Source organism: Dromiciops gliroides, chromosome 2 (genome assembly GCF_019393635.1).
Source record: "Dromiciops gliroides isolate mDroGli1 chromosome 2, mDroGli1.pri, whole genome shotgun sequence".
Classification (NCBI taxonomy): Eukaryota; Metazoa; Chordata; class Mammalia; order Microbiotheria; family Microbiotheriidae; genus Dromiciops; species Dromiciops gliroides.
The window spans coordinates 470,885,993-471,136,354 of NC_057862.1; the positions used below are offsets into that span (position 1 = coordinate 470,885,993).

At 40.3% G+C, this 250,362-nt stretch overlaps 2 protein-coding genes and 1 pseudogene across 7 annotated transcripts; all 3 read left to right on the forward strand.

Annotated features, from left to right (window-relative positions):
• Positions 1-39,475: 39,475 nt before the first annotated feature.
• CENPA (centromere protein A) lies at positions 39,476-47,185 on the forward strand. Of its 5 annotated transcripts, none has more exons than XR_006354911.1 (5): positions 39,476-39,919; positions 40,065-40,180; positions 40,586-40,663; positions 41,976-42,072; positions 46,796-47,185. XR_006354911.1 is itself a non-coding variant. In XM_043986452.1 (5 exons), exons 2-5 carry the CDS (start codon positions 39,829-39,831, stop codon positions 41,309-41,311), a joined length of 420 nt encoding a protein of 139 aa, XP_043842387.1. In that variant the 5' UTR covers positions 39,476-39,680; positions 39,818-39,828; the 3' UTR covers positions 41,312-41,470. The 5 variants fall into 5 exon arrangements, 4 of the variants coding, with proteins under 4 accessions (XP_043842387.1, XP_043842385.1, XP_043842388.1 ...); XM_043986452.1 differs by lacking the exons at positions 41,976-42,072; positions 46,796-47,185 and adding an exon at positions 41,177-41,470 and having other exon boundaries at positions 39,476-39,680; positions 39,818-39,919; XM_043986450.1 differs by lacking the exons at positions 41,976-42,072; positions 46,796-47,185 and adding an exon at positions 41,177-41,470 and having other exon boundaries at positions 39,476-39,680; positions 39,821-39,919.
• Positions 47,186-62,432: 15,247 nt separating this feature from the next.
• LOC122743343 lies at positions 62,433-63,372 on the forward strand (annotated as a pseudogene).
• Positions 63,373-77,705: 14,333 nt separating this feature from the next.
• DPYSL5 (dihydropyrimidinase like 5) lies at positions 77,706-226,846 on the forward strand. Of its 2 annotated transcripts, XM_043986522.1 has the most exons (13): positions 77,707-77,975; positions 137,958-138,222; positions 187,792-187,950; positions 192,515-192,694; positions 193,515-193,583; positions 194,508-194,552; positions 196,468-196,543; positions 200,727-200,883; positions 203,750-203,891; positions 205,709-205,851; positions 206,922-207,129; positions 219,650-219,818; positions 223,471-226,846. In XM_043986522.1, exons 2-13 carry the CDS (start codon positions 137,962-137,964, stop codon positions 223,554-223,556), a joined length of 1,695 nt encoding a protein of 564 aa, XP_043842457.1. In that variant the 5' UTR covers positions 77,707-77,975; positions 137,958-137,961; the 3' UTR covers positions 223,557-226,846. The 2 variants fall into 2 exon arrangements, with proteins under 2 accessions (XP_043842458.1, XP_043842457.1); XM_043986523.1 differs by lacking the exon at positions 219,650-219,818 and having other exon boundaries at positions 77,706-77,975.
• The last annotated feature ends 23,516 nt before the right edge of the window (positions 226,847-250,362 follow it).

Sequence of the window (250,362 nt, forward strand, 5' to 3'; positions counted from 1 at the left end):
ACTCAGGCCTGGATTCCTCTTCCCCCACTTTGCCTCCAGGTGCTAGGGGATTAAAAGCTTCTAGAGGGTGGGTCATTGCCTCCAGGCATGCAAAATTAGAGCAACAATTAGTGTTAGAATTGGGAAAAGCTGCAGGAATCTCTTCAGGTTTCTCTGAAAAAGCATGGTTGGGAGAGGGAGAGATATTTCCTTGTGTGAGTAAGTTGCTGGCTCTTTTAACAAAAATAAAAAGAAAAATAGAAAATCCACAAAAACAAAGCATTAACATGATCTTATCTCCCATTTGTCTGGTTAAACAGACCAAAATCAAAAATAGGATAATTAGGGAGTTTAAAAGGTCCATTCGAAAAAATTCAAAGGAAAAACACAGCCAGTACACCAGTACTTAGCAGTTAAAGGGAGAGGGAGGGGAAATTTCTTACCCAACCAGCAGATCAGAAGAAGACTGAGGGTTAGCTTTCCTCTTCGTGGTCAGCCATCTGTTAAGGGCTAAAATCCTAGCTAGTCTGTCTAAAATATCTAATGAGTGGTCGCCAATAAATTATAAGCTTTAGCAAGAGTTAGACTTTTAAGCATTTATTAAGGAGAATAAGAATTTGGTAAAGAGAGAGAAAGGCCTAGATTCCTATCTATTAAAGGGAGAGCACATTTCTAGCTCCCTTCTCCCCCAGCGTCCACAGGAAAGAGCCCCAGACTGAGCGCCAGTCTCTTCCTTCCTCCTCCCACTAGTCCGCGTCACTTCCTGAATCCTGAAGAAAAGACTCCTGGTCTTGCCCTCAAAGACCTTCCCTTCATGGGCAGAACTCTTCTACAGTAAGTATCCAGCAGATGGCATTATTCCAATCGTTACACTATTATGTGACTCTGGGCCAACCACTTCACCCTGTTTGCCTCAGTTTCCTCATCTGTAAAATGAGCTGGAAAAGGAAGTGGCAAATTTCTCCAGTATCTTTGCCAAGAAAACCCCAAATGGGGTCACAAAGAGGCAGACATGACTGACCAATAACAAAGTAAAATGTAAGCTCCTTGAAGGCAAGAACAGGACACTTTTTTGTGTTTATATCCCCAAGTGCTTTGCACAATATCCGGCATGTAGTAGATGGTTAATCAGTGCTGACTGATTGATTGGGAGACAAGATTTGAATAAATATTCTCTTGAACAAGCCATTTAACTATTCTGAATATTACTTTCCTTATCTATAAAATGAGGACATTTTCCAGATCTTGTAGCACTAGCCCCACCCACCTCCAAACTTCGCAGTGAAGTTGGTCTCAGTTATAGCCCCACTCTGGTGTTGCCACCACTACCACCATGTTCCCTACTTAACGTGGCCCACCAGTACTTATCCCATGGTGCCCTTATGATCTTACGGCCTCCATTCAAATCTTCCAACATCACATCACAGCCATCCAGGGGTTCTCTCTGGATACCCAAGGACTTTGCCTGCAAACTTCTCCTTTTGCTTATTGGGACGCTTATGCTAGGAGACACTCTAGATATCATCCCCAACATTACAGCTAAAGATCTCTTCTCCTCCCCAGCGTTTCTTTTTTACAGAATCCTAGAATGTTTAAAATTGGAAGAGACCTTAGAGTTCATCTAGTTCAGTGATGTCCAACATGCAGACTGCAGGCAGCGTGTGGCTCACAGAACTCCTGGGTGTGGCCTTTACAAGATTAAAATGTAATTGGGAAATATTTGACAAAATAAATAAAATGCAGAGTATATTCCCTGTCTCTTGAAGTTTGGTAACAATCTTCCTAGAGGAATACAAAATGGTAATTTACTGCAATTTTTCTTTCTTCTTCATGCTGGGATCTGGACACCTGTCTATGTCTCTTTTGTGGCAAGAAAGGTACAGGTGGGAATGTTTCTGCTCATTAAGGGGTTCTGCTTCAGGAGAGAATGAGATTTATAGAATAACCTAACCATGTTCTCTCCATCTCTCTACTCCAGATTGGACCATGACTCATCTACCCTTCCAAACTATTCCTGGTGCTGGATTATTCCCATAGCAGTTGGAGGTCAATATTACTGCTGCTGATCTGGGGTCCCTTCTTATGCTCATTTAAGCACCATTACAATTAGAGGCCAATTGTCCCCTCTAGGACACTGAGACTTGGGGGAAGTACTATCCCCTGATGTACAATATTGAAAATAGAAAACTATGCCCCTGATTGTTGTTATTGTTCGGTCATTTCAGTTGTGTTTGAATCTTTGTGACCCCATTTGGGATTTTCTTGACAAAGATACTGAAGTAGTTTGCCATTTCCTTCTCCAGCTCATTTTACAGATGAGGAAACTGAGGCAAACAGGTTTAAGTCAGTTGCCCAGGATCCCACAGCTAGGAAGTGTCTGAGGCCAGATTTGAATTCAGGAAGATGAGTCTTCCTGATTCCATGCTCTATCCACTTCACCACTTAGCTACCCACCCCTGATGGGAGCCTTCTCTAAAATGAAGAAATTCATGCCCTGACCCCACCTTAGGTGCCTTCTCCATCACTTGTTACCTAAGAGAAAAGGGAAAAATTTGTGTATATGGTCAGCCTTTTACTTCTAAGTCCCCAACTCTGAACCTACACAATTTTCTATTGCTTAATGTGGTAGGCATCTGTTCAAAAGAGATACTCTTGAGGAATGGGGATTTAATCCTGGACCCTGTCCCAAGTACCAACATGTAATAGAGACCCAGGGGCCCCAGTCTCTGAATCTTCTACTCTCTACAATTTCCCCCATTAAGAAAACTAATCATGGGGTGGCTAGGTGACGCAGTGGATAAAGCACTGGCCCTGGATTCAGGAGTTCCTGAGTTCAAATCTGGCCTCAGACACTTGACACTTACTAGCTGTGTGACCTTGGGCAAGTCACTTAACCCCCACTGCCCCGCAAACAAACAAACAAACAAAAAAAAAAAAAGAAAACTAATCAGGATCTGGGCAAGGGAAGTCTGCAGACAGGGCTACATGTCTCTAAATTTCATGTAACTTGCTACCAGGACGGGTGGGAGAGTTTCACAAATTAATTTTCTGACTCAGTTTTCTCTCTTGGCTCACCTTGAGATATTTTACTGTTTTGGAATTCTGCTCCCTGGACTGGATTTCCCCAACCTCATGGCAGGACTGAGTAAGAATAATTTCTGATCCTATGTAATTGCTATCTTTCATTCCCCACAAAGCCCATCAAGATGCCAGGCTGAAAGACAAGTCCTATGATCTTCAACAGTTTCTGTGATCTCTAGCCCATCATTTCTCCTTCTTGGGTGTGCTAATAAAAGTCTCCAAAGTATAATCTCCTTCACTGACTGAAGGATTGGAGATCTTTGCCAGTGTTTATGCAGAGCCAGGCATCCCTGGGGTCCCCAGGAGTACTGGCTAAGCTTGCCAACTTCCATGGTTCTAAAATATTCCAAGATGCTCCCAACTCCCATGAATCCAATCTCCAATATGTGACCAGTCCCTTACTCTAGGTCCCCTTGCAGACAATCTAGAATATGCCAAGGGCTCTTTTCTGAACTACCTCCTGAATCTAAGATGAAGCTAGTGACACAGTAGTTAACAAAGTCATTTACTTTTGAGCACTGAGTTTATCGAAGGCTTCAAGCTCCAGACCTCTTTCCTGAGGTATGTTTAGCTCAGAAGGCATGTGAGGGAGAGACTAATAGGAACATAATGTACTAAGAAGTCCCTTGGGCTTGGGATGATCTGGAGTCCTTTCTCTTTAGTGTACACCCACTGGGAGCAAAGCTGAAGACTATCAGTATGGAAAGGAGCACACTGCTCATCTTCTCTCAACCAACCTAGTCCCTAGTTCTCTACTTAACACAAATGACCCATGATATGTGGGTGTTCAGTACTGTCACAGCAGTGACATCAATAGGTAGGTCAGAACTTAGAATTTACAACTTTTAATAGAGGTGGCCACCACTTTGGTTGCTGACCTTGAGAAAAAGGGCTGTGGAGTTAGCAAATTAACGATCACCCTTATTCAGGCTTAGAAACCGGTAGGTTACTATATCTCAGGTGAGGGATGTTATTAATAGGTGCATATCAGGTATAACAAACAGACTAATTGTGATTTCTTTCTCTATTTCTTCCTGGGATCAATTTGTGACTCGTGTGATGACAATACCCATAAAAGCTGGAGGTGAGTGAAGTAGTTACAATAATAATAAATATGGTGTATTATAGTTTACAGAGCACTTTATATTTTTTTGTTGTTAGGTTTTGTTTTTGTTGGATTTGGGGGAAGCAATTTTGGGTTAAGTGACTTGGCAAGGATCATGTAGTTATTAAGTGTCTGAGGCCACATTTGAACTCAGGTCCTCCCGACTCCAGGGCTGGTGCTGTATCTACTGCACCACCTACATGCCTGTATAAAGCGCCTTATATACATTATTCTTCTGATGTGATATAGTGGAAAGGGCTTTGGTTTTGGAGTTAAGTGGTAGAATATACATACATCCCTTGGGAGCAAGGATTGTCACTTTTATGTTTCTGTGTGTCCAGTGCTTGCATGGTGACTGACACAAAGTAGGTACTCAATAAAAGCTTGGAGTTGGAGTCAGGATTTTAATGCGTGACCTTCTGCAAGTAATTTAAGAGTCTCAGTTTTCTCACCTATGAAAAGAAGGGATTGGACTGAATGACCTCTAATGTCTGCTCCAGCTCTAAATCATATGATTTTTCTCAAGTCTTGTGGGGTAAATAATGCATGTTTTTTCTGGGAAGTCCAGACCTCTGATTTTATTGGTGTAGGAATTTAAAGTAATGGAATTTCTTCCACCGGCTCGGTTTATAATCTTAGAGTTGCCCTGAGCACAGAGAGGTTTAGATCACACACAAGCAGGATGGGTAAAAGTAGAGACTTGAACCCAGGTCATTCTGACACCCAGACTTGGGAGTCAGGGATACAAGGGTTTGAATCCTGCCTCAGATACTTACTAGCTCTGTGACTTCGGGAAAATTATTTAACCATTTGGGGCTTCAGACTCCTCATTAGTGAAATTACAGGTTTAGAACAGATAACCTCTAAGGTGCTTTCTTAATCTGTGTGCCTGTGATCTATGCTGAATCAAAACAAGGATCTTTACCTCCATTTAAGCAAATGAGGCTCAGAAAGATTGAGTGGCCCTCACAAGGTCACACAGCTAGGAGGTGGCAGAGCCCAGACTCAAACCCAGCTTTTCTGACATCTCAATCCATTGCAGTTCTTTCCACAAGACCATAGCTGCTACCTCTTTGTCCCATCCAGAGTCAGCTCTTTTGGACTGACTGATAGAACCCCCATCAAAGAGAACTCCCTTGAAATTGTTTCTCCCTTATTCTATTTATCCTATAGTTCAAAGGCAAGTTAAATACCAGGTTAGAATAGAAGATGATAACAGATTAATTCCATGATTCTCCTCTTCTCCCCCATCCCTCTGCATATACCCACACTGAATTTAAGGAAGCTAGTTAATTGTTATACTTTTATTTGTACCAAGTAAACAACTATGGTTTCTCTCTCTACTGGACCTCATACCAGTTTGCCTGCTGGCTCCTCCTTGGCTCTGTCACAAGCATCCGTAAATACCTTTCCCTTATTTGTTTGTTTGTTTATTTATTAAGTAATAAATATTTGTATTTATAGTTTGGGGTTCCAATTTTTATCCCTTCTTCCCTCCCTCCCCTTCCCCTCTCCCTGAGGTGGCAAGCAATCAGATATAGGTTATACATGTACAATCATTACATATGATTCTTGACCCAATACCTTCTATAATTATAAGTATTCAAATGATACTTATAATGCTCACTGCAAGATTCTCAATCACCTACCATAGGTAAATTAGGAGAGGAAGAAATAGTTTACCTTTCAGATCTATGGAGAAAAGTTTATGACCAAACAAGAGATAGAGAATATTATAAAATACAAAATGAATGATTTTGATTATATTAGATTTAAAAGTTTTTGTACAGGGGCAGGTAGGTGGCACAGTGGATAGAGCACTGGCCTTGGATTCAGGAGGACCTGAGTTCAAATCTGGCCTCAGACACTTAACACTTACTAGCTGTGTGACCCTGGGCAAGTCACTTAACCCCAATTGCCTCACCCAAAAAAAAAAAGTTTTTGCACAAACCAAAGAAATGCAGCCAAAATTAGAAGGGAAGCAGAAAGCTGGGAAATAACTTTTACAGACAGTGTTTCTGATAAAGGGCCTCATTTCTAAAATATATAGGGAATTAAATCAAATTTATAAGAATACAAGTCAAAGGATATGAATAGGCAGTTTTCAGATGAAGAAATCAAAGCTATCTATTGCCATATGAAAAAAATGCTCTAAGTCACTATTGATTAGAGAAATACAAATTAAAACAACTCTGAGGTAGCACTATATTGACTAATATGACAAAAAAGGAAAATAATAAATGTTGGAGAAGCTGTGGAAAAATTGGAACCCTAATGCATTGTTGGTGGAGTTGTGAACTGACCCAACCATTCTGGAGAGCATTTGAAACTATGTCCAAAGGGCTATGGGACTGTGCATACCCTTTGATCCAGTAATACCCCTACTAGGTCTGGATCCCAAAGACATCATAGAAGAGGGAAAATGACCCACATGTACAAAAAATATTTATAGCAGTTCTCTTTGTGGTGGCAAAGAATTGGAAATCGAGGTAATGCCCATAAATTGGGGAATGGCTAAACAAATAGTAGTATTTGAATGTAATGGAATACTATTGTGCTGTAAGAAATGATGAGCAGGCAGATTTCAGAAAAACCTGGAAAGACTTAAGTGGACTGATGCTGAGTGAAGTGAGCAGAACCAGGAAAACATTGTACACAATAACAGCAACATTGTGTGATGTTCAACTGTGATAGACCTGGCTCTTCTCAGCAATTCAATGATCTAAGACAATTCCAAAAAACTCATGATGGAAAATGTTCTCCATATCCAGAAAAAACAGCTGTGGATTCTGAATGCAGATTGAACCATACTGTTTCTACTTTTTGTTTGTTTTTTTTTCTTTTTTGAGGTTTTTCCCTTGTGTTCTGATTCTTCTTTCACAACATGACTGATGCAGAAATATATTTAATGTGATTGTACTTACATAACCTATAATCATATTGCTTTCTGTCTTGGGGAGGGGGAGGGAAGGGAGGGAGGGAGAAAAATTTGGTACTAAAATCTTATGAAAACAAATGTTGAAAACTATCTTTACATGTAACTAGAAACTAATAAAAAACGTTTATGATTTTAAAAATTGTTACATATATTCTTTTTTTTGTTGTTACATATATTCTTAATCACCAACAAGAGCTTCAATTATATTCAGTATGCCCTATTTATTAAGGAAGGAAAACCAACTCATACATTTAATAATGATATACTTACAATGGTTGAAATGCAAAAGGGCTTCTGATTAATCATCCCCATATTCATTCCCTAGTGAACTTAAAAATAAAATTAATCAAAATGTGCATTCTTCTTCATTACTATTTTATCATAAAGCCTGATATCCTGATAAAAATTTAATGAAGTCAAAACAGTTGCTGCATATCCTTATTTTTTATGGTTATGTCTTTTACGTTTTTCTCTGATTTCAGTGAAACTTGGGAAAGGCTTCCATCCAAGACCTAATGGCATTTTATTGGCATGTATTACAGCTATTTGGGTACATAGGATTATAGATTTAGATTTAAAAGGAAAATTGCCCAATCTAGAATATAAGCATCTTGAAGCAAGACCTAGATCTTTGTACCCCATCAAAACATTTAGCATTGTACAATGCACCAAGTAAGAATACAATATTTTTCCCATGAATGAAGGAAAGAAAGATCAGAAAATGAAGACCTAAATTGCTTTCCTCTTATGAACACAGACTTTCCTATCACAAGATAGGGCAAAGACTGGGTATACAGGGGCTAAATCTAGCTTAGATTCCTAGTTTTCATCTCCAGGAGCTGGTTTAGAATTGGGGTTAATATTCAACTAACCTGGACTTCTTTCTGTGTTTCATATTGGGATCTGACCCCTTCTCTGACTCCTTACTATGCTTTGGGATCATCTGCAAGTTCGAGGTAAGAATTATTACCAATTCTAACATTCTGAATCCATTGTGCCCCTCTCCTCTGCCTTTACTCACTACCAATCTTCTTAATGACCATGTGACTACGCACATTTAGAATCACGACTTCTCTAGTCTTCCTTACCTCCCTCCCCATCTTTGTTATTCTGTCTATCCAGAAATTAAAGGTATGGATGTGATATGGAAAACCCCTCAGAAGCCTCTCAGGAAATCTCTGCCCATTTTTCCCTTTCTCCTTATCTCTGCTCATATATTTTTCATTTGTTTTAACTTAAAAAAAGCTTTCAAAGTCAATGCCATTTCAGTAATATTGGTTTTTTCTCCCATGAGGATATTTAGAATTTCCTTAGTCTCTGAGGTAGCATATAGAAGCATAGATTTAGACCAGGAAGAGGCCTTAAGAGGTCATCTATATTCAGTCCCTTCATTTTACAGATGAATACACAGAAGCCCATGTACGATAGATGATTTCCCTAAGGTCATTCCCTTAGGAAGGAACAGAGCCAGAAACTAAACCCCAGTCCTTTAACTACAAACCCAGAAAGAGGAGGTTCTGTCCTCTCTCTCTCTGTCCTTAGATATAGACCTGTATTATGGAACTTGGCATCAATCTATGGTCCCTGGAAAAAAGAGAGAATAAAATATATGGTCTCTCTGGCTCTTCATTTCTCACATACAGACTCATTCATTCATATACATTTATATAAAGCCACACACACACACATACCCCTGACCCAGACAAATACTATACAGGCATACCTCAGAGATATTGCAAGTTCACAAAGAACACAATAAAGTAAGTCACATGATTTTTTTGGACTGAGGTGCATATAAAAGTTATATTTAAACTAAACTGTAGGGGCAGCTAGATGGTGTAGTGGATAGAGCACCGGCCCTGGATTCAGGAGTACCTGAGTTCAAATCCGGCCTCAGACATTTGACACTTACTGGCTGTGTGACCCTGGGCAAGTCACTTAACCCCCATTGCCCCGTCAAAAAAAAAAAAAAAAAGCAATGTACATACTTTAATTTTAAAATACTTTATTGCCAAAGAATGCTAACCATCGTCTGAGCCTTCAGCAAGTAGTAATCTTTTTTTGTTTGTTTATTTTTTGTTTTTTCGTTGTTATTTTTTTGCCGGGCAATGAGGGTTAAGTGACTTGCCCAAGGTCACACAGTTAGTAAGTGTCAAGTGTCTGAGGTCGGATTTGAATTCAGGTCCCCCTGAATCCAGGATCCGTGCTTTATCCACTGCGCCACTTACCTTCCCCAAGCAGTAATCTTCCCTTGATTTTGATGGTTGCTGACTGATCAGGGTGGTGGTTGCTAAGGTTTGGGTGGCTAGGACAATTTCTAAAAATAAGACAATGAAGTTTGCTGTATCATTTTACTCATCCTCTCACTCAAACACTTAGAGGCCATTATAGGGTTATTAATTGGCCTAATTTCACTATTGTTGTGTCTCAGGGAATGGGGGGGAGGGTGTCTGAGGAGGGGGAAAGAGGGGACAGCCAGGTGGTGGAGCAGTCAGAACATACACAACATTTATTGATTAAGTTCGCCATTTTATATGGATGTGGTTCATGGTACCCCAAAACAACTGCAGTAGTAACATCAAAGATCACTGATCACAGATCACCAAAGAGATATAATAGTAATGAAAAAATTTGAAATATTGTGAGAATTACCCAAATGTGACACAGAGATACAATGTGAGCATGTGCTATTAGAAAAATGGAATCAATAGACATGCTCGATGCAAGGTTGCCACAAAACTTCGATTTGTAAAAAATGCAATATCTGCAAAACACAGTTAAAAAGATGTATCTGTAAATTATATCTCATTATAGTGAGGCTGTTATGGGTCTAAGAATGGGATAAGAATATACAGAGATGACCCCAGTCATAGACATTCTTGGCCTAAGAATAAGAAAATGACCATTCAACTGATATTTCTCTCTCCTCATCTCCCTTACCCATTTTTCTCCACTTCATGCTGGGATTCACTACTTGACTGGTTTGTTCCTTTTGACACTCAAGGTGAAGGTTAAATTTGGGGTTCCAGAGAGCTTGGGGCAGGAGTACAAAGGGCTACACCACTGCCAGGGAGAATGACAAGGTGGAAAGGTTGACTGGTTTTTAGAGTTCAATAACATTAAACATCTATTTTCTGAGGGCAAATTACTATGCCATGTTGATGAAGCCATTCCTTTATTGCTCTCCACCTCAAAATGTATATGACTCGTCCATTTTTGCCTCCAAAAGGCAGTTGTTGTCCATTGTGCCAGAAATGAGGGGTAAAAAACTATTTCTGTTGATCACTCTTGCCCACCCCTACAGATGTGACATCTTCATTATAAGGACAGAGAGAGAAAGAAGGTAAAGTTAAGGCGGAAGGACAAATAAAAGTACTTCCCTTTGTAATTGACCACCAAATTTTCCCATCATGCCCAGTAATGGTAATTGGGAATAGGCAGCCCATACAGGCAGTAATTCAGTCCATAGATGTTCAATAGCTTCAACCCTTTCTCCCACCAAACTTTAGTCAGAACTACTAATAATGTCCAGAATTCATTTCTAGGCCCTGGGTGGACTTGCTCATGAGCACTAAAAGAGCCAAACAGAAAGGAGGAGTAGAAATAGGTATCAAAGTATAGAATGAATGAATAAATGAAATAATATTTATTAAGCAGTTACAATGAGCTTAAGGTATTGAGTTTAGGGTTAGGGATAATTGAAAGGCAAGACAATCTCTAATTTCAAGGAACTCCTATTATAATGGGGAAAGAAAACAGGTATGAACTGTAAGTCTGCAAGTCAAGTGGTCCTCAGAGTGCAGGGGCAAGAAAGGTATTGTTGCATCTTCTTTCCTGCCATTTCCATTGATAAATTCATATTGATGTCTATTGTTTAATAATATCGTGCTGCCAAAGGGGTTAGAAGATTCAAGAAATTTTCTCTACTGGTTCTGTGCTTTTAGAGAATTGTCTTGGTCACTGAGATGTTTGGACCACACACACCCAGGATGTGTCAGAGCAGAAACATGAACCTAAGTTATTCTAAAGTCATACTCCTGACTGCTGCACTTAGAGTCAGAGACACCTGAGTTTAAATCCCATCTCAGAAACTTACTAGTTTCTTGACTTTGGGGAAATTATTTAAATATTTGGGTTCCTAGTTCCTCATCAGTAAAATGACAGGCTTAGAACACACATATCCTGTAAGCTCCCTTCTTTCTCTCAGTCTATGAGACTATCATCCCTGATGCATCATTTCCACTGAATGGATGTCGAATAGAGTCTCAGAAAAATTCAATGCCCCTCCAAAAAAATCATAGAGATAGGAGGTAGAAGAGGCCAGACTCAAACCAAACATTTCTGACATCTCAATCCATTTTCCACTAGGCCATAACTGCCAGCTCTTTAGCCCAGAGACCAGCTATTTTCTGACTGTTAGAATTTTCCCTGTAGACACAGAGAGTTTCTGCACCCTAGAAACAGTTGCTGCCTGTTTCTGCCTATCCTGTAGTTCAAAGGCAATGCAAATATCAAGATGGAACAAGGGCTGACATCAGATTAATTCCATGTCTCTCTTCTTCTTCCCACTCACTTTGCATAAACCCCTCACTACATCTAAGGAAGCTGATTGTTAACTCATTGTTATACCAAGTAACTCACTCTGGTTTCTCTGCTGAACTGCACATCACCTGACTGCTAGTTCCTCTCTGGCTCTGTCAAAGGAGTCCATAAGTACCATTCCTCACTGGGCCTACCCTGAAACTCCCAGACAGACGCTAAGCATCCAGTGTCTGAGTGACTGAGAGCTATGTTTGCTAATGGGATGGGCCTGAGCAAAGGATTCTGTCGTTTGGAAACCTCTAAGGATGAAGAAGCTGATAGCAAATGCCAAAGGGCAGGCAGCTGAGGGCTTTCACTTCATAATAGATGCTATTCCCTCAGTGGGCCCTTAAGCCAGTGGTAAAGGGATGAAAACCCTAGAAATATCAACAGGATTTAGCCTCTTAGCAAGAGCATAAGGAAAATACTCAGTTGCTGTTTCGTCCATCTTCTGTCTTCTCCCATGTGAATCAGGATTACCATTCATTCATTCATTCATTCCTTTCTTCCATATATTTAACAAACATTTTTAAAGCATCATTTGTTCCTTATTTATTTGACAAAATTTCAGTCTATATATATCAGAGGAGGCACTTGAATATCTCAACTCCAGGGAGGGCTCTTATCCACTGACCAGGGTTCTATCCTTACATAAAAATTTATAGATTTAACCCCATAGTAATTAAACTACCAAGAGGTTACTATGGATAAGCAATTGGTTGGTTGTTGTCCTTTGTTCTCAAAGAGGATCAAAATGGCATCACTATGTTAGAGTAAAACCAGGAAACTGCCTAAGCTCTTCCAAATTTCCCACAGAAATGTTAAACTAAGCCTCTCAACAGATTCTGGAGCTGAAAAACTTGCAAAAAAAAACTGAGTAAAACAATCTTCTGACTTAACCTAGAGGATCTTCAGGAAAGGTCTATTTCATCTGGGTAAAAGGGAAGCACAACTCAGTGCAGGGGGTATCTGGGCAAGCCAGCAAAAGGTTCTTAGGCACAGTATAGATTAGCAGCTGAGGACCCGAAGTCCTAGCTCAACAAGCTAGGGGCACAACAGGCCAGTTGTGAGGCCTCCAGTCCCAACACAGAAAGCAATCTGCCAGCTGGGTTATCTGCTACCCAACAGGCCCAACAAGGGAAGGCCACCCCAGTGCAATGAGCAAGCTGCAAGCTTCTGAGGCCTGAGAACAGAAAGTCAGTGACTGGGACCCTGGCCCCCAGCAAAAGAAGCTTGGAACAGTGCATGCTGTAGCCCAGGAGCAGAACTCAACCTTAAAAGGCACAAAAGAGGCTAAAATATGAATAAGAAACAGAAAAGAACCCTCACCATTGAAAATTACTATGGTGACAGGGAGGATCAAAACATAAACTCAGGGGAGGACAAGAATGATAAAACATATACATGTGAAGCCTTAAAGGGGAAGAAGAATTGGTCTCAAGACTAGAAAGCCCTCTTGGAAGAGCACAAAAAGGATTTTATAAACCAAATAAGAGATGTAAAAGAAAAATTGGAAAAAAGAAATGAGAATTATATAAGAGAGAGTCAATAACTTGAGAAAAGAAGGACAAAAATTCACTAAGGAAAACAAGTCATTAAAAAAATGCAATTGGCCAAATGGAAAAGGAGGTACAAAAACTGACTAGAGAAAATAATTTCTTAAGAATCAGAATTGGGCAGATGGAAGCTAATGACTCAATGAGACAACAGGAAGAAGTAAAGCAGAATCAAAAGAATATAAAAGTAGAAGAAAACATAAACTATCTCTTCAGAAAAACAACAAACCTGGAAAATAGATCCAGGAGGGACAACCTAAGAATAATTGGACTACCTGGAGAGCATGATCAAGAAAAGAGCTTAGGCAGTATATTTCATGAAATTATAAAGGAGAAATGCCCCAATGTCTTAGAACCAGAAAAAAAAATCATCATTGAAAGAATCCACCAATCACCTCCTAAAAGAGACCCTAAAAGGAAAACTCCAAGGAATATCCTAGCCAAATTCCAGAATTATCAAGTAAAAGAGAAAATACTCCAAGCAGCCAGAAAGAACTATGTAAATACAAAGGAACAACAATAAGAATAACACAGGATCTGGCAGCTTCAACATTAAAGGATCGGAGGGCTTTGAATATGAAATTCTGAAGGGCAAAGGAACTAGGATTACAACCAAGAATGTACTACCCAGAAAAATTAATCATAATCTTTCAGGGGGAAAGATGGGCATTTAATGAAATAAGGGACTTTAAAATCTTCCTAATGAAAAGCCCAGAACTGAACAGAAAATTCAATCTACAAATACAAGACTCAAGAAACACATGAAAAGGTAAAAAGGGGGAAAAAACATCTTGGTAAGATTAAAATGTGTGCATCTCTACACAGGAAGAAGACACTTCTATCTCTTCAGAACTGTATCTTTATTAAGGTAGATAGGAGGAGTACACACAGTTAGAAGGTGTGTGTATAAATTTATTCTGATGTGATGATATTTTTAAAAAACTTAAGGGATAACAAAAAGAATTACATTTGGAGAAAAGAAAAGAGAAGGCAGAATGGAATAAATCACACCACATGAAGAGACACAAAAGACCTATTACAATAAAGGGAAAGAAGGGAGGGGTGAGCATTGTTTTGACCTTACTCTCATCTGATTTGGCTCAAAAAGGGAATAACATACACACTTACCCTATATTTATCTTACCCTATAGGGAAGTAAAAGGAGAAAGGGGAAAGAAAAGGGTAGAGTGCTGATAGAAGGGAGGACAAAACTAGGAGTTGAAAGGAGAAAGGATAAAATGGAGAAGGGAGGGTAGACTGAGGGAGGTAGTGGTCAGAAAAAAACACTAGTGAGAAGGGACAGGGGAAAAGGAAAAAGAAAAATACAAACAAGGGGGAAAATAAGATGCAGGGAAATACACAGTAATCATAACTGTAAATGGGATGGACTCTCCTATAAAATGGAAGCAGATAGCAGAGTGGATTAAAAACCAGAATCCTACAATATGTTGTTTACAAGAAACACATTTGAAGCAGTGAGATACACACAGAATAAAGGTAAAGGCTGGAGCAGAATATAGTATGTTTCAACTGAAGTAAAAAAGCAAGGGTAGCAATCCTTATCTCAGACAAAGCAAAAGCAAAAATCGACCTAATTAAAAGAGATAAGGAAGGAAACTACATCTTTCTAAAAGGTACCATAAAAAATTAAGTAATGTCAATACTAAACATGTAGGCACCAAGTGGTACAGCATCCAAATTCTTAGAGAAGTTAAGTGAGTTACAGGAAGAACTAGATAGCAAAACTATATTAGTGGAGGACCTCAACCTCTCCCTCTCAGAACTAGATAAATCTAACCACAAAATTAATAGGAAAGAACTTAAGGAGGTGAATAGAATTTTAGAAAAAATAAATATGATAGACCTCTGAAGAAAAGTGAATGGGGATAGAAAAGAATATGTCTTTTTCTCAGCAATACATGGCACATACACAAAAATTGATCATGTATTAAGGTATAAAAACCTCACAGTCAAATGCAGAAAGGCAGAAATCATGATACAATAAAAATTATGTGTAATAAAGGGCCACAGAAAGATAAACCAAAAATTAATTGGAAACTAAATAATCTCATCCTAAAGAATAAGTGGGTCAAACAACAAATCATAGAAACAATCAATAACTTCATCCAAGAGAATGACAATGATGAGACAACATACCAAAACTTATGGGATGCAGCCAAAGCAGTTCTTAGGGGAAATTTTATATCTCTAAATGCCTACATAAATAAACTAGAGAAAGAGTAGGTCAATAGATTGGGCATGCAACTAAAAAAGATAGAAAAAGAACAAATTAAAAATCCCCAATTAAATACCAAATTTACAATTCTGAAAATTAAAGGAAAGATTAATAAAATTGAAAGTAAGAAAACCATAGAGTTGATAAATAAGACTAAGAGCTGGTTATATGAAAAAAACAATAAAATAGATAAACCTTTGATTAATTTCATTTTTTAAAAAGAAAGAAGAAAACCAAATTAACAACATCAAAAATGAAAAGGGTGAACTCACCACCAATGAAGAGGAAATTAAAGTAATAATTAGGAACTATTTTTCCCAACTACATGCCAATAACGACAATCTAAACAAAATGAATGAATATCTACAAAAATATAAAGTGCCCAGATTGACAGAAGAGGAAATGCAATCCTTAAATGAACCCATTTTAGAAAAAGAAGTTGAACAAGCTATCAATGAACTCCCTAAGAAAAAATCTCAAGGGCCAGATGGGTTTACAAGTGAATTCTACCAAACATCTAAAAGAGCAATTAATTCCAATACTATACAAACTATTTGGAAAATATAAGTAAAGAAGTAATCCTACCAAATTCCTTTTGAGACAAATATGGTGTTGATACCTAAACCAGGAAGAACAAAAACAGAGAAAGAAAATTATAGATCAATCTCCCTAATGAATATTGATGCAAAAATTCTAAATAGAATATTAGCAAAGAGATTATAGCAATTTATCACCAGGAAAACATACTATGACTAGGTGAGGATTTATACCAAAAAATGTACGGTTGGTTCAATATTAGGAAAACTATCGACAAAATCAATAACAAAACTAACCAAAAGCATATGATTATCTCAATAGATGCAGAGAAAGCTTTCAACAAAATACAGCACCCATTCCTATTAAAAACACTGGGGGGGGGGGCAGCTACGTGGCGCAGTGGATAAAGCACTGGCCCTGGATTCAAGAGGACCCAAGTGACAGTTTCGGATCCGTGAGGCTGCTGGAAAAGGTTCCCACGCTGCTACAGGTAAGATGTTAAGGAAAAAAGACACAGAGACATAGGATGGGATTGGAAGGGCCCCATGCACTCGGGTAGAGGCAAAAAGCAAGGTTTATTTGGACAGTCTGACATATTTATACTTGAGGTGAGCAAAAGGAATGTCTTTGTGTGAAGTTCGCGCCAAAAGAGCAGGATGAGGGGATTGGTTCCTAGACCTTGGCCATGTAGGCCTTATCTATGATGAGGAGCATGTTTCTGTCCTTTGAAGTTTCCTTGGCGCCTATGCAAATGCATCATCCTTGGTGCCCAGCAAATGCATCCGCATCCAGGAACGATCATTGTGGTTTATAGCCCTCTTATCAAGGACTAACTAAGAATCAGCACATATTTTCTGGAAGGAGGATTTTCTGTCTGTGAGCTTTGCTCGAACAGTAAAAGGGGGGCTTAGTTAACCCCTAATACCTAAGGGGGCAGGTAGGTGGCACAGTGGATAGAGCACTGGCCCTGGATTCAGGAGGACCTGAGTTCAAATCCAGCCTCAGACACTTAACACTTACTAGCTGTGTGACCCTGGGCAGGTCACTTAACCCTCATTGTCCCGCCAAAAAAATAAAATTTAAAAATTTAAAAGAGGACCTGAGTTTAAATCTGGCCTCAGACATTTGACACTTACTGGCTGTGTGAACCTGGGGAAGTCATTTAACCCTCATTACCCCACCCCAAAAAAATTTTTTTTTAAAAACCACTAGAGACCATAGGAATAAATGGAGCTTTCCTTAAGATGATAAACAGTATCTATGTTAAACCATTAAACCATCAGCAAGCATTATATACAATAGGGATAAGTTAGAGGCATTCCCAATAAGATCAATGTTGAAACAAGGATGTCTATTATCACCACTATTATTGAATATCGTACTAGAAATGTTAGACAGCATATAGAGAAGAAAAAGAAATTGAAGGAATTTGAATAGGCAAGGAAGAAAAAAACTATCACTCTTTGCAGATGGTATGATGGTATGCTTATAGAATCCTAAAGAATAAACTAAAAAACTACTTGAAACAATTAACAACTTTAGCAAAGTTGCAGGATATAGAATAAACCCACATAAATCATCATCATTTCTGTATATGACCAACAAGAGATAGAAAGAGAGATTCCATTTAAAATAACTGTAGACAATGGGGGCAGCTAGGTGGCTCAGTGGATAAAGCACTGGCCCTGGATTCAGGAGGACCTGAGTTCAAATCCAGCCTCAGACACTTGACACTAGCTGTGTGACCCTGGGCAAGTCACTTAACCCTCAGTGCCCAGGAAAAATAAAATAAAACAAAGTAACTGTAGGCAATATAAAATATTTGGGAGTCTACCTGCCAAGGCAAACCCAGGAACTATATGAACACAATTACAAAACACTTTCCACACAAATAGAAAAAATAATAACATTTTAAAAATTAATATCCTTGATATTCTTGACCTTTTGTTTTTCCATATGAATTTTATTATTATTTTTTCTAGCTCTATGAAATAATTTTTGGTAGTTTGGTATGGCACTGAATAAGTAAATTAATTTAGACAGAATTGTCATTTTTATTATATTAGCACAGCTTACCCATGAACAATTTATATTTTTCCATTTGTTTAGATCTGATTTTATTTGTGTGGAAAAGGAATTGACTAAACTTGGTGGTATTCTATGTGATTCTTTGATCCTACATTTTATACCTAAATGTATCATATTCTACTGCTTTTCAAAGTGATGGCCTTAAGGTACTGCAGGATTCTCAGTCATCAAAGAAATGTTCAGTTTTGTTCAGGATACTTGATTTATTGTGGCAGGAAAGTCTTCCTCCATTTAATTATGATTTCCCACAACAATGGTTGAAATATATATATGACAAGCTGTTTGTGGAAGCTTTTTATAGATCTGGAACAGAGGCGGTCCTTACACACTGCTTCAAGGTGATTGGTTGGCGTCATCCAAATCCATTGGCTTTGAAGGTGTTCCCAAGTTGGGTTCACAGTCTAGTTTCTGAGAACAATACCTTCTTAAGGGATAGCCAGGTGTGATTACAATCTAATTAACTTGAAGTAGGCTTAATCAGCAGTCAATCACTCTCACTTGATTCAATCAGTATAGATTAATCTCCAGGTGGGTCTTTGAGTATCTGCTAAATCCCATTATTTCATCACAATGTAAAGGAAGAGGGGCAGTTAGGTGGCACAATGGATAGAGCACTGGCCCTGGATTCAGGAGGACCTGAGTTCAAATCCGACCTCAGACACTTAACACTTATTAGCTATGTGACCCTGGGCAAGTCACTTAACCCCAATTACCTCACCAAAAAAAAAAAAAAATGTAAAGGAAGGTGGCCTAGGTGAACCAGATCTAAAACTATATTATAAACCAGCAACCATCAAAATTATTTGGTACTGCCTAAGAAATAGAGAAGTGGATTAGTGGAATAGGTTAGTCACACAAAACACAGTAATAAATGAATACAGCAATCTCCTATTTGATAAACCCAAAGATTCTAGCCTCCAGAATAAGAACTCACTATTTGGCAAAAAACTGCTGGTAAAACTAGAAAATAGTATGGCAGAAACTAGGCATAGACCAACATACAACAAAGTAAAGTCAAAATGGGTACATGATTTAGATATAAAGGGTGATACCACAGGCAAATTAGAAAAGGAAGGAATCATTTACTTGTCAGATCTATGGAAAGGGGAAGAATTTATGACCAAAGATGAGATAGAGAACATCATGAAATGCAGAGTGGATTATTTTGACTACATTAAATTAAAAAAGTTTTGCACAAACAAAACCAATACCAACAAGATTAGAAGGAAAAAAGAAGGCTGGGAAACAATTTTTACAGACAGTGTTTCTGATACATGCCTCATTTCTAAAATATATAGAGAACTGAATGAAATGTACAAGAATACAAGTCATTCCCCAGTTGAGAAATGATCAAAGGATATGAACAGGCAGTTTTCAGATGAAGAAATTAAAACGATCTACAGCAAAAAGTTCTCAATCACTACTGATTAGAGAAATGCAAATTAAAACTACTGAGGTATCACCTCACACCTATCCAATTGACTAATATGACAAAAAAGGAAAATGATAAATGTTGGAGAAGTTGTGGGAAAATTGGAACAAACTGGTGGAGCTGTGGACTGATCCAACCTTTGTGGAAAGCAATTTGGAACCATGCCCAAAAGGCTATAAAACTGTGCACACCCTTTGACCCAGAAATACCACTACTAGGTCTATATCCCAAAGAGATCATAAAAAAGGGGAAAGGACCCACAGGTACAAAAATACTTATAACTACTCTTTTTGCAATAGCAAAGAATTGGAAATTGAGGAGATGCCCATCAATTGTGGAATGGCAAAACAAGTCCTGGTATATGAATGTAATGGAATACTATTGTGCTATAAGAAATGAGCAGATGGATTTTAGAAAAACCTGGGAAGACTCACATGAATTGATGCTAAGTGAAATGAGCAGAACCAAGAGAACATTGTACACAGTATCAACAACATTGTGTAATGATCAACTGTTATAGACTTAACTCTCCTCAGCAATACAATGATCCAAGACAATCCCAAAAGATTCATGGCGGAAAATGCTATTCATATCCAGAAAAAAAACTATGGAGCCTGAATGAAAATTGAAGGATACTATTTTTAAAATATGTCTGGGGGTGGCTAGGTGGCACAGTAGATAAAGCACCAGCCCTGGATTCAGGAGGACCTGAGTTCAAATCTGGCCTCAGACACTTGACACTTACTAGCTGTGTGACCCTGGGCAAGTCACTTAACCCACATTGCCCTGCAAAAAAAAAAAAAACTAAAAAATATGTCTGGAGAAGAAATATAGAATAAACAGGAGATAGGAAAGGCAAATAATCCAAGCATGAGAGAGTGAGGACCTGTGCTAGGTAGAAAGGATGACAGGGATGCGAAAGATATTAGGAAGGAAGAATTGACTAAACTTGGTGGTATTCTATGTGATTCTTTGATCCTACATTTTATACCTAAATGTATCATATTCTACTGCTTTTCAAAGTGATGACCTTAAGGTACTGCAGGATTCTCAGTCATCAAAGAAATGTTCAGTTTTGTTCAGTACTTGATTTATTGTGGCAGGAAAGTCTTCCTGCATTTAATTATGATTTCCCACAACAATGGTTGAAATATATATATGACAAGTTAGCCACCATGCCCATCCCTACTTAACCTGAAAATCAAATCAATCAAGACAAGGTTTCTTATTAAGCAAATACAATCTAGGGAAGCTTTTTCAGACATTAACCCTAAAAATAAAGGACTAAGATGGTTTCCTACAATGAACACAAATTTCCTACAACAAGAAAGGACAGAAAGCTTTTGGATGTACCAAGACTGAATCTAACTTAGTTTCCTAGTTTCCATCTCCAGGAGCTGGATGTGGTTAGAATTATGGTTAATGCCAAACACCTGACTAACCTGTACTTCTTTCTCTGTTCTACACTAGGAGTTTGGCCTTTTGGTGGCTGCTTCCTGTGGTGGTCATTGGGATCATCTGCCAGTTGGAGGTAAGAAGTATTGGGGCAGCTAGGTGGCACAGTCGATAGAGCACCGGCCCTGGAGTCAGGAGTACCTGAGTTCAAATCTGGCCTCAGACACTTAACACACACTTACTAGCTGTGTGACCCTGGGCAAGTCACTTAACCCCAATTGCCTCACTAAAAAAAAAAAAAAAGTATTACCAACACCTTCATTCTGTATTCCTTATGCCTCACTCTACCTTTACTCACTATTAGTCCTCTTAATGATGTGACTCTACCATTAGACCCTATGGCTAGGCAATTTTGTATCAGCTTCTCAAGTCCTCCCTGCTTCCCTCCCTATCTTTGTTTTTGTATGGCCTGAAATTAAAGATATGAATGGAAATGGAGATCCCATAAGGAGCCTCTCAGGAAGTCTCTGCCCTTCAGAATTTTCCCATTACCTTTCTCTCTGCTTACATATCTGCCAGCCGTTTAAACTTTTAAAACTTTCAAGTAAATATCTTTTCAGTAATATTGGTCTCTGAGAGAGGGCAGGTAGGTGGCACAGTGGATAAAGCACTATCCCTGGATTCAGGAGGACCTGAGTTCAAATGCGGCCTCAGACACTTGATACTTATTAGCTGTGTGACCCTGGGCAAGTCACTTAACCCCCATTGCCCCAGGAAAAAAAAAATACAAAAACACATGAAAGACAGAAATGTATATATTCCAAGGAAACAAAACAAAGCAAAAGGATGTAAGATAATTTTCTTTTATCAGATCATAATCTTTTATTATTCTATCTTTCCCTCTGCCTTACATTCCCATACCTGTTCTTCATTCTCACTGTGACTTCCAATCCCTCCACCCCTCAGTTCTTTTCTAGGCCATCACCTTTCAACTAGCTATACTCTTTCCCTATCTCAACCTTTTTGGAAACTAATTCAACTCTATATTACCTTCATCTCTAGAGTCCCTCCCCCCTAATTCTATTGCCAATATTGTCCTGCTAAGCCCCAGTCTTGGATTACTGTCACTATCTACTACCATCATTCCTACTCATCTGCTACTGATGAAACTATAGGTTCTCAAAATCATGCCGAGTCCACTATAAATTTCTTATATAATCTCAACTGGGCCCTCACTGGGGCAAAGCAATCTTTTTAAACCTCCCTAATTGATTTATTGGGGTGAGGGGGGGCCACCTAGGTAGTACAGTGGATAGAGTACTGGGCCTAGAGTCAGGAAGACATCTTCCTGAGTTCAAATCTGGCCTCAGACACTTCCTAGCTGTGTGATCCTGGGCAACTGACTTAACCCTGTTTGCCTCAGTTTCCTCATCTGTAAAATGAGCTAGAGAAGGAAATGGCAAACCACTCCAGTATCTTTGCCAAGAAAATCCCAAATGAGATCACAGAGAATCAGACATGGGGGCAGCTAGGTAGCGCAGTGGATAAAGCACCAGCCCTGGATTCAGGAGGACCTGAGTTCAAATCTGGCCTCAGACACTTGACACTTATTAGCTGTGTGACTCTGGGCAAGTCACTTAACCCTCATTGCCCTGCAAAAAAACAAACAACAAAAAAAAGCAAAGAATCAGACACAACTAAAAAAAATGACTAAACAACAACAATTGATTTACTATCCCATTCATAGTAGTGGTTTTCCCAAACCTTTTTATCCCTCTTCAAACCTCCCAGGGGTGTACCCCCCTCCCACTTTCTTCATCTGGGACTTTTTTTCCTATTTTACTGAAAAACATGAGGCCATTCACTGAGAGCCCTCAATTCTTTCCTCCTCCTCACCTGACATTACTCAGATAGATGTCATATACCACTCTCTCATTCACCTCTATCTCACACAAAAAGTAGTCCTCCTTGGCAATAGCTGAGATTTCCTGCCATCTCATCTTCTCCAGCAGATTGTACCTACAAATTGTATCCCTACTCTCTCACTGATCTTCAATCTCTCTCTATCTGCTTCCTTGCCACTTACACACACACTCCTCTGTTCTTTCTTTCATAACCCTCCATTCTCCAGAAATCTCCTATTACTGTTGAGGGCACCACCATCCTCCCACTCACCCAGACTTACAACCTAGACGTCACCCTCAATCCCCCATTCCCTCTCATCTCCCTTATCCAATCAGGTACCAAGTCCTGTTATTCTACTTCACAATATGTCTCCTATACACCCTCTTCTCTCTTCTGACACTGTGAATCTGGACTATTTCAACAAAGTGCTGATTAGTGTCCCTGCCTCATGTCTCTCCCCTCTCCAGTCCATCCTCCAAAGGATCTTCCTAAACTGCAGATTTCACTATCTCACCCTCTCCCTAGTCAATGAACTCCAGTGGCTACCTATTACCTCTAGAATCAAATATAAAATCTATTTGACTTTTAAATCTCTTTTTAACTTGACGTCTCCTATATATCCAGTCTACTCACACCTCCTGCACCAAATAACACCAATTTACAAAAAGATATTTACTTTGAAGATATGGCCAAAAAAAAAAAATAGAAGTACACACATTTCCCCCCAACACCTTCAGGGAACACTATCTCCCCTCTAACACTTTGATCTCTTCAGAGAGTGGGCACTGACTTCAGACAGTTTCTACATAGCATTGCTCCCCCTATGTTCATGTCCTTATGCACCATCACTTCAAGATGAATCTTTGTCTTAGCTACACCTAGGCTAAGTCCAGAAGGCCCCAGGACCTTGATGGCTGCAAAACCAGGCATGTATTATTTTCAACTCCTGGACCTCAGCTGACTTGTTCTCCTGACCTTTTAAAACTTGCAAGGTTATAGCCTCCAGATTCATCTCCTTCATTAAAAATGAAAGAACATCTATATATGACCAACAAAGTCCAGCAGCAAGAGATAGAAAGAGAAATTCCATTTAAAGTAATGGTAGATAATATAAAATACTTGGGAGTCTATTTACCAAGACAAACCCAGGAACTCTATAAACACAACTACCAAACACTCTTCACACAAATCAAATCAGATCTAAATAATTGGAAAGATATCAATTGCTCATGGATAGGCAGAGCTAATATAGTAAAAATGACAATACTGCCTAAATTAATTTATTTATTCAGTGCCATACCAATCAAGCTACCTAAAAAACATTTTATAGAGCTAGAAAAAATAACAACAAAATTCATCTGGAAAAACAAAAAATCAAGAATATCCAGGGAAATAATGAAAAAAAATTCAAAGGAAGGTGGATTAGCAGCACCAAACCTGGAGCTTTACTATAAAGTGGCAGTCATCAAAACTATCTGGTACTGGCTAAAAAATAGAGTGGTAGATCAATGGAATAGGCTAGGCACAGGAAATGCAGTAGTAAATGACACTAGTAATGTAGTGTTTGATAAACCCAAAGACTCCAACTTCTGGGACAGGAACTCAGTATTTGAGAAAAATTGCTGGGAAAACTGGAAGATAGTATGGCAGAAATTAGGCATAGACCAACATCTTACACCTTATACTAAAATAAGGTCAAAATGGATACACGATTTAGACATAAGAGGTGATACCATAGGTAAATTAGGAGAGAAAGGAATAGTCTACCTATCAGATCTTTGGAAAGGAAAACAGTTTATGACCAAACAAGAGATAGAGTATATTATAAAATGCAAATTGGATGATTTTGATTACATTAAATTAAAAAAATTTTGTACAAACAGAAGCAATGCATCCAAAATTAGAAGGGAGGCAGAAAGCTGGGAAACAATTTTTGTGGCCAGTACTTCTGATAAAGGCCTCATCTCTAAAATATATAGGGAGCTAAATCAAATTTATAAGAATCCAAGTCATTCCCCCATTGAGAAATGGTCAGAGGATATGAACAGGCAGTTTTCTGATGAAACCAAAGCTATCTATTCCCATATGAAAAAATGCTCTAAATCTCTAATGATTAGAGAGATGCAAATTAAAACAACTCTGAGGTACCACCTGACACCTATCAGATTGGCTAAAATGACAAAAAAGGAAGATAATAAATGTTGGAGAGGCTGTGGGAAAATTGGAACACTAATGCATTGTTGGTGGAGCTGTGAACTGATCCAACCATTCTGGAGAGCAATTTGGAATTATGCCCAAAGGGCGATAAAGCTGTGCATACCCTTTGACCCAGCAATCCCACTTTTAGGTCTTTTGCCCAAAGAAATCATGGAAGGGGGAAAGGGACCCACATGTACAAAAATATTTATAGCTGCTCTTTACGTGGTAGCAAGGAATTGGAAGTTGAGGGGATGCCCATCAATTGGGGAATGGCTGGACAAGTTGTGGTATATGAATACAATGGAATACTATTGTTCTGTAAGAAATGATGAGCAGGAAGAGTTCAGAGAAACCTGGAGGGTCTTACGTGAGCTGATGATGAGTGAGATGAGCAGAACCAGAAGAACATTGTACACAGTATCATCAACATTGAGTGTTGACCTACTGTGACGGACTATATTCTTCTCACCAATGCAATGGTACAGAAGAGTTCCAGGGAACTCATGATAGAAGAGGATCTCCAAATCCAAGAAAAAAAAAGAAAGAAAGAACTGTGGAGTATAGATGCTGATTGAACCATATTATTTCTTTTGTTTTGGGTGCTGTTGTTGTTTTTTTTTCTATTTTGAGGTTTTGCATCACTGCTCTGATTCTTTCTCTTGTAACAGGATTAATGCAGAAATAGGATTAATGTTATTATGTGTATATATATATATATGTGTGTATATATATCTATATCTATATGTATAGAGATATATAGATATAACCTATATCAGATTACCTGCTGTCTAGGGGAGGGGGGGAGGGAGGGGAGGGAGGGAGAAAAATCTGAAATTGTAAAGCATGTATAAACAAAAGTTGAGAACTATCTTTACATGTAACGGAAAAAATAAAATACCTCATACATTAAAAAAAAAAAAGGATATCCAGGGAAATAATGAAAAAAAATTCAAAGGAAGGTGGATTAGCAGCACCAAACCTGGAGCTTTACTATAAAGCGGCAGTCATCAAAACTATCTGGTACTGGCTAAAAAATAGAGTGGTAGATCAATGGAATAGGTTAGGCACAGGAAATGCAGTAGTAAATGACACTAGTAATGTAGTGTTTGATAAACCCAAAGACTCCAACTTCTGGGACAGGAACTCAGTATTTGAGAAAAATTGCTGGGAAAACTGGAAGATAGTATGGCAGAAATTAGGCATAGACCAACATCTTACACCTTATACTAAAATAAGGTCAAAATGGATACACGATTTAGACATAAGAGGTGATACCATAGGTAAATTAGGAGAGAAAGGAATAGTCTACCTATCAGATCTTTGGAAAGGAAAACAGTTTATGACCAAACAAGAGATAGAGTATATTATAAAATGCAAAATGGATGATTTTGATTACATTAAATTAAAAAATTTTGTACAAACAGAAGCAATGCATCCAAAATTAGAAGGGAGGCAGAAAGCTGGGAAACAATTTTTGTGGCCAGTACTTCTGATAAAGGCCTCATCTCTAAAATATATAGGGAGCTAAATCAAATTTATAAGAATCCAAGTCATTCCCCCATTGAGAAATGGTCAGAGGATATGAACAGGCAGTTTTCTGATGAAGAAACCAAAGCTATCTATTCCCATATGAAAAAATTCTCTAAATCACTATTGATTAGAGAGATGCAAATTAAAACAACTCTGAGGTACCACCTGACACCTATCAGATTGGCTAAAATGACAAATAAGGAAAATAATAAATGTTGGAGAAGCTGTGGGAAAATTGGAACACTAATGCATTGTTGGTGGAGCTGTGAACTGATCCAACCATTCTGGAGAGCAATTTGGAATTATGCCCAAAGGGCGATAAAGCTGTGCATACCCTTTGACCCAGCAATCCCACTTTTGGGTCTTTTTCCCAAAGAAATCATGGAAAGGGGAAAGGGACCCACATGTACAAAAATATTTATAGCTGCTCTTTATGTGGTGGCAAGGAATTGGAAGTTGAGGGGATGCCCATCAATTGGGGAATGGCTGGACAAGTTGTGGTATATGAATACAATGGAATACTATTGTGCTAAGAAATGATAAGCAGGAGGAGTTCAGAGAAACCTGGAGGGTCTTGCATAGACTGATGATGAGTGAGATGAGCAGAACCAGAAGAACATTGTACACAGTATCATCAACATTGAGTGTTGATCTACTGTGATGGACTATATTCTTCTCACCAATGCAATGGTACAGAAGAGTTCCAGGGAACTCATGATAGAAGAGAATCTCCAAATCCAAGAAGAAAAAAAAGAACTGTGGAGTATAGATGCTTAATGAACCATACTATTTCTTTTGTTTTTGGTGCTGTTGTTTTTTCTATTTTGAGGTTTTTCATCATTGCTCTGATTTTTCTCTTATAACATAACTAATGCAGAAATAGGATTAACGTTATTATGTGTATATATATATATATATAACCTATATCAGATTACCTGCTGTCTAGGGGAGGGGGAAGGGAGGGGAGGGAGGGAAAAAAATCTGAAATTGGAAAGCTTGTATAAACAAAAGTTGAGAACTATCTTTACATGTAATGGAATAAATAAATAAATAAACAAATAAAAATGTAAAAAAAAAAAAAAATGAAAGAACAAACTCTGAGCAAAGAACCAAAGCCCGTATTGAGAAAGCCACATCTCAACCTTCATTGAGGCTCCTCCTTTATAGTGTTGCCTCACAGAAAGCATTCTAGAAGGAAGAAGTCAACTGAGGCTCTGAACAGCCAGACCTTTTGAATAAGTCCCCAGCCAACCAAGAAGGCTTTTCCTCAACATGGACCAAAACCAGTTATAAAGATATCCTCACATGCTGGCTGCAGTTTTTCCAAGGCACTTCCATTACATGTTATCACAACTCCCAGAGAAATGTGGTCTCCAACCTCTTCCACATAGATAATTAAACTCTGTGGATACTTGTAGAAACATGTACTATGTGACATTGGGCAAGTCACTTAACCCTGATTCACACACACACACACAGGAATACAGATCAAATCAATCAACAAGCATTTACAAAGGGCTTAAAATTTGCCAAAGACAAAAATGAAACATTGCCTACCCTCAAAAAGCCTTGAAGAGAGAGTTAAATATTCCAAGAATCAGTGGCCAGGGGAGAGCATCCTAGGCTCAGGGACAGTCTGTCCATATGTATAGAGATAGAATGGTACCCACAGGGGCCAGCAAGTAGGCCATTCTGGCTGGAAAAAAAACATAGAGTACATAAGGTTGTAATGTGCAATCAGCATGAAAATATAAGCAGGAGTCAGACTGTGAAGGTCTTTAAATATCAAAGAGAGATGTTTTTATTTATCCTAAAAGCAAAGAGGAGAGACAGGAGCTCTGTGAATAGAGAATTGAGGTGGTCAGACCAGGAAGAGATCTAAGGGAAGTTCCGAGGGAACAAAAACACAATGCAATGATAGACTGACTTTGAGGGTAGAAAAGAGAGTTTAAAATGCCTCTATTTTTCAAAGTCTACAAGTAAGGGAAGATGTTGGACTATCACCAATAATGATAAAATTAAGAGGGGATGATTTTTTTTCTTTTTTAGCATGTGACTTCCCTGACATTCAGCATGAAATATGTTTATAGACTTGCTGGGAAAGATCTGAGGTCTGCAGGAGCTTCTAGCTGTGCATTCATCCAAATATCCAACCATCAAACCACATTCTTACATATGCATGCTCTAACCACTCTTTCTGCATGATGGTCCCTACCATCTTCAGGTCCCTTTCATTCTTCCAGCCAAAACTTGGCAAAAAGAAGTGAGGAAATTCAGGATGTTATGACCTATGAAGGAGATCTTCATCACACACTGAAGTGTCCCAATATAAGACACTGGCAAATAGGAGCTAGAAGGAAAGATAGCATGCTCAGTTTGAGGCAAGTCAAATTCTAAGGATCCAAGTGGGCACGTTCTATGCTATAGGCAACATGGTATATGAACTGTAATAATGGTGAGAAAACAAAGCTAAAACTGTGGATTGGGGTCTTGCATCATATAGGTGGTAATTTAAACTATATAAGCAGATTAAGCTCCCTCAGAGAGCCTTTAATGACATTAAAGCCAAGTACAGAGAGTTGTTACAATCTATCTAAAGTTGTTCTCTTCCTAAAGGAGAGAATTTAAACTTTCCTGCTGGGAACCATTTAAAGTCAAGCACATTGAGTTTTTATTATCCTAAAGAAGATTGTACCAACTGTGACAGCCTCTAGGTCCCAGTGGGAGTATTAAATACTTCCAGAGGATCCCCAAATCTGACAGGAATTGGCTGATGGGTATACTTTAAGGTATTGCTAAAGAATAATTTCCTATGTTCTGCTTTCTCTTCTGCATCTCTGATTTTTAAATTATTTTCAGGTAATGAGAGGAAGAAGAAACTGAGGATGAAAGTATGAAAAAAGCCAAGAAACCATTGTTACAAAAGTTGAGGGTAGAAAGAATATCAAGGAGGAGTGGGGTGATTTTTAATTGGATTTAGCTGAGAGGGTTAGAATTATAGTCAAGATTATCATAAAATTAACTTTAAAAATAGTCTTTTCTTGCCTCCATCTGGTCTGTGCTCTGGGTCCCCATGGAATGCTTCTTCTTGGATGGACAATCTTGGGCGTCTATCCAGGGCTGCGTGAGTACAGATCCTGCTCATATACACATTTCCCTTCTGTCTCCATGCAATCCCACTAGAGAAACTATTGACCCTGTAAATCTTTCAGAAAAGAAAAGGAAAACTGAGAGAATGGGTGTTGTTTATTTGTCCCCAGTGCCCTGCATTTGGTCACTAAAACATTTCAGGGCTTGTCAGCAGCCCGGGAACAAAGAACTAGGCATGACCTACAGTACAGCAAGGGAAAATCTGACAGTTATTTCTGTCTTTCATTTCTATGATGCTCATTTATTGGCCAGAGTACAGGATGAGGCAACACACAGAGGTAGTCATGCAGTGAACATTACAGTAGTTTGGCTACAGGTGGAAGAGAATTTGTAGATGTAGATTGTACAAAGGGAGTCATACCTAGGACCTGATACATCTGTGCTAGTAGTCATAGAGAAGGTAACATCAGTAAGAGATGGGAGGGCACCTATTTAGAGGAGAAAATTCAATCTTTCCTGTTGAGAACCATTAAAGCCAAGTACATAGAGTTGTCAGTATCCTGGAGAAAACTGTACTGTGACAGCCTCTAGGTTCCAATGGGAGTTTTAAGCATTTCCAGAGGATTTCCAAGGCTAGAAGGAATTGGCTAATGGGTATTCCTTAAGGTATCACTAAAGGCTCATTGCCTGTGTCCTATTTTCTCTTATTAATTTCTATTAATTTTTGATGTTACAAAATTGGACAGAACCCATTATGGCCTACCGAGAATCTATAATTCTAGGTCCTGATCCTAGGATAAATTAGTTCTTCTAGAATCTAGCCTGTATCTTTGAGAAGGCCTAAAGTAGTGGACTTTCCAGGGTCCTCAACTCTGGGGTCTCTGACTCAGGCCACTCAGAGTTAACTATGGTTTGATCTACTAACTGTGATTTTCTTCTCTGCTCCATAAATTGATGCTTCCTCATTCTACTTCTGCTTCCTGTGCTGACCTGTCCCATTGCCGGGAAAGTTGGTATTAAGAATTGTTAACCCCCAGGAGCTATGTTTCTGTCCCACCTAACTCCTCTAGGGATCATTGAGACCTATTATTCTTCCCTGACTTCTTCTGTTTCCTTTCAGATCCCTGAGAATAAGATGATCAGTGCTTCATCTTCAAACTATAATGCAAACAATCTACATCCTATGCACTACTCCCATACTCTGGCCCCGTCCATGAATAATTTGATGGCCCTCAGTGTCTTATAATAATAGTTGTAGTTATAGAGCACTTTGAGGTTGACAAAAATTTACATATGTTATCTCATTTGATCCTCAAAACAACCATGCAAAGTAAATGTCCTAAAGTCATCCTCTCACAAGTTAACTTGTGAGAAATTCACTAAAGGAAATTCACACAGTATTTTTCTTGGGTATATCTATCTTTGACTTTCCTGCTGTTATTGCCTCTTGCTCTACAACCTAAATAATGTATCCCTGTGTTTTTAATATTCCCTGACAGCAGGGTAGAGTTGCAAGAAGAAAGGCATTTATAGGCTTAGAGGTGCCAATCAATTGATCATAAACATTTATTAAGCATCTACTACATCCCAGGCACTAGCCTACTATATACTGGGGATAGGAAAACAAAATTGAAACTCCCTGCTCTGATTATCACACGATAATGAACTGTGGGGTGTTTTTTTTTTGGTTTTGTTTTAGAGTTTTGGGGGGGGGTTTTGCATTGCCAGTTGAGATGCTGTGTCCCTGGCTGGAATTTCTCATCTCCCTACCAGGACTCCCCAAGCACTCTACATAACTACTCTTTGATTCCCATGTAGCTTCTCGAGGTTTCCCAGAATAACCTCCTTGGTTTAAATGTCCCCTGTGGCATAAGGGATCCAGGGGTGGGTTTGGATAGTATGGACCATGCACTAGCCACCCAGAGGAGTTTAAAAACAACACAAGGGGGGCATCCAGGGTTCAGAGGATAGAGCACTGGCCCTGAATTCAGGAGGACCTGAGTTCAAATGTGGACTCAGACACTTGACACTTACTAGCTGTGTGACCCTGGGCAAGTCTCTTAACCCCAATTACCTCACCCAAAAAAAAAAACCACACACAAGGAGCAATTCCTTGGCTTCTTCACTTCAAAACAGGATGCATAGCCAGAATTCTTGTATCAAAGGCAGGAAGATTCCAGACAAGTCAAATCCAGGAATTCCTCCATAGTTTTAGCTACCACATTAGAAATAAATCCTTCTCCCAAACTGTGAGGAAATGGGGATTGGTCTCCTCTTAATAAGAATATAATATTCACCATTCAAATTATACTTCTCCAGACCTGTTTGAGGAAAAAGGTCTCCTTCTCCCCACCCCCACCCCACCCCCCAAAAAATCACATGGTTCAGGGAAACTCTGAGCTGGTATGGAAATTAGGGTCAGGAATACTGCATTCTGGTTAGCTAGTTTTTGAGTGTAGAATGGAACCCTTGAGTAATTGGACCAGTGATGAAAAAGGGGAGGGTCCATTCACATTAGGGACTAGGGTTTAAAACCGGGCCTGCGAGCCCCCTTTCTTTGCATCCACCAGCTGCACACTGGGTTGCCCATTCTCACAAGAATGACAATAAACAAGCCTTTGTCACATCGCTGCTGAGTTCCAGAGAACTATTGAGCAGGAATCATTTTCCTCACACAAACCCCAAAAGTAATATTCCTGGTATAGACTTATGCTGTTTTTTCTCTTCTACTGTTTTTGTCTTACCCATGTTCTTCAAAATTCAGTGAATATTTATCAGTCAGTCATAGAGTGCATGACAGGATAGTAGCCCTGTTGTGAAAGTAAAGAGCAGAGGTGAAATTTTACCAAAGACATGGTTATGAGGCACAGTGGAATTTGTAGGCTTATTACGTAAAGAACATAGCCATGGTGATTATGTAAATCCGAAGTTTTGTAATATATTTTCATGCAAGTTCTCTAAGAAAGTTGGGGAGGAGATGAAATGAGTTTTAGGTTCTATTCCAGGAGATAGCATCATTGACCAGATTTTGCAGAACAAGCTAATTGGAAATCAATCCACTCTTTGCTTCACATTGGACCTGGGGTTACCACCCCCTCCTGTTACCAGGAGTCCCTTAGGGTAGATCAGTGTGTCTACCCTCAAACTTGAAGAAGACTAGCTCCATCACTGGGAAGTAGGGAGTGAGCCTAAGATTCTGAAGAAAGGAATGATTCTAGGTTCCCTTAGGCAGGGGTAGAAATGGAGGGTAGGGCAGGACAAGTGACTAGCCAGGAGGGGAAAGAGGGAAGAGAGCTGTGGTAGAAAGGTTGAGGAAGCTTGGGGTGGGGAGAGGAAAACTAGTTCCATATGCTAACTCAGGCTAGGGTCAGCCAGGCACCCTGATGGGCTCTAGGAGACTTGGGATGAACATGGGGCTATCAATCATATTTGTATGTGGTTGGTTGGCACAGATCTTCTCATTTGCCTCTTTCCATTCATAAGATATATCCCATCCATCTAACTCTCTGTTTGCAGATCCACTCTTGCTAAGTTCTATTTTCACCTCTGTCCTTCTACTACATACACTTTTCTACATACAGGCATTTCTCCATTCCCCTCCAAACCCCTGCTGACCCTTGCCATTACAACAGTATCTATTAAGCCATGAGTATCACCAGTTCCTTGAGAAACCCTAACCCTAGACACAAGAGGATTGAATGAATAAAATGAATCTATGATTGAAAAATATATATATATGTACATGCATATGTATTTATGAGGTACTTATTGTGTGCTTTTGCTTACTGTGTCTGAGTGGGTGGTTGGGAGAGATGAAATCCTAATGAAAGTTATAACTCACTCTGATGTCTTTTCTGATTTTGCTTGGGGTTCTGTGTTCATTGGCTATTACTTCCTGTGCTCACTGTGACCTGACTCCATTATGGACCTAAGTAAGTACCATTGTTATCTAATTATTTCTCTATATACCTTAAGGTCCCTTATTTTAGGGCCATAAGGATTCTTTTGGGGGAAGAGGGGAGGCAACATATGTGAGTACCATGTTCTTCTCAAGCTTCTAATGGGAGACAAAACAGACAGAAAAATATGGGGCCCAACCCATCCCAGCAGGATATCTATCCAGATAACATGTCCCTTAACCTCCCAATCTTTGGTCTACACCTATTATCATGTCCTACTTAAATAAATTTCACCCATAACCTTTCTCTTCTTTACATTAAATAACTCAATCCACCATCCCTCCCCTTCATCAGGCCAGTAGTGCCAACTCTAAAGAGATAGGATATGTACCCATGACCCCACCCAACAATAGGCAGAAGTCACATTAGCATGTTTTTTCAAACTGTTATTGTCATAGTTCTACTTTTATCATAAAGCAAATATTTAAACTCAAGATCTACCTTTTGAGATTTGAGTAAGGCTCTCTCGTCCACAATGTTTGCCCACACACTTAAGCACACACTAAGTAAAATGTGGTAATCCCACTGACTGGCAATGTGAATACATAAGCTACATAGAAAATTACTTTTCTCAAATAGACTACACCACGAGTGTGTGGGATGAGTGTCCCAGGGCACTCTGCCCCTCTGGGTAGCTAACTTGAGTTATGATTAGTGATCAGACCAAATTAAATATTGCTTTTTATTTCCATCTTGGGTTTGACTCATCCAGTACTCTTGTCATCACCATGGAAACAGGTCATAAGAACCATTCCTGGTAATACCATAAAATATGGGACTCTGGGATTTCTTATTTTAGTTTAATGTTCTCAAAGCACATTATAGCCATTCTCTCTTTATTCCTAAATAAGTAATGGGGGACAGATAAGAATAAGTGAATAAAAGAAAAAACAAAACAATGATAATATAAAAATATAAACTATGTAATATTTTAAAGAAATAGAACATTATTAATTTTTATATGGCCACAAAAAATAAGATGAAAATGTGTTAATAGGCAAAATGAGGTAAATTCATGAAAATTTAGAAGCCACAACAGGCCTCTATCACACAATTACAAACGCGAAAATCTTCCAGTATTTTATTTAAAACTTAATTGTTGAACTTATCAAAGTCCATTAGTTTGAGGGAGGGGGGGGAATTTTTAAGTCACATTATCTTTATTTGTAAGAAAGGCCCTGAAAATCGCAAGAGGAAGTAATTATCTCAACCCTTTAACTCAACAACCAATGAACTCAACTGAATAAGCATTACATATGCCATGTTTGAATGACTGTAAATTGTGACTTAGGTCACATATTATTGGTGTAAACCAGTGAAGTTTTATTGTATTTTAGAAAACTGAAACCCATATGCAGCCTTTCTTGAGTCATGTGACAAAGCAAATCAGTATCCCACCTAAGAATGGAACTTTACCTCTAGTCCTCAGCTCCAGACCATATCATCCATTTTGCCCTAATTCTCTCACTACTTTTACTTTACCGCAATTAGAACAGGACTTTCCACAAGCTTATTAATTTATTTCTCAGGTTTTCTAATTCCATTGAACATTTTTGGGGGGTGGGGCAATGAGGGTTAAGTGACTGTTTCCTGGAACTTTTATTTCTGAAATGAAAGAAAGTGCATCACTCACCCATAACATGCAATATGGGTGGGAAGCCAGAAAGAGAAGATTAGGGAAATGTATGACTGGGGTTTTCAACCTGCATCTTGGTAGCACAAGGTGCTTCTAATTTTTTAAAAAGTGTGCTCAGGGGCAGCTAGGAGGCACAGTGGATAAAGCACCAGCCCTAGATTCAGGAGGACCTGAGTTCAAGTCTGGCCTCAGACACTTGATACTTACTAGCTGTGTGACCCTGGGCAAGTCACTTAACCCTCATTACTCCACCAAAAAAAAAAGTGTGCTCTCTAAAACGAAGATAATAAGATCAAAATGGACCTGGGGAGTTCAAAGTGAAAGAAGGAAAGAAAAATGTTTGAGAGGTACAAGAATGTTCTTTTAAAAATAAAACTATAAATGTGAGATGCTCAGAGATTGATTCATATCATATGCAGATTCATAGAAATGTTCATGCATCAAGTCACTTGGCAATGGTAGAAGAACCCCTAAATTATCTGTCTCAAGAGAAAACTTAATTATTACTGATTGACATTAAATCTCCAACTAACCATGGTATCCTCAATCTCTCTCTATCCTCCTTCTTCAGGACACCCTTGGATCTGGAACATATCCTGCAATTGTAATCCTTTCCCCATGAAAGAGTAATTCAAAGAGGTAAGAACCCTGTGCTATTGGCTACACATATACAAGTCCAAAATATTTTTTTTTAAAAAGGGCATTCAAAGCAGCAGTGTTAAACTCAAATAGAAATGGGTGTCACTAACCATTACATAATGGATTCTTATAACAGTCCCTAAACTGCCTAGCAGAGGACAAAAGACTGTCACCTACCTTATTTCATTCAAATGGTTTAGTATGAGACTAAAAGTCTCATTCTAAATTCTACTGATTCTATTGATTTCTATTCATTAACTACAAAATTCTATTCATTATTCTATTCATTAACTACAAGAATACATCACTATGTTTCATTTAAATCAAAACATTATATATTTAATCCTCATCTTTTCCACCTCCATTAGTAATATGGATCTCTTCTGTAGTCACTACCATTTTTTCATTAATGAATTCAATCAACAAAACTTATTGAGAGAGAGAGAGAGAGAGAGAGTAGGAGGGACCAGGAGAAAACAGGAATAAAAAGGAAATTTTAAAAATCATAGCCACTCAAGGAGATTGCATTCTAAGTGGAAAAACAGGTCAGGTCCATAATAACTAAACATCAATAATACAGACAAATACTGAATATAGTTACAGGAATAAATGAATAGGAAAAGAGAAAAGGCAAAACAAAAATGATAATAAACTATATAATATTTTAAATGTATCAATTTTAATAAACTATTAATTAAAATTACTTTTAATTAATTTCAATAAAGTTTTAATAGTAAGGATTTTATTAATTTAAGTTTCAAAGCCCATCAGAAATTAAGATGAAAGTATGTTTAATAGACAAAATTAGATATATTCATGAAAAATTTCAAGTCATAATCTTTATTTCACAATTACAAACACAGAAGTCCTCTAGTTAAGCATAGATTAACTGTTGGCATTTTAGACCTAATTAAGTCTAAATGTATACCTATGATTTTACTGGCCTAGGAAAACCTCTTAATGAAGACACTTCTACCAGAACAGATTAGCAATTGCTCTGCAATTTATAAACTTAGATGAAAAGGTTTTTTACCGGGGATCCTTGGACTTGCCTTTGTTTTTTAATATTTTGATGACTGTATTTAAATATAATTAGTTTCCTTTGTAATCCTACATATTTTATTTTATTCATTTAAAAACATTCTTCTGAGAAAAGGACCCTAGGATTCACCAGACTACTGCAGGGGTCCATGATACAAAAAGGTGAACACTCCTGCCTTAAAGAGTTGTCTCCCTTAAAAAAAAAAAAAGGGGGCAGCTAGGTGGCACAGTGGATAGAGCACCGGCCCTGGAGTCAGGAGTACCTGAGTTCAAATCCGGCCTCAGACACTTAACACTTACTAGCTGTGTGACCCTGGGCAAGTCACTTAACCCCAATTGCCTCACTTAAAAAAAAAAAAAAGAGTTGTCTCCTTAATACAAGCTTAATACAAGAGCTAAGCTCTTAAGATGTAGCTAACCAAGTATTCTAGGTAACCTATCATCCTAGAGATAAGATAAAATTTGACTCCTTCAGTCAAGGAGGTATAATAAGATAGATATGATCAGAATCCTAAGAGCCCTAACAGGTGGCTGAGTGACTTTCTATCCTTTCTTGCTGGTTTTATTTTTGCTCTCTCTACTTCTGGGAAAGAGATCTGAAAAAAGAAACTAGATCTCACTGGGAGGTCTCACTTTGGTTAGCAGGCAATCCACAGTTAATGTTCCAAGGCTTTCAGGCAATGGAATTATAAATGCACAGAAAGGGAAAGGAGCTTCAAGGTCGGTTCCTGGAGAGAAACCCATTTATTGGGAGTCTGAGCACTTGGATTTGATTCCTGGATCTCTAGCACTTATACTATGTGATCTTGAACAAATCACTTTAATCTTTCTGGGCCCCTGCTTCCTCATCTCTAAAGAGAGAGTCAGACTAGCTGGATTTCTAAGGTCCCTTCCAGTTCTGAATCTGCAAAATGTTCTACTGTGTAGCTCAGGCCCCTCATTTTAGACACAAGGACCCTGAAGCTCTAGACTGTTAGCTCTAGAAAAAAGATTCGAATCGCAGTGTTCGGCCTCAGCAGGACCTCAGGCTTAAATTCAATAACCAACTTATTAAGAGAGCCAGCCAGTCACCCTCAGAGCTAGGAGCACCTGCATTCAAGTCTCACCCTGATATAACTTGCTTTACCCTTGTAAAAGTCATTGAACCACTCAGTGCTCAAGGCGACTCTTATCTAAAACTATCAGTTTGCAGAGAAGGTGCTGACCTGAATCAACCGAGGCAATTTCTTCACCTGGGAGTTCTGTGTTCCAGTGAAATCGATGCACTGTACCACTCTGGTTCTCAGGCTTTAGCCACAGAAGAACAGAAATGGAACAGTTCCTACCCTTGTGACTATTACATTTCATCTAGGGGATCGCCTAGATGTCTTGATCTTCCACATTCATTGTATTACTTTTATTTAGCTCTCTGAAATATCTGCTTGGTAGTTTAATTGCCATAGCAATAAAATAGGTATTTTTGTTGATGTGCTCGTTTTCAGTCATGTCTGACTCTTCATGACCCTATTTGGGGTTTTCTTGGCAAAGATTCTGGAGTGATTTGCCATTTCCTTCTCCAGTTCGTTTTACAGATGAGGAAACTGAGGCAAACAGGATTTAAGTGAGTTGCTTAGGGTCACACAGCTAATAAGTGTCTGAAGTCAGATTTGAACTCATGTTTCTGACTCCAAATCCAGTACTCTATCCAGACCCGGAATTCTACATATCATATGCATTTTGCATTCCTTTTTTTTTTTTTTGGTGAGGCAATTGGGGTTAAGTGACTTGACCAGGGTCACACAGCTAGTGTTAAGTGTCTGAGGCCGCATTTGAACTCAGGTCCTCCTGACTCCAGGGCCAGTGCTCTATCCACTGCGCCACCTAGCTGCCCCTATCATATGCACTTTGAAATCACTTTGAATGGAATTTCTCCTTCCACCATCCCCTTCAGGGTTTTAATTGCTATAAACAAAGTCTGACGATTTTTGTGGATTTGTTGGTGGGAGGGAAGGAGGGCCCCTGGAGCCCAAGACTCTACTAGAATCTTCTCTCTCCGCAGGACAAGGGTAAGGCGTTGTGCCTACGTGGAAAAAAATCATCCAGATGACGACAGCAGTGGGGAGGTGTACGATAAGGCCCAAGACAATACCTGGGAGCGAAGAAACTCGACCTAGACACACGGGTCCCTATCAACGTCAAGACCAAGTGGGCGAGCGTCAGACGAGCAAAAACCCAGATCTCCGCCAGGGGGCGTAACCAGACTGGCCAAGATAGCTCCTAACTCGTATAAGTGTCAATAAAATCAGCTACTCTACTGTCTCAGCTCCAATTTGTCGGCTGACACGGAAGTCCACACCCGGCTGTCCACTGACGGGCCCCAGATGAGGCCGTCCTTGCATAAATTCTGAGCCTCCGTTGGCTATTTTAGCCTTCAATCATACAATAATCCCGCCCTCTCTTCACCCTCCCCCCGCCCACCAGCTTTGTGTTTGCGCGTACGCTCCTCCCCACTCCCCACCCTCCACCTCCCCACACCGAATTCTGACACTAGCAAAGGAGGAAGCCGGAAGTGACGTGAGTCGCTGCGCGCAGTTTGAATTGTAGGCGTTAGAACAGTGTTTTAGAGGCACGTACCGAAATGCAGCCAGTGACTCCGGGTCTGAGGGACTGAGTCCAAGCACACCCCTCCCAGCCCTTCTCTAGCCTTCCCCGGCTCGGCTCCCTCATCTGACCACCTCCCTTCCCCTGGACTGCCCGTGCCCTCCAGACCGCAGGTCAGTCAGCTAGAGCGGCCTCCCTGGCTAAGGGGGCCTGGCGCGAGCTTGCCGGAGGAGGGAGGGGAGGAAAGAAGGAAGGAGGGAGCAATGGGTTCCCAGGGCCCGCAGCCTCGATGCCTACACTCTGCCCCCAGCAGGCAGGACCATGAAACCGGTTCGCCGCAAAACCACCCCAAAGAAGCTCCCTAGGACCCCGTCTCAGCCCCGTGCCTCCACCTCCACCACACCCCCCGCAGGTAATTGGGAGGGCATTACCCTGACACCACCCCACCTCCAGTCCCGGGGCCCCTTCGCTCCTATTGCATCCTCCTCCCTTTCCTTACCTTTCCACCCCCAGCTCCTTTCCCTTCCCTTGACCCTAATGACCATTATTTGTCCTAGGCTCTTCTCACCGCCGTCGCTTTCCCGGTAGACGAGGCCAAGGAATTCTTAGGGAGATCCGCAAGCTACAGAAAAGCACAAACCTGCTGATCAGGAAGGCACCCTTTGGTCGACTAGTGAGCATCAGGGATAACCCCACTCCTGACCTATAGGAATTCCTGTTTGTGAGCTTGCCCAGGACCCTGCCTACCCGTAACATTGTCTTTTAAACTTTGTCCCAAATCCTAGGACTTCCAGTGGTACCTGCATGGTTTTAATTTTCCAGCAACCCCTACTAGCATTTAACATGATGCTTAGCTTGAGATAGCCACTTAAATGTTTATTTTGTGAAATGACTTCCCATTAAATACCAACCAGGTGATGTGTCTATCTCCTGGTTGGTATTGAAAACCATCCCCAAGAGTGAAATCCAGAAAGGGGGGGGGGGGGTTGGGGGCGGGAGAGACACCTTTCCTGGCAAGAATATATGTTTTAGCCTTGATCTTTTCCTTTTTGTTTGTTCTGCCCTCCTCAAACTACAGGTTAGAGAAATATGCCTCCGGTATACTCGAGGAGTGGACTATTATTGGCAAACTCAGGCCCTACTGGCCCTACAGGAGGTGAGGAGAAAGGCATAGGAGTTTCTAACTTTAAGTGAGGTGGGGTGGTTGTTGGGGGAAAGGGTTGTCACAAAATACTACAAGCTTCCCAAACAACTGATTGGAAAATGGAATATCACAAAGAAGCATAATTGAACTATGAGATAGAATGCCTGAGGCCTTCACAAAATGAAGGGAGACTAGGAATACTGGGAAATACCTGAGGGTTTGAGGGCTAGATACGAAAATATGTGGGATTCCAAAGATCTAGACTGCCACTCTAATACTATGCCCTGGGTGTTATTAGGTTCCATCTCTTACATAGTATTGAGCCCCTCCCCAGGTCCAGGAATGAAAAATGGTATTGTATCACCACCACTCACCCCATCCATTCTTCTGTGTTAGTACAGTGGAACCTACCTTTGTCAAGGTCAGCTGCCTCTGAATTTGGTCTGCTAAGAGTAGAAAACACTAAGAAAAATTTCCCCAGTTTTTCTAGACTACTTCAATTCATCTCTCTTTCCCTGTACCCAGGCAGCAGAAGCATTTATAACTCATTTATTTGAAGATGCCTATCTCCTCTCCATACATGCCCGGAGGGTAACCCTGTATCCCAAAGATATTCAACTGGCCAGAAGGATCCGAGGTTTACAGGAAGGACTAGGCTAAATACTTGAGTACCAATGGACCCTTAAACCCAGGAGTTAAAAATCTAATTCCTTTCTATTTCTCCAAACACTTGAGTTCCCAGTCTGGAGTTGCCACTTCCCATCTTCAACATCTTGTCATCATACCCATCTCTTGGGCACAGTTCTCTGGAGAACCTTGGATTGTTCCTTTATACAAAATTTAAATAAAATGTTTTTAATTAAAGATTGGCCAGAAGTGCCCTCTCTTTGGTGGGGAAAGAGGTGTGTGTAGGAAAAGGTGAAAGCAGGGATTATCCAGAGAAATGTCCTCTGGAATCTGTTATCAAGTTCCTATTATCAGGTGGAGAGTTCATTAAAAATTTAGGGATAGGAACTAGACCTGTGATTTTATTGGTGTAGGTGAGGAAATTCCCTCTACTGAAGCAGTGGTGCCTCTGCAGCTTTAAGAGTTGGGTTAAGTAATTTGTCCAGTATCACAAAGATCATATGTGTTAGAAGTAAGACTTGAACCCAGCTTTTCCGAGATTTGAGGTTGGCTGTCTATGCGCTACCATACTCTGCCTATAAAATTCACCCTGGTGTGAACAATGGGAATAGAAACAACAAGAAGAATCAGACAAGTAGCCTGCAAGGTAGTACAGAATTTTTCTCACATTCCCCTTTTTCTTTTCCTTTCTTGCAAGGGGCAGTACCCGCCTGGTTCACCATAAGCCTGGCCATCTTACCCCTTGGATAATAACACTGCAGGACTTGTCTATTCTGAAACCTATCTTCCTGGAGGTACTTTCACCACAAGTTGCATCCTCCACTGCTTCTGTCTCCAGCAATCTACATTTATGTGTCTTCCTTCTCATAAATGTGATGTCTATGCCTGACTGGTACATGACTTACTGTTCAAAATTAACAAGACTAAGTGAAGTGGCTAATGAAAAGTAGGGAAATCTGTAAGTCTTAAAGCTCTAAGAGACACATTGGGGTGGTTGTCATTTGAAATCAGGAAGACTTGGGTTCAAATCCTACTTGACACATAATAGCAGAGTGAATCTGTACTATAGTCACTTCTCAGTATACTTAGCAAATCTTACATGACATAGTTGCAGAGCTAGTACATTAGTGATTAGAAGTCTCTAATCAGAACTTTTTTACACCAATGATATCAAAGGTATGATTCCCCCCCCAAAAAAAAAATCCCTAAATACAAATGTAAATTGTTACATGATTGAGCTGATGTTCATCTTAATGATTAATATTTGGCATATTTGTCTTTGAGTTAAAATTTCCACAATGTGGCCAATGTGTATTTTAATTTGTATGCTTATATTTATAATCTTTAAAAAAACAACTAAAAATAGTTATTGAGTATAATCTGTCAAGGTGGACTAAAGATCCTAAATTCAACAGGTTGTTGGAGTAAGTATAAAGAAGCATATGTGCACAAGAAGAGTCTCACTAGGGAGTCTTCCCCTATATGCAGAGAGGCTTCAATTGAAGATACTTTGGTCTTGAGAAGAAAATGAACAAAGAACAAGTCTTAAGCAGCACATAAAACTGCTAAACTATCACCCAAACATTTGTTAAGTATCTACTATATGTCAGGTACAATGACTAAAAATTTAAATGAAAAACATTAAAAGGTAAGTGAATTGAAGGAAAGTAATGCTGGAAAACAATGACACATGTCTCCTTCCTCAATGCAGAAGTGGGGAACCAGTAAAGTGCTACATATATTGTTAGGTACAATCATTTACTAGCTGTTTTTAAGTTTTTTGTTACAAAGAAGAATTCAATTCCAAGAGGTGGGAAGGGCATGGGATATGGCTAGAAGTGACTGAATTAAAAACAAATGTCATCAATATTTATAACCTTAATAATTTCAATCTGGTATCCAAAACATGAAATACATATTAGAACAAGGAATTATGGGCACTTCAGTATTAATGTATTTTGCTTTAGCCCAAAAAAAACTATAATTTAAAATTCTAAATGTGGGTTCTAATCTGTTCCCCCAGTTTTGGGGGAAACTGAAATCACTGATAAAATGAGTTTAGGTTTTTAAGAGTTTATTGAAAGATAGAAAGATTGAGAACAGAATTCCTACAGCCTGGCATCCTATCTTTCCTCAATTTTCCTGTGAAGTCCTCTGGAGTCTCCCTCCTCCACCAGGGTGAAGTCAGGAACCCAAAGAGAGTGAACTCCTCCCCCAGCGCCTGCTTCCTACTGTGTGTTCCTCCCAGAAATGGGAGGCTCCTCAAGTTGATTAGCTGGTAGCCTTGATAGACAGTACCCATGAGCAGACATCACTTCCTGACACCAAGGAAAAGCCACATGGCCTTGCCCTCAGAGGCATTCTCCTCATGGTGGAGCTTTCCTATAAAACCCTTACAAAGTATATTCCTAAAACACCCATGTGTACATATATGTCTTTTTAGTACTCTTTTTTTTTTTTTTTTTGGCAGGGCAATGAGGGTTAAGTGACTTGCCCAGGGTCACACAGCTAGTAAGTGTCAAGTGTCTGAGGCCACATTTGAACTCAGGTCCTCCTGAATCCAGGGCCGGTATTTTATCCACTGTGTCACTTAGCTGCCCCCCTATTGTACTCTTTTTGTAGTGGAAAAGGATTGGAAACTAGGAGGCTATACATCAATTAGGGAATGGTAAGAAAATTATGGTATTTGAATATAATGGAATATTATTGCACCGAAGATATTAAAAAAGGCAAAGTTTCAGAGAAACTGAGAAGAACCAGGAAAACAGTTTATACAATAACAACACTAAAAATGAATAACTGAAAGACTTTAGAACTCTGACCAATGAAGGGGTATGCTACCCATCTCCTGATACCTATGTCAAGATGCAGAATGAAACATAAATTTTAAGACATGGCTAATGTCAGAATGTGTTTAAAGCCTTGACAATGTCAACCATCAGATTTGGGGGGAGGGGGAGAAGGGATAAATACTTATTAATTGAAAAATTTTTTAAAAAATAAAACTGTTGGGGGCAGCTAGGTAGTGCAGTGGATAAAGCACCAGCCCTGGATTCAGGAGGACCTGAGTTCAAATCCAGCCTCAGACACTTGACACTTACTAGCTGTATGACCCTGGGCAAATCACTTAACCCTCATTGCCCCACAACAAGGAAAAAAAAACTGTTCAAGAATATTTTAATGTTTAGGTAAGGTAGGAGAGGGAAGAGTCAAAGCTAACTCGAGGGTTCTGCACCTAAATAAATAGATGGTGATCCCCTAAACAGAAATAGGAAAATTTGAAGGAGCAAGTTTGAGGAAGATATAATTTTCCTGTATTATTAAGACAACTAGTCATATAACTAGCTGGGACTTGCAGAACTTAGCTAACATCAAATTTAGCTCCAGTGATTAATTGGTTAGTGATTAGATAATTTCTGGCTCAGCTTTATTCTATTTTACTTAAGATGAGCATTTCAAGTAACTAGGTATAACTCCTATATCTGTAAATTCCAGCTTAATCCTAAAAGTATGCTGACTAGCTCATTATTTTACCTGATGCAAATCTTCCCTTTCTGCTGTCTTCTACCCTTCATTCTTTGCCAGGATACCCCTGTATCCCTCCTGCCTTGTCATTTAAACTTCCATAAGCTTGCTGAAACAACTACTCAGGGCCTATTGGTTTTTTTATTCCATGGATCTATACTCAGCATACACCATAATGTGATTATTAAAATGTTTCTGCATGCTGATAAATGATTGGTAGCAGTACCTATCAATGAATCCTTGGACAATTTTTATGTCAAAGATAAAGAGTTCCATTTTGGGATATAAATGAATGCATGAAATGGCATGTCCATTGAACTCTTTCTTATGTGCCAGGCACTGTGCTAAGGATACAAAAAAACAAGATATTCCTTTAAGGAGCTTATATTCTTTTTTTTTTTTTTTAGTGAGGCAGTTGGGGTTAAGTGACTTGCCCAGGGTCACACAGCTAGTAAGTGTTAAGTGTCTGAGGGCGGATTTGAACTCAGGTACTCCTGACTCCAGGGCCGGTGCTCTATCCACTGCGCCACCTAGGTGCCCCAGGAGCTTATATTCTAATAGGGGGAAACAATGCATATGGTAGCTAGGGAGATATGTTTTTATCTGGGAAGTCAAAGATATGGTGAGTGAAGCCATAGGACAATTGTTCTTTCCAGGAATGTCAGGTAGTGTTAATTTGATTAAAGCAGACAGGGAACAGCATGGCACCAAGAAGGCCAGAAAGTAGTTTGGTATTGTAGGCGTTAAAATTAGCCTCAGGCTCCCCAGCAGAGCTGCCCCTCCCCCTCCGCTTCAGCTTGGGGGAGTGGGGGGGGTGGGAGGGTCTATCCTCTGAGCCGGGCTAAGCTATGGTGGACGAAAAACCGCAGGCCCTAGGCGTAGCATGGTGCAGTCCATGGGCACAGTGGAGAGGCACATGAAAAAACTGGGGGGACTCCGGAGTTTGCTTCGCCCAACCCCCAGCTTCCATCGAGGGCAGCATGGGGCTTGGGGGAGGGCCAGCCCGAGTTTCACCTGAGAGAGGAGGTTAATGAAAAGAGATGCTGGGGGTTCGTGAGGGAATGGAGAAAGCAGAATGAGGTTGGAGGAGAGCTAGCAAGAAGTAAAGAGACGCTGGGGGTGGGGGGGGGGTGTTCATTGCTAAGGTAGAGAGACGCCAGAGGGGTGGCAGGACAGAGAGGGGTTTTTCAGGGGGGACACTAGAAGAAGGTCAGATGCTATAAGGACACTAAGGAGACTGAGCAAAGATATGGAGAAAGGGCTTTTCATTTAGAAATTAGAAGGAGACTGAGAGACAGGATGGAGAGCGGAGGATGCTAAGAAAGTTGCAGGCACGGCAAAGAGTAAGCACAAGCTGCAGCAGGACAGAGACACGCCTGAAAGCAGTCAGGTCGTATAACTGCATTTCTTTACCCTTATTGCTTACATTTATGTCTATAAATAAACCTTGCTTTGATTATTTAATTAAAAGAGGCATTTGCTTATCAATTTGGGAGAAGCAGTTGTGGGGACAATTTTAAACGACCCTAACAGACTGTCTTAGGAAATTAATAGCAGTCAGATAGCCAGTCAAAAGTCCACAGACTAGGCCCCAAGTTAATAAAATATTCTTCTATTTGAATGGCGACCGCGGCAGGACTTACGGCCCAATTATAATTTTTCTTATAGATATAATTTTTCATATAAGTACAGTTATATAATTTACAGATTAGGATAAGTTGATTTTTTTTTTTTACAGTATGTCTGGTCAAAACTGGCTATGGAGAACTCAACCAGGGTAGGAGTTGAAGTGTCAAGTGGCATATATTGAATTTTAAACTCCTCTGGGATAATCAGGAGGAGATATCCAGCAGGCAATTGATAATGTGAAATGAGTTAAAGGGAAAGAGTCAAAATATAAATTCCCTTTTCTCAGTCTTTAGCCTATTTGACCCCTGCAAATTTTGACACCAATGACCAGCCCTTTCTCCTGGATTCTCTTTCCTTCTTTAGCTTCCTAACGGAATTCTCTCCTGGATCTCCTGGGAAGCAGAATGAAATCTGAGTGGCAAGAAGTAGAAGCACCTACTGGGAGGGGAGGAGAGCTGCCATGGAGTAGTGGAAGATATAGCAGACAGAGGCACTGATGGGCAGTGACACCTTCTGGATGTCTGCAGAATTGCTGCAGAAGATAAGCATTGTGACACAAAGCAACCAGGAAAGGTAGCACTGATGGGAGCCCTATGCAGGGTAATAATGGATGTCACAGAGACTCTGCAGGTCCCTGGAGGAAGTAATGGTCACTGGATGGGGTGTTATTTTCCAGGAACTCAGATGCAAGTCTTATCTTGTCCATTAATTTTACTATTCTGTTTTGAACCTTTTGAGCTCATGTGCTTGTAAGAGGAGCTAGTGATTATCCTTGGATAGTGACATACTAAAATTACTAAGTCATTTGATTAGGGTGACAGACCAGGAAAGTAAAAGGTCCCTAAAATGTACCTATCCCTTTTGTATCAAGAGTAAGCCTCTGACATGAGTTATATAAAGAAAAACTACTTAACAATTCCAAAAATATAATAGGTTGTCTCAATATGTAGGGAGTTCCCATCATTGGAAGTTTTCAAGCAGAGGCTGGGTGACCACTGGGTTCAGGTATTGTAGAGGGAATTACTGTTCAGGTAAAAGTTGCACTAGATTCTATCAGAGGCCTCTTCCAAGTCTGAGACACTGTGATTCTGTTATTTCTCTTGCCTCACTCCTAGGCTTTCTCAATAAACCAAACAGTTTTCAATTCCACCCTTGCTAACTTAGCATCCTTTGGCTTCCAAGTACTATATTCTTTACTAGAAAAGGGTAAGGGTTGTAAAGATACATTCCAGTTTTCCTCCATGTAACAAAAACAACCACTTTCTCAAAACTGTGTGTGGTTTGAGGAGGTAATAAAATGTAAATGAAGCACCTAACTATCCTTCCCCATACCTAAACTCTAAAAGGCTATTCATTCTCATTCTTGAAGAGAATCAATTATATCAGAAGAGTGATGTATTTATTGACTTGAAAGTGAATTGGCTTTAAGTGAGGCAAAACTGCAGAGTCATCAGCCTCACTCTCCCACAGTCATCTGAGTCCAGTGGCAAGACATAAGTCAAGACAACTGGCAATGGCCCAGGTCGAGAAGACTATTTCTAGACTCAAGTCACTCTGAAGATTGTCAGCCACTCAAAACAATCTAGCTCAAGAGAACTTCTATAAATGTTTATAGTGTTAACTAAGTCAAGCAGAAAGTACATACTAGTTTAGAGGAAAAGGCATTTACTTAAGAGAATATATATATATATCCCAAACACACTCAGTTATCCTCTCTCAAAGGTTACCAAAGTTCTAGTACGGTAACATGCATATGGAGGGGAACACACAGAAGGAACACATGAGGTCTGTGCAATTCACACTTCTAATGCTGCAAAACCACAGATGTCTTCTAGTGATGTCATCATGTTGTCTGCCATTGTGTAGATATGATGACCTGCTCTCTATTAGTATCTGTTGGTCTCTAAATATTGAGCCTTTTTTGGTCCATTCTGGAATGCAGTATCTAGAAAGCCTCTCCTTACAGGAGAGGCATAAAGATCTTTTAGTATGAAACTAGTTGGGCAGCCAACAGAAGCTATGTATGTCTTCTACTGATCCCTTTCTGTTGCCTTCGCTCATTTACCTGCTAACTGCTAACTATCTAACTACCTGCTACCTGCTAACTATCTAACTTGGGGTCAAGAAATTCCTTTTAACTCTTGTTAAATCCCTGATTGTCCACCTGTATCCCCTCAAACCATTTTGAGAGGTGCACCTAATAGAAGCCACCTGGTGGGTATGCAAATTAATCCGGAGCAAAAACAAAAGAGCTAGGTGATGTCTGGGAGTTGGAAACCAATCCCTCACTTTACCAACGAGAAAACAGACCCAAACAAGTCAAATGAATTGCCCACAAGTCACACAAGTAACAAACGATAGGACTAGCATTCAGTCATATCATTTGACTCCAAGTCCAGGGTTAGTTATAAAGTACCGCCACCTACTTCTTTCACAGGATTAAGATCAACCAAAGCAATGGGTGTGAGAAAAAAAATTCATAAAAATGAAAGTAGTATACAAAAATAAGGTGGTGATGATAGTTATCATCATCATCATGGGAGTTGTTTGTGAAAATGCAGATAATTTACAGAGAAGATACAGACCCTCTTCTTGTGCATGAGAGGGATTGGTGAGACCAGATGTAGTCAGAGTACATGTCTGAGCTGTGACCAGAAGACAGTTTCCAGGTACTAATTGTAATGATTGGAATGACGCCACCTGCTGGAGATTTACTGTAGAAGAGTTCCACCCATGAAGCGAAGGTCTTTGAGGGCAAGACCAGGAGTCTTTTCTTGGGCATCAGGAAGTGACGTTGGCTTGTGGGAGGGAGAAGGAAGGGACTGGCGCTCGGTCTCGCTCTCTTTCCTGGGGATGCTGGTGGAGAAGGCAGCTAGAAATGCGCTCTCCCTTTAATAGATAGGAATCTAGGCCTTTCTTCTCTCTTTATCAAATTCTTATTCTCCTTAATAAATGCTTAAAAGTCTAAATCTTGCTAAAGCTTATAATTTATTGGCAACCACTCACTAGATATTTTAGACAATTTAGCTAGAATTTTAGCCCTTAACATAATCTCTATCTTAATGGTGGTTTTCATCGTGCAAATTATAAGTAAAAGGGGGCACAGTGGGTAAAGCACCAACCCTGGATTCAGGAGGACCTGAGTTCAAATGTGGCCTCAGACACTTGACACTTACTAGCTGTGTGACCCTGGGCAAGTCACTTAACCCTCATTGCCCTGCCCCCCCCCAAAAAAAAATTATAAGCAAAAGGAAACAGAAAGACATCCCAAAAAGCCAAGGTATAAATAAATGAGATTATACCATTATATCATAATGTCTAGAGAAAGGATAGTAGAAAGTGACAGGTACCAGTATGTGAATAGTTAAAAAGCTTCCCCAGCTCTCCCTCACCCTGAATGAGTACAACGGCTAACAGTCACCTAACAAAGGCCTCAAGTCACATCCTAGGCAGCAAAAGGGAATGGCAGACCATCATACAGTAGTGATTACATCATCCAACCATGATATATATTGACTGCACAAAATCACTGATCTTTGTTTAGCATTCTGGCCAGTTACCTGTATTTATAGCTATAAATTACATCTGTATTTAAAAATACTTTAAAACATTTTCAGGGAGGATATAAGGCACTCTCCAGAGTACTCCATCTCTGTGGGGATAGCGACCTAGATTGTTGGATCCCTAACCTCAATCTCCCCTTCCCCAATCTTTTTCCAAAGAGGTGACAAGGGGGACTTGTAGGGCATCAGATGGGCTAGGATATGACTGGGTACCTAAATGGGATTTTTAGGAAAATATTGAGGCTCTAAAGAGAATACAAATAAATTGGCCCAGAGCAGAGGAACAGGTCTTCCTGGAAGAGCCTTGAAAATAATAAGAGATGGAAAGGGGAAAGGAAAAGTAAGGTTAGGAAAAACAATAATGAAACTATGACAAATAGCTCAACTGAGAGAACTCAATAAGAAAGGGACCCATAAATCAAAGAAGGACTAATCAACATTTCCTATGGGCAGAGTCAGGGGGTCACTAGTTTTGAAGCCCAACTGTCCCAGACATAAAAGGAGAATCAGATTCCTGCTATAATAGCATATAGCAGCAAATTGTAGAGTTTTCTATTTAAGCACTTTCCTACAAGTCTTATTTCCTACTTTAAGCCTCCCTGAAGTTGTATATTCTCTTTATGAAAAATTGTGTCTTTTGAATGATTCATTCAATTTTGGTTCCAGCCATATACTAGCATTCTCACTTTGGTGGTCTGGACGTTAATGCTACTGAGTACTACAGTGTTCTAATGTCAAAAATATTTGTCTCAATTTTCTTAGCAGTGGCATATGTAAATATCCCTCCAGAGGGTAAGAAACTTCAATCTCACTTCACGTCCTGTGGGATAAAGCAGAGTTTTCTACTTTGAGTTCCTGGAGATATTATTTTGTCTTAATGGTTTTCTTGTATTGAATTATAGCATGTTAAAAGTGGAAAGGTACTGGGGACAGCTAGGTGGTGTAGTGGATAAAGCACTGGCCCTGGAGTCAGGAGGACCTGAGTTCAAATCTGGCTTCAGACACTTGACACTTACTGGCTGTGTGACCCTGGGGAAGTTACTTAACCCTCATTTCCCTGCCCCCCCCCCCAAAAAATAGAAGATACTTTAGAAGATATTTAGTTTTATCGAGTATCATTGGGAGGAAATTGGAGGATTGAAAAGATATGATCTATTATAAGGTCTTGACTACTACTTGACCTAAAGATCCTTTATGTGGTATGCCATAACCCAAGGTGTTGTCAGGACTTGGATATCTTTCACCCCAGCCCCAACCTGAATGCTCTGCTGTGTTCTAGGATGGCACTGACTCAGGCTGGTCTGGTGGGTCAGGTTAACAAAGGAAAATTTACTTCTTGATATCAGGGGAAGGATACTTAATAAGAATATAGCATTGATTTATCTGGGTATCACTTCTCTGCTGTTTTGTTGATCATGGCAGAATGCACGTCAGAAGTAGACCTTTTGCTAACTGTTCAATGACTTATAAGTGTCACTGAACCTGAACTAAAAAAGCATTGTCATTAGAGCTGCCTCCAACGAGGGACAAAGCAAGAAGAAATGTACAAGCATTGCCCCCCAACACCTTAGAGTCATACTCTTAGCTCAGTTCCTATATAACATTGGTCCCACCAAGTTCCTGTTCAGATGTAGCTTTGATGCCAGATGAGTCCTCTTCTCAGCCACTGCTGGGCTGGGCCTCATAAGTTACTCCTAAAGGTCACCCCTTGCTCCTCTGGGCATCAGTGTCACACTGTCTGCAAACCCAGACTTTGGCAAGTCAGTGTTCTGGGCCACTCTGAACCTTTCAAGACTGACAAAGTTGGAAGCTCCACACTCTTCACCTAGAACAGAAAAAAACAAATGCAGAGGCCAAGGAGTGAGACCTGTTTCTCAGGATCACTTGGCCCCAAAAGAGAAGATCCCCAAATTTCTCACCTTATGGTAGTCTCTCACCAGGTATAACGGGCAAAAGAATTCAGCCAAAGTCCAGAGGGAGAAAATGGCCAAAGGACTAGACCCAAGGTTGACTCAGCCTTTTTGAAAATGCGTTCAGTTGTGTCTATACAACAAGAGCCAATTTAAAAAGGTTCCTCCTATCCATATGGCTAGTAGAGCAGAAACAGTTATAAAATGTATACAATGCCCCACAGTTTCTCCAAGGCACCTCTAATTCACATTATCCTAACCCTTCTGGAAGCTGACTCCTCAGCTTCTCACACAGAGAGATGCCATCAGAGGCACTCTATGAATGTCCCAGGACCACCATTACACTTAGGTTGTATTTGCTTTAATGTGTGCATCCCCCACCCCCACCATGGAAATTAAGCTCCCAGGGGACAAGGACTGCTACATTTTTGTCTTTGTATCCCCAGTACCTAGAACCATACCTGGCACATAGTAGACACCAAAGAAATGCTTCTTAATTGATTGACTACATGAGATATGGTTAGCACAGAACTCAATTACCAAAATTTTTCATGTTTTCCTTCTAGACAAGACAGAAATGAAGGCTGGATAATAATTCAATTAGGTGGACATGGAACTGGTTGACTGATGGGGCTCAATGTCAACATGGTGATGAATGCTACTGAAGTGCCCCAGGGATCTGTCCCTAGCACCTGTTGAGTTTTTTAAACATTTTATAAATAATTTAGATGAAATTTTAGAGAGGGTGCCTATCACAATTGAAGAAAATGTAAAGCTGTAAAAGAGAGCACACTGGATGACAGAGTCAAGATCAAAGTGATTTTATTCTTCTTCTTTTTTTTTTTTTCCTGGGCAATGAGGGTTAAGTGACTTGCCCAGGGTCACACACAGCTAGTACGTGTCAAGTGTCTGAGGCCAGATTTGGACTCAGGTCCTCCTGATCCAGGGCCTGTGCTTATCCACTGTGCCACTAGCTGCCCCCAGATCCAAAGTGATTTTGAAGGGCCAGATGTACCAAATCTAACAAGATGAAACTTAATAGAGATAAATGTAAAAGTCAACAAAGGTCATATGAAAAACCTTTGTTAGGTGTCTTATATTAGGGAATCTTATTGGGTGTGGGCTAGACTAGATGGCCAAATTATCCCATCCAAATGCTGTGATTTCTTACCCATAGGCTTGAGTACAAAAAAAAAAATCCGCTTCTAAGTCAAGATAGGGGAGATATGTGGGGCAGCTAGGTGACGCAGTGGATAGAGCACCGGCCCTGGATTCAGGACTACCTGAGTTCAAATCCAGCCTCAGACACTTAACACTTACTACTTGTGTGCCCCTGGGCAAGTCACTTAACCCCAGTTGCCTCACTAAAAAAAAAAAAAGAAGGGGGAGATATGACTAGAGCAGTTTGTCTGCAAAAGATTTGGGGGTTTTAATGGACCTCAAGCTGAATATTAGTAGTGTGACATGACAAGTCAAAAAAGCAAATATTACATAAGAAAAGGACAGTGAAAAAAAAGAATTAAAAAAAAGAAAAGCACAGTGTCTAGGACTAGAGAGGCACTCTAGCCACTCAGTGTTTTGTGTTCATTTTTGGTTCTGTACTTAAGGAAGCACATTAAAAATGTGAAAGGTTATCTAGGTGGTGAGGGACCTTGAGATCATGTCATACAAGCATCAGTTGAAAGAATTAGGATTTTTTTGTGCACTCTCTATATGTGCATATGCATGTATACACATACTCATATCTGTGTATATATATGTATATAAATAAAAAATTCTAATTCATTCACATGTATGTATATAAATATGTGCATGTGTACATAGATATTAGTTGTTCATGTATCTTGGATACCAAACCCTTTTCTGAGAAATTTGATAATATAGATTTTTTTTTCCTCCATTCAACCACTTCCCTTCTTATCCTAGGTGCATTATAACCAAAGTTACCCATTTTATCCTTTATAATTTCTTTTATCCCTTGTTAGGCTATGAATACATCTCCATATAGTTAGTCAATAAGCATTTACTAAGCTCCTACTATGTACCAAGTACTGTGCTAAGTACTGGGGATACAAAGAAAGGCAAAAACAATCCTTGTTCTCAAGGAGCTCACTGTCTAATGGGGAAAACAACATTAAATAGTATATACAAACAAAATACATAGAGAATAAATGGGAGATAATCAATAAAGGGAAAGCACTAACATTTAAAGGGGATCAGGAAAGGCTTCTTGTAGAAAATGGAATTTTGGCTGAAACTTGAAGGAAGTCAGAGAAACCAGAAATTGGAGATGAGGAGGAAGTATTCCAAGCATGGGAAACAGCCAGTGAAAATACCTGGAGCCCGGAGCTGGCACAGCAAGGCACAGCAAGAAGGCAGAGTTAGTGGTTCACAGGGTACCTCTGGGGGAGTAAAGTATAAGAAGAATGGAAAGGTTGGAGCGCCCCAGGTTGTGAAAGGCTTTGAATGACAATGGATTTTATATTTGCTCCGGACAATATAAGAAGCCACTGGAGTTTACTGAGTAGGTAGGGTTGAGTTTAAGATGTCTAGAGGTTAGAACTGAGGTTAAGACTAGTAAGGAAATCCAATCATCAACATAGCTGTAAGAAGTATATATCTGTTTCTCTTCGAATTTTTTTATGGTAAGATCTTTACTACTAAGGTCACATATCTATTTACAATTTTATTGTGGAATACAGTGAAAGTAAGGTGTTAATCTTAACCAAATTTCTGCCAGCTACTCTAGTTTTCCAACAGTTTCCTTTTAATCAAATAAGGAGTCTCTTCCTAAAATCATTCTTTTCCAGTTATTGAGTTTCATTATATCTGATCCTTCTTTAATTACGTCTGTTCCATGATCAACCTACCTCTTTTTAACCAAATATTAACTGTTTTTAATGATTATTGTTATGCTATTCACCCCTTCATCCTACCTTTTTCATATTTTCACTTAATATTCTAGATCTTTTGTTTTTCCACATGAAATTTATTAATTTTACAAATTCTATAAAGTATCCCTTTGATAATTTGATTTAGTATTTGACATAGTATTAAAACTGTAAATTAACTTTGGTGGTATTATCATTGTTATTATATTGGCATAATCCAGCCATGGGCACTGAATATTCCTCCAGCTATTAAGGTTGCTCTTTATTTCTTTAAGGGGCACTTTGGGTTTGTTTGTTTGTTTGTTTGTTTTTGTGTGTGAGGCAATTGGGGTTAAGTGACTTACCCAGGGTCACACAGCTAGTATTAAGTGTCAGAGTTCAAATTTGAACTCAGGTCCTCCTGGCTCCAGGGTAGGTGCTCTATCCACTGCGCCACCTAGCTGCCCCTAAGGGGCACTTTGTTATTGAAATCTCTTTTTGTGTTTGTTAGATATAATCCCCAGATATTTTATGCAATTTCTAAATTATTTGATAATTTCCCCTTAGATTTTTTTATATTATATACAAATGGTTGGTTTTTCTGGGGTGATTTTGTAGCCTGAACCCTTGCTGAAGCTATTAATTGTCTTAATAGCTAAATTTTATAAGGTTTGTGAAGCACTTTATGTATATTGTCTCATTTAATCCTTACACTAACCTGTGAGGTAAATGATATTATAAATCCCCATTTTACAAATGAGATAATTCGGGGCAGCTAGGTGGCGCAGTGAATAAAATACTGGCCCTGGATTCAGAGTACCTAAGTTCAAATCCGGCCTCAGACACTTGACACATACTAGCTGCGTGACCCGGGGCAAGTCACTTAACCCCCATTGCCCCGAAAAAAAAACCAACAACAACAAATGAGATACATAGAGGCACAAGGAAGTTAGTGACTTGCCTAGGTGACTTCCAGGCAAGTATCTGAGTTGGGGATTAACCTGTGTCAGGATCCACCACAGAGGTAGGTGACACCATAGATAGAAATTTACAAGCTATGTTACTCTGGGCAAGTCACATAACCTCTCTTTGACCTGGTTTCCCTCATCTAAATAGCTCCTACCTCACAGGGTTATTATGAGGATCTCATGAGTTAACATAGTAAAGGGCTTGGCAAACCTTAAAAAACACTGTATAAATGCTAGTTGTTCCTATAGTTATTAATATTATCAACATCATTCAATACTAGGTGTTCTTTACCTGGGGTCCATGAACTTAAAATTTATTTTTTATAATTTAATTTAATGTAATTGGTTTCTTTTACAGTCATATATTTTATGCATTAAAAAACATTCTTCAAAGAAAAGGTTCATAGGCATCATCAAACTGACTGCCAAAGGAGGCCATGAGATCCACACATAAATTAAGAATCTCAAAACCATACCCTGATACCTCTGGAAGCGCTTGAGAATTACCTGGGGGATGAGGGGGATGTAGGCACCAATGATGGATTTCCCAGGTTTCTCCCGGGTCAACTATTCTCAGTTACTTACTATACCTATAATAAAGTATGTATATTTAACAAGCGGAACCAAAGCATTCCGGGCTACAATTTGGGCTCTGAGTCAACAATAGCATGCTCTTAGTGAGTGTGGGAGTCTACATGTATACAAAACTTAAGTGATTTTTCTAGGATAAGGTACCATGAAATAATACCTGAGCCACTGCATCTGAGAGGAGTGCTAGCAGTTGGAATAGGCACAGTACAGACTGTCTATGATGAATTTTCTTCTAAAGGAAAAATTTGAGAATCACAAAATTTCAGACATAGAAAGAAACTCGAGCCCAAACTCGAGTCCTTATGTAAAGGACTCTAGGGAAGAGAACCCTTGACCTTAGCTCAGTGCCTGACGCAGTAAATGCTTTATAAATACATAATAATAAAGTAAATGCTTTATAAATACCATATTCCCTCCCCGCAGAGGCAGTCCCCTTTCACTTTAAGCCAGCTCTCTTTGTTTGTTTTTCCTTAGATTCAGCCTAGATTTATTTGACTGATTCAATTCATTGAGTTTGATACTACTTTCAAACTGGATGAGGGTGGCTGCTGGTCTGGAAGAATGAAGGAAGAAATGTTATACTAATAGGGTTCCAGAAATAGGTAGAAAGCATATAAAAATGTTCATAGAAGTGGTTTGGGGAAGGACTTCTAGCTGGAACCCAGGCATCTCAAAGTAGTGCCACAGTGTGATTACATCTCTAGGTGGCTCCAGTTCTAAAAAACAAATAGAATCCCAAATCACCAACCATGAAAAATTATAAACAAACACATAAATGTCGCAGCATTTGGAATTCCCTGCTTCTCACATGTCAGCCACCAGAAAACTACCCCAGGTTCAAGGCACGTCATGGGTAAGCTTCTACTCAAAACAACAGCTCAAGAGCCCTCGGCAATATATTTACTCTTTCTAGGCATATCAGAGGGCACGTTAGTTCAAAGAAAATTGCATTTAGTCAAACAGAATTGCCCCCCCCAAAAAAAAGAGGGTGACAAAAAAGACTCCCTGTATCTAGAGGAGTGATAGCAATGGATTGGCATATTTTAAGTCAAAGTATGTTGTCACTAGGTGGCACTATTGTACCATAGCCTATATTAAGGTAGAAACCAAGAGGCACACCTTCCCAATAAATAAATTCATCAGACAACAGACATTTATTAAGTGCCTACCAGGTACTTTGAAAATCCTTTGAATCTACAATTCCCTCCCTTCTCTATGGTTGGGAGGGTCACTCTCTTGGAAGCTGTTTCCTGACCTGAATCTCCCTCCTGCTCCAGAATAGAGTGTTGCCTACTGGACTCTGATAGAGATGCAGGAGACATTCCACAAAGCTGCTTCCTGCCTTGACTGCTTAGACTGCCCTTTCAATTTCTCCAGGGAAACACTTCCTAAAGGGACAAGAGGTCATAAACACACCTTTACACTTCATTTAACACATTAGCATTTTCAGACCCACACTGAGAAAAGAGATGTCATTTCTAATTGTAACAGACCATCCTGCCCCAACTCCTTGAAGGCCAGAAAGGTTAGATTTCACCACTCCTCCTCCCAAGGTCCTCCAGTACCTTTAAGGAGATTTGCTCTCTGCAAATGACTTCAGTTCCCAATACCCCTGTGTAGGAAGTGTGGCCTCTTGCACTCCAGTTCCATTAGGTACTCAGTCAGGTTAGCTTTTACAAAAGAATATTTATTTCTAAAGGTATAATAACAAATATACAAACATATTCCCCCAACATATGGGAAGTATCCTGCTCTCTTCCTGCACCACCTCAAACTCCGGAGAGGGAAAGGGGATCAGGTTCATGGTTTAGCTCAGTTCCCATAGAATGGGATCACAATTTCTTTTTTTTCCTTTTTCTTTCTTTCCTTTTTTCCATCCTTCCTTTCTTCTTTTTTCTTTTTTGGATTCAACAAGTATTTATTGTTTACTATTTGCCAAGTACTCTGTTCTGGTCAGAAACCCCAAGAATCTTCCCCTCAGTTTGATTTTTTTTTTTTTGAGTAGACAAACTAGTCCATCTTTTGCCTCATTTCTTACCTAGCCTTAAGTCACTGAATGGGTGCTGCCTCAGACAAACTGAGACTTGGGAAAGACCTTAGCTTAAAAAGGCCAAGGGCTCCCACTCCCACTCTGTCTTACCACTGGACTCCAGTGTCTCTGGAAGAGAGAGTGAAGCTGATGACTTTGCACAGCCCTGCCTCATTTAAATCCAATTCACTTGCAAGTCAAGACATCACCCTTCTGAGGTCTTTGGTCCTCTTTGAAAACAAAGAACAAGCAATAGGTCTAAGAAATGGCCATACAAAACTAGTGTCCCAGCTTTAAAGAGGCTTGCCTAGGCATCCTGGCTTCTCAAGGCTTCCATTGCAGCCTGGCTGTCTGCTCCACCCTGCCTACACTCCTGACCCATAGAGTCTCCATGGCTCTAATTCCTGGTGCCCTGGGACCTTCCGCATCTGACAATACAGAATAGAAACAAATCCCACCATACCCATTTCTCAGAGCTAGGGTAAAAGAAGGAGCAGGAAGAAGGCAAGTCTTTCTGCTCCCACCCATTCATTCATAGCATCAATGCTGCATGAAGTGTATAGTCATCATAGAAAAGAGCCCAGCTGAAAAGGAAAGACACAGGCAGCCAGTCAAAGGAGGGTACTCCCACCCATGTGGAAAGGGACACAGAGGAACTAGGCATTCCCTGAGAAGCCCGGTTACAATAATGAATTTCTTCTTTTCCCCTCTCCTGTTCCTGATATTCCATTATCTCCAACATGCTCCTTTATCTCTTCCTTCATTCTAATCTCTGTCTAAAGATGTGGCTCTTCTCCACACCAAGGAAAATTCTGATTGCTACCCTTGATCCCATCCCCTCCTGTCTCCCCTAGGAGCTTGCTCCTTTAATTATGCTCCTCTTTCCCTAGTCTTCATGTTTTTCCCTCTGTCCTCACCCCTTCTCTTTTGTTGTTGTTCAGTTGTTTTTTTGGCAAAGACATTGGAGTGGTTTGCCATTCCCTTCTCCAGGTCATTTTACAAATAAGGAGACTGAGGCAAACAGGGTTAAGTGACTTTCCTAGGATCACACAGCTAGTAAATGTCTGAGGCAAGATTTTAACTCAGATTTCTCTGTACTCCAAGTCCTATGGACTATCCACTGTACTACCCAGCTATTTACAGTGAAATCACCAGCTCTATTCTTATCCCTATCCCTATTATTGTTTTTCTTGGAAGAATTTAAATTTGTTGTTGTTGTTCAGTCCTTTCAGTGGTGTCTGACTCTTCATGATCTCATTTGGGGTTTTCTTGGCAAAGATACTGGAATTATACCTGGTTTAGCATTCCCTTCTCCAACTCATTTTACAGATGAGGAAACTGAGGCAAACAGGGTTAAGTAACTTGCCCAGGGTCACAGAGCTAGTAAGTATCTAAGGCCAGATTTTAACTCAAGTACCACTGACCCCAAGCTCTCCAAGTACCTATCTGCCCCAATTCCTTCTCTACTACCTATGAACAACATCATCACCACCACCACCACTAGCATTTATATAGCACTTTAAGGTTTGCAAAGCACTTCACAAATATTATCTCATTTTATCCTCATAACACTGGGAGATAGGTGCTATTGTTATCCCCACTTGACAGATGAGGAAACTGAAGTGGGGAAAAGTAAGTGACTTGCCCAGGGTTTAGAGCTAATACATTTCTGAGGCAGGGTTCAAACTCAGTTCCTCCTGAATCCAAAGCTACTATTCCACTTAACTGCCAACCTCTCTCTCTCTTTGCAAGGCAATGAGGGCCAAGTGACTTGCCCAGGGTCACATAGCTAGTGCCAAGTGTCTGAGGCCAGATTTGAACTTAGGTCCTTCTGAATTCAGAACCAGTGCTTTAGCCACTGCGCCACCTAGCTGCCCTTCCCAATATCTCTTTATCCTTTCAAGACACCATCCTATATATTGCCTGAATTCCATAGCTAAAAAAACAAAAACAAAACCATCTACATATGTTGCCTTCCTTTCCTCTTCTCCCACTCACTTCTCAACCCTTTGCAATCTTGGCTTCCAAACCCAACACACATATGGAATTACTCTCTTCAAGGTTGTAACTATCTTTTTGAAACTATTGCTATATTTTATTTTTATTTTACCTTCATTTCCAAATATATCCCTTATCCTTCTCTACCTTAAAAAAACTACCCCTTGTAACAAAGAATAAAAAGCATGGCAAAATTACTCAACACATTAACTGAATATGACAGTAAATTAAATGTTCCACATCAATAGCTCCTCTCCCCATCTCTTCCAAAGAAGGGAAAGGAGCAGTTTATTTTCTCATCTCTTGCCAATTATCCCTTAATTGCTAAATGTAACAGCCTTTTTCAGTCCCCATGTTCCTGACCTCTTCAGCAATAACTCAGTTGACCACTCCTTTCTTTTGAATATTCTCTCCTCTTACATTTTCCTTACTTAGCTCTTTCCTGGTTCTCTTCTTACCAGTCTGACCACATCTTCTTAGCCTGCCCAAATAGATCATTATCTGTTTTCCACCACCTCTACAGGTACAGGGGATTGAGCAGCAAGTGGTGGTGGGAATAGAAAGGATCACACTGATTCCATCTTGTGACTCAATTCTTGGTCTAGCTCAGTTCCCTTTCTATTCAGTTATGGATCTAGTCCAATTTCTGCCCTGTGAGAAAACTTTATTTAATTGTAGGAATTGGGAAAGGATTTTGTTGCATCGTTTGAACCTAATCCCGTGGGGCTGGGAAGTTGGACCACCCCTACCTCCTGTTCATTGAACTTTAACTAAGAACCTAGGTTATGCTGACCAGAAACCCAGTCAGATCCAAAAATTGATTCAAGGAGTTTTCTCATAATTGTACATCTCAAGCAATCCTTGTGTCCTATCTAAAAACTGGCCCCATATTGATCAATTAGTTATTATGTCCATGTTCCTTTGATTGTTTATAGACACTCTTTTTCTGAATTCAGGGAATTATACCTGTTCACTGTCCCCTCCTATCTTGGAAAGTCCCTAATTTTTCCTCCAATTAGAAATCAGATTACCTAATGTCGTTTCCTGGCTAAATGTTTTCTTTTATTTAATCGGTCTTAGTTGATTAATTGTTTATAATGTATAAAAATCTGTTTCCCCTGTATTTGGGATCCAGTACCAAAGCTGAGAAAGGCAACTGATCACAATTTGTTGGACAATTGTTCAGAAGCTCAAACCTTTGTTTCCTGTTATTTTATCTTTCACCCCCTACAGTATCCCTCAAAGCCCTTTCTAGTTCCTTTCCTCTTTTGTCTCCATATTCTCACTAGACACCATTAGATTGTGAACTCCTTGAGGGTAGGAACTGTCTTTTGCCTCTTTCTGTATCCCCAGAACTTAATACAGTTGTTGTTTGTCATTGTTTTGGAAGAGCACCATGACGTTGGAGTGATGTCACAACTTGGAGGGTTGTGCAAGGTCATTGACTTCACTACCTCCTCCAGAGCCATAAGGGTCCAGTGGCAAGATATACATTAGGATTACTGAAGATGGCCCTGGATGTTTAAGGCAATTGGGGTTAAGTGACTTGCCCAGGGTCACACAGCTAGTAAGTGTCAAGTGTCTGAAGTTGGATTTGAACTCAGGTCCTCCTGAATCCAGGGCCCATGCTCTATCCACTGTATCACCTAGCTGCCCCTGAGCCTATCTTTGTGTGTGTGTGTGTGTGTGAGGCAGTTGGGGTTAAGTGACTTACCCAGGTTCACACAGCTAGTAAGTGTCAAGTGTCTGAGGCCGGATTTGAACCCAGGTACTCCTGAATCCAGGGCCGGTGCTTTATCCACTGTGCCACCTAGCTGCCCCAAGGCTATCTTTTTTAATAGATCTTACACATGCCCCTTCTTTTCACTCCCATGACCAACATCTGGGTTCAGGTATTAATTATCCCTTGTCTAGACTATTACAATAGCATCCTAACTGTATTCTTGGCTCCCACTCTTTCCCCTTGCTAAATCCATCCTCCACACAGCCACCAAAATAGTCTTCTTAAAACACAGCTCTAAGGCACAAATGTAGAAAATTCTCAAAAAACAAAACAAAGCAAAGCATCATGATGACTACTGAAGAAGAACCCCAGGCTCAGTTCAAGCTTGTCTTAGTTGCTGATGGAGGTACTAAAAAAATCCCCAACCATATTTGCAAAACTTGACCTGACTAGTGAATTTGAGAAGTATATAGCCACATATAATATACATAGCATATAGAAGTATATGGTGCACTGGATAGAGTGCCAGGACTGGAGTCAGGAAGACTCATCTTCTTGAGTTCAATTCTGACTTCAGACACTTACTAGCTATGTGACCCTGGCCAAGTCACTTTACCAGATTTGCCTCAGTTTCCTCATCTGTAAAATGAGCTGGAGAAGGAAATGGTAAACCACTCCAGTATCTTTGCTAAGAAAACCCCAGATGGGGTCGTGAAGACTCAGACAGGATTAAAAGGACTGAACAACAACAACAGCCACCTTGGGCACTGAGGTCCAACCCCTTGTGTTCTATCCTACAAGGGTTTATTAAATTCAAAAAATGGGATGCAACTGGCCAAGAGAAATTTGGTGTCTGAGAGATGCGCCTTTCTCAGTGTGTCCAAGCCCAGTGTGCCATTACAATATTTGATATAACATTGAGTTACTTACAAGAATGTACCTAATTGGCATAGAGGTCTGGTATAAATATGTGAAAATGATGCAAAAGCATTTTATAGCAGCAAAGTGGACATTAAGGAAAGAAAAATCAAAGTGAAATCCATTATCCGACACAGGAAGAAGCATCTCCAGCACTGTGACATTTTGGCCAAAAGTAGCTCCAATGTTGAGAAGCCCTTCCTTGAGCTTGGTAGAAAATGTATTGGAGACCTTAATTCAGATTTGGTTGTCATATCTGCTCTTGCACCCCCTAGTGGTTGTCATAGACCCAGCAGTGGTAGTGCAGGATGAACAAGATTTACAGATTATTCAGACAACTGTGCTCCCTGATGAGGGTAATGGTCTATAACGGAATGAAACTGGAGCCCAGAGTCAGAGGTCTGGCTTCACAGGCAACTGTTCTGTGATGTCAGTGACATAGCAGAAGAGAACATGCTGAATCTTTGGGATTCTGAAAGAGGTAAATGGATTTCAGAGTGAATGTGACAAATATATATGTGTGTGTGTGTGTGTGTGTGTGTGTGTGTGTGTATACACATTTCATATTTTGGACTTGTGTATTTAACTATTTTGGACCACAATTCCATCGCCTTTGTGTTTTAAATATAAGTCTGCTGCAATCTCACCACAGTTTTCAGTGGTGAATTTTGCTTGTTACTGTCATTCCCATTCTATTTTCATTTAGATTATAATAAAATTGCATGTCAAATATTAAAAAAAAAACAACACCAAAAAAACCCACATATACTTCTGACCATTTCACACTCTATTTCTATGGCTTCCATTATTGTCTTCTTTGATCAAATAAAAGCTCCTCGGCCTAAGATTTCAAGCCTTTCCCAGTATTGTTCTAACCCATATTTTCAGGCCTATTTCATACACTCTACATTGCCACAAAACTTATCTTTTTGCTGATTACTAAGTTCTATGAACTTAGCATTCTACCACCCATGCTTTTTTTATAGCCAGTCTCCCCAAGACAGGAATACACTCCCTCCTCACCTCTGACTCTTGGAATCTTTTTTTAAATTTTAAATTAAAATTTTTTTGAATCACATTTTCCCTCTCCCAAATAGAGAAATCAAGGGGGAAAACCAATCTTTTTCTTTCATATCACCCTCTTAAGTCTTAAAATAGTTGCAAGGAAATCAGCTGAGGGACCATAATTCCCTGCAACTTTCAGTTCTCAACCCAGTTGAGATGAATGAAAACCCTGAGAGACAGAGTTTCTGGATAATTAATAATGAATTTGTTAATTAGGCTAGCTGGAAATCAATAAATTGATGGTCAGGGGTTTCTCTTGATAACCAAAGACACCAAGGGAGATCCTGAAATGCCTTAAATCCCTTTTGGAAGGGAACTCCCCTGACAAGTGAAGATCAACCCTGATTGGTGAACATTTAATGAGAAGGTAGGCTAACAGTCTTCAGCTCTTCCTGCTGAGAAGGTGACTTGATCATGAGACTCAGCAGCCTCCAACAATCTGATCAGGAGAAGCCATCACCATCAGTTCCTCTCTAGCTACTTTTTTCCTTAATGAACTGGGTTGCCCTGAACTCTGATGAAAGGGACCAAAGACAAGGGGTTCTTCCCCCAGGCAAAGGCTCACCCAAACTAGATTCTGTTTATACTCTAAAAAGAAATTAGGTCTCCCAGTTGGGTGGGGTCTTGCATGTGCCTTGGGGTCTAGGAGCAAATTTTATCACTCAGCCATGCCCTTCAGAAACTTACTGACCTTTTCAGGAGTTGGATTTTAACAGAAGGAAAAGGGTGGATCACAAATTAATAATTAGTTATTAATACAATGGTATGATAGTTCTCTTACAGTCCAATATATTCTGTACCCTTGAAACTGGTTTTTCACATTCACATTTTCCAATTTTTAATAAATAAAAGTTCTTTTTCTGCCTCCTTTAAAATACCATATTGTGATAGACTTGACTCTTCTCAGCGATACAATGGTCCAAGGTAATTCCAAAGGACTAATGATGGAAAATGTTCTCCACATCCAAAAAGAACTGTGGAATCTGGATTCAGATTGAACCATTCTCTTTCTACTTTGGGGGGGGGCAGTGAGGGTTAAGTGACTTGCCCAGGGTCACACAGCTAGTAAGTGTCAAGTGTCTGAAACCAGGGTCACACAGCTAGTAAGTGTCAAGTGTCTGAAACTCAGGTTCTCCTGAATCCAGGGCTGGTGCTTTATCCACTGTGCCACCTAGTTGCCCCCTCTTTCTACTTTTTTTTCTTTTTTGAGGTTTTCCCCTTTTGTTCTGGTTCTTTCACAACATACTAATACAGAAATATGTTTGATATGATTATACATATATAACCTATATCAGATTGCTTTCTTTCTTGGGGAGAGGGGAGGGAGGGAGAAAAATTTGGAACTAGAAATTTTATAAAAAAGAATGTTGAAAATGGTCTCTACATGTAACTGGAAAATAATAGAGTACTTTTTTGATTAAAGACAAAATAAATTAGTTTAATTTTTTTATTTTAAAAAATAAAGTATCACATTGTTCACATACATCACTTTACATCTCTTCCAGTTTGATTCATATATTAAGCCACCGTTTATTTTCTATCTCAAATCCCATCTGAAAACTAAGCTTCTTTACACATGTATTTTAACACTTTTTATTAAACCAAAGTTCGTTTCCTATTCTTTTCAGACATCAACTATTCATCAGATCCTTTACCAATTGATTTACTTCTTTTTAGGCAAAAAAAAAATCGTATCCCTTTCAGACTCGAAAATACAACACCTTACTTTACAATGCCTCCCCCACAGAATTCCTGAAAGAAGAAAGTATTTTCTTCCTTCCATCAGTCCTCAACTTTTCCCTAAGACCTATACACCCAAGTCCTTGGTACTGATGGTCTAGTCTAGTCTAGTCTAGTCTAGTTTTAAGGACTACCCGTACTATAAGCTTGAGAAATGTCCTCCCCCACACTACAGAGAAGCCCTCTAGCTCTCTAGAGCCAAACGCTCTCCCCAAACCTGCACTTCAGAGCCACATAACTCACAGCACAGTTGAAAGGAAAGGTCCGGACTTGCCCTTTTACATCATGGTCTCCTTCTGCTCTTTGGCTCTGGCTCTGGCTCCAGCTTAGTCTGGGATGTTGCCTGTTCCTCTACTACCGCCATGCATGCCTCTGTTACCATTTTTGTTCTGTAGCTCCTGATATGGCCCAGGCATTCCTTGTCATTTTGCCTCTCCATCCATCCACTACCACCTCAAGGACTTTATGATTCTGTGGAACTATCATGTGGTACCTGGAGGAAGTCACACTCTCCTCGAGGGAACCTTTGAGCATATGGTCCTACATCCCCAAACCTAGGTATCACTCAGAACCTGAGAATTCTCCACAGTATCAGGCAGCTTATTCAACACAGCAGTCATATTGTTTTCTTTACTAAATACTTTCCCTAGGATTAGACATTCATTTTCGATATATCAAGTCTGAAGTACTCATGCTGATATCCTGTAATATGAAGATGTAGGTCTGGAGCTTGGCAGGGAAGTCAGGATTAGAGATAAAGATTTGAGAATCATTTGCACAGAGGTGATGTGGAAACCATGGAAGTTAATGAGATTGCCAAGACAGGGAGCAGAGAGAAAGAGAAGAGAGAAGAGAGCCAGGGCCAGAACATTGCAAAATATTTAACAGACCAAGAATAGAGGAAAGACCCAATGGAGGAATTAGAGATTTAAGAGAAGAAAACAGGACAGTATCTTATCTCTGATGCTAAGAGAGGCCAGAGTATTTTAGTGTCAGCAATGTCCAGTGCTACTGGGAGGTCGAGGAAGAGTGATAAGAATGCAATTGTATTTAACAATCAGGTAGTCATTTGTGATATTCAGATTTGTTTGCTTCCTTTATATACAAGTAATAATAGTAATTCTTCAAGAAGCTGCCTGATGGGGGCAGCTAGGTGTCGCAGTAGATAGAGCACCGGCCCTGGAGTCAGGAGTACCTGAGTTCAAATCCAGCCGCAGACACTTAACATTTATTAGCTGTGTGACCCTGGGCAAGTCACTTAACCCCAATTGCCTCACTAAAAAAAAAAAGAAGCTGCCTGATGTTGTAGATAGAGAATAGGCCTTGGAGCCAGGAACACATTGTTCGAGTACCATCTGACACAATGACTGTATGACCCTGGGTAAATCACTTAACTTCTCAGTGTACCCAGGCAACTCTCTAAGGATTAGAAATTTCAAAGTAGGTATTAATCTACTGATAGAGGACTTGGGGCTTCTTACACCATTAAAATCTTGAGCTATAGTAGGAGGAGCATGGACCCACAGACCTACAACCTAGGAATAGTCACCTCCTTGGAGTTGAGCCTGCAAACCTATGAGTGCTAAGCTGAGAATGAGGGCATCCCAGAATGGGTGCTGTGGGGACTTTGTGCTAGATATATTTGAGTCCCCTACTACACATCTGCAGGGACCTCTTGTAGAGATTTTTCCATTTGGTACTTCCCTTTTGGGGTATTCTGGTATTACAAAAACCTATTGAAGGAAAATTAGTTCGGGGAGGGGATTTCTCTTTTATTTTAGATTACAATTGGATTGTAATTCTGCAGTGTTTCCAAGTAAGATCAGTTTCTTTGAGATGACTTCCTTGGTTGAATGTTCAAGTACTAATAATTTCTCTTGTATTACTGTATTCTTTATAAGTATAGGAGCTGACGTGAGCAGTATGGAAGGTACAACTTTAGATACTGGTACCTAGTGGTTCATTTATAGTATATTTTCAGAGCTCATCCATGTTCTCTCCTCTTCCTCTTTCTCCTCCTCCACTTTCTCCTCCTCCTCCTCCTCCTCCTCTTTCTTCTTCTCCTCTTCCTAGTTGAGGAATAAGTTCAGACAGTCTGAGATCTTTATAGATTTCAGGTCCACGGGATAATTTACCTAATGTCCTATAAACTCTGAAGTGCCTACTCCCTCTTGGGTGTCCCCACACTCCTGTGCCTATACCAGATGGCAGTGGGGTAGATGGGGATTTTCTTTCTTTCTTTCTTTCTTTCTTTCTTTCTTTCTTTCTTTCTTTCTTTCTTTCTTTCTTTCTTTCTTTCTTTCTTTCTTTCTTTCTTCCTTCCTTCCTTCCTTCCTTTCTTTCTTTCTTTTCTTCCTTCCTTCCTTCCTTCCTTCTTTCTTTCATTTTTTACTTTCCACATTTTATTTACATTTTAAGACTAACTTTGATCTCAGAATCACATATCCATACACCTATTTCCTTCATTTTTTCACTTAAACTTAAATTCATGGTTTATTGGAACAAAGACTGTAAACAAGTATTTACCATGTCTGTTACATGTAACACATAGGAGCTGCTTTAAAAACAGAAATCCATCTCCCTCCCTCACTGCCTCCCCCCTTTTTATAAATACAGGTATCAAAACAATCCTGAACATACTCTTTGTTACTGCTAGTAGTCGGTACCCACACCTCTTCAAAAATTAAACAAAATTAGCAACAGTATTTATTGTACCTGCTACTTTAAACAATGTAAATTGCAGCTCTTTCACTAAGCAAGATGGATCAAGCATGCCATTTATAATTTTCTTTCTTGAGAAATTCGATTTCTGAAACATGCATTACTCCACAGCAATCTGACACATCTTGTCATGCTTTCATCTTGTAAAACCTGAATTCCATTTGTAGTACTCCAGGTTTATGCTTAAATGATAGTGCCTTGATAAGAGAAAAAAAAATTGTGCTGCATTTTTCTTCCCATTGTGCCTGAAAACATAATGGGTGTACATGTATTAAATATATCCTTACAGATGTCCAGGTCATGTATAGCAGCTGGCATTCCTTTAATGTGTGGGTTTTGCATTGTGAGATTTAATCAAGACATTAACATGAGTTGAAGGTTGTTGGTTTAGATAAGTTTGAGAATTGTTAAAATTAATTGCTATATGTTTGCCCTTCTGGAGGCTGTAGAAGCTTCATGTTTCCTTTGGGCATCATTAGACACCTTAACTCTTGAAGTACAACTTTAATGCTATAAGAATTTTGCCATTTTGCTAACACTGATATGCTCCATGCATCCACCATTCCATTGGAATTATTTATCCCATTCACACAAATCTAACTGTTGCAAGTGCTTCTGGGTATTTAGGTCCACAGTCTACTTTCAGACTGTATATTCTGTTTTCATAGTTTGTCTGTGGAGACCGCCATCCTCTCCTGCAACCCTGGACTTCTGCCACAGCATCATTGGGGATTTTCTTTCTTCTCCCTACCATAGGATATGATGATTAGCACCAGAGCTACTCATCCAGCAGGAGACGCCCTATCCAGCAATTTGAGGATATATGTCCCAATTTAGAACTTTCTGAATTCATTTGCTTTCTTTTTAAATTAGTCTGTGCAAGGTGTCATGCCCTCCATTTGGATTGTTCTGTGTCTTTGCTGGGGTCCGTCCACTAGAGAAATTTCAGGTGCTTTATGTATTATAAAGTCTAATTGGAAATATTTTGTCTAGACCTTCAGTTGGAATTCCCCATATGTTACAAGGATCTCTGGAGCAAATGTGTGTTCCATATGTTGCAAGGACTCAAAGGATTTTTCACTGAATCCAAGACTAAATCCAGGTTCTATGGGTGGGTTCAGGACAGGTGTGCCTTCTGTCCTAGTAATACCTTTATGAAGTTGGAATGAGTTCCTTAGAAAGGGACCCTGACCACTGACTGAGAAATGATTAGCCAAACCCCTAGGTGGCTCTCAGAAGACAAACAGATTTATTCAGTTCAAAATGTTACAGGGTTAGGACTATTAAAGTTTAACCTGACCAGCTGACATGGGTCTTCTCCTTGAGACACACCTTGAAGCAAGAGAGATAAACCCATTAGGCATTGCTGCTGGCTGAGTGGTATGAGGGAGCTGGAGATGGCTGAGAGATCAGAGCAGCCTCTCACCCAACTTCCCCCCAGCCACCACCAGTGGGACATGGTTCTCCCTTGAGTGATCACCCCCAATAAAGGAACTTTCCACAGTCAGATGATCACTCTAGTGGTCCTTACACTATTGGTCCTCTATAAAAGTATTTTCCTTTCTCCTACTCAAGGAGGTTGGTTTCTCAGAAAAGTACTTCTCTAGCAACCAAATAAAATATTATTTTATTCTAATTGGATTTGTGTGCAAGAGGGTGTAATTCTTTTTTTTTTTTTAGTGAGGCAATTGGGGTTAAGTGACTTGCCCAGGGTCACACAGCTAGTAAGTGTTAAGTGTCTGAGGCTGGATTTGAACCCAGGTACTCCTGACTCCAGGGCCGGTGCTCTATCCACTGTGCCACCTAGCTGCCCCGGGTGTAATTCTTTAAAGAGGAATTCCTAAGGATCCCCACACCCCATCATCCTAACCCCAACACTCCCACCAATTTGCCCCATAACATAATGAGTCCAGGTAGAAGTCAAGACCTCAGAGGACTCTAGCTCCCAACATGTGGAAGATACATGAGCTGGAGGAGCAGACAACCTCTGGGGAAGTAGCCCAAAGGGTCACTACTTTGACAGGGCTCATGAGCTAGAGGAGGAGGAGGCTAAACCGACAACTAGGCTAGAACCTACAAATAGGGAATAGTTAGTTTCAGAGGTGGAGTCTAACCACCCCAACCCCAGTTGGGACTAGCACCAATAATACTTGCTACTGGACTGAGCCCAGAAGGACTTGGTCCCACTTGGTAAGAGATGGAAAGGAGGAGTGCCCAAGCACTATCTCTACCAGAGCCAACAATTCTATGTTGTTACACAAGCACCAGGATAAGCAGTAACCTATAAGAGTTTGTAAAATGGTGTCAATTTGTTTAATTTGAAGTTAAATGTAATTCCCAGACCCACCAGCCATTGAAAGCCTAGACCTTAAAGGAAGAATGTTAATTTCTGGACTGTTTAAGAACTGTGTCACTTAACATAAACTTTGCTGAGACTCTAGTTAATACAAAGTATTAGGGAATACACTTGAAAGAACTATGGCTCATAGCCTTCCAAAGTCACTAGAGTTATCGAGGCTTTGGGACTATGGACTAATGGGACCCAAAAGTACCCTGGTTGATTTTCTGGGAAGAGCAAATGTTTAACTTGGGAAAGAGTTCAGGAAAATCGGTTTTTGACCATCCAATCAGCCCAGAAAGTCCAAAATGCAATCACAGAGAGCAAAGAGCAAGATACTGAGATTGTAAACTAAGCATGAAGCAGTGACCATGCTTGTTGATCCCTTTATGAAAAACTGAATCAGAAGGAGAGCCTGATTTCCCTTTCTAGGGTAGAGGCAAAAGATGGGCTAAAACCCAAGCGTCCCGGAAAAGACAAGCCATTCAATAGTGAGTCAAATGGAGTTCATCCAAGCTGGAACTGCTCTGTGAAGGAGACTGCTGTGCCTATGCCATGTAATGATTGGAATGACACCACATGCTGGAGACTTACTGTAGAAGAGCTCCGCCATGAGGTGAAGGTCTTTGAGGGCAAGACCATGCGTCTTTTCTTTGGCGTCAGGAAGCGAAGTTTGCTTGTGGGAGGAAGAAGGGGGAGCCTGGTACTCTGATTGAGGCTCTTTCCTGAGGATTCCAGTGGAGAAGGGAGAAAGAAATGCACTCTCCCTTTAATAGATAGATGAATGTAGGCCTTTCTCTCTCTCTTTACCAAATTCTTATTCTCCTTAATAAATGCTTAAAAGTCTAACTCTTGCTAAAGCTTATAATTTATTGGTGACCACTCATTAGATATTTTAGACAGACTAGCTAGAATTTTAGCCCTTAACAGCCAGAAGGCAGTGGGGTTGGAGCAGATTTTCCCTCCTCTCCCTACCATAGGCTATGATGTCTAGCACCAGAGCTACTCACCCAGAAGGAGACACCCTATCAAACAACTTGAGAATTTGTGGCAATTTGGATAGAGCAGAGAATAGAGATACATACATATTCAGACAGACATAGACACAGTTACATAAGGGCTGTTGCAATGTCAAGGAACTTGTAGCAGAAAAGAGAGCTGTCGATTCAAAACAGGACAAGCCTGGAAATCAAGAAACAATCATTATGAGGATTCCGTGAGGGGAAAAAAGGATGCCAAACCCCCATAGTACTGAAGTGTCAGTTGCCTTAATCACATATGTTTCCTTTTCTCAAGGTTCCACTACTATTATACTTGAGGTTTGTGCCTACTCTTCTCACAGATGCCATGTGTATTCCTAGGAGAGTATGCCTAGGTTTGGGGGTAGCTAGGTGGTAAAGTGAATAGAATTCTGAGCCTGGAGTCAGGAAGACCAGAATTCAAATCCAACCTCAGACACTTAGTTGCGCAACCCTGGGCAAGTCACTTAATGTTGTTTGCCTCAGTTTCCGCATCTATAAAATGAGCTAGAGAAGGAAACAACTCCAGTATCTTTACCAAGAAAATCCCAAATGAGGTCACAGAGAGTGGGACACAACTGAGACCAGTGAACCATAAAAATGCCCTAGGTTTACATGAGAGAATGATTTTTAGCTCTTGTTCTTAATATATCATCTTAGGAAATGCCTTTGGTTTGAACTAATTGTGTAGGAACCCAGAAACACAAACTATACTTTTGAACCTGAGGTAATAATCATCCCTGGAGAAGCTAATGTGTAACCTGTAAAATGGAGAATGTAGTTGAGAAGGAATGTTGCTGGTATGATAGTTATTTATGTTATTTATTTATATTTGTAGTATCTATAGGAAATGGCAAACCACCCCAATATCTTTGCCAAGAAAACTTCAAGTGGAGGTCATGAAGGGTCAGACATAACTAAACAACAACAAAGTTGTTTAATTAACATTTGCTTAATAAGTACTTCTTAAATAAATGAATGAATAGATGAATGGATGGACAGATGTGAATGTATAAGTAAGCATCAATACTGAAGGATTGTTTTTGGATTCCTAAGCAGGGAAAGCAGAAGTATGCTAAATGTTACCTGTCCCTGGATCCTTCAGTCATACTAAAGTGCAGATCCTGCACAGTGACTGGCATATAGTCGGCACTTAATAAATGTTGATTGATCCTGGGTAATGAAGCTTACCTCCATTTCATGCCAGAGGCACTGGAGTTGTAAGGCATTTTCTCATTCCAATTCAGATAGTAGGCCTTGGAAAGTGGTCACTGAGGCAGAAGCTAAGCAATTCAAAAGAAATCTTGACCTAAATGCCTTTGCCAGATGGTTGGCTGGCTGATTGGTGAGGTTCAGTTGGGGAAACATAAACCCATTCATTAGGGTTTATGCTTCATTTTGTTTTTTTTGTTGTTGTTTTTTTTTTGTTGTTGTTGTTGTTTTTTTGCGGGGCAATGGGGGTTAAGTGACTTGCCCAGGGTCACACAGCTAGTTAAGTGTCAAGTGTCTGAGGCCGGATTTGAACTCAGGTACTCCTGAATCCAGGGCCGGTGCTTTATCCACTGCGCCATCTAGCCGCCCCCTCATTTTGTTTTTAAGGCAAATATTTATTCAATTCTAAATCATAGTGGACATTTTTATTCATGAAACTAATGAAATTAAAACCAAACTTACTTTTAAAATACAAACTTTAAAAATGAGTGATAAAATAACTTTTATGAGATGTCAGGAGGGCATGCTCTGTCCTGTGAATTCAACCTACTTAAAAAAAAAAAAGAATGGAAATAGCCTTTGACCATGGAGTTATCTTGCAAAAGATCTCCCTGACTTCCCTGCAGAAAAAAAAAAAATGGAACAGTTGCAATTCAGTAAAAAAAACAGCAGATGGCAACACAGCAGAGAAGACATCTCACTGATGATCGCAGAAGCTCACACAGTTTAGAGGAAAGCTAGTAGATGACATCTTCAGAATAAAAGATACCAAGAGAAATTATTTCATGGCTGCTTTGGAGCCAGAAAAGTTCCCTAGGCTGTGTCATGTGGCTTAGTGGATAGAGTGGATAGTGGACTGGAGACAGGAAGAAATGAGTTCAAATCTAGCCTGAGACACTTACTAGCAATGTAACCTTGGGCAAGTCACTTAACCATTATTTGTCTCCTCAAGTGTAAAATGAAGAAAATAATACCCACCTCCAAGGGTTGTTGGTGAGGATTAAATGAGATATTTGCAAAGTGTTTATAGTAGGTGCTATTTAAGTGCTATGTGTTTATGGTTATTATTATTTTCCTTGCTATTCTATTTTAATTACATATTCCTTTAGTTTTGAATTAATATGTTCTCTGGTTTGATCTAGTAAAAGTAAACCCTCAGTCGGGGCTCATGAGCTTTGTTTTCAGTGGTTGCTGATCTATATCATGCCTTAAACCTTGATGTAGCTTTCAGGGCCCCATATTTGAAGAGGTATTAGATACTTTTAGAAAGTTGGAAGATCCTTGGATTAAGCTCAGTTCCACATATGGTGCCCTGTAGATGCTGGGTCCTGTAGCCATCTCTTGTGCCATCTAGATGTGAGTATCAGATCTAAGAAATGGACCTAGAAAGAAAACAAGCAGAAAACTCAACATCTGGAAACATAAAGAACTAATGAGATATGGCTTATGATTATAAGCAGCTGATGAAAATGCTTTCTGCCCCCAGCATCTACCTGTGCCTTTCCAGCATGCCTTCTAGCAAAAGCCAGCTAAAGGTGGTAATGTTGGTTCACTTCAATGCATTTTCCAGATTGGTTCAGTGTTGGATCTATGATTAGGGATTTATCCCAGGTGTATTGCACCTGTAGCAAACCCATGAGTGTGGGTACCAACCTTCTTAACACACTTTGTAATCACATTCTATCTCCATTAGATTCTTGAATACCTAGGTTTTGTAATGCTGTTGCATGGTTACATGGAGGGATACAGTAGAGGCACTCTGAATGTCAAGTGCTGCTCACAAGAGGCATAGAATAGACACCATCTCCCTGGAGTTTGTGTGACCCAGTGCATCTAACACAGAACTATTACAGTTGTCCCAGTCACTGCTATATCTATTGTCTATTTTGATCTGGAAGGGAACCTAGAATTCACTTAATTCAACCCTTTGATTTACAGGGGGAAAATCTGAGACCCACAGAGTTAGTAAGAAACTTATCTAACATCACACAGGTAACAGCCCAACAAGCATTTATTTAGTGCCTAGAGTGTACCAGCGACTGTGCTGTACACAGGGGATACAAAGAAAGGCAAAAAACAAAAACAGAAAACAGAAACAAAACCCCTAGTCTTTATATTTCAATAAAGGAGATAGCATGTAAATAACTAGGTGCATGCAAAAATATGCACATAGTTATTGAGTTGTGTCTGACTCTTTGTGACCCCATTTGGGGTTTTCTTGGCAAAGATACTAGAGTGGTATGCCATTTTCCTTCTCATTTTACAAATGAGGAAACCGAGGCAAACAGGGTTAAGTGACTTGTCTAGAGTGTCTGAATCCAGATTTGAACTCAGGAAGATGATGAGTCTTCCTGACTCCAGGCCCAGGACTCTTATCTGCTTTGCCAGCTAGCTCCCCCATGTACAGTAGGTGACAGTAATGTAAAAGGGGAAGGCTGGGGTGGGGGTGGAATTGGGAAAGGCCAAAAAGTTGGTATTTGAGCTGAGTCTTGAAGTGAGGGAGACAAAGAGGCAGAGGTGAGTAATTAAAGTATTGCAGGTATGTGAAACAGTCTGTGCAAAAGAGATGGAGTGTTCAAAGAAGTGAAAATAAGCCAATGGAGCTTAATCCTAAAAAGTAGCAGAGCTGGGATTGAACCTGCTATACTCTGCCTCCAAAATTAATACTTTTTCCACTAGTGTTACCTCTACAAAAGAAGCCCAGGACCAGCCAGGTACTGACCCAGGAGATCCAAAGCTAGGGACACCTTGAGGAATCTAAGGGGGAAGGGGCAGAGGGGGATATTTTTGCTAGTTTTGATTAATGCTCTTTTCCCGCAGCTGTAAATGTACTGCTTATCACATGGTTTTTGCAGTAGAGGGGAGGGGTCCCTCTGGTGACTGTCTCTGGGTTGGAATAGGAAATAGCAACTTTGCTTGGATATATCCCCAGAGGCATTCCTCACCTAGCTAAACTATTCTAGTATTACAGCATTGCCCTGAGGATGCACCTGGGGAGGTTTGGTTTTAAAGCTGGGAATCTCATTTGTCTCCTTTGCTATATTCCCAGAGGTCCACTGGTTGGGGGTGAAGGGGAGATAATTCCTCAGAAGTTTACTCATATTTCTGAAGCCTAAAGCCATTTTCTTCCTTAAACCGTTTAGAATTGTAGTGATAGGGTAAGCAACCTGACTTTAGAGAGAAGGCCACACAATGACTGTAATGTAAGAGATCCCAGAAAAAGGATAGGCAACTTCGTCACAAAAGTCTGGGTTCAAAAAAACAAAAGAAGCAACAAACAGGAAACTGAAAGAGTGGAATTATAATGACCTAGCTTAACCCAAAAGAAGAAATGAGGAAATACACCTCCCCTTCTTAGCAATCCTTTCAGGGACTTTGGGTGTGAGACTTGCTTTCCCCCACCCCCGCCCCCAGCAGCCCCTCGCTTCTTTGTTTTTGGTGTGTGTGGTTTTTTAAAAAATTCTTTGTTACAAAGAATGGCTCTCTGGGTAAGGAAGGGAATTGTTTAGAAAGGAAAGTGATGTGCAAGTAAAGCTATCAATATTTGTATTTTTAAAAACGAAAGCTCTGGATTCGGAGGATTGTGCTTTATGCAACGAGAAGCCATTCAGTAAAATATACAAGACTGATACCTGCAGTAATATATACCATGAAACACAAAGCTCAGAGGCAGGTGTGTGGTTGAGCCGTGCCCGCGCCCTTCCCCCATCCCCAATACTTTTCTTTCCCTTTCCTTTTGCCATTAGTTTAAGAAAAAGAAATGCACACGTTTAATACACTGAGGTCTTTATTTGTGCTGTTAAAGTCAGCGTTACACATTCTGGTGGACAGCAACCCTAGGGGCGCCATTTTCAAAACTTAACCTGTGCCAGGAGGAAACCGTTACCAATTAAGGTTTTTAGGAAGCATAAGACCTACAGCAGGAGATTTCTACTTTGTGTGCATTGTAGTAGACGTGTGTGCACTCCACTCGATCACTAAGCTCCTGAAAACTGCCCGCTACAGGGAGGAGAGGGCCCTGGAAACAGCGAGAGTACCAGACCGGAGGGGAAGCTTGCGGGGAGTTCAGCTGGGGAGCCGCCAGCCTCGCCAAGGTCTGGGGCTGAGCAACCGGGAGAATCCCCCGGCTCGTTAGTGCCATTGTTCAAGTTCCACTGGGGCCCTCGGCGGGCTCCGGAGCGGGATCAGGGGTGGGAGGGGAGCGGTGGGCCTCCTTTGGGGTCCCCGCCCCTCTTCTCTTCCCGGAGTTCTCTAGGGAGATCCGCCAGCCCAGGGCTTTGTGAAGTGTCTTTGGTCACTATGGAAACCAAAAGGGAACGAGTGAAGAGGGGCGTGGGCTGTGCAGTCGGTTCCTCCTGCGGCTCTCACTTGTCTTCTTTCCCGGCTCTGTAGCAAAGCCTGACGGGAGTCGTAGTCCGAAGCCCCCCCCGCCTTGAGGACTAAAGGATTGGAAGAGGGATGCTCCCTATCTGCCTACTCCTAAGCTAGGAGCCTTGGCTGTGGGGTGCAGACGGGGGGAGGCGGAGCCAAGCGCTCAGTGATTGGTTGAGGCTGATCCCTCAGTGCCCTCTCCCCCACCCTCATCCTCCGGTCCCCCTCTCGCATTACTCTCCCCCCACCCTAACTGCTCCTCCCTCTACCCCCGCCCCACTCCGTCTCCCATCCCCAAGCTCTAGGTTAGTGTGTTGGGGGTTACCTAACGCAGTGCGCGGCCACGGCGGAGCCGGATCGCCACGGTAGCGGTAGCAGCAGCGGCAGTAGCCGCCTTCCCCACTCCGAGCATCCACGTCCCCAGCCCAGCAGCGGCACTGAGGGAGATCACAGCTACGGGAGGACGGAGGAGTCCGCAGGAGCTTACAGCGGCGGCAGCCAGCCAGAGTGGGTGATGGCATAGTGGGCAGTGGGCTTTTCCCCGAGTGACAGCGGCAGCGTCATCTGCCCTCTTATTACCTCGGTGAAGCCTTACAAAAGGGCGTGGGAGGGATGGGGAGGAAATAATCCCCGAACGCACCAGGAGGGAGGTAATTCCCCCCATCCCGACTCCTAAAGGGGGCGGAGGAGGTAGGGTGGGAGTATGTATTACACCCCCCCCCCGCCCCCGACCCCAGCACGGCCACCACCCTCGCACACACGCACTAGAGGCGGGAGCCCGGAGGTCAGAGGGCCTGGTCTGGGTGGCCTCTGGTAGGGCTTCTGAGGATGAGAGGGGTGGTGCAGGAGGAGAACGGGATGCAGCGGAAGCTGTTGTTGCATTGGGAGTCGGGGGAGAGCGTGAGGAATGAGATTAAGGAGGGCAATCTGTATTGAGATGCTGATGGTGGGTTGCTGCAGGCTGAGCCGGCCTGGCCCCGGGGTGCATGAGCCCCCCTCTGGTCCCTTCCCCTTCCAGGCGCTGCGAGGTCTCTGGTCCACATCCCCCGTGCCCCTCGACCTGATTGTGGCCCCAAGAATCGGGATTTTAGCTATGGGTTGACTGCTATTCTTTCCCAACCTAGTCCCCGCTCTGCGACAGGGAGAGGGCGCGGCACCACCACATGCCTCCGCCACCTGCCCAGGGCCACAAAGAGACCACCTCGCCACAGCTAAGCTCTAAGGGCAAGGAAGATGCCTGGACTTATTATTAAGCTCTCCGAGCCTTTCAGGCAACCTGGCTCTAAAAAAAAGGCGAAAGTTCCCCCTTGCAAGCTTTGGGGAGCGAGATGGGTATGGAGCCTTTAGGCTGGGCTCTTGAATGAGAATGGGGGTGGAAGGGCGGGGTGGGGAGTGTTGTTAAAAAAGGCAGGGAGCTTGGATTTCTGGGGAGAGGAAGGGTGGAGGCAGGAGACTGGGTGGGGTGAGTTGTGCTTTGGGTTGCGAGCTGGGAAAAAAAGACCTCCGAAGTGGGTGTTCGGGTGTACGATTTGATGTGCAAAATCAAGGGTGTGTGGATATGCAAAATCTGGGGGCTGGGAAGAGGTCTCTGAGCGGGGCGAGACTCTAAACTAGATTTTAGGGAGACTCTGGGGGCTGGAGAAAGGTAAGAGTAAAATATGAGCCAGATGGAGCTTTGTTTCAAAGCTTGAGATTGGGGGAGGGAGATTGGCCACACATTTGGGGATAACCCAACGGATCTCCAACCCACCCACCTTTTCCGCTTTTGAAGCTCGGAGGCTCTCAGACCAGCAGAACGTACTGGCTTGAGAATGTCCTAAGATGTTTTCCCCCAGTTGGTGAAATGTGAAAACATTACTGAAATCGTTCGGATTAATTATAAGTTGGGAAAGAATACCCTCCTTCCCCCCATCCCACGCCCCGAAAAAAAAAAAGGGGGGGAGGCCAATTCCTACCTTATTGGTCAAGAATGATTTTTATTGAAGATATTATTGAACAGTAAGGTCAAATACTAAAATATGGCTTTATTTTGCCGAATGTCCTGCCAATGTTTGCCAGTGTCAGACAGACCCTCGTCTTCCCCCTTGAGACGAAACTTGGGGGTGAATCCTGTCTGGTGTGTGTGGCGAGTTGGATGCGCTGCTCCAGCCTGCCCGAATTACAGATCTGGGCTACTTGCGCTGTCCCCACCCCCTAGTGCTTCTGGTGCTTTCAGTCTGTGGACAGTCTACCTAGCTCTGTGGAGTTAGTATCAGAAATGTGGTGAGGCGTTCGAGTCGTAGCCAAGTATGTCTTCTTTGGGAGCCTTTAATATGCCAAACCCTATTCTTATGGTCTCTTTTGCCTAAAAGACGGGGCTTTGTCTCTCGAGGAGTCTGGTATGACTGCTTACACGTGCGTGTGTAAAAGGAAGTCGTCATGGTTGGGGATGCTTCTGGTGAAATTTGGAACAAGACTCCTCTAAAAAGCAGCCCAGAGTAGAGCTGATTCTCATTTCTCAGTAGCATAACGGGGAAGAGGGATGGGCCTCGGGTCTGTTGCCAAATGACCACACCCAGTCTGTCGGTTCCGATCTCTTGTATTGTCTCCCGACCTAATTTAGGACGTGGATGCCCTGGTGGGGGAAAGGAGATTTTTTTTTTTTATTGAAGCACAAAATAATCAGGAATGTGGCAGGGTCCCTCTCTAATTCATTACCTTTTAGGTTGATCCATCAGTGTTGTCAGCGCTGCAATTAAAATTCATGATGGTTGTCAGAGCTACAATTGAAATTCTTCTTTTAGCTGTAACTTGACATGTATGATCATGGATATAGGGAGCCCCAGGGACGACCAGTTAGTCCAAACTCCTCATTTTACAAATGAGGAAACTGAGACCCAGAGAGTTTAAATGACTTGCCCAAGGTCACACAAGCAGCAAGGTGACAAAAAGTAGAATTTTGAGCCCATGTGCTTTGACTCCAAATCTATTGACACCATATGTGCCTATCTTTTTGTTTTTGTTGCTTAGAAGATGTTTAGCAAATAACAAAATTAGAGATGATGCTTATTTAAAACTAATAAATAAGCATCCATCCATGGAAGTTTTCTATTATGTGCCAAGCACTGTGGAAGCATTGATTTTTTTTTAATGAAAGTTTGGCAGTTTGTTTCCAAGATACTTTTAGGAGAATAAGAACTGAACCAGAGCTTGACAGAGACAGTACTAATAATGTGACTTAATCATGCTCCAAAAGAAAATGCTAATTAATTTTAAGTTTGTCTTTCCATTAACAAATGAAATTTTCCTCTTCCTTCTCTTCAGGCCATCACTCAGAGTATGAATTTCCCTTTTTAATTTTTGAAAATTCCTGAATTTAACATAAAAACAAATAAAAGGACATTTCTATATATAGTAGAACAAAAATCTGATCATGTATGAAGCTGCATTGTCTCTATTATGCACAGTTCCCTTTTTTAATATTAAGTACAACCTGTTAGTTTTTAAACACTGCCCCTGTTTGTACTTCATTCTGGCCTTTCTCCTGTTTCTTCCCTGTATTTTGAAAAAGATGCCTCAGTGAGCTTCTTTTGAGTACATAATTTCCAAGATTTTTTACTTGGTTACCACATTTTAATAAGAAACAAATAAATGCTGGAGAACTTAACTGCTTCCCCAGGCAGCTTTTGAGCAGAATAAGACTTATTGGCTGGGCCAAAGTGTGTTTCCTGCAAAAGTAGCAATGGATTTTTTTACTTCATGGGTAGGAATGAATTTAGGATTTGAAAAATACTTAAGGATTTGACTTTTAATCTCCCAGAATCTTGGTTTAGGACTGACTATAATAGTATTAATCATCTGAGCTTTTTAACCAAATATAAAATATGTAAGAAGAGGGCAGCCAGAGTTAGCATTTTAAATACACAGCAAACCTAGAGTAAAAATCTTGGAAAAATCATAAGAAGCTCAATAATTAGAAACAAATCCAAACGTTTGACATTGAGATTTCATTATCTTATTTTGTAGATGGATAGGTTTTCAGCTATCACATGGAGGAATGGTTAAAATGAACTTTGTCTTTTAGAATAGTATCATTTTTGTAATGTCTATGCCTCTTTTTTAGGTATTTTTCAGCTCTTAATTTCTTCCACTAATTGTATACTTTACAAGCATCTCCCTGATTCTCAATCCTGGATGCACCTTGAGAGTTGGTTAAAGAGTTTAAAGGATATTTAGTCTGGAGAAGAGAAACTGGTGGGGTGAGGGACAGGGTCACAGGAGACAGGGAAGGGGGGTGTGAAACATAACTACCTTCAAGTATTTGAAGACTGTCACATGGAAGGAAGGCTTTAACTTGGTTTTCTGACACCAGAGGGCAGAACTAGGAGCTATAAGTAGACGTTTCAAAGATCTAATTATTTAGATTTGATGTAAGAAAAAACTCCCTAAATTTTAGAGGTACCCAAAGTGGAATGACCCTTCCCATTCCTAGAAATCTTCAAGGCACTGTCTTTTTGCCCACTTGCCAGGGGATGGTGGTAGACAGGATTCTTAACCAGGAACAGACTGAACTACATCAGGGCTTCTTAAACTTTTCCACTTGTGACCCCCTTTTCACCCAAGAAATTTTTCACAACCCCCACATTCAGTTATCCATTCCCTATGGGTCTCAACCTATAGTTTAAGAAGCTAGGCGGCCTAGATAGTGTCTAGGTCAGGGCTTATTAAACTTTTTTTGTGTGTGTGAGGCAGTTGGGGTTAAGTGACTTCCTAGAGTCACACAGCTAGTAGGTGTCAAGTGTCTGAGACTGGATTTGAACTCAGGTCCTCCTGACTCCCAGGCCAGTGCTCTATCCACTGCACCACCTAGATGCCCCCCCCCTTTTTTGTGAGGCAATTGGGGTTAAGTGACTTGCCCAGGGTCACACAGCTAGTAAGTGTTAAGTGTCTGAGGTCGGATTCAAACCCAGGTCCTCCTGACTCTTGGGCCGGTTCTCTATCCACTGCCACCTAGCTGCCCCTAGGGCTTATTAACCCCTTTTAGCTCATGAAATTTTTACTCAACCCCAGTATACGGGTACCTAAAATTGATATACAAATCAAACCTTTACTGCCAATTTTTTTTCAGCCCTCATATTCAGTTACCCGACCCCATGTGGATCTCCACCCACAGTTTAAAAAGCTTTCCTCTAGGTCACATCCCATGATGAGAGTGGGTGATTTCTTCCCTTTTGTGGGTGGCAGTGTTGAGAGTAATTCCCTTCCAGCCAGACCCCACTATGCTTAAATATTGTGGCTACTTGGGTCAGCTGCATGTCCACTCCCAGGGGTTCATGAACCCAAAAAGATAAGGAATAGCGGGAGGCTAGGTGGCACAGTGGATAGAGCACTGGCCCTGGAGTCAGGAGGACCTGAGTTCAAATCTGACCTCAGACACTTACTCAGCTGTGTGACCCTGGGCAAGTCACTTAACCCCAATTGCCTTCACTAAAAAAAAAAGATAAGGAATAAAGGTCTGTATGAGCACAGCAGTTATGGCCCATAGGTATTCCAAAAGATCATTTTAGGTCCTCCAGCACATGTATAGGGGAATTCTGTACCCATGCCAAGCATATGGGTAGAACCCTTCATGCAGCCTATCGGCATAGCTCCTTGCAAATATCTACCTTATTCTCCTTGCTGTGTTATAGGAGTATTATGGGCCCCAGTTACCCCAGAAGTTGTCTGGGGAGGTCAAGGAGACTTTTTTCTTGAAACCCCAGGAGTTTTCCCTTGAGATCAAGAACCTTCCCCTTGAGCTCAACCAAAAGACAGACACACACCAAAAGAGATACGCAGCACGAGATAAAACGGAGCTAGGCCCCAGGACCACCACCCTGCATTCCAGTCCTCTTCACCCTCTCCATGCTGTAATCCTGTTAGTCGTTAGCTGCCACCAGAGAAGGGACAAAGAAACCGCCCACCAGCAGACTGCTCGCTACCCACCGGGAGGACAGAGTTACCGCCCATCGCCAGATTGCCCACAACCCTTCATTAAACTACCCCAACCCACCACCCAAGAAGGGGACATTTTACCCCTGCGCCATCTATAAAAGGGTGTCCCCCATTCTATTGGGGAGGAAAGTGTTTAAACCTTCCTCCTGGCCAAGAGTTCTCGTTGTACCCCAATAAGCCTGTTTCTTTATTCCTAAATAGACTGCCTGCGTGTAATTCTTTACAAAGGAATTCTAAGACCCATGTGCTTTCCTCCATATCATTCTGGCACCCAGAAGGGTAGCAGCTGGATTTCAGTTTCTTAACTCTTGTTAGATTTCTGATATCAAAAGTAAGTTAGGATTGATTTCACATTCTAACGGCTTTTATTAGGAAATACAAGAAGATAAATCATAAATTCATGTTTGTGCTTATTGAATTGATTTGAAAGGCAACATGCTCCGTTAGAAAGACAATGGATTTGGAGTTGGGACCTGAGTTCAAATTCTACTCTGTCACTTAGTACCTGTGTGAACTTGGGCAAATCACTTCTTTGCTCTGGTTATTGGTTTCATTATCTGTAAATGGGGTGGGTTGGATTGGTTTCCAAGATCTCTTCCAGCTCTAAATCCATATATATTTATATGGAAAGGCAGTAAGGGTGTTATGTGAGAGTGTTCAACATGATCTCAGAAAGACCTGGGCTCTAAGTCCTGCCTGGACACTTAAACTGTGTGACCCTGAGGATGTCATAGAAATCTCGATTCAGGTAGCTTCTGGAATTTAGTTTCTAAGTCATAAACAGGTTACAATTTTTGTTGGGGAAAAGAGTTCTCGCCACCATGAAGTTCTCTAATGACAAATCACTGATGCATAGGATGGGCTATTGGAATTAAAACTGTACTAGGTGCTTATGTTAAATGCATCAGTGTTCAGGAGGGAGTTAATTCATACATGTCTTCAAGAGCCTGATTTATTAAATTTTAGTAGAAACATTTCAGAATATTGTTGAAAATGCTACAAAACAGGGCTTGAGATATTGTTTTGTTGATTAGATCTAAGAAAATAATGGAATAATGTTAATGCAGATACACTTAAAAATGTGTCGGGAGTAGATATTTCTACACACACACACACACACACAGCAGCAGCAGCAGCAGCTAGTCATTAAACATTTACCACCGGACCTCTGGCTAGATACTTTCTTACCCTCAAGACATGTACATTCAGTTAGAAATTAGATAATATCTGGAAAGTGCTTTGCTAGTTTTAAAGTGCTTTATTAACATTAGCCTATTGTTGTTGTTACAAAAGACATTCAGGGGGCAGCTAGGTGTCGAAGTGCATAAAGCACCGCACTGGATTCAGGAGTTCCTGAGTTCAAAGTCCGCCTCAGACACACTTGACATTTAATGGCTGTGTGACCTTGGGCAAGTCACTTAACCCCCCATTGCCCCGCAAAAAAAAAAAAAAAGCCCTTCAGGCCATGTTGAAAAGCTCACATAATATTGAAAGGATATTTTGATCAGGTAACACTTGTGAGCTGGGTTTATGGTACCTCTGAGAGTCCTCAGATGGGATTCCTGTGGAAACTTTGGACTTCTGGTTTCTCAAAGTTAAGTTTCATTCAAGACCAGATACCACCCAGGCCAAGGACCAAAAGAGTAAAATTCAACAGAGAAACAACCTAAGTGGTTATCGTGAAGCTGGAGGCTGTGAGGCAGCACCTGGTCTCACTTGCCAATGTGGTGCTGGTGGGAGACCAATCATGCCATGCTTGTGGAGTAGCTTTATTAGATGGATGACTGCAGCCTATATGGAACGGAAGGTCCTGAAGAGCAAGGCCTGTTTCATTTATGTCTGTGTGTCTCCAGAATCGATGCCTGGTACATAGTAAGTGTGGAATAAATATTTGTTGATTAATTTGACTGGTGGGGAGCCTGGGTAGGAATCTATCCCCCAAACATTGAATTACATATTTAAATGTTGAGAGTGGATTAATATGTAGAATGAGACACCTTTTGGGACTTGACCAATAAGAATTTGTTTTGCCTGGCAGTACTTACTTGTTACAAAAGTTTTGTTTTTCTTTGGGAGGGACAATGAGGGGGGTGAGGAAGTGGGAAAGGGAATAGGAGATTAGAGGAGAAAAACAAATGCCTGATAATTGAAAAAAAAAAAGGACTTAAAATGTTTGAAGGGAAGCAATGGGGGAGGGCAATGAGGGTTAAGGGACTTGCCCAGGGTCACACAGCTAGTAAGTGTCAAGTATCTGAGGTTGAATTTGAACTCAGGTCCTCCTGAATCCAGGGCCAGTGCTTTATCCACTACACCATTTAGCTGCCCCAAAATTAGTCTTTACAAATGCAGCAGCAGAATATATGTGATATTCTGAGTTGCAGACCTCCCTATATTTACTAAATTGAGATAAAAGGAGAGAATGTAAATAGGGTCATGGCATAAGGTTTAGCATGAATTCATAGGATCCTATGAATTCAATCTTAAGAGATTTCAGAGGTCTGCCTTCCAGCCCAACCTTTGCTTGAGCAGTAACCTTACCCCTTCCAAAGAGCATCATGGCTAGGCAAGAATCCCAGAGAACTCCAGTAAAGGGAATTAACTCGGCAGCCTCCTGAAGCACAGGCCTAGTACCTGGCAGCTACCAACAGTTAGGAAGCCCCCCTCATAGATTAGGCTTAGTCATACATATGGGGCCTTCTAGAACTAGGTTTTGTGAGCCATCCCTTGGGCTGTATAGATGCAAGCATCTGATCCAAGAAATGGGCCTTGAGAGGAAACAAAGGAAACTCAAAATTGGAAACATAAGGAATGAAAAAGATACTGTCACCATGAACAGTTGCTGAAAAGGGTTTCTTGGCTCCAGAGGCTACCTGCTCCTTCCCAGGAGCCCTTCGGCAAAAAAGCATAAAGAACTAGCTAAATCTGGTGAAATTGGGTTTACCTCAATGCATTTTCCAGGTGAGTTTAGTGTTGGGAATTGTTCAGGAATTTGTTCAGGGATTCCCCCAATTGTATTGCACCTGTAGCAAACCCAGGAGTGTGGGTACCTACCATAACACTTTGTAATCACACTCCATCCTCAGAAGATTCTTGAGTACCTCCTGAGCACAGACCCCAGCCCCTACCAGCTACATTGTTTAGGAAAGTGCTCAGGGCTGCTTCTCTGAAATTTCCTTCCATGGCTCCCTGGTTCTGCTCCTCCAGAACCAAGGAAAAAAAGTTTAATATGCATACTGTTAAAATGCAATATGCATATTGCTAGCATGAAGAAAATAGACTCACTTTTGAATTTGCTTTCACCTTGTCTCCTAGGTATAATTTTGTTCCTACTCCTGCACACTTGGGTATATTTCCTCCATTTAGGCATCTATCCGTTTATCTTTTTTTTTGTAGGCAATTCTAGAATTTTCACATCCCACAGTGGATTATCTAGGGCATTTTTTTTTTTGCATTTTCTTTATTGTATTGCCTGCTTTTTGATCATTTCTCTTATGAGTTCTCAACCAGACTTGGGGAAAGAAAAAAAAACAATAAGAGGAAATACTACCCGGACATTTACTATGTTGTACTGATCTAACAAATGTTTTTTGGTGTCAGAAGTTAAAATTATCACCTTGAATTAAATTTTGGGAATATGTCACTCTTATTTCCTTGATTTAGGAAGCATTGTGCCCCAGAGGAAAGAATTCTGTCTCTGAAATCAAAAGACCACAGTTTTAAATTCCACCTCTGACATTTATGACTCTGGGCAAAATCATTTATTTCTTTGGCTCAGTTTCCTCATATGTAAAATGAGACGATTGTTTAGGTAGGCCTCTGAAGTCTTTCTAGGTCTGAATCTGTGATTCTGTGAGTCGTATAATCTGTGATTCTCCTATACCCCCTAATATTAATCATTGAGAATTAAATATACCTAATAGTTGTTGTTGTTCAGTGGTGTCCAACTCTCATGACTCCATTTGGGGTTTTCTTGGCAAAGATACTGGAAGTGGTTTGCCACTTCCTTCTTTAACTCATTTACAGATGGAAAACTGAAACAAACAGGGTGAAGTGATTTGCCCAGGATCACACAGCTAGTGAATGTCTGAGGTTGGATTTGAACTCAGATCCTCCTGACTCCAGAGCCAGCACTCTATCCACTACACCACCTAGTTGCCCCCTTTTTGTTTTTTATGGAAGCAATTAGCAAATCTCTTAATCTTTTCTGTTGCCCCTGGCCACTTCTCTAAATTACTGAGGAGTTGTTGATGTGTATTTGTAGAGGAAGTTTCCATACCTGCAGATACCTACACAAAAGAAATCCATAGTCTGGACACCACCTCCTCCTCCAAAGAAAGACAGCTTTAAGAAAATCGCCTCTTTTCCTCTAATTCTATATAGAATAGACCCTTTCCTCTTTTTTCTTTTTCTGTAATTAAATGTTTGGGGTGTTTTTCCAACTTTACACCTCAAGCCTTGGAGAGAGAGCTCTGTTATAATTAGCATCCTCACAAATAAGGGTAGACCAGAAAATAAAGGAGAATTTTCTACTTGTGAACTTCCTCTTTGGGCAATCTTTAAGCAAACCAACCACACAGTAGAAGGAACATTGACTGGTTTGGGGGTCAAAGAACCTGGTTTCAAATCCTGCCTCCACCATTTAATACCTGTGTGATTTTGAACAGTTCACAACCTCATAGGGCCTCATTTTCCTCATTTATAGACTGAGAATGTTCAAGTAGCTGACCTCTGATGTCACTTCTAGCTCAAATCTATGGTCAGCTAATAGGAAATAATACAGATGCAGGTTTCTCTCTTTTTTTTTCTTCTTAAATTTAGGGCATAGTTAAATATGTGTCATAAGTCAGGGAAAACAATATTGAACTTTCCAAGACTTGCCAAGCAATTCTTTCTGATTGAATCTGTCCACATTTCGACCTAGACACCCCAGAATTGTTTTTGTCTTTTGAGATTTAGTATCTGTAAGAGAATGGTAACAGAAGAATAATTAGTTTAAATGTGTGATTGAGTAGGCGAGTTCCACGGAAACAAACTTGTTCCTTTGGAATTTTTCCGAGTTTAAATTAAAAAAGGTGAAGTCTTGATTTTATTATAAGGAAATTTTTGATAATTATTTAGTAAATAAGATGAATATGAATCAGGATCCTTTGCTCTAGAAAATATATTTCTTGTGGAGATAGACGTTTCAGGTTTCAAGGTCTATGACTTAGTAGTTGTAGCAGAAAAAAAACCACTGTACTCAGTCACTAAAATCTGCCTTCATATCCTGCTTTAGTAACAGAGCTATGTGACTCTAGGCAGGTCACTTAACTTCTTTAATCTCAGTTTCCTCATCTGTAAAATGAAGGGTTGGACAAGATGGCTTCTGAGGTCCTTCCTGACTCTAAATCCATGATCTTATTTTGACTTAGATTCAAATCCCACATATGCCATTTACTAGCTACATGACACCTTGGCAAGTCAACCTTGCTGACACTCTCAGTTTTCTCATCTGTACAATGGGGGTAGAAAACTAGCACCTGATTTACTAGGTTGTTGTGAGAATCAAATGAAATAATGTGTGACGTGCTGAACAAGAATTAAGTACTATATAAATATAAACTATTATTACTGTCACATAGTACTTAGTGTTTTAATATGAAATTCATCAGAACTCCAGTTTGTAGCATAAAATTAGTTTATTTCACACCTGGCAACTTTTTAGAAAGTTGACTCAGCTACAAAATACTTTGTGTCTCATAATTCCCTATCCCACACTACTCAATTTTGTATGTGTCATCTCAATTGCTCAATCCATAGAAACACAAACCCTCTCATCAAATCCATGTGAACTTCCATCCAGGCTCTAACACATGGGCACAAAAATACAAAAACCAGTTTCTCCGTTTCTCAATTAACCCTGATTAGAACTTGTTGGGAGCAATGAGGAAGCCCCCGTGAAAGCAGAAGCAATAATAATGATGGTAACAGATTGTATTTATATAGTACTTTAAGATAGCAAAGCACTTTTACCCACATACATTGTTTCATTTGGTGCAGATAATTATCCATCCAGGTTTTCCTAAGGAGGAAACTTAGGGGGATGTTCTGGAGAGAGCTCTGCATTTGTATGCAAATGCAAATACTAGCGCAACAATTTGCAGCTTGTGTGACCTTGGGCAGTTCTCATTACTTTCTGGAACTTATTTTCTTCAACTTTATAATAAGAGTTTGGAGTTGATGGTTCCTAAGGTGCAGTAGTGTGCTGGTAAATGATTGATAACTAGATTTCCAGGGAGAAAAAAGTGTGCGAAATAATCAACAAAATAATCAAGCAGACCGTGGTTGGTAGGATTTGCCTATTTCCAAGTTGCAAATGCATAAATTGAAAATTTAACAATCAGCTTTCATGAGCTCACATGAGCTGGCTCTAGCAGACGCCTCTGAAGGTCCCTTCCACTATGAACCTCTGAGTCTCAGCCAGAAGAGGTGATTTATCCAAGGTTATATAAGTTCTAAATGACAGAGCGCAGACTCAAACCCAGGGCTCCTGACTCTGAGGTTAACATTCTTTCCATTCTACTTATGCCTCCCTATTCCCTCAAGCACCCATTTTTTTTTCTTTTTTTGAGGCAATGGGGTTTAAGTGAATTCCCCAGGGTCACACAGCTAGTAAGTGTATGAGGTCAAATTTGAACTCAAATCCTCCTGACTCCAGGCCTGGTGCTCTATCCACTGCACCCCTAGCTGCCCCTCAATCACTCACTCTTTTTTGTTTGTTTGTTTAGTGAGGCAATTGGGGTTAAGTGACTTGACCAGGGTCACACAGCTAGTAAGTGTTAAGTGTCTGAGGCCGGATTTGAACTCAGGTCCTCCTGACTCCAGGGCCAGTGCTCTATCCACTGCGCCACCTAGCTGCCCCATAATCACTCACTCTTAAAAGACTTTGGAAGAAAGTCAGAAAGTAGTTATTTTTTATTTTTAAAAAATCATCATCATCATTTTGCTGGGCAATGTGGGCTGACACAGCTAGTTAAGTGTCAAATGTCTGAGATCATATTTGAATTCGGGTCCTCCTGAATCCAGGGCCGGTTCTTTATCCACTGGGCCACCTAGCTTCCCAGAGCATCAGAAAGTAGTTATGGTCAAGTGCTCCATTTCCCCCTCCCCTTTATTTAGACACTGCTATTAGAATCACTTATATGGCTCACCACTCACAGTATCTTTGGCCTCTGAGAACTTGGCTACATTGACTCAAGGAGGGGGCATCTTTGTAAAAGCCTAGAATAGTACATCCCCCTCCCCAAGTCTTGTCACCCATGGTCATTCACTGTGATGGTATTATTATTATTACTTATTGTTATTTTAGGGGAAGCATTACTATGATTTTATTAATATAAAGGAATGAGGAACTCCTTCCACCAATATAGATAGCCCTCCATCTCTGCAATTTATATTCTTAGCTGCCTGGAACACTGAGAAGTTGGGCCTCTCCCTGGGTCACATAGCTAGTTTTTATCAGAGGTAGGACTTGAACCCATCTCTCCCAGATACCAAGGCTGGCTCTTTCTCCACCACGTCATGCTACTTCTATTAAATGTTATTTCCAAGGTTCTTCTGTCCCCAGTATCAAACAGAAAAAGAGAATTTGTATTTTGTTAGTGGAAAATTGTGATGAATGAAAATATTCTGAATTTATCCAGTTAAATAATATAGTATTCTTTAACAGTCCAAATATATTAAGAAACTAGGAAATACATGCGCCTCTCAGGCTTAAGCCTAACATGGATGTCAAGGATTTTAGAAGGTATTTTCTAGCACCTGGTTGGTGGAAGACCTGAATTCAAATCCTGCCTCAGACACATGATGGCTGTGTGATCCTGGGCAAGTCAATTAACCTTTCTCAGCCTCAGTTTCCTCAAATGTAAAATGAGGAGAATAATAACACTTCCCTCACAAGGATGTGATTAACTCAAATGAGTTAATTTGTTAAAGTGCTTTGCAAACCTTAAAATGCTATATAAATATTAGTTTATATACACCTCAGTTGTTTAAAATAAAATATGGAAATCCTCATCTATTCTCCCTCCTCCCCACTCCAGCTTCTAGCACAGTACCTTGCATGTAGTAGCTACTCGGTAAATACTTGTTGAATGAATAATTTGGGAATTTTTAAAGATTTGTATTGTATAATCTTCCTACTACTCAGATCATTGGTTCCTTTTGAAAAATTAAAAATCAGTTACCCCAACTCGGGTGTAAGAAAGACTGAATGCTCTTGGGGGAGGGCAGGGATGGGAATTTCTGTATTTTCAATCTTGCATTGTAACTTTTTTTCCCCTTCCATCTGCCCTTTTTCACCAGAAAGTTTCCTGTGACTGTCACTGCCTTGACTTCTCATGAATGCTTGTTTCATAAACATTCTCTGTGCACCAAGAGACAATCCCAGTATCTTTGTGTGCACCTCAGTTTCCATTTTCAAACAGCTTCTTTGTTTAACTTCAGACCCTCTATGGGCTTGCTCCAGCCTTTTAAATCTTGACTCTCTGTACTCCCTTCCATTGTCTGCTACAGGCCTTCTCTTTGTCTCTCTGTATGGTGAAGTCACACTGTTGATGCTGAGGCCTCCTCCTTTATTGCTCCATTTGTAACTGTATTCTTCCATCATTGATCCGAGCTGTATTTTTCAGGTTTAAAATCCCTTTGGAAGCTTGAATTTTTCCATCCAATCTCCTGTCCTCTCCTTTTTTAATGCTTCTTTAAAGTCTCTTCAGATTTATTCAAATTAGTTTGCTATTTTTGACATGTCTGTATAAAAAGCTGTTAAGAACATGGATGCAAAAGTATGCAATATGGTGATTATATGATTATTTCCTAAGTACCTAAAAGCTATAATATACTTGCTAGAGATTGATCAGAGATTGCTTTCAACCCATTTAATGCCTTAGCAAAAAAGTGTTAATTCAAGCTCTTTCTATACAAATCCACAGTAGCTTATCAGTTTGGTGAAAAAAAAAAAATTGTCAAGTTGGTTATTTCGTGTTGGGGTTAACAAAACAACTGATTGGTTGACTGAAAATGGCCAGTTGTCAATGGATTGTTCTGCCTTCTGTCTCTCAATGGAGCTCTTTCTGACCTTTTGTTTGGAGAGAAAAGAAGATGAGGCATTGTAACTCCTGGGGCATGAAGCAAAAGATTTTTCTAGCTACCTCCTGGTAGCCTTGGGAAACACTGGAAAGTGATTTTCATTCTATAAACTATTTTGTATTTCTTTTTGACAGGCAAAATGACAGTTTTGAGTTTTAATTGCATTCTTTGCCTTAACATTTCCCAATTTTTAAAAGTGCCAATTTGGGATAGCAATTAAACTTCTTTATCTTGAAGCTACGATTACAAGATGAGAGGCAGCATGGGTAAATGTATGGAAGGCTGGCCTTGCAGTCAGTCTTGGGTTCAAATTTGCCTCTAGTATATATGTACTGTGACCATGGGTAGGCCACCTAATGTCTCAGTGGCCCAGGCAACTCTGTAAGTTTATAGAATAGTTGCCAACATTGAAAGTGGCAGAAGGAATTACCAACCTCCCCCTACCCCCAAAGAGTTCACACAGAGAAAAAAATCAAAGGTCCAAATGTTATTTCTCCCCACCTCCAAAATTACTATAGATACCACACTTTTTTGGGGTTGGGGAAATTGCAAAGTGGACTTAAAATTTAAAAAAATAAAACTATAACAGACTAAAAACAGTTTAGTTTCGTTTACAATAATAATACATACTGCCTTTTTACATGATTTTAAAACTGCAAAAATCTTTGAGATTTGATCTCAAAAGAATTTCCATGACTAAAGAAAATAAATTAAGGAAGTATTAAGATCTGTGTGATCCAGCCATGAGATTGTAGGCTTCTGGCAAATCCATCTTTTCACAAATACTTTGCTTTAAAATGTCAAGTTTGTTGTTATTATAACTATGCCCAGGGGATAATTTAGTATGGTGACTTAAGACCACGATTGTCAGCCATTTTGTCATTAGGCATAGGAAGGAGGTCTACACCTGCTGGTTTAAATGTTTCCTCTTACAGTAAGTTCTTTGAAGGCCAACAGTTTAATTCTTTTTCTTGGTGTCCCCAGCATACAAAGCCTAGCACATTGCCTGGCACATCATAGGTGCTTAATCAACTTTTGTTGATTTGAATTGAACATGGACCATACACAATACACTAAAGTTTATAAGAAGAATATTTTTGTTTCCTTAGTAACATAGTTACTTGCCATCTTTTACATCTGTGTCCATGTACATAAGTGAGTAAGATAGATGCTTAACGTGTTTTTGGTTATAGATTTTGCTACCTGACGGCTATTTTCAACGCTTAGCCAAGCAGGTGGTGAATAGTATAGTAAAATTTAGAACAGTCCAGTAGAGCATATTATAGTATAGATATACATAATAGTGTATGTATATATACACACTATATATACATACATACACATACATACCCTATATATGTATATATAGTAGAGAGAGAGAGAGAAAGGGACAGCATGGCATAGATAGAGGGCCAACCTTGGAATCAGAAAGACTTCTCCCCGGCATATATTGGCTGTGTGAGCAAATCACTCAAACTTCCAATATGCTGGGGATCTCTCACTGAAAGAGACTGTCATTTAGAGCCTGACTCCAGCCTACTTTCTCAGACTTGCTCTACACCAGCAACAATAGCTAACAGCACTTTATACTTTTTATCTCACTTGATCCTCACAACAACTCTGGGAAGTAGGTGCTAGTATTATTCCCATTTTAGAGATGAGGAAACTGAAAGAGAGGTTAAGTGACTTGTCCAGGGTCACACAGCTAGGAAGGGTCTGAGGTTGAAACTAGACTCGGGTCTTCCTGACTCCAGGCCCAGTATTCTATGCACCTTGGTGCTACCTACTGTCAAACTAAATCCATTTCTAACCTAGAACCCTAACTCAAACCCTACCCTAAACTTTACACTGCAGCCAGACTTGAGACACAACATTCCATCCAGCTCAAGCCTGCAATGTATGTATCCCCTTTATCACCTTCCCTCTTAGAATCTCTGGTTTCATTCATTGTTGAATCAGGACTCTTCTGTGAGGTTTTCTTGGCAAAGATACAGGAATGGTTTGCCATTTCCTTCTCCAGCTCATTTTACAGATAAGGAAGCTGAGGCAAACAGGATTAAGTGACTTGCCTAGGGTCACATAGTAAGTGTCTGAGGCTGAACTTGAACTTTGAATTTGAATTTGAAGATAAGTCTTCCTGATTCCAGGCATAGCACTCAATCCACTGCACCACCTAGCTGCCCAGTTTCATTCAGGCTTCCTTTAAATGCCTCCCCTCTCCCCCCCCCAAAAAAAACCTGGTGTTTATTTTTCCTCTGTTTTGTATATTCTTATGCACACATGTTGTTTCCCTAGATGAAATATAAACTCCTTTAGGGTAGGAATTTGTAATGGGGGGAAATGGGGTACAGGTTGGGTAGGGGATGGGGTTCTTAGGAATTCCTCTTTAAAGAATTACACCCTCTTGCACACAAAAGTAGTTAGAATAAGGTGATAGTTTATTTAGGAGCAAGGGAAGGGAAGGGGAGGGGGAGGGAAACCATGAAAGAAATCCTTGGACTTTTCATGGGGAGATTGGCATAAAGCACATGGCTCAGAGGTACCAAATCTTGAACAGGAGACTGGAAGGTACTTTTATAGAGGACTGATGGGGGTGGACCATCTGCCTGTGAAAAGTTCCTTTAGTGAGGGAGGACCATCCCCCACTGGTGGTAAGCTGGGGGAATTGGGTGAGGGGTGGAGGACCATCCCCCACTGGTAGTGAGGGGTGGCTTCAGAACACAAAGGCTGCAGCCACACCCAAATTTATCTCCCCAGGGTAAGGGAGACCACAATGAAGGGTAGGAATCCAAAACTAGCTCAGTCTGATTTGGTTCAGTTTATCTCTCTAGGCCTTATCTGTCTGGTTTAGTTTCTCAAGGAGAAGCTTCCTTGATGTGCCCCAGAGAACTTCTGGGGTGCTCTACACCCCATGACAAATTGTTTCAATTTTATCTTCAATTTTATCCCCAGTGCCTGGCATTAATGAACACTTGTTGATTGATTGGTGGAGGGAACTTCTCCAACTTGAATTGCCACACTGATGAAATCACAGATGTGGACCAAAAAAAAAAAGTATATATCATTTTATAATTAGTCAATTAGCACTTATTAAGTGTGCTATTTACCAGGCACTGTGCTAAATGCTTTTGTACTTTTGACATAGGCTGATAAGTTCACTGTAGTTTTGTAACTGTTAAAACCTTTCTTCCATGTATGATATTTTTTCCTCTGCCGGATCTCAGGTTTCTTGAGGATGGTAATTTGTTTTGTTTTGTTTTGTTTGGTTGGTTTTGTGTTTTTTTTTTGGCAGGGCAATGGGGGTTAAGTGACTTGCCCAGGGTCACACAGCTAGTAAGTGTCAAGTGTTTGAGGCAGGATTTGAACTCAGGTACTCCTGAATCCAGGGCCAGCACTTTAACCACTGTGCCATCTAGCTGCCCCCAGAGGATGGTAATTGTAACATAAGTAAATATTCTACAAATGCTTGCTGACTGATTGACTGGAAGAAGTATCACACCATCACTAAAGAGCAGGTACATGGTGCTCTGGAATAGTCAGAGAACAGGGAAATAAATCCAGAGCTGAAAGGGACCTTCAGGGTCATCTAATCCTGGACCCTTTATTTTACAGATGAGGAAACTGAGGGCCAAGGAGGTTAGGTAACTTGCCCAAAGTGGCACAGATGGTAGTAAGGCTGCATGAGCCCTTGTTATCTGGACCCTAGGTACTTTCCATGCAAGGCTGATGTAATCAAAAGGGTTTTATAGGAAGCAGGATTAAAATGGAACTCAGTATCAATGATCAATCTCTGGAATTCTTGAGGAATTGGAAGTCATTTGAAGGTTGGTCCCTATTTGCTTTGTCTCTGTATAATATGTTTGATTATCCCCCAGGCATGGAATAAGATAGGATTCAAAAGCTGTGATCACTAGATCAGATGATATTGGTAGCCCCCCACTGTGACTGTGGAACCATGATCGCTGTTTAGGAATGTTGACATTCTTTGCCACTGGTTAGTTTCTGTTCCTAAATGCATACACTCAGAAATGAAAGGGATTTAATAAGGTACAGAGCAACAGCCTGGGGCAAATGAAAAAGACTGAATGTGTAATAGCTTAAGAAAAAAACCCATAAGGTAAAAGAATGGAATAATAACCTTTTTTTTTTCTGTGTTTACAGACCTTGCTTTCCCTTCTCTCACTAATTGTTTTTGTTCAGATTAAAAAAAAACAACACCAGTATATGAAACTTAGGAAAATGGAACGGACTAGCTAGGCAATCTAATACTACACTCCCAATTCCAAATGCAGAAAGTCAGTAATGAATCTCTGCCAGTGTTCGACTCATCTGGTCAAAAACATGATGCCATTTTTAATCACTTCCTTTCCAAGACTATTTCTAGTCTTAATAAATATGAGCGATGACACTTACTCCAGGATTTAGTTCAGATTTTCTTTTTTCCACCTTCCCCCTGTTAATCGCTGTTTGATCTTCTGTGTGACTGAGAGCTGGCACCCTATGGGCACAGGGTGTGGGAGGGGGAGAGAAGGGGGGAAGAGAATCCTCCTTTGTCCTTCCTTGCATATTCTTTCCTTCTCTGGGTTTTTGCTTGGATGGGGCCAGGATTAGTTGATTTCCTCTAAGAGCATTGTTCCTGGCTTTAGGTAGTGGCTTAGAAAAGGCTTCTGAAGAGTCAGGTTGGGTTTTTTGACTGGTTTTCTGAGGACCCAGAGAGAGAAGGAGTTTGAAAGAGTTGGCAGGGAGGAAAACCAGAGAGGGAGATGCATTGAGGGATTTCCTGCAAGGACTTAGAGAACTCAGAAGTGGATGACATAGCTCATCTGCCCACATGGCTCATCTTTAGTTTCTGAACTGCTTCTGAAATGTTATAGGCACCCTTGCTCCATGAGTTCCTCCAACACCCTTCAATCTGGTCCTTGTATTTCTCTTTCCAGGTTGTAGCCTGAGACAATAGCCTCAGTTATACTGTGAGAGTTATATCCTTGGTAGAGAGAACAAGGGGCCGTAGGATCATAGAGTGACAGCTGAAAGAGACCTTAGAGGTCATCTCATGTAGGACCATTTCCTTATTTTACAGATGAGGAAACCAAGGGCCAGAGGTCACATAGGTAGTAAGTGGCAGAACTGGATTTCAAACCGATGTCCTCGGACTCTAAAACCCAAAGCAACTGGACCACATTTCCTTCCAGAGAGGGAGGAATAGAGGGGGAAACTGGCTCTCCTGCTCCCTCAACTGCTTAATTTTCCTGAAAGATACAAAGACAATTTGATCTTTATATACTTGACCAATCCCAGGGCCCATCTTGAACCCTGAGCCTGGCCCCTCCCTACTTTGTTCCCTCCCTAGCCTCATTGTACAGTGCAAAGATTGCTGGGTTTGAAGTCAAAAGACCTTGGTTCAAATCTGGATTCTCTCACATATTACCTGTGTGACCTTGGTCAAGTCACTTAACCTCTATAGGCCTCTTTCTCTTCATCCTGTAAAATGAGAGGACTGCCTTAGATGACCTGTAAGGTCCTTTCCAACACTAAATCTATTATCCAGACCTTCTCTTTGTGCCTGTCCTGATCCAGGTACAAATATTACTGGCATTACCTGCTTCACAGGGTTGTTGGAAGAAAGGTGTTTTTGAAAACCTTAAAGTGCAACAGAAATGTGAGCAATGAGATGATGGTGATGGTGGTGGTGGTGACAGCAGCAGGGGTGGTGGCACTCATCCAAGCTTCTGACTTCCACCTTCAACTTTCTTCCACCTTCTATATCTAACATCAGCTTTTGTTAGCTACTTGGTCAGAAAGATAAACAACTCTTGGGTTTAGGTGCTTATTGTAACCAATTCCAGAGATATGCATTTAAGTGTCTTCAATCTGCAAAATACTACCATAGGCTCATTAGGTGATATAGAGATGAGCATTTTTGAGGGCATCCTTAGGTACAATAAGAAGTTTATAGTGTACAAAAGGAGCTAAGCCACAGACTGTCATTCCCTTGTTTAGCAAGTTCCAGAGACTCCCTGTAGCATACAACACAGACTCTTCTTTTCTTTTTGTTTTTGTTTTTTCTTTCTTTTTTTCTTTTTTGTGGGGCGAGGCAATTGGGGTTAAGTGATTTGCCCAGAGTCACAAAGCTAATAAGTGTTGTCTGAGGTCGGATTTGAACTCAGGTCCTCCTGAATCCAGGGCCGGTGCTCTATCCACTGCGCCACCTAGCTGCCCCCAGACTCTTCTTTTGGGCACTAAAACCTCTTCACAATCCAATTCCACTTTATCTTTCCTTTCCTTTTTTTTTTTTTTAATTCAAAGGTAATGTAAAATCGAACGGAAACCTAACATGAAAATCCTCTCTGCCATGTCCCTGACAGTCAGTCCAGCTTCTTTGAAGAACTACAGTGATGAGGGACCCCCTTCCTCCTGAGGCAGGACATTCTATTTTCAGATAGCTCTAATTGTTAGGAATATTTCTCTTATACCCAGGCAAACACTCTCTTAAGCTTCCGTCTATTGCTTCTAGTTTTGTTCTCCAGGGCTAAGCAGGAAAAGTTTAATTAATCAGGGAAGACAGTGGGGAAAATGTTAGATTTATAATCAGAGGACCTAGGATTGAATCCTACTGCTGCCACTTATTCCCTGTTTGACTTTGAGGCAATCATTTAATTTCAGAACCTTAATTTCCTCGAATGTAAAATAAAAGGATTGGCCTAGACGGGCTCTCAAGTGCTTTCCAGTCCTAACATCTATGATCATGGAATCTCTCTTCTGGCAGCTATCATGGCCTCCTCAGTCTCTTGATGACTGAGTGTCCCCCATTGGACCTTGTGAGTGCCTTAACCATCATGGTGGCCTCTTTTGAACACCTGCTTTGTCAGTTGAAGATAAAAGTTGCAAGAAAGATAATGGAAAATATGACACAGTGGGCCTAACAGCACGAGTGGAGGGCTTCAGCTTTACTAAGAGAAATATTTCTTCTTCTTGAGAGGAGAGATAAAGAGGAGAGAAGGAAAGTGAAAATACAAAAATGACTTGGGAAGTTGGATGAGATTTCATGGTGGAAATTCTCTTCTCTCTCTTTTTTGGTTTTGTTTTGTTTTGTTTTTTTTAGTGAGGCAATTGGGGTTAAGTGACTTGCCCAGGGTCACACAGCTAGTACATGTTAAATGTCTGGGGCCGGATTTGAACTCAGGTACTCCTGACTCCAGGGCTGGTGCTCTATCCACTTCGCCACCTAGCTGCCCCTCTCTTCTCTTTTTTGAGATAAATCCCCTTATTAGATGAGTAGGCTATTAGTGAGAACTATCTTGTTATAGTAGCTTCAGTGTGGGAGAACCGAGTATGTCCTGGATGACAGTGACAGGCTATAATTACGGTTTAAAAATTTTTTTTAACTTTCACTTTTTTTTCAATTAATAAGTATTTATTTTTCGCCTTCCCAACTCTATTTCCCCACATCTCAAAGATCTGTCCTTACTCCTAACAATTATAGTATAATACCACTCTTATTATTTAAGACATTCAGGTATGGTTTTTTTAAAAAGTGGTATGGGTTGTCTTTTTTTTTTTTTTTGGTGGGGCAGTAAGGGTTAAGTGACTTACCCAGGATCACACAGCTAGTAAGTGCCAAGTGTCTGAGGCCAGATTTCAACTCGGGTACTCCTGAATCTAGGGTTGGTGCTTTATCCATTGTGCCACCTACCTGTCTCTTGGGACAAGTCTTATTACAGCAAATTCCTAGGAATAAAAATTAAATTTCTACCTGGGAGTTTTATTATCAAGAATGTCCTCTAGAAAAAAAGAAAAAGAAAAAAGAAGAAGAAAAAAGAGAAAAGAGAAAGAAAGAAAAAAGAAAAAGGAAAAAGAAAAGGGGGAAAAAAAAGAATGTGCTCTAGACAGAAGGAAGACTGGAACATCCACCTTGGTGAGAGAGAAGAGGAAAAGAAGAATCAGATGCCTTTCCTTCTTTTATTCCCTTCCCAGTATAATATCTGAAGGGAATCAAAAATGTACTGTGGGTGAGGACACTGAGTTTGGTGCTTTGGAAAATACAAAGCAGTATAATGCAAAGCCCCTCCTTTCAAGGAGCTTATAGTCTAATGGTGGCAGTAAACAGAAGATAACACTTTTTTTTTTTTACTTTGATGGATCCATTTTCATTGCTATTCCCTCCACCAGTTCAGATAATAATACATCCATCTTTATGCAATTCTTGTTCATTTCTTTCTGTATACCCACCTCCTCACCCCCACCCCTCTGTCCTAAAGGATCAAACCAGTATACTGATGTCCCTCTTCTGGCTCTGGATATCAACACATCCCTTGGGCTGTCTATCTACTTTTTATCCATTGCTTTGTTAAATTACTGGCCCACCTTCTTTTCTGATCATATACTTCCTGGATGATGTCCACCACTTCTCATACTTCAAGCCCCCTTTGGTAATATCCTGCAGTATACTTGAATCCTCCATAGTCTTAAAATGTTCTTTGAGAACCATATACTTTTGTTTCTTCATAGAGAATGGTAGTTGATTATTTACAACCATATAGCATTGCTTGGAAACATATTCATGTGTTTCCATTCGTGTTAAAAAAAAAAAAGATGAACTTTGGTCACAGAGAGAAATGAGATAATTGGAAGTACTATGCAATTTCCTAAGTATGATTCAACCCATTCTCTTTCCAACCCCATTTCAATCTTTTTTTCTGTCTCATTATCTTTCTGCAGTGCCTTTATAAGATATATTTACTGATGGACTGATTCAATGGACTGCCCATCCAACTGCATGTTACACTTTAGGTAATATTCATTCTTTATCCACTTGGTTTTTCCTGTATGGATGACTAGAAATATCTCTTTAGAGAAGCCATGGATTTAATTGAGGAGGCTTGATAATATTTTAGAACTTGAAGAAATTAATGAAACGGCATCTATACATGGGAACATCTGGTGAATTTTACCTTACAGCAAATAATCCTTCCATTTGAACTTCAGGAGGACATCATCCATTACATCTTCCATAAAAGTTCTGCCCATTTTATATCTTCCTCAAAGGGGATTAAAAATAGAAAATATTAATATAGCATAGCAAACTTTAAAGTGCTTTATAAATGCTATCATCATTATAATTGATAATTGAGCAAAATTATCTCTACATCTGTCAAGAAATATCATATGATCTAAACTTATGAATAAGAGATATTTTGTTGGAGGAAGTGTGCTAAAGCTGTAATTTGAATGGCTAAGTCCGAGGAATAGTTATAATGACACATTGTCTTTGGGATCACATCTCTAGCGTAATGTCCCAAGGTCCATGCTCTTGTCTTGTTCTGATTAAGATCTTTATTGAGGACTTGGATAAAGGTATGAGAGCAGAATTCTCAAATTTGTAACGGACACAGGGTTACAAGGGGTAGCTAACATGTTGGATAGAAAAATCAAGATCCCAAAAGATCTCAGCAGACTAGCATATTGGGCCAAATCTATTATGATTAGATGTAGTAAAGATAAAGCCTTACAGTTGAGTTCCTAAAAATCAACTTCATCCAAATACCAGAGTGTCCAAAATATCAACATTTGGGTTGTGTGCATTGTTTTCTTGACTTTGCAGTCGAGTTCCCCCCAAAATCAACTATACAAAGGAAGTATGGCTACATATGTGATTTGAAAAAGATAGAGGGGTTTTAGTAAATCACAAGTTAGTCATGACTTAGTATACAAAAAAGCCAACGCAACCCTAGGTTGGATTATGACATGTATGTGTCCAGAACTAGGGAGTTAATAGTTCCAGTGTATTCTGCCCTGGTTAGATTATCTCTGGAGTATTGTGTTCAGTTCTGTGTGCCGTACTCTAAAAGATGTTGAGAAAGCTGGAGAGTGTTCAGAGGAAGGCAACCACAACAGATCATGTCATGGTGAGGTTTAGTCAAAAGAACTGGGGGGTGTTTAGCCTCAAGGAGACTTAGGGGAAACATGACAGTACATTGCACATAGTAGGCACTTAATAAATGCTTGGTGATTGACAAGAGTTTTGACTCCCTTATGGACTTTCACATGGAAGAGGGTTAGACGACTTCTGCTTGGTCCCAGAGGACACACTACGAACTGGCCAGATGCTGGGAACAAGCTGAAATGTGTTGTTCCTAAAGTCTTAAGCTGTTACTAAAAACTAGGCAAATTATATAAGAAGGGAAAGAAGGCCCTAAGATTCTAATAATTGGCATACCCAAATTGTCCCTGTTTTACAATGACTGCCCACCTGATTCCTTCTAGGAACTGGAGTGACTTTCACAGCCCATATGCCAGGAGGTTTGGAGCTACTTAATTTATCTCATTCCCAGGGATAAGCAAAGCAGTTTACATATGTTATCTGATTTGCTTCTCACAACAGCCCTATGAAGTAGATGCCATTATTGTCCATATTTTATAGATGAGGAAACAGGTTCAGAGTTCAGACTTATCCTGCATTACATAGCTAGCCAGTGTCTGAAAGCAGAATTTGAACTCAAATCTATTTGATTCTAAGGCTAGTGCCCTAGCCACTATGCCACCTAATTTCCTTAATTGCGGAGCAGCTGTTCTGCAATGTTACAAGAATTTCTTCACTGGGAGGTCACCATACAAATGAAATCACAGGTCTGGTTTAAAAAAAAAAAGATAATGAGAGGAAAAGAGAAGAAATAGAATATGTGAGTGTGACCAGTAACATAATTGTAACTCAGGTGACACGAGCACAGTTTTGCAAGATATCTTCCTTTGGTCCACCAGTAAGTACCTGTCTTATACTCAAAGAGGTTCTTCCCTTCATGGGCCCCTACAGCAACAAGCAATTGCTTGGTGGTAGCTCTGTAACTGGTTCTTAGAGCTAGCTGGAAGAGGAACATGGCCTTCTTACTTAGGGGCTGTGGTCCCAAAGAAGAAGTGGGCCCTGAGTCATGCAGTTAGCCGTGTGCCCCTTATCAGAGCCATACCTGACACATTCCCCTTGTACATTTCTCATTTGTACTGGTGCACTGCATTCTTATAGAGGCAAGATTGAGAAGTCTTTTAATTCCTCTGCATAAAACACTTGGCTCAAGGGATGAACCAGAAACCAACACATCTCCTTTTTAAAGAACAAAGGGAGGAGGGCAGCTAGGTGACACAGTGGATAGAGCACCAGCCCTGGATTCAGGAGGACCTGAGTTGAAATCCAGTCTCAGACACTTGAGACTTACTAGCTGTGTGGCCCTGGGCAAGTCACTTAACCCTCATTGCCCCCTCCCCAAAGGGGCAGCTAGGTGGCAAAGTGGATAGAGCACCAGCCCTGGAGTCAGGAGAACCTGAGTTGAAATCCAGCCTCAGACACTTGACAACTTACTAGCTGTGTGACCCTGGGCAAATCACTTAACCCCAATTGCCTCACCCCACCCCCCTCCAAAAAAATGAAAGAACAATGAATGCCGAATTAAAATTCCTTCCCGTGCTAGAGTAGGGTTGTACAACAGACTTCCACAAAGCCAAGCAGGGAAATTCCCATGATGCCTGATCACTAGGCAGCTCTTCCATGGGTGACTGATCATTGCTGTTCTCTTTATTCCCCCAGAAAAGTGCAGTTTCACTATTTTCCCAAGGGTGGCATCTTTAGGTCAGTTGCTTTCTGAAGGTGATAGAGTTTTGCCACTTGTGGGACCTGTTTCAGAGTTCAGGGTATTAAGTGGGATGATGCCTGTGAATTAATAGATTAATGAATGACCTTTTCTTCCTCAGGATTCATGTAGTTCTTTTCTTGTACCTCTTGGAGGTTTTTTTTTATCATGGATTCTATTGCACCATAGTTATTTGTATATGTGCCACATCCTCTTATTATCCCTTAGAATATGCCCAGAATACTACATAGTCTAGAGGCCAGGGGTCCTTAACTAGGATCTGTGAATTAGCTTTTTTTTTTAATTTTGGTAACTGTTTCTTTTTTTTTTCTTTTTTTAGTGAGACAATTGGGGTTAAGTGACTTGCACAAGGTCACACAGCTAGTAAGTGTTAAGTGTCTGAGGCCAGATTTGAACTCAGGTACTCCTGACTCCAGGGCCAGTGCTCTATCCACTGCGCCACCTAGCTGCCCCTGGTAACTATTTCAATGTAATTAGTTTCCTTTGAAGTCCTATGTATTTTATGAATTTAAAAACATTCTGAGAAAGAACCTTTGACTCAAAATAGTAAGAAAACCCCTCTTTCTTCTAGACTAAGCTCCATGAAAGCAGGAACCAAGTCTTTGTATCATCCCCAGAACTTTCTGTGCTGGTATGTGGGGTTGAATTGAAAGGAACTGATAACAGGATGCTAGGACTGGATGAACGCCAGAAGAGGTGGCAAAAGACTGTACTATAGAAGAAGTGAGAAGTAGGCTGCTCTGTCCAATCCAGAAGCATCAGTATTCCATATAGCATCTTTACTATTAAAATTAAAAATTTGCATCAATGAAAAAGAAAAGATGTTAACTAGGGCTTAGTCAGACTTTTCCCCCAAATCTCCATGGGAGAAAACATTTACCTAATAATAATGTTTTTTTGTGGGGCAATGAGGGTTAAGTGACTTGCCCAGGGTCACACAGCTAGTAAGTGTCAAGGGTCTGAGGCCAACTTTGAACTCAGGTCCTCCTGAATCCAGGGCCGGTGCTCTATCCACTGCGCCACCTAGCTGCCCCAATAATGATATTGTGAAACTTATGTTGTCTCCAATCTATAATTTCCATACTTATTTCATGTATTATGTCTCCTTTCCCAATTCACATTCCAGCCAAACTTGTTGTTCTCCATATATGATATTGTCTCTCACTTTGGTACATTTACACTAACTGTCCCCCATGCCTGGAATGCACTCCCTCCTTCAGTCTCTTGGAATCCCCAACTCCATCAAGACTTAGCTCAAGGGCCACCTTCTACAGGAGGCCTTTTTTCATCCTCCCAGTTGCTTTTTCCTCCATCTCCCATAAAATTACTTTATATTTGTTTATTATATATCTTTTATTTACTTGTTTATGTAAATAAGGAAAGGGATATTTCTGAGGATTATTTTTGTCCTTTTATCCCCATTGCATCACAGTGACTGACACTCCAAAAATGCTGCTTGTATTGGGGGTGCAATATATTTGTATAGTATAGCAATATTTATAACAAGTGATTATAAATGCAGTCCACCAGCTGAACCAAGGGAGTCAACATTAACTGAACCTGGGGCCAACATTTCTTTTCACATTTCAATTCAATTTAACAAACACTTATTAAGTGCTCACTATGGATAATGCTGCTAGGCTGTGAAAAAAGATAAAGGATGACATATTTCTACCCACAAGAAACTTACAAACTTACACTGTTACAGTGAAGATAGTACATACACAAATAAGGACAATACAAGGCAGAAAGTGCTAAGTCAAAGGAAAGGTCTTGTAAACCCCCTTGGGTTGCAGGGACTCCATTTTGACAGCATGTGCACTCTGGATCTCCTGAGGTGGAGGTGAACTGCCTAGTGTTCAAATGACACTTTGGCACATCATCATCCCTACTATTATCCGTATGAATCCCGTACATGTTTGTGCCGAGCAGCCTCAGCCTCTCTTCAAGAAGCAGAAGCAACTTATGAATAACGAAAGGATAAATAGATTCTTTTTTTTCACTGTTGTTTACATAGCTGAACTCGATAGGCATATGGCCAAGGCATCTTCACTTTCAGGTCCTCAACTTTTTCATCTCTTTTGTTAAGGCAGTTACTTACTCCACATATGACCTTCAGTCCTGCAGGAGCTAAAAGGAAAGGTTGGTTCTTCATAGAGTCTCATTTCAGTGATTGGATATGTCTATCCTTTCTCAACTCTGACTCAGCTGCCAAGAAAAGACCTTTTCAACCCCAAATGCTTGAGTGCTGCAATCTTTGTCACCCAGCACTGATAGAATGTGTTCACTAAGCAGAGTGGTTTGGGGGACAAGCTTGGGTCTTGTATTAGTCAGTCAGTCAAGGATACAAATACAGAGGATAAAGCAATCTCTACTCACTAGGTGCTCATGTTTTAAAGGGGTAGACAATAAGGAGTTATATAAGTACATGCAGAATAAACATAAATAAATTACAAATAACAAATATTAATAATAGATTAAAGTGACTTAAGTTTAAATTTAAGGTAGTTATATGCAGGACAGGCACTGACAATTTGAGACAGTCTCCAGTATGGTATGGGGAGCAGGCAGCTGGTCAAAGGTCTAGGATAGAGAATCTGAGTGGTTTTCAAACCAGCTGTGCTGTTGTACCTTATTATTTTTAGACCCTAGGTCTTTGGAACTTAAACATATTAATACAACAGTGAGTGAATTCCAGAGCTTTTGATATTGTATTACTTCCCAGTAGCGTTTGCTCATCCCATCCCATTCCCTATGTCCTGGTAGATAATTGACTTGATAATATTGGTTTTCTCACTGATTTAAATGACAAATTATAACATACAGCTGATGTAGTATTTATTAATGTTGCTTCTAGATTTTAAACATTTGACAGCTAATATACAGGTATTCTTGTAGGGTCTTAGATATCAAAGGATGCCATCTTTTCACCTAATCAACTATTGTCAATTTTCCCATTATTTCCAATGACCCACAGTCTCCTAGACTCAAAAACCTTGGCATCATTTTCTATTTCCCTCTCTCTTTTGCCAAACCTTTTACCTCCTGCCCTATCTCATATCCAGTAAATCGTCATGTCCTGCCAATTCTTTCTCTACAGTGTCTCGTAGCTCTAACCTTTCTTTTAACTTCCACAGCCAACTCTAGTAGTTGTCCCTTATTATTTCATGCCTGGATTACAGTAGCTGGCTGCTGGCTGGTGTCCTTGCCTCCAATTAAACAATTAACAAATGTTTATCAAGTACCTACTGTGGGCCACACACATTGAGGCTACAAATACAATAAATGAAGTTATCCTTTACATTATCTTTTACTCATAGAACCTGTCATCATCTTCAGACAATATTATAATCAAGTTTTAACTCTACTTCAGAACCTACAATAGATGCCAAGGATGATCTATATATAAGATAAAAATTCCTTAGTTTGACGTCTAAAGCCTATTTATCAAACAATCTATATTCCATCTTATAAGCCTCATTTTCAACTCAATTGAGTAAGCATTAATTAATACAAGACACAGGATATGTGTGTGTGTATATATGTATTCGTATACATTATACATATACATATATTCAAGATAATTTCAAGAGGCATAAAGTGCTAATAACTGGGGCCATCAAAAACAACCTTGGGTAGGAAGTGGAGCCTGAGCTGAGCTTTGAAACAAACTTCTAATTTAGAGGTAAGGAGGGAATGCATTTTAGCCAAGGGCTAGCTTATTCCTTTCCTACCTGTGCTTACTTGCTATTTTATCTTTACTCAAACCAATCTGTTTGCCATCCTCAATACCAACCTGCTCATTCCATATGCCAATCTTTCTATCAAGAATGATTTTCCTGTTCCCCTCTACCAATCTATGCCCCTAACTAACTTTTTCAAAATCCAGCTTGAAATAGATTTCCTTTGGGAAGTCTTAGCTAAGTAATATCAACTATCTACTTCTAATGCCTTCAGCACTTGTAGTATGTTAATTTATATGTCATTAATATGTCGTTGGCAAGTTTTCTTAAATTGTTTCTTCTGTGTACTCTTGTTTTGACCTATCCTCCAACTTCAACAAAAATCCTCCTCTGCTGCCATGTCATGATATGGAAGTGGGAAGCCTAGCTGGGAGCATTGCAATGGACAGGTTGTCTGTCAGCTGAGCATACTTAAGTTTAGAGAAGCTGGTCACAAAGGCATAAATCATAAGCTCGACTTCAAGGGATGAACTTTTCAGCCACAGCAATTCAGGAAGCTGTATACCAAATTACAGAGGGGATATGAGCATTGGTGGAAGGAATGACCATGCTGAAATGTGTATCCTTAAAGAGATCTCCTCAAGAAGAAGGACCATCTATCAATCAACAAGTATTTATTAAGTATCTATTATGTGCTGTTATATGAAATGCTAGATGCTCAGTCCTAGACCTCTTCTATTTCTTTATTGAGCACCAATCTGTGCCTGGTACAGTGTTCTATTCAAAGTAGGAACTCCTGAAAATCTCTTGTTCAGCATATAAGTGCAGCTAGTTAGAGCAATGGATAGACTTCTGGGCCTGGAATCAGGAAGAATTGAGTTCAAATTTGGCCTCATATACTTAATTATCTGTGTAACTGTGGGCAAGTCACTTAACTCTGCCTCAGTTTCCTTGTCTGTAAAATGAGCTGGAGAAGGAAATGGTGAAACCATTCCAGTATCTTTACCAAGAAAAGCCCAAAAGGGGTGACATAGAGTCAGACACAACTGAAAAATGACCAACAACAAATATAAGTTAAATGCCATGATTCTGTGGGTGGGATGAGGGGGGAAGAGGTCGGGATCTATGATTTCATTGGTAGGAAATTTCCAGTGGGGAAACCCCCTCTACCAATGCAGATAGGCAATTGCTTTGTGATTTATAGTCTTAATTTCCTAGGACACTGAGAGGACAAGTGCAGCCCAGGGTCACACAACCAGTATTTGTCAGTCCCTCCCATAACACATTACAAATATTTAATAAAAAAGGAAAGTTATGGAAGCTGGAAGTTCTGTACATTTAGTAACTCTCTTTAAAAAACTGATTTCACAGAGACATTAGGGACAATGAAGTGATAAAGACCAATAAGTATGCTTGGTTAATGCTGAGCATCCCAAGGAGTTCTATTGTTCATGTTTGTTGCCCAAAAGTCTTAAATTCACCAAGCATAAGATGAGCTCAAAGAAGTTGCCCTTTTCATTGTTAGTCTTTGCCACATGGGTCCCACCAGTTCCAAATAAAGTTAAAATAGAAATAGCATAAGATTGATTTTTTTCAGGAGTGGAATTTTCAAGTCAGGAGATTGTGCTAAGAACATCTAGGAGATGGCAACTGTCTAAGATGGAGTATGTAAAGATGCAGGTCTGACAGCTCTGAGAGAAATGCAGCATTGTTTAGAAATCCAAGGCTTAAGTAAGCAGTCTCATTTGGAAGGGGAAAAGGAGCAGGTTTTAAGTGAGATAACAAGAATCTGAAAGTCACCTAAGTGGTAGACTTATGAGCTAATTCAAGTCAAAGTTCAAGGCTTTCTTTCTAAATGAGTTTTTGGTAGTTCTTTAAGATATGAGAGAAAATGGAAGTGGAATGGCTCCGTGGATCATTCCAGTGGGTGACATAAGGAAGTGGGGTGGTTTGCACAAAGGCAAAACTAGCTTAATTCTTTTATAAAATAGATTTTTATTTTTATATCACCTGAATTTCTGTGTTCGTCACTCCCCCATCCCTCTCCCAGAAAGTCATTCCTTATAATAAAAAACATTTTAAAGAAAAAGAGAACAAAAATTCAGCAAAACTGACTAATTCATTGAAAAAAAAAGTAATGTTCCATGCAATGTTTCACACTTATGGGCCCCCATTTCTGCAAAGGAATTGGGAGTGATGTCTCCTCACATCTCTTCTTTGGGACCAAGCTTGCTGTTTGAGATTTTGTGATAATTGTTTTTGATTGCTTTGTGGTGGTTGGTCTTTCTACTTAAGATTATTGTAGTCATTGTGCATATTGTGTTATTGGCTCTGTTTACCTCACTTTGCATCATTTCATGTCTTTCTGTGCTTCTTAGAATTCCTCATTTCATATGACCTGGTAATAATCCATGTACCACAATTTGTTTAGTCATTTTCCCAATCCATGGACATCTATCTACTCTGTTTCCAGTTCTTTGCTACCACAAAATATGTTGCTATAAATAATTTGTTGGGGTGGGGGTAGAGGGCTTTCTTTGTGTTAGATCAGTTTTTTGAACAAAGAAATAGAATAGTTTCAGGACCTCCTAAAAAGTAGCGGGATTGCATCTTGCTTCATCTCACTCCTTTTAAAGAATTAAATCTAAACTTTTAAATTTTAAACATATAAAAAATTCTACCTTTTACTTACTACCTGGATGATTGATGTTACGCAAATCACTCAACTTCTTCAGTTTCCTTATCTGTAAAATGAAGCTGAGCAGAGCAAATGATTTCTAAGGCCCTTTCCAGGACTAGACCTCAAGTCTTCTCACTCAATTTTTCATCTTGAAAAATATGTATCTTAAACTGACTTAATCAGGGAACCCAGATGAGTGTTGCTCTTATTTTTCTCATCTTTTTTTCTAACCTCCAAGACCTTTAAAAGAAAAACCACAAACTCAGAAGAATGCTCCTCACTCCCTTTTTCCTTCTGTTGAAAGGATCCTAATCCTCCCCCTTTTCTTTGGCTCTTCCAAGTCCTTGGGTCAGATCTGTTGGCCTGATGGAGGTTGTTGGGAAGCAGCTGCAAATCTCTTTTAAAGATCTTAAGGAATTACTTATATGGGTCAAAGACAACTGGTGTGACGTAGGCCAAGCAGGGCAGGGCAAAGGAATATGCCTGAGGTCCAGCTGTTGTGGGGGGTTGTTACACATGTCAGGAGTCCTGGAATTCTCTGGTGAAATCCTCAGGGAAGAGGTATGAAAGATTCTTGCTCCTTAATATATATACAACCTGATTTTTGCTTTCCTTCAAAGACTCTTGAGAATCAGTGAAGCAGAACTTACACATAATTTTGAAAAATACGTGTATTTTTTTTTTAAATAAAAGACATGACTGGATTTCCCCATCTCACTCAGACTGGAAAGTTCAGGGGCTACTCATGGACCCAATTTCACCACTAATTGGTGGGAGTCTTGGCCCTGTTCTGATCCACCTCTGACACGGATCCATCTCTGTCTGTTTCTGGACAGTTCTCCACTCCATAGTCTACCCAATGGTTCCTTGCCCCCAGCCAACCCAAAGGCCTACCATGTTAATTGTTAAACCTGATCAGCATAGCCCACTGCAACTCTGGAGCCCAAGGGGGCCTTCAGTCTCATTCTCCCCAGTAGCTAGTATCATAGATGTATACCACTATGCCTGTCTACATGTACTTTAAAAATTATTAGAAGGTTTTTTTAATGTCAAAGTAAATATTTACACCCCAAATTTCTAAATTATAAAGCAAGGAAATAAAAATCTAAGTATAAACAATTTCTGTTTTGCCTATTTATCTCATAACCAGTTTACTTTGATATTCTATTACCTATAGTCTCTTTTTTCCCCTTCGTTGTTGTTTTTTTTTTTTTTTTGCAGGGCAATGGGGGTTAAGTGACTTGCCTAGGGTCACACAGCTAGTAAGTGTCAAGTGTCTGAGGCCAGATTTGAACTCAGGTACTCCTGAATCCAGGGACGGTGCTTTATCCACTGCACCACCTAGCCGCCCCCCCCACCCTTTGTTGTTTTAAAAAAATCAATCTATTCCTCTCACTACCTCCCTTCCAGGCTGAAATAACAACAACAACAACAACAATAATAATGATAATAATAAATTTCTAAAAAATAAAGCCCTCAATACAATAGTTGCAAGTCTGGCAAAACAAATTCCCACATTGGCCATGTCTGAAATATATGTTTCTTTCTGGATTTTAAGTTCAGCACCTTGTACATTTTTTTGGTATTCTCTTGTTTCAGTCTTTCATTTCTCACCACTGTGAATTCCTCTTCAAGTGCTTACAATTAGCTAGATATCTTCCAAAATACTAAAGACACAGTGTTGACTCTTATCATCAATAAGAGATTAATTTTTACCACATAGTCTTCTAATACATTTGTTTTTTTGTTTTGTGGGGCAATGGGGGTTAAGTGACTTGACCAGGGTCACACAGCTAGTAAATGTCAAGTGTCTGAGGCCAGATTTGAACTCAGGTACTCCTGAATCCAAGGCTGGTGCTTTATTGAGTGCTCCACCTAGCTGTCCCCGCTCTAATACATTTAAGATGCTCCAATCTCCAAACACCCATCCTCCTTTTGACCTCAGATTCTCTTCCAGCAACTACTTGATTATTCTCTTCTTTTTTAATGGCTAAACTTTTTGAATGAATGTTACCTATGCTTCCATTTTCTAGGTGCTTAATACCCATTGTCTGCATTGTAGAGCATGCTCTTTGCCATCATAGAGGGGAGGGCCTTTAGGGTTTCCTCCATCTGGCTGAAACACCATTCCCTCTGAATTACAGTCATAGGGATGCAATACCAGGGGCTTTTCAGGGAAATTAGGATGTTTGCTGATCTTGGTGCCATCAGATACAGGAGGCTAGAGAGATGCACAATCAATCTGACTTAGTATGGCAGTGAGTTCTTTTATATTCTTTTTGGGTTTTTTTTGTTTGTTTTGGGGGTTGGTTTTTTTTTGTTTTTTTGCAGGGCAATGAGGGTTAAGTGACTTGTCCAAGATCACACAGCTAGTAAGTGTCAAGTGTCTGAGGCCGGGTTTGAACTCAGGTACTCCCAAATTCAGGGCCGGTGCTTTATCCACTGTGCCACCTAGCTGCCCCCGAGTTCTTTTATATTCTTAAAGAGGACGTCATTGGTGACTTGAAAGCAGTTCCGGTGAGGGTGGAGAGGGGAATTTTGTATTACAATAATGAAGATGGGTGGCAATGAGCATCTGTAACAGAGATGGCAGCAGTGGAAATAGAGAGGAGGCTGGGGGGAGTTTTTGAGATGCCATGCAGATAGACTTGGCAGGAGTGTATAACCAATTGAAAACATAAAGTGAGCAAGAGGAAAGCATCAAAAGTTATGAAAATAGGGGGTTGGGTCAGTGGTGGTGCCACAGACAGAAATAGTGAAGCAATCAACAAGCATTTATTGAGTGCCTACTGCTGTGCCAGGTACTGTGGATCAAAGCATCACATGTCTAGAGAGGGAAGGAACCTTGCAAGCCATTGAGTCCAAGCCCCTTGATTTTACAAATGAGGTCCAGAGTTTAAGGGATTTGCTGAGGGCTTATACAAGTAGTAGAGTGTCAGGCATAGGATTTGAATCCAGACCCTCTGGCTCCAGAGTCAGTGCTCTTTGCACTGTACCATTCTGTCTTCAAGGCAATTGCATTCTTGACAAGGAGGAGTATGAATGGGGAGAGAGGAGAGATAGCATGTACATATGTAGGTTTATAAAAAATAAATATGGGGCAGCTAGGTGGCGCAGTGGATAAAGCACTGGCCCTAGATTCAGGAGGACCTGAGTTCAAATCCAGCCTTAGACACTTGACACTTACTAGCTGTGTGACCCTGGGCAAGTCACTTACTCCCCATTTCCCTGCAAAAAAAAGAAAAAAGAAAAAGAAATATGAAGTAGTGTTAGGAAGGGTACTAACTATTGGGGGAGGGGTCAGGAAAGGTTTATGTAGAAGGTGAAGCTTGAGCTGAGTTTTGAAAGAAGGGATTCTATAAGGAACAAGTGAGGGAGGAGGGCATTCAAGGCATGGAGAACCCCTACTGCAAAGGTTCACAGACAAGGTAGAGGATTAGCAGAAGCAGTTTGGATGAAGTAGGGTAGATTATGAAGAGCAGAGCTTGAGTGTCAGGACAAAGAATTTAGACTTTACTATGTGTGTAATGCAAAGCCATAGATGGATTTTTTTTTTTTTTGCGGGGCAAGGAGGGTTAAGTGACTTGCCCAGGGTCACACAGCTAGTAAGTGTCAAGTGTCTGAGGCCAGATTTGAACTCAGGTACTCCTGAATCCAGGGCTGGTGCTTTATCCACTGCACCACCTAGCCGCCCCCCATAGATGGATTTTGAACAAGAACAATGAAAGGAAGATTCTTCTGTTGATGAAAAGGATGGACTTAAGGAAAAGAGTCCTGGAATGAAGAGGCATTGAAGGCCAAGAAATAAGTTTAGTTCTCATGGAGAAGTGCCTCAACTATGAAAGTTAGTAGTGAAAATGGAGGAGGCGTATATGGAAGAAGCATTTTAAAAGTGCCATGTAGAAGGAGGGCAGCTAGGTGGCAGAGTGCATAGAGCACCAGGCCTTAGAGTGAGGAAGACTCATTTTACTGAGTTCAAATCTGACCTCAGACACTTCCTAGTTGTGTGACCCTGGGCAAGTCACTTCACCCTATTTACCTCCTTTTCCTCATCTGTAAAATGAGCTGGTGAAGGATATGGTAAAACTGCTCCAGTAACATTGCCAAGAAAACCGCAAATGGAATCATGAAGAGTCAGACATGACAGAAACGACTGAACAATAACAAGTGTGTGAGGAATCGTGAAAAGGTCATATTGGCCAGACTGTAGAGTGGAAGAAGACTCACTTAAGACGAGGGTGAAAAGGTCAGTTGGGGCCAGACTATGAAGAGCAAAAGGTCCATCATATTGAATTTGTGGTGTAGTCTGAGGGTGTAGCCAAGCTGGAGTGCTGTTCTGAAGCTCATAAAAGATGCCAGGCCTAGACATAAAGACAGGCCTCCACTTTCTCTCACCTCTCATTCATTTGGCATAGAGGTGGTCATTGAAGCCATGGGAACAAATGCACTTGTCCAGTGGGGAAAGTATAAAGAGAGATGAGGGCCAAAGATAAACCCTTGAGTAATACCTCCACTGTGAGACTGGGAAAAGGATGCTTCCCCTCTGTTCACACACACTAACTCTGAGAACGAGTTCAGATCGGGCACAAGGTGCCTGAGGACTTGGAGAAAAGGGGATACTGTGAGATCAGAGAGGCATACAGAAAAGAAGATGAGAGGCTGCCAAAGATGAAAATTGCTTTAGAATTTCACTTAGGGTATCCTGAAGCCAGAAAAGGAGAGGAAACTCCTCCTCTTCCATTGCATGGTCTCTGCCTCTAGGACCTAACAGGTCTGTGTAGGGGAGTAGTGGAAAATAAATTTGGATGAGAAAAAAAAAAAAAAAAGGCCTTGGGGCAGCTAGGTGGTGCAGTGGATAGAGCACTGGCCCTGGAGTCAGGAGGACCTAAGTTCAAATCTGGCCTCAGACACTTAACACTTACTAGCTGTGTGACCCTGGGCAAGTCACTTAACCCCAATTGCCTCACCCCCCCCCAAAAAAAAAAGGCCTTGTACCAAACCAAAGAATTTAGACTTTATCCTGCATGCTTTGGGGAGGTATAAATGGTCTCTAGCAAGGACAATGAAAGCAAAATTCTGCTGATGGTGAGGAAGATGGATTTAAGAGACAAAGGGCTGAAATGAGGAACCATGGAGGGCAGAGAAATGAGGTTAGGCCCCATGGAAAAGCACCTGGCCTAGGGAAGTAGTAGTGAAAGTGGAAAGGGTGTATTTGGAAGAAGCATTTTAAAGGACTACTCAATATGACTTAGTGACTCACTCGGTATAGGTAGTGAAGGACAAAGAAGAGTCAGAAATTAGGAGATTTTAAGCTTGAATCATGTAGAAAATTGTGATACAAATAACAGAAATCAACAAATTGAGATAAGGAACTATTTGGGGGGGAAGAAGTTGATTCTGCTTCTAACCCCATTTAAAATTATCAATCGGTAACAATAATCAGTGATAATTTGCATTTATTAAGCTCCTACTTACTATGCACCCGACATTTTGTTTGGCACTAGGTAGTTGTTCGTTCATTTCAGTCATGTCTGACTCTTCATGACCACATTTGGGGTTTTCTTGGCAAAAATACTGGAGTGGTTTGCCATTTCCTTCTCCAGCTCATTTTACAGATGAAGAAATCGAAGTAAACAAGGCTAAGTTATTTGCCCAGAGTTGGAAAGCTAGTAAGTGTCTGAGGTTGGATTTGAACTCAGGTCTTTCCTGACTCCAGACCTGGCACTCTATCTGCATGTGCCACCTAGATGCCCAGGCACATAAATACAAAAATGAAACATCTCCTGCCTTTAAGGATCTTAGATTCTATTGAATGTAAGCATGTTCACAGGAAGTTCCATCAACTCTATCAGCTGGGGAATCAAGAAGAGGGTTCTGGAAGGAGGAAATGCATGGACTGAGCCTTCAATGGAGCAATGGGTTCTAAAGTGGTACAGGGAAGGAGGAAAAATTGCAAGAGTGCCCAAGAGCCTGCATAGAGGCATGAAGACAAGAGATGCAATGTCACTGCAAGGAAAAACAAGGACAGTTTGGCAGGAGCATGGAGTGCCCAGGGGAAATAATATGCAAACAGCCTGGGAAGATGGGCTGGAGCCAAACTCTGGAGGACTTGAAGTGGCAAAAAGAGGAGTTTGTGTTGTATCTGAAAGCCACTAAAGCTTGTGGAGCATGGGGGTCTGACCTGTGTTTTGGGAATGTCAGTTTGGCAGTGTATGGAGTGGATGGCTTTGCATAGGCCCCCATTTACCACATCTTGGTGATGTCCCTCCAACAAAAGAAGATAATCCAGTCCTTCAAAAACCTCGGGTGCTCTGGTGCTGAAATTTGAGCCTAGTGTATGAAATTGTTTTGGCTGAATGACCTAAGGTTGGTGAATTAGCATATTAGTCATTCCATTTCTTTGTGTGTTTGAGATTGGAAATAGAGCATTCATTCATTCATCCCCAGAAACATTTGTTGTGCCTGTTCTATGTAAGACTTAATGTTAGATGGCATAAGGCAGTTATGTGGTTGCCGACTGACCACTGTAAATGCGACTTCTTGCTTACTATCTGTATTGCAGATTTAAAACTTTTTTGTCTGGTAGAAGGAAGGATTGGAGATGAAAAAATGCATACTCAGATTGTACAGGAGATCTAGCAATTTGCTGTTTATTAGATTTTTTTTTTGAGGGGCAATGAGGGCTAACTGACTTGCCCAGGGTCACACGGCTAGTAAGTGTCAAGTGTCTAAGGCTGGATTTGAACTCAGATCCTCCTGACTACAGGGTTGGTGCTCTATCCACTGCGCCACCTAGCTGCCCCCTGTTTATTAGATTTTGAACATAAATTCTCATGCAAAATACCTGTGATAATCTCCCAGCCAGGTGCCTTTTTCCTTCCCATCTCAGGTTAGCTTTCTGTCACCACTATCTATCCAGTGATAAAAGGGAGGGAGATATTTCTCTCAGAGGCCATGTCCTAGGACTTAAAATTACCTACTGCCTCTTCTGTTTTGGTGGTACCCTCTTACCCAGCCCTTCTACCTTAGAGAATTAGACTGTTAGAGATGGAAGGAGAGGGCGCAAAGGAACGCTTAAAAGGGCTGAGAATTAGGAATGGTCCCAAATGCCAGTTTTATCAGTTTAACATTTTCTCCAACTCTCAGGAGAGTAGGCTAGATAACAACAACAACAACAGCTTACATTTGTATAGTGCTTTAAGGTTTACAAAGCACTTTCCTCACCACAACCTTGTGAGGCAGATGGTGTGAATTTGATTATCTGTATCTTATAGTTGAAGAAACTGAGACTCAGATGGTAAATTACTTCTCCATTGTCAACACAGTAAGTCGTATCAGAGCCAAGGCTCAAACCATGATCCTCTGATTATTAGACCATATTGGTAAAATGTTTAAAAAACTTAATGAAAAAAATTATTTTCCCTCCCTCCCCTCCCCATCAGAAAAAGAAAAACAAAACTCTCATAACATATGAATAGTCAGGAAAAACAAATCCCCACATTGACTGTTTCAAGGGAAAAAAATGGTCTCATTCTGCCCCCTGAGCCCTATTACCTCTCTGGCAGGACGTGCTTTATTGTCGGTCCTCTGGACCGATCATGGTTGATCATTGAGTTCTTAAGTCTTTCAAAGCTGTTTTTGTCTAATAAAACATTTTTTGGCAGAATTACTCATATAGTTAAGGCAAAAAATGCTTTTGACACCCAGGTATGTCAATCATTGTCTTTATTTTCCATTTTGGAATGTCAGATTTGGGGGGAAGCAGGTCTGGTTTAGCTGGAATATCAAATGCATGATGGGGAGTGCTATGAATAAGCCTAGAAATGTAGCCTTGGGAGCAGCTAGGTGGCTCAGTAGATAGAGCACCAGACCTTAACCCAAAAGACTGGAGTTTGAATCTGGATTCAGACATTTACTAACTATGTGACCCTTGGCAAATCACTTAACCCCATCGCCTCCAGAAAAAAATATGTAGCCTGGAGCCAAATTGTGAAGGCTCTTAAAAGCTTAGCTGAAGAGTTTATATGTAGTCTCAGAGGAATAGGAATAATATATAATGATATAAGGAATAATATAATAATAATAGGAATAGGAAGCTACTGAAGTTCTCTGAGTATGAAAATAACATGTTCAGGAGTATACTTCTAGTAAGATTACTTTGATAGCTGTGTGAAGGATGTTAGAGAGGGAAGAGATTAGAAATAGGATAGCAGTCATTCTATTGTGATATAGTCTAGATAAGATGTAGTAATGTCAGTAGAGAAAAGGAACCAGATGTGAAAGATGTTGGTGGAGGTAGAATTAACAAAGATTTGGCAGCTGATTGGATATTTAAATGTCAGGGAAGGGTAAAGAGGAGGAAAGAAATGAGAATATTTCTGAGGTCATGAATCTGTGTGCCTGGGAGGAGAGTGGTGCCCCCCACAAAAATAAATATGTTTTGGAGGCATAGATAATGAGTCCTATTTTGGACATGCTGAGTTTAAGATGCCTGTGGAGCTGTCCAAATTGGCAGCTGGTGAAATGGGATTGGAGCTCAGGAGAAGAGATTAAGGCTGGATGGATAGATCTGAGAGTCATCTGCATCGCCAGGATAATTAAATCCACTGGAATTGATGAGGTTACCAAGATATAAAAGGAAGAAAATAAAAGGGCCAGGACAGAACCTCAGGGGACACTGAAAGTCAGGGAGCTGGATGATATATTCATAATCTTTCATCTATCAACAGAATAGAGTTTATATCCCAACATTCTCTGGCACTGTAATAAATGTAGTTCTAAATGGGGACCTATTACACCACACTGGTGTGATAACTGAAAAGGGGTACTGCCAGAAAAGAAGAGAAAATGGGGAAAGGCAGTAAACCTCAAGGTCAGAGCCTTTGACAGACTCTGAACTTTCTTATTGGAAGCAAAAAATTAATTGGAGAGAATATGATGTGGATGATAATCTAGCAAAGCAGACTGGGGAGTGGTTATGTGCTAAGAGCCATGTTATAGGATATGTGTGCTGTTAATGACAGAAGCTTCACACTCCTTGGCAGTTGTTCTGCATGACAGAACAACTGGTACCCCTAGACACTTCATTCTTTTGACAGATTCTTGATTCAGTGGAATAGATATGCCTTTACCTCTCCTCATCCTATGTGATTCTTGTTCATGTCTTTCCATAAATCCTACACAGAGGATGTTCCCAGTGCACCAGAGGCCTTCCTCTGGTTATTTTAATATATTGGGACTACCAATATAGGGACCTTCACTTCACACCCAAACCTATCACATCAAAGAGGTTTTTTAATTTTTTTTCTCTTGATTCTGCATGTGTCCATATGGGTATATGAAAAGTGCACACATCCTTTTCTTTGCACATGGCAAAAATATTGACTACATTAGCACCATTCATGACACAGTGTCCATCAATGCCTTTTGCCAAGCCAAAGTCTGTCAACTAAGCTTATGTCAGCTAGCGGCCATATGGGATTGTGTGTCTTTTCTAATTGTGCCTCTCCCAGAAGAGGCATGTGCAGAGAGCATTAGAGAGGCAGACAAAACACATTGTGCTGTTGCTGCTTCTCTGATGGATTGACTGGAAACATATATTGTGTGAGAGAGATTTGTTTATTTTTAACATTAATTTTTTGAAAAAAAATTTGGGTTTCAAATTTTCTCTCTTCCTCCTACCCCTCTTCCACCCATTGAAAAAGCAAGAAATGTGATATCAATTATACATGTGAAATCATTAAAAACATATTACCATATTAGCCATGTTGCAAAACAAACAATAAAAATAAAGTGAAAAAATTATGCATCGATCTGCACTCAGACTTCACCATTACTGTCTCTGGAGATTGATAGCATTTTTCATCATAAGTCCTTCAGAATTATCCTAGATCTTTTTATCAGTCAGACTGGCTAAATCATTCACAATATTGCTGTTACCATGTGCAATGTTCTCCTGGTTCTGCTCACTTCACTTTGTGTCAATTCATATAAGTTTTCCCAGGTTTTTACAAAACTATCCTGTTCATCATTTCTCATTGCACAATAGCATTCCATCACAACCATATGCTACAACTTGTTCATCCATTCCCCCACGGATAGGCATTTGTTCAATTTCCAATTTTTTTCCACCACAAAAAGAACTGCTATAAATATTTTTGTGTATATATAGGTCCTTTTCCTTTTTTAAAAAAAACTTTTTTGAATACAGACCTAGTAGTGATGTTTCTGGATCAAAGGATATGCACAGTCTTATAGCCCATTTGGCATAGTTCTTCAGAATGCTTGGACCAGATCAGAATTCACTAACAGTGCACTAGTGTCCCAATTTTTCCACATCCTCACCAACATCTGTCACTTTGCCTGGAAACTTCTAAGAGTGGCATATGAATCTCCTGAAATAATAGAAATTACTACTTTGACTTTGAATGTTCATTCAGAGAAACAGTTCCTATGAAATTTCTATATCAGAATAGTTCAATGGTGATAATACAATACAGTCTTTGTTACTGAGTTCAGTTCAACAAACATTTAATTTATTCAAACAAACATAGGTACCCACTATGACTGAGGTATAGGAGATGCCAAGGCACACTCTGCATAGTTAGGAAAAGGAGTGTTTCCGTTAATGGAATTTTTGTTTTGTTAATAAGTGGTTTCAATCAGAAGACATTTATTAGACACCTACTAATGCCATAACTCTACCTTCAAAGAAGCATATCCGAGGCTTGAATATTAGGGTCGAAGGTGGTGGTTCCTCTGTACTTGATGAAAAAAAACAAACCAGTTTCTTAAATAGTTTTTGAAAACCTTTTCAATTTTCCTCTTGTCTGTAGTTCTCCTTCCATTTTCATTCTTAAATAACTGAGGGAGGTCACTGCTTAGCTGGATAGCTTGTCAAGCTTTATTTGAACTGTCTGTGGGTTGTTGTTGTTTTTTTACTTCCCTTCACTATTTCTTTCTACTTTACCAGACAATCTTAGAGTTACGAGTTTAATTAACTTTTATATGCATCTAACTCACAGATAGATAAATTCAGTCATAGTCTCCTTCCCAAGCTCCATTTCCACATCACCAATTGCCTTTGGGGCATTTTATACTGAATGTTCTACAGAAATCTCAAACTTGGCATGTTCAAAACAGAATTTGTGGGGCAGCTAGATGGCACAGTGGTTAAAGCACTGGCCCTGGATTCAGGAGTACCTGAGTTCAAATCCGGCCTCAGACATTTGACACTTACTAGCTGTGTGACTGTGGGCAAGTCACTTAACCCCCATTGCCTAAAAAAAAAAACAAAAAACAAAAAAACCCAGAATTTGTTACCTTTGCCCCAAACTTCCCTAATTCTGTTGAGGGCACCGCCATCTTTCTAGTCACCCAGATTTCTAACCATGATGTCATCCTTGACTCCTCACTCTCACCCCACATATTCATTTATTTGCCAGATCTTATTGTTTCAACCTCTGTGGTATCTTTCATATGAATCCTCTTCTCTCTACTCAAAAAGGTGCACTTTAGTTCAAGCCCTACTCTTTCCTAGCAGGTACTACCTACCTCATTGTCCTTCCTAACTCAAGTCTCTCTCCACTACATTCCATTCTTAGCACAGCTGTCAGATTTTTCTAAAGCACAGCTCTGACCATGTCAGCCCCCTATTCAATAAGCTTCATGGCTTCTCATTACTTCCAGAATTGAATATAAACTACTCTGATTGGTATTTAAAGTTCTTTACAACCTGGTCCCATCCTACCTTTCCAGCTTCATATTACATATTCCTCCTCTCTCCTCATACTCTGGTCCAGCCAGACTAGCCTTGATTTTGTTCACACTCAACCCTCTATCCCCCTTCTCCATGCCTTTGTCCTTACTATTCCCCATACCTGGAATGTATTCTCCCCCATGTCCATCTGTTGGAATCCTTGGTTTTCTTCAAGACTCCACTCAAGCGCTATCTTCTGCAGGAGGCCTTTCCTGTTTTTCCCAGATACTAAATGCCTTCTTCTCTAAGGTTATCTTAGAGAAGTTGTGTATATGTGTTTATACACATACATGCGTATGTATATATATGTATATATACACACATACACACACACATACACACATACATATCTGTGTAAATGTTGTGTCCCCCATTAGAGTGGAAGCTCTTTGATGGTGTGGACCATTTTGCTTTTTGTCTCTGTCTCTCCAGTACTTAGCAAAATGCCTGACTCATAGTAGGAATCTAATAAGTGCTTATTCACTGATTGATTTCTAGATGAATGGAAGGAAACTTGGTTTCAAAGACTAGAAAGTGATTTGATATCAGACTACTTCTTTGCATTGAAATTCCTTGTGCCATTATGAAGCAGGACTGTGGCATAAGAGAAACTAAGAGCTTTGTATCCAGTTGCTACAAGGCAATCTAAAACCATTCTGGTTCTGATTGAATTGCATAGGTACAGATAGACCCATGTCAATCTTACTAAGAATGAGCTTAAGTGGACTGTACCATTTGGTAGAGTCCCTTGGTTTTTCTGAACCCTCCCTTGTAGGATCTTGGTGAGACTATATCAGTTCTGAAACCTCTTTAATGGCATAGACTGAACCAAAATAGATTGGGGAAGACCCCAGGAGCAACTGACTGATCCAAATCTCCATAATAGAACCAAGATCACTCTAGTTTCTTGGACAAACTTGGAACTTACCATCTCCCTATATGATTCTAGCCTTGGGATAGGGAGAGAGACAGTACAGCCTTCTTGGACACCATTACCTGATGTGAAAGGACCTTTTGGACCTGCTCTGATCAGAGCCAGTCTTTATTGAAACCCAAAGCACTTGGCTAGAACTGAACCAGCCTCAGTCACAGAGTTAGTCAAGTGTTCATGACTCTTATAGTCAATTAACAAACCTTGAATCTAGTAAGACATACAATAAATCTTTGAGATGATTTGAAACCAAAGTTGGGCTATTTTTAGAAGGTAATGGAAATGAAATTTTAAAATCCCATTTTGTATAATATATAATTAATATACAAATTAAAATAAAAATTTATCACTGCCTTTATTTTTAGCACTGAATCATTCACTATCCATTCCTAAGTTTGTGCTTTCCATCCTTACAAGATCATAGACTTAGAACTGAGAGGTGCCTTAGAAGTCATCTAGTCCAAACCCTCTCATTTTACAGATGAGGATGTGAGGCCCAAAGAGGTTAATTAACATGCTCAAGATCACATAGGTATTAACTGAGATAGAATTGAAACCCAGGTCATCAGATTCCAAGCATAGCATTCTTTCCATTGTACTACTCCGTCTTTCAAGACTCTCTAAAATGATTCTTTTCATCAAGCATATACTTTATGATAAAGGGATTCATTCTAGAACTAAGGAGGTAACTACCAGAAGGCCCCTACCCTTTTAGAACTGAGAGAGGGCCTGGTCCCTAATCCTTACCAAAAGGAAAAAATGTGGTCTTATCCACACTTCTAGGAGAGAGAATTTCAGGATATTTGTGTCTTCATGGTTCATGGCACAGAAACCAACAAAATGAAAGAAAGTTATCAGCAAAATGAGACAGATGGTTGGGCAGAAATCTAAGGCGGGGATTTAGTGCTGTGAAGGACCCATATGTTTCTGGAGTCCTTCCAATTCATTCATAACCCCCTCCTAAAATCATCACACAGTCCTGATTTGGGAGGAGGAAAAAGGGAGAAGCTACATAGCTCAAGGGTTAAAGAGGGAGGGATATGAATTTGGAAAGCTATTTGTATTACAAATGCTGACATTTGTCACTTAGTGTTTCTCATTCTCTGGTTTCTTTCACCTCCTATACTCTTCACTCTTTCCCCGATGCATTGAATTGGAGATTTAGAGCTTAGAAAGGACTAGTCCTGTAGACTGACTAATCCTCTCATTTTACAGATAAGGACACAGAAGCCAAGAGAGGTGAAGTTACTTGCCCAAGGTCACACAGATTAAAGGTCAGAGGTGGGATTTGAACCTTACCCCTCTTGACTCTAAGGATCATGTTTTTTCCCACTGTACTGCCTTCAAGCTCACCATCTTTGGTGCTGTCCTCCTCATCTCTAGTGCTTCTGCTGGTCTCAGTGTCCTTCCTTAGGTCCTCTTCTAAATGTCTTTTGACGACTCCCTCCAAGTCTAAGGAGTTATTAAGCACCACTCTGTACTAGGTGGATGGTACACCATGCAAAGACAAAGACATACTCTTTTTTTTCTTTTTTAGTGAGGCAGTTGGGGTTAAGTGACTTGCCCAGGGTCACACAGCTAGTAAGTGTTAAGTATCTGAGGCCGGATTTGAACTCAGGTACTCCTGACTCCAGGACCGGTGCTCTATCCATTGCACCACCTAGCTGCCCCCAAAGACATACTCTTAAGGAACCCCTAAGGATTTTCTCTTTCAAAGGCTTATAGGTTCATACATTTTGAGCTAGAGGTGACTTTTGAGGGAAACTTCCAAAGGGACTTTATAATGAAAATGCTTGTGGATTATCAATCAGTTGATTTTTATTAGAAGGTAGAAGGCATTATTTGGGAGTCAGAGGACCTGAGTCTGAATCTGCTCTTTCACTGGGCTGCTAAGTGGCTCAGTGGATAGAGTGCTGGACCTGAAGTCAGGAAGACTCAACTTCCTGAGTTCAAATCTGGCCTCAGACACTATCTATGTGACCCTGGGAAAGTCACTTAAGCTTGTTGGCTTCAGTTCCTCATCTGTAAAATGACCTGGAGAAGGAAATGGCAAACCACTCCAGTAGCTTTGCCAAGAAAAATCCAAATGGGCCACAAAAAGTTGGATAGGACTAAGAAATGACTGAACAATAACAATTTGAAAAAATTGGGAAAAGTTCAGAGAAAGACACAAAAAAAAGACCTAAAAACTACACAGAAAAACTTTTTGATAAAAGGAATTAAGGAATTATTTAGTTCTGAGAAAAGAAAGCTAAAGGGAGACTTATTGAGAAATTTAAAATAGATTTGAACAGGGAATAAATAGGAAACGATCAGAAGGGGTTGGTCAATTTCCATCTCTATAGAAACAAAAACTAGAAGAAACAGGTATAAATGGGTAAAAATGGGTATAAATCACAGCAGGCAATTTAAATTGTATTACATAGAGAAGAAATACCTGATGTTAATGGTAATAAGAAATTGTTGTAGAAAAGGAGGATGTGAAACATCTATCCCAAGAGATCCTTAAAACCCCCATAGGTGGTAACTCTTTTAAATGACTTCTCTGTAGGACTGCCCAGCATTAGGGGCTTGATTAGGTAACTTCTCAACTTTTTTTTTTTTAAAAGAAAGTGCACATTTTTTCTGATACTCAATTGCAGCTTAAATGGTGTCTTAATTTTAATGTTCACTGTCGAATCCTGTGAACTTTTAGGCCACAGTGCACAGAGCAGTAGGCTTAGAGTCAAGAAAACCTGATTTTAAAACCAAGCCTTGGGCAGCTAGATGGCACAGTGGATAGAGCACCAGCCCTGGAGTCAGGAGTACCTGAGTTCAAATCCGGCCTCAGACACTTAACACTTACTAGCTGTGTGACCCTGGGCAAGTCACTTAACCCCAATTGCCTCACTAAAAAAAAAAAAACAAAAAAAACTTTGGGGCAGCTAGGTGGCGCAGTGGATAGAGCACCAGCCCTGGAATCAGGAGTACCTGGGTTCAGATCCAGTCTCAGACACTTAACACTTACTAGCTGTGTGACTTTGGGCAAGTCACTTAACCCCAATTGCCTCACTACTAAAACAAACAAACAAACAAAAAACCCCCCAAGCCTTACACACTTCCTAGCTGTGTGACCCAGAACAAGTCATTTAACCTCTGCCTCAGTTTCCTCATCTATAATATGGAGATAAAAATTGTGCCTATTCCCAGGATAGTTGTGAGGATCAAATGAAGGAATGTTTATAAATTGCTTTGGAAACATTAAAACACTCTGTAAATGCTAGTTGTCATTAGCACAATAGGAACAATTTTTTAAATGATATAATCAAATTATATATGTGATTTCCAGAATCCTTGCCTAATTCCTTTGCTGTCTTTTATAGTTAAATACTAAATTTCTGAAAATTCATTATTTTTATATGACTGTAACTTGACAAAGATGATGTTTTAGCATAAGAACATATTCAGTGACAGTCAGGATCAAAAAGGCTCTTGACAGTTTAAAGCAGGGGTTAGTAAACTCTGGCCTGAGGTCCAAATCTGCCTTGTCACCTGTTTTTGTGTGGCCTGTAACTCTCTCGTTCTTAGCTCACAGACTGTACAAGAACAGGCCACAGCCTTGACTGGCATCTCCAGTCATAGTTTGTCAACCCCTGGTCTAGAGCAGTGGGCTGAATCTGATAAGATGAAATTTAATAGGGATAAATGTGAAGTCTTATGCTTGGGTTCAAAAAGTCTATGTCAAAAGTACAAGATGGGGGCAGCTGGGTGGCACAGTGGATAAAGCACTGGCCCTGGATTCAAGAGGACCAGAGTTCAAATTTGGCCTCAGACACTTGACACTTACTAGCTGTGTGACCCTGGGCAAGTCACTTAACCTTCATTGCCCTGCAAAAAAAAAAAAAAAAGTACAAGATGGGAGAGGCATGATTAAATAGAAATGTGTCTGAAAAAATATATCAGGGCTTTAATGGACAGAAAGAAGAGAGGCATGGCCTCCAGAATAAGGAGTTGATAGTCCTTGTCAGACCACATCTGGAGTATCATATTCAATTTGGGGTGCTACAGTTTAGCAAGGATATTAGTCTAGAGATAATCCAGAAGAGGACAACCAGAATGGAGAAGGGCCTCGAGTCAATATCATAGGAGGATCAATTGAAATAAAGTGACATTTAACATGGAGAAGACCTATGGGTGGGAGTAGGGGGGAAGAGGTAGAGATTTGATTGCTGTCTCCTAAGACTTTGAAGGACTGTAATGTGACTTGCCCCATCTGGCCCATGAGAGCGGAACCAGGAGCAATGGATGGAAACTGAAAAGAGGAAATTTTAGGTTTGAAGTAAGGAAAAATGTCCTCGTGGTTAGAGCTGTCCAAAAGTGGAATGGGGTGCCTCAGGAAATGTTGGGTTCCCTCTCTTCAAGCCCAGAAGCAGAGGCTAACTGATGATGCGTTAGGTATGTTAGAGTGGGATTTCTTTTTGACTATGGGTTGGTGGTCTTTCTTTGCTCCCCTCCATGTATGCTAAAGCTCCAGTGACCCTGGCCTTCTCTCTGTTCTTCACACATGACTTTCTATTTCCTGAATCTTTGCCTTTTTCTTGGCTGTACTGCATGCCTAGAATGTTCTCCTTCACCTTTACCTCTACCTGCACCTCCTGGGTTTCCTAGTTTCCTTCAAGACTCAGGTCAGATCCCACCTTGTGCAGGAGGCTCTTCCTAATCTCTTTCCCATTGCTAAGGTTAACTTCCATCCACACTCTATCTACCTTTTCTATACAGTTTTTTATATATTTTCACCATTAGAATGTGAGCTCCATGAGGACAAAAAACATATTTTCGCCTTTCTTTGTATCTCCAGAATTTAGCATAGTGTCTGATAACATAGTAAAATCATTGACTGACTGACTGACTGACTGGACTAGATGGCTGCTGAGGCCTCTTCTGATTCTTAAATTCTGGGATTCTGGGAAAATCTTTAGCAATGGAGTTAAGTCACAGGATTCACATTCTGTTGCTTAAGCCTTTATTTTTGGACAGTGCTTCTCAAACTTTTAAAATTCTTGAGAGATCCTGAGAGGATCCTGCTATACAAACCGTTGCTATACACGCAGTCAGCCATGTGTGCGAGGAGAATTTTTTTTTCCTTTGTGGAATTCAGGAAAGCCTATGGGGAAGTGCTAATATAATTAAGTGTTAATGAACTTCAAGGGGAATAAGAGGCAAGATTATTATCTTTTTTTAAGTTTTATTTTATTTTCAACTAACAAGCACTTATTTTCTCTTCTTCCCACTCACCCACATTGCAAAAAAGAAAACCCTTATAACAAATATACATAGTCAAGGAAAACAAATTCTCACATTGGCTATGTCCAAAAAAGTGTATTTCATTCTGCACATTGAGTTCATCCCTTCTTAGTAGATGGATAATATCAGTCATCTTCTATTCCCAGGAATTGTGATTGGTCATCAATCAGAGTTCTTAAATCTTTCAAAGTCATTTGTCTTTCCAGTGTTGCTATTACTGTAAAGCATGGTTCTCCTGGTTCTGCTAACTTCACTCTGCATCAGTTCATACAAATCTTCCAAGGCAAGATCATTATCAACAGTTATCAACAAGAAGAGACTGGCAAGACTTATATATCTTGGTACAGAGAAAGGAATTTCTGAGGGCCTTATAGCCACCCTTATCACAGCCACACAACTTAGCTCTTTGTTCATCTTTCAGACATCTCTTGTTTAAGCTGTTAAGTAGTTTTTAAAATGACATTTTTATGTCATGTCTTATAAAACATTTCATGTAAAAGTATTAAACCAGGCAAAGACATGCCATCAAAAGGAAGTGACAAATAATACATTGGAAAATATTGGTGCTTTTCCCATTGATCTGAAAGTAAGTTTTAGCCTTTGAGGGTCTTCACAGCTTTTGTGTATCTCTAAGGGATTCCTGATATTCTGAGATTTTGTTGCTCATTGAATTCTAAAGGGCAGGTGTAATGGTAAGCAATTCTCTGGCTCCAAATTGGAAATTTGACTTTTGGTTTGAAAGGTCATGGTGGGGTTTCATAGTAATATAATAAGTCACAGAATTCTAAAATCTGAGAATTGGAAGGAGCTTCAGAAGCCAACTCGGCCAACTCATACCTGACCAAGCATCCCCTATACAAGCTATTGAAAAACTGTTTATCCAACCAGTGAAGGAGAACATGCTACCTCCTCAGGGATCTTATTCCATTTTTGAAGAATTCTAATTGTCAAAAAGTTTTTCCATCATCAAGCTGAGACCTGCTTCTCTGCTGTTTCCACTTCTTACTTTTCTAGTTTTGCCCTCTGGGCCAAGCCCAACAAGCCTCATCCTTGTTCCACACCATAGCCCCTTATTCTTCACTGTAGTTATCATGCCCTGTCCCCCTCTCTCCCAACCTTAAGTTGTCTTCTCCAGGATGCTTCCAGAGATTATGGGTGCCCTCAACCTTGCAGTCTTTAAGGCTGGATGACCACTTTCCAAGTATGTTAGTGTAAAGAGTCCTTTCTGATAGTGGTTTAGACTAGATAGCCACTGAGTTTCCACCCTATTGGCAAGTTTTTTGATTCTGCAACTATAGAAAAGAGTTGGGATATGTGAGATCATGGGACCTTTTGCTTTTCCTCCCTCCAAGTCATCACTTCAGTAGGAAACCTTAATAACAGTAATTTAGCCAGTTAGACCCATGGAGCTTTGTGGGGGGATGAAAGTCATGTTCTGGATTGACCTCAACAATCTCTCTTCTCTTCACCCCCCAAAGGGATTACAATTGGCAGGCTTGCTATATTTTAGTTCTAGTAATCTATTTCCTGAGATTTCCATTGACATATTATCCTTTTAAATCTCCTTTGGATTAATATCACTGTATCAGATATAATGCTAGAAGCCAGCTTTTCTGACCTCCAATCTAATACCAAGATTCTAGGTTCAGAAACAAAACATAATAGCTTTAATAAATAGGTGATACAATCTTGAGTAGTCTTCCAGCATGAACATCCTAATTTTCCCACAAGACTTTAAAACTACCACTTAAAGTAAATATGGATCATGTGTTGTGTGCTTTTAGGTCTACTGGGTTCTAGGTATAAACTTCAACATCCCTCCCTTCCCCTACCCATCCACTTCTAGCATTTTCCTTCTTTTTCTGTGGATTCTCTCCTTTCATCCAACTCACTATGGGGCAGTACTTTTACTACAAATAAAAGTCAAGACTGCCTCTAAAAACATAAGATTTCTTTGGCTGGAGAGAGGGGGCGGGGTGGGGCTGAGCTGAGCTCTACCTGGATTACAACCTTGACTTACTTAGTGAACTGAAACTTGAGGCACAAACTAGTTTCCTGACCTTTGTCCATTTTTTAAAAAAAGGCACAGTCAAATGGGACTCCTTAGTTTTTATTTTACTGGCACAAATTTAGCAGATTGGTTCAACCTCATTCTACAGGTGTTTTGTATCATTGAGTGGAAATTTCCATTGCTTTGGCTGTCTGCTTTCTTTTGTCTCCTCTCTGCCATCTTCCTTCTCAAGTCTCTCGAGGTGGGGATCCCCCTCCTTGCCAGTTCCCAAGTCTTTCTGCCAAATTGAGATATTCAGTAGGTCAGCTCCCTTCCTTTTCTCCCATGGGTAAGAATGATACTGAGGAGCAAAAGTCCATAGGATCATATTATCTAGGTGTAAGGAGAGCTGGGTTTGCTATCAGCTGTTTCATTGGAACTGCCAGCCTGCCAGCGACTGGTGCTTTTCTTTTCTTTTTTTTTTTTTTTGACTGGTGCTTTTCTTAATCTCTCTCAGGAGTGTGCTGAGTAAAGGTACTTTGCAAATTGGAAAGCACTCTAGAAATGTGAGTTGTTCTTTATATCTTCATCATTAGCCCCAACTGAGAAGTCTGGGGGATTGAGAGTACGTAGGAGCTATCTGACCCAGTGTCTAAATACAATGGCCTCCAGCCTGTGTGACCTGGAAACCAAGAATTTTCTACAGTGTTCAGGAAAAAAAAAAGGGTTATTAGCTATTATTAAACTCCTTGAAGGGAGGGACTGTTTTAATTTTGTCTTAATAATGAACCCCAGTGATTGGTCCAGTGCCTAGGGCATAGTAGGCACTTAATAAATGCTTGTTGATTGATTCCAAATATCAAAGGTGCTATTCAATTCAAACATTTACTAAGTACCTACTTGTGCTGAGTACTATGCGAGGTGCTAGTAGTATAAAGAGGAAAACCAAAATAGTCCCTGCCCTTGGGTACTTACATTCTGCTGAAATATCTTTTTACAAAGTGACATTTGCTTTTTTTTTTTTTTTAAGTAAGGCAATTGGGGTTAAGTGACTTGCCCAGGGTCACAGAGCTAGTAAGTGTTAAGTGTCTGAGGCGGATTTGAACTCGGGTCCTCCTGAATCCAGGGCCGGTGCTCTATCCACTGCACCACCTAGCTGCCCTCCATTTGCTTATTTTTAAGATCGCAATTGTCTCTTTTAAGTCTCACAACAATCCTGTTGTGACAAATTATTTTTTGCAGACAAGGAAACAGAGGCTCAGGAAGGAGAACGGTTTTCCTTTTTAATATCCATTTTTTTCTTTTAAGCCTCACAACAACCCTGTGAAGTTGGCATTTCAGGTATTATTGTCCTCATTTTGAAAATAAAGAAACTGAGGCTCAGGAGTGTAAGTAATTTGTCCATGGTAAAAGTGCCAGAAATGGAATACAAAGCCCAGGTCTTCGAGAGGTCGAGTCCACATTCCAGCCATTACAACATGCTGCCTTCCTCTACTGCTCCACAGAAAACCCAGAAACTTAAACAGATCCCTACTATAACACACCCACCAAGTGGTCATCCAGAGCCTGTCTGACTGTTTCTATGGGGGAGAGGCCTTCCAGGTTCAATTTTTGGATAGTTCTCATTTTCAGGTCATTCTTCTTGGTTGATATCAAACCTAAAGGAGGAAAGCACTACAAAGACAAGTGCAATCTTAGGGGAATGAACTGGCTCTTATTCCTTAAAATCCTAAAATGAAAATAATTGGTAGCAGTACCCTCACTGATCTAAATAGCCAGGAATTGCATCTAGTGAAAGACAGTTTGATGAACTTTCTGGCTCTGGGCTTACACATTAAGTCTGGCTCTAGACATTAAAAGTATAACATAGGGGTGGCTAGGAGGTGCAGTGGATAGAGCACTGGCCCTGGAGTCAGGAGGACCTGAGTTCAAATCCGGCCTCAGACACTTAACACTTACTAGCTGTGTGACCCTGGGCAAGTCACTTAACCCCAATTGCCTCACTTAAAAAACAAAACAAAAAGTCTAACATGGATGTCTTGCGATCTTTCTTCAAAAAAGCTAGTTTTGCATAAGAATAAGGAAGTAGAAGAATCCTGTTGAATTCTGCAATGGAGTATTACATCTGGAGGATTACATCCAGTTGTGGACACCATACTTTAGTAAAGACATTGAGAAATGAGATTTTAGGGAGCAGATGTTCAGCAAACAGGATTAGTTTGTAAATTCCTTGAGAACAGGGACCGTCTTTTACCTTTGTTGGTATCCCCAGCATTTAGCACAGTTCCTGACACATAATAGGCACCACTGACTGGTGAAGGTTCTGGAAACTATTTATGATGAGGATAATTGGAGAGAGAAGAGATGACTAAGGGAAGACATGGTAGTTATCTTCAAATTCTTTCCCCCACCATCTTAATAGTATTTTATTTTATTCCGAGTACATATAAATATAATTTTCAACATTCATTTTTGTAAGATTTTGAGTTCCAAATTTTTCCCTGTCCCTCCTATCCCTCCATCCCTTCCTAAGACAGCAAACAATCTGATATAGGTTATATAATATAATCATGTTAAACATATTTCCACATTAGTCATGTTGTGAAAAATATCTTCAAATTCTTGAAGGCCTGATATGTGTAAAAGAGAATGGAGGGGCGGGGAGGCAGCTAGGTGGAGCAGTGGATAGAGCACCAGCCCTGGAGTCAGGAGGACCTGAGTTCAAATGTGGCCTCAGACACTTTACACTTGCTAGCTGTGTGACCCTGGGCAAGTCACTTAACCCCTATTGCCCTGCAAAAACAACAACAAACAAACAAACAAACAAAAAGAGAATAGGGGCAGCTAGGTGGTACAGTGGATAAAGCACTGGCCCTGGATTCAGGAGGACCTGAATTCAAATCTGGCCTCAGGCACTTGATACTTACTGTGTGACCCTGGGCAAGTCATTTAACCCTCATTGCCCTGCAAAAACAAACAAACAAAAGAGAATAAAACATGTTCCAGAAGGTAGAATCAGGACAAAATCAACAAGTCCCTAATATGTGCCGTGACCTAATGGGTAGGTGGTATAGGGAGGCAGTGTGGCACAGTGGATAAAGGATACTTTGGAATCTGGAAGACCTGAGTTCAGGTCCTACCTTGAACACATACTGGCTATACAACTCTAAGCAAGTCACTTATACTCTCACTGCCCCCCCCCCAACTCTACATCCAAATTGTGTTAATTCCTTACACTGATTAAATCATAGATCAAAGACAATTTTTAAAAATTAAAATAAGAAATTTCTAACAATTAAAACTATTTGAGAGTGGAGTGGGAGAGCTTTGGGAGACTCCTCCCCATCACTAGAAAGGTTAAGTCAGAGGCTGGAGATTGACCATCTGTCAGAGACACTGTTGATTAAATGAACTCTAAGATTCCATAACACTAAATTCTGTGGAAGCAACATTTCAGATTTATTTCTGGAGTAGATAAAAACCTGTCTGGACTCCATGGAACTGCAGTGATTTGCTACTTATGGGTAAAGATGAGCCTTTTTATCCCCTGAAGAGCCATTGACCTACATACAGCAAAAGGCAGCCTAATCTATCCTCTTTTCCTTAGAGAGAAAAGGTTCAGCTCGACTACTTTTAAAATTAAGAACAGAAAAAAAACTTCTATTCAATAGTTAAAACAAATACTTTAAAACATACTTCCATTTTATATTATAGTCAATTAAGAAGGATACATGAGGATGGGAGGTAGAAAGAAAAAGGGGAAGGTTGGAAAGGGAAGAAGAAAGTATAGGTAAGGGAGAAGAGAAAGGAGAGGAAAATTAAAAGGGGGAAGAGAGAAAAAAAAGGGAGATAGATGGAAAGGCAAGGAAAAGGCAGAGGTTGGGATGTAGTAGGATAAGTGGGTGTTAGTAGAAAACAATCTGCTTTTGTGATGATATTTTAGGTTATAGGCTTCAGAGTAAATTGCAGCAATAATCTGTTTTCCTGTGTGTGAGAACTCCAAGGTAGATCATAACCTACTTTTAACTTAGTAGATAAGTCAGAGAGACTTGCCTGAGTTTTGGAAGATTATGTGACTTGCCCAGGGTTACAGAGCTAGCAAATATCACAGGTGGGATTTGAACTCAGGTCTCCTTTACTCCATGTCTTCCACTTTATCCACTATGCCACACTGCCTCTCAGAATAATTCACAGTTGGAGTCAGAAGTCCCTGAGTTCAAATCCTACCTCTGACATTTACTAGATGTATGGGCAAGTTCCACCTCAATCAGCACTCTTAAGACTTATCTACCACGTTACAGATGTGCTGTGATTCACATTGGAAGAGTAAATTCACAACTGGGAATGCTCCATATGGATGCATTTGCATGGTTATTCCATTAGAGGCTCTGTTCTGAATATGGCTTATAGCTGTCCACCGAGAGGGAAAGGATTTTGTAGACTGTAGTAGTGGTGACTAGAAGAACTTATCCCCCCCATAACACATTCTGAAGCAAAGTCAAGTTAAAGGTTCTATCTGGCCCACAGCCCAGAGGTCCCCACCCTTGCCCTAAATGTTCAAGCTGTCTCACAGTAAGACAACTGTAACTTCTAAAATGCCTGCTGGAGGCTACCTCTCAAGTAAAGCATTTTAATATTCTAGTTCTATGATAGAGGTAATATGACTCTTTGCAGTCAACACCTAGGGCAAGTACCCCATTCATCTTTAGACAATGCACTATCTAAACCTGCTTTCTACTTAGTTTCTCTATGAGGAGAAGTAGTGCATGTTGCTTGTAATAATCATAATTTTAATTATTTTTCTTTTGAGAGTAATAACTAGACTATTTAAATGATGAATGTTATTCAATTAATTACAGATTCTACTCACTCACAGGGTTCTTGAGGAATCTGTTATGGGTTAGGGGTTAAGAAAAAAAGCAATGGGGAGAAGACACAGTTGGCCATGCTGGGTAATTTTCTTAGAGGATAGTTCTCCTGAGTAGCATTTTCTAGAAAGAAAAGCAATAGCCCTAAAGGAAAGATAATTTTCAGGTCAAAATTCCCAAATACTTAAAGCAAAACAACATTCATACTAAAGGCTGAGGCTTAGGTTATGTTACCAATGATTTCTAAGTTGTATAGGAACCAGATGAGACTGTTGTAGTAGAAAGAGAAATGATTTAGGAGTCACAGAAGATCCCCATTCAAGTCATAAATCTCACATTATTGGCTGTGTGTCTCTGAGCAAGGAATTTAACCTCTTAGTGTCCTCAGACAAGTCCCTAAACCTAAACTGCAGAGTAGTTGATCTGCTTTTGTTAGGATGTCCCCACTTAGAGCTCCCCACACCGATGGAATCCCACTGGGGGGCGGGGAGGGGAGAAGAACCATATCAAAATAAGCTTCAAAGTCTAGTTATAAGAGAAATGCAGATTAAAGCAATGATAACTTTTAATCTCTGCCTTCAAATTGGAAAGATGTCAAAAGATAGACATAGTCCATTTTGTGAGGGACTGCAGGAAGATAAGCTTACTGTTAGTGGAACTATGAATTGTTCTAACCTTTCTGGAAAACAATTTGGAGAAAAAAGTAAACTGTTTCTGATTTGACCCATTAATCTCATTTCCAAGTCAAGGATGTCAAAGACAAAAAGAAAAATTCCATATACATCTATCAATACTCATAGCAATACTTTTTGCAGTAACAAAGAACTAGCAACAAAATGGGGAGAAAGGCTGTGCAAATTGTGATATACAAATACTATGGAATATTAGCATAGAACTTGTTTAAAAAACAAGGAATAGGGGCAGCTAGGTGGCGCAGTGGATAGAGCACTGGCCCTGGAGTCAGGAGTGCCTGAGATCAAATCCGGCCTCCACACTTAACACTTACTAGCTGTGTGACTCTGGGCAAGTCACTTAACCCCAATTGCCTCACCAAAAAATAAAATAAAATAAAATAAAAAACAAGGAATATTAGCATAGAACTTGTTTAAAAAACAAGGAATATAAGAAATTCAGAGACACATGGGAAGACATAGGAACTAGTGTTGAACTAAGAAAACAAGATACACAATAACTACAGAAATAGAATGGAAAGAACAATAAAATGCAGCCATATGCCATGGAATTAGAAGGCTTCATCTTGGCCCCAGAAAAGCCAGGGAAATGCCCTCTTTTGTTGGAAAGATGAAAGACTATGAGAATGTAATGTGCAAACACTACCAGACAGACACCTAGGCTCTTTCTATTGGTTGTTTTTAGTTCACTGATTTTCTGTGTTATACACTCTGTATAATTCACCTTTTAAGACTCAATATATATGAGAGGAAGAGTATAGCTGAAGATGAATAAAGATAAAATGTTATTGTTATTCAGTTGTTTCAGTCGTGTCTAACTTTTTGTGACGCCATCTGGCATTTTCTTGGTAAAGAAAATGGAGTGGTTTGGGCATTTCCTTCTCCAGCTCATTTTACAAATGAGGAATTGAGGCAAACAGACTTGAGTGATTTGCCCAGTGTTACCCAGCTGACAAGTGTCTGAGGTCACATTTGAACTCAAGTCTTTTTTACTCTGAACATGGTGCTCTTATCTACTGAGTCACCTAATTTCAGTGGTCTAGGGAATACCTAGAAGAGAAAATCCTTCTATTGAGACAGTTCAACTCCTCATCTGTAACTGTTGTCTTAGAGAGTTACACAAAGAGGTTAATTGACTTACCTAGAGTCACACAACCAGTATGTGTCAAAGACCATCCTTAAACTCAGCTCTTCCTGGTTCTGAGATGTACTACTTCATGGCTTTCTCTCTATCTTGACTTACACAATGGCTTGTGTAAAAATAAAAGACATCAATAAAGCCTTTAAAAAGGAAATGGCTAAAGAAAGACTGCACAGTGGTTAAAAATTTATGATGAGGTGGCTCTGTTACTAGTGGGGCAGAAAAAATGCATCTAAGGAAGGGGAATGATTGCAAAGTGACCTGTAAGACTGACATGAATGGAAGTTAAGGGGGAGTTGCAATTTATTTCAGAATCACCCAAGCTTAATAAACCATGATCCTACTCCTGAGTATCTTCAGGCTCCACACAGTAGTACCCCACCATCATCAGCTTAGGTCCACCAAAGCTTCTAATAATGAGACTAGACTCTTTCTGGGAGCCCTAGCCAATTGGTTTTGACTAGAAACCAAAGGGTTTAGCTGAAATGTAATGAGTTTGACAGCTGTTTGACTTAATCCATATGGCCCTCTTATAGCACAGCATACTTTCATGTGGTTATATCATTATTCCCAAGCAAGCAAATCTTGCTTCTTTCTCAAAGTTTGCTAGATTGGTAGACTTATCTGTCCAGGACTTGGGAACAGCATTTTGGCCATGATGGCAAATGGAGTGATCTGATTGTCCCTGAGAAAGAGCTTTAACATGTGATGTGTTCTCTCCTTAGGAAAATGCTTGCCAATTCAGCCAGTGTGAGGATTCTCATCAAGGGAGGCAAGGTGGTAAATGATGACTGCACTCATGAGGCTGACGTTTATATCGAAAATGGCATCATTCAGCAAGTGGGAAGAGAACTCATGATCCCAGGAGGAGCCAAAGTGATCGATGCAACTGGAAAACTGGTGATTCCTGGGGGCATAGATACCAGCACTCATTTCCATCAGACCTTCATGAATGCCACATGCGTGGATGATTTTTACCATGGAACAAAGGTAATGTTGGCATTGCTTGTGGTTGACTCCTTTGGTTCATCCTGCTCTTAAAGAAAGCAGCATGGTAGGACCTAGGAAACATGGTGATTTCCCAGTGTTCTTAGTAAATATGGGAGGGCACTTGGAATTTGAGGACCTCACTGACTGTGCCCCAGGGAGGGGAGACTAGAAATAACTCTTTTGAAGAATTTACTTCTCAGTATGACCTTGAAGTGATTTCAATCAGTATCTTTTTTAGCCTTGGAAGAAATTGTGGAAAGGGAGCAACGTAAACTAGCCTTGCAGGTTGGGTGTTTGACTATGTCCTCAAATTAATTTTCATATGTGATAGAGATCTGGAAGATAATACAAACTGAGAGGGTCAGGTTGGGGAGGGGGAAGGTTTCTTTGCTTTTTAAGATATAGACCAATAACATTTTTTGTATTCCTGGAAGGCTACATTAATTCTCTTTTTCAGTGAAATATCTGCACTTCTTTTGGAGATTAGAAATTGGAATTTTGATCAATCGTTTCTCATTGTCATTCATCACTATCCTTAAAACAGCAGTCTTGCATAATGCTATTAAGTACTATTTTTAATTTGGATGGATTGTGGTTCTGACATTTAACATTTATTGAACTGGATCTGAGTTGCTGTTATAGGCAAGTCATAAGTAATTAATTCTTGAATGAAGATACATCCTCACTTGTAATATGTGGGGATGTGTGTGAACTTTAAAAATTATTATTATTGGACTGAACATGAGATCTCAGTGATATAGGAAACTGACGTCATGGTCATCAGGAAAAATGAATGCTGAGGCCAGATCTCTTATCACCTGTTCCATATGCCCTCTCAACTCCTTCTGATAGAGGAGAGAAAGATTGACAAACAGACAGAGACAGACAAGACAGATGATAGATAGATAGATAGATAGATAGATAGATAGATAGACAGACAGATAATAGATACAGATAGAAACAAATATAGTGACAGTCCGAGAAGTGATCTTTGATATTAATCCTAACCCCTAGAATGCTATCCCTAATAGAACCACTCAAGAAGATGGATGTACTTCATTTGCAAGTCAAGGTCTTAATAAACAAATACTTGAGAATGCTAAGTGCTGTACCACCTTGGCACTTCAGTGGGCCTATGATTTCATTGGCCTTCTGCTCCAGATGGAACTTGTTCTTTATTCTGTGTAATTCTCATGTGTGTCCCTGAAGATCAAACAAAATACTGAAAGCCTGCCTTTAGGTCTTTCAGTATTAAGTGATACCAGTGCAATACTCAGGCTGTGCCTCTATATCATCCTTTTGTTTTGCTGATGTGTTAGTTACATTATGGGTGTGTTGTTTCTAGCTAAATTATTGGGGGGCCAGACTGGATTTTCTAAAATATTGCTACTTATAAATTAATGGCTATTTCACCTGTTTAAGCAGTATTTATTATTAAAGCATATTAAATATTCAAAGAGTATTGACTGTGTGGCAGTTAACACAAGCCAAACCCTCCCCACCCAGCACCATATTGTTTCTAAGAGACAATGCCCCCAAGCAAAGTTCAGAAGACCTACATTACCTACTCTGGCCTAAGAGGAGAGCCCTCACCAACCAGACATCCTTCTGAGCCTAGAGTGCAAGCCAAGAATGCCATTCTCCTCATGGTCTGAGTCTTTTTCCTCCTTTTGATAGAGGCGGCTCTTTACAGACTGATCAAAGCTAATTGGCTAGCGTCATTCACTTCCATTGGTTGATGTGACTTGAGAGTGGTCCATATTAAAATGAGCTATACTGTGATGATATCAGGGTCTAGTGGGAGACAGACGCCCTGAGGGCAAAGGCCCATTCAGATAGTTGTGATTTGGGGTTTTTTTTGTTGTTGTTTGTTTTTTTGTGGGGCAATGAGGGTTAAGTGACTTGTCCAAGGTCACACAGCTAGTGTTAAGTATCTGAGGCCAGATTTGAACTCAGGTCATCCTGAATCCAGGACCAGTGCTTTATCCATTGCGACACCTAGCTGCCTCCCAGATAGGTGTGGTTTAATCCCCTCAATTCGCTGAACTAGACACAAAAGAATCTATCTCCATTCTTTGAACGCCCTGCACAAGATTAGGCCCTGAGTTTAGCTAAAGTCTCCTGGGGACTGAAGCTTGGGAAGTAGAGGTGAAGAGAAAGGGTTCCCCCCAAAAACCCAGTATTATTTTCTCACACTGAATAATGATGATGATGATGATGTTCATCAAACACTTTAAGATTTGTAAAACACTATGCAGATTTGCATATGTGTACATATATATATGTGTGTGTGTGTGTGTGTATATACACACATGTATTCTCATTTAACCCACACAACTGGTCCACTTCTTTTTCCAGTTGTTGATGTCTTTTATGCCACATCTTCCATGTAAGTCATCATTGGTAATATGCTTTAACCTACCTATACTCGTGATATGTCTCTCCATGACACTTCTGGTAACCCACAATTTAGATCCTCTGAGATCATGATGTTCTGTAATTTGCAGCTCTATAGCATTCTCAGGAGAAGAGTGATATGGGGGAAAATGGGCTTTTATGTCAGGAAACAGCGTGGGATTTAATGAATAAATGAAAAGGTATTCACTAAGTGCTTACTGTGTGCAAAGCACTGTACTAAGCCCTGGAAATAGAAAAAGAAGACAGTTTTTGCTCTCTCAAGGGAAAATGCTTGCTATTCAATCTGCCCTCCTCCATCCATTCAATTCTTGGCCCAGCTTATTGTCCATGTATATATACATATTACATATACATAAATGCACACAGACACACCTATAGCCACAGACATTTGTAGATACATCATTACCTTGTGGACATTTAATTTGGTCTAGAGCTTGATGCCATACTAAAATCACAAAGTTTGGTAATTTCTCAAAGGATATGTTGGCCTTTTAAATTTTCATTTTCCATTTTTTCATTAATCAGCAAATCACTGGACATTAACTACCCTAATAGCAAGTTCCCATAGAAAATGTTCAACTTTGTATTGCCAGTGAACATCTTTGGCTTTGTATAGGACTTCTATACACACACTGATTGAAACATAGCCTTAGTTTTATTAAGCTTCTCACTCCATGGAGGGCAGCTACCCGTACAAAGTCTTTTTTTAATCTTTTTTCCCCAATGAAATATAAAAACAATTTAAATATTCTTTTAAAAAAATTTTGAGTTCCAAATTCTCTCCCACCCTCCCTACCCTCACCTCTCATTGAGAAGGAAAGCAAGTTGATATAGGTTATACATGTGCAGTCATACAAAACATATTTCCATATTAGTCATGGTATGAAAGAAAACAGACATTCTTCCCAAAAAAACCCCAAGAATAAAGAAAGCCCCCCCCCCCAAAAGCAACCCATATGTTTCCATCTGCACTCAGACTCCATCAATTCTTTCTCTGGAGGTGGCTAGTATTTTTCATCATGAGTCTTTCCAAATTTCTTATATCGTTATACTGCTGAGAATAGCTAAGTCATTCACAGTTGATCATCATCAGTTGATCATCAGTTGTTACTGTGTACAATGTTCTTCTGGTTCTGCTCGCTTCACTTTGCATCAGTTCATATAAGTCATCCAAGGTTTTTCTGAAAGCATAATAATGCTTATCATTTCTTATAGCACAATAGTATTACACCACAATCATATTGTGGTATACTCAACTGATGGATGTGTCCTTACTTTTCAATCCTTTGCTACCACAAAAAGAGCTGTTAAAAACATTTTTGTACATATAGATTCCTTTCTTTTAAAAAATTTCTTTGGGATGCAAAGTTAGTAGTGATATATGTGCAGTTTTATATCCCTTTGGCATGTTTCCAAATTGCTCAACCAGAAGGGTTGAACCAGTTCACAACTCTACCAAGAGTGCATTGGTATCCCAATTTTCCCACATTCCCTCTAGCATTTGTCATTTTCTTTTGTTTTCATATTAGCTCATCTGATAGGTATGAGGTAGTATCTCAGAGTTGTTTTAATTTGCATTTTTCTATCGTGGGGATTTTAGATAATACAGAACCCTTCTGGCACCCTGTGTATTAGACAATGTGCTGTAGTGACAAGACCACTGGATCTGGAACCAAAAGAAATCTGGGTTCCAATCCTGACTTAGACATTTTACTAGCTGTGTGATCCTGGGCAAGTCACAATTTCTCTGAGCCTCAATTTCCTCATTCATAAAGTGGGGGTAATAAATGGTTGCAACTCACAAGGTTGTCATAAAGAAAGTGCTTTGGAAACGTTAAAAAACTATAGAACTGTGAGTGATTTATTGTCTTTGATAGTCATTGATCTCTACTGGAGAGTGGCAGACCAGTTCCCCTGTAACTCATTGAATTTACTATTATTCATCATTGACTCTATTTCTTTTTGGCTTAAAATTATTTTTTTTAAAGTAGCCTTCATGTGGTTTTGTGTATTCATGCATATAAACTGTCAGTATATGTGCCACTTATTCAACAAATAATAGAACATAACAGTAATAACAAACATGGCCAGATAAATTTCAAAAAGGCACAAAGGGAAAGAGTCATATAAGTAAAAATTGTTCACAAAATCAAATCCTGTTTGATAAACCCAAAGACTCCAGCTTCTGGGATTAGAACTCAATATTTGACAGAAACTGCTGGGAAAACCTGAAGATAGTGTGGCAGAAACTAGGCATAGACCAACATCTTACACCATAAACCAAAATAAGGTCAAAATGGGTACATTATTTAGATAGTAAAGGGTGATACCATAGGCGAATTACAAAAGGAAGAATAAGATCTTTGGAGAGGAGAAGAATTTATGACCAAACAAAAAATAGAGAATATTATGAAATGCAAAATGGATCATTGAGATTACATTAAATTAAAAAGAGTTTGTACAAATAGAAGCAATGCAGTCAAGATTAGAAGGAAAGCAGAAAGCTGGGAAACAGTGTTTCTGATAAAGACCTTATTTCCAAAGTAAATAGAGAGTTGGGGGCAGCTGGGTGACACAGTGGATAAAGCACCAGCCCTGGATTCAGGAGGACCTGAGTTCAAAGCCAGCCTCAGACACTTGACACTTACTAATTGTGTGAACCTGAGCAAATCACTTAACCCTCATAGCCCTGCCCCCCAAAAAAAAATAAAATAAAATTTAAAAATAAAGTATATAGAGAAGGGAATCAAATTTATAAGAATACAAGTCATTCCTCAATTGAGAAATGGTCAAAGACTATGAACAGGCAGCTTTCAGATGAAGAAATCAAAGCCATCTATTGCCATATGAAAAAATGTTCTAAATCACTATTGATTAGAAAAATGCAAATTAAAACAACATGTTCTAAATCACTATTGATTAGAAAAATGCAAATTAAAACAACTCTGAGGTACCACCTCACACCTATCAGGTTGGCTAATCAAAAAAGGAAAATAATAGATGTGGGAAAATTGGAACACTAATGCATTGTTGGTGGAGTTGTGAACTGATCCAACCATTCTGGAGAGCAATTTGGAATTATACCCAAAGGGCTATGGGGCTGTGCATACCCTTTGACCCAGCAATACCACATAAAAAAGGAAAAAGGACCCACACGTACAAAAATATTTATAGCAGCTCTCTTTGTGGTGGCAAAGAATTAGAAATTGAAGGGATGCCCATCAATTGGGGAATGGCTGAATAAGTTGTGGTATATGAATGTAATGGAATACTATTGTGCTATAAGAAATGATGAGCAGGCAGATTTCAGAAAAACTTGGAAAGACTTAAATGGACTGATACTGAGTGAAGTGAGCAGAACCAGGAGAACGTTATACATAGTAATAGCAACATTGTGTGATGATCAGCTGTGATAGACTTAGCTCTTCTCAGCAATACAATGATCTAAGACAATTCCAAAGGACTCATGATTGAAAATGTTCACCACATCCAGAAAATGAACTGTGGGATCTGAATGAAGATTGAGCCATACAATTTTTACTTTTGTTGTTGTTTTTTCTTTTTTTAAGGTTTTTCCCTTTTGTACTGATTCTTCTTTCACAGCATGACTAATGTGGAAATATGTTTAATGTGATTGTACGTATATAACCTATAACAGATTGCCTTTTGTCTTGGAGAGGGGTGAAGGAAGGGAGGGAGGGAGAAAAAATTTGAACTCAAAATCTTATAAAAATGAATGTTGGGAGGGGCAGCTAGGTGGCACAGTGGATAAAGCACCAGCCCTGGATTCAGGAGTACCTGAGTTCAAACCCAGCTTCAGACACTTGACACTTACTAGCTGTGTGACCCTGGGCAAGTCACTTAACCCCCACTGCCCCACAAAAAAAAAAAAAAAAAGAATGTTGGGGCAGCTAGGTGGTGCAGTAGATAAAGCACCAGCCTTGGATTCAGGAGGACCTGAGTTCAAATCCAGCCTCAGACACTTGACACTAGCTGTGTGACCCTGGGCAAGTCACCTCATTGCCCCTCAAAACAAACAAAACAAAAAAAAAATGAATGTTGAAAACTATCTTTACATATAACTGGAAAAAATAACTATAAAAAATAAAATCCATAAATCTCCCTGTGTGGCTAATTAGAATGGCAAAAGTAGCTCAAATAAATATCACTTTCACCTTTATTTTGCAGCTACTGAACAGTGAGACCATGAATATGTTCTTACATGTTGATCTATTTCAGTTTAAACTTTTATGTTAGGCTGCTAAGAGAGAATGCATTACTGCATCCTCTGTTCTTGGGCTAATTCAGACTTTCCCTGAAATTCTCAAGCCGAGTACTTACTAAATGAAATATTTACAGAGCCATTGGCAACCTGATATTTCTACTTAGTGACCCATTTTGTACCTCTCCCAAAGTTAAGGTGTTGGCTCATTTTTAAGCACCTGTGTAGAATAGAATGATAATCCCTAGGAAAGCTTACTTGGGTGATTAGCTGAGAGATCAAATTCCATTATGGGTTTCTTTGGGGGTTTTTATCCTTGACAGAAGAATCAGTGGAGTTTTGAACTCTGTGGTCCCTAAGTTGTTCTTTACTTACTAGTCTGGCATCAACAACCAGAGCTGCAAGAAGACCAGCTGAATGCCCCGCTTCTGAGAATCTTCTTGGGTCTTAAGCTCTTATCTCCTCTTCAGGGATTTCTCTTGAATGTTCTTCCTTTTACAAAGTATTCACCATCCTTTAATTCATTACGTCCTAGTCTGACACCATCCTGAAGGCAACTAGGTGGCTTAGTGGATCGAATTCGGCCCTGCTGTCAGAAAGATCCAAGTTCAAATCCAACCTCGGACATTTACTAGCTGTGTGAACCCCAGGCAAGGGATGTAACCTGTCTGCCTCAGTTTCCTCATCTATAAATAGGGTCAATAATGGCACCTACATCCCAGGGTGGTTGTGAGGGGCAAATGAGATATTTGTAAAGCATTTATAAACCTTAAAGTAAAAGGTAAATTCTAGCTTCTATTATTTTCCTTTAAAATTTTATATATATGTACATATATATATATAAACAAATGTGTGTAGAACTCATTATTAGAAGAGTTGAAATAAATAGTAAATGATACATTTTATCATTCTACTTACCTACTATGACATAAAAAGTCATCGATAAAATGGTACAGATAAGAGGGTTGGAATACATGACTTTGATGGTCCCTTCCAGCTTTAAATCTCTGACTGAATGATTATGTGATTGTGGGGACAGTACTGGTCTTAGAGGCAGCAGAACAGGCTTCGTGTTATAGCCCCACTATTAGCTGTGACTTTAGGCAGGTCCTTTAGATTACCTGAACATCATTTTTCTCATCTTGGGGATAATAGTACTTATACTTTCTTAACTCACTGGGAAGTGAGGATAGCACTTGAATCAGTCACTCACTTAATCAACATGCATTTATTAAGCACTTACTATATGCCAGGCCCTGTGATCATTACTTCACATTAAAGAACTATTAACAATGTGAGCTGCTACTACTCCTCAATTGCCACAGATTACTTCCTTTATAACAACAACTTCTTTATTCATCCTAGTTTAATTAACTTAACAGGTAAATATCAATTTCTGCATTTAGGGTAAAAAAATCAATTATTCCAACAACTCTCATGACATAGGGCAAGTTATTTAACCTGTCTGAGCTTTGACTTATTTCTTCACCTGTATTAAAGAGGAGATTAGCATAGATCAAAGCTTCTTAAACTGTGGGTAGAGACCCATTATGGAGTCACATAACTGAATGTGGAGTTGTGGAAAATTTGACAGCAGATGTTTGATTTGTATACCTATTTTATATATGTATGTACCTGGGGTCACATAAAAATTTCTCAGGCAAAAAGGAGTCATGAGGGGAAAGTTTAAAAAGCCCTGGCAGTAGATAACCTCTAAAATCCTGTCTGGCTCTAGATCTGTGATCTTATGGTCCTTTTTCTGTATCAGCTCTGCATAATAGGAACTTCACTTATCCTTGGAACAGGCTGTTTCCACCATTTTCTATGCCATTTCCTGGTTGGTCATTAAACATTACTTAAGCACCTACTATGTGCCAGGCACTGTGCTAATCATTAGGGATACACAAAGAAGCAAAGTTGCTGCCCTCAAGGAACTCACATTCTCATAGGGGGAATAACAAACAAGCAAATACAGGGTAAATAGGAAATAAAGAAGATAGGGAGGGAAGGCGTATGAATGAAGAGGAATTATGAAAAGTTTACTGTAAAAGACAGACTTCCTAAGATAATTTGCTCTTTTAAAATTCCTTTTCTTTATTTCATTGTTTCCTGCCTTCCTTTTCTTGGCGTTCAAAATTCCAGAAGTGTATGATGCCTTGCCAAGGTTTCCTTCTGTCTTTAAAATTCCCAGCTAACTTTTTCCTCTCTTCAGAGATGGAGGCCTGAAGGGCCCTGCCTATCAGTCTTTGTTTCACATTTGGCTTTTTCTTCTCTCCCATAAATAACTCTTCCCCGCTTTAAGTCACAGGGTCACACATGGTGGGCTTGTTACCCTTTCAATCAACCCACAACTTCTTAGTTGAATGGGCACAAGTAACTGTATGAGGTAACAGCTGTACATCCCTGAGAGACCAATAGCAAGGGTGAAAGAGGGGCTAAGTGATTGGGACAGTTCGATAACCAAAAGAATTCTTGGATGAATGAGCCCAGCCCTCTTCAGGTCAGAATCCCTAGGTTTGGTTTCTTTTTAAGTAATAAACATTTTTATTTATAGTTTGGGGTTCCAATTTTTATCCCTCCTTTCCTCCCTCCCTTCCCCACTCCCTGAGGTGGTTAGCAATCAGATATGGGTTATACATGCACAGTTATGTAAAACATTACCAAATTAGTCATTTTGTATAAGAATACTTGAATAAAAGAAAAAAGTGAAAGAAAGTGAAAAATAGCATGCTTCTGTCTGTGTTCCATTGATTGATATCAGTTCTTTCTTTGGAGATGGATTGTATGTTTCATCAATGGTCCTTTGGGATTGTCTTGGATCATTGTACTGTTGAGAATAGTGAAGTCTTTCACAGTTCAGTATCCCTAGTTCATAGCTAAGATATTTATTCAGAACTTCTTCTTGCTTAATAGAGGCCACCCTTAGCATTGTACAAATCACACCAGTATATCACAATCTGTGATGCAATTATAATATTAAGTATATGCTTTATCTCTGAATTAAACTTTATTGGGAGGTTTTTTCATTAGCTAAGGACAGAAGCAGAGGAAATGGGATTCATCTGCCTCTGCTAATTAAGGGTTCAGATTACTGTTGCATGGATTCAGACCTGAATGGGACCTTAGGAGCCCTTAAGTCCAATCCCTTCATTTTACAGATGAGGAGACAGGCCTAGAACAGTTAAGTGATTTACTCAGCGCACACAGGTAGTAAAAAGCAGAGCCAGAATTTGAACCTATGTCCTTTGACTCCAGACCTAGCACTTTTCTAGTATTCCACGCTACCTCTAAAAAGATACCTGGAAGACCTTCTTGGGAGTGAGACATGAGAGGGAGGGAGGTTGTAGAACTGGGGCCTATAGAGGCAATGGAAGGCAAAGACTTCAGTGGATTTGTGTCTAAAACCTAGTGGTTTTTCTTTAGTGAATACTAAAAGAATAAGGGACAGGGAATAAAAATGCCTATGATTTCACTAGTATGGTGAACTCCCTTTTATCAGTGCAGGTTGGTCCCTTTTCTGCAACTTAAAATCTTAGAGGGTTATCTAGTGCACTGAGACATTATCACTTAGTCAGTCAACAAGCATTTATTAAGCACTTACTAATGTCTCAGACATTGCTAAGGAACTTGCTTATTGTCATAGAGCCAGTATATGCCAACGATGGGACTATAACTTAGTTCTTCTTGGCTTTGAGACTGATTCTCTATCCAGTCTACTATACTGCCTTTAAAATATGGTAATACCTCATATTGTATAGCTTTTTTTAATTTACAAGGCACTTTCTTCTTTTTAATTTTTTTCATTTAGTCTTAAATATTTTATTTGTTCCAATTACATGTAAAAACAATATTAACATTCTTTTTTAAAATTTTGTGTTTGAAATTCTCTCCTTTCTTCCTTCCTCTCCACCCCTACCACACACACACATTGAGAAGGCAAACTATTTTACACAGTTTATACGCATACAGTAATGCAAAAAATATTTCCATTTTAGTCATGTTGTGAAAGAAAACAGACCCCCCCCAAAAAACAACTCCAAGAAAAATAAAGAATGTAAAAAAAAGTATGCTTCAATCTGCATTCATATGCCATTGATTCTTCCTCTGAAGGTAGATAGCATTTTTCATCACAAGTCCTTTGGAATTATCTTAGATCTTTGTATTGCTGAGAATAGCTAAGTCATTCGTAGTTGATCATTGTACAATATTGTTGTTACTGTGTACGATGTCCTCTTGGTTCTACTCACTTCACTTTGTATCAGTTCTTATAAGTCTTCCCAGAATTTTCTGAAAGCATGCTGCTCCTCATTTCTTATAGCACAATAGTATTCCATCATAATCAAATGCAACTTGTTCATCTATTTCTGAAGTGATGTACATCCCCTCAATTTCCAGTTCTTTGACACCACAAAAAGAGCTGTACAAATATTCTTGTACATATAGGTCCCTTTCCTTTTTAAAAAAAATCTCATTGGGATACAAACCCAGTAGTGAGTGATATGGCTAGATCAAAGGGTATGCACAACCTTATAGCCCTTAGGGCATAGTTTCAAATTGTTCTCCAGTTCACAATTTCACTAACAATGCATTAGTGTCCCAATTTTCCCACATCTCCTCCAACATTTGGCATTTTCCTTTTCTGTCATGTTAGTCAATAGTGATTTGGAGCATTTTTCATATAACTATAGATAGCTTTGATCTCTCCATCTGAAAACTGCCTGTTCACATCCTTTGACCATTAATCAATTGGGGAATGACTTGTATTCTTATAAATTTGACTCAGTTCTCTATATATTTGAGTAATGAAGCCTTCATCAAAGAATACAAAGCACTTTCTTCAAAGTAGTCCTTGTGAGGCTGGCAGTACAGATATTTGTATTCTCAGTTTATAAATGAGGAAAGTGGGGGCTCAGAGAAGTTATAGGACTTACCCAGATTTACACAGCTAGTAAGTGTCGGGTATAGTACTCAAACCAGGTCTCCTGGCTCACAGATCAATACTTTTTCAACTCTGTCACAGTATCATACCTAATACCACAAAAGTGACCCCAAAACCCATCAAAAACAAAACAAAACATAAAGCCATGGGATTTAGAGCCAGAAGGAATCTTAGATTTCTTCTAATTCAGTAGTATAAAGAACACAGTACTGGGAGTTAAGATCATAGAGGTAGAGCTGGAAGGGATTTCAGAGCCCATCCAGTCTGACCCCCTCATTTTACAGGCAAGGAAATTGAGTCCCAGGGAGGTAAAGTGATTTGCCCAGGATCACACAGGTAATAAATCTCACAGGTCGTCCAACTACAGAGCCAGTGCCCTTTTCCAGTATAACATCCTGGGTTTTCTAGTATAGACAATGCCACTGGGCTAGTTGAGTAATCTCAGACCAGTCACTTATCCCAGACTTCAATTTCCTTATCCATAAATCAGTGAGTTTTGTGCTAGATCATTCTAAAGGACCCTTCCAGCAATTTTTGAGCTGATTTCATAGGTATGGAAAAATATCAGAATCAAATTATTTCATGGACTCTGGCCAGATCATGAAATTTGTGGCTTTTTAAATGCATAATTCTTATAAGCTAGTAGGAAGCCACATAACTGACATAGTGTTTTCATCTAGAGATTGTACATCCTTGGGCCTAGGTTTTATTTTGAGATTGCTTCTACTTGGACATACTTTAAACTAGTAATAATCAAGAGGCATCATTGTATAGTATAGTTAATAGAGTGGAGGACTTGGAGTCAGGAAGACCTGGAGTCAGATTCTACCTAGGATATAATTTGATCCTGGTCAAATCACTTAACCTCTCTGAGTTTTTTTTCCCTGTAAAACAGGATAATGTTTGTAATGTCTGCCTCATAGGGTTGTTGTGAGGATCAAATGAGATAACATATGTCATAATTGCAAGCTCACATATGCCATATGAATTATGATATCTTTTTTCAGATTTATCTACAGTTATCAGTGAGGTGTAATAGGAAGGGGTAGAGAAAGAAACAAGCATTTATTAAGCACCTAATATATTTTTGGGCACTGTGCTAAGAGCTTCACAAATATCTCATTTGAAGAGCACTGAGCTCAAATCTTAGTCTTCTCTCTTACATTTATTAAGGGGCAGCTAGGTGGCACAGTGGATAAAGCACCAACCCTGGATTCAGGAGGACCTGAGTTCAAATTCAGCCTCAGACACTTGACACTTACTAGCTATGTGATTAGCAAGTCACTTAACCCCAATTACCTCACCAAAAAAAAAAAAAGCATTGGTACATTTATTAATTGATTTGGGGCAAGTCACTTCATCCCCCTTAAAGCCTCAATTTCCCCATCTGTAAAGTGGGGATAGTAATACTTGTATTACCTAGGCCCATTAGGGATTTTGAGAGAACCCTTTGTAAACCTAAACACCATTATAAATGGGATCTACTATCATTATTTTTCAAAAGATCCTCATTGCAATTGCTGCCAAAAGCTATGGTATCCATGCAGCTCCCAATTTCATAGAATAAGAGATGTTTGCATAGAGTTGCTTATCAGCCCATAAAGCCATCTGGGTTTTCATTAGAACATGCCGCCTTTGATTTTAGATGGAAATATAAACAAATAAAGCTACAAAACTCAAAAAATTTGTACATTGTTCTCCCTTCAGCCTCCTTCTTCACCCCTACATGACCTACCCCTATGCATAGAGATGCCAATATTTATTTAGCTATCTCCTCAAATCCCCTGGATTTTCAGCCATCAATATCCCCAGCCTTCATCACACCTGAAAAGTCATCCACAGGAGTGGTCATAGCTTAGATTTCATCATCATCATCCCAAACTTTTATCCATACTTTTGATTTTGTGAACCAAAGAAGAAAGAGGAAAGGACCCCTGATTCCTTGGAGCTAAGTAACAGAGATTAGGCTCTTGCAGAGAGAAATTAATACTGTAGGAATGAAGAAACCGCTTATCCTCTAGGGATTAATGATATGCATCCATAGGCTCCATCAAGTGAGATATAACATAGGAAGAAGAGATGAGTAGTGGTGTTTGGTGGCTTCCTGCCGTGGAATACTGAGGCAATTAAAAAAAAAAAAACAACTTAGCAACCATAAAGAGTCTGCTTTCTTCCTAGGACTAAAACATGTATGCTGCATCAAACAGAGAATTTCCCAAGACTTATAAAACTAAATAACCACTACCTATTTTTGTTGATTCCTGTGGGCACAAATGACATTGCCAGAAAGAATTTTTTTTTTAGAAAAACTTTTCTAAGAATTATGAAGTCTTGGATAAGAAACTGAAGACCTTGGGAGAACATCTGGAATTTTAATTGATGGTGCCAATCAAAAGCAAGGACTTCACAAGAAAAATGGGAGATTTAGGAAATAAACATCTGATTAAGAAAATGAAGTCTAAAAACAGGATTTGGATTTCTGAGCTATAAATTAAAAGAGAAACGACAGGCCCCTAACCAGGGATGGAATTCACCTAACAAGGGCTGGTAAGCTTCTATTGCCCAGAGTCTTGCAAATATTTTCAAAAGAGTTTTAAACCAAAAGAGAAGAAGAAAATTACCTAAGTTACCTAAGTTTACCCACTAGATACCATAGAAAACAGTTACAATGTAAGAAAGGGAATAGCATTTTTACAAAATACAGAAATTCATGCAAGATGAAATCTTAAGAAAGGAGCCACAGCCTGTAATGTCTATACACAAATGTCTACTATCTCTCTTTCAGGAGATGGATAACATACATCAGCATCAGTCCCTTCTAGTCAGACTTAGTTATTGCATTAATTAGAGTTCTTAAATTTTTCAAAGTTATTTGTCTTTATAATGTTTAAATGTATAAGTTATTCTGGTTCTGCTCACTTCACTCTGCATCAGTTCAGACAAGTCTTCCCAAGTTTCTCTGAAGCCATCCCTTTTGTGATTTCCTATAACACATTACTTTAATGTGCCATAATTTGTTTAGCCATTCCCCAACTGACCAGCACCCTTTAAGTTTCAAGTTCTTTGCCACCACTAAAATTGCTGCTATAAATATTTTAAATATATATGGGTCCTTTTCTTCTTCCTTTAATCTTCTTGGAGAATAGACCTAGTACTGGTATTTCTGGGTTAAGAAGTTTGTATAGTCAAGTGACTCTTTGAGCATAGTTCCAAAATAATTTCCAGTATGGTTGTACACTTCCAACAGTAGTGTTAATGTGCCTGTTTTTTGCAGCCCCTCCATCATTTGTCATTTTCATTTTTGTCATCTTTTCTATTCTCATAGGTTTGAGGGAGAACCTCAGAGTTTATTTAATTTTCATTTTTTCATATGGCTATTTGATAACATATTCTTCTTTTGAGAACTGCCTATTCACAGCCTTTTACCACATGTCAAATGGGACATGGCTCTTAATGGATCTGAATCAGTTCCTCATGTATCTAGGAAGTGTTACTGTTTTTTCCATTACTCAGAATTCAACTTAAGAAAGTATATTTTTATCAAGGTTTTGCAAAAGAAATATACTCTTTGTCAGACAACTTAAGAAAGCATATTTTTATCAAGGTTTTGCAAAAGAAATATACTCTTTGTCAGACAATGTAATCGAAGTTTTATTTCAGAAAATGTTCAAGTCACCAGTCTCAAAACAGTTACTATGTAGTAATTAGAGTAGCCAGTGGGATACTCAGCATGGATACTCAGTATGTCATCTTGGCATAAACTGATTATTCATCTCTTAATAGTAATAGCTCACATTTATATAGAACTTTTTCTATATTATCTCATTTGATCTACACAACCACTCTATGAGGTAGGTGATATTATTATCCTGATTTTACAGATGAGAAAACTGGGACTCAGTGAGGGTACTTTTCTAGCATCATACAGCTTGTAAGCATCTGAGGCAGGATTTGAATGTCAATCTTTCTGACTGTGAGTCTATTGCTCTACCCATTATGCCACACTGCTTCTCACATCTCATCAGACTATTGTCCCAGATTCCTGATGATATTTCACCCTCCTGCTCTAATTTGTTGACTTTGCTCCTCTTTCTGCTTTCTCTCTGTCCTTAGCCAAGTTGTACCCATATACTGTCTTGGTTCATCAGTTTTCTTCCTCTACTTTATCCCTGAGTGGGATACTTACTAAGAGCTATGAATGAATGGCTTTGCTATTGTCCTGGTCCATCCTAGGTCCCTGTCCTTCCTTCCCCCCAGAATAGGCCTGCAAAATTCGAGGGTTGGACTAGGTATAAGCTGTGTCTCCTCAGGAGAATGTAAGCTCCTTCAGGGCACAAATTATTTTGCATTTATTTTTGTCTTTGTATCATCTGCATCTAGCACAGTGTCTGGCACGGTCTGCTCATAATGAATGAAGGATGAAAAATAAAGCGTTTATTAAATTATTCGATTATAAAGTGGCAGAGGGTTGGGGTGGGGGGGTGGGCAAAGAGCCATGGTCTGAGAAAATGGTGGCCAAGAAGTCACAGGGAGGCCTGGTTTGAGGCAAGATAAAGTAAAAGCTTATCTTTTGAAGCCAGAGCAGTTCCAGGGACAGAGTCCAAGGTGATCAAGAAACTGGGATGAAGAGGATGAGGATGAAGGCTGGAGTATAGGGGCATGGTTTGGAGCCCATGGCTGGAAAGTGGTGCAATTAGTGTGCGTGTGTGAGAGAGACAGACAGACAGACAGAGAATCCCTGAGGTAATTTCCAGCTCTAAAAAATTCTATTACTTCCTTAGTTCCAGTGTCTAGTAGTTGGTCAAGATGGGGCTAGAGCCCATAGTTTCTGTCTTGCTAGTCCAGTGCCCTTCCTATAATACCTTTCTACAATACACTGTCAGGGAAAAGTATGCTCCTTTTCTCTTCCATGCTCAAGACCTGCCTCTAAAGGTGAATAATGCATGGAAGGCTGAAACACAATACAAACAAGGAATTATGAAAGAGAAGTAAAGAGTTGTGATCAAGGAAATAGTTAAGTGTAGCATAGGCTCTGAAATTATTCTCCCAATTCTCCCCTAAAACTGGGAAACTGGATCCCCAGAAAGAGGCTAGTTGTTTTCCCCTTAGGGGTTCCAAGGATAACCCAGAAGGTTTGGGTATCATTTTCTAAGTCTATATCTCTTAAACCCCTATCAGTGTACTTCCCCCAGTGATTATCAGTTCATATGAATTAACCAAACTTAATTATTTTAAATGGATATTTACTAAGGTAGTATGGTAAGAATAGTTGATACAAAACATCACCTCCAAACCACGGGGTACATTCTCCCATAAGTGAGTCCAGGGGGGTATAGGTCCAAGCTCGGCGCTTTTATGGCAAAGGAGATAACTCACAGCTCCTGGAGACAACTGGGTCCACAGAAATATTTAAAGGTGGGGCAGGGAAAGCAGGAGTAGGGATAGCAGGCCACGTTAATTAGGCCTTTGTTTTCTTTTTGCCACCTTGGAAAAAGAACATAAGATCTTCCAGGGAAAAAGGCAAAGCTAATTAAGGAAAAAGGGGTTTGAGTAGATAATATGCAGGAATGTGCTGGAAGGGGCTCTCATTGTTAAATTTTCAGTGAGACCATTTATACCTCAGAAATCTATAATTCAGGACTTGATGTATTGTCTTATTGATTGTCTAAACTTAGGAGAGTGTTAATAATGCAGATTAAATTTTAAAATGTGTACCCCCCCCAATAGCTTGATTGTTAAACATTTATCAGCAGGCCCCCTAATTGTTTCATAAACCTTGCTTGAGCTCAGCAGGAATTCAGTAAAAAGCTCAGGAAATAAAGGCATCACCAGACTAGAAGCCTGGTGACTGTCGGTTAATGGTAATAATAACCGGCATTTATATAGCACTTTAAGGCTTGTTAAGTGCTTTGTATCCATTATCTCATTTGAGCCTCACAACTCCCCTGATAGCATGAGACAGGAAAAGCTGGAGTCAGCCTAAATAATTTTTTTCTCGACCTCTTTACTATATTTGACACTATTGACCACTGTTTGCTCTTGGATGCCCTTTCTTCTCTGGGTTGTTCTCTCCTGGTTATCCTCCCACCTTGCCGAGAGGAAATCTTTAGTCTCCCTTGCTAATTCATCTTCCATATCACCCCCCCACACACCCCCACCCCCGCACTGTGGGTGCACCCTGAGGCTCTGCAATGAGCCCTCAGCATTCTTTCACTTGGTGACCTCATTGGCTCCCATGGGTTTAGTGATTCACAAATCTATATACCTAACTCTTGTGTCTCTTCTTAGCTCCAGTTGCTTCCATTCAAAGTCTGAGTATTCAAGTCCCATTCTGGCAGCTTTTGTTGATAAATCATTCTCTTCCTAGGAATATCAATTAGTTTGGGAATTAGCTAAAAATCCCCCATAGGTGTCTGTGTGGTTTTCCACTTTTCCTTCCTTCTTATGAAAGGGACTTGCCTAGGGGAGGCAGAATCACAAAGGACCTTTCTGTGAGGTTTTATTTTTAAACAGTTTCCACACACCCATTCGTTTCTCAGATGGTCAGCCATTTTTTTCCTGGCTGCATGGCTACCTTTGAGGATCATATCCTGTTTCCATAGTAACTGCATGTCAAGAGACAGCTTCTTCTATACTCTGGCTTTGTATTAAACACAATGAATTTAAATTGGATTCTCTGCCACAGAGATAATCATTCTGGATTGGAGAAAAGGCCCAGAACTCTTTATCCCAAGATTTTACAAACCTCAGCCAAATTCTGGATCTTAGCTTTGTGATAAAAAGCTCACACTATACCCAGCCCTCTGTTCTTGAGCTATAGGTACTTGGGTGCCCTTCTGTCTTTGAACTGTCTCCCTGCTTCTGATGAATATCAGCACTGAATAGCTTAGGCCCCATGCAAGGCCCAGATGGAAGGGATGCTGAAGGTAAATGAGGCATAGTAATTTTCTTTCTTTCTTTCTTTCTTTCTTTCTTTCTTTCTTTCTTTCTTTCTTTCTTTCTTTCTTTCTTTCTTTCTTTCAGAATCCCAGTACTTTTCAAAGTTAAGCTCGATTGCCACCTCCTACATGAGGCCTTTCAAGATCCTCCTCCCAAATGTTAGGGTCCACCCCTCATATTAATTTTTGTGTTCTTAATAGATTTTCATTGATATCTTCTGGTTTTACTGTCTGCTTTTCCCCCTGTTCCTTTCTCCCTCCCCTTCCACCTCCTAGAAAGCCATTTCTTACAACAAAGAATTTAAGAAAGGAAAAAAAGGAAGAAGAGGTGTAAACAATCACCTTTTATGTTTTTTGTATTTTGTGTACTTATTGTTTCTCCCAGTTAAATATATGCTCCTTGAGGGCAGGGACTGCTTTATTTGTGACCTTGTATCTACAGTGCCCGCCACAATGCTCAGTACAATGCATACTAGATGCTTATTAAGTTGAATTGAATGTGTTCCTTGCCTTCGTCTGATCTATCCCCATTCTACAGTCTATCAGGCCAGTCATCATCATGGATTTTGGGGGGGTCAGGAGTGGGGGAAGAGATGGAAGAATAGGAAAGTTAAGGGATCCCATTCATTGATTCATTCTGCCCTTCTTCATTTCCAATATAAGCTATTTTGTGTGTGCTTGGATTTTACTACTTCACATAAAGAGGCCATACTTGTCTGAAAGTGGTTAGCTTCTAATTGTGTCGCTCTTAAATCAGTGAACTCTCTGAAAGCCTCTTGACACCATGGAGCCAGGGCCCTTGGATAATGGATGCTGCCCTTCACCAATGCTACCTAATGCTATAGCCCCACTGGCTGCCTAGGACAGACCTAACTTAAATAACAGCTTCCTGATCACCTTCTGCTGGACTTCAAATAAACAGCTTATTTATTTCAACATTGAATTGCCTCTTACCAGTAACTCTGCATATTTTAATGGGGATAGATAGGGAAAAGAGAGAAAGGAGAATTTTGCCTCTTATTAGCATCTCTTTGAGATAGAAAGCTTTACCTGTAAAGATGGTTTATCTCCCTTGACAAAGACAAACCGAGGTTTTTCCCCTGACAAAGTAATTTGATGCATCCTCAGGCCATGCTGTATTGCTTTCCTTATCACTAGCCCTAGCTGAGTTGTGTTTATTGCCAGCTAGAGGCCAAATTTGTTGTGTCCTCCTCTAACAGGAGAGACCTTAGGCTCTCCATGGCTGTGTCTATGGAATGTGGGCTTTGACTCGTCCTACCAAGCTGCAAAGGTGTTGACTGTAGCCATGGCAATGGAGTGTGTGTGTGTGTGTGTGTGTGTGTGTGTGTGTGTGTGTGAGAGAGAGAGAGAGAGAGAGAGAGAGAGAGATCAAGCACCAGGCCACCTAAGTTAGTGAGGCTCACTATTGAATAAAGACATTTTTTGGCCCTGGAAATCCATGCAATTATCAACTAAGGTGAAGATTGAACCTATGTTCTGTTATAGTGCTGCCTCCTGATCTCAGGGCAGGACAGCATGGCATAAAAGATAGAGCCTCGGCTCTGGAGTCAAAAGATCTGAGATCAAATGCCAGTTCTACCCTTTACTAGAGTGAAAGAAAAACTCAGCATTCTTCAAAGCCAGTCAGAAGCAATTCATTAATATACAAACATTCCTGCTTGGAGAAGGACCCAAACAGGTCATGTTTCCCTTGTTAATTGGAATTCTCTCTCTCCCAAGCAACTCCAATGATATTTTTTATAGTAATCCTAAAACAAAAGACAAAATTCCATTGCAAAGTAAAATCAAAGTTTAGGGTATTTTGATTTACTTAAACAGAGAAAGTACTGCTGATATCTTAATCCCAAAGCAAACTGTAACCACCCCTGCCTTCTCCAAAGGCATGAATCTTTAACTTTGAAATTTCAGGCATCAGCTAGCTGGCCTTGAAAATTTATTGGTGCCCCTGGAATCCTCTTCCTCTGCCCACCAAGACAGCCTGCCCTAATTCTCCCTCTGACAGCTGTGTGTACGCCTCTCTTAGTTCTTTTTCAGCCTTGGTACATGAGCATGTAATGCATATAAATGGGTTCTGAAAATTATGTATAGAATTTAAATTTCCCATCGACTTTATAGAGTTATGGGCATTCCTCTACACTTAAATCATGATGTCAGGGCCCTTCCTTTGGTGGCTCAGTGATTTTCAATGCCCTTTGTTTACAGAGAAGAGACATCAGGGTTCCAAAAGAGCTAATACTTAAAAGGGAAGTCTTGGTGAATGTCCAAGTGAGAATTATTCACATTAGAATTCTCATATATGATACAAAACAGTCACAGAACTCCAATAGAACTCATGACCAGATTAAAATGTTATTTGTATTAACCTTATGCTAATGAAGTAGGATAGCTGCTTTTCTAAGATCTGCCATAATTTCAGTATGATGATGCCAATTTCTGGAATGTTTGACCTCTTTTGCAAGGATTTCCTTATTTTTGATTAGTTATTGAGATAAATGGAAGGGGAAGACATTAAACTTCTTAAGTAGGTTCTGCTCTGCCGTGTCTATTTTCAGATCTTCCTAATCTCCATTCCCTGAGAACTAGGACTTTGGTTCCATTAATTCACCTGTCAGTCAGAGCATCCTTGGACAGTCCTCCTGCCTTTGGGGCTTATCCAGAAGTATTGTGGCATAAGGAATAAAATGTCACTGGACTTGGAGTCAGGAAGACCCAGGTTTGACAGCTCTGGTTGTGTTATCTTGGGCACTATCTCTGAGATTGTTTCCCTATTTGTCAAATATGGATATAATACCTCTAGTACCTACCTTATGGGGTTTGTGGTATGGGGATCAAGTGAAATAAATAATAGGTATAAAGTGCTTTGCAAAGTTTAAGGCTATAAAAATGTCAATTATTATTCTGTATCAATCAAACACTTCCATAAAATGATAGTGTTCCCTAGTACATGGTTTTTGTGCTAATTATAATCATCAGTACTCTGTGGCCTCTGACAAGTAGTTCATAATCACCCACATGGCTCACACTTTGGAAGTACAGCCATCAACCCTTCATCAGCTCTGACTGAATATCTCAAGTGCTTGGGATGACATGCGTGGGTTTTTGAATTAAAAGTTTTCTAGGTAATCGGAAAAGCATTTAAATATCAGAATCAAATTCCCTTGCTGCTTCGTTTGGGCTCTAGAAAAGGGGAAAATTGAAGAAGTTTACATTCCTTATACAATTTTATTTTATTTTATTTCATTGGTGATAGGGAATGTTTATAGCCTACATTACTGCAGGGCCTCATCATTCTTGAAACTCTACCATCATAAGAAAAATGGCCCTAGGCCATGAATGAACTTCTGAGGAACTCCTTTTCCCTCACAAGTTTAAGGTCAGATCTCTGAAATCTTGAAGTTGGGATCACTCTTGAGGCCTTCCCTTTGAAACATTGTCCAGGAATACTGTGGTGTGTGGGTGAGCTCCTTGCTCCTTCCCCAGGGAAGCCATTAATGGCCAGTGGAAGGGAAAATGGGAAGGGAAATATTCTCTCCCTTCCTCAGACCCAGCTTCTGTTGCCCTCTAGAAGGAAGGGCACTTGGGGGGAAAAATGAAAAAAGGGCCAGAAGCTGTATGTCTGCTGTCTTCTTATAGGGAAGTAAAGAGGTAAAGAGGAACTACTCCTTTCAAGAATCATAGCCACACGTACTAGCTGTATGACCCTGGGCAAAGCCACTTAACCCCAATTGCCTCACCCAAAAAAGAATCATAGCCAACCAAATCATCTGGGGGAGGCGGGACAGCTTCCAGGCATTAAAACCCATCTCCCAGGAGACATGAAGCTGTTTCTCCAAACCAAGCCCATCATCTTGGGGAAGCCTTAGTCTCTGAGACCTAGTCAAGGGTTGTCTTTGGCCTCTTAAAGGTGCCAGTGGACATATCCATACTCTCTAGGAGAAAGATGGTAGTGTTGTTCAGTAGTTTTTTGTCATGTCTGACTCGTTCAGTAGTTTTTTGTCATGTCTGACTCTTCATGACCCCTTTTAGGGTTTTCTTGGCAAAGATCCTGGAGTAGTTTGCCACTTCCTTCTCCAGTTCATTTTACAGATGAAGAACTGAGGCAAAAAGGGTTAAGTGATTTGCCCAGGGTCACACAGCCAGTAAGTGTCTAAGGCCAGATTCGAACTCTTAAAAGATATTCATCTTTTTTTTTCCTGACTCCAGATTCAGCACTCTGTCCACTGTTCTACCTGACCATTGAAAGCCCAAACCAAGGGTTAGCTAGTAAATTCATCAAACTAATCCCATCAAGAGATCAACCCTTTATACAATCCTATACTACAAATAAGAATGTGTTAAGTACATAGAAAAGGAAAGGCAATACCATGAGACATTGGAAGAGTTTGGGAATTGCTGCTAGGGGATGGGGAGGGAGAATCAGGAAAAGGTCACATCTGAGAAGATTTAAGAATTTCAGCTAGGAGATGATAGAAGGCTAGAGGTAGGACAGGGACCAAGTATGCAGATATCCAGAAACGGGAGGGAAAAACAGGAATAGGAAACAGTAAGTAGTCCACTGGCCAAAATATAGAGTGGGTTAACCTCAAAGGACTATTGCTGGTCCCACAGGTGTGGGATGCTATGCCCATTCCCTCTTCTGTGCCCAGGCATGTTGTTTGAGCTGCCTTCATTCCTGGGAAGTCTAGTTTTTACTGAAAGAAGACTAGGCACCATGTTCTCATGCTGTTTGGTTCATTAAACCCCCACCCCAGTGCCCTGAGAGAAAATTTACTTATAGCTTAGGTTATGGCATCTGGAATTTCCAAAATAAAAGGGAGTTTAAAAGGCACTAAAATGTATGATATGAATTATAGGACAGATATCATTGTACACACACAAAAAAAATGTTAAACATAAAAGATTCAGAGAGAGCATTAACAAAACAACTTAAAACTGAATTCAGTAACAGCTCATAACTACTAATATGTTCTTCTGGGAAGCTGATACTAAAACCTCATCTAAACATAAAGCAGTTTGCAAGACTTGATAATTAGGCATTTTACATTTCACCTTGGCTTTGTACTGTCCAAACAACTTCTGTTATGTCTGCTGGCCAGGCTTGGATTAATCCACTTGTTGATCAAGAACACTGGGCTAGTTGCCAGGGACTCCTTCATTGCTGCTATTCAGCTCATACCTTATGGTGTGAGGACTTTGGGGCTTCCAAGCCTCTTAAATTCATAAGGTCACTTCTAAATCTGGACACATCCATAGATAGATCATCATTCAGCAAATAATAGGGAAGAATAAAAATGGAAAAGGTAGTCAGAGGCCCAGGTGCCAGTGAACCCATTTGAGTCCTCCTAGACAAGCTGCCGCATAGACACAGTTTCTATGATTCTGGGATAGAAAAAGAACAGCCTTTCCCCACCCTTTATAGGAAATCTCAGTTACGTGGTATCACCTGGAAAGTTGAACAAAGAGAGATGGAGCTAGAAGCTGTCTCTTCTTTAAACTGACACAGCATCATACACCCTTGCAAATGTCATAATAGGTCAAAAGAACCAAGGGGCTACTTGGGGTTTGCTGTGTCATAACAAAACTCCAAAGTCTATGCAGTGCTGTTTCACCACAAGGCTGGAAGCAGGCCCCAAAGCTCTCTCCCACATGGTCAGCCAGACCCAGCAAAGACAACTCTGCATATGCTCCTTGAGATGTCTTTTGTTACTGGTGAAAGGGAGTAATTTGAAATAAAACAAGAAAAGTCAATGGAATTTAGACTATGGAAGACCTTCTGGGCCAAACGGAGTATGTCTTTTGTCCAGTGATTATGCAGGGGTCAGTCACATGGTGAGACCCATGCATTAGAAACTACAGTGCCTGTTATTTAGATGGCACTTTAAGGCTTACAAAAATGCTCTTATGTATCATTGTATTTGTGCTTCATTACAATTCTACTGTCAAATAGGTATTGCATTTTTAAAATTTTTTCCATAGACTTGTGATTTTCTCTATGTAGGGAACTCTCTGGGAAGGGAAATCCTCTTCCCAGGCAGATCCACACCTTCTCTGAAACTGAGAGGTGCCACAGACACTGAGGATTGCCTAGGGTCACATTGGCTGTATGTGTTGGAGACTGGCCTTGCATCAGGTCTTTGTTTGTTTGTTTGTTTGTTTTTTGGCGGGGCAATGAGGGTTAAGTGACTTGCCCAGGGTCACACAGCTAGTAAGTGTCAAGTATCTGAGGCCGCATTTGAACTCAGGTCCTCCTGAATCCAGGGCCAGTGCTCTATCCACTGTGCCGCCTAGCTGCCCGTACCATGTCTTTGTTACTCCAAACTAGCTCTTCAAACGATGCTACTTCTTGAAATAGGTATTGTTGATGTTATTATCCCAATTTTACAGATAAGAGAAATTAGGTTTAAAGAGGTTAAATGATTGTCCTACAGTCATACAGTAGTTAGAAGAAAATAGTGCTTTAGTGCAATTGGAGCTTTAAAGAATAAATATTGTGCTTTAAGGATAGCTGGCCCTTTTTAGAGTAAATGAACTTAAGAAATGCAAGAGTTTGGGGAAAGTATAAAAAAAAAAACCTAGAGGAAACTCAGTTGGTTCTGGAATTCATGTTGTTGACTTGAATTTCTAAAAAATATTGCAGAGGACTTCCCCACATATCTAACCACAGATGACCCCAAAGATAAGTTCATGTGCTGGGAGGGACCTTAGAGATGATCTATTCCAAACTTTCATTTTATGAAAAGTTCCTTATCTTTGTGAAAGATGAGGAAATGGAAACCAGAGAGTTTTAGTGTAACCCATGGCTCCCACTGTCCAGATTTAGTCTTGGATGTTATCCAAAATTCCCACTCTTAAGTTACTGCCCTTATGAAGGGGTTACTCTTAGAAAATTTCCATAAATAGTTAAATATAAGGGTTCCCACAAATGTGGATAATTAGATCTCCAGCTTCCTTACAAATACAAAAGGTAATAAAGACATATCACATAGAGGACAGTCTTATTTCATCCCATATAAAATGCAAAAGTTGCACAGAACTTCATAAACAGAAAACAAATGCAACACTCACAGTAGCCCACAAGCTCCCTTTGGAAGGGAATTGAACTTGGGTTTGCCATGGGGAAAACATTTTGACATTCTGATAAATCCTTCTCTCTCACAGGTTCCTATGTAGTCATTCCCAGACTCATAGTGCTACTCTATTGTTTGACTTCCCTTAAAAGACAAACACACTTTGGGGCTACCAGATAGACAACCACCTTCCCATCAGATTTGTACTGTTCAAATAACTCATGGTAGTATCAGAAAGCAAAATACAGGTATTCTTCTCCCCCAACTGGTGACTTCAAGTGACTTACTGTTCCTCCATTTCCAGGGGACAAGAAGGATACTCTGTGTTCTTTAAAAGGTCTTTATCCTCCAATTAGGAAGCCATTGTAGTCATCTAGATGATCAAGTATGTCACACAGAAGAAAGAAGATGATCTGAATGGCTCAGGGCTCTTTTGAAAAACTGTCCAAGGAGAGTATAGTACCAAGAGCACTAAATTTAAAATTAGGGAACCTGGGTTCTGATCAGGGATGTACTAGCAAATATTTAACAACCAGCTCTCAAAAAAAATTGTATGCAGGGCACACTGTAAAGCTTAATTGGGGGCGGGGAGTGGGGGAAGCTAGGTGGAGCAGTGGATAAAGCACCAGCCCTCGATTCAGGAGAACCTGAGTTCATAGCTGGCCTCAGACACTTGACACTTACTAGCTGTGTGACCCTGGGCAAGTCACTTAACCCTCATTGCTCCATCCTCTCCCCCCAAAAAACCCTTAATCTGCATTATTTACATTTTCTTCATCTCTCTCTTAAGTAGACAGTCAACAAAATAATACATCAAGCCCTTATCTGTAGGGGTTGCCAATTTCTGGGGTGTAAATGTTCATGTTGAAAAATTAATAATTACCTATCTGGGAGTAGCTGGGCCAAACCCACCTCTACTTCTAATCCAGGCTCTGCTACTTCTTACTTGTGTGACCTTTGACATCATTTAATCTTTCCAGGGCTCAGTTTCCTTAAATGAAAAATGAGCCAGAGTTGGATTAGATGGTCTCTAAAGTCCTTTCTAGCTCTCAATCTTATGATCCTAAATTTGAACTGATGCCCTTTTTTCAGTTTTAATTTTTATTGATATATTATTTATCTATCACCTTCCTTGTATGAAGATGTCCCCCTTTCCTCTATGCTACCCAGCAAGCTATCTCTGGTAGTAAGAAATACAAAAGAGAGAAATAAAAGCAATTCAACAAAGGTAACCAATCTGTCCCCCAAGTCCTATTGTATATCTAGTGTTCCACACCCATAGATCCTCACTTCTACAAAGGAAAAAGTGAGGTACATTTTCTCATCTTTGATTATTATAATTACACAGCACTGATTCTCATTTTGTTGTTGCTGTTTCCCTTTACACTGTTACAGTCATTTTATTATTTTCCTGGGTCTGCTTACTTCACTGTGCATCAGTTCATGTGTTGTTCTGTGTTTCTCAGAATTCTTCATATTTATGCTTCTTATGACACAGCAACACTATTATATTCAGGTACCACAATTTGTTTAGCCATTCCACAAAGACTAATAACTTTTTTAAAATCCCTGTAGTAGGGGCAGCTAGGTGGCGCAGTGGATAAAGCACTGGCCCTGGATTCAGGAGTACCTGAGTTCAAATCCAGCCTCAGACACTTGACATTTACTAGCTGCGTGACCCTGGGCAAGTCACTTAACCCCAATACCCCGAAAAAAAAAATCCCTGTAGTAATCAGAGACATTCAGAATACTTACATTGGTTTTAGAGCATCACCCACAGTAGTAAGTATTCAATAACTATTTGCTGTTGGATTTGATAAGGATAATGAAGATGGTGTTTGCCTATTGAAAAAGCATTTTTCAAAACTAATAGCTCACCCAACATTTCTTCTCTCCTTTTCAGCTTATTTAAAGCTATAGATGCAAATGTTCATTACCAGATCAAAGCTGTGTCTCCAGAAATCAATCACTCTCATCCTCTGTCATAACTAGCTCTGCCAATCTGGGTCATTCACACTGGTTTCTCAGCTGAAGGAGATTTTAGCAGATATCCCCCCCCCCCCCCATCCATTCTCTGAAAAAGATCCCTTGCCCTTGGTGTAGTGGAAAGAGCCTTGAACTGGACATCAAAGAGATTGGGAGTTGAGCCCTAGCTCTGCCACTCATTTGCTTTGCACTGAAGTAAGCAGACTTCACCTCTTGAGTTTTAGTTTTCTCATCTCATCACTCTCCTTCCCCCAAACCCTATCATTTCATCTCTTTTCTCCCTTACTCTTCAGCTTTCCCTATAAAATAAAACTTAGTGGGACTAATGTTAACCCAATAAAAAGAATCTTTTATGTTTTCCATATAATAACTCACTTCTTTTTGCATCTGGGAATTGAAAGATAGAAATAATTCTCACAAATATTTCAAATGATCATGGAATCTGACACTTTGTTGCTGGAATTTCATTCCTTACTTACCCAATCAAAAAACCATAAAAACTATTACCAAGTCATTGGCACAAATGTTCCTAAGGAGCTGCAAAATATTGATCACTATAGAATTACTAAATCAGTATAGGATAAACTGCCCATGGATTCCTAAGAAGTGATGGTTGTATCTTAATTAAGGAGTATAGAAGGAGTGAAGAAGAGAAATAAAACACACTGAAAAACAGGAACTGCCCACAATCCTCCACTGAAGAAGCTCTTTTAAAGTGTCTATTATATGCCTAGTACTGGTGTGAGATTTAAAATTGGATATTAGATCATAAATCTCCCCTACTTAACCCTTCCCTTAATTCATCTCCCAGACTAGTAAATGGAAGAAGCTTCTGGTTTTCTAGATAGAGCCTTTATTGTATATAAGGTGTTGTTGATTAGAAGGATAGGAAAACAGAAATACAGTACAAATCGTCTTAAATCTAGGCTTAGTCTATATTCCTTATAAAAACTCACCAAACCGATTTAGGCCACCTTTGGAGTGAGTCAGACCGTCTGTGCCGCGCCGCCCGGAGTCCCGCCAAGCCGGCAAAAAAAAGGCTACCCCCGTTCTCTCCACCCCGGAAGTCAAAAAACCCGGCAGGCAGTCTGACATGCGCAGCAGGCGGACTGTACCCGGCAGGCAGTCTGACATGCGCAGCAGGCGGACTGTTCATCTCCTCCCCAAAAGGGTGGTCCTTGAAAAACTGGCGTCTTTCAGTTATCCTAACCGACTGTTAAAAACTTTCATATTTTACCACATTTCCCCCCTTTGCTTCCTCAAGAAATGGAATGTTTCCTTGATGGAACAGTAAAAAGAATATAATAACTTCTGCTGACTAATAATATGCGAACAACAATACAGAAAAGGAAGAGAGGAAAGTTTTGTCCAGAGGGGCGATTTTTTTTCTTTCCTCATGAACCGACGCTTTGACATTAGTCTTGCAAAGGGAGAGCCTCTGCAGAGAGTACATGTTACAGATAGTATATAACAGAAAGGAGATAGTAAAAGCTAATAAAGCAAAACAGTTCATATAAAGTCTCTGAGTTCTCTTGTCTTCTTGAAGTGGTAAGATATCATCAGGAGGAAACTGGATTCTGGTCTGGAAAACTGGATTCTGGACTCTGGTCTGGATTCTGGATTCTGGACTCTGGTCTGGAAAGCTGGATTTCTTCTTTAACTGTTTGAATTGCTGTATTTTTTTTTTTTTTACTAAACCTTAGCATAGCATTTTGCAATCAGTAACACTTTTTACCACCATGTGTCTGGATCAAAGTCAAATTTAGTATGTGTTCATGACACCTGAAAATGTTATGGAAAGGTTATCATACCATATCTCATGGTTCCGAGACAGCCAGTGATTGTGCTAGGCCACAGGTGAATTCAACTGAGTGAGATAAAAAGATAAGTAAGTTCAGTTAAATTAGGTTAAATTAGGAGGGAGAGAGGATGAATACTGGACTGTGCCTAGTAATTGTGCTCTACATAGTCACCATCATAAGCAAACCATGGACTTATGTATACCTGTCTCTCCTTTTGTTGCACATATATTCTCTCCAGGGCCTGAATCAGAGTTCACAGCAAGTTAGTCTCTGAAATGATAAGTTTCCATATTTCTGAAATCTCATTAATTTCACCAAAGACAATATGATGGTAAAAATGTGTGCTATGCTGCATAACTGAGAATATATTAGTGATATATACAATAATTCCAAACCATACCCAGAGTATAATGACATATAAATAATAAACGAATGTAAATAGCTGATTATATTAGACATTGTTACATAATCTTCTTTTAGACATTATTACATAATCTTCTTTTAGCAATTAGACCACATCATCTTATACATGAATTCTCTAGTATAACAGTAGCAGATACTTAAAGTGGTGATTAATTCATCAAAAAGAAATAAGACTTCAATAAGCAAGATTCAATATTCAATAGCATATACTTAAAATGCCTTTGAAAAGTCACTTAGTTTACAAAATCGGGTTTTTAAAGAAAAGCAAAAGAAACAAAAAGTAAAAAAAAAAAAAGCAAAACCAAAAACCAAAAATAAAAGGCAAAAGATTCGCTAAGCACCCTTTTGTGCTCTTAAAGAATTTAAAGGTGTGGTGAATTCCAGGTCTTTTCAGTGCCTTTCAAAAGTCAAAACAAAACAAAAAGCAAAAAGGATAAAAAAAAAAATAGGTATAGGGTAGGGAAAAGGGTGGGAGAAATTGAGGTGGGCCAGAAAACTAGGCCATGTGCTTCAGTGCTTTTGCCTGTGGAAGGAAATGCTTGTTAAATTTTAAGGTATTTAAGCTGCTAGAGTTTGGGGTATGCCACATTGTTTTAACTGGTTCCCCAATTCTCTGCATGCCAAAGTGGCAGGGGTTTCTGAATTGTCATTGATCTTCCTAATGCTGTCATAATGTTCTTTATGGTAGAAAATGTGGAGTTCTCTAGCATCAGTTTTGTCTGTGCCACTGATTTTCAATAAAGGCTGATTTAATTGATGAACCACAACATTCAGCTGATGCTGCTTAGCAAATGCTACAATTGTATCATTTCCTCCCCACTTTCCAAATTTCTTTAATTCATCAACATATTCTTCAAAAGGGGAGTCATTTACTATAAAAGACTCAAACTCTTGTCTATGGTTAATCATATAAGAAGCAGCTTCTTGTCTGTGTCTGAGATGATTTCTACAGTGACCTTCTAGCTGGTCTGCTAAAGCCCTAAAAAGGCAATTTCCGTCTCCTGATACTTTACGAAGACTGAGTCCCAAAGCATTTAACTGATCAGTGGGATTATTAAATGGGAACTGCCTTTTTCCTCTGAACTCTCTTTGCTCTTTAACAGTTGCTATCTTTAGGGTTTTTACCTCTTTAGCGTCTACCTCAGGTCTATCTGAAATCTCTTCACCTATGAATGGTGCAGGCTTTATATGAGAGCAATGAATCCATGAGTCTTTTTCACCAATTTTAATGGCAGTAGGAGTTGTCAATAATACCTGAAAAGGTCCTTCCCAGGCAGGTTGAGTTCCACTGGTTTTCTGAAAATTCTTTACATATATTTTATCTCCTGGGTTGAAGTTATGCAATGAAAAGTCTAATGGTCCTGCCTGGACCACAGCTCCTGCCTCATGGAGTTCACGTAGCCTGGTCTGTAATTCCTGTATATAGGAAGCAACAGAAGTATCACCTCCCACCAGTGATGTATAAACTGGGGAAAAAGTTTTAGCTTGGATAGGAGGGTGACCAAAAAGCATTTCATAAGGAGATATATGAAGTTCTCCTCTTGGTCTACTTCGTAGATAGAATAATGCCAATGGTAGAACATCAGGCCATTTCAAATGGGTTTCAGTACATAATTTGCCAATCATACTCTTAAGCTCTTTATTCATACGTTCGACTTGGCCTGAACTTTGTGGATGGTAGGGCGTGTGGAATTTTGGAGTCACTCCCAAGAAAGAGTAGATTTGGGATAAAATCGAATCAGTGAAATGTGTGCCTTTGTCAGAATCGATGCGGGCTGGTGGGCCAAAACGAGGTACTATCTCTTTAAGAAGAATTTTGGCAACAAAGGCAGCTGTGGCTCGGGGGCTGGGAAAGGCCTCCACCCACCGAGTGAGCTGATCAACTATAACAAGGCAAAATTTATAATGTCCTGCTTTTGGCATAGTAATATAATCAATTTGTAAGTGCTCAAAAGGTGTATATGCTAGAGGACGCCCTCCATAAGCTTTGACCTTAAAAGCATACTGATTATAAGACTGACATGTGGAGCAGCCCGAGCAGATTCGAGATGCTGTATTAGTCACACCTGGTGCTATCCAGGTTCTCTTAATAGAGTCTACAATGCCTTGTGTACCAAAATGGCCTTTTCTGTGAACAGAGAGGCATACCTGGTGGTAGAATTTCCGGGGAAGAAATGGCTTACCTTCCGGAGACACCCAGATGCCATTGATCTGTTTCGCCTTAAATTTCTTTTTCCACTTTTCTACTTCAGAATCGTCATAGGTTAGGTTGGAAGGAATATCCTCAGAAGGTGAAAGGTTAAATACATGTTCAGGAGCTTCTAATGCAGCAAGCTTGGCTGCAGAATCGGCTCGTGCATTTCCCTTTGAAACAGGATCACTATTCCCTGTGTGGGCAGGGCAATGTACAACGGCTAGGGAAGAAGGCAGTTTTAGGGCATCTAAGAGGTCCTTGATAAGGTCCCCATTGGCAATAGCCTTGCCCGAGGATGTTAGAAAGCCTCGTTGACGCCAAATCATACCAATAAAGTGGCATATGCCAAAGCCATATTTCGAGTCAGTAAAAATGGTGGCACTCTTATCTTTAGCTATATTACAGGCCTGTGTAAGAGCCACAAGTTCAGCAGCCTGTGCACTAAAATGGGAAGGCAGAGAAGCTGCCCAGAGGGTGTCATAATCAGAAACTACAGCAGCTCCAGTAAAACGGGTTCCCTCTCTCATAAATGAGGAACCATCTGTATAGAGGACAAGATCAGGATTTTCTAAAGGTGTATCAAAAAGATCATCACGGGGTTTTTCAGCCATATCAACTAAAGAAGCACAGTCATGCAACGGTTCCCCCGAGAATGGTAAGTTAGGGAGTAGTGTTGCTGGATTAAGAACTGTGCAGCGTTTTAAAGTGATATTCTCATTACCTAACAGGGTTATTTCATACTTAGCCAGCCTTTGATCTGAAAAGGCTTGTGTCCTGTGACGTAGTAAGAGAGCCTCCACTTCGTGAGGGCATTGCACAGTTAGAGGGTTACCTAGGACCAAATCAGAGGCTTTTTCTACCAAAAGCGCTGTGGCCGCCACTGCTCTAAGGCAAGGTGGCGCTCCAGCCGCTACAGGGTCCAGCTGAATTGAATAGTAGGCTATAGGACGTTGGTTAGGCCCCAGTGACTGAGTCAGGACTCCAGAAGCCACCCCCCTTTGTTCATGCACAAAGAGAGTGAAAGGCTTACTATAATCTGGCAGTCCTAGGGCAGGTGCTGATAACAAGGCCCGTTTTAATTCTTTTATGGCTGAGAGATGCTGGGGATCCAACTGTAAACTGTCTGGAACAGAACTTTTTGTAAGAGCTATGAGGGGTTTAGTAATTTCACCAAAAGAGGGTATCCATTGTCTACAGTACCCAGCTGCTCCCAGAATGGCTCTCAACTGCCTCTTAGTAGTGGGGGCAGAGAGTTGTTGAATGGCCTGGACTCTCTTAGAAGAGACAGAGCGAGTTCCAGCAGCCAAAATAAATCCTAAATATTCTACCTGGGGCAAACACCATTGTACCTTTGTCTTGGAAACCTTGTGTCCTCTCTTGTGCAGCTCCAGCAGTAAGTGACGGCTATCTTCCTGACAAATTTCAGCATTAGGAGAGGCCAAAAGTAAGTCATCAACATATTGTACTAGTGTGGAGGCTTTAAAGGTAATAGAGGCCAGATCCTGCTGTAAAATTTGGGAAAATAATGTGGGACTGTCTACAAATCCCTGTGGGAGTCTAGTCCAGGTCCACTGTCTATTTTTCCAGGTAAAAGCAAATAAATATTGGAAGTCCTCATGTACTGGTATGGAGAAAAAGGCAGAGCAAAGGTCTACCACTGTGAAACATGTAGATTCATAGGGAATTGAGGAAATTATCATAGCCGGATTTGCGACTATAGAATGTCTAGGAATAACATAATTATTAATCGCTCTAAGATCTTGCACAAAGCGATAAACAGGTTTACCATCTGGCCCAGGCTTGGGTTTTTTAACTGGCAAAATGGGAGTATTGCATGGAGAGTGATGACATGGAATAATAATACCCTGGCTTTTCAAAGCCTCAATTATAGGGGTGATCCCTTCTATTGCTTCCCTAGACAATGGATACTGTGGAATGGAGGGGGGTGGTCCCCCCTTAACTTTAAAGGTAACAGGCATGGCAGACTTAAGGAGCCCCACCTCATTAGGGGATGAGGCCCATAAAGACTCAGGAATGTCAGAGGGGATTTTGGATACCTCCCCTGCTGTTCCTTGAGCTTCTGTAAGTAAAATTGGTAATAAATGAACAGTATCCTCTGGCAATTGTAAGGAGACAGCCCCATCTGGAGCACAAGATATGGTTGCTCTAAGCTTGCAAAGGAGATCACGACCTAATAAATTTACAGGGGCATCAGGCATGAGTAAAAATGAATGTTCTACTGTTAAGGGCCCCATAGATACCATGCGAGGATTCAATTTTGCCACTCTCTGGCTCTTTCCTGAGACTCCCACTACATTCAAAAATCCTACAGGTCTACACCCAGCATCTGGTTTGCTTACTAATACTGATTTAGAGGCTCCTGTGTCTAGCAGACAATCATAATAAGTCTCCCCCACTTTTAAGGTGACATGTGGTTCATTACTCTGGGGAGGTGAATGGACTGGCACAAGTGCATTCAAAAAATCTGGATCTGGGAATATATGGCTTTCATTATCTATGTTCCATTCCTCCCCAAGACACCATCATTCCTGTGTCCTCTTCTGAGGGGGGTCTTGGTTACCATTATTCTGGTACTGCCTTTCTGTATTCCTCCAAAAAGATCTATTTCTATTTTGATTTCGCCTGTAATTAGAATTAGAATTTCTTCTCCAAGTCCTACATTCTCTCAATTCATGCCCCTCCTTACGACAGTAACAACACACCTTAGTGTCCTTGTTCCGGTGTCCACATGGCTGACTAGGAATCGCTGGTGCCAGAATGCTCTGTTTAGGGTGATCTGGATCTTCCTCACGTGAGTCAAAGACATAATTTGCAAGTTCCTTAATTCTATCTACTGAGAGATTTCTCCAGTCTGGACATTGTTTCAGAAAGTATCTGCGTATTTCTGGCAGTGAATTATAAACAAATGTGTTGAGAATGATACAGGAATCTCTTAAATCTACTGGATCCAATCTGGTGTACTGTCTAGCGGCCTCACAAAGTCTATCATAAAATCTGTTTGGTCTTTCATTAGCCTCCTGAGGTAGGCTTAAAAATTTCTGCCAGTTTTCCGGTTTTCTAGAGCAAGATTCCATTCCCTTCAGAAGTGTTTCTCTAGCATCTTTTAATCTTTGGAAATCCCTATCATCATTATAATTCCACTCTGGATCCTTTAGAGGCCATTCCACATCGGCCTTACCTTTCGCAACAAGGGCATTTCCTGCTGAGATAATATCTGTAATCTCAGTTGGGGACAGTAAAGTTTCCAAAAGGCAAGTAACATCAGCCCAACTGGGTTGATATGCATTAAATATAGTCCTTAACTGTGAAATTACAGTGTTTGGATTTTTCTCAAAACTAGGGATGATTGATTTCCATGCGCTCAAGTCACTTGGTCTAAAGGGGCTATATTTTCTGACTTGAATTGGCACTCCCTTCTTACTATGTTCTATAGCTTCCTGCAGAGGGAGTAGTTTCTGCTGATCTGATTCTGAATTTGGATCATCTCTAGTAGAAACAGCCATTTTGAGGTCTCTCTCCATATGTGAGAGTTTCCCCCACATCATAACAATGATAATAACAAAAACAATGATAATAACAAAAACAAAAAAAAAACAACAAAAAAAAATAAAATCCTTAGTCGTATGAACTATGGATGTGGTATTAAAAGGTATTTCAATTGCAGGCATAAAATTTCTACTTATATTAAACGTATTTTCCCAAAGATTCTCACGTATACTATTATACAAAAAACTTTTTGCTGCCTGAATGAGGAAAAAACCAATAATGTTATGAAGGACCATTGAGTAAACTATTCCTCTAAGTCGGGATGTTATGCTGTCCCAATACATTCCGATGAGAAAAATCAAAGGGATGGTAGAATATTCGAGCATCTTGCCCTTTAAACTGGGCTGGCTTTTCTGTTTAAAGCAAGACTTTTAGAGGCTTAAAGTCCTTAAGGGAGACTAGACAAAGGGAAAGTCCGCGGGGGGGGGGGGGGGGGGTATTTGGAAAATCCACCGAATTAGCCGGCTTATGGCCAAACTAGGGAGGGTGGGAGGGTCCTTAAGGTCCCTTCGGGGTCGCCAAACTGTGAGATTTAAAATTGGATATTAGATCATAAATCTCCCCTACTTAACCCTTCCCTTAATTCATCTCCCAGACTAGTAAATGGAAGAAGCTTCTGGTTTTCTAGATAGAGCCTTTATTGTATATAAGGTGTTGTTGATTAGAAGGATAGGAAAACAGAAATACAGTACAAATCGTCTTAAATCTAGGCTTAGTCTATATTCCTTATAAAAACTCACCAAACCGATTTAGGCCACCTTTGGAGTGAGTCAGACCGTCTGTGCCGCGCCGCCCGGAGTCCCGCCAAGCCGGCAAAAAAAAGGCTACCCCCGTTCTCTCCACCCCGGAAGTCAAAAAACCCGGCAGGCAGTCTGACATGCGCAGCAGGCGGACTGTACCCGGCAGGCAGTCTGACATGCGCAGCAGGCGGACTGTTCATCTCCTCCCCAAAAGGGTGGTCCTTGAAAAACTGGCGTCTTTCAGTTATCCTAACCGACTGTTAAAAACTTTCATATTTTACCACACTGGGGATACAAAGAAAAAAACAAAAGTCCTACCCACAAGAAGATTACCTTCTATGGGGGAAAGCAACAGACAGACAGAGAAGTAAAATTATTGGGGGGGGTAATTTTACAAAGCAATTAGGAGTGGGGGAGATGTAATAATTCAGGGAAGGCCTTGGAAATGGCACGTTGATTGAACCTAGAACAGAGCTAAGAGGCTTGAAGCCAGAGAGCAGGTGTGGGAGATTGTTAGCCAGTGCAAAAGCATAGGGTCAGAAGACAGAATTAATGTTACAGGGAACACCAAGAAGGCAATTTTAGCTAGAACTAGAGTAGTGAGGAGGAATAATAGGAAATTAGTGTGGAAAAAGAGGCTGAAGGAAGTGTGGGCTAGTTGATTGAGAGATGGCTGCAGAACCAGGAAGACTGAGCTTTCAGACCTCACATCTGACATGTACTGGCTGTGCTGAGCTCAGGCTAATCAGTTAACCTCTCAATAATCCAAGCCAGGGGTGTCAAACAAAGTACTGACTTAGAAAACAACATACTAACATTACCTATGTTTTATTGTATTTTTATTTGTTTCATTATATATTCTCCAATTACATTTTTTTTTTTAGTGAGGCAATTGGGGTTAAGTGACTTGCCCAGGGTCACACAGCTAGTAAGTGTTAAGTGTCTGAGGCCGGATTTGAACTCAGGTACTCCTGACTCCAGGGCCTGTGCTCTATCCACTGCGCCACCTAGCTGCCCCTCCAATTACATTTTAATCTGGTTCATCCTTGCTGACACCTCTGATCAAGGACACACTCTAGGACTATAAATTGCAGAGACCTTGCCTAGGTAGGGGAAGATTCCCCATCCTGGAGGTCCCTATGTAAGTTAAATCACATCCTGCTTGGGTGGCAGAAGCCCAAGTAGCTTTCTGTTTGGGATATTTGTCATAGACCTTCATACCCACCAGGATCCTCATAATCACCAACTCCATCAGGTTAATATAAGTGAAAATTAATTTCAGGAGGGAGAGAACATTAACAACTGGGGGATTTGGGAAATGCTCCATGGAGGAGATGGTACCTGAGCTGATTCTTTAAAAAGGCCTTGAAGGATGATGATGATGATGATGATGTTCGGTCATTTCAGTTGTGTTTGACATTTTGTGACCCCATTTGAGGCTTTCTTGGTAAAGGTACTAGAGTAGTTTGCCATTACCCACTCCAGCTCATTTTACAAACAAGAAAATTGAGGCAGAGTTCAATGACTTGACCAGGATCACACAGCTAGTAACTGTCTGAGGCCAGATTTGAACTCAGTTTTTTCTGACTCTAGGCCCAGCACTCTCCACATAACCACCTAGCTGTCCCAAAGCTAGCAATTCTAAGAGACGTGAGGAAGGAGTGTTGGAGATGCAGCTTGTACAAAAGCAGGGAGACAGAGACTGGAACATAGAATTTGGGAAATAGTCTATGTGGCTAGAACATAGAATTCACAAAGGGAGTACTATGAAATATGGGTGAGAAAGTAGCTTAGAGCCATGTTGTTGGAGGGCTTTAAATGTCAGGCTGAAGAGTTTGTATTTAATCCTAGAGGCAACAGGAAATCACTGAATTTTTTGAGCTGGGAAACATGATCAAAACTGTCTTGAGAATATGAATTTGGCATCTTTTTTGATAGATTGCTTGTGAGATGAGGCACTGGAAGCAAGGAAACCAGTCAAGAAGCTATTGAAATAGTCCATGGGAGAGTCAGTAAGGGCCCTGAACTAGATGAAAAACATGTGGAAGTAGAATTAAGATCTGACAACTGATTGACTATTATATAGGGAGAGGAAAAGAGGCAAGAATTAAGGATAATTCCAAGGATATGAGCCTGGACTACTAGAAGAATAAAAATGCTGAAGGGGCTATAGGAAGACATGTACTTTAGTTTACAGTTGGTGGAGTTGTGAACTGGTCCATTCATTCTGGAAAGCAATTTGGAACCATGCCCCCCCAAACTATTAAACTATTCATATCTTTTGACCCCAAGATACCACTGCTAGGTCTATTCTCCAAAGTGAGGAAAAAAGGAACAGGGCACATGTGAGCAAAAATACTTATAACAGCTCTTTTGGTGGTAGCAAAGAATTGGAAACTGAGGGGAATGCCTAGCAATTGGAGAATGATTGAATAAGTTATGGAATATGAATGTGATAGAATACTGTTATGCTATAAGAAATAATGAAGGAGATGGTTTCAGGAAAACCTGGGAAGACTTGTATGAACTGATGCAAAGTAGAGTGGGCAGAACCAGAACAATTTATATAATAACAGTAATACTATGAGGATAATCAATTTTTAAAGACTTAGGAACTCTGATTAACACAATGACCAACCACAACTCCAAAGAACCCATGATGAAGTATGCTATCCACTTCCAAACAGAGAATTCATAGACTCGGAGTGTGGGATGAAGCATATTTTCTTTTCTTTGTGTTGTTGGGTTTTTTTTGACATGACTAATGCAAGATTTTGTTTTGCATGACTATACATATTACTAATGGATTTTGTTTTTCTTGCTTTCTGGAGGGAAAGGAGAGAATTCAGAGCTAAAAATAAAACTGAATAGCAGTCATCTGCATAGACATAATTGAATCCATGAGAAATTATGAGATAATCAAGGGAGAGCGTGGAGAGAGAGAATAAAAGAGGGCTTATGAAAGAGCATCGGGGGATGTGAGGAACACCCACAGTTAATGGATAGGCAGTAGATGATACTCCAGCTAGGGTAACTGGGGATTTGTCAGACAGGTAGTAAGAGAACCAAGTGACCAACAGAAGAAAGTACATCCAGTATGCCTGGAAGTCAAGTAGAATGAAGATTGAGAGAAAGGCTAGTGGATTTAACAATTAAAAGACTTGGTAACCTTGAAGAGGTCAGCTCTGCTTGAGGGATGTAATCAGAAGCCAGAACACAAGGAGTTGAGAACAGTCCAGTTTGGCTGGAGCTCAGAGTAAAGGAGATGCCAGATTGTGGAGGGCTTTGAATGCCAGGCATTTAAGGAGTTTGGGGGTTTATCAGTAGGGGACAGAGAGTCCTTGAAAGTTTTTAAATAATGAGTGATATTATCATATCAGGGCATAACAATTAATCCTGAAGTGTAAAGAATGGATTAGAGGTGGAAAGGAGCTTGGTGAGAAGTTGTTCTGGGCTGACTCAGCTGGTCTGGTGGCTCAGCTTTGAGATTGGAATGAAATGAGACACTCACTTATAGGCCACATAATGTTTGATTAAAAGGGCTAATTTAACTGCATAGAAAAGATGTTCAGTGAGGATACAATATTGGTTCAGATGGACCACAGGTATCCTGGTCTCTATAAGGATATAGATGTGACAAGGAGGATGTGTTGACTCCTACCCCAACAAGGAATTAGTTCATAAAACACTGAGAAGCCTTGCAGTTGACCAGGAAGCTACATCAATGGTTTGAGCCTTAATCTGTAAGATCAATTAAGTCTCAACAAGAGTTTCATTGCCTTTTTTAAAAAGAAGGAAAAAAAAAAACTAGCTCCAGATGCATAGGGGGAGATATGTTGCTCATACCACAGAAACTATTTCAGTGATCCACACAGGAGGAAATGAGGACCTGGGCTGAGGTGGTAGCAGTGGGAATGGAAAGGAATAGATAGATATGTACAATTTCTCAAAGAGAATTGATAGGATTAAGGAACTTTTTTTTTTGGTGAGGCAATTGGGGACTGGATTTGAATTCAGGTCCTCCTGAATCCAGAGCCTATGCTCTATCCACTGTACCACCTAGCTGCCCCAGGAACTTTTTAAATATAGGATAAGGAAAGCAGAAGACACTAAAGTTTTTACCTAAATTGACTAAGGAAAGATCCAGGTATTTTGCTAGGCAACTGGGAATGTGGATCAGGAGTTTAGAAGAGAACTTTGTCAGGGCTAGAGATACAGATCCATCTACACTGAGATGATGGTGAAAAGGTAGGCCTGGAGATCTCCAAAGGGAAGAGTCCCAAGATTGAAGGAAGACAAGAACGAACCTGGAGGGAAGCCTACATGAAGAGGGAAGGTGGCATTTGGGCCCCTTTACTTTGTGTGTCTCCATAGCAGTTTAAAAAAAGTTCTTGGCAATTTTTGTGATGAAAAAGAAAATGCATCTTTTACCGCTCCCTGGACTCATCTTGTAGATGCCTTATGTCCAAAAGCCTCCAGGCTAGCAGTCATGGTTACTGGCTTGTCATCAACTTATGGGCAAGAAGTTGGAGTTGTAACCCATGGTAAGCTCAGTATAGGTCAATTTTGTGACATAGAAGCCAATCAGACTGCCCTTCCTTCTGGAAGCATAAGTAGTCCTTTCAGCTGAAATACTTCCCCAGAGTTTTAAAGCACAGGCAGAACTATACAGATATGAAACTCCTCCCTGGAATTTCTTCTGTTTAAGGAGCTGCTCTGTCTCTCTCAAGGTCATGAACAAGGCACTCCAAAGTTCACGTTGTTTTGTCCCTGCATGTCTTTATATTTGGCTCTAAATCCTCTTCCAAAGATCAACAAATTGTCTAACTGGTAAACTGAACATAGCACAGTGCCTGGCATATAGTAGATGTTTAAGAAATATTGATTGACTAAAAGTAGTGAAATATTCTAAATGTTAAATTCAGCAATTTTCTATTGACTAAGCTGGTAATATTTCAATACAGCACTTTTTTTTTTTTGATACAGCACTTTTTAAACCTTCAAGTGCTATAGAGATGTGAAGAATTGTTACTAATCTCTCTGCCTTTGCACTGATTCTGTCCACTTGTCCTTTGTATTCCCAATGTTTCAACAAGTTTGTAGTACATAGTAAGTGCTTAACAAATGCTGCCATCAAGGGCAGCTAGGTGGCGCAGTGGATAAAGCACCGGCCCTGGATTCAGAAGGACCCGAGTTCAAATTTGGCCTTAGACACTTGATATCTTTTTTTTTTTAAGTGAGGCAATTGGGGTTAAGTGACTTGCCCAGGGTCACACAGCTAGTAAGTGTTAAGTATCTGAGGCTGGATTTAAACTCAGGTACTCCTGACTCCAGCGCCGGTGCTCTATCCACTGCGCCACCTAGCTGCCCCTGACACTTGATACTTACTAGCTGTGTGACCCTGGGCAAGTCACTTAACCCTCATTGTACCAAATAAAAAATAAATGCCACCATCTCCATGAAGCAGTTTCTGACTCCCCCATCCCCACCCCTCAACTGCTAGTGCCTTCTCACCCCAAATAACCTTTTATCTATTTTGTATATACCTATGTATGTACATGCTTGTTTCCCCCTATAGAATGTAAGCTCCTTCAAGGGAGGGGAGCGCCTTGAGTCTATGCATCCGTTGTGCCAAGAGTAGTGCACCTGACATAGGTGCTTAATAAATGCTTGATGCTAATTAACGTTAGGTTTAGTTTTAGTACCTCCTCTGCAATTGTTCCAAACTGGCACTAGGTGGCAGTGGTGCTATAATTTATGAGGCCTTACAGGACAAACTATAACTTTGAATTTTGTACTCCACATTCTTATAATCAAATTCTCCAATGGATGTGTGATCTCATCAGATGTGGACATTCCCTCCAGTGATGCAAACTACACACTATCCTGTGCTTGCCTCCCCTGTGCAATTCTCATCTGTCTTCCAATAAATTCACAAGGGAGTTAACCAATGTTCTGGATGGCTTCCATGTTCTATTTCAACACTGTGAGGATATACCACTGGGCACCTGGCTGTCCATTGGTTATCCTTGACTCAAAGATGTGAAAATTATTATTAGGACAACTGAAATGAATTAAGTATTAAATGTTAAATTCTATCATTCTAATTACCTGCTTTCCCATAAAAAGACTTTCTATATAGCCTTAACATGTAATGGAAAGAGCACTGGTCTTAAAGTTAGTTACTTAGACCTGTCTTCTTCCACTTACTAGATGCATGACTTTGGGAAAGTCACTTAACCTTTCTGAGCCTCAGTTTTTCTCATCTGTAAAATGGGATTAATAATATCTACACTCAGGCAGCTAGGTGGCACAGTGGGTAAAGCACTGGCCCTGGATTCAGGAGGACATAAATTCAAATCTGGCCTCAGGCACTTGATACATAGTAGCTGTGTGACCCTGGGCAAGTCACTTAACCCTCATTGCCCCAGAAAAAAATTAAATTAAATTAAAATAAATAATAATATTTATACCACCTACTTAATGGGGTTATAAGGAAAAAACCTTAATTATAAAACACAATAAAATGTGAGCTACTTGCTATTCTTTCAACTACCACCATTAAGAGCAGTCTATACTCATCCTTATTAAGATTAATCCTGTAGATTAAGTTTAACAGATAAATGTAAAATTCTAAATTTAGGCTCAAAACTCAATTATTTGGCCACTGGAATGTCCTTGGGCAAGTCATTTCTTCTCAAGTCTATTGATCTCAGTTTCCTCATGCAGGAAGAGGAAGAGGTGTAGAATAGTAATAAGGAACGGTGGTCTAAGAGTCAGGAACACCTGGCTTTGAATCCTTCTACAGATATTTGACTAGCTGTATGACCCCTGGGCAAGTCATTTAGCCTCTCTAGCCTCAGTTTCCTCATCTGTAAAGTAATAATAATAATAATAACTTCCACCTCACAATATTGTTGTGAGGATCAAGTGAGATAATGCATGTCAAGCACTTTGTAAACCTTAAAATATAAATATTTGGGGCAGCTAGGTGGCGCAGTGGATAGAACACCGGCCCTGGAGTCAGGAGTACCTGAGTTCAAATCCGGCCTCAGACACTTAACACTTACTAGCTGTGTGACCCTGGGCAAGTCACTTAACCCCAATTGCCTCACTAAAAAATAAAATAAAATAAAATAAATATTTGTTACTATTATTCTTATTTGATGGGGTTGGACTAAATAACTTCTAAGGTCTCTTCCATTTCTAAATCTGTGATCTCATGATCCTAATGACAATAACTCAATTTGTATTGCACCTTAAGGTTTACAAAGCATTATCAGCCCATGAGGTAGATAGTACGATCGTTATCATCATTTTACAGATGAGGACACTGAGGGAGGCTCAAGAAGCCCAAGGTTACATAGTTAAGTTACAAAGGATCAGAAAAAGGGTTCAAACCCAAGTCTCCAGTGTTCTTTCCACTACACCACACTCTCCATTACAGGATAGGGGATACCTGGTTTGTCATCAACTTATGGGCAAGAAGTTGGAGTTGTAACCCATGGTAAGCTCAGTATAGGCCAATTTTGTGACATAGATGCTAAATTTTTAAAATACCGTTATTAATGCAGTCTCATATTGGATTAATGGAAATACAGTTTTCAGGTCAAGGAGAGTAATAGCCTCCTACTTTAATAGTCTCCTGCTAAAGTGTGTTTTATGCTGATCAGACCATATCTAGATTATTGTATTCTGTTCTAAGCACCATTTTTAAATTATTTTATTGATTTTTTTGCATCCCTTTCATTTCCAAATATATCCTTCCCACAGAACCATCCCTTATAACAAAGAATAAAAAAGAGGAAAAGAAATAGTTCAGCAAAACTAACACATCAGTTGTCTGACATATATCCCATAATCTTCCACCTCTACAATGAAAGAAAGGAGTTTAAGCATTAATCTTTAATAGTTTTTTATAATAATAATACCTAGCATTAAATAGAACTTTTGGGGGGGCAGGGCAATGAGGGTTAAGTGACTTGCCCAGGGTCACACAGCTAGTAAGTGTCAAATGTCTGAGGCCACATTTGAACTCAGGTCCTCCTGAATCCAGGGCCAGTGCTTTTTCCACTGCACCACCTAGCTACCCCCAGAACTTTACAAATATTATCTTATTTGATCCTCATAATAGCCCTGGAAGATAGGTGCTATTATTTTCATTTTACAGTTAAAGGGAAAGGAAGACAGAGGTTAAGTGTCTTGTCCAGGGTCATATGGATAGTCAATGTCTGAAGATGGATTTGAACTCGTACTATGCTCTCTCTTCCACACCACCTAGGTACCTATGTCCAAAAGAATGTGATCAAGATGGTAAAGGGTCAGGAAATCATAAAAATATGTAGAATGTTTGAGGCATTTTAAGATGTTGAATCTAGAAAGAAAAGGCCTAAATTGGATGGCTGCCTTCCAGTATTTAAAGGACTGTCATCTGGAATAGGCACTAGACTTAGCATGTGCCATATTGAAGACCAGTGGGTGAAAATAACAGGGAGATAAATGTCAGTTCAATATAAGGAAGAGCTTTCTAACAAACAGAGCCATCCATCATTGGAGAGGGCTAGGCTTCAAACTGGTAAGCCTCTGCTTTCATTGGAAGCATTCAATCAGAGACTGACGAGTTATCAGTTAGAAATATGTAGGAAAGACTCTTGCATCAAATAGGAGGTAGACCTCTTTAGGCCCCTTCCAATTGTAATATTCTGTGAATTTTGAAATTAGAATTTCATGACTCCTTTTGAAATAATTAAAACTGACCTAGAACTGAGAAGTACCTTTCTAGATAGAGGTTTCAAGGCTCTGCTTAGGTCAGGAGCAGTGCTGGAGCAAATGTAGACCCATTTCATGCCTGGCTACTCTCTCACTGTCTGTTCCCCTTCAAAGTCATTCAATCAAAGGCAAAATCCCCTTTTGTGCAAGGAAAGTGACTGCTTTCCAAGACAGGTTCCAAATAGAAGCAGATGACCTCCTAGTTATTTCTGAGAGTCCCTTTCTGGCCTAGCAGTGATATGCCAGCCAAAAAAAAGAATTCTTTTATTTTAGAAATGTTCCAACTTTGTGTTCCAACTAAAATAATCTTTTCAGAACCTCTCCCTCTCATTTTTGATTGAGATGAAAGGAGAATATGCTATGGTAGGATGCTATCCATGCAAACCAGGAAAAGATAGAGAAGAATGAAAAGAACAAAAGAAAAATGTTGGCAACTCGCCCCTTCCTGAGCTAACATGCCCAGAAGGGCAGGGGCAGATCATAGCATCCTAGAATCATACATTTAGGGCTAAGAGGGGCTTCAGGGGCTTTTGAGTCCAATTCTCTCATTTTACAGATGAAGAAACTGAGGCTGAGAAAAGTAAAGTGATTTAGCGAGCAAGTGTGAGGCAGTATTCAAGTCCAGTTCTTCCTGATTCCAAGTTGAGCGCCTCATCCCCTGCTCCACCTTTCTGCCTCAGTTAAGAAAAATCTTTCCCTGGGTCTTAACAGCACAGGAATGCAAAGGCCCTCTTGGTTTCTATAGATGCAGGTATTTCTGAGGCCATACCCCATTAATTGTTAGCCAGCCCCATGACAGTCCATAGAGCCAAGCCCTTTTTGGGGGAGGTGGGGCAACGAGGGTTAAGTGACTTGCCCAGGGTCACATAGCTAGTACGTGCCAAGTATCTGAGGTCACATTTGAACTCAGGTTCTCCTGAATCCAGGGCTGATGCTTTGTCCACTGTACCACCTAGCTGCCCCAAGCCAAGTCTTCTTTTTTTTTTTTTTAATTTATGGTTTCTTTTTTTTTTAATTAATAAAGTATTTTTTTTCCATTACATGTAAAGATAGTTCTCATCTTTTGTTTATACAAGCTTTACAATTTCAGATTTTTCTCCCTCCCCTCCCTTCCCCCTTCCCTAGACAGCAGGTAATCTGATATAGGTTATATATATATATACACACACACACACACACATATATATACACATATACACATAATAACATTAATCCTATTTCTGCATTAGTCATGTTATAAGAGAAAAAATCAGAGCACTGATGAAAAACCTCAAAATAGAAAAAAACAACAGCACCAAAACCAAAAGAAATAGTATGGTTCATTCAGCATCTATACTCCGCAGTTCTTTTTTTTTTTTTCCTGGATTTGGAAATCGTCTTCCATCATGAGTTCCCTGGAACTCTTCTGTACCATTGCATTGGTGAGAAGAATATAGTCTATCACAGTAGATCAACACTCAATGTTGATGATACTGTGTACAATGTTCTTCTGGTTCTGCTCATCTCACTCATCATCAGCTCATGCAAGACCCTCCAGGTTTCTCTGAACTCTTCCTGCTCATCATTTCTTACAGCACAATAGTATTCCATTGTATTCATATACCAAAACTTGTCCAGCCATTCCCCAATTGATGGGCACCCCCTCAACTTCCAATTCCTTGCCACCATGTAAAGAGCAGCTATAAATATTTTTGTACATGTGGGTCCCTCTCCCCTTTCCATGGTCTCTTTGGGAAAAAGACCCAAAAGTGGTATTGCTGGGTCAAAGGGTATACACAGCTTTATTGCCCTTTGGGCATAATTCCAAATTGCTCTCCAGAATGGTCGGATCAGTTCACAGCTCCACCAACAATGTATTAGTGTTCCAATTTTCCCACAGCTTCTCCAACATTTATTATTTTCCTTTTTTGTCATTTTAGCCAATCTGATAGGTGTCAGGTGGTACCTCAGAGTTGTTTTAATTTGCATCTCTCTAATCATTAGAGATTTAGAGCATTTTTTCATATGGGAATAGATAGCTTTGGTTTCTTCATCAGAAAACTGCCTGTTCATATCCTTTGACCATTTCTCAATTGGGGAATGACTTCAAGCCAAGTCTTCTAAAGGACTTCAAGGGACCCCCAAGGAGGGTACAAGTGGGAGATTATGATGTATTGGGAAAATCCTGCATTGAAAGTCAAGGCATGTGGTAGGTTCTTAAATCTTATTGAATATAACTTTGGGTATATCACTTAACATTTCTGGGCCTCATTTTTATTTGTAAAATCAGGGGCTGGACTTTATAAAGGAGCTTAAAGGCTTCTTCCGCCTCTTAGAGTCTAAGAGTCCAGGAGTGATTATTATGACTTAGTTTTCTCCATGACACATTTATTAGGATCTTGAAATAGCAAGCATTTTTCTTTCTGTTCCAACACCTACCCCTTCTCACTGTTAGAACACTGGCATCTTCTCATTAGAAATAAAAACTTAGGGGCAGCTAGGTGGCGCAGTGGATAGAGCACTGGCCCTGGAGTCAGGAGTACCTGAGTTCAAATCCGGTCTCAGACACTTAACACTTACTAGCTGTGTGACCTTGGGCAAGTCACTTAACCCCAATTGCCTCACTAAAAAACAAACTAACTAACTAAAGAAATAAAAACTTAGGGGCCAGCTAGGTGGTACAGTGGATAAAGCACTGGCCCTGGATTCAGGAGTGCCCAAGTTAAAATCTGGCCTCAGACACTTGGCACTTACTAGCTGTGTGACCCTGGGCCAGTCACTTAACCCTCATTGCCCCACCTCCCCAAAAAGAATTAAGAACTTGGGGATACCCTGCTAGGATATGAATTGAGGGTCCAAAGCTTCAACAGATAACTCAGTGATTCTGAAGACATATATCACTTTCATTCATTTACCCAAAGTCTACCTGCTTATCTTGATTTTCCTCTTAGCTTCTTGATACCAGGGAATTTTTGTGAGCCTTGCATGTAAACTTATATTCACACTATGTTATTTATTTTCAGTTGATCTTTCACCAAATTATGCTTATAAGAAATTAGGGCAGGGGCAGCTAGGTGGCACAGTGGATAGAGCACCGGCCCTGGAGTCAGGAGTACCTGAGTTCAAATCCGGCCTCAGACCCTTAACACTTACCAGCTGTGTGACCCTGGGCAAGTCACTTAACCCCAATTGCCTCACTAAAAAAAAAAAAATTTAATTTAAATTAAAAAAAAAGAAATTAGGGCAAATATTGCTTTCTAGAATGTTAGAGCTATAAAGCACCTCAGAGACATTAGATCTAAACAATTCATTTCATAGATGAAGATGCTAAAGCCAAGAAAGATTAAGTGATAAGGCCAAGGTCACATAATTATAGCAGCAAAGCCAATCTGTCAATCACTCAATCAAATAACCTTTATTATGCTTGTGCCAAACACTCTGAGGCACTCAGGTACAATGGTTAAAAAAGAAAGAAAGAAAAGAAATAACCCCAGCTCTCAAAGAACTTACATCCTATGAGGAGACATTACGTCCATATGTAAGTATGTGTAGAACAAATACAAAATGAACACAAACTAGTGTGGGTACTGCCATGGGAGGATGAGGACAGGCTTTGGGTAAGAGGTGTTACTTGAGTTTTATCTTGAAGGAAGTCAAGAGTCCCATGAAGCCTTGGTGAGGAGGTAGTGCATTGAAAGTGGGAAGGAGGTGAGAAGGCAGAGCGGGGTCTAGGGGGAGGAGGTGGCCAGACCTATGGGGATGGAAGTAGAGTGTTATGTATGAGGAACAAAGAGATGGCCAATTTGGCTGGACCATACAGTTTTAGAAGCAGAAGCAGAATAATGTATAAGGCCAGAAAGCTAGGCTTTGGTCAGATTGTGAAGAATACAGGTCTCTTGCCTCCAAATTCCAGTCCAGATTCCCAAATGCTTTATTTTACTTATATTTATTTTTCATTCCATTTTCTTCTTATTCTCAATCCTTTCTGGTGATGTCAAATATCTTTTAAAACTTGAACTTTTCTCCTCTAGGCATCCCTTCCTTACATGTTTTACTTCAGTCTCTAAGAAACATAAAATTCTATTTTTCAACTTTAGATTTGTGTTAATTGAGTCTATTTTTTAAAAATAAATAAATGAAAGCAAAATAATTGAGCCTATTTTTAAAATAGACTATTCAGTTAGAATACTACTTTTTACATCAAATTGAAATGAAATTTAAAATCATTAAAAACACAGGCATGGCCAATAAAATATTGTAGGCAAATTTTTGGCTTCAACAAAGAGGATTTTTATATCTATATACAGTAATATTTCCATTGTACCACACTGCCTTCCTGCAAAAACAAACAAACAAAAAATAAAACCTCTTGCTGAACAGGAAGCAGCTCACATAGATCAGATGGCTCTCGGCTCTGCTAAGAAGAATAAGTGACCTCCACTTTGTTATTGTGTAATGAGGACACGACTAAAGCTCTATTCGTTTCTCTTCTTTCTTCCCACAGGCTGCACTAGTAGGAGGAACAACCATGATCATAGGCCATGTTCTACCTGACAAAGAAACATCCCTCCTGGACGCCTATGAGAAGTGCAGGAACCTGGCTGACCCCAAAGTGTGCTGTGACTACTCACTCCATATGGGAATCACCTGGTGGTCCCCAAAGGTAACACAGTCTCTCTAGCTGCATGGTGGCTGTCTTCCAGTGAATATCACCGTCAGCATTTTAGCCTGTGGTTCTCCTGGGCATTCAATATCTCTTTATACCTGATCTTACAAGCCAACTATACAAAAACAAAAGAAAAATTAGCTCCAAGAAGTGGTGATAGGGGAAGGAGATGGGGAAGGGGAAATGGGCCTTTTCCTAAAGGTTGGTAGAGATTTGGTTTCCCAGCATGGTGCCTACAACCCTGGCATCTTGTTGATATTACCCATCACAGAAGGTCTAAGCCCTTGTGATTACATTCAGAAGCAATTCCAATTCATTCTCTCTAACTTTTATTTCTACATGATTTTTTTTTTACATTGTAGAGTTTACTGAATATTACATAGTTCTTGGGTATCTCACATTAGGTAATGTTGCTATATGGTATGCTGAACTCAAAGACACCTCCCAGAGATCTGGGCTTCCACAGGAATTTATAACCTGGTGTAGTAAGCACTGAGTTCAGGACACAGAGCTAAGGTGCCTAACCTTGGCTCAGAAATTGATCTCCTTAATAAACCTAAGTGATTTTCCTCAGTGCAGTGAAAAGGGCACTGGATTTGGATTCAGAGAACATGAGCTGCCTCTGACACTGGCCACCTGTGACCATGATAAATCAATTAACTTCCACAAGTCTCAATTTCTATGTCTGTGAAATGAGGAGTATGTAATAGATGACCTCTAAGGCAGTCTGCCTCTATTATCTGTGACCCTAATGCTCATTTATGATCCTAGATATTAAAATTAGAAGGGTCCTCAGAGGTCATCTAGTCCAATCTTCTCATTTTACCCATGAGAAAACCTGAGGCCCAGGAGTGTTAAAAGATTTGCCCAAGGTCACACAGTAAAAGGCAGGATTTGAACCTATATCCTCAGAGCCACTGTTCTTTCCATTAGAAAATACACTTTTAACTCTAGATTTTTTTTTGTGGGGCAATGAGGGTTAAGAGACTTGCCCAGGGTCACACAGCTAGCAAGTGTCAAGTGTCTGATATGAGATTTGAACTCAGGTCCTCTTGAATCCAGGGCCAGTGCTTTATCCACTGCACCATCTAGCTGCCTTGACTCTAGAATATTCTTGAGACCACTTCAGGATATGTTCGGACTGGAACAAAGACTGAAAGTTATTAATGTGGCACCCCCTCTGCCATACTTTCCCAGATTACACTTGCAGTCACAGATTGGATCTCCAGAAGGTAGATGCTACCTTCAAGCCCAAAGGCATACTCTGTGAACATCCACCCATAATTAACATGCATGAGCCCTCACCAGTATGTTTCCCATTAACAATCAGCCAGTAAATACAATTAGCCCTTAGCAAAGCATTTACTAAGATAATGTAGTAAGAACAGGAGCATTATTCTTTTTTTTAGTAGCATTATTCTTTCACATAAACCTGGGGCATACTCTCCCACAGATACATAAAATGTCCATTGGAATCATGGGTACATATTTCAAGTATGATTGCAGTGAGGGACATATACAGGAATTACCTGTGGCTCAGCTCACAAATCCAGAACTACAAGGCCAAGGCCTCATTGTCCTCTCTCTCTCTCTCTCTCTCTCTCTCTCTCTCTCTCTCTCTCTCTCTCTCTCTCTCTCTCTCTCTGTCTAATCCTCAAAAAAACAAACAAAAACCCACTATGGGCAGAGGTTGGGTGTGTGGCTCATTGGGCTTCCAGTATATGTTCCCTTCAGTATCAAGACTCTCAATTAGTGGTGTTAGCCCTCTCAAGTCTATAGCCAGGGCCCTTCTCTGTGGCCAGAGACCCTCCACCTGGAAGCTACTTCATTCTGTGAGTGACTGTGCCTCTGAATCTGTATCTACCTGGAGTGTATGTCTGCTCCCTGTTAGATGCAGTGTCTCCTAGTGCTTGAACAGATTCTCTTCAAAGTGACATGGTTAAAAAAAAAACAACAAAGTGACATGGCTGATGGGGTAGGAGAGAAGAAAGATATCCCCTTCACTTCCCTAAAAAGTTCCTTCCCAGGGGCCAAGTTCTCCCTCCATATCCAGCTATACTGAAAAATTCACTACCAAGATAACCATTTGGCCTTTTTAAGGCCCTTAGGGCATAGCCATCTCCCCTTCCCCCCACAAAAAGCACTTTCCCATATTGACCATGTCCAAAAATGTAGGTCTCTTTCATCTTGAGTCCATCAGCTCTCCATCAGGAGGTACGTAGTATGTATTATCTTGAGTTTGGAATTGCAGTTGGTCCTTGAATTACCTAGAGTTCTTAAGTCTTTCAAAACTGCTTGTCATTACAGTATTATTGTTATTTTATAAATTATTCTCCTGGTCCTGCTCACTTCACTCTTCATCATTTCATATAAGTCTTCCCAGGTTTCTCCAAAACTGTCCTTTTCAACACAATAGGATTCCATTTCATTCATAGACCCTAATTTGTTCAGCCTATCTCCAATGGGGAGGGCATCCCCTTAGTTTATAGTTCTTTGCTACTATACAAAGAGCTGTCACAAAAGTTTCAGTACATGTGAGTATTTTTCCTCTTTTTTTGATCTCTTTGGGGTTAGGCCAGAATAGCCAGATTCTCATCTAAGGAAATCCCAGGCTGTTCCTATAATTCTGTTACTGACAGGTCTTCACACTTTACAAAGAGATCATTGCATAAGAAAACCATATTGGCAATTAACGTCTTGTCATTTGTCATTACATCCTTTATACTCTCCTTCCACTTAAGCATTTGCCATCCCCAGAAAATAAACTGAGGTACATTTTGGCAAAATTGTTGCAGAACAGTTCACAAACTGGAAGTTAACATTTTTTTCACAAGGATACATGCCTACCATAGTTGGTGAGTCTGGGGAATACACTCATTTCCAAATTCAGTTACACAATTTTAACAAGCAGATATCATCTTCACAAAATTCTACTACCTATCTTGGTGCTTGCAGAGGCCTTCCCTAAGACAAAGACATTACAGAAAAGAAAAAGGAGAAGAAAGTCATTCCAACCCCCCTTTGGATGAGGAACCAAATTGTTTTCTTCTAAATCGCTTTGGTGTTTAGGTAGCAACACTGACTCAATGAGTCAAAAAGAGGCTAAGGCAGTCCCCTGCTTCCTCTCACACTAAAGGTTCTCTCTGTTCTGGGCCCACACTGTAAATTGGATTTAATACTGGGAAGTAAAAATTCTTCTGGGTCCCTACAAAACATAAGGCCCCCTAAATGTCTCCAGGGATCCTTGCAACACTTAGGGAATCCAATTAGTGGTCTGATCTTTACTCCTCGCTGAAACAAGCAAGCTAATAATATAAATGGGAAACAAAGCCCCAAAAGGGTATGGGGCTTCCAGACAGGGATTAAGTACTTGGGTTTGATTTCTTAGGGTTACTTAAGAGTTTCAGACAAACTCTATCCTATGGATCTGCAGCCCGTAAGGATATCAGACAGGCTGCCTAGACTCATGTCACAGTAAGCCAAGCAGTCTAGGTTTGCTTAAAAGTAGGGGGAAAGAAGGCGGCTAGGTGGCACAGTGGATAAAGCACTGTCCTTGGATTCAGGAGGACCTGAGTTCAAATCCAGCCTCAGACACTTGACACTTACTAGCTGTGTGACCCTGGGCAAGTCACTTAACCCTCATTGCCCCGAAAAAAAAAAATAGGAGGAAAAATGAGCATGGGCAATCTCCCATGTTCCCACCATCTCCAGATGAATAGACAGTCACTGGTATTCTAGGTGTGTATCCATCAATACTATTTATATCCATTTCCATACTCTTAACAGATAGTAACAATAATACAAGAAATATTGACATATAAGCATTCAACCATACAAAACTTCTCAAAAAGCTAGTTGAATTTGTAAAGAAAACACATCAGAAGACTATTAATTACCATCTAAAACAAAAACAACCAAAACCCATTAATTTTTCTCCCACAAATTCCTCCAATAGTATGGCATCCAAGGAGAGCCCTGGATGACCTCGAGACAGCGCGGTGCCACAGTGGATAGGGTACTGGGCAGGGAGTCAGGAAGACCTAAGTTCCACTCTAGCCTCAGATGTTTACTGTGGCTATGTCACTTAACCTCTGTCTGCCTCCTTTTCCTCAATTGTAAAGTGGGTTTATTAATAGAAGCTACTTCACAGAACTGTTGTGAAGCTCAAGTGAGGGATGTACTTTGCACATAATAAGTGCTTAATAAATTCATTCCCTTCCCTGGATAGAGGATCTCTCCTGAGTACCTGAGATGCAAATGTATCCCAGTTAAAGCCCCATTTCCAATATTATTAATAATTGATGACATTAATAATGAGAAGACGACAACACTTTACATTTTTCAGAGAGTGTTCTCCTATGTTCTCTGATCATCACACAAGGCAGTTTGGGGATTATTTCCCTGTTCCAGATAACTTTTCTGTGTCTCAGGCTGCTAAAGTGACTTGTTGGAGTTCACATAGTTGGTACACACAGAGGGAGGAAGTGAAATGCAGGTCATCCAGGGCCCCATCCACCAATCTCTCAAATACATAATGTTGATCTCTTTTCCTTTCTATAAGGTGAAAGCAGAAATGGAGACTTTGGTGAGAGAGAAAGGTGTCAACTCATTCCAGATGTTTATGACCTACAAAGACTTATATATGCTTCGAGACAGTGAATTATATCAAGTGTTCTGTGCTTGCAAAGATATTGGTGCGATAGCCAGAGTCCATGCTGAAAATGGAGAGCTCGTGGCCGAGGCAAGTATAAAGACAAAATCCAGAAAGGAGTAATTCAGAAAGGGCAATGAAGGTAGTTCTGGTAGTTGGACTCTCAGCTAGGGATCTGAATTAGATCCTTCTGGTTCTAGCTGTTCACTAGGTTGTAAGCTCTTCAAGGGTAAAGACACCCTCTCTTCTAAGTATCCTAAGTATTCTTAAGTATCCCCCATAGTGCCTGTTTAAAATCATTGTGTGATATTTAACTCCACTTGTTTATTATTTTTTAGGGCTAAAGTCCTGCCCCAACATCTTATTGTGGCATCGAAGTGACTCTGGGTTCACCCTGGGCCATGTTTCCAAGCTCCGGCAGGTCTTACCCAGTTGAAAAGACTTCAAATATAAGCCTGGTTTTGGGCTGTATGTCTGCTTGTCTCCTGAGGACCAGCCTTGCTATAAATTCTGAAAGGCTTATACTGGGTTGGCCATGGGCTGATCAATTTTTCAGCCACAATAATCCAAGATCATCTACCAATCTTAAAAGAGATTGTATCAAAATAGAGGAAAGACTCATATTGATGAAATCCCAGATCCTTGATTTATTATTTCACCTTTTTCACTGACTGCTTAGAATACATTTAGAAAAATAAAAGACATGCTCAATCATTTAAAAATGTGAATTGGGGAACCTTCTTACCAAATGAAACCTAAACCCCAAGGCTTTTCTCTTTAAAGAAAAATGAAGCAAAAAGAAAAAGCTGTGGAGTTTTTGTATAGTTCCTGCCATTTGGGGTTCATTATTTTAATCTTGGATCTATTTCATAAACAATTCCCATCTTCCTTTTTCTTTGCTATCATTCAGGGTGCCAGAGAGGCACTAGATTTGGGCATCACAGGTCCTGAAGGAATAGAGATCAGCCGTCCAGAGGAGGTAAGAACAGTTTATTGTGACTTTTTTAATCAGCCTTCACACATGGACTTAGAATCTTGTGGGGGTTAGAAACACCTCCAAATATAAATTGGACTTTATATATTTTCCTCTTTACATGAGGGAAAATCCCAATTGGCTGCTTCACAGAGATCAGCTTTTAATATTCTCAGGGTAGCTTAGTGTCCTAAATGATAATTTAGAACAGATATGGATGGCCTAAAGCTTTTCCTTGGAGAAATTTTCAGGGCAGAGCCATAACTAGCAATTTTGGTACTTGGGCAGACAGTTTGGGCCACATCCTCAATCAACTTTATAATTCATAATGCAAAAATAATGCAAACCGTGACTGGGATATTTGAGCCTGAGGATAGACCTGATGATTATTGTAGGGCTCATCGATGAATACTGCTCACTGAGCTAGGTGCTAAGATCAGTTGTTTCTATGGTACATGTGTTGAATTTTTGCTCTTTTTACATTTTGGTCCCTCAGTTACTGTTCTCTAGTGACAGCTCTGTCTCAGAGGGAACTAGAACAGCCTTGTGATGTTCTTCATTGAGAAACCCATGCTGTGCACTAGTGGGGTTAGTCTGGCTAGTAAGTATTATAGGAAGGAATCAAATCCAGATCACCTGACTCATAGTCCAAAGCCCTATCTTTGCAAATATATGTAAAGAATTACAGACAACACCAGGAAGCAGAAGATGGGCTAATCTCTGTAAATGTGTATGACATAGGCAGAGACTATCCCTAGCACAATGCCTTACATTAAAATATATATATATATATATATATATATATATATATATATATATATATATATATATATATATATATATATATATATATATATACACACACACACTTGATTTGGGGGGGGATGAGATGAATCTTGTTTCCTTCCTGTGTTCTGTTTCCCCAAACAGCTGGAAGCTGAAGCAACCCACCGTGTTATCACTATTGCTAACAGGGTAAGCAGTATTTCTTCCTCACTCCTGGAAACAGAACCCAACAACCCCAACTTGCTAAAGTTATATCAGATACTTTTTATAATTTATTTTTTCATTATTCTCAGGTACTTTGTTTTGTGTCCCTCTGCTGCCACCCCTCTCAAAATACAGCCTCCTCCTATCAGAACCTAAGATAAAACTGGTTCACTACCCAAGTATAAATAGCTCCCAATCAGTACTTCCATTATAAGGGGCTGGTTAAAGAGAGGGAGGAGAGGGTGGAGGAACAATAGAAAATATAGGAGAAAGAATAACAAACTCAGAGATTCCTCTCTGGTATAGGTAGTTGGTATCTTTTGTGATCCCCACCTCTATGTATCAGGAACCCTCTCTTTAAAATTCATTTCAGATGCCATCTCTTCCCCAACTCCCCAGCTGAAAGTTATGACTCCTTCCTTAAATTCCCCATACCCCTTTGGACCTCTCCTTTGTAATTTAATTGCATTTATGGAATGAAAGATTAACAGATAAAGAGCTAGAAGGGTCCTTAGAGATCATTGAGGGACATCTAGTCCAACCCCCTCATTTAACAGATGTGGAAATTAAGGACAATTTAGGTTAAGGGACTTGCCCAAGGTCACACAGGTAGTAAGTGGCAGAGACAGGATTAGAAGCGAGCTCCTCTGATTCCAGATCCAGCACTAGACCACACTGCCTTCTGCCCTATTATTAGAATGTAAGTTCCTTCAGGGTAGGGCCTATAGCTTGTTTCAAAATCTTTATGTCCCCAGTACCTTGGACGTATTGGAGGCTTCATGTTTGTTGTGGAACCCGGGGGGGAGAAAAGGCTGCAGCAAAGCAACGATTTAGGGAGCCAGGCTTTTTGTCCACTTCGGTATTTCTTCTAATAACTATAGTTCAAATCTCATGGTTCCTCCCAATGATAACTAATTCCTGGTTGAAAGGTGGCTCTGGACAGTCAAGAGGAAGCCTTTATTTCACAGATGAGGAAACTGAGGCATAGAGGAGTTAAGTGATTTGTCCAGGGTGACAGAACAGCGTAGCAAAGTGGAGAAAGAAAAGTGCTGGATCCAGGGTCATAGGACCTGGGGTTCACCTGATTCTTCCAGTTTTTAACTATGTAACTTTGTGTGACTCAGTTTCCTCTTTTGTAATATATGGGGGGATGGGAGTCAGATTAAATTACTTTTGTGGTCTTATTGCCAAGTCTATGAGCTAGTTAGTGGTAGAGTTGTTCCTGGAACCCAAATCTCTATCCAAGAGCAGGTTTATTTGAACTAAATCCTTTTTGGATGTGGTTTCCCTATTTAAAATGTCAGATGTCAGAGGTTAGCCCCCATTGTTTCTGATGTTCTATATGGTATCCATCATGTGCTTGTTCACTCAAGGCTTTATTAGTAAATTTCAAGTCACATTCAGACAAAAACATTTTCTTCTGATAAATTATTGATGTTTATTTTTCCATAGAAATTTTCTTCAAGTCCATTTCTTTTGTTTTCTTAAAGTCCATTTCTGACATAATGATAGAAAATGGGCAACTTAAATACTTGATAGTGATGGTGGTCAGTCTTTCACTAGTCTGCCCATACAGAATGACCTCCATGGCACAGGAGGAATGGGGTCGAACCATGCTTGGTGGGTGGGTAGCATGCTCCCTGTTTATATACAAATGCTTCAGCCACAATTTGAGTTCTTTCCACATCAGCTCTACGGCAGCGCACAAAATTACCAGGTCTGCCATGTCCACTTGGGGGAAAATGAGAGGGGATGTCCCAACAGAGTTCTTTTGGCAATGTTGTTTTATTTTCTAAAAATTATTTTATTAAAGTTATTTTTCTGATAAAGATACTATCAACTTCCCATGCCTGGTTTGTCGAAAGACCCATTGTGTGAGAAATGTGTTTCCTGTATTTAGACTCATTGTCCAGTTTACCTGGTCAACGTTTCCAGTATCTCTGCCGGAGATGTCATTGCTGCTGCTAAGATGCAAGGTAAGCCTGCAGGCAGGGATGGAAGGTAAGGCCGGAAAAAACTCCTCTTAGGTCACAGGATTTAAAAAATGATTGGTGTCAAGGTGGGCTGACTTCTCCAACTCTTCAAAGGAACTAACTTAGGTCTGCTGGGATTTCCCATCATGCTGAGTTCTCCTCTCCTGTTTTTTTTTTTCTAATAACCCTTTTCTTCCAATCATCTTACACTGTCCTGGATTTGGCCAGTTGGGAATAACACTCCCTCTGTCCATGTTTATAGAATCACATACAAATACATAAAGGATCTGTGATTTCACCAGTATGAGGATTCCCTTCACCAACTCATCTATGACTTATAGACTTCTAGGATCATAGTTCTAGAGCCGGAAATGGACTTTGAGTACAATCCCTTCATTTGACAGATGAAAAAACTGAAACCTATAGAGTTAGTTTAGATGAGTTGCCTAAGGCCATAAAGGCAGTGAGTAGCAGAGCTGGAATGCTTTTTCCACCAAAGAGAAATCCTAGGGTGTTCTGAGGTACATGGAAGTTAAATGACTTCTACAGGGTTCCATAGCTAGTAAGTGTCAGAAGCAGAATTGGAATCCAGGTCTTTCTGAATCCAAGTCTAGCCTTCTATCCACTATATCATAATGATTCTATAAAATCCAAGTTGTAGAATTTTTATTTTTTATTTTTAACTTTTTTAGTGAGGCAATTGGGGTTAAGTGACTTGCCCGGGGTCACACAGCTAGTAAGTGTTAAGTGTCTGAGGCCGGATTTGAACTCAGGTACTCCTGACTCCAGGGTCGGTGCTCTATTCACTGTGCCACCTAGCTGCCCCTCCAAGTTGTAGAATTTTAAATCAGGAAATGACCAGTGGATTTATTGTTATTGTTCAGTTGTTTCTGACTCTCTGTTGACCTCATTTGGAGTTTTCATTGCAAAGGTACTAGAGTGGTTTCCACTGTTTGGCCTCTTGATGGCTCAGGGTGGGCCTAAATAGCAATTGTCTCTTTAGGTCAGAAACCCTTGAGGGTCTTTCTCCACCCACTCACCCCACCCCACCCCATTCCCCACCCTTTATCTATCAATATTTTTTTTTACTAGGTAAAAAAAGGGCTTTCTTTGCCTCCCTTCTTACCTAGCCTTAAACACTGGATGGGTATTGCCTCAAGCAAACTGTGACCTGTGAAAGGCCTTAGCTTAAAAGGTCAAGGTCTCCCATTGCATCAGGACCCTCTCCAGTTGTCCTGATCTATATCTTAACACTGGACCCAGATGGTTCTGAAGGAGAGAGTGAGGTTGGTGACCTTGCACAGTCTTCCCTTACTTAAATCCAATTTACTGCAAGTCATGAGATCACCCCAATGTCATGGACCTCTTCGAGAACAAAGGACAAACAACAGCTGTATTGGTTTACCATTTCCTTCTCATTTTACAGATGAGGAGACTGAGGCAAACAGGGTTAAGTGACTTGCCCAAGGTCATACAGCTAGTAAGTGTCTGAGGTCATATTTGAACTCGGATCTTCCTGATTCCAGGTCCAGTTCTCTATCTACTGAGCCACCTAGCTGCCTCTAGAGGTTACTTAAGGTCATAAAAAAGTATTCATAAGGCAGTACCTGAACCCAAGTCTCCCTGACTCCGTGACTATTCTTCTAGCCACTACACTAAACTTCTTCTCTTGGAGAAGATAATAATAATTTATTTTGATTATGCATGTTCTGAGAGCAGTTAAAAATTAATAACATTGTGTACAAACAGAAGCAATGCATCCAAAATTAGAAGGGAGGCAGAAAGCTGGGAAACAATTTTTATGGCCAGTACTTCTGATAAAGGCCTCATCTCTAAAATATATAGGTAACTAAATCAAATTTATAAGAATCCAAGTCATTCCCCCATTGAGAAATGGTCAAAGGATATGAACAGGCAGTTTTCTGATGAAGAAACCAAAGCTATCTATTCCCATATGAAAAAATGCTCTGAATCTCTAATGATTAGAGAGATGCAAATTAAAACAACTCTGAGGTACCACCTGACACCTATCAGATTGGCTAAAATGACAAAAAAGGAAAATAATAAATGTTGGAGAAGCTGTGGGAAAATTGGAACACTAATGCATTGTTGGTGGAGCTGTGAACTGATCCAACCATTCTGGAGAGCAATTTGGAATTATGCCCAAAGGGCGATAAAGCTGTGTATACCCTTTGACCCAGCAATACCACTTTTGGGTCTTTTTCCCAAAGAAATAATGGAAAGGGGAAAGGGACCCACATGTACAAAAATTAATAACATTGGGGGAAGCTAGGTGGCACAGTGGATAAAGCACTAGCCCTGGATTCAGGAGGACCTGAGTTCAAAGTCGGCCTCAGACACTTGACACTTACTAGCTGTGTGACCCTCGGCAAGTCACTTAACCCTCATTGCCCTACAAAAAACCAAAACAAAACAAAATTAATAACATTAATTTTCTCAGTTATGTTCAGATTAATAATTCCTTCCATTCTACACACAAATTCTAGGGGAGTTTTTGCTACCCCTTAGTACAAATAAATCAGTGACGACATCAGGGCTGAGTGAGCAGACTTGTCTTTTAGTAAAAGAGCTATAACCAGCTCAGAGCCAGAATTCAGGAAAGTCCCAGTTTAAAAAGGGATTGTATTGGGGGGCAGCTAGGTGGTACGGTGGATAAAACAATAACCCTGGATTCAGGAGGACCTGAGTTCAAAGTCAGCCTCAGACACTTGACACTTACTAGCTGTGTGACCCTCGGCAAGTCACTTAACCCTCATTGCCCCGCAAAACAAACAAACAACAAAACAAAACAATAGATTGTATTTCTCCCCATCTGGCACACCTGCCCCATACCAGCTACCCCAAAGTTTATTTGTAAATCAGTTTGAAATGTTGAACACCTTTTTTTTTTTTGATAGTAACAATGCTATAAATGATGGAGGACAGTGATAGGTGGGTTGGAAAGAGGCTTCTGTTTGGGGAAACAAATCACAAACAGGGAATAAGGTTTATCACTTCCTCAAATAATGTCTTTTTTTGTGTGTGCCTACTATTCATTGTTAACTGCATTTCTTCTAAATGTTATTGATTATTTATAAATAGAACCACAATAATGTCTAGTATTAATACAGCACTATAAGGTTTACAACGTACTTTACAATTCTTACCTTATTTGATCCTCACAACAAAACTTGGGAGGTAGTTGCTATAATTATCCTCATTTTACAGTTGAGGAAACTGAGGCAGACAAGGGTTAAGTGACTTTTGCCAGCTAGTAAGTATCTGAATCAGGATTTGAACACAGGTCTTTCTGACTCAAGAAGTCTAGTGCTCTATCCACATCCCTTCACACTACACCATGTTCCTGCTGAACTGGCCTCTCAGTTTTTGGCCGTTTATTGGAGACAAGCCAAACTGGGAGAAGAGACCATTAACACTATAGTAAAACAAAGAAAAGTATGTCTTCTTAGTAGCTTACAAATTATAAAAAAAAAATACAAAAAACCATTGGTTTTCAGTAGGCCCAGGAAAAAGAAACCTCATCAAATGCAACTTTTCTCTCATAGAAAAACTTTTGATCAATCTCACTTTTGGAACTATTATATCATCACTTTCCTTATTTACTTTAATCATACTGCTATAGAAATAAGAGCTGTTTCAAAATGGTGAGCTGTCATCTTTGTGTACTTCTGAAAACTGATAGCTTAACTGAATTGAGTCAGCTTTAATGTTTTTGCATGTTTAATTTATTTCTTGATTTTGGTTCATTTCCAAACCCCATCCTGTTTGTTCCACATGTTGCAAATGATGAAAGAATCTGAATCTGGCAAGATAGGGAATATCCTCTGCTTACAAAGGCCTTGCTATATGATGGGATATCCCAGACTGTATTTCTGGACCAAACACCTAAAGATGTTCTCTAGTCTCCATTTGAAAGCACCTTTTCCATGTAAAGCCCTCAATGCACTGTTTATTTTATAGTCTAATGAAGTAAAAGTGCAGAATTATCATCATCAATTCTGTCTTTGAATGTCAGGTGCAGAAAGTGTCAAGTGTCTGAGGCTGGATTTGAACTCAGGTTCTCCTGAATCCAGGGCTAGTGCTTTATCCACTGTGCCACCTAGCTGCCCCTTGCTTTTTTAAAAAATTGGATTCACAATGCCCAATAATGTTCTCTTATTCTTAGGTAAGGTTGTCTATGCAGAGACCACCACTGCACATGCCACATTGACAGGCTTACACTATTACCACCAGGACTGGTCCCATGCAGCTGCTTACGTCACAGTACCCCCTCTGAGGCTGGACACCAACACCTCCACCTACCTCATGAGTCTGCTAGCCAAGTAAGGAACTTGCTGTGCTGTCTTCACGTCATTACCACCAGCATGATTTACAACATATATGTGTGTGTGTATAGATGGTATTGTATGTGTGTAGATCAGGGTGGGAATTTATAGATTATTGAGAAGACTCTATCTAGAGATGAAGAATCCATTCACCTGTACATTTAAACAAAGAGTTGTTAATTAAGAAAATGGCATATCTATTGATTAGCATGTGTTCTTTTTGTAAGCAATTAGAGAAAGGGTTAAAAGAAATATAAACTCTTTATTATAAATTAAGTACCATTCTTACTACTTTACCTTTATAAACTCCATTTATCTAAATATTTGCTTTTCCCTGAGTGTGATGGTATATACCCATAATCCCAGCTACTAGGGAGGCTGAGGATGGTGGATCTCTTGAGCTAAGGAGTTCTGGGCTGCAGTGGGGCTAACATTGATTGGATGTCTGCACTAAGTCTGGCACTGATATGGTGAATCTCTGTTAGCAGGAGGCTATAAGGCTGCCTAAAGAAGGACAAACTGACCTAGGTCAATAGTGGAGCAGATCAAAGCTTCTGTGCTAATCAGTAGCGGAATTGGTTCCATCAGTGACTGCTGCATTTCTTGCCTACACAAGCTAAGATACCATCTCCAAACAAAACACTAACAAATAAATTTTGCTTTACTTTTTACCTCAAGGAAGCCCATGAATTTTCCCTTTAAAAAATTTTTAAAGCCTGCACTGAGAATCAAAACAGAACTTGGGTGAAAAGCTAAAGATTTCAGAGCTAATGAATGTCCTTGGAACAGCTTATGGGGCTCTTTCGAGCCCCCTGGAATCTAGGACTCTTTGTGTATCAGAGATTTAAGAAGAGCTTCATCAGTAAAGGCTTACCCCAAGCAGAAAGTCCACAGATTCATGCTGAAGAATGGTACCTCTAGCCTATTGCCACTCCTTTTTATAAAGAAGGGAGGGAAAGAGATCACTAGTACCATCTCTCTTGTACTGTTTAATACTCAGACACTCCCTTCTGGTACATGCAGTGCCTGCCTTTTATACATGATCCCCACATTTGTTCCTCCCTAATTAATATTGAAAGGCAGTGTGGCAGAGTCAATAGAAAACTGTTCTCAGCATTAGGAAGATGCTAATTCAAGACCCGCTTCCAATACATATTAGCTGTGTGACCTCAGCCAAGTCATCTCACATCAGCACCCTTGACAAATCTCTAAGACTAAGTTGCAGAGCAGGTATCTAGCTGCATTGGTAGATGGAGTTTCCACACTAAGAGTGACCAATGGAATCACAAATCTAGTCCAAAAAAGTAAATAAAAGCCAAACTTCATCTCTTACCATCTTGAATGTTTCATTCTGAGATTTTCTATCAGTCTTCTTAACAAAAGCAACAATCAAGGTAACAGCTGTGTGCATTCAGGCTCCTGTCTTAGAAATTCTCAGAGAGCTGTTTTGAAGCATCTTTTGAAGTCTTATCAATGATTTGCTAATTGCTTTTTATGGTGAAGTATAAAGTCTTCATAGCACATTATCATGAAAGTGTCAAGTAGACCCTATGTACCGAAAACTGAGAAAGGCAGACTCCAGTGACATGTTGTTCTCACTAGCATTGCTTTGGTCCAATGCTGAATAACTGTACTTTGTAGTTTTGAATAAACTGAGGAGATGGGGAAGAGAAAATGTCAGGTCAGTCTTTTCTTCTAAAAGCTGCTTTTCAGTTTAAAAAGAAGAAGACAAAAAGAAAAACAACCATCAATCATCAACAAACATTTATAGAGCACCAACTACAATCCTTTCAGTATAGTTATAACATCACTGGAATGTTTTAAATGTCCCACTTGCTATGGGGAAACTTACTGAAAGTAAAGAAGGCATTAAAGGCATACTTAGTTGCACAGCTTTTTAAAGAAATCCAAGTTGTCCCCAATCCACCTGAAAAACCCTTTTCAATTCTAAGATAGTAGCAGAGATTGAACTGAAATTTCAATTAAATTATGGTGACTAGCTATATTTTAGAACAAATTTGTAAAACCTGCAAATGGGTTTTTTTGGGGGAAATAATGGGAAGACTTCAGTATAAAGATTTTTTTTTAACTATAAATAAAATGTTTGTAATGATTTTTAAATTATACCCATGATTTCAAATTAAGCTTCCTATCCACTATACTGTAGTGTACTTTTCTATTTTTCTTAAAAAGTATTTTTAAAAAGGGAGAAATTATTATAGAATGGATGTGTTCACTGAGGTCCCTTGCATAATCAAAGTAATTTTTGCTATTTTGACTGATTTTGCATGTTGGTTGTTATACTTTATTATTGGTCAAATATGTAATATAATTGTTGCTCAGTCCTTGTTTAGAAACACACCCCTCAGTTTTATTATCATTCCTATGGAAAAAATATATAATCTACTATTTGACATGCCTGAAAATAAGGCACTGTGATCTTTCCAATAGCTATTCTACTGTGCCAATAGCAACTGGGGGATGTTTTTTCTATATTATGACATTTTCTATCATACCAAATAATCCTATCTGTCCTTATGCTTACTTTAAAAAATCTGTTGATGATGCTGAGATTTCTTTCTTTCTTTTTTTTTAGTGAGGCAATTGGGGTTAAGTGACTTGCCCAGGGTCACATAGCTAGTAAGTGTTAAGTGTCTGAGGCCAGATTTGAACTCAGGTCCTCCTGACTCCAGGGCCTGTGTTCTATCCACTGCGCCACCTAGCTGCCCCGATGCTGAGATTTCTAACTATTTCACATTAATTCCTTGACAAGAAATGAACTGGTTTTAGGCACTTTGGGCAACCAATAGCTATGCAGCAGCTAATTTAATCTGTTACTCATTATGTCGTTCTGTCCCTTCAGTGACACTCTGAACATTGTAGCTTCTGACCATCGGCCCTTCACCACAAAACAGAAGGCAATGGGCAAGGAGGATTTCACTAAGATCCCTCATGGAGTGAGTGGGGTACAAGACCGTATGAGCATCATCTGGGAGAGAGGCGTGGTAGGTTTTCTGGGTCTTCTCTTGTGGTTTTTTTTTTAAATTTCCCTGTTTCCTGCTTCACATTGTTTTCATCCTGGAGATGTTGCTTAAGCATGTTCTTAGGAAGGCTCCATCAGCTTGTTGAAACAGCTTCTTATCCAAAGAATCTTCCAAAGGCATTGATAGATAGGAAAAGGTACAGCAGGCACAATAGTGTCCAGAGGCAGAGTTCAGTGTGGGCTAAACCTTGCATAATCCCGAAGTCACCTAGGCACAATCACCTACCATTGCCAGGGTGCAGGAGAGGTTTGGGGGTTTTTGTTTGTTTGTTCATTTGTTTTGCTATTTATTGCCACCATAAGCAGGCTCAATTGCCATTTTAGTGAGGACAAAGGCGGGGCGGATAGGCATCATTGGATCATAGATTGAGAGCCAGAAGAGATCCTTAGAGGTCATGTAGCCCAACCATCAGGACCACAGAAGTTAAACTGAACCATCCAAGTAGTCAGTGGCAAAACCAGAATTTGAATCCAGCTCCTCAGAGTGAATCTAGAATTCCTTCCTACCATTTTGCACTGCTCTCCATCAAATTTAAGTCACCTTTGCCCCACAGCAACAATCTGGATCATGATGTCAGGGGTGGAAATGTTAATCTACATTCTTCCCCATCTTTTATTCATTAGGAATCTGGTGGGAGGGGGGGCAGTTCAAGGACAAAGGAATGCTCAAGAATTTTTCTCCAATGGAAGAGGCTTCATTGATGACACTGGAACCTAATTTGAAGGCCTCATAACTTGTATAATCTACATGAATATTTTTGTTTGTGATATACCATAAAGAACTGCTTTGAATATGAGGCCCAAAATTCAGTGCTGTATTAATTAGACTATAAGCTGCCCAAAGAGTATATAGTATAAATTAGCAAAGGCAAAGACATCCACCAAGGGAAAAGATGGAAATCTTTAATGTAAAAACCAAAAGACTTTCTCATTTCTCAGAGGACAGGAAAATTTGAAGTTAATTAAATATGTCATTTAAATTTTATTAGCTTTAAGTAAAATTGATATTAGCATAAAACTATAATTTTTACGTGCTGTACATATGCAGCTATATTCATTGAGATCCTTTATATAATCCAAGTTTATACTTATGTCCATTTAATAAGATTTGGAGCATAATTTTTGCCATTTTACAGAATTATAAATGATAGTTACATCTTTGTTTTAATGGCAGATCTTTGATATGTTTAAATCTGTGTTCTTGGCCAAAAACATAACCCATGGAGGAATGATAAGACTATCTCCACCTGACTTAGTGGCCTGAGAGAGAAATAGGCCCCAAGGATAGGAGTTGAAAATGGAAATTACAAAAGAGTAGGACTATATTTTTAGCTATACAGAAAGCACTGACCTTCATATACAGACACATTGTTATTGGTTTTCCATCAACGTATTATACATTTCTATTAGTTACAATGGATATATGTAGTGATTTTATTTATATATATATATGTGTATATATATATATATACACATGCATGTATGTATGTATATAAATTCTTTTATATTCATTACAATGGATTTATACTTCAGAGCACTAGTATGCACTTTTTTAAATGGCTGGATGGGATTAGGCTACACTCATTGCTCATGAAATAAAGCAAAGAAACTGGAGTACACAGCCTTGGTCTCGTAAAGACCATGTTCTCTCAAGCCAAGCTGACAGGCCTCTGGAAACAATAAAGAGAAATAATGGAGAATGCATGGTTTTAAGCAGGCATCTCATGACCCCATGATTTTGTCTTCTAATTGTCAGAGGTTGTTTTTTTTTTTTTCCAGGTGGGAGGAAAGATGGATGAAAACCGTTTCGTGGCTGTGACTAGTTCAAATGCAGCCAAGATTCACAACATGTATCCCCGCAAGGGCCGTATCATCCCTGGAGCTGATGCTGATGTGGTTGTGTGGGACCCAGAGGCTACAAAGTAAAACCAGACCCCAGGCCCCAGGCTTTGAGGGACCTAGGATTTTAAGAGATCTTTGTTTCATAACTGGTACTCTAGAATAAGGGCTTGGCAAAATGGGACCCTCACCCATTTTTGTATACCCAGAGCCAAAAATGGTTTTTACATTTTTAAGTTTAGCTGTATTTAAAAATGTAAGCCTTGATTTGGCCCTTAGGCCTAGTTTGCTGACCTTTGTTCTAGAACATTAGGGTTAGAAAGATGAAGGATGTGGGGCAGCTAGATGGTGAAGTGGATAAAGCACTAGCCCTGGCTTCAGGAGGATCTGAGTTCAAATTTGGCCTCAGACCCTTGACATTTACTAGCTGTGTGACCCTGGGCAAGCCACTTAACCCTCACTGCCCCACCAAAAAAAAAAATAGAAAGATGAAAGAGCTTGAAGCATAGAGTTCATTCAACTAGATAAAAAAATTTTAAGAACCCATTATGTTCAGTACAACTGTTCTAGGTGCTAGGGATACAAAGATAGATATGAAACAGTTCCTGCTTTCCAGGACTCACCATCTAAAAACATGTACATGCATACCTATGAGACAAGAGAGAGTAAGATCAGTGTTAAAAAAAAAAGACATCCAGGCAAATTATTTTAAAACTCTTCTTAAGCTAAATAAGAGGATTCAGGCTTATGTAGGTGGGTTATTTGGCGGGCAGAGGGCAGGATTGTATTGGACCTCTGATTTCATTAGTACCGGGGAACTTTTTCTATAGAGGTAGACTAATATCTTCTTTGTAAGTTATAGTCTTGGAGAGCTGCCTAGAACACTAAAAAGTTAAGTCACTTGCCTAGGGTTACAAAGCCAAGATGTGTCATAGATGAAACTTGAATCCAAGTCTGCCCTGTCTTTGAGGTGGACTCTGTATTATTAGCTAAAATTCATTACTTGTTAGTGGTTCTTTTACTGTATTCTTAGATAGTATGCCCATCCTTGGTAACGTTTCTAGAATTTAATAGCATTTCTGGATATTAGCACTGTTTGTAAAGCATCTTGTATTTTGCCTGTGACACCAGCATCTCCCTTCTCCCCACCCAGGACCATTTCAGCTAGCACTCAAGTGCAAGGAGGAGATATAAATTTATATGAAAATATGCGCTGCCATGGGGTACCTTTGGTCACTATCAGCCGAGGACGAGTTGTGTATGAGAATGGAGTCTTCATGTGTGCTGAGGGCACAGGCAAGTTCTGCCCACTTCGATCCTTCCCAGACACTGTGTACAAGAAGCTGGTCCAGAGAGAGAAGGTAAGAGTTGGAGGGGGGGTAGGAATATGTGCTTGGGCTGTTTACAGAGATGTCTTATGCTACTTCTCTGTTTCTGATCAATGCTGGTACCCCTAACTTCCTGCCAAATCCTTGCACAGCTTGCCTGAGGTCTTGAAAAGCTTCTTCTCCTTCTTTCTTCAGCCCTGTCTCACTTTGGCAAAAAGCAGAAAGAGTTAAAAATGTCAGTGGGGCAAAATGGAATTCGGGAGAGAGTTTCTCTGATTCTTCTAGCAGGAAAGCAAATGGGAATATCCTCAGCACCCACCTTTAGACACCAGGATGGTAGAAAATTGCTGGTCCAACCCCAAGTAGGATTCAATTGATCTAGGTAAATTTCTGCTGTATTCTGATGGTTGCCCAGGAGTTGCTTTATTCCCTGAAATTCTTGTAGATATACTGAATGGATTGTGGATATACAAGCATTAGATGGTGCTCTACCAAAAACCTGTGCTTCCGGGGGCAGCTAGGTGGCTCAGTGGATAGAGCACCAGCCCTGGAGTCAGGAGGACCTGAGTTCAAATCCGGCCTCAGACACTTAACACTTACTAGCTGTGTGACCCTGGGCAAGTCACTTAACCCCAATTGCCTCACCAAAAAACAAAACAAAACAAAAAAAAAACCTGTGCTTCCACAGCATCTAAAGTCATCACAGGAAATATGAATCACAGATACATCAGAGCTGCACGTTCATCATAACCTTGACACCCAAGCTTTTTCTTTGGGGATCTTGGCAGGCAATTGGATAGGCAGTGGTCCAGAGAAGACTATACACTTCTATATTGCTTAGGAATATATAGTTAAGTGATGCAGTGAACAGAGTGCCAGGTCTGGAGTCAGGAAGACCTGAGTTCAAATCTAGCCTCTCGACACTCATTGTGTGACCCTGGGCAAATCACTTAGCATCCATCTGCCTCAGTTTCTTCATCTGTAAAATGTAGATAATATAGATAATAATACCTGGGGTCATTAGGAGTATAAAATGAGAAAATATTTATAAAGTACTTTATGAACCTTAAAGAGCTATATAAATGCTATTATTAGGAAGAGGATTAATATTATTTTGAGTCTAGCCCTGGATGTCCTGATATTAATTCAAATGGACAACTCTGGGTTCTGGGTACTTAAGATCTGTCACCCATTTCATACTTGTCACATGGGTCAGGGTCCAAAAGAACTGGAAGTTATTTAGTGAAAGAAATATATTTCTGAAGGCACTTTGCTGTTTCCCTCACTGATCCTATCATGGTTTCCCTAGTAAAGTGTGGATTCTACAGTTCAACCTAATGTTACTTTAAAATGCTTCTAACCCAACCTATTTCTGGTACTTTCTTGCATATTCTGCTGGGTGTCCCTTTCAGGCATTTAGGATCCCTTACTCCTTTCTCTAACTTCTGTCCAAAGAGTCCTCAAGCCCCAAACCCCATAATCCCCATCCATCAAAGAGTTTAAGAGCTCTCTTCTTCTCACCTAAGTATTGAGAAGTTGCTTGTTTCAGGAGCATGAAATCCTTATAAACAATCCATTCTCTCTTCTTATCCCCAATTTCTTCATCTGCTTCTAGATTATACTCAGTCACAGAATTTGAGAGTTGGAAAGGACTTCAATGGTCATCTGGTCCAACCCAGGACTGAAAGGAATCCTACCTATAGGTGGGAGTAAGTGGTCATCTAGTCTATGCTTGACCTTTCAATCAGGGTTCGTGTCTTAGTTATTGTTTTACCCACTCTTCTCCCACTAGTACAGTGTTCTGAGTATAGTAGGTACTCAGGGTTTGAGGTATTTTGGGCTTGTTTGTTTTTTTGGTACATTGGCTTCCTGGGTTATATGATGCCAGAGACAATTTCCAGGTGAGCGTCATGAAAATTGACCCAGTTCAAGGGTCATCCTTAATTCTATCCAACAGGCTGCCCAGATGGCTACTTGAATCCCACCTCAAAGTCAGTCATCCTTTTCCCTCCTCACTCATGCAGTTTTCCACTGAAGGTCCTGTTTTCATAGAATTGAAGAATTTCAGACTGGGATGAGACCTCAGTGGCCAAACTAGCTAGCTCATACCCAAAAGAAACCTCCATTCTAAAACACACGAGTCATCCAGCTTCTGCTTGAAGACTGTAAGGAGGAGGAATGCACCACATCCCAAAGAAACGTATTCCACTTTTGGATAGCTCTGATTGTTAGGAAGTTTCTACTGACAAAGCCTAAATCTGCCTCCTTTGCAATTTACCCCATTTCTTCTGGTTCCAGCTTCTGGGGTCAAGCCTTTTATTGCCTTGGGCAGGGTTGTAGGTTCTGTTTTAGTCCATAGAACACAGAGGAGCAGGAGGGTTTCCTTTGCTCCCTTTGATTGGGATGAGATGGGTGGCCTGTCATAGTCTTAGGGCCCTTCTGATCACACGTCCTTGCTCTTGCCCACATTTAGTCTTTTGGTTCTCTTCTGCAAAAAACTTTTCACAAAAATGATAAATTCATTTTATTAACCTATGCCCATCTTTGTTATGCTGAGAGGTTAGTATGTTAATGACAATAGTATACTTGATCTTTAATACCTAGAGAACAGTTTTCTTTCATTTGACAAGCATTTACAAAGAGCCTACGATGTATCAAACCCCTACTAGGCACTGGGGGTACAAAACAAAAATGAAACATTACAGACTCTCAAGCTTATACTATTTTCCTATATTCTGAATACTAATTGAATTTCTAAAGTTACCAGACAGGCTTGAGCTCCTAGGAGAGCAGGAAGAAGGGGAGTTTTGGATTGTCTGTTGTATAGTGGAATTCCCCCTTCTATTACCAGAAAATTCCCTTGATCTACAAATTCATTGTACTCTCTTTGTGTTTCTGCCATTGCATGATGCTTAGATCCCTCATGCTATTAATGAGGTAAGGAATGTTACTTAATCTCAGTGGATGAATTCCCTACCTCATTTACACACATCTTCAATAAGGCAAAAGGGAAAAGTGAGCCTAATTTTTTGTATCAAAAGATTAAAGCTCTGTATAATCCTATACTTTGATGGTTCAAAATGTTCCCAAACACTCTTTTAGGAGCCAATAGAGATGAAGAGAAGAAATCCAATACTATGTCATCTATACAAAAGAAGCTTTTGATTGCTAGGGAATGCAAATTTAAAAACTGAAGATATGAAATCCAAACGCAAACCAGGTAGTCATAGTCCCCACCTATGATATAATGCTGAGATGACAAAATACAAGAGGCATCAACACACAGCCTCTAAGAGATATTTCACGCTGAGCCAAAATAGTAATAAAAGATATTAACATTTATAAGATACTCTCATAAACATTTGACAAGAATTCTATGAATTCTTATAGTAGGTCTTCCCTCCCAATATTAGACAGGTAGTATGGTTTGAAAAAAAAGTAGGAAAGATATTTCCAAAATGTTCAAGTTCACATCTAAGAACACTACATAGGATTTCTGGTTAATGGAAGCTCATTCCCCAATATTACCTCAATAGAAGATGATTCCATGAATAAGATACTCAATATAAAGGAATCTTTTGCAAAAACAAAACTCATGATCAAAAGACTATGAAAGCCATAGGAGACAGTGAGTTAAGCAAAACCAATATGGCATCAGTTGGATCTCCAAATCCAATTTTCATCCATCTGGCTAGGAAATATACCCAAGTTTCAAAAGTCAGCCTGACTTGGTTGGTTAACTTAGTCAACTATTATTTCATGAATAGGATAAAGTAAAAGCTTAATAATATTATTCCTCAGGAGTAGAGCTAGGACAAGAGCCTTTATGCATCCTGGGCAAGATTTGAAAATTACAACTCTACTTTACTGGATGAAAAATGGAAAATATCTGTCAAGATTTATTTTTTAAAAAGAATATGGGGGCAGCTAGATGGCTCAGTGGATAGAGCACCGGCCCTGGAGTCAGGAGTACCTGAGTTTAAATCCGGCCTCAGACACTTAACACTTACTAGCTGTGTGACCCTGGGCAAGTCACTTAACCCCAATTGCCTCACTAAAAAAAAAGAAAAAGAAAAAAAAAAGAATATGGAACAAGATTTCTCTCCGTTACCCTTTGGGTGGCAGTGGAGCCACCTCAGCTGGATGCTAGCATTATAGTCCTCAGTGGTGCATGAGGAAGTGTAAATAGCACCCAAGAAAACAAACTTGGGAAGAGCAGTTGTACTAGATTGCTATAGCTTGGAGGAGGTCCAAGCTGCAGGCAGCCCAATTTTGAGGTATTGGTTGACAAGATATTTGAAAGTAGAAAGAATGCCAAATTCTTGAGGGGAAAAAGTTAAAGAACTTGCCATTACCCAAAAAAGGCGATCAGTAAATTATCACGGAATTTTGGAGTTGAAGAGACCTTGGTGGTCATGGTCCAACCTGGTTGTTGTTGTCCTTTATGCTTGAAGAGGACCAAAATGACATCACTATGTCAGGGTCAAGGTACAGTGTTTCTTAACTGTGGCTGATTAGACCAACACAAGCTGTACTACAAGTCAGGCACAAATAGTCTATATTAATATTTGAAGTGGAGATATCTCTGAATTTGCTCATTTTGAGATACTGCAATTCTGCTTTGGGCCGCTAGGTAGACAAGTGAAGCAAGTGCAGGGTCTGGAGTCAGGAAGACTATCTTCCTGAGTTTAAATCTGGCTTCAGGCACCTACTAGCTGTGTGGCCCTAGGAAAATCACTTGACCCTGTTTGCCTCAGTTTCCTCACCTGTCAAATAAGCTGGAGAAGGAAATAGCAAACCATACCAGTATCTCTGTCAAGAAAACTGGACAGACTTCAGAAGATAGAAGGGTCTGGCATGCTATCATCCATGGGATCACAAAGAGTTTGACGTGACTGAACAACAACAGTTCTGCTTTGCTCATAAAGCACAGCACCTTTTTTGATGCAGGCACACCATGGATGGGTGGTCCTGTGCCAATGTCTCCCATGTCTCAAAATTGATTCCAAAGTTCTTCAGAGAGACCTTGAAAATGTCCTTGTATCACTTCAACCAAATAGTCTTTTAGGCAAATATACATTTGGCATTCAAACAACATGGCTAGCCCATCAAAATTGCACTCACTGCAGAACAGTTTAAATGCTTGGCAGTTCAGCTTGAGAGAGGACCTCAGTGTTCGGGACCTTATCTTAGCAGCTGATCTTCAGAATCTTCCTAAGACAATTCAAATGGAAGCTATTCAGTTTCCTTACATGGTGCTGGTAAAGACTGTCCAGGTTTCACAGGCATACAATGAGGTCAGCACAATGGTCTCTGTAGACCTTCGGTTTGGTAGGCAGCCTAATACCTCTTCATTCCCACACTTTCCTTTGAAGCCTCCCACACACTGAGCTAGCTTTGGCAATACATGTGTCAATCTCATCATCTAGGTGTACATCCTTGAAAGTATACTGCCAAGTTAAGTGAACTTATGCACAGCATTCAACCTTTCCCCAGTTGCTGTAACTGATGGTTCCACGTATCGACGGAGAGGTACTGGCTGGTGTAGAAGCTTTGTTTTCTTGCTGTTAATTATCAGGCCAAAACCAGTATAATCAGCAGAGAGTTGATCAATCTCTTGCATCTCACACTCAGAGGCTTCAATGAGTGCACAATCATCTGCAGACAAAACATCATGCACCAGCTCTCCCTCCACTGTGGTCTTGGCTTGTAGTCTTTTCAAGTAAAATAATTTGCCATCAGTGTTGTAGCTAACCAAAAGCCATTTTTGTCTTCCTTGAAGGCTTCTGTCGACATCACTGAAAACATCATGCTAAAAAGCAAGGGAGTAAGCACACAGGCCTGCTTCACTCCATTGATAACTGGGAAAACTTTTCACAATAGCATCATCCATTGTCCAAGACCTGTGCAAGTGTGCCATCATGAAACTGATGTACAATACTGATGGACTTCTCTGGGAAACTAAAATTTGCCATGATTTTCCACAAGCCCCTCATGACTGACTGTATCAATGACCTTAGATCAATGAATATTGTGTTCAGACCTCTGTTCTGCTCCTGATATCTCTCCTGGAGTTGTCAGACAGCAAACACCATATTGATCATTCTTCAACCCTTTTTGAAGCTATTCTCAGACTTTTAGGTAGATGACCATCTTCCAGGTGAAGGGTCAGCCTATTTAGGAAGATTCTGGCAAGAATTTTGCAGGCAATGACTAAGAGACGACCCCTCTGTGATTGTCACAGGACAATCTATTTCCTTTTCCTTTATAGAGATGAACCTCTTCGTGCCATAAAATCTTATACCAACTTATACTCTAGTCTAACCTATGCCAAAAAGAAATCCCCAGTATAAAATACCTGACAAGTTATCAGCTAGCCTCTTCTGGAAGACTTCCAATGAAGGGGGTGGGGCGCTCCTAACACAATTCATTTCACAAAAGGACAGCTCTAATTGTTATGTTTTTTTCCTGACATCAAGCCTAAATTTTCCTCTTTGAAACTACCACCTATTGCTCCTAGCTCTGCCCTCTTTTGACTAAAGCAAACAAGCCTATCTCTTCTTACATGTGACAGCCCTTCAATGCTTGAAGACAGCTCTTTCGTCTCCCTATGATCTTCTCTTCTCCATCCTAAACAACCACCCTTTCTTCATCTAATCCACTAATGTAAGGACCTTTACCATCCTATCAATAATTATTAATCCAGCTGCCACCTTCCCCATCTTTATGATAGTAATCTACAGAGATACTGAGGTTCATAGTTACTCAAAAGATTTCAGCCTAACTATCCACACAGGAAAAACCAAGTGAATGAAGAATGTCTATTGTGCAGACTCTGATATGTGGCATAATATCAATCAGTCTGTGTGTATGTGTGTGTGTGTGTGTGTGTGTACTTAGACAGGCACTGTGGCTGGACAATGGGTTAAGCCAAGAATTAATATTGCTTTTGGAAAATTGTGCAGCACTTTTTCTGACTCCAAGCTTCTTCTCCCTGAAAGAAGGCCCATCTTTTTAACATCAGTATTCTTCTCGTGATTTTGGTATGACTGCAAATCTCTAATATATCACAGTTTCCAGAAAATAAAGTCATAAGTCGCCCAAAGAGCAATGGAGAGGTACATGGGGAATATGACTACACAGCAACACATTACCAATGAAGACCTGCACAGGAGAAGCAGTAAAATGCAGGAAGTTAGCAGAGATGGATAAATGTAAAAGAAAGAACTGGCCATGTAATCACAGTGAAATATAGCCAGTAGTTAGTCTATATGCTCCATTTTTATCCATAGGGTGTCTAGATACCCAGAGGAACCATCAGAATGGAGCATTTTAGGGGAAGATACAAACAAGAATCAAACAGAATGAGAAGATGTAGATGGGTTGCAATCTGTAATGTCAGAAAGACTACCCCACATCACTGAGAACACAAATCCATCAAAGTGTTTGTCAATCATCAACATTTTTGTTCACCAAAGCCTTTGAGCTTTATTTAGTTTGGTCAATATTCAGGAGGAGAAATTTCCTCAAGAGATAATGGCCTCACATAAAATTAGATTTGCCTCTGAACCTTAGCATTGACAAAAATAAATAAATTAAAATCTAAATTAAATTTTGCATTTATAAAAAGTTGGTTGGTGGTTGTCCTTCATTCTCGAAGAGGACTGAAATGACATCACTATGTTAGAGTTAAGTTACAGTGTGTCCAACGGTGGCTGATCAGAACAATACAAGTGAGGAATGCTCTACCATAGGTCGGGCACAAATAATCTTATAAAAAGCAACATTACAAAGTATCCCTAGTTTAACCTGAATGATGTGTCCTATATGAATACTTACCTTGTTTATCACTAGTCTCAATATTCCCCAAAAGTCTGATGTCCTTAGGTATCTGGAACAAAGAAACCTTGAAGAATTAGCACCATTAAGAGCCAAAGCTACAAAGTCTCATTGTACCTATGGGTTAAAAAAACACAGCCAGACTTTAATGGTCTTCAGAAGCAACCTTCAATTCAATTCAGCAAACATCTATTAAACAGCTACTGTGTGCAAAGCACCCTGCTAGGGATTAGGGCTAAAAAAGGGAAAAGCATCCCAGTCTCTGGCCTCATTGATTAAATAAGCAATTAAATAGTACATTCCATGTTTTCTTGAGCCGAGTACTGTGCTAGGCTGTGTAGGAAATACAAGATTTAGACAAGACACAGGGGTGTGCTTGTAAATATTTTAACAATTGGCTCTCCAAAAAAAAAAGGGTGTTTGAATGATACACTTTCAAGTTTAATCTGCATTATTCACATTTTCCCCTCTACTTTCTTAAATCTATACAAGCAATACGACAATAAATCGAGCCCTGATTTGTCCATTTTCAGTTTCTGAGGTGTAAGTGCTCACTCAGAAAATCTAAAAGTAGACTCTCATAAAGTGGTATGAGCTGGTTCCAGCTCACCTATGGCACAGTCACTGCCCTTGTGAAGCTTACAGTCTATTAATGGGGATTAGGCATTTCTAAAATAAGTATTATATAAAGGAGAAGGTGATAAGGGGAGACAAAGCACTACCAGAAATTTGGAGAATCATGTTTAACTAAGTGAAGTCATGGCACCTCTGCTGGGACTTCAAAGAAAAACAATAGTTGGGAGATGTAAAGGAAATGTATTTCAGGCACAGGGCATAGCCTATGTGAGAGCATGAAGGTAGAAGAGGACAGAACAAGATTGTGTAACAGTTGGTAATTCAGCTCATTGGAAACATGGAATGCGTAAAGGGGAGAAGAATGAAATAAGGTGGGGAGAAAGTCCACAAGATGTAGAAGTGTTGATGGAAATGAAGACAATTTGGCAATCAAAATAAGATGGAATACTTCCCACCTTCCAGAGCAACAAGTAAGAAATGAAGAAAAAGGATAAACTCATGAATGTCTTATCCTTGGGAACTATAGAGAAGAATGAAATAGTGGGTTGAAGCTGAAGGCTTTGAAGTGGCTACTGATTCTGAAACATAGAGAGCATTTTGAATGCTGTTGAAAAGTCAAAGCTCACTAATACTTCATGGGTCTATGTTTCATCAGTTTGGGTATGCACTGCCTGACTTAGCACTTCATCTGTGTCTAAGTATGCGGTTCCACAAGTTTCTGTGACCAAAAATATTAGTACTTGGTGGGCAACATCCAGCCATGAGTTTCTCTGAACTGATCTATGCTGGTCCCCAGATGATAAACATATTGTCTATTACCTTGAAATTTTCCCAGTTTGGTGTATTCCATTAGCATTGCCTTCCAGATCCCAAGGCCACCTCTGTAACATGATCCAAGTATTAGAGAAAGGTTTTAGTGAAGAAAGAATACTGATAAAGACTGAAAATTATTGGGGGGAGGGTTTCAATTGAGTTCAAGGAGCAATTTGGAGAAAGGATGAATACTATTAGGAACAAATTTTGTAAATATATATATATATTTTTTTTTTTACACACACACACACACACACAGCCCAGAATAATCATTAGTCTTTACATACTACACACCACTTCTCTGAGAATAAGGCAGATGACAAGAAAGCAAATCTGATATGTGGAATTGCTTCAAGAAAACAAGTAAAGGTGAATTGGTGAATTTATATTAGCACAAATTTAGCCAAATACCCTACTACCTCTGAATGATCGAACAATACAGTAATGATGATAACTTTGAGATCTTGAAAAAAGGCTAATTTACCTAATTCAATATACTCTTGTTTACTAGGACTGAGAAATTTGAAATACATTTTAGAAAAATTCCCACTAACAAGTTTGATGGGAAGTTTTCTATGTAAAGGGTTAACCAATTATTCCCCCCCCCCAAAGCAACATTTCATAAGCGATCTATATCACTGAAGGGCTATTAAAGGGTATAATACTCATCATGCGAGTGATTCTAGAGAGAAGGGGCACTTCTTAATGTGTGTATATGCATAAAATTGTTAAATTATAGGGTTTTTCTTCCTAGAAGTAAAGTAACATAGGAAGTCATTGTCTGAGCTTTCTGTTGGCTGAGTGCCAGTTTCTCAGACCTCAACAGCTGGCCAAGTGTTCCAAGGAATTCCAAAGAATCTTTGGGCAGTCATATACTATACTAGCTTATTCTTTGAAAGTGAAAATAATGGAAGCTTGCATTTTTTTGGTACAAAGAACATTCACCTACATAAAGGAAGATCTCAGGGGGTCAGACGTCCTACTTTCTTCCAAAGGAAACTTGCTTTTCTTCTCCTTCTCTCCCTTGACATCCCTTACCTCAAACTTTGGCTTTGGAGTCAGCATTCTAGAAATCAATGGAGAGCTACAGAAGAGGGTATCACTTGTCATGCTGCATAACTGCTTCCAGCATTTTCCAGAGCCTTATTCCTACATAATACTATTCAAGGAGACAAGTTAGTTTATTACTGGTATTTATAACTACGTCGGTCTCATCCAGCATCAGTATCTAGTATGGTTCAATGGAAAAATCCCAGATTTAGAGACAGAAGCCCCGAGTACAATTGCCAGCTTAGGAAATGGGTACTTTTCACTCTAGAACATCCTTCTTTCCCTTTAGCCCCCTCCTCCCTTTTGTGAGATCCTCCATTTAGGGGAGGGGCCTGGGCCAACCATGCTTCATTCCTCTGCTTCTGACTCTCCAGTGATTGCCACCATGTTTCCCCACCCCTCCCCAACAAGATATTTCCCTTATTCCCCAAGTCCCAGATTCCTAGCACCCTTTTATGTGTTTTCTTTCCCTGTATTAGAATGTAAGCTTCATGAGGCAAGTACTGTTTTTCTTTTTGCTTGTATTTGTACCCGCAGTGCTTAGCAAAGTACCTGGCACATCCTAAGCCCTTAATAAATGCTTGTTGCCTGCCTCCCTGGCTGACTCTGTGTAACCTTAGGCAAGTCACTTCTCTTTTCTGAACCTCAGTTTCCTCATCTGTAAAATGAGTGGGTTGGACTAGGTGACCTCTAATGTCCATTTCAGTTCTAAATACATATGTGTTTGTTTTTATGAGAGAGGGAGAGAATTAAAATAATCATACATGTGACTGGATCTCAGTGTTTCCTGAGGACCAAAGAACTATATCCCTAAATTGAGGTCAAGGAAAGACAGAAAGAGAGCTTTTCTCTGCATTTCTAAATTATGTAGAATATAAATAAAATACTTCCCCTGCCTGGAATGCAAAGTAGCATAGACCTGTACAGGATATGTGTCTAATTTTGCCCCTATAGTAGCAAATCTATTTCATTGAGAGCACAGGAAAGGATTATAGACTTTGGGCCACTATAGGATTAGAGAGGGAGGATCAGCTTCACCTGTCCATGATATTGATTTCCTCCAAGACTTCGGGGGAAATTTGATACGTCAATATTTTTTAAACTAAAGTTTATAATACCATATTTCTTTAATGAGGCCATTCATTTTTCTCTCAACTACTTATTAGCAATTTTGTAAGTGTGGTCTTCTCTGAGGTCTCTTACATAATGCCCTTCCTTGTGCCTCTGCTTAAAACAGTCATCCCCTTGAGAGTGGTTTTACAATCTGCAAACCAAATCATCCTAACCACTTAGTAAGCTACAACTCTGGCTTATTGTTTCTACAATCTAAATTTTAAATGATAAGTGAATAGTTTTCTCTTACCATTTGTGCTTTACAGTGGGAACAGGTACCCACCCATAAGTTGTATCTCCCCACCTGTAGCATGGCAAATTTTCTGAAAGAATTCATCATCTCTTTGGAACAATCCTCGACATCAATTTGTAACTCAATTCAATTCAATAAGCACTTCCATGTTTGAGGCCCGTTTTCAGGTTCCAGTGCTACAAAGAGAAATAAAACAGCCTCTACCCTGGAGGAACTTATATTCCACCAGAGCAAACTGGTGACAGATAAGTAAATACAAATAGGGGGAGGGGTCACTAACAACTGATGGAGGTCAGGATCAGAAAAGGCCTCTTGTAAGAGACGGCCCCTGAGCTAAGCCTTGAAGGAAGCAAGAGATTTCAAGAGGAGAGAGCATGAAGGGAAAGTAGTCCAGACATGGGGGATGCCTCACTGTACAAAGGGACAGTGGTGGGAGATTAAATATTCCCATAAACACTTGTTTCCATAATGAAGTTACAACAACAAGAAGTGTCATTGCCTTTTTAATGTTGAGTAACAGGAATGTGTATGAAATACCATCAGTTTTATTTGGTTTTAATTCTCTACTAGCAGTGCTGCTTATTTTCTAATACCTCAGAAGCTATGTACTCCAATGACAAGGGGTGCCCCCACTCTACCCTTGGGCTCTCTGGTGTTGGGGATGAGACTGGTGCTTTCTCCACACACTCACACACAATTCAGGGACACAAAAAAGAATTCCTCAGAAATCAGACTGTATAAATCCTTTGCTACAATAGAGTTATAATAAAAGTGAGGCAAATGTGGCTACATGCAGTATTCTGTCAGCCACCAAAGACATCCCTGGAAAAAACCCTGAGTCAAACCACTTGGCTCTGATGGTGTTGTCTTTTTTTTTTTTCTTCTCTACCCCCCCTCCACCCTTATTAGAGCTTAAAGGTTAAGGGAGTGGACCGCACTCCCTACCTGGGGGATGTAGCTGTGGTTGTGCATGCTGGGAAAAAAGAGATGGGAACTCCACTTGCAGACACTCCCACCCGGCCAGTCACTCGACATGGGGGCATGAGGGACCTTCACGAGTCGAGCTTCAGCCTATCTGGTAAGAGCAGGGGCAGCACAGTGTGGGTATCAGCACTTGGGGCCCAGGGAGGGGCAGGGTGGGAGGGCGGGCAGAGGGAAGAGAAGAAACTGATGCAGCTACATCAGGTAGTAGGAAACTTTGCCTGAGGTACCTGTTCATCCCTTCCCTGACACTCTAGTAGCAAGTGCTAGAATAGTATAGCTAAGTGTTTTCTGAAGCAGGCAAGGAGACAATTGGATCTGTGACTAGGAAACTCCCAGGGAGCTAATTCCCTTTGTCAGTATAGATCAGGGGTTCTTCAACTTTTTCCACTCATGACTCCTTTTCACCTGAAAAATTTGTATATGACCCTGGGTATATAGGTATATAAAATAGGTATACATAACCTTTTACTGTTGCCAAACTTTTTGCGACCCCCCCCCCCACATCCAGTTATATAACCCCATATGGGGTCTTGATGGACAGTTTAAGAAGCTTTTGTGTAGATCACTACCTTTCCTACAACTTATAGTCTTAGAATGTTACTTGGGGCCCTGAGAGATTAAGTGACTAGCTATTGTGGATACAAAGTAGTATCTGAACCCATGCCTTGCTGCCTCTGAGGCCAGCTCTCTAACCACTATACCACATTGCCTCTCCTAGCTCTTATGTAGCTAGTAGATATTACATTAGACAAATGCTGAGATGGGAGAAAGACAGAGAAGGATTTTCTAGACATATTCAAGACCTCCTTGCCTGAAACTTTGCCAAGTTTGGACCAATATCCCATTTCCCAGCTCATCAAGTCTCCTTCCCTTCCATCTTCCTGAGGGTCCTGTATATAGCAAGGTCTACTCCAGCACTGATTCAATGCCCTGGTGTGTGTCACTATCCCTATGGATTCTGTGAGCCCATCTCTAATTTCTCCAGTCGACTTTTTGACTCTTGCCTATTTCTAGGATCTTTTATTTCTGATTCTTCCCCCTTTCTCCAACATACACTACCCATTCTCTCTCTCTCTCTCTCTCACACACACACACACATTTTTCTGCACTCTTTTAATGTTTCTGAGGAATGCTATGAGAAAAACAACTTAAATTTCCTTGAACTCCACTGAAAAGATGCATGTTCTTTCCTTTTTCTTTCCTTATGAGTTCATTTCTTTTTTTCCTTCTCCCCTGGTCCCAACTCCAAACAACCTATAAAATCCTGGTGATCCTTGGAGTATCTGGGTCCCACTTCTATCCTTTGAGAAATAGGGTTCCATTACAATTTAGCCCCTGAGCATGGGGCCATGGGCTGCTTCTTGGCAAGGATGATATCTTCATATGTTCTGACACATAATAGCTACATGTGGATAAGCAGCTACCTCTTTATGGCAAGTGCAGAGATTGCAGAGTTTATAAAATATGCCAAGACCTCCAAGTTACTCTGCCTTGAGAGGGACTGTATCACCATCATTTCTCCCCTAAAAAGACAGCAAGTACAACTCTCAATGTTCCACAATGGGGACAGTACATTTCACTTCATTTCTACACTCTCACCAGCTGTAGCAGCATGGTAATTGGATTGAGGAAGGGTCTGACACACCAACCCAGGAGTAGAAGAGGCTTTTTAAAATTTTTCCTTTTTAAAAATATATTTCTGTTGGTGCTAGTTTTCATAATTTAATATATTTAGAGCTAAAAGGGACCTCAGAAGTCATGTAGTACAACCCCTAACAACAGATGAGGAACCTGACCCTGTATTTACATCCTAGTTATTTCCTTCTTAAGAAATTTTTATTTTCCATTTAACCAAAATTTATTTTTTTCTCCCTTCCAACCACCTCTAGTCAAAGGGTATGCACAGCTTAGTGACTGATCATTTAGAGACTAATAGTTATTTCCCAACCACCTACCACTTATACAAGCCCTCCTTCATGACCAAAAAAAAAAATGTAAGCAGAAACCTTGTCTGATAGTGTATATAATCTTCTGTCTTAGTAGTCCCCCACCTCTCTTCTGTGAAGGAAGAGATTTGTCTCAAGCTCCCTCCTCCAGGACCTTCACTAATTTTTTTATTACTCAGAGTTCAGCTTTCTTTTGTAACCATTGTATATTTTGCTCTCAGGAGTAGGATTCTTTAACTTCTATTTCCTAAGAATTTCCTGATCTTCTCAGAGCCTGCATAGTGTCAAGGTATTACCATGTCAGAGGTATACGAAAGAATGCAAACCCTCTGGTAGGGCAGAAAATTTCCACTGCTGTCATTGCTCTCACCAATCATGAGGCATAGAACACAAAATGGACTAGAGAAGAAGCACCACCACCCTAACCCCCCAAGACCCCCGTGGTCTAAGGTGGGAGAGGGTGTGGGTGGCGCTTTGAGATTCAGAATGTTTGCCACTGGCCCACACATTTGATGGTTTATCTGACAGTCACATAGGCTAACTCAAAGGGTCCAAGGTGTGGTGATTACCATCTCCTTCCTGCCCACTATCCCAGCAGAACCACCAACTACACTAGGACTTCATTAAATCAATTCATCCACAATTGGAAAAAGCAAACCCTTCCCCAGGCAAAACTATATGGTCATCTCCATTCTCTCCCCACCCTCACCCTAGTTGTCTGAGCCACCAATCCCCTTCTTTATAGGCAGAACTCAAGAAAAAAGCAGTCTTGCTCTTACATATGCCAGAAAGTTCTCAGAATAGGGGGAAGTCATAGACAATTGGAAGAAGAGAGCGGTGAGGAGGGTGAGAAGTCTGGAGACTGCCCACAAGATTTAGTTGGAGGAACTGGGGGTGTTTAAGTTGTAGAAGACTCAAGAAAGCCACATGAGCTGTTCTCAAGGGTCTAAAGGGTTGTCATGTGGTGGAAGAGGAATTACACTTGTTTGCTTGGCCGTAGGATGTGGAACTGGGAGCAGGGTGAGGAAGTCATTTAGAGGCAGAGATAGGTTAGATTTCAGGAAAAGCTTCCTGACAATTAGAGCTCTCTGGAAGGAGAATGGGCTGGATGACCATATAGCAGGGAAATTACGGACAGGATTATTGAATACAAGTTCTATTTCTGAGAACCCATCTGGCTCTGGGACGTTTGTGTTTCTGCCCACCTTAAAACCTGTTCCCTGTCCCTTTCAATGACCTGCACATCAATCCTGTGCTGGCAGTCAAGAACTAGAACTCAACTGGTTCCATTGGGTTTTGTGGATCTTTTTTAGTAACTAAGTCTTGGTACCTCTTTATCTAGCAGCTTTGGGGTCTGGCTCTTTTATTTCTCAGAACAATGAAAGATTTTTTAAATGAAAAGAATCTTCTGAAGTTTGGTAAGAAGGCTTTATATGTTAGCAGACCCTTTCTAAGAAAAGGGTCCCTGGCTGCTCAAACCTCTGACTTCGTACCTACAACCAGAGTCCCTGGGTGCCAGATTTATACTAACATACCCTCAGCCCAGGACTGATCTATAGAATACCCTGAATGGGGTAACCAAGTGAATCAATAAATAAGCAATAAATAAATAAACATTTTTTAAGTGCCTACTATGTGCCAGGTACTGTGCTAAGTGCTGGGAATTCAAAAAGAGGCCCGCCAGAAAATAGTCCCTGCCCTCAAGGAGCTTACAATCTAATGAGAACAATCTAAGTGGATGCATTGTAGGCCTCCAGCAAGGTTAGCAGCATCTCACCCTCTGCTGTTCTGCCCCTACAGGTTCTCAAATCGATGACCATGTTCCAAAGCGAGCCTCGGCTCGGATTCTCGCTCCCCCCGGAGGCAGGTCGAGCGGCATTTGGTAAAGACGCTGACCAGCCTCCCAACTAAGGATGCAGCAGCAGCTAGCCAGCCCACCTTCTGGCCACCACTGCAGGTTGCATGGGGAGGCTGGGCCAGATAGTTCAACACCCGAGAAGGCGGGAGGGGGGAAGGGAAGGGCACACAGGACACTTGGGAGCACTTCACATGTCTGAAATGTCATTCACTATGCTTTGAGCCAATCCTAATAAGCACTTTGGGACGATGCTCCTCTTGCTGTAGTCCTTTCCTTTCCTGGCCTCAGTAGGCTGCATCTGTGGGCCAGGGGGGACCCGGCACTATGCACTGACTGCAATGCATAGGCAGCAACCTCGCCCCAACTCTCACACTCACCTCAGGCTGTTTGCTTTGCAAGAAAGCATCAGCTTGAATGGTCTTCTTCCTAGCCTGGCCAATCAATGTCCAGGGCACTTTGGCAGATGTGTTTCAAAAGAAAAGGCCTCCCTCCTCCCTTCCCATACTCCTTCCTGTCATCTCCCTCTCCTCGATAGCCACATTTCCCAATCCTGCTAGAGTCTTTGTTCTCTAGCCATGTCTAAGACACCCTCACCACCCCATAGTTACTGAGTTCATCAATGGTCCCTGTTCCAAGCCAAGGCATTTATACAGATGAAGCAAATGAACCCTTTGCCAGCTCCTTCTTCCCTTCCCTCTTCCCTCCAGTCACCCTCCCACACTTACAAAGAACAAGCAGCCAAGAAGAAAGAGCTGGGAGTCGGTGCGAGGCCTCGTGCCATGCGCGTGTAAATGATTTTGTTTTGCACGTTTGGTTTGAGCAGTGGTTTGGTTTGGTTTGGTTTGATTTGTTAGTGCATCATGTGGAAAAAAACCCAGTGCTTTGTGTCACTTAGCGTTAGGATAGAAATGGGGATAGACATGATCCTCAAGAGATGCTGCAGTCAACACCAACCTAAGAGGCAGGGCAGGCAAAGAACAAGCCCCCTATCTTCCTATCCCCCACATTGCATCCTCCAGGTGGTTAAAGGGCAAAAAAAAAGCCCTGGATCCATCCTCCCCCAAGCCTGATAGATAAGGACACAGCTCCCAGATCCTCACAAGGACCCAAATCAGGAACCTGATGCTATAAGAATGGCCCAGGCATCTATGGTTTTAAAAATTCAGACTTGTATGGTCTTACCCTCCTCTACTTGCTTAGTTCCCTGAGCTGATCAGAGCTTACAAGCAGAGGCCTCAGCTGTCCTTCTTTGTGACTGGTGAGAAGCCTCCTGCCTTCCAAGAGAAGGGGAAAAGGAGTAGGAGGAGGGGTGAAGGGTCTTGAGAAGAGAAGAGGGGGAGTCGTATGTAGGACATCTGTGGCCATGCCTCCAGCCAACCTCACCCCCTCCCCTGCCTGCTGCCATCCTCTTCCAAGGTTCCTTATGTCTGAGCCAAGCCCTTCCCCAACGCTGAGGGGACTCTTTACTTGAAATCAAATTTTAGGGAGGGGTTGCTTTCCAACATTGACAACCACTGGACTTTTCAGTAGTGACACATGGGGTGGGGTCTCTCCATCTATGAGTGAGTGACATTCTCTCTTGACAGGAGAGAGAATAAGAGGAGTTACTTAGACCAAGAGACACCCTCCTTTTGTTGAGCTCTATTCCAGTGTCTTAGTTTTAGCCCTGTTCTTGTTTAGACCAGCCTTCCATCTCCCAGAGCTCCCAGAAAGGCAGCTACAAGCTCTTATCGAAGTTTAGCAATGCCCCCTTGGTAGTCTTACACCAGAAGTTGGCAGAATTCCCCCAATAGCTTTGATCACGCACCCTTGCTGTGGAGAGGAGGCATGGGTCAAATTCTGGTTGCCAATTCTTAACCAAATAATTGCAAAACCACTTGCAGAATTTGCCTCCCAAGTGAATCGTAGATAGGGCATACATGTGCTTTTTTTCCCCTCTTAATGGTCCTTCAGTTTAATGCAAAAATCCTTAAGACTAAGTCCTTTGTGTCTGAGCTAGGACTAGTAGAGTATTGGAGGCTTGCTCAGTATTTTGAAGTCTAGCCTGCTGTGGCATTTTTACACCTAGCTTCTACTCTAGTTTCAGGCCCTCACTAGTACACTGGAGAATCCGAGTCATTGCTGGCCAGAAGATAACAGGCAAATAGTTGATGGGGCCAAAGTAGAGTACAGGAGGTCACAGAGGTGGTGGCCAAGTAGGCACTAGATTGGTCAGGATACAGCCCATGATGATGGCGGCTGGGGTAGGGAATGGATTCCAACTTAGCCCCATAAAGCTATAGATGCCTACTATAGCTGCTCTGGTCTCTAGTCTCTCTGTGGTCCTGAATGAGACGTCTATTACCTTTCTCTCCACTTTCTATGAGATGGGACTTGGGCAGATGCCAAAGAGCATAGGTGAGAGCTAGCCAGCAGCACAGGCCAGAACTGCCACATGTTTTTGCTGGGAGAGCTTTTCCATACAGGTCCCAATATTGGAATTTTAGAATTAAAGTGTCCAGTGCGGGGAGGAGGGAGAAACAGGAGTGGTGGAACCACATTCCTTCTCTCACCATAACTGCAGGTCTGAGAGGTCATTATTTCTCCCACCCCAGTCCTACCCTCCTGACCTCTATCCATGACCCACCCACACCAAAAAGCTTCAAGCTAGAAAATCCAGAGGTGGTCCAAAATGTCCTAAGAAATAACCAGCCTCTTCTCTTCCCCTCAGCCCTGCTTCTCCTTGCCCCTTTACAGAGCCTAAAGCCACCTGGAAGACATACTTGTCTCTCATGGTTGGAATGGAAAAGGCTCTCTGGTTGCATTGAATGCAGCTCTCAAACTGGTCTTGTACTTGCTGGAATAAATGCTGTTTTTCTTGCCTTAGCTGCTCTCTAGGTTTGTGGGGTTGTGTTATGGGAACATTGTGCTACTACTGTGTGTGTGTGTGTGCGTGTGCGTATGTAGTGCTAGGAATCCACAGTAGGTCTGTCAAGTCTGTACCGTGATGAGGGCTTTTTGGACTCTGACCCAGAAACCAACAGAACCGAACTGAAACCAAAACCTTCCTCGAGCAGCAGCAGAGGTGGCAGGCATGCTCTGGGGTCAGCATGGAATTGCCCCACAGCCCAGGCACCCAAGTGACTTTCCTTATGCCTCCGTAAATGTTATGGTGCTAAGAATGTGTCAGTCCCAAAAGGACACACTTTTCCTGTGCTTTAGCCACCTGTTTCAGACAAAACAACAACAACAACAACAACAACACACACACACAAAAAAAAAACACCCCAACACGTTGCGTTCTGGTGCAGGTTTGTATTAAACTGTAGCTACTTCTCACTTGGTCTCAGTTGTGTTTTTTTCAAGGGAAAAATGTGCATGGAACCTCTCATACTGAATTTGGGCTGCTTGAGGTACAAGGACATTTTGGGGAAGGGAAATACAGGAGAGAAAAAAATATGTCCTCTGCTGATTTATCTCCCCCTACCATTACCCCCGTTGAACCAACCTTGTTTTTTTAGCCATTTGGAAGTCCTTGGTCCCTGAGCTTTTTCTCATTCTAGTCTCTGCTTTCAAAAGCTGATTCCCTGACTGATAATCCTCTACCCATCCTTTTATATAAAATTCACAGAAACTCCTGTTGTTATGGTAAAAAAATTGGTCACATACAGGGCAGCTAAGTGGCGCAGTGGATAAAGCACCGGCCCTGGATTCAGGAGGACCTGAGTTTAAATCTGGCCTCAGACACTTGCCACTTAGTAGCTGTGTGACCCTGGGCAAGTCACTTAACCCCATTGCCCCGCCCAAAACAAACAAAAATTTTTGGTCACATAAGTGACTAGAAGCAGGACTGATTCTATTCAAAAGTTTGAAGCAGACAAAATTTGTCTCTAAATCCCACTTTTTCCTTTCTGTACCCCTTTCTTCTCACCACCGGAGTCCTCCATACTGCCTCTGGTTGATCAGAATCTTATCGTTCAATGCACTAAATCTGCCCTCCCTAACCATACCCCAAGTTACAGATTACTCTCCTGGGGTAAAACACATTTGCAAATTTTAGAAGAATCTAGGTTAACCTAAAAGAAAGAACCTCTGATGGTGAGATTTTCAAAAATCATGGTGAAGAATTTCGGGGGGGGGGTTGTTTGTTTGTTTTCTGGGGCAATGAGGGTTAAGTGACTTACCCAGGGTCACACAGCTAGTAAGTGTCAAGTGTCTGAGGCCAAATTTGAACTCCGGTCTTCCTGAATCCAGGGCTGGTGCTTTATCTACTATGCCACCTAGCTGCCCTGAAGTGAAGAATTTCAAGGAATGTGGGGAAAATTTTTAAGGTAAGGGGGTCTTGAGGCAGCTAGGTGATGCAGTAGATAAAGCACCAACCCCGGATTCAGGAAGACCTGAGTTCAAATCCGGCCTCAGACACTTGATACTTACTACCTGTGTGACCCTGGGCAAGTCACTTAACTTTCATCACCCCACCAAAAAAATAAATAAAAATTAGAAAAATAAAGATAAGGGGTTTTATACATACCATATATTACCATATCATACAAAGCCAACAACTCTGAAACTGACATGATTGGCCTTGACAGAAAGAACCACATGGAGTGCTACACTTAGGGCAGATTATTTGGCTACATTAGAATTTTGATTTCCAAGGAGGGCTATTGACCAGATCCTGTATTATAATAATGAGCACTGCTGTTAACCCAGTGCTCATCTTCAAGGGATTTGCACTCCACAGAACAACGGATGGGGCTTGGGCTCTCAGAGAGCTGGCTCCCTCTCTTCTCTAGCATCTCCCCTTCTGTGGTGGCTGTGCTTATCCTTAAGGGCTTAGTATGGATTTATCTACTCAGAATCTTGGCTTGATGCCCCCACCCACTATGGGAAAAATGCCACTCCTCCAGTGCCTGCTGTTTCAATGGAATTCACTCATAAAAACATAACAGATATATAAAGTTCTTGAAACATAGCATTAGGAAAGAGAAGAAAAATCAAAGGCACTGGGATGGGCAGCCTTTCAAATTACAAATAGTTCCTAGACAAGACAGCCAAAAACCTAGGAGCTCACATTTAAACCTCCCTACTTTGTCAGCAGGCAAGCCAAAGCCCACTAAAAACAAAGCCATTCAAGTGCTTGAATTGAAACTTTCCCTTCCCACAACAGAGAGAGAAAGGTATTAACCAGCTTTGGCAGAACAAGTCATTGAGGTTACTTGGCTGGATCCTATGTGGGTGCTGTTCTTCAGCAGCCTCCATTCTGGTCCCTGCTTTGTTCACTCATCACTGCCGCAAATCACTAGGCCTTGCCTCACAGTTCTTACTTGGCTCTATGTATACTCCCTCTTGGACAGAGGAAGCAGAGTACACTGGCATTAATATTAAAAGTCATATGCTAAGGGGCAGCTAGGTGGCGCAGTGGATAGAGCACCGGCCCTGGAGTCAGGAGTACCTGAGTTCAAATCCGGCCTCAGACACTTAACACTTACTAGCTGTGTGACCCTGGGCAAGTCACTTAACCCCAATTGCCTCACTAAAAAAAAAAAAGTCATATGCTAGAAGCAGCTAGGTGGTGCAGTGGATAGGGCACCGGCCCTGGATTCAGGAGGACCTGAGTTCAAATCTGGCCTCAGACACTTGACACTTACTAGCTGTGTGACCCTGGGCAAGTCACTTAATCCATTGCCCCAAAAAGAAAGAAAGAAAGAAAAGTCATATGGTAGGTGGCACAGTGGATAGAGCACTGACCTTGGAGTCAGAAGGACCTGAGTTCAAATCTGGCCTCAGATATTAGCTGTGTGACCCTGGGCAAGTCACTTAACCCTATTTGCCTCAGTTTTCTCATCTGTAAAATGAACTGGAGAAGGAAAGGGAAAACCACTCTAGTATCTTTGCCAAGAAAACCCCAAATATGATCACAAAGAGTTGGACACAACTGACTGACGACAATAAGAAATCAGGAATGTGAGTCAGGCTACCACCACTATCTCCTCTATTTTATCAATGTGTGCATTCCTGCTCAGTCTGACATCATGCCCCAGGTTAGATGTTCTCCTTCCTTGTTCAGCCCTGCACTCCCCAACCCCCTTCCTTGCCCAGTCTCCTCATCCTGAAAGGACTGGGAAAAAGAGTACATCCTCTCCAGAAAAAAAATTTGTAGCCCCAGCCAGGTTGCATAGAATACAATTGAGCATCTGTGAACATCACAAGCAACATAACTTGATGCATAACAGTCATAGGTGATCATCCCAACTATATAACACAGTGCAGATATAGATACCTAATACAATAGACTTGTATACATCTAATATCAATGCATGTAGCAAATATAATAATAGCATGTCAAGCAATAGTCATTAAGTATCTGCTGTGTATCAGATACTGTGCTAATCCCTGGAGATACAAAGACAAAAATAAAATTCTCTGCCTTCAGGGAGCTTAGATTTTACTGGGGGTAAGTGTAAAATCAAAGGTTATTTGGAGGTAGGAAAGGCACTAGAAGATAGAGGGATCCATAAAGGCCTCATGTAGAAAGTGGTACTTAAACCAAGCTTTGAAGGAGATGGAATTCTAAGAGATGAAAATGAGGAAGGAGTGCATTCAAGGCATTCAGGACAACTTGTGCAATGGCTCAATGATGAAAGCTGGGCTGTTGTGGCTAAGAAAAAGCAAGGTCACCAAAAAGATTTGGCCGAAATGAAGCATATGTGGGGAAAACACTAGAGACTGAAAAGGTAGGTTGGAACCCGATCATGAAGAGCTTTAAGTGTCAAAATGAAGAATTTGTATTTGACTCTAGAGTTAAGAGCCACTACTTTATTGAATTGGAAAGTGGCATGGTCAAATCTATGCTTTACGAACATCACCTTGCCTCCTGTTTGAAGGATTGCTTGAAGGGGAGAGACAAGTATGATAACTAGCATTTATATAGCACTTAAAGGTTTACAAAGTATTTTGAAAATATCTATTCTCACAACAACCATGGAAGCTAGATGCTACTATAATTCCCACTTAACACATAAGGAAACCGAAGCAGACAGAGATTGAGTGAAAACCAGGGTCACAGTGAGTTTTTGAAGCAGGATTTGAACTCATCTTCCTGACTTCAGGTCCAGAGTTTTATCCATAGTGCTACCTAACTTTCTCCAAGACAAGGGCAGGGTGATCAATTAGGAGATTATTTTAAGAGTTCAAGAGGGGGAAGCTAGGTGGCGCAGTGGATAGAGCATCAGCCCTGGAGTCAGGAGTACCTGAGTTCAAATCCGGCCTCAGACACTTAACACTTACTAGCTGTGTGACTCTGGGCAAGTCACTTAACCCCAATTGCCTCACTAAAAAAAAAAAAAAAAAGAGTTCAAGAAAGAGGTGATAATTGCTTAAAGTAGGTGGTAGTCTTTTGGTAGAGAATGATATGGACAAAAATAATGTGGATATAAAATTGACAAGACTTGTCAATCGATTGGATATGTGGCATGAGTGAGAATAAAGAGCTATGGATGCCTCCAACATTACAAACTCGAGTGACTGGAAAGATGGTGGCATCCTGGACAGAAATAAAGTTCAGAAGAGGGGTGGGCTTGGGGAGTAGGGAAGAGAATAAATTCTGTTTTGGATGTGTAAAGTTTGATAAGCCCATAGAACACCCAGTTCAAAATGTTTAGTGAGCAATCAGTAATGTAAGACTAGAATTCAGGAGAGACTTGAGCTAGACATATAGATGTGGGAGCATTTGCATCATAATGATAATTAAACTCATGGGAGATGATGATGTCACCAAGAAAAAGAAGAGAGCCCAAGACAGAGCCTTGGGGTGTTGTTGGGGAGCAGATACAAAAGATGATCCAGTAAGGAGCTAAACTTCTAGCTATACTGTCTAAAATATCTAATGAGTGGTCTCCAATAAATTATAACCTTTAGCAAGAGTATTTAAGTGTTTAAGTATTTATTAAAGAGCATTAGGATCAGAGAGAAAGGTAAAAATCTAACTATGTCTAAGAGACCCCATCATCCAACCTGCCATGGTGAGGTCAGGAACAAAAAGGACCAATGCTTCCTCCTTCCTTCCAGAAGCCACCTGTGAAACTGGGAATATCCCGTCCATACACACACACAAAGGAATACTGAGAAGAAATAGAAAGATAATACATAAATCAAGAGGTGAATCACAAAACTCCAGAGTATCCAGGAGGGGAGGGAAGTCAACACTATCAGATGCTTCTAAGAGCTGAAGAAGGATGAGGATTAATGAATGTCTATCAGATTTGGCGATGAAGAAACCATTAATTACTTTGGAGAGAAGTTTGAGCTGAATGATAAATAAAGTTGGAGGACAGATTGCAAAGGAGTGAGATGTGAGTGAGAGTAGACAGCTTTTTCTAGAAGTTTGGCTATAAAAGAAGAGAAATGTATGATGATAACCTGAGGGATTGGTAGGGGGATTTTTTTAAGGCTCAAGAACTGGACATGTTAGTAGGCAACAGGGTAGGAATCGGTAGATAAAGTGAGATTAAAGGTTATGAGGCAGGCTAATGATTCTGGAGACAAACTGCCAGAGGAGATGGGAGGGAATGAGACCAGGGGTTCACATAAGGGGCTTGGCCTTGGCTTGGAGAAGGACGGCCTCATCAGAGACTGGAACAAAGGAACAGCTGTGAATAGAGGATAAAATCAATGGATTTTGAGATGAGAAGAAGTGGAGAAGAGGAACCTCATGGCAAAAGACCTCTATTTTTCCAGTAAAGCATGAATCAAGGTTCTCAGTTGAGGGATAGGAGGAGAAACGCTGTTGGAAGTTTGAGAGAAAAAAAGATTTGGAACAGCCTCTCTGAGTTCAATAGAGAATCAGTTGGGCAAGAGTAAAAGGACTTTCTCGCTGCAGTGAGGGACCAGTTAAGATTAGATGACAAATTCATGGTGGATTCAGTCAGCATGGTTGTATGCTTTCTTCTAGCATTGTTCAGCTGCACCTGAGTAGAAGCAGAGGAGGCAAATGGTGGGGGATAATCCAATACTTGACAAAACATGAGTAATGATAGGACAAAGAAGAAAAGAACTTGAGAGTAAAGTATAATTGAACTTGTTAACTATAGGGTCAAGATTGTAAAGAAAGAAAAGAGAGGCAAAAGCAGAAGTGATAGCCGGGGAAAGTACTGAAGTAATGAGGGACTAGAGGTCACTGTAAGGATGAAGAATAGGTTCAGGAGGAGCAATCAATAGGAAGTGATGGAATGATAGGTTAGGATGAGACAAAAGAATTTCAGAATTCTTGATCATGGAAATGGAACCCTTGTGAGTAATGGTAAAAATCAAGTGTTGGGGCAGCTAGATGGCACAGTGGATAGAGCACCGGCCCTGGAGTCAGGAGTACCTGAGTTCAAATCTGGCCTCAGACACTTAACACTTACTAGCTGTGTGACCCTAGGCAAGTCACTTAACCCCAAATTGCCTCACTAAAAAAAAAAAAAATCAAGTGTCACCATCCCTGGGTGGAGCTGAGGTAGAGTCAAGGAGTGAGTTATGGGTGTTAAGGCAACTAAGGGACTGGGAATTTCAACTATACTTTTGGGTGACAAAGGCCCATCTCCCTTCATGTCACAGATCACCTTCATTCCTTAAATAACTATATGCATCACTTTAGACTCATGCCTACAGAACAGGGCATCTGTACCCATAATCTTCCCTGACCTATAATTCACAATAAACTTATAACTTGGCAATGCCACTTTCCATTTCTAAAAAAGCAGAATCCAACTTAGGGGTGGCCAGAAGGGAAGTAAACTGTTGGCACTTGAAAGGAAGCTCTATAAACATAGTCTTTGAACTTCTGAATGACAGTCAACAATTCAAGAACTTTAATTTGTGTATGGGAAAATGAGACACTATCGGTAAGGTTTGGGGTTTTTTTAGAGGGAAATGCAATAGATTTCCAATGAGCATTACTCTCTTGATACAAGACTACTCTCAAGCCTCTCAGGCTAATCTCAGAGTGCAGCACAAAGGGCTTGTGTCAGTATTTCTTATCTGAATGATCACTAAATGATATTAAAGGGACCAGTTCACATTGCCCTCTATTGCCCTTGTGCCCTCAGTCTTTCCTAGCCATATACTCACAAGTGAGATAGATAAATGAGTGGCTAAATGACAGTAGTTTAATTCTTCACACATTTCTTAAGAATAGCCACAAAATGGGGCAGCTAGGTGGCGCAGTGGATTGAGTACCAGCCCTGGATTCAGGAGTACCTGAGTTCAAATCCGGCCTCAGACACTTAACACTTACTAGCTGTGTGACCCTGGGCAAGTCACTTAACCCCAATTGCCTCACTAAAAAAAAAAAAAAGAATAGCCACAAAATCCTAGAAAAAGTCCTTAGTTCTCTAAGGTTCTTTGGATGTAGCCAGCTAACAAGTACTTCTATCTTCTCTAAATCAGTGCTTGCTCCCTCCTGAATACATGATCTGAATATCTGGCAGAACCTTTGTAGATATAGCACTTGTCAATTAACAGCTTCAGGCCAGCATCTTTCTAGCTGCTCTAACATTTTCATGAGTCTTTTTTTTTAAACAGGGTAATGAGGGTTAAGTGACTTGCCCAGTGACACACAGCTAGTATGTGTCAAGTGTCTGAGTTCAGATTTGAACTCAGTTCCTCCTGAATCCAGGGCTGGTGCTTTATCCACTGTGCCACCTAACTGCCCCTATGAGTCTTTTTAAACATTCTTCCAACATCTTCCAGAAGATAATGAGACCGGGGCAGCTAGGTGGTGCAGTGGATAAAGCACCAGCCCTGGATTCAGGAGAAACTGGGTTCAAATCAGGCTCAGACACTTGACACTAGCTGTGTGACCCTGGGCAAGTCACTTAACCCTCACTGCCCCCCCCCCACAAAAAAGACAATGAAACCATTCAAGTATACCAACCTACCAGATTATTCATGTCTCCAAATACCTGTTTTTACCCTAATCATATATTTTATTTATTCAAATTATTGCGAAACACACTATAAACACAGAAATATGAAAGGAGAAAGACAATTATTGGAAAAAGGAAATAGTAAACTATTTTACATATGTTGAGATTAGGTGCAAAAGTGAGAAAATGATTAGATTCTGATTTGAAGGGATTTTGTAATACTTCAGAAGTACTTTGTTCCTTAGAAACAGCATGCATACAAATACCTTTAAAAAGATTTTTGAAACTGTACTCCAACAAGATATAAAAAACAAGGAGGAATAAAAATATTAGCTACGTTCTATCTAAGTCACTGAAATATGGCAGTTCCTGGGAGTTTGCTAGGCTGTCTTTTCTTGATTTTCTTCTAATAATTAGATTCTGATAGCATCCTCAGTGCAGATTCTGCATTGAAAACCACTAGTTAGGGGCAGCTGGGTGGTGCAGTGGATAGAGCACCCGCCCTGGAGTCAGGAGGACCTGAGTTCAAATCCGACCTCAGACACTTAACACTTACTGGCTGTGTGACCCTGGGCAAGCCAGTTAAGCCTGTTTGCTTCCGTTTTCTCATCTGTAAAATGAGATGGAAAAGGAAATGGCAAACCACTCCAGCATTTTTAGCAAGAAAACCCCAAATGTGGTCACAGAGAGTCAGACGTGACTGAAACAACTCAACAAGAAATGCTTGTTCTCTCCCCTTCCCATTACTCCATGGGGACATTCCACTCATAGAATGAGAATACAATAGTCCTAATGCTGAGTTTTGTCCTCAAATTATCCTTTCATTTTTCAGGCACTAAATTGTCACCAAAGTCAACCTCTTTGGGCCCACTCTTTTTTAAAAAAAAAACAATTTCTTATTTATTTAAGTTTTCAACCTTTGTTTAGATAAGATTTCCAATTTCAAATTTTTTCTCCCTCCCTGCCCCCCTCCCCTAGACAACAGGTAATCTGATATATAACATTAAACATATTTCTGCATTAGTCATGTTATGCAAGAAGGAAAAACCTCAAAAAAGAAAAGCAACAGCACCAAAAACAAAAGAGATAGTATGGTCCAATCAGCATCCATATTCCACAGTTTTTTTTCTTTTTTTTTTCTCGATTTGGAGAGCCTTTTTCATCATGAATCCTTTGGAACTTTCTTGTACCATTGGATTGGTGAGAAGAATCTAGTCTATCACAGTTAATCAACACACAATGTTGATGATACTGTGCACAATGTTTTCCTGGTTCTGCTCATCTCACTCATCATCAGCCCATGCAAGACTCTCCAGGTTTCTCCGAACTCCTCCTGATCATCATTTCTTACAGCACAATAGTATTCCATTACATTCATATACCGCAACTTGTCCAGCCATTCCCCAATTTATGGGCATCCCCTCAACTTCCAATTCCTTGCCACCACAAAAAGATGGGCCCACTCTTAAAGTGAAGTGTACCATATGCCCTCAATGCTCTTGATCACCATTTATTTCTATCTTATTGTAAACTTTTGCAAAGAAGTCATGGATTTATAGGGTCTCAGCTCAGAGACCACAATATTGTACCCATATGTTGAACATGCTGGACTTCAGCCCAATCAATATTGAAACACCAGAGTTGTTCCCTGGGTCTAGCTATACCAGAACTATGGTATTAGCTAATACCTATGATTTGTTCAGGAAACTTCAAATTCACATAGATGTAGCTCTGATATGAATAGGCTTTGTTACCCAGCCCAGTGAGATCTAGCTTTTGTATCAACTATAAAGATGCTTTTTGGGAGTGGCTCTTAAATGACTGGAAGATAATTCTCGCTTGAGCTCTACTGTCTAGCCCAGCAAGACATTCATAGGAAACAAGTGTAGCATAATGGATTGAGTGCGGAACTTGGAGTTAAAAAGACCTGGGTTCAGGGGCAGCTAGGTGGCACAGTGGATAGAGCACTGGCCCTGGATTCAGGAGGACCTGAGTTCAAATTCGGCCTCAGACACTTGACACTTAATATCTGTGTGACCCTGGGCAAGTCACTTAACCCCAATTGCCTCAAAAAAAAAATACCTGGGTTCAAAATCTAGCTATGTCAAGTCACTTAACCTCTCTGATCCTCTCTCTGTGTCTTCATCCATAAAGTGAGGATGATAATAGTACCTATAGAGTAACCTATGAAGATCAAATAGGATAATGTAGGATAAAGTATAACATTTTAAGGGTATTACAACCATGAATTATTGTTATTTATCAAACACCGTGATACAACATAAAGAGCACTGAACACAGAGTCACAGAACATGAGTTCAAATCTTAGCTTAGCTATTTACTATCTATGTGACCTTGGCTGCTCCATCTCTTTGGCTCTCAGTTTCCTCATCTATAAAATGAGAGGATATGCCTAGATGGTGTCTAAGGTCCCTTAGGGCTGTAAATCTATGATCCTATGAACTTAACCTAAAAACCAGCCTCTGGAAGCAGTTTCCTTTTCTCACACACACACACACACACACACACACACACACACACCCCTCTTCCTTTTTATGTTTTATGACCATAACTCCCAATGCTGGTTTTATAATATTACACAGTGTCCTCAATTTGATTTTTGTCCAGACCTGTGATTTCATCCTTATAGGGGGCTCCCAAAGAGGAAATGTCCTCTACCAATCTAGCAACTGTTCTTCAATTAATAGTCTTACAGAGGGGGCAGCTAGGTGGCACAGTGGATAGAGTACCAGCCCTGGATTCAGGAGGACCTGAGTTCAAATCCGGCCTCAGACACTTAACACTTACTAGCTGTGTGACCCTGGGCAAGCCACTTAACCCCAATTGCCTCACCCAAAACCAAAACAAAAAAAAAAACCCAAATAGTCTTACAGAGTTAGCTAGGACTCTGAAAGGTTGTGACGTGCCAATGGCCATACAGCCAATACGTGTCAGAGCATTAAACCTAGGTTGTCCTGCTTCCTCAGTTTCAAGTATTGACTGACAAAAGTCTGCTGATTTACATTTTGACTAGCACCAAGATTGATCCCCTCCTCTCATTTGGATAGCATGAAATTCTCAAAAGAAAATTTCCCCAAGCAGTTAATTTTATTTCATTTTTTAATGCTACATATTACTTTTAAGGCTGAGGAATGTATCATGAAACTAAGCAAATAAAAAGTCAGAGTGATGTAATGAAAGGAAAACTAAATATCAAATCAGAAGAACTGAGTACATGTCCCAGGTCTACCACTCACTGGCTTTGTTGTCTTCTGCAAATCACTTAACCCCTCTGGGTCTCCATTTTCTTTATCTGTAAAATGAAAAAATTGGATTGAATTATTTCTAAGCTCCCTTCTAGGTCTAAATAATGTAAATCTCTAGAAAAGGATTTGTCATCCTGGTTCCCACCCCACAAAAAAGATGCTAGGAGTTTAAAGCATTTCCTTTTGAGCAGAAATGACCATAAATAGCAAAAGGCTTCAAGTGAACAGACTATCTTCTTGATAGCACCATTTGTTTCTGACAGTATAGATTTAGCTGAGCTTCTCAGAAATAGAGGGATGGTCAGAAACATTACTAGCTTCAGGTTGTGCTGTGCTAAAACAAAACTGTGGGCATTTACAGGAAAAATGATCACAGAATCTTCCTGTTGGAAGAACTTATAGGTCACCTGACCCAACATCCCACCTACTAAAGGAATATCCTCTATAGCAGTAGTGTCAAATCCAAATTAAAATGGATCCCTGATGGCCATACATTAACTTAGAAAACCACAAATGAACATTATCTATATTGTATTGTATTTTTATTTGTTTTGTTAAACATTTCCCGATTGTATTTGAATATGTCTTCAGCTGCACTGTCTGCAGACACTTCTGGCCTTGAATACCGAGATGTATAGTGTTGTGCACAGGGTCACATAGCCAATAAGTATCAGAGTTCGGATTTGAACCCAGGTCTTCCTGGTTCCAAGGTTGGCTTTCTATCCACTATGCCACAGTGATAATAATGATGGAAAGAAACAAAGAAAGAAAAGCACATCAATTAAACATTTTAAAAATACACAGAAGAGGACAAAATAAAGTTCAGAAGGCTCCCCAGACAAGCAGGGAATTATTGGTACTATCATATTAAATATGGACTTTATTTTTTATCATAAAAGTATTTTATTATTTTCTAGTTACATGCAGAGATAGTTTTCAACATTTGTTTTTATAAGACTTATAGTTTCAAATTTTTCTCCCTCCCTCCCCTCCCTCCCCCCTCCCCAAGACAACAAGCAATCTGATATAGGTTATATATATACAATCACATTAAACATATTTCTGCATTAGTCATGCTGTGAAAGAAGAATCAGAACAAAAGGAAAAAAAACTCAAAAAAGAAAAACAAAAAAAGTGGAAATAATATGGTTCAATGTGCATCTAGATTCTACTGTTCTTTTTTTCTGGATTTGGAGAGCATTTTCCATCATGAGTCCTTTGGAACTATCTTGGACCATTGTATTGCTGAGAAGACCCAAGTCTACCACAGTTAATCAACACACAGTGTTATTGATACTGTGTACAATGTTCTCCTGGTTCTGCTCATCTTAGCATCAGTTCATGTAAGATAGACTTTATTTCTTTAAAAAAACAGCTGCACATAATAGAGATTATTACAGCTACTGTAGATGGCAAATTATCTTGGATCATTCCTACAGGGGCCAGTGAGCCCAGACTCCTAGGCTAGAGCCAGTCCTAGAAAGGAGTTGGATCTCAGGATTCTAGTCACAGCACAGCTTCATGAATGGAAATGGAGGCAGAATAAGTATGGGAATCATAGCACCTGAGTTAGACCTCTTGAGCACTCAAACCCTCCAAAGCAGGCACTTTTTGCCCTTCACTTTCTCTGGCTTCTATCTGTTTTCTGGTCTACCCATCTACCAACTGTTCCTCGTAAAGACCTTTCATCTATAACCATTTTGGAGAGCAATCTGGAATTATGCCCAAAGAGTTATTAAATTACCTATGCCCTTTGGCCCAGCAATACCACTACTGGGTCTATTTCCAAAGATGATTAGGGAAAAAGGGGAAAAACTCTATGTACTAAAATATTTATAGCAGCTTTCTTTGTGGTAACAAAGAACTGGAAATTGTGGGGATACCCATCTATGATTATGATGGAATACTACTGCACTTTAAGAAATGATGAGCTTGGGGCAGCTAGGTGGTGCAGTGGATAGAGCACTGGCCCTGGAGTCAGGAGGACCTGAGTTCAAATCTGGCCTCAGACACTTAACACTCACTAGCTGTGTGACCCTGGGCAAGTCACTTAACCCCAATTGCCTCACTAAAAGAAAAGAAAAGAAATGATGAGCTTGATGATCTTAGAAAAACATAGGAGCAGCTAGGTGGCTCAGTGGATAAAGCACTGGCCCTAGATTCAGGAGGACCTGAGTTCAAATGCGGCCTCAGACACTTGACACTTACTAGCTGAGTGACCCTGGGCAGGTCACTTAACCCCCATTGCTCTGGAAAAAAAAAAAGAAAGAACAAGATAAAAACATGGATGGTCTTGCATGAAATAATGAAGAGTGAAATGAGCAGAACCAAGAGAACATTGTATACAGTAACAGCAAAATGGTTCTAAGAACAATTTTGAGTGTTCTTTTGGGAGTCTTGCTGTAACATCGGTCCTGCCTTAGCATCCCTATGGGTCCCTCTCAGTTCTAAATCTATGATCCTATGATCCCTAAAGAATTTGCCTAGAGCCAGGGTAAAAGAGACAGTCCCTTTCAGCCCCGTGTTCCTGGGGCTGGAAAAGATGGGGTTTCTAGAAGTCCTGCTACTCAGGACAGTTCTTTGGAAAGCTAAGTGTTACCTACCAGTCCAAAGGGTGAGCTAAAAGGATGGGTATTTCCACAATGGCTCAGGCCTGCTCTACCACGGAGAAGAAGAGTAACATACAAAGGAAAGTCCTTCCCTTCCTTGGTTGACCCTGGCTGGATGTGATGAGGGAGGGAATTTGCACAGGAGCTCCTCTGAATAATACATACATACATGCATGCATGCATACATATATATACATATACACACATATATACATATATCTCATGTTTAGATAGGTCAGTCACTTGTAAATATGTTCATCCAGGCTCTCTCCCTACCAATACAGATCATGGGGCCTCTATAACTTCATAAACAGCCTTCAAGATTTGTTGATGAAAATTGTGAAGTATTCATCACATTGTCACCTCATGAAGCAAAAAATAAAAATGCAAATACTTAAAATAAAAGTTAAAAAAAAAAACTTCCCACCCAGAGCCCAAAGTGGGGATGAGGTAAACATCATTACATCTGTTTCTTTTCCCTGTCTCTTCTGGATAAAAGCCTCAGGGCTCCAGGAGTTTCCCATAAGGATTTTAAGCAATCAGAATGGCTGACCAGGGATCTTCTTGACCCTTGTGGGAGAATGAGAAGATAAAAGAGAAGTGGGAACTTGTTGAAATTAAGATTCCATCCTGGACCTCACTTTCCTCAGTCGTTAAGTGAAGGATTTGGATTGGTGACCTCTATGATCTCTTCCAGCTCTAAATCTCTATACTAAGCATGACCAAGCTGGACTAGACTTTCTGAGGCTACTCCAGATCAGAACTTTTTATTTAGGATCACCTGGGCCTGAACCTGTACCATTGAATCTGAGCTAGAATTGGGCAGGACTTGAGAGTACACTAAAAAAACGTAAGTTGCATTCAAGGACTCTCCATGGATCCAGTAGTTCATCAGACCCCAGTTTTGGAACCAGAGGCCAGCCCTGAATACCCTATGAATACCCTATACTTACAGGTCTCTTTATGCCACTCAGGAAAGAACATAGCTTTTATCTCCTTGTTCTCCCTGATACATTTCCCTCAAGGAGGTCCTATTCTGTGTGAGACAAAACAAAGTGTCCTCTTTGCTCTTTGAGAGTTGCAAAATGAAGGGGGCAGCTGGGTGGCACAGTGGATAAAGCTCCGGCCCTGAATTCAGGAGGACCTGAGTTCAAATCCAGCCTCAGACACTTGATACTTACTAGCTGTGTGACCCTGGGCAAGTCACTTAACTCCCATTGCCCTGGGGGGAAAAAAGAAAGAAAGAGAGTTGCAAAATGAAAAGTTCATCCTCCACACTAACTCCTGGGTCTTTCCCTTTCTCCTCCAGTATTGCAAGCAATGATCTTTACCTCTCCCAGATCCCCACCTCCTCCACCATGAGCTTTATTTCTGTCATAGCAAATTACCTCAATAGGGATAAGCCTTAGCTCAGGCTCTTATCACCTTTCACGTGGATTACTGTGGCTTAGCTTTCTCTTTGGTCTCCCCATTTCCACTCTTGCATCTACAATCTATCCTCCATACAACTACCAAAATCATCTTCCTAAGGCTTAAGTGACTGTGTCACTCCCCTGTTCAAAAAGTTTCAGGGGCTCCCTATTGTCTCTAGGATAAAAATATAGATTCTTCTACAACTGGGCTCCAACCTACCTTTCTGCACCTATTTTATATTCCTTCCCTTCACATACTCTATGCTCCAGTGAAATTGGTCTTTACCCCAAACTCTGTATTCCATCTTCTACTTCTTTTTGCCAAGAAGGCTCTCCCTCTATACTTCCAGTAGCCTTTCAGAATCTTCATTTTTCTTTAAAGCCTCCAATATGATGTAAGTTCCTTAATGGTAGAGAGACTTTTATTTTTGTTTTGAAGCTTGCAGTGCCTAGTACATGGCCTAATAAGTATATGAATTAAACTGTACTCTCTGAGAACAATATTTATAAGTTTAAGGGAAGAACAGTGGCACCAAAAACTCTTTTCTCTGAAGGACATTCCTGTGAAAAGTGACTCAGAGGTTTTCTCTGTGGCATCCCTGGCCTGATTCTAACACCAATGTGTCTAGAAAAATCCAGAATGTAGTAGGAGGAGATATAACCCTTTTCCTGAGTCTCTTCTAGATTTCCTGGTATAGAGAAGAAAGAGTCGATGATAGTTACCAAAAAGGAGAGCAGAGGGCAGCTAGATGGCGCAGTGGATAGAGCACCGGCCTTGGAGTCAGGAGTACCTGAGTTCAAATCCGGCCTCAGACACTTAACACTTACTAGCTGTGTGACCCTGGGCAAGTCACTTAACCCTAATTGCCTCACTAAAAAAAAAAAAAAACTCAAAACCAAAAAGGAGAGCAGAGAGAGATCAGAGTGTAGGGTTTCTAGAAGTTTATGCTTGGTCTGGAGAAAGGTATACAAGTCCTTGGAAGTAAGTTAGTCAGTAGGTAATGAGGAAAATTATTTTGGCATAGACTTTTGGAATGGTTAAGATCAAGCTTTAGAAAGAGAGCTAAAGATCCAAAATATATAATTCCTCCATACGACTGAAAATTCTTGTTTGGGGGGGAGAGGAGCTGTGATGGTCTTATTTCATTTTTGTATTCCCAGTGCCTAGCATAATAACACAGTAGGTTATTAAACTGTTATTAATAAATATGACACTGGCTCTCATATGCAGCCCTTTGGTAGTGATTCAAACGTCACCTTCCATAAGGCTACAGAAAGATTATGCTAATTATCCAACAAGAGAGTACAGTGTGAGAATTGTCTACAAGTTAGTTCTTTACTTGAGTCTCTAGCTCAACATTGAAAATTACAGTATTCTCTCAGGCTCCAGGGCAAGAGTCCTTTTCCTAAATCATGCAATATCCCCTTTGGCCAGCAGAGGGCACTCAGCCAACAAGTCTAGGCCTTTGATTTGAATTAATTTCTTCCTACCTGACTCTAGGGGATGGAATGAAATATTACTTATGATATAAAAATATGAAATACTTCATCTGTACATCTGTACCTAGCTCAGCACCCCATAAAATTTGTGATCTACTTTTTCAATTCACTGTTTATTGCATTCACAGATTCCAAGACTTAGAGTGCTACGGTCACATTGTTTATTCTACAGAGAATTACCTGAAAAAACAAACTATGCCAAACATTTCTGTATAGAAGCATCAGTCTATTAGTCTATACCCATCTCCTACCCTCCTCCCAGATCCTTTTCAGATCTCTGGGTGTGAAGGGGAAGGGATCCAGCTACTCATACCAGCAGATCACGAAAAGCAATGGCGGAAATGATCAGGGCAGTTCTCAAGACAGAACCCAAGAGATTTTTTCCAGCTTAGACAAACACTCCATGGCATAGAGGGGATCCTGAAGTAGAATAACAATGGCTAGTTGACTCTTTGTTAGGAGGATAAGGACTGGAACCATTGAGCAGGGAAAAACAATGAAGCTAGGCTACCTGGAACTGGAAAATTGGCCCCAGAACTAAAAGGTCACTGAGAAGTAAAGGAGCAAGTTTGGGAAAGAAACAGGACAAATGTCTATGTCTTTGATACCTATTCAGCTTGGTTTCTCGGGTCTTGCACCCCCTACTTCTGAACCAACTAATTAGGGATCCTAAGGAAGGCTGAAGGGAGAAAGCAAAAATCCTTATCCTAAGCATAGTCAGTTCAGACTCCCACCAGCTTAATGACAGATGTTGGACTACGGCAGAAATGACCTGTTATTGAGAATGGAGAAGCACAGACTAAAATGTTAAGACTTCAGCAGCCATTTCTACTGTTCCCTGGGATCCAAGGCTGAAGCCCAAAGGGAACAGGTGAAATGGAAGGAGCAGAGTGGCAACATTCATGTTTAGGGTAGAGGGAAAGATTTATCTGACATTATCCAAAGGCATGAGTCCTTTCACAATGTCTCTTCTCTCCCCACCCCCGAAAAAAAAAACCCTTTTGAATATATTTTGCATATACATATAGGTATTTGTGTTGTCTCTCCAAATAGAACATAAGCTCCTTGAAAGCAGGGACTGTTTTCATTTTTACTTTTTTATTCCCCATCACCTGGCACAGTACCTGGCATATAGTAGGCAATAAATAAACTTTTGTTGATTAATTGGGAAGAAAAAGAAAAGAAAAAAGGAATGGGTGGGAATTCCAATCAATATGGCAGAGCAGGAGCAAAACAGCCCAAATCCCACACATGTACTCCATAGAAAAGAAAACAAAACCAAAAAAGGGTCAGACTAAATATTATAAATTATTAAGAATAAATGAATAGGGGGCAGCTGGGTGGCTCAGTGGATAGAGCACTGGCCCTGGAGTCAGGAGGACCTGAGTTTGAATCCAGCCTCAGACACTTAACACTTACTAGCTGTGTGACCCTGGGCAAGTCACTTAACCCTCATTGCCTAGCCAAAAAAAAAAAAACCCCCAAAAAAAACCAAACAAAAAAAAACAAAGAATAAATGAATAAATATTATAAATGATTAAGAAATAAACAGAGAAACTACAGTTAAGTATCATCATCCAGCCTAGTCAGCAAAAGAGGACACTCAGGAACTTGCAGGCATTAAGATCAGAATCACAGCCAGAGGTACTGGGAAGAATAAAGCAGTAGTTATTTGAAGGACTTTCAGCTCCCGCAGACTCTGGGTGCTCCAGCCAGGAAGTCCAAGGCAGTCAAAGAACCCCTGAGAACTCATGAAGAGGCACTGTGGCAGTTAAACTCCAGTTTACAGTCCAGATGCAAGGCAAAGTTTCTCCAAGGAGGTCAGCTATCAGTTGACACACTGCAAAGGCCCTGAAAGTTTGCAGAAAGCTGATATGAGCCCTCCAACCCTTATCACCTTGAAGAGTTCATTGCTCTATACCCAGAATACAGGCCAGTCTGGGATCTACCTGCACTTTATGCCCAACCAGTGGAAGGCTGAGCTGGTGGTAGAACAGGGACTCACTATCCAATGCAAGTATGTAGGAACAATCAGAGCCTGGATGAGGAAAGTGAGCATCAAATGAACTTCACTTTCATCTGAACTGGACAAAGGATGGGTTGAACATGCACACACTTTGCTTTAGAAAAAGACATTAAAATCAATAGGGAGGGGCAGCTAGGTGGCACAGTGGATAAAGCACCAGCCCTGGATTCAGGAGGACCTGAATTCAGATCCAGCCTCAGACACTTAACAATTACTAGATGTGTGACCCTGGGCAAGTCACTTAAGCCCAATTGTCTCACCAAAAAAAAAAAAATCAATAGGGAGGGGCAGCTAGGTGTTGCAGTGGATAAAGCACTAGCCTTGGATTCAGGAGGACCTGAGTTCAAATCCGACCTCAGACATTTGACACTTACTGGCTGTGTGACCCTAGGCAAGTCATTTAACCCCCATTGCCCACCAAAAACAAAATAAACAAACAAACAAAAAATCAATAGGGAAATAATCCAGAACAACAAAAGGGGAAGGGAATATTAAGAGTGCAAGACTTGAAAAAAAAAAAGAGTACAAGACTTTGAATCAAAGCATCTGGGTTTGGATCTGAAATCTGCTTACTGTCTGTGTAACCTAGGGCATTGTTTAACCTCCCTTGCTCTCAGGTCTTCATCTGTAACATGAGAGTGTTGGGCTTGATGGTTTCTAAAAGTCTCTTCTAGCTCTAAATCTGTGGTCATGCAAATGAAGTATTGAGAGGAAAGAAGCAAAAGTGACAGCTGGTACTGAGAAACTGACCAATGAAAAGGTTTTAGAGAAAAGATGGGAAGCTCTGATCTCATGCTAAGCTCCAAGAAGCCTTGAGGCATTTGGATAAGTCGTTGAGAAGTTAGGCTAGACAGAGAGATCTGGGAATTATCTTCCTACCATGCAAATTGGTTTAAAAAACAATATGAGAAAGAAGAGTTTGATATGACAGCATGAATGCCCGCTAAGGCCACAATTTACAATAATAATAATGATGTTTATATAGTTCATTAAGACTGGAACCACTATGACACTTTTTGTGGAAACAAGGTAAGTGCCAGTCAGTTTGAGGAACAGCTGGACAAGGTGTGGCACATGGATGTAATTGAATATTACTGTGTAGGGAAATCAGAGAAAGATGGTAAGACTTGCATGAACTGATCCAGAAGGAAATAATATGTACAATGATTACAACAAAGTAAATGAAGACAGCAATAGGAGATAGCTAAATTCAGATTAAATGGAATGAACATTCTTGGTCCCTATTGAAGGGAACACATTTCTCTCTTCTTGGTAAAGACATGGGGCACTGTGGGTATAGAATATTGCATCTAGTGTCAGAGGCTTGTCACTTTGTCAGTGGGTTTTGCTGAATTTGTATTTTTTTAAGGGCAAGGTTCAATGTGGAGGTGAGCATATTAGGAAATGAGCAGGGTGTTAAAAAAGAAAACAAGGAAAGACCTATATAAGATGATGCAGAGTGAAATGTACTGTATACTAAATAACAGCAGTATTATAAGATGATCTGCTGTGAATGACTTGGTTATTTTCAACAATTCAGTGATCCAACACAACACTGAAGGACTTATGAAAAATGCAATCCATTTACAGAGAAAGAACTGATAGTATCTGAATACAGATTGAAGCATAATTTTTTGTTAGTTCCTTTATCCGAAGTTTTGTTTTTGTCTATTTTCTTTCACAACCCAGCTAATGTGGAAATGTTTTGCATGACTACTCATATATAACTTATATTGAATTTGCTTGAGTTCTTGGGGGAGGATGTGGGGAGGAAGGAAGAGAATTTGGAACACAACGTTTTAAAAAATTGATGTCAAAATTTGTTTTTACATGTAATTTGGGAAAATAAAATTCTAAATAAACAAAAAAGCCTTAAAATCCCCAAAAGGTATCAATAAAACTTTTTAAAGGATATCTAGGTAGTATGGTAGCATGAAAAGCACAGAGGTTCTGAGACAATCCTAAAGGACTTGTAGCTGGAAGATGAAAGAACAGGGGGAAACCTTTGAGAGATAGGAAGAAGAATTATTAAATCCAGTAGAAGGGGGATTTAGAAGGCATTTAGAGGATGAGAAGCACGTGATGGACAATGTCAAAAAGATTGGTGGAGTCAGAGAGAAGAAAGGATTCATTCTTAGACTACTGTATGACTATAAAGACAGCTAAGAGACCTAGGTTAGAGGAGGAGGGTATTTTCAGCCAAGGACACAGAAACCAAACTAAATAGGTCAAAAAGAGAGTTGATTAAAAAAAAAAAAAAGATTTTTAAAAATGTAATTGGCGGGGTGGCTAGGTGGCTCAGTGGATAAAGCACCGGCCCTGGATTCAGGAGGACCTGAGTTCAAATCCGGCCTCAGACACTTGACACTTACTAGCTGTGTGACCCTGGGCAAGTCACTTAACCCCCTGCAAAAAAAAAAAATGTAATTGGGGGCAGCTAGGTGGCTCAGTGGATAAAGCACCGGCCCTGGATTCAGGAGGACCTGAGTTCAAATCCGGCCTCAGACACTTAACAGTTACTAGCTGTGTGACCCTGGGCAAGTCACTTGGCCCCAATTGCCTCACCAAAAAAACCAAAATGTAATTGGGAAATATTTAACAAAGGAAATAAAAATACTATTGAATATTTTAAAAAGAGAGTTGATTAAAAGGAAAGAAGGTCAAAACCAAATGACAAGGATGATCAGGAAGCATAGAAATGAAAAGGTGATAAATACAGGGGGAGCCCAGGCAGCCAGTCCTTTTTTGAGGGGGGAAGCCCCTAAAGGCTTCAGAAGAGAGACAAACAGCTACCTGATTATAGGAGGTAATTCATGAGAAGCTTAAAGGTGAGCCTTTCTGGCAGAATTTGATAGGGGCTAAAAGCAATTAGATCTCTGCAGAGAGATGGTCTACTACAGGTGCAGAATGAAGCATACATTTTCAGTCATGGCCAATGTGTTGGCTTGCTTTACTGTACTTCCTTGTTAAAAGGAAGTCTTCTGGGGGCAGCTAGGTGGCACAGTGGATAAAGCACTGGCCCTAGATTCAGGAGGACCTGAGTTTAAATCTGGCCTCAGACACTTGACACTTACTAGCTGTGTGACTCTGGACAAGTCACTTAACCCCTATTGTCCTGCGAAAAACAAACAAAAAAGGGAGTCTTCTATTGTGACAAGGAGGAATTTATTGGGAAATGACAATGATAAAGAAAAGAAATGAAAATGTAGTTGGGATGGGGTAGTACACAGAGTCAGAGACTTTTATTTGTCCCCTACAATATTAACTTATTCCCAAATGATTGTCCTAAAATAAACATTCTTTCTCTGTTCTGAAGAAGTTGTTAACAAATGAATATATAATTCTCTTTCTCTTTTTTTTCTTTTTCTTAGCTCTGAGACCCTAAGCAGAGACAGCACTAGGAAAATACCATGGTTGTACTCCTTTTTTCTCTTCTGGAATACTCTCCTCAATTGCCTATTCCCATTTGTACACCCAACAAATAAAGGTACAGTTTTAAGAAACAGGCTTGCCTGTGCCTAGAGGCAAAGATGCAGCCTTCTATGAGGGAAGTCCAAAGAGAAAAGGAAATTTAAAATTACCACCATGGCAAAGAATTGGACATTGAAGGGATGCCCAACAATTAGGGAATGGCTGAGCAAGTTGTGGAATATGCTTGTGATGGAACACTATTGTGCTATGAGAAATTATGAGGGGGATAATTTCAGAAAAACCTGAGAAGACTTATACGAACTGATGCAAAGTGAAGTGAGCAGAACTAAGAGAACATTATATATAATAACAGCAAATATCGTAAGAATGATCAACTGTGACTTAGCTACTCTGATCAATACAAATGATCCAAGACAATTCCAAAGAACTCATGTTGAAAAATGTTATTCACTTCCAGAGAAAGAACTGATAAATTCTGAATGCAGATTGAAAAATACTGGTTTTCACTTTATTTTTCTTGCTTTTTTGCAACATGGCTAATATAGACATATATTTTGCCTGACTTTCCACACATAATAGGTGTCATATTGCTTTTTTCTCAATGGGTAGAAAAAATGCTAGAGAGAGGGAGAGAAATTCAGACTCAAAATAAAAAAAAATACCACTCTGAACTATGTAGCAGATTCTTGGGCAGGAAAGAGACTGATGCCCTGATACATCTTATGTCTCACCGTCACAACCTACTCCTTCGGTTGCCTCTGCCCAAGCTCCACTCTGGCTTCCCCTCCTCCAGCTCCATGTATTTTCAAGGCATGTGTCCAGGATCTGGGTTTCTCCTCCATTCCCCAGATAGTGGGCAAACTGTCTTTTTTTTTTTAAAGGAGCAGCCAGAGCATGGTCCTTTAAAATATTTATCCAGCCAGTGGCTTTCTCCCCTTTCCATTTCAATCAGGAAACTCCTTCACCTTTTGTAAAGGGAAGAACAGGCTGATTCCTACCTATACTTTGGCAGCTAGAAGGCACAGTGGATAAAGTGCCAAGTCTGAAGGCTGTAAGACTCACCTTCTTGAATTCAAATCCTGCCTCAGACATTTACTAGCTGTGGGATCCTGGATAAGTCACTTAACCTTGTTTGCCTCAGTTTCCTCATCTGTAAAATGAGCTGGAGAAGGAAGTGGCAAACTACTCCAGTATCTTTGCCAAGAATACTCCAAATGGGATCACGAAGAGTAGGATTTGACTGAACACATTGAGTTCCACTGTATGAGATGTTAGTCTTTGCGATTATGGGTTTACTCAGCAAGTGGGATGGAAAAGCATGGTGAATTATATACTCATTTGGATTGGCTGATTGTAGACTGTAATAAATCATGGTATATATGACTCTTTAAAGAGTCCCAGCCTGTTAGCAGCTTCCTTAGACCTCCCTGAGCCACATCAGATTACTATAAAATAGCACAGGGGAATCAAATTTTCCCTCCCCCTTTACGAAAAGTATTAATAAATCATTCTTTTTTAAATCGCAGGCAAAGAGTTCAGGCATCATAAGTTAGGCCCCATCATAAACCACCGAGTAGAAATACGCACTCATCTCTGCTCCCTCCTCTTGCTACGGAATCCGAGCTCACCCTCTCTTTGCTCCTATGATATAGGGATGTGTTGTTTCCTTCTTCCAGGCGACTACTTAAAAAGGGTGGGGG

Bases quoted from the DNA above. Each gene is read 5' to 3' on its own strand.
- CENPA (XM_043986452.1), top strand. From the start codon at position 39,829: ATGAAACCGGTTCGCCGCAAAACCACCCCAAAGAAGCTCCCTAGGACC. The intron at 39,920-40,064 runs GTAATTGGGAGG...TATTTGTCCTAG, and splicing joins CTCCACCACACCCCCCGCAG to GCTCTTCTCACCGCCGTCGC. The intron at 40,664-41,176 runs GTGAGGAGAAAG...CCCTGTACCCAG, and splicing joins CCCTACTGGCCCTACAGGAG to GCAGCAGAAGCATTTATAAC.
- DPYSL5 (XM_043986522.1), top strand. From the start codon at position 137,962: ATGCTTGCCAATTCAGCCAGTGTGAGGATTCTCATCAAGGGAGGCAAG. The intron at 138,223-187,791 runs GTAATGTTGGCA...TTCTTCCCACAG, and splicing joins ATTTTTACCATGGAACAAAG to GCTGCACTAGTAGGAGGAAC. The intron at 196,544-200,726 runs GTAAGCCTGCAG...TCTTATTCTTAG, and splicing joins TGCTGCTGCTAAGATGCAAG to GTAAGGTTGTCTATGCAGAG.